A 288,358-nucleotide genomic window follows, 5' to 3' on the forward strand; every position below is an offset into this window, starting at 1 on the left:
TCACTTCTAAAGTGTAAGTAATCAAGCCTTATGATTTGATGACAGATGAGTTTTGTCAGTCACTGACATCTTTAATAAGCTTTATGCAGGAAAAAAATATCTATGTGATGGACATTTCATCATTAGGAAACAGTTTAAAGTGCCGGCAGAGGGAATTAAATGTGAAAGCATCATAGTACCTTAAACTCCACATCAAATTGACAAGAGACATGTGTTAGTTCAACCCTTTTAATTAAATCCTGCTAATACAATTTCACATCAGATCAGATTTATCACATCATTTACATTAAAATTTCAATTTGTTGCCTCAGAAATTTGACCTGCTGCTGTGAGAGGGCATTAAACGGATCAATACAACAATGGTAAGCCACAACAATTATAGAGAATAACAAAATGTAAACATTTCTCATGCAGCAACACTGGTTATTACATTGGCTTGGATATTCTGAAAATTGTAAAGCAATAAAAGAGAGCAAATTTTCAGACATGAACCTGGAAAGAGCAATCCTATTCTTCATTAAAGCTGGTGCTGGAATGTTTTATTTTTATGATTAAGCTGCATTTCGTTTGGCTTCTTTTGTTTCAAACAAACAAAAATGTGCACACTGTAGAAGAAACTCACCGAATCGTCTCACTTATCAGATTTTTGACTTTCAAGAAGAGATTTTCTCTTTTTTAGACACCAAAAGATCCAAAAGACAAAAATAACCAAATAAAAATCACATGAGCACAAAAAACCCTACCCAAAAAAAAAAAAAAAAAAAAACTGCCTCAAACTAAACAAGACACACTGATCATGCCTTGGGTGCCGACTGAAAATCACAGCAATGTTTAATGAAGCTGTAGAAACGCTGTTCTGTCAAAGCCTTGTCTTAATGTTTTAAAGAAGATGTGAGTGTGTGTGAGCGAATGATACACACGGTGAAAGAGATGAGTCCGTGTCAGGCCCCAGGTGTGTGACCATAACCTCTCCCCCCTTGATTAGTGGTGGTAGTGGACAAGTGATCCATCATGGCTGTCAAGGAAGAGGACGCAATTGGCTGGGTATGTTTGTCACAGACTGTGTGTGTGTGTGTGTGTGTGTGTGTGTGTGTGTGAGAGAGAGAGAGAGGCTTGTGCTCTTGTGTTTGTGTTTTGAGTCTCGAGTTTTGCAGTTGCAAATGCTTAGAGGCAATCATGTCATTCAGAGTGTCATCTCCGGCTGAGCTGCATGCAGGGAAGCAGAAGCAAAAGAGGCTCTAACTATGGGGCTGCAATATGATCTTTAAAAACACAAGATTTTTTTTTTTTTTTTAAAGGAAACTTTCCTCTTATATAGAAACATTTTTTCCAGGAATTTAAATCTTTTCTTTTCCAGATCAGGTGATCAGGTGAACCAAATATCACCACTGGATTCAATAAATAAGACTGACTTGATCCTCCCGTCCTTCTGTTAGCATCTGCTGTCTTCCATGTCCGTCTCTTAGTCTACGGTTGAGCGGCTGTCCATCAGAGCTGATCGTTTCTGATGAATCTGTTGCCCTCTGAGTGCTTGCCATAGTAGATGTAGCGACACTTGGCGAATACTCCTAAAAACAGAAAGAGGAGAGTTCAGTCAGTTTGCTTTAGTACCTGTATATACTTTTCACATTGAAATGCAACCACTGTTTCTAACTGGACTGCATTTCCGTATACATTTTAGTGTCAAAACTAAACAATCAGCAGTTTGTAGGTTGTAGTATAATAACTGCAGTGCATTTGCAGTGTCATTCGCAGATTAACAACAGCAGTTTTCAACCTGTTGGCAAGACCCTCAGAGCACATCTCTGATGTGGTTTGTTTATAAGAATGACAGGAAACCAAGAAATAGCAAACTTGTAAGTTCTTTTTTAATTACATTTAATTCAATTCAATTTGATTTATATTGCACCAAATCACAAAGCAGTCACCTCAAGGTGCGAGAAAACCTTAACTATAAAACGATCCCATCTGAACGAGCACTTGGCAACAGTGGGAAGGAAAAACTCCCTTTAAACAGGGAGAAACCTCTGGCAGAACCAGGGGTTCTGCTGAATCCAAACTAGGAGCTGGTTCCACAGAAAAGGGGCCTGAAAGCTGAAGGCTCTAGCTCCCATTCTACTTTGAAATATCATGAAACTATGCAGATGTATTAATATTATTGAAGGCATCTTCAGGCATCTTCAAAATCTAGGTAATAAATTCAGTTTGTCTGTTTGACTTTAAAGACACACAAAATAACCCTGGCTGAGTTTCTAAATGAGAAACACTGAAAGTACACGAAACTGTTTTGTTTACTGTAGTCGTGCAGTTTTAAATGGCAGGACTGAACTGGATGTGTGTCTCTGCTTCTTGCAGGCGGGTGAAAGAGGCAGTTTCAGAGAGAGAGACCTGGATATTTGCATTTGCTTCCAATAGATGCAGCATGCAAGTTTAATCAGGAAGGTGTATTTACTGCATTACAGGAACGTATTTAAATAACTCAATGCAGACACAAGATTATTTACTTTATCCTAAGGTTACTTTACTAATTATGGATTAAATTAACTGCAGGATTTAATGATTATTTTCATTTCAAATTAAACTTTCTGGCATAAAATGTGAAACATTTCCAAATATTCTTTACATGGGTCTTCCAAATAAGAGGACATCCTGCTTTTCATAATCTCTACTGCATTTATGTGCATATATTACTTTTCATTAAGGTATCATATTTATACTTAATCAGCAGTTCTTGTGGATGGAACTGCTTAAACTACAGTACTAGTCAAAACAAGCTGAACTTCTGTGCTATTATTTCATAGAAGATAGGCAGAATTACGTTATCAAAGAGGTTTATAATATATACCTATACATATATCTGTCATTTCTATATTATTAAAACAGTTCATTTAGATATTAGCTATTTTAAAAAAAACAGAGAGAAACGTAATCTACCGGAATAACAATCAGGAAAATCAGTAAAACCAAGTATTAAAATTAAAGCCACATCAAAAGGTGAAACCAAGATGGTCTGCAGTGCTATCCTTGCTTTATTGCGAGGCGGTGCTGTCCATGCAGAGAGCTGCCCCGAGCTCCGTATTTGGTTTGCAGACGTTGATGTCACATCGCTTCCACTGCCACTTGATGAATGTGGCGGGCTGTACCTAGGTGTCACCTCTCGCCAAATGAGGCAAGGACAAGTGGCATTAGCGCTGTCAATGATCGTCTGACAGGAGAACAGATAAAGCTTTCACCATTTTTTCTTCTAAATAGACATCAAGTGCATTACGGGAGGAGGGAGGGGCAGGCCAGATGCAAGGCAGAAAAGGAGAGACTCATTGGAGAGGCAGTGTCGCAGAGGGATGAGGGGTGCTCCAAGTGGTAAGTCCAATCACATAATCCAAAGAGACATTGTCAAGGGCGAGGAGAGAATGGCAACTAAGTGACAGAAAGCAGAGACGGGGACAGAGATACTGGTGCCATATTAGTGCCAAGCATATTCTGATGCCACCCTCAATTCTAACCAAACCTGACACATCGCTCTCTTTCCCCCACTCTCTCCGACTCTTCAAAGTAGGCTCTACCGAGTGACACACACATATGCACACATATAGAGCACGGAGAGACAAACACACACACACACACACACACAAAGTCCCTGGCAGCAGTAGTGGGTGTTCTGTCAGGCGGCGGAGCTGTACAGCAGCAGCAGAAGCCCACAGGCCCGAGGACAAGCTCAGTCAATCTAAATCTGGACTTTGTAGTGGAGCAGTGCTCATTTCCCCTCATAGCCCAGCTACTTGAGGTGATCCAAACACTGAAGTGTGAGAAGCTGTCACCTCCGATAAAATCCAGGACCAGCTCCGTGCCTGCCTGCTCCCCCGGTGTACGGGGGGTACATACACACGTGTGTTTGTACGTGTGTGTGCATGTGCTTCTCTGACAGTCAGGAGGCTGGGGCGGGGGGGATGAATTCCAGCTGCCGTGATTTGCCTGGGGATATAGGTGCCACGGCTGGAGAGTGGGCTTGACACCACTGGAATCGGGGTGTCTCACAGTGCTCTGATCACATGGGTACTGGGGCCTTTCACATATTCACAGCTTACCCAGCGAGATAGCTCGCGCTCTCCAGGAGTAGGGCGATGGGGAGAAATTACCCACTGCGGTACCAGAACCAAGGCTCCCAATAAGAGCTTACCTAGAGGGGATATATTTGTAGGTTGCAACCAAAGCCTTTCAGAGATAACCTTCACAGATGAAGGAACTAAAGCCAAAGGCCCCTCGAACCTTCACACTCCGCTGAGCTCGTCACTAGCCTGTGGGGACTGAGAAGGATTGGAGGGACCACATTCTGTGATTCTCCAGTACCAATCAGAAAGCGCTGGAAAATGTGTGACCTGTAACTCCACAACAGCGCTAATATATACACTTGTGTGCGATCATAGGAGAAGTGGGAGTTTAAATTAAGGAAAAAAGGGAAGAACAAAGAACAGGCAAGAGGTCCGTCTCCCAGTGGGTGAAAAAGTGCATGAACGTTGAAAGCTCTACATTTCAGCACTACATTAAGCGGTGTGTTTGGTGCATAAACACATTCCAGTTCACTGCATTCCCTTCACAGCAAGTGTTTGCTCTTATTACAAGAGAAACCAGGAGAAAGATGGGGTGGCTGGAGACAGGAAAGGGTATAACTAAGCCAAACTTGGTCTTACATAATGCCCTCTGAGGCCACAGTCACGCCGGTGGGGCTCTGCCTGATGAACTGATACTTAATAACAAGTATTACAGTGCCAAACGTGCTAGTGTACAATATATGTGTACCCTGAGACATGGATGAGCACACTCGAATCAACACCCACACTCTCAACCATGTACACATTATCACAAACTCATACCCCCTTACATCTCGAGCACACGGGGAGAACGGTGGGAGCAGCCATTAAAGTGACAGATTAACAAAGTGACGGGGAGGCTAACGTTTCCATCATGCCCTGGTGGAGCAACAGTCAGCCCTTTGTACTACATACTGTATGTCACACAGCCCCAAGTTAGACGCAAACCCTCTTGTCTTTATTAAAAGCCTGCACAATTGGTTTTTTGCATCTCCTGCTTGGTGATTGCTGCAGTGTGGGTTCATCGTCAGAAAAGTCTGGTCTTTTGCGAGCTGATTACCCAAAGCATGTGTCCTCCCCACAGGGGCTTGATGGCCCATTCTCCCACAGTGTGAGTAAGCTAACTGTGCAAGCGTCATGTTTACAGTGCTCTAACAGCAAATCAACACATACAGCATCAACAGTTGCTGTTGAACACAGAATTTCTTAGTAATAATAAAGTACAGTATAACCAAAGGGGTAAAGCAATCCCAGCAGACAGAACTGACAAAGTAATCAAGGGTGTTTTATTGTTTTGCTGCATAAGATTAACACAACAAAAAGTCATCAATAAACATTTTAATAGAAAGACAATAATGTATTCCTAATCAAGTTTCATTGTCCTTTGTAGTTCAGAGTATGTTTTTATGTTTCTTTCAGATAATTTTCTGGAAAAAACCTGCAGAGATGAATGTCATTCTTTTTTTATGTGGATATTTAGGAGAGCATTAGCTACTCCTTTGTTTGAGATTTATGCTGTAATTATTAAATTGTAATACCGAAGAGGCACCGCCTAAGAGTATTAACTTGGCAAGATAGTGGTAATACATGAAATATGATTGTACAGCAAATAATAAAATGCATCAATCTGAAGTGTGGTTTTAGATTATCCCTGAACAGTCATTGTCTTCTGTTGGTAATGCCTGAAAAGTGGGCTAATCTCCAGCAATTTTCCTACATTAACTCCTCACCTGTTAAAGATGCTGTGACCTAACAAGAGACATCAAGAGAAACTGCTAAATGTGGAACCAAATCTGATGTAAAATAATATTAGTAATAGTATTAACAGAGAGGTAGTAGACATAGCAGATGGAAGAAGAAAGATCGCGTAAGAGACATAGTTTGCGTAAGAAATAAGGACTTGGACAAATCTTTTAGCTCAAAGCATGTGTGGGTCTTGTAGCATTTCATCAGCGCACACTTATAAGAGGAAGACAGAGGGAGTCAGAGAGGGGAGGGAGATGGAGTGGGTTTAATGATTGTTCCCTGCATACAATCAGCTTGACTCTTTTCAAGGGCCATCAATATGTCACAGAAAGACACATCCAACGGATGTAGCTTTTAACATCAAGGTTATCTATTCTTGGCATGAATTCACTCCCTCCACTCCTCGTTTCATGCCCTGTCCCCTCTCCACATCTATTCTCCCCTCTTGTCTTAACTGCTTCCACTTTGTCTTTCTCCTCCTCTATGTACTCTTCTGCTTTCTGATTATTCACTGATTTTTTTTTTTGTAACCACACTCTCCTTTTTAGCGACTTAGCCAACAATTTCTGTGTTTCAATCCATCAGGGGGGAAAAAATATAACTTGAAGAATCCAATTAACAACACAATTACACTCTCCGTATTATCTCCAAGGGCTGAAATAACACTGGGCAGGTGGGGGATGGGGTCAGATGTTGTTCATCGCTGGCTTCTATAAGAATTGGTGCAAGTGACTTATGGGCTTGGGGCGGAGGCTGCTGTGAGCCAGGGCTATTATTGTGGACACAATCCATCTCCGGCTGTCCTTTTATCAGTTCAGCCCAACGTCATGAGATGGAGTCGCCACCTTCTCTCTATAGGGAAGCCGGTAGATAGATAACCCCTCTGCGTCCCATAAACTAACAGGCAGTAGACTGTGATTCAGCCCACTGAGAGGTCAGCTGGCACACACAGCACATTGCCATGGAGAGAAATTGAATTGTTTCAATTGGTACTGGTGTGCTGGCTATGTGTGGCAGTATGAACTAAGTATATTTTTCTTTTGAGTGCCACTTAAATATTGCCAGAGATAAACAGCAACAGCAGCAAGCAACTTGGAAGCCAGCACAGTACTGAAGGTGGAAATGCAGCACATACTTTCTCTTTCTTGATTTCATATAAATAAGATGAATGACTAAATAAGATGAAATGAATTATGTAACAGAAGCTGGATCCAGTTTGAAAAAAAAGAAAGATGCCATATAGAATAAAATGACATTTCCACACAGTGGTTGCTTCTACAGTATTAAGTAGTTGTAAGTAGAGCTACCCCTTAGACAGACTTCCGGTACGTCACAGGGTTAAATCAAAGACACAGAAAACCACTAATACGTCCACACCTATGACCAATTTGGAATCACACTTAAGCCAATCTATATATTTAAACACTCATCGTTTAGGTAAAACCTCTCCTTTTTTTTTTTATTTTTGATGTGCGTTTCTCAGAAAAGCTTTAAAATGGCATGTTCCAACAAAATCCATTCCTATTCAGTCTTAACTAATAGACTCTTATGTCCATTAGTTAGCCTTTTTAAACAGCTGAGGTGTCACCCACCTTTCCCCAGTCCCAAACAAATCTCCTGCTTGTAACTTTAAGAATTAAAGTGACATTTGTCCTCCATCAGTAAAAAATATTTAGTCCATTAAACATAAATAGCTGTCATCATGATGCATGCCCTGGGCTTATGCCTTCCCTGTTCCCCTCCTGGCCGTTTACTGCGGCCAAACAACTGCAGCGCCTGCATGTTCTCAACTTCAGCGTATTGATTAAACTTTTAAATAGCTGCCATATAACCCTGGGACATCAGGAAGATTAATTTGCGTCAATGTTCATCTGTAATTCATTAGCCATTTATACTCTCCACATTCACACAGGCTATCAGGGAAATGCGCCCCATTTTTCACCAAGGCAGAGGCTGGGGAGAAGGGAGAGGAAAAGGAGGGAAGAGAAACTGTGTAGGGGAGACAGGAAGGAGGGGATTAAAAAGCCTACAACATAACAGTGAATAGCAAGCCATGTAGGATGCTAAGACATGGCACATGGTGCCGTTTCATAATATTATATAAAATACGGTGATGTATTATACTTTTACTTTTATTGTTGCTGCACAAGCTTTCATTAGGGCCTTATTTCTTTTTCTTTGGGTGTGAGGTATTAAACAGAGACCCTGACCAACACAGAGACAGATGTAGAAACTTTCTACATGATTCAGCTGCTATAACAACACACACCGAAGGCCAGCAAAGAATAAAAAAAAAATGGCTGGCGCAAGTGTGACAGATGGAGAGTTGAAATATTTGCTACTGCCACATCCTGATGGGCTTTCAGAGGAAAGTTGCTGGGTCATGGCTCAAACAGCGCTGATCAATACCAGGTAGCTTTTTCTACACGATTCTCCTTGAGGTAGACAAATAGCACATTCAGACGCTGAAGGCTGGCTGTGTGATTGAAGGATTATGATTTACAATAGCATATATGCAAACAAAAGGTAGGATAACACCCTCTCCTAAAACGACAAGCAGTGCACATAACTCAGGATTGTCAAACTCATTTTATATAGTGTGCTTCAAAGAATAATGCTTCTGTGATCTTAGGTGTGTAGAATAAAAGTTCTGGCAGTTCATTGCTCAGACTGTTCTGTAATTATAAAATCTAAAGTTTTCATCAATTTAAAGAAAATTACATGAAAAAACAGGAACGTTTTAGTCATTTTATTGTTTTTATATTACTTAATTATGTTGTAGTATGTGTAATATGAATGGGGGGGGGGGATCTTTATCAATAGGAAAAGGTGTTAAAGTTGAAAATCTATGCACTTCCTCACATTTTTTCAAAGCTGTCCAGTTCCGGCCCTGGGGCCATATGTTTAAAACCCCTGGCATAACCTGTGCATTAGCAGGCATGAGTGAACCCTTACAGCTGACAAACACTTTAAATTAAAGACTCTAATTGAACACTTTAAATTTATAATCATATATACAGGTAAATGCCTGTCAGTTATCCATCTTTGCACCTTCAACTTATGAGGACGAGAAGGAAATTGAATTCGGGGGCACATAAATTTTGACTGAAGACGAGATTACCATTCTAAGGGGTCTAGTAAAAAAAAAAAGAAGAAGGAAAAAAGAGGAAATTAATTTCAGTGACGTTTATTCCATATAGAGCCAGAAGAGAAAAGTAGGTACAGTAGCTCTGGAGGCTGCAGATAACAGGAAGGTTGTTTAAGGTGGAGGACAGAAAGTCTCACATCCCCCTTTTGAGGGTCTATTGCAAAGCATACATTGTCATGTAACCAACAGAAACCCAACCGCAAGCACATTAATGACAGGCTGGTTATTAACTCCTAGAGTTCATCTGCTCTTAAAGGCACGTGAAAGCACTAATGACGCAAGTAATCATAAGCGCTCATTTTCTCCCTTAGCATGTGGATCACAAATCACCGCGCGTGCACACCACATAGCCTGACACTGATCGATTGTGTTCTTCATTACGCTCGGGACTTCTAATTAAAAGAAAAGCCCAGATAAGTGGTTCAAACCTTTGACCAAAAACACGAGAGAAAAAGCGAAAATCACAATTAGAGATTTGACTGTGTTTGTTAATGACGCCGTTAATAAGAGCGGCTGGTGAGTCGCTCAATGAAGGTTTAATCACTGGGACAGGATTCAATAACAAAAGAGCATAATATTAATCACCAGAGAGTGATAACTTCACTGTTCATCTCTTTGACATTGGAGGAAGGGATGAATTAATGATGCACTCCATCCGAACACATTAAATAATAATTATCAGGCAAAACAGCATGAAAGGGACTGCATAATGAACCCCATTGTCAGGTCAATTACAACCACATAAAACTGTTCAAAGGGAAGTAGCTTGTTACTAGATGGCCATACTTGAAAGGACAGCTGTGGCTTTATCAGTGCAAGGTGCTGGGCAAGCCATTCGTTCTCATATCAGGGCCTAAAATGTGCGGAGGGGGTTGACATACAGTTTATTCTTAGAGGGCACCGAAACTCTGTCTGGCTGCACATGCCTACTGTAAAAAGCTAGAAGCATCAGTGAGGCGTTCAGTGAAGACCACATCGAAAATTGTCTAGCAAGAGATAAATGACATGACAATGACAATGTTTTGCTGGCTCTAAAGCAATGTCAGTCGCTAAGTGCCATGTTAACTAAACTCAACTACACAGACAATGATGGACTTCACGCATCAGTGGACAAAATGGCACCTCACTGCCTGTCAGTGGTAATTTCCATCAAATCAAGAATGGCCAGCAAATTTAGCCATGAGTGTAACTGCTGCCGGAGTTTTACACATGCACTGATAATTTAGGTACACATTGTGCAGTATTTTCCTTCTTCACCGCGCTATAAAAATCGACAAATTTGGTTTCACTGAGCATTAGGCGCATCAGCTTGTCCTCTAGCTCCACTTTTGATCTAGACATCAATTACTGCATGGCTGCTAGTACTACTCTGAGACACTCTCTTAAACAAACAGCCTGGCAACCTCCAGCGTGACACATATCAATACTGATCTGACATCTTGTTCCACAATCGTCCCCTCAGTTCCTGCCTGGCTGCACCTGCCTGACTGGAGTGTCCAGGGTTGGCTGTACTCCTTCACACTTCCTTCCCCTGCAGACATCAAACACTTATTAGTCCCCATCCTAGGCCTGCTAACTGACTGGCCAGTCTGGGCCACACGGGGACCCCATTATTAGAGTCATTTCAGTGCCCATCCTGACGCCTGTTAGGCAGCTCTCTACCTGGGGCTCCCTGCTCCCTGCCTGCCCGACTGAGTGCCTGGCCAGCCAAACAGTGATTGAACATGACATGGTGACAGAAAACAGGGGAGAAGGGCAATGGAAATAAAAGAACAGAGATGGCAGAGTGAGGCAGACAGAGATGGGAAAGAGGAAGGTGGGTATGCTAGCCAGAGCCCTTGTGGCGTAGGGTGTGCCCATCAACACGGATGAGCGTTAGCCAAGAGCCGCATGTCACAATGATGGAAGAGCTGGATCACTCACATCAGAGCTTCATCTGACTGGAAGATATCAATCTCCAGGCCTAATCCAAAAGGACATGGTAAAATATCCTTTAACATTGCTCTTCCACCCTGCCTTTGTGTGTCCCCTGCTTCTGTAGCAGATGAAAATGTGTGTAACCTTCGTCGTTGGACCTCAATCGACCACACTCATTTTCACATCCCATTTCCTCTGTCTCTAGCACTGACAGTCAAATTATGAGGGGCAAAATGATGAGCAAAATGGTACCTTGACAAATGGCATTTAGCCACTAAATACAGAAAGAAAAAAAGAGAAAAGATTACTTACATATGTGAACTGCTGAGATGTTTTAAATCAGAGAGTTGAGGAAAACCAACATTTTTCTAGTGATGGCGTGGTTAAACTTGTGACATCATAGGTTTTTAGCTAAGCATGCATGTTACTCATGCAAAAAGGTAGATTTGTTGTCAAGATAAGAGTGAAACCCCAGTACTTAAGATTTGCTTTTCAGAATTGAATTATTCAGAAATAATTGCAAAAAGTGGCACACATGTAGAGTATCTAATATTGGTTAATGCACTTGCAATTGTGCATATGCAATCTGTGCCATTTACCTTGAAGGGGTATGCTATTCATGTCAAAGAACTGACAAGCATATATGATATGTCCTCCTATTTATTCATTTAGTTTGGTATCCCCATCAATTCAAAAAGTTGAGTTTGCTAATCTGACTTGGAACTTTTCACCATTGTAATGTACACAGTTTAGATCTTCTCACTAAAGAACTAAAGTTGAAAATTAGGTGGCTGGCTAAACAAAGTCATTGACAGCATTATTGATACTTATTATATCTACTGAAATAGAAAATGATGCACATATATACACACACATCCATCCATCGATCCATCCATCAAGCTCAAATCATCTCAAACTGGTTTCTTGAACATAACAATGAGTTCACTGTACTGAAATGGCCTCATTTCAATTCAATAGAGCACCTTTGGGATGTGGAGTAACATGAGATTCACATCATGGATGAAGGCCTACAAATCTACAGCAAATGTGTGATGCTATCATCTCAATATGGACCAAAAGCTCAGAGGAATGTTTCCAATACCTCGCTAAATCTGTATCATTAAAAATGAAGACAGTTGTTGAAGGCAAAAAGGATCCAATGCAGTACTTAGAAGGTCTGCCTAACAGAATTGTACATGCATATAGTATGTATTAGATCTGCACAATTAATCAAATTTTAATTTCAATTACAATTGAAGATCGAAGAATACTGAAAATGTCTGTTCCTAAAATATAGTTAGGTCCATATATATTTGGAGACTTTTTTTTTTACCTGTTTACTAAAAAATATTTTAATTTAGTTTTTATTTGAGAGCATCCACATTCGAATTGGATGAAGGGTTTAGGAGTTTCAGCTCCTTAACATGTGCCCCTCATTTTAAAGGCACCAAAGGCTATTTTATGGGCAGCTGTGGGCAATTCCTTTGTAATGTCATTATCAATTAAGCAGATATAAGGCCTGGAATTGATTTAAGGTGCGGTGTTGCATTTGGAATATTTTGCTGTGAACAGGCAACATGTGGTCAAAGCAGCTCTCTGTACAGGTGAAACAAACCATCCTTAAGCCCATCAGAGAAAATGGTACAATAGTACCATAGTTTGGTACATCCTAAGAAAGAAAGAAAGCACTGGTGAAATCGGCAACGCAAAAACACCTGGATGTCCATGGAAGACAAAAGTGGTGTATGATCGCAGAATCATCTCCATGGTGAAGAGAAACACCTTCACAACAGCCAACCAAATGAACAACACTCTTAAGGAGGTGGGCGTATCAATATCCAAGTCTACCATAAAGAGAAAAATGCATCCAAGTAAATACAGAGGGTTCGCTGCAAAGTGCAAGCCACTCAAAAGCCTCAAGAATAGAAAGGCTAGATTGGACTTTGCTAAAAAAAACATCTAAAAAAAATCCAGCACAGTTCTGGCATAAAACATTCTTTGGACAGATAAATCTAAGATCAACCTCTAGCAGAATGACGGCAAGAAAAAAGTATGGAACAGCTAATGATCCAAAGCATGCCACATCATCTGTAGAACACGATGGAGGTAGTGTGATGGCTTGGGCAGGCATGGCTGCCAGTGGCACTGGGACACTAGTGTTTATTGACGATGTGACACAGGACAGAAGCAGCTGAATGAACTCTGAGGGGTTCGGAGATATACTGTCTGATCAAATCCAGCTAAATGCAGTCAAATTGTTTGAGTTGTGTTTCATAATACAGATGGACAATGACCCAAAACATACAGCCAAAGCAACCCAGAAGTTTATTAAAGAAAATAAGTGGAATACTCTTGAATGGCTAAGTCATCCACTCGATCTTAACCACGTTGAGCATGCATTTCATTTGAAGGCTAAACTTCAGACAGAAAGGTCCACAAACAAACAGCAACTGAAAGCTGCTGCAGTAAAAGCCTGGCAGAGCATTAAAAAGGTGGAAACCCAGCATCTGGTGATGTCCATGAGTTCAAGACTTCAGGCTGCCATTGCCAGCAAAGGGTTTTTTAACCAAGTATTAGAAATGAACATTTTATTTTCAGTTATTTAATTTGTCCAATTACTTTTGAGCTCCTGATATGAAGGGATTGCAATCTTTTTGAACTACAGAACTAAAACTAGAAAAGAGTTTCTGTCCAAATATTTATAGACCTAACTGTAGAAGGCAAAGCAAAAGCAAATTTAGTGCCCCCTAAAGCAGTGCCTGACCGTGTCAGGAATGTAGCACAGTGTAAGATTTGTACATTATCAGGAAAGAAGCACAGCACGGATGTTAAATCGGTGTTTCGTTTACATGACGTGAAATAAAACCATTTTTGTCATTAAAATCAATGAATAATTGTGACAGGTTGTGATGGGAGTATTGATCAGAATTATCGCTTTAATCATTTTGGCCAAAATCATGCTGCTCTGATATGTATTTAAGAGTATTTTAGAGCCAGACATTGTGTGAGTTATAGGAGTGATTATGGGAGTACAAAATGTGAGTACAAAGAAAAGCAGCCAACAGATACTGTAAATTTAAGGTTAAAAGGATGAAAAATGTGCACTTGGTGACATCACATTCAGCTTATAGCAGTGTCAAATTACATGCCGTCATTTCCTGCCAGAATTACAACTGATGAACCCAGGGTAGCCAATGAGATTTGAGGCTGTGGTGATGATACGTTTGTGTTTTGTGCGATTCTTCATGCCCCTCTGGCCTCCCTATGCCTTATGCAGATGGATGGCTCCACTGCAACTCTATTTCTTTTAATTAATATGACATATCCCCTGCTCATATGCAGAGAGTGAGGCAGGGGGACAGAGAGATGAAGGTATGAGGGAATGATTAACTGTGGATCTGTCCGTCCTTTTGAGAAATGATCTCGCCTCTTCTGCTCTCCCCAGTCTTCCCTCCTCCTCTCTTCATTTCTGTCTTCCTTACGCTGCCTTGTCTTGCTCCTCTTTGGCTCACTTCATTTCTTTCTGCACCCTCCCCTCTCTTTCTGTTTCCTCTTATCTGTGTCTCTCTGTCTCCCCTCTCTCTCTCTGTCTCCCTCCTCACCTCTCCTTCCCCCCTGACACCCTCGGACTGTCCTCAGCCCCTGCACATCTCCTGACAGGTAAAATAATAACGCTCGTACATCACTGCCCCGAAAAAGTCCTATAACCTAAATCTTCACTTGCCACACACCCCGGGACTCAATTACTTTATTGACATGTAATCTTCATAAGGGGAGAAATATTGAGCATGTAAGGTCAGCTGGTTATGAAGACATATTATCATATTATCTGCATGAGGGTTGTAGGGGCTAGGACCTGACAAAGCTAATTATAATGGTACATGTTTCAGAGCTCAGAGCGTATTATCTGCTTGGCTGCTTGGTTGAGCCACAGCTGAGGTATAGAGGAGAAGGGGATGAGATTTCAAACCTAATAGGAGTGGGATGTCATCTCAGGGCATAGGAATTAATGAAGCCAAATATTATCGACTGCACATCACGGCACTAATGTCCTTGATTTGTTCACTGTATTTGTCAGGATTACCTCGCCATACACTAATGGGTAACAACACATCACAATAGAATCAGACTGTGGAAGCGATCCCTACAACAGTACAATAATAACAATAATAAAAAGCTATACTGCACCCCTTCAACTATTGTATACAAAGTGCAAATAAACTGCTGTTGCTCGAGCTGCTCCTGAGCCAAAATGTCACCGTGGGTTAGTGACGGCAGGAAGGACAGATGCTGATGGCTGTGCTATCGCTTCTCTCCCAAGGTTATCTTAATATCATCTTTTCGGCTCTCTTATTACAATCTACTGCCTGCTTATATAACAGAAAAACACTAATCTGGGTGATGGTTCAAAATGTTCTCTTTTCACTTGAAAATAGTGGCCACTATTATTTACAGGGAGATTATAATTTAAGGAGAACAAGGGGGGGAGGGGCTAGTTATTTCAGTAAAACATAGACCAAAGGGCAAAAAAACAAACAGTTGGCTAGCTCTGAGACACTGCATGTCAGGGTCACAGTGGAAACATGCAAACATAGAATCAGACCGCCAGATATGTTTGTTTCACTTTATCCAGCAGCATGCCCTCCACCCCATCTCAGTTATCCAGCTGTCCAGGTCCTTAGCTCAGAACCGCTCCCGCAGAAGATGCCTAAAATGGTACGGAGCGGCTGGCCAGTGTTGCCAAAGGTTATGCGTTAACACTTGCTAATGGTGTCAAATTGTGAGACATATTTTTGCTTTCTTTAGAAGCTCTCCAGGCACTAAACACTCACATGCACAAAAAAATAGCTCCTGTTTATTCGTGCTTTCAGCGTTTTCAATCAGTTTATTGACATTCTGCTGCATTATAGCAGTTCATAATTTCAGCAAATACACAAAACCAAATTTATTTTTTTTTATCATATTCGGTGTGGTTTGAAGGTTTAGGTTTGAATACATGTTTGTCCTTTACAATAGGGATGAAGCTGTGCAACAATCTGGGATAAATGTATGTGTCTGAAAAAAAAAAACAGTCAATCCAATCATCTTGCAATGCAGCGACGTAACATGCCAGAAAATATCGACAAATCAAATTATGATGGTGAAATAACTTGTCCGCTTATATTACAATGACAGGGAAACCTGCTCTGTCTGTTTAAAGGGACCTAATAAGAAAATGAATGTGACAGATTAAAAGGTTGTTTTGGACTTCCTAGCATTTCAGTGACCCTGCTCTTTTCATTCTGGTTGAGCTGAGATGTTGAAGCCTGTGCAAACCATAAAACCCACTACTTCCTGTAACCCAGGGCCCTTTTTATATTTTAAAAGAGATAAAATGCATGTCAGTTCTACAAAATAGCACTGACATTCATATCCAGTTGACCTTATGGACTTCAAGGCGGGGCACAAAATCTGTGCCTGTTTTCGGCTCAGCCTTGACACAGTTCATTCAGTTGGAGAGTGAATCTGAAGTAAACAGAAGCTTAGATCCATAGCACAGGAATCCCAGCATATGGGATAATGGCCTTCTCTTCTCTTTACAAGCAGTTTTCACACAGCCCAGTGCAATGAATAATCTAAATGGCACTTAATGTGAGCTATGCTGATACTCTGACAATAGTTTGTGTTCAGACATCACAGCTTAGTGTCTCCCAATTGTGTATTGATGCTTAGGCAGTTGAAAATAAATCACAGGATTCAGCAGAGTGAATCCAGAGAGTGAGAAAACAGTTTAGACAATTGCCCAATGGAGCTTACCATAATTGACAGATGAGTTCAGCTCTTTTCACGACAATAGCTCAGAGCATAGAGGGTACCTGGGAATGACATTGTGTGTGTGTATGACGCTTCAGGACAAACAATGCTCCAGAGGGAAAAAAAAGTGCATCCATGCAGACCTGGAGTTGTTGTATTATACAGGGTGGGCCATTTATATGGATACACCGTAATAACATGGGAATGGTTGGTGATATTAAAGTCCTGTTTGTGGCACATTAGTATATGTGAGGGGGCAAACTCCTCAAGATGGGTGGTGACCATGGTGGCCATTTAGAAGTCGGCCATCTTGGATACAACTTTTGTTTATTTAATAGGAAGAGGGCCATGTGACACATCAAACTTATTGGTAATGTCACAAGAAAAACAATGGTGTGCTTGGTTTCAACGTAACTTTTATTCTTTCATGAATTATTTACAAGTTTCTCTTTGTTCACAGCCATTGACATGTCGAAGAGGTTAACACGTGAGGAGCTGATCAAAATTGTGTTGATATCTGGTGAACGCAGTAACCGGGTCATTGCAGCAGATTTCAATGCAAGACACCCTACGAGACCACCCATCTCCCATGCTACAGTTAGCAAACTGCTTGCTAAATTTCGTGAAACTGGTTCAGTGTTGGATTTGCCAAAATGTGGACGCAAGAAAACTGTCACTAATGAAGAAACATCAGTGGCTGTCCTAGCTTCATTCAGCAAGAGCCCACAGCATAGCACTTGCCGCATGTCACTGGAGAGTGGCATTAGTCAAACATCCCTTCGGTGGATATTAGCTACTCACAAATGGCACCCTTACAAACTCCAGCTACTGCAGCATCTCAACGAGGATGACCCAGATCGGCGCACAGAATTTACAGAATGGGTAAAACAAAAATTGGAACAGGACCCTCAGTTCACGCAGAAGATTTTGTTCAGTGATGAGGCAAACTTTTATGTGAATGGTGAAGTTAACAAACAAAACCACCGCTATTGGTCTGACACTAACCCACATTGGATGGATCCCTCCAAGATTGTTGGAACAACAAAAGTGATGGTTTGGTGTGGTATAGGGATGAGTATTGATAAGATTTTCACGATTCCGATTCCATTTTTGATTCTGTTTAACGATTCGATTCTTTATTGATTCTCTTATCTATTCTTTTTAAAAAAGGAGAACACTAAGGTCGATTAGCTTAGAACTTTGTTTTATATCTTCTCTTTGAACAAGATAGAAATTTAGGAGTAACATGGCCTTACAAACCCAGCAGTGAGATCTTAAGAGATCCAGCCTATGGCTCTTCAATGGGGTGTCACAGGGTCCCCAGGAAAAAAAATTGTAAATGTAAAGTAATAAAATAAATATTCTTCTGTAGCAATAACAAAGTATAACATAAATTATTCTGTAGCAATTAAACACAGTAATGTCCCTGCCTACAATTAAACACATTCACTTACCAAAAATCGGGGCATTTGCTGTGGCAAATGGGTGCAAGCCTTTTACCTCAAACTTAGTCACTGCTCAGTGACATTCGTCTATCCTGGCCTGAAAGGAGACGCTACCGGTAGACTGCAGCGAGAACTGCCAACATCTGAGCCAGCCAGACTCTGTCTGTCTCTCATCATGGTCACCTAAATGCAACGCACAGTAATGGCAGGTTTTGTAATAAGGCAGATCTCACTAACATAATATGCACGGTTAGTTGATTATTTACCTGCCGCCTTACCGTTACCGCTGCTGCTGGGTTGAGATTCACGAGTCCGGAGCGGAATTAAAAACATGACATTCATTTAAGGTCATCGCGTGTTTTGTGAGCAAATGCTTTTGCATATTCGTAGTGTTTCCTCCCTTAAATGAAATATCTACTTTGCAAGTTGCCCTGTTGCAAGTATAACCAAACTTTTGAGCGTTTGAGCCGCTTAGGCGGCATGTTTCCTGCCAGGTAAATGACGCTCCGCAACGTGGTGACGTCCTTCGGGGCGACTGGAATCAATAAGGGAATTGTTTGCAAAAATGGCAAACAATTCCAAGGAATTGAAACAGTGGGAACCGGTTCTCAACAAGAACCAGTTTTCGATACCCATCCCTAGTGTGGTATATGGGGTACAACGATAGTGGGTCCATTCTTCATCAATGGAAACCTCAAGGCCACTGGATATTTGAAATTGCTACATGATGATGTGTTTCCCTTTTTATGCACTGAAGCTGGCACGTTCCCTGAGTTTTTCCAGCAAGATGGTGCACCACCACATTATGGGTGCCAGGTCCGAGCATTCCTAGATGTTCCCAGAACAGTTTCCTGGAAAGTGGATTGGTCGTTGTGGGCCAGTTGAATGGCCCCCAAGGTCTCCCGATCTGGTGTGCAGTGTGTCTGGACAGATCTTATGGAGTGATGAATTCAAATTTGAAATATGTCAAAATGTACAGAGGAGGTCAAGAGAGAGGTACAATAGTATGTCTCTAAAGCCAACTTTGAAACGTGGTAGAGGCTTTCTCATGCTTTGGGGCTACATTTCAGCCAGTGATGTTGTCAAAATTTATCATTGCAATACCATCTGGAGATACCAAGTGGATGACTGGGAAAAGCTTCATTTTTCACATAATGCACATCATAAGTACCAGCATGATAGAGAATGGAACAGAAGGCAGCCAACATCCAAAGAAGAGCTTTGAATGTCCTTCAAGGAGCCTGGAGAACTCATTCTGAAGAAATGAAAATAACTTTCTATCACCTGCCTGAGAGAGTTAACCCTTTAAAACCTCAACCATGAAATAACTGCCAGAAATATTTAATTTTTTGATAATGAAGTGTTTGTTTAACCTTAAAATATGTAAAAATATATCAAATTTTAATCTGCATGATGTTTTCATCTGTATCACATTTTCTACATAAGCCATATTTTTGCAATTTAGTCATTAGAAATGTGTCACATCATTTTTTGAGGGTAAAAAAAAGTCACGCTGATGATGTAGAAGTCTCAAAAACTCACAAAAACACGTGTATCAAATACGATCGATGGGCTTTAGAGGGTTAAGGCTGTGAAGAATAAAGGTAGTCATATTGACTTTCAAGCTCATTAGAGTTGTACAAAATCTGTTTTTGCCTTAGATAATGTATTTCCTTGTATGTTTATACATCTTTCAATAAAGTGATGGCTTTTGCACAGTACTATATGGAACACTCTGTGGGAATCTTGTTTTTATTGCTTGAAATTGTGCTGAGTTTTGTTGTATACTCAATATGATAAATTTTAAAAAAGGCCATATCAATGTTTTATTGCACTTCAGAACCTATTCTCAAGCCAAAGTTCAACTTATGCTGCTGTGTGGCCTCTTCTTTCACCAAATATTAGCATTTCCATGTTGTGTATAGCTATGTTAAGATTCCTGACAGAAAGCTTCACTGATGTAGCACAGCTGTTAAGCCATACAGCATGATAAACTAGCTGCTGAGTGAATTGAAATCTAATTTGTTTGAGCCATTAACCAGACTTGCATTAAAGCATGTTTTGATCTTGAATGATTACCGTGCGCGATCAGTTACCCTAGAATTAGCATCTACAGCCGACTTAAAATATAATTTATTAAAAAGCACCCTGATTAAGATATATGACGCCACATAAACTGAGAAGGTAAGTGTACTTAACAAATACTGTATTGTTTTATATTAGCTGATACAAACTATGAGACGTTTTGTGTCTCTGTTTAAACATCCCAGGTAACGTGCAATAATTACAAGGCTACAAGGCTTTGTTCTGGTCTGATCCTGTCCCTTTTAGAATGACAAGTTGTCGGCCATCTGCTTGAATGTTAGTAGCTATTCATCAGAATGAAGGGTAGCGAGCCCCCCTCAAGTAGACAGACTCAGCCTGCTCACTGAGCAATTTGTTTCACGGGGTACTGACACAGAAGAAAGCTTGTGGACCCAACATCCATCCTGCTGCAAAAATATCCAAAACCATCTGGCAGCTAACCCCCATCCTAAATTACCATGATGGACTCCCACCTTTGGAAACCATGAAGGCTCCAGAAACCCACTCCAACTTCTGACTGAAAGTACGACTTGAAAGCACTGACCACATCTCAGTTGTCCCCAACCACAGCTACAAATCATGGTGGAAAATGAATAGTGTAGTTGCATTAGAATCAGAGTTGATTGTTGCAGGCCTATCCACTTTGGATGATTTATGTTCTGCTACCTTCCTGAGAATGACCAGTGCAACTGGGAAGTAAACCAAGGTCCAGAGGACTTGCAGTATATTTTTCCACGAGGGTTGGGTCTGCTTGGCAGAAAGTCATGTCCTTGTCTATTCTTCTGACACATTAAGGGAAGCAGCCAAGAAACATACGTCTGTTTGTGCTTAAGAAAGTTTTAACGGGTAAGCCCAGTTGGGTTTCTATCATCATAAATAACAAAGGTTTGTCTGCAATAGTCACGGACTATAAAGATTTAGGAGACTCCATATTTTCCCGCTGGCTCAAAGCTTGTAATAATCATATTTCAATAGTGATGGGTGGAAGAGTTGAAAGTATGACTTAGCTTTTTTTACTCATTAAAAAGTAAAACAGATTAATTTGTATTAATTTGTGACATTAATTGTCTAACATTAGTGAACTCTTGGTGGCATCATAATGAAACGACTTCAATCGCTTCAGACAAACTAAATACTTTAACTTGACTGAAACAACCCTTATTAAGGCAGAATATCAGAGAGGAAAATGTGTACTTTTATACCAATAGTTAAAGGAACTAACAAACAAATATCTTGGAATAGTTCAGAAGCTGACAGTACTATCTTTCCACTTTAAGTTTCTCCTGTATACGCCCAACATCAGTTTAAGAACTCAAGACACTCGGGAGACTCTCCCAGCTACATCAAACGGCAAGGTAAAAACAATAGTGTCACTGACATTTCCCCAAACCCTGCACAAACAGAATTATTCACACACTGAGAGGAGTGCCATCAGATAACGGAGAGATAATGACACTTGGTGGAAGGCAGCTTTCTCAAAGCAGTTTAGAGCTGGCGTGTCAGAGTTTGGCAGTTAAGCCTGTCATGGAAGTTGAGGAGGTTATCCTGGCATTTTAATCTAGCCTGCTTCTAAGGGAGAAAATGTAGAGGTGATTTCCAGGGCTAGTAATAACAAGGACAGGCCTGCCTCCAAAAATGAGCTCTCATCACTTTGGATGCGGACAGCGCTGTGCTATGCGAAGCCGCGATGAGGGATTGCAGGCCCAGTTTGCCTCGTCCCCTCTCGCCTCATCCATCTCCATAGGCTGGCTTAAATGGATATTCATGTTGCTGAGCCAATCCACTCCTGGGAGGAATAATATCACATCATCTGACTCAGATAAAGGAAATAGAGCCTGTCCTATTCAGGGGGAGTATATAGTACTGTGATATGCTGTGATATACACCAGGAGCCTCACTGCCAAAAAGTAGACTGATGTGACCGCGATGGAATTTTCAGAATCTTGTACATTTGATACGCGTTTAGAAGCAAAAAGAGAAATATCAAGCATCTACGACACATTTTTCTACTTACTTTTTGTTTCCAGCTACAAGTAAAGAGCCATTTTTAACAGGAAAATGTATTAAAGGTATTTATTTAGCTAAAGGGGTACACGTAATATTGTGCCTTTTTAAATAGAATATTATTACTGATAAATACACATGTACTTTTTTCTTTTGTCTTTTAATATCGTAAGATAAATTTTAGCCTAATAAGTAGAGAACACTGTATTATATTGTGAGCTAATTATAAGCGTTACTATGTAATGTATTAATCGAAGGCTAGTTTTAGCTGTTTAGCTATATTTGAGATGAAATACAGCAAGTACTCAGGGGCGTAATTTCCAGGGGTGTTAGGGGGGTTATGACCCCCCCCCCCCAATAATCAGATCCAACCAATATAACCCCCCTAATGAAATTAAGAATTAACTTGCATAAATAGGCTGTTGATTTTCTTTACTCATTTCAGGTATTACCAGCAAAATAGTTGCATGTTTAATCATCTGGGAATTTACCCAGATTTATTTATTTATTTAGACAGAGATCTTGACCCCCCAATGTTCAGCACCACGGTACAATATCTTACATTTCGACATTATCTGTCGAAGTAGCTCCCGAGGCTAACACTGCGCATGGTCATTTAAACAAAGGGGAACATCTGTTCGACTGTGTCAGTTTTGCAGCTGGATTTTGATTTACATGACAACTTCCGAGATGGCAACAGGACACCCAGTCATTACACACTAAACTTAAGACACCTCATCAGCTCACCAACTGGCAGACGCTGGAGAGAAATAAAACCTTCATGAAGTGACGAGTGCTTGGGAAACACTTTTATGAAGTCAGTACCTGGGAAGAAGGCCATGTCTTTACTTTGTTAATTTACTTGTAGAGTTTGGTGCAGAGGCTCGGTATATAGCTGCCAGCTCACTGTGTGTATATATATCACTCTCTGTAACAGCATTTCATCATCTGTCCCTTCTCATTGATGTTGAATACACACTTCAAACTTTGTTTGGTTTATTACAAAAGTTTATAGAAAGCAGCTCTGCAAAGAACTCTCTGGGACAGTCTTGAGGAAAAGATTACACTTTTCCCTTTCCATGTGGCTCATTTTAGTTGTGTGGGGGCCAAAGCAAGTCTTTGTGTTTAAGAGTGATGTTTATCAGGGGACAGATTGTGCTGGTATAATCATTACGGGACTGAGTGAAATGTCTTGCAGAGCACGTATGTCTAATGGGAAACGTCAAAGCTTTGCTCTGTGTTTTCTCACTAAGTTCCAGAGAGGATGTTTCCATACTTTCGGAACATGTGGCCCAAACCAGAATGGAAGGACTGTCAGCTGAAAGAGCAGAGTCGTCATTCTATCTACAGATTGACATCGACCAGAACTAAGTTATCACTCAAGATAAGCACGGAAAAGCAGCTCGGTGCAGAAAAACCTACGGGGTTAAGAAACAGATGTCTGATGTAATGCCAGTTAATTTAGGAAGCAATTTCATAATCAGCGGAACATGTTTTCAAAACAGATTTGCATTCACAACAGCATCTAATCTAAGCACTTATAGAGGATACAATCAGCTCTGGTTATTACACAAACAACGATAAACAGACATTGGGGTATATCTATTTTTTTCATTTTAAAGCCGTCAAACTGATTTTTACTTTTACCAAGTGTGTTGTACAGAGGACATTAAGTCATCAGTCAAACAAACAACCTTTTCCTTCATAATGACAACAGCTAAGTTTCAACACTAGCAGTTTAGTCATCCATTAGTCATGTATCCCATCCAGATGTCTGGTGGAGGAGAGGAGGGGAGGAGGAGATAGCAGCAGGTGTAGATCTCTCTGAGCCCAGCTGAGCTCTAAAAGGCAGTGCTTAGCACCCACAGCTCTGTCATCTGGCCTCTCCCCTGTCTCCACCAGCCTCTCGACAGCCCATTCCTCATCATTTACCCCTTTTTGGCAAAGCCCAGAGCCCTTCTAATGGGCCACTCTGAATGCTTCCAGATGTTTGTTTATTTGTTGTGCAGCAACTGTAAAACAGTTTACTCTTAGCTTGGATCCATTCCCGTTGCTCCATTTCGGGGAGGAGTGCCGAGGGAGCTGTGGGGATTGGAGCAGGAGCTGCAGTGCAGATCACCTCGACATGTAACAAAAGCGAACTTCTAAACAAATGCGAGGTGCCCCATGGGTATCATCAGAAAGGAGGTTTTTTTTTTCTTCTTTGAAGGCTGCTTTCCTCTGGGGATTTTAATAACAGTTGTGCACCATTTAAGTTACATACATACAAAGTAGCTGGAAGCAGGCCCAGAAAAGCGAGATTAAAAGGGCCCAGGGCTCATACTGTAAGGCAGATACCAGGTGGGGCTTTTTTTCTTGATCTATTTACTCGGCTTGTACAGAGATATCCCCTTCATTTACAGCTGTCACTGCTGAAGGATGGCCCAATCAGATTTAATTTGATACATGTGAAAAAGCAGCTTCTAGTGTCTGGCATATTTATTGAATTATACAAAGGAAATGAAAGGCAGTTCATTAAAATTTGTTCTGTGCACATGGACACATCAATCAAGTCTCAAGCCTTGTTCTTTAAAAAAAAAAAAAAAAAATACATACCTCTTAACTACAGCTATAATTAGATCTATGAAATCAACATGTAAATCTGACTTCAAAATGTGCCACCTCAAGAAAAAGACAAGGTGGTAATAAATAAATAAATAACTAAATGATACATACATCCTCACGGTAAGACACAAGACTGCATTGTGTAATTGGCTGTGTAATAGTGTAGTATAGGCCAGTCTTCATGAAGGCAAACTATACTTTACACTGAGACTCCATCTTGGACCGTTAGATTCAGAGTCGAGCTGACAGTTGGACCAGCACTGAGAGTTAGAGCTAAGGTGACAGTAGTGGACGATCCTCGGGCCCCTCTGCCAGACTATGTACTCCACTCTGTGTCACGCCTTCGCCAAGACACGCTAGAGCCGCCCACCATCCTCCTTCACTTTGCCTTTTGTCTAGTTTCCTCTCATTCTGAAGTCTCATCTCCTTTAACTGTTTAAAGCTGCCCCTCTTCCTGATTTTCCCGTCCTTTCCCCCCTACTTTCCTCTCTGTCTGCTGTCAGATGTCTATGAAATTACGATTTAGATTTCACTACCACAGCAGTGAAATGTTTTTTCACTACTCTCCCCTGCTCTTCTCTCTGCTACCTTGTTTTACTCCGTGTCCTTCACCAACCAAGACAGGAGCACAGTTTCCACCCCTCGGTCCCTGGGCAGTGACCTGCCAGTGCTGCCTTCCATTGGGAGCTCCTAGCTGCTGTAATTACCTCTGCCAACCAGACTCTGGGGCTTTCAAACAGGTAACACGGTGGAGTAGTTAGGTGTAGGGGTTCAAGGGAGGTAAGGCGGAGTGTTTCTGAGACACCGTCGGAGCGATCTCAGATACGCTGCTGATATGGCCGCTATTTCTGGAGTCCAGATAAAACCAAACAGCCTCCCGCTTGCCTCTCTATTAAAAAGACCACGCCATTAACCCAAACAACTACTGTCACAATCACATACCGCATAATGTGTACTTTAAAACCCCAAAGCTGTTGAAGTGCATTTTTTATTCAAGTATTGATTGTGATTCTCAAGATTAAAGCATAAAGCAAACAGGATAATCACATGGCACAAGAAGCAGCAGTTGCGGTGGCAAAAGCACGATACAGAGTACGACCAGAGAGGCTTACTTTTGCAACAAATTTTGAACAAACATTTGTTTAATTTACCGTGTGTGTTGAAACAAGAGTTCTGCAGTGATTTGCACAAAATTATGCAGCGCATTGTTTCAGCCCTTTTGTTCATATACTGAATTTCCCTCAGCACGCATTTGTGTGGAATTACTGTCTCAACCATTCTGTTTGTTGTAGCGCTGCTTTGTCACCACTTTGTTCTCTTTGAATGAGGAGTTACTGTGACCGTTTCCCACACATAGAGAAAACTCAACTGTGTTTGAGAAGAGCAAATAAACGGGGGGAAAAGAAAAAAATAAGAGCGGGGGTAGGGGCTCGACGAGGCAGGGACACGAAGAGGAGGTGAAGGGCGAAGACGAGGGCTGTGTTATCTAAGGCTGCAGCGCCGCATCATAAAAATAACAAATGGAGACTGTCACTGTTACTCTGATCTCAGTCAGAGGGGAGAAATATTTCATGTGGCAGGTCCCCTCACCTTTAAATGAGTTGTTCTTAGCCAGGTCTGATTTTGACAAAGCACAAGGCTCTTTCTGTCCTTACTTCCGATGAGAGCTGCCACCATCCTGGCTTTCATGACATAGATCTGTCCTTGGCACCATTAATGTGGATGGAGGTCTACTCTACTGTATATTAGCCTAGAAGCAGTCGCAACTGATAAGTAATGCTACTATAGTGGTTGTCAGCTCGTCACAAATATTTTGCCATGTGACATCATTGATGAATCTCTCAAGCATGAAGTAATAGTTAACTACCCTGAACCCTGAAATAGGGTACTTACTGTGAAAAGCCAAACTTATCTGTTAATTCTGCTTTAAACAACTCCACAAAGCTAAGTCCAAGAGTCAGGCTTACTTAAATCTGGGTTTCCATAAAGTCTATATATAAACATGAATTTGGAAAATAGAAGACACTGCTTCGCATGTTTATTTTCTTTTGCAAGATATGGAAAAACTGGTGGCTGACTGTGAAATTTTATGTTTAAAATGATCTTTATTATTAAACTATCAGCACGTGTCCTCTTATTGCTGCATATGAAAGCCCACTGTTTGCATCTTGGATATAGAAACATCCCACAGTTTTTATAGTCAAATGAATCCAAAACAGAAGCCGTATTGTTAGGCCCTCCACTATGAACTAGGTTGACACATAACCTGGGCTCCTTACCCACTTTAAAACACAGGTTTAAAATCCTTGACACAAATTTGACACGGACTAAAATTTTGTCTAAAACCATCAGCTCTAAAGTTGTCTGCATGCTTTTGTTACATATAGACTGGACTATTGTTATGCACAGTATACTGGAGTTAGTAAATCATTTCTTGCTTGTTTAAAATTAGTCCAAAAATGCAGCAGAAAATTACTGACTGAAAGAAAAAAGAGAGAGATCGTATTACTGACACTGGCTTCCTTTGCACTACAGAATCCAGTATACAGTGCTGCTGTTTGCATTTAAAGCCTTAAATGGTCTTGCATCCCCATATGTTGTACATATGCTGGATCCATAAGAGACTGCTCATCTCTGGAAGTGTGGCTGAAGCATAGGTTGTGTTTATGTTATTTTATGTTAATAGCTGGAATGTGTGTATAGAGGGCATTTTAAGAATTTTACTTTTGTTTCTGGTGGTATTAAAATAAAATATATTCACTTCCTTTATTTAATTCAGTTTAATTATTAAGAAAACCACTAAATTGTCAAACAAACTGACTAAAATGCACATTTGGTTTTCCTCACTTTACCTTCAACCGGTCACGGCAGATGGGTGACGGCAGAAGGGAGTTTTTCCTTCCCACTGTCACCAAGTGCTTGCTCATAGGGTGTCATTGTTGGGTTATTTCTGTAATACTGTAGGGTCTTTACCTTACAATATAAAACACCTTGATGTGACTTTTGTTGTGAATTCATGCAAAAAAAAAAAAAAAAATGCAAGTGGAATGAATTGAATTAGTTAATTTTGGTTGCAGTAAATCATTTCAGCTGATTATGGGATAATGACCTGTGGGTATGATAAGTATAATAATATTGAAGTTAACTTTTTTTTTCTTAAAGTCTCAGCTGAGTATCTGGTACAAAAGCAATAGGTGGCCTTCGCCATTAATTTAGAGCAGTGTATCGTTTTAGTGAATGTGTTGTATTCTTTCTAGAGTGCAGTGTTTGATGTTAAGAAGTTGCTACATAATTACATCAACATACTACACTGGGTCAATATGAGGCCTAATCAATGTCTAGTATCAACAGATCAAGGATGCTTCATTCTGTGTATGTACTGCATGCTCCCACGCTTACACTCAGATCAGAGTTAGCTGAGATTACTCAGATTTATTCCCACTATCAACACATCACACAGATGAGAAGAGATCAATAAGAATAGATAACTTCAACTCAGTTTCAAGTTCAATAGATTCCCACTCTCTGCTGCTGTTAGCGTTATGACTCATTTACATAATCTATAGAACCAGGATCTCAATGTTTCTTCTTAATTTTGAAGAAAATAAATATTTTTCTTACCTTTGTGGGTCATGGGATCTCTGGATCCTCGCGGTAGAGGCGAATAGGGCAGTGGGTGGCTCTCTGATCCAGCCTCATTAAGTGACTAGCAGAAAAGGAATGTAGAAAAAGAATTAGCCATAAAGTTACAGCAAGCAAGCAGCAAACCACTGCCACATGGTTAAAAAATAATGCCATGTGGCAGTCTTTGTTCTAAAGTTCATTTTATTTTATTTACATTTTATGACAAAAAAAAATTCTTCTCATAGCGACAAGGACAAGGTTTAACAGCATGGATTAATCACCTTCAGTGGTGTTTTCCTAATTTAACGTATCCGTTTATATTATAATAAGATTAAGGGCTTGCTTTGAGTGTCAGTCATTTCTCTATAGCTGTTAGCTAACCTCTGGGTGAGATTGCTGCTAATTTAAATCCCCAAACTGGACCTTTAAACCCTGTTTATGGAGTCGACTCATTTATAATGGAATTATCTGACAAATCAAATAGATTGCTATGTGGTATATTATGCTAACAGATCTCTGTGTCTGTCTTACACCTGTACTGATACACCTGTACAGAAAGCGATTCAATCTTTGTAAAATCACAATTTGTTGATGTGACACGTTTAAATGCAACAAACACATTAGGCTACATAAATATAATGTTCAAACCAGAGACCAAAACAACTTTTCTAATGAAGTCTATGAGATGACCTGGTGACACCTGATTTATAGCATAACCTAATAGGGAGGTTTTAATATTCACCCAGATATGACCTCTGAACATGCGAAGTACAACAGTAACATGAGGGTAATATAAAATTGCACGAAATAACCTTTCTACACTAGAAAGTGTGAATGCAAATTACATGATACGTACTTCTCTTCGTTTAACTTCTTTATCTTATTTATTGTCCTACAACTGAAATGTGATTTTTTCATACATTCTTAGCTGCAAAACTGGACTGAACCTCTGACTGTGAGCACAGTCAGAGGTTCAGGCTAAACGCGTGTGATGAATGCGGGTTTGGGACAAAGAGAAAACAGTGGCCTCTATGTCATGAGACGGTATTCCCACACGGGTCAACAGTTTGTGTGTTGTTATTCTTTTGGTGCACTTTCAAGGTCCAAAACATTCTCTTTTTTTCCACCTTAGCCTTTTAGCTAGTGGAGCAGGCAGTTTATCATGACACAGCGATATCTGATGCCTTTGCAGAAATACTTTCCTTTCTTGCAGGAAGGAATTCACTAGGCCTTTAATCATAGCAAGAGACTCAACTGACAAATACATATTAGAGGTGGTTTGGAGCTGCATTTTTCCCACTTTTATTGTTGTTCCTCTACATGCCCATGCATAACCTTGAGAAATGGAATGGTCTGCACTGTTAAATGGAACCATATTCTTCATCGGCAAAGAGAGCAATGTGAACTGAAAACGATCACATAATGTGCTTTCAGATAGCATCTCTGAAAGGCATTAAGGTCTGGCCAGCATGTGTCTCATATTATACCAAGGAAAAAGAAAGAAGACAAAATGCGCCTATTTTAAAGGCCTTGCTACATGTATGCTGGAGAGTCAGCTTTTGAAAAAAAAAAATGCTGCTTAAAAGAAGAATATAGTTTTGACAGCAGACCTGCTGCTAAAACCTCCTAAGAAATGTTACAGATCACTCCCCTGCTTCTGCGATGTATATTTATGAAGTAAAAGAACTAAAAATATGAACACATTGTACTCAGTAACTACTGTCACCTGACATGTAAGGAAAATAGTCGGGTATTTATAGCATTGCACTAGCAAAACAAATATTGGACTGAGACTAAAGATCCTACAGCAAAATGATCACCACCCATCTCATTTTTGAGACATCTATCAAGGTTTATTTAGCGTTTTCCTATCTTTGAATTTTGCCATTTTGGTTTGCAACTCATATTACCAATCAGTACAAACACACTCGGTGTTCGTCTATGTCACTTCATAGGAAAAGAAACAAGCGACTCAGGCATTAAGATGGGAATTGTGAGCTGTCTGATCTACCTTTATGCATGTCTGGGCCACCATAGAGTTGCGCCCCCTGCTTGCCTCATTTCCTGGTCTGCATGAAAGATCACAAGCCTGGGCCCCTTTAGGCCTGCTTGGCCCACAAAAATCCCCTCCTAATCCTGATGCTCGGCCACAATTAATCTTCCGGGTTGCCACATTATTAACAGCACCACCCGCAGATGATATAGGGGGTGCTGGATGAGAACAAGGGAGCACTACTTAGGTGTGGTGAATACTAGATGGAGCTTAGCACTCTGGCTGTGGTCCTATGGGACATTAGTCACCTTGTTTTCAGTGCTGAAACCAACTCCACCCCAGTGATATGACACCACTACTTTACCTCCTCGCTGTAATGCCTGCTGATCACACAGCTGACCCATAGGTGGCTGTTGTAACTCCAACTTCCACTTGTCTCGATCTTCCCCTTTAAACCCTCAGATCTTCATCATTAGCCCTTGACATTTGCACTCAAGCATGCATGTGAAACAAATGGACGATTTTTCTGTACTTGCTACGAGAGGATTAATAGCTTTATGTTTTAACACTTTTAACAAGTGTTTTTTTCCACCAGTATTTCTAAACTGGCTACTCATAAAGCATGGTCCATTACAATGAAAATCCAAAAACAAAGAAACTCTGATTAAACTAATAATAGAAAACTTTTGGTGCCTTTATTAAACATATTTAGAAAGTAGGTTGGAGAAACTAAGTGAACCCCGATTCTAATGCTGCTCAGAGTTTGGTGCTCAATTACTGTAAGGAGGTGTTTGTTATAAGGTCACACAATGTCTGTACTGACAAAGTCTGCTCCTCCTAAAAAGACTGACGTGAATCATACCTCGAGAAAAACACATTTAAAGCATTTTATTGATGCACAAAGCTGGAAAGGGCTGCAAAAAGCATTTCCACAGATTGAGGTGCTCATCAAGAAACAATAAACAAGCTGGCTACGATTGGAGATTATTCAGGATTGTTGCTTACTCTCTATGCAAGTATGTGCCCCGCAGTGTTCAAACCAAGAGCACGATATGCAATCCTGGAACAGGTGAAAAAGGACCACCAGGAGGTATCTCTACAATTTGTTAAATTTCTAAGATAAGCACTGAGTAAGACAGGTGGCTATTGAAGGAAGCTATTAAGCAACCTACCATTTTGCAGACACATATATAAACAAAACAAAGCTCAACACTGTGTGTTTCACAAATGAAGCAAAAACACTTCAGGGTCAATGTAAAGTGGACTGTTGAGACACAAAATGCTATGTTTAGAGGAAAGGGGGTGTCGCACACTACCACCAAAGCATTCAAATGTGAAGTCTGGTGAAGTGAGCGTCGCTGTTCTGCAGCTACTGAGAGAACAATACAGAAAACACAGGGCAGCAGTCCAAGGAGCTTAGAAGAGGTCGGACTCAGGTGAAGGTTCTACAAGTTTCTAATTTCTAATTTTTCATGCCTGCGCTGTGAGTGGTCAAGATGTACGAATCAAAATTTAAAAAATCCAAATGTCATTTAAGTTTGAAATTATGACTGCGATGTAGACAATGATGTAGGCACCATTTTCTGATTAATTAATGCAGGAATCCTTTATATTACAAAGGATTTGCAAACTTTCTGTCAAATCAGAAACCTCCTATGTACTAAACATGCGACCTGTCCCATCGTGTCCTTTTCACATTTTCAAAACAAGGACTTCATTTACACTCCATCTCCCACTCTTTCCGGTATCATTTCTTTCTCTCCCTCTGGCTCTTTGGCTTGACTTCTCCAGCTGTACCTACACTGAACAGAGGGAGGTGCTGCTGTGTTGTCTATGTAAGATGCTCCTGGACGCCCTTCTTCTCTCTCCTCTCTCTGCTGTCCAGATTAGTCTGCTCATCAAGCTGAGCATTGTTTTAATTTGCTGGGCCCGGGGCATATGCTGAGTGTTCACATCATTATTGTCTCTGTGCAATGTGAGTTATCACCACAGCTTATGATAATGTGGCACAAATTTACAGGCTTGGGAGCACCACGGATTCCGTGATAATAAAGGGTGGACAGAGGGGAGTGCAAAGAGGGAGAGAGAAATGAAGAAAGTGTGTGTAGATGTATGTGCGCGAGCGGGAGAGTGGAATAGGTAGAGAGAGGAAGCTCCGTTGGATGTCATTATGAAAGATGATTCCCATACTAGATAATACATCACACCAGTGCTGTCTGTCTTCTCCTTTTCAGTGTTGTTATGTGAATAAATGCTGATAAACCCAGAGGCAATAGTGATTATTACTTCCAACATATCATCATGAGAGAGAGGGGAGGAGGAAGAGGAAGACAGGGGAGGGATGGAAAAAGAAGAAAAGCAAGTCACAAAGAGAGCCACATGGAGCACATAACCACCTGCACGGTGGGGATCTTCAAAATGTAAGACACTGAAAAAGTGAGTCAGGGAAGCCTGATGCAAATCTAGTTGTTTTTCACATGCAACTGCCACAAAGTTTACAAAGTTTCGCAAGCTTGGCTGCGGATTAGAGATCTTGATGGGCGTTACGTTACAGTACATTATGAAGATATTAGTTCATCTAGAAGACTTCTCTCAAATCTGACGCCGGCCATCGCGGTGAGCACATAAAGCAACCGTGTTGCACCATGTCTTACACACTGTTTTCCTTTCTGGCGATCTGTCTCTGAAGTCTCCCTTTGACCAGCTCATCCTGACACAGCTGGTTCCTGCCTCGCCTCACCTCACCTCCCTCCTTAAGACTGACCAGCAATACAATCTAATTACAGCCGCGCTACAGAGGGAGACCAGTGTAAACACCAGCCCTTTTTATCTCCTTATACATCTGGACAAGTAGACAAAGTGCTAAAAGGAAATAAATGTGGCCTGACAGCCACATCAAAGAGTTCAGCCAGAGGCTTACTGCTACTTAGGGCACAGGAATGTTGTTGCTAAGCATCAGCCCGCAACCTATCAGGGTGCAAAGAGGGCCCTGTCCTGCCTTACAGAGGGAAAAGGGGAAAAGAGAGAAATGAAGAGGAGAGAGGGGAAGGGAGGGCGAGGGGAGGGGAGGGGGCTGACATTGAGGGGAGGCTAGGGACTCAAGGAGATTTTTGTAGCTTAAAGCAATTGTTGGAAGAAACAAGCCTTCTGTTTTGTTTTCTCTTGACACCATTTCTGCTTTTTGTGCTTGCAAAAGACATGTATAAAAATGTCTTTTGATATGTTTTCTCTTTGGGTCTATATCAAAATATTTCTTTTGTGTCTGTGCATGGAACTTTTTTCACATCTTGTCTCTATAAACTGGTGCAGCTTTCTGATCATGTTGGAGATCAGAGGAGACACAACTTGTGAACTTATTTGAGTCAACATTTAATGCTGGCATGACACGTTTATTTCTTCACTAGATGGAATTTTTTATGATTCGTGTTTCGCACTTCTAAAGTTGTTTTTTTTTTTTTCGAGAGGGGAGGTTACAAACAATGCAACACTTTTAGAAATAAACAATGAAAAATGAATAAGCAGCAACGGCTCGGAGCATCTCTCAGCATGTAATGGCACTGATGAAATGGAAAATGCTCTAATTCGCTACCAGAGATCGAGCAGAGGCATTTGTACGCTCTCAAAGAAAAGTCTAATCTAATGGAATATCACACTGGTGCACAAGATATTATTTTGGATGCCAGAGCGGCACTTTGCATGAGGTCAAATAATTAAAATGGGTACTTTGGCATCAAAATATGGTGAAGAATGCAATAGAAGTGTATTAATTAAGATGTTTTCATGTCATGTTACACGAGACCTCAGCGATTCTGAGCGTGCGTAGTGAAAAGAAAAAATAAAATGAGTGTGCATGAAAAGAATGAATTCAGTTTTCTTGGGTGATGGCAGGGGGAAGAAAATTTGATGTAACGGTGCCTGCACTTGTGAGCAGAACAGCAGTGTTTTCCCCAGCAGGAAGACTACTGAGCGTGCGTTTAATGATTAGCCAGTTCTACTCCAATGAACTTGTTCTGAGTAAACGTATCATATGATCACTGATCACAAGAGGAACTGATGTTTCGCTCGGGGCACGAGACACACGGAGTGAACCGGCAACAGTAAAAACCTGCAGTTCTGTGTACGGCTAAGCGTCAGACAGGCAAAGGTTGAGTGCCGCTGAACGTTAATCACCCACAGCGATGACTCACAGATGGTAATAAGGCTGTGTTTGTTTTTAAGTTGAAATTTAAAGAGTCGTCGACCTTTTGGGTGAGCGTCTTGCTGGATAAGTACAGGTGATTTAAAGGAGAAAGTCTTCATTGCAGGTATGCAGCACAATTGGCTTAAAGCTATTTTTTATTTTGGTTTAGTTTGACCTTTCCACAGGCGCAGATGCTAATGCTACAAAGTTGAAAAGACAGACAGACACACACGCAAAAAAAAGCATCATGAAATCTTTCAAGTATTAGTCGAAACTGTAATTTGTTACCTTGGTCAAACTTTTAAGCAAAACCTAACCAGTTGTCTCTCACATTTCCACAGGCGCCATTTCTTTTATCACTAAAGAAGAGGAAAAAAAGTAAGGTGTGAGCTTTCTGATCTACCTGTGACAAAAATTATTTTTGTCATAGTTTTGCCTTATTTAACTGGTGTGAAAAGAAATATTTTCATCTTTCCTTGTTTTAAGGCAAACTACACAAACACACACACACGCACAAAACCACAGCAACTCAGGAGTGTGACATATCATGAGGCTTTCTGTTCCGATTAGGGGCTGTATCTAACGTCAAGGCTGTTTTCTAGAGTGTAGGATGTTTAATAATTGAAGACTCTGGGAGCGGGCCTGTCACACCGGCTTGTCTAGAATGTTTCCTATGCAATTAGATGCCGAGAGACATTTGAAGAGGACCCACAAAAAGAGCTACAAAAAGTGACATGTGAACTTAAAGGAAATTAGCTCTTCACACGAGTGAAATGTGAAGGTTACTTAGCAATGCTTAACTCAGACTGTGGCTGTGTGAAGTGTGTGTTTGACTCAGCCCTGCTACGAAGACTGCGATTTTCTTTACTTTGAGCCGGCTTCAGTCAGTAAGATCACAGAGGGAACGAAAACTAATTTTGACTCAAGGCACACGGAGAGAAAAAAGAGGAAAAAAAAACCCTGAGATGTGTCAAAATAATGAGATCTCTTGATGTTTTCTGGGAAGATACGGGATGATGCAGACAGATGCACAACTCACATCTTCACCCAAGGACACAGACACACAAACACCCGTTGAACATTTAACCGCAACTTCAAAACACACACATTTGCATGTGTGCAGGAACTCACATTAAAAACCTCAAACATACACACACACACAAAATATTTTTTTAATGCACGAAACACTAATGCACATCTATTTCAGTGTTCACTTACATTCAGGCCAAAACTCAAAACTGATTAGTTGATTAATACAGATTTTGAGTTGTGTGATGTAAATACAGTTCAAGCTCTGGCGTCTAAATTAAAGAAATCTGACCTGAACTCCAAGCAAAACATTCAGTAGCACGACTTCTTTTCTTAATTAAACAAAAAAAACCCGGTGCCTTATTGTCGTCGTGGTTTTGTGATTTGTTTTTCAGCACACAAACACAATTTTGCCTGTGATTGTGACAAATCAGACCACCACATAATTAGGCCGGCCTTTATTTTCATTTGAAAATATTAGACACATCCTGTAAAAACAGATGATTAAAACACTCTGTATCCATCTCTCGCTTGCCTCCAATCTCTGACAACCTTTCACAGGAAGTTCCCCCACATCCGCATCTCGGAATCGCTACGTCGCAACGATAACGCTGTCATCCTCCACACCTATCGTAAGTCACGAGCAAACGACCGAGATGCTCCGTCGCAAGACAGAACCCTCTGCGGGCCTGTAAGCTGTATCATTACAGCATGTCATCTTTATGGCAAAGGAGCCGAGCCGAGCTCTCTAATTACACTCTGCTTACTCCATTTACCCAGACTGGGACAGAGCAGCAGGCAAACAAAGCATTAAAAATGGAGTGCTTTCCCCTGTTCTGTGCCCGTGTCTTTCTTCTGGTGCCTGTTGTCCTCCCCTGGTTGTTGTTGTTGTTGCTGTAAAAGCTGCCGAGGAGAGATAGCAGAGGGCACATGCCACTGCACCGTCCTCTCCAACCCTCCTTGACTTTCCCACCCTCCCAATCTTTTTCAGCCCTTCCTTCAAAAGGACTTATGAAGGTGAGTGGCTATGTGACAGGCCAGGAATAAAAGAGACAAACCAGGGATAAAAATTAAATAAAAAGTAGCTGTCTGAAATAGTAATTGCACTCCTTTGCTGAGCATGCTTTCAGATATATAAACCTGATTTACTGTCGGTGTTGCTGCCACAAATCAGAAGGCCCTCTGAGAAACACTCGTGCTATGAAATTGTTTAATCTCATCAAGTTCTGCTTTCACAGCAGGCCATAAATCACATAGTCTTTGTTATCATAGACCTCCATGAGCGCCTCTGAGGCAGGCAATGGATCGTGGGTATATATAATCTTGACTGCGCAAACAGCAGGGTCTGAGCAGCCTGAAATACTTTCATATTAGCCGCGGTGCAGCTGGCGGAACACAAGCGCCCTGATGGATATCTCATTTCCTGCGCTCTGCATCTATTTCGAGCAAATTATTACTGCATAAATTTCTTGTCAACAGAAACGGCCAATTAATTAAGTTAAAATGCACTCGTGATCACATCTACACACCAAACAGGAGAGCGAGGGCAATTTTCCGCTAAGCAAATTTATTGCAGGGGTCACTGTAATGAATGACTCTAAACTTTGTGATAAAGTGGCAGACAGGCCAATATCTACACAGGAACCGTGGTAGGGACATATTTGCATAAGGCAAATTTACGTGAAAACGCTCGAGGACGACAGCTGGAGGTGGGTGAGGAATTTTTTTCTTTTTTTACAACGACAAAACAAAATGTCGGTCAATCTCTGGCTCTTCACTATTTCATCAAAGATGTGCACCGAGGATTGGATGGAGATCGTGGATGCACCTTTGCCATTTAACATATAAAATATACACATTTAACAGAGCTCGCAACCTGAATGAATTATTCATAATGTATGAGGGCTTGGGAGTTTGTGGAGGGTGCGAGTGGGGTGGGGGGGTGGGGGTTGGCGGTTGTTTATTCAGCTTGGGCCGTTTATCAGACAGTGAGGATCCCACGGCGGGGATGAGCTCGGAGATTTATCTGTGCTAGGGCTCCAAAGCAGATAAATCAAGGGGTGTAATCATGCTCTGAGTGGCCCAGCTGTGACCCCGTAGTGAACTAATGACACAGGGATATCTAAGCCCCTTTTCCTCTTCCTGGGTTAGGCCCTTAGGTTAGTCCCCTGTCAGACACAAAGCTAAAGAAAGACACTGCTTCACAGAAAAACTGAGGGGGAAACATAAGGCCCTTCATGTCCTTTTGGTCCTGTTTACACAACACCAGCGAGCAGGATTGTTCGCCCGCGCCTAAAAATACAGCGTTGGAGCGATGTAACAGCCGACAACTACTGTACAACAATGTTTGTTCAAACAATAGCAACGAGTATCGATTGTGCGTATACACCATCGCAGGTTCACGAGCCGCTATTCACAACAGCCCGTGTAAAAGATACTGCTGTTTGGCTGAGGATGTCTCCCGTTCCCTCCCAGAGCAAAGGCTTTTCTCCAGGACCGAGCCTGCTCTGATTTATCATGTCTTCTGCTAGCAGGCTGTCCGCTGATTAAGCCAGTGGAACTTTGTTTCACTCTCCTCTCTCTTTAATCTGTCTCTCAGCGAGATAAATTAAGCCAGTGCCCGTGCCAGCTCCTGCTCTCTTTACCTCCCTCCCTCCGTCTCTTCCTCCCTCTCAGCCTTTCTCTCTGTTTATCTTTCTGTCTGTCACACATTGAGAAGAGAGCAGACACATCTGCTCCTGCACTGCTGCAGGAGATAGGGCTGGGCTACATCCTTGGTCAGATTTAGCTAAGAGTGTCTGCGAGTGAGAATGAGAGAACAAGTGTGTTTTTCCTCTCTTTTCTCCCCTTGACAAGACTGTCAAACAATCTCCCTCTCCTTGGCTGGGCTTATGTTCTTTGTTGTCAGCTAATAAATCAGAGAGTATTTATGATCTGCAATCCCTATTCTTAGGCTTTTAATGGCGACACGTTTGTGGGTGAATTAAAGCAGGGTTTTATTCACTAGGCTGTGGGCCAAAGTGAGAGGCCTAGGTGCCTCTGCCTGTGAATGTTTCTCCTCTCTCCGCTCTTGCTCGGGTGTTAAATCATACTCATTGTCAGGCAGCGCTAAGTTAGTGTGCGTCATTGGGGAGAGCAGGAAGCACTGGGCATAATTCTGTCCATCAGTTTAATTTATTGTATTGGTAGCTTTGTAATCTCTGCCCCATAAACTACAGGAGCTGACAGACAAGAATTTGGTTTTTAAAGGCGACGCTCATCCACATTTTGGCTGGCGATGGGCCTTATTTTTGCCTCAGCTTTCTGATTTCATATCCACAACCACAGGAGAAAAAATTTAAAGGTTGTTGCAAAATGCTTTTTTCTCTGCTATTAACCACTGCAGACATAATGGTTGTTTGGTCAGTTACGTATATGTGAAAGATTACTAAAAGTACATGTTAGAAGAAGAAGATGAGAGCCATAAAAGATGGAAAAAAGAAGAAAGAAGAGGCGTCGAGGACACAACCTTGCTCAGAGGTTTTATTTCCAGGTGAAATAAAGTCCTAATACCAGCGTACTGCTGCAGCATCTGCTTTGCAGATAGTGCACTTGGCTCTCCTTCCAGTGCCAGCGAATATAAATCAGGTGAGGCACCTCAATGCTAGGCCTGACTCCTAGAGGCCAACAAATCTTTAACATGAGATTAGGCCTCAGTGGAGTCATCCATCTTTGGGTGATGAGGAAAATATCACACACTCTATGGGCAATATGGTTTCCAACAGAGTCCGGACCGATGTCTATTAGAATGTCTATTAGGATAAAAAGTCCAACAACTCACTGTTTGCGCACACTGTGAATTAATTCCTACAATGTGGATGACAAACACAAGTCTTTTCTAAATACAACTACAAGCCCGATAACATAAAATAACAAGAAGAAGAAAAGAATCAGTATCAGTATAAAATATATAATATATTTTCCTGGAAGAAATAATCTGAAGATAATAACTCGGAGGAATAATTACCCTCTTCTTTGTCAACACATGCTTTATGGGCATTTTCTTTTAATTGTAATAAATGTAAATGGTGCCATGTGTCAACTACAAAGAACGCAGAGCAAAGCAACGCTGCCAATTACCCTATAAAACATGCATATCTTCCAAAGCATGGGTCTCCTCTGTGGGTTTAACTCACCAAAGGCAACGGGTGTTTTACAAGATGCCTCGCTCAGTGGATACAATTGTGCCTTAGCATAAAAGGAATAGCAGGCTGCGAGGACCCAACAATGAACCATATCTCCCTGTAGCCCTTTCAGCGAGCTGCATTTACATATCAAGCCACTAGCCTGATGTGTAAACACATTCCATCAGATGCCGCCATCGTAGCCAATGAGAGCCATTTCATTCCAGCTATACCTCACACACTGTGCAGCATTAGACAAAGGGAGAGAGGCCTGAAAGAGACATCTCATGTCATCACCCGAGAGATAATGGAATTGTTATACATCCTTGATCACAGACACTCTCACGGCATCTTGCTCTCTTTTTCACTCATTCTTTGTCTCGGTGCTCTTGGTCTCTCTATCGCTCTCTCCCTCTCTCACAATGTGCGCACAGACACACAAGCTCACGAGTAAAAATTCAGCACACTTCAGTGCGATAGCTCCTCTTCTCTTTCAGGGTTTCATCTCAATAGCTTTTTATCTGAGCACTTCAATTTGCAAGCCTAGCTGGAAGGCAGCTCCTCCTGATATGTTAATGGCAGGGGTACTTAAGCACTAAAAGATTAACATAAAACCCTTTGGAACAAGCTAATAGTTTATGATAATTCGTGCATGGCCTTTGTCTGTACTATCATTACATTGCCTCTAGCGATAATTTTATCAAGGGGGCTGTAAAATATCATTTTAACAAGTTCACTTTCAGATAATTAATAGTAGAAACTGTATTATTCAATTGAGCCACACTGGCACCATTAACAATATGGCAAGTAAGGCTATAATTAAAGTATTTCAGTTTATTAAACCTATTCATAACGCTGTGCAAATGATGACACAGAGACACAAGAAAAGGCTTTTCTTTTTTTTTTTCTTGGTGAAGCACTGTCACCAGAGCAATTACAGGAACCCAGGGGTTGTCTCCTCAGTTAGCCGAGCTGATTGAAGCTTTCAATTAGCAGGTGGGTGTATGCATCGCTCCCACAAAGAGAGGCGGCACACATGCAGGAGACCTGCAAACCTGCTGACAACACTCATGGAATTTGTGTTCTGTCCCAGAACCAAAGTATTAGAACTGAGAGCTTAGACTGAACCTACACTGGGTTAGAGGAAATGAGTAAGGGGGATGAGGGAGAGAAGGCCATAGCAGATCCACCTAATTTATAAAAATCAAGCTGCTTAGAGCAGAGGTTGTGCATTGACAGCTGGTAAAGAAAAATAATAATAAAAAAAATTGAATTAATATTTAATAGTAGCCTCATACCGAGTATTCAAGAAAGCCAACAACCATTCAGAATACATGCATCCCTACTAAGAAGACAAGCATATAGTTCACATGGAAGCTTGTTTCTGCCAGGGCAGAGCCAAGTTGAAATTTTGAGTGTATCTTAAAAGTTGAGTAAAGTAAATTTTTGACCCAAAAGGAAGTAACTTGAAAGTCAAATTTTTGAGATACTAACTCGAATTTAGTTACAAAGTTACAGATGACATTTTTTTTTATTTCCAGTGGCAGAAACAAGCTTCCATAATTTTTATCTGCAATTTTGAGGCATGGCTGTCTTAGAGTTAGTGCGATAGTCAATGCATGTACACTGTACCTGAGAGTGAATGCATGCGTGCCTGATAGCCTAACTGGCCCCAAATACACACACACGCACACGCACACACACACACACACACACACACACACACACACTTTCTCCTTCAGACACACCACCCCTCTCATGAATAATACAAAAACTCCCTTTCACCAAACAGCTCAAATAGCTACTCATTCATCTGCATACCTGGAGCCTCGCAAAATGATTGGCCCGCCATTACCGCTGGAAAAAAAAAAAAGGAGAGAGAGACAGAGAGAGAGAGAGAAATGTTCCCCAAACAATTTGCTTCAAAATAAGACAGGAATAATTCTGTCCTTTTCAGCGACACAGACAGGCCCCTGTGCATAATGATGTTAGCGTAATGGGGTGACAGATAGACTGTGAGACCATGACATTAGCATGAGAAACGCACCAGTGAGCAACCGCTCAACTGTGGTCTCAGAGGGCCCTCAGAAATACACTCTGAACATCGTTTGTCTCACAGCTCTATGAGCCTGACAAATGAAGACATGCCACGTTTTATGTCGAGCAATATACCATTCCACTTTAGCAAACACACGACTAAATGACAAAGGGAAACCCGGCTCTGCATTATACAAACACACTATCTCCTGTCCTATTAGTGAGGTATAACCTCATTCAAGGTCGGATGGAAAACAGGGACACCTTAGCGTTTCTCCTTCTTAATGAGGTAAGAAGACTTACAACAAAGAACACGGTCAATCAAACGGAACCCCCCAAAACTAATTAAGCAATTCGCTTCCAAGGAGATATTTCACAGGTTACATGCTGAGAGTACACTGAAGCCAAGACTTAAAATCTGACCTACAGTAAAAGCTATTTCCAAGTTTATTAAAATAAAGGCTAGGCATAGTAACATCACTTTAAGACTAGAAATTGAAATTATTAAGACTGCACTTTTGTTTTTATTAAGTGTGAAAAGACACTGGACGGCCAGCTGGCAGTGCACAGTGACCAAATCAAATCTCAGAAACCCTTTCCCCTTCCCATGTCCTTTTAGAGAGTAACTAGCAGTCAATGTTTGTTAAGGCTAATTATATATTTAAAACTAGAGCGCTATCTCAAAGTTAGGGAAATATAATCATGTGTTTATAAAAAGGGATATACAGGATGTAAGCCAATGTCAAAATGTAGATGCTGCAGACATGAGCCGCAGCCTAAAAATGGTCGAGCTATGACAGCCCTGACGTTCACAGCACGACACTGTCGAAGGGTGAATGCTTCCTGTAAACGTTTATCTTCACTGTGAGTGTGTGTCTGTGTGTGGTACAGCTTGGCGACAGGAGCTTCTCTGAGGCTTTATCTGTGGCATGACAAGACAACCTGTAATATACGAGCATCTGGAGCTCCTCTTCAAACACAGCCTTATCTCACGCCAAACATTCCCCGAGGCCAGAGCAGAGCAAGAGTTGCTCGGACCAGACAAGACCTCACACCGTCTCTCTGCATCCCACCCAACCCGCGAGCCGAGTGTTGGGTGCGCAAGCTGAGAACAGCCCGTCAAAGCGTGCCTGCGTGTGAGCGCGGCTTCGACAACTAAGAGCAACAGTGTGACTTTGCAGTGACGGAGATCATCTGCTCCGAGTTCTTTCTCCTTCCTTGCTAATCGAGCTAGCGGTTAACGGTGCTGCACTCAACATAAATGGACGCCCTCCCTCCTCACTCGCTGGTTTAAACATATTTGTTGAGATGAGAACTAAACGCCCATCACTCATGTTTCTGTTTAGGAGAATTTATCTTAAGGTAAATACTCAGGGCCATTATAGAGGATTTGAATGAGCTGCATGTGCATGCCATCACTTGTTAGACTACTGCCTTTTTATACATCAGTCTTAATCACATAAAACACCTTTTAAAATAGCATCTTATAACCTTAAAATAATGCAGGCATTAAATCAGGAATGGCAGAGCTCAATTCTCCAAGCTTTCTCTTGACAAAATAACTGTGATGCAGGTGAAGACAAAGCGCAGGGAGGAAGCTGCCTAGTTGGAAAGCTTCACTCTTTTCTCTGTATCTCGCGCTCCGCATGGACTGCTGCCTTCAGCCAGCCTATGGGGGGGATGTAGACGTGCCCCTCTCTGGGGCCTGTACATACGGCCTGTGCCTCACTTCAAAGAGAGGGCATAAGGGCAGCGTTCTCCCCCAACTCAGATCCATTCAGCACACAGCTGATTCCTCCATGTGTGTCTCTCTTTGACTCTCTCTAGGCCCCTCTAGCTTTCATTTCAGACTGCTTTCTATCCTCGTTTTTTTTTTTCTTAATTTTTTTTTCCTTTTCTGGAAGATGCATAAAGGAAGTACAGCTCATAGTTTATGTGTGGGTTTGTGTGTGTCCCTTTGAAGTCTCATAATGAAGAGCAACACCGTGCAATCTCTAAACATGCTGTCACACAGGCCCCTCTACGCGATTCACAACTTAATGCAAAGCATGCAGATATTGCAGCTAAAATACATATGAATGCTTGCTGACTTCTGCGTGCATTGGAACACATGACGGATGTCGCAGATAACAAAAAGAAACACGCATCACGGAGGGTGCGAGAGAGGAAGTACATTTGAAAAGAAGCAAAGCAAAGAGAGGAGCTGAGCTCAGCAGCTGTAGCGAAGGGAGGTCTGGCCCTTACAAATCCTTTCTTTTTTGATCTCTTCATCCAGATGAAAGAACAGAATGAGGCAGGATTATGCAGGACAATTGCGCTTTCTCCCCAAACCCTGACTTGATCGGCTTTTACGCGAGCTCTAATCATTTTCAATTACGCACATTTTCTGACATCCTGTAATAGCTACACTGCAGGTCTTAAACTCTCCGGTTGCCCCAGTGCTCCCCTGCAGCCTCCTTTTTTTGTTTTGCTAAGCTTCTCATCCCCAGACAGCATGCCAGTAGTGTCTGCTGACAAACTGAATGGGCCTGAACTGCAACTTGTTGTTTAAGGTGCCAAATAACCCATTTACCAGATGCTTGACAAGGATGTTATTTGGCGTTTGATTGAATGCGCTTTTGTGTCAGTGAAGCATTGAATTAGTGTTGTTTGTTTGTGGAAGCCTCTGGGACCCCTCCTCAGTCTCTGTTTTATTTTTATGTTTTTTGTCCTTTGTGTTTTGGGGACGTGGGGGTCCTTTTGGTATGATAATCAATATTTAATCCAGCCGGTATAAAACATACATGTTGTATAATTTGTTTACCAACCTTTTTTTTCAGAAATCCACTGGTTTGCACAAATGATTAACTCGACATTCAGCCTTTAAGTGGTTAAGAAAACATCTTCAAAAAGAGCCTCTCAAGACATGAACTGTGTTTGTAATGTTGCACTGATTGCAACCATGGCAGCCTAGTTGCCCCTCTGTGCATTCACCTGGTGCCTAATTCCAGTCAAACTTTAGAGCTTGGTGTGCCTTGAGGGACTCAAGAGCTCAAGTACTTGACTGAGACAGACAGCACCATTAGCAGGCCCTGGACCAGCCCCAACCCTGACAACCACTCACAGCTGGCAATGGCAGGCAGAGGAATGAGTCTCCTTTTCTTTAGTTTAGTCAGAGAGCAGTGCAACAAATGCCCATCACTCATTCACTCACTCACTCAGTACCCAGCAGGATGGTCCACTGCTTGTGAGGACACATAGGAACAATGGAAAAACTAAGGGAAAATGCCATCCAGTCACAAGTGAAATGATACACTTTTGACCAATGTCCAATTTCAATTTAATGTTATTTATATAGCGCCAAATCACAACATTACGGTGCCTCAAGGCGCTGATGAAACTAGCAGATTCAAACTAACAGACTTCAATCAGATGAAAGGTAAATACATACAAAACCCCAAAGAAAAGTGATTAAACATAAGGTCAGAGCAGTTATTCCTGTAATACACCCAGAAGTCTTTCAATGATGTCGCCTGTATTTAATGAGTTTTCAGTAGTATTCTTACTGTATTTATATCCAGGCAGGCATGCTTGGACCAACTGTACATAATGTGTAATATGAGGTGTGATCAAAAAGAACTACGTGCATGTAGACATTTGTGATTTTACAATAGATCACGAAATTGCACAAAGAGAAAACATCAAATTCTGTGTCAAACTGATTGTTTATGCCGAGGATCACCACTGGCGATGAGACCTGGATATAACCTGGTTTACAGTAGACAAGCCATTGAGCCATAGAAGGTCAGTAGTGCAACTGTGAACATGCCCCACCCCCACACCCCCACCTTTGGTGCAATCAATCTGACCTGCAGAGTTTGCAACTCTGTGCCCAACCTGCACACGGATTAGAGTGTAAGCCATTAAAGGGTGGCCAGCATGCATTGCACAGGCACTGATCAGAACAGGTTCAAACCTGCTGGTTAACTGGGGCCTTTCTATATGAAGTTTGCACGCTCTCCCTGCAGGTGCTCCAGTTTCCTCCCAGAATCCAAAGACGTGCACATTAAGTTAACTGGTGATTAAGGAAAAAACTAAATCGACTGTGAGGTGTGGGATGTGAGCATGCAGGTTTGTTTCTCTGCGACACACTAAAGACCTGTCCAGGTTCTATCCTGCCTTTCATGTAGACTCAGATCTTATAAAGGGCACTTGATAGTTCCTGCATCTGCTAGTACTGTAGGGTATGCTTGGGTCCCAGTGACATAAATGTCATTATCAGCCAGTTTTTTGTAACCAAGTGGACTACGCATGTACATTCAGGCAGATGACGTTCACATCTTCCACACTCAAAAATGAGGTTTGATTTATTACTTGTTATCATCTAGGATAGTCTAGCATAGTCATCTCTGTCTGCCAGTGGCTGTCTGTCATTATCAGCTTTGATAATGCCTAATAGTGTCCTCAACAAAGATCCCTAACAGGAGGAGTTTATTTCCCCAGCTCTTTGCAGCTTATTGGCTGGGGCCTCTACTTCTAATCACCTTTCATTACAGCCTTCTGATCCCCAGCTTCCCTTTGTACACCGCGCTTCATCGTCTTTATTTTCTGCTCTAATTGCATGTGAAAGATGCCCCCTTTGATTCTGCCTGCATGCCAAAGTGCTATCAGAGAGAGAGTGTCGAAAAGTGTCATGCGTGTCTCTCCACTTGGAGGATGAGTGAGCCGCATATTCACCTGCTGAGGACAAACCTATTTCTCCCCAAGATATGACGTATCTATCACCAGCTCAGTGGATATCTGCGCAATCTGTCAACATAATAGCTGTGTGTGTGTGTGTGTGGGGGGGGGGGGGGGGGGGGGGGGACTGGAGTGGGAGGGGAGGAAAAAAACATGCAGATCGGTGCTTTGAATTGCATTGTTATAGTCAAACACTCAGATATGTTTTTGCGTGTTTAATTTTCTGAGCAGCGTGACCACGATATATCTCTGCTGACAGAAAAAAGGAAAAAAATAGCTTTTCCATGTGCCTTTTTTTCCTTTTTTCAAATGCCATCATTTGTTACTGTTCACTGGAGGTTGTGTACCCACCATGTTAGGGTTGTTCACTGTCAGTGTTTAACCTTTTCAATATGATATCCGTAGGACCTTTTGTGACCACTGTGCAGTTCTAGAAGGGCTTGTCTGCAGATTTTATACACCGTTTCTTCTTCAGGGGCTAACTCGTAAAATGCATGGCCCCCTCAGAGCAGTACTATACAGAAGGCACAATTAGATAATGGAGGCTCTCTCTGAAGAAGTATCAGTCTAACAAGGGCCTTATTTTGGTAACAAATTCATGGAAGGGCCCTTGAGCGGCTCGATATCTGCTTATTGTTAAGCTAGTGTTCTGGGATGGGGAGACTGGAACAGGAGAGAGACAGAGAGACCTCAGTCTGACAGAATCTAATCAAGAGTTGTCCTAACATATTACAACTGACTTAAGCTCTTCTAAGATCTTCCCTCCCAGTTAAGTCTCACTAATTCAGAATCAAAATAACCAGCGGGACCGAGACAAGGAGAGAAAGTGAGACAGGGAGGCGAGATTAGGAGATGGCACGGAGGGAAAAAAAACACATACACACACATCACTTTCTGACTGAAATAGAAGGGTACTTCCGGCTCCAATTTCAGCATATGCTAGGGTGAGCTGCAGAAAGATAAATGAGCTCTCCAGCACCAAGAGGAAACCGATTCTTTATCTGGCATGCCTCTATTTACTGACATTAAGAATGATAATATCAATCAGCAAGCTGTCAGCAACCCAAGTGGGCTGTGAGGAGAACAAAGTTTCCACTGTCTCGCTTTTGAAACGTTTACAAGGAGATGTTGATGTACCTGCCATTCAGGTGCAAATAATGTCATCACCACACACCCAGATCGGGGTGTACTACTCCACCTTAGTGATGAGTAAAAGTGCCCAGGGCCCTTTCCCAAAGCTAGTGTTCATAGCTCGGAAAAACAAAGCTGACGGGTTAATGAGCTAGCAATCACCACAACCAGGAGAGCACCATAGCACCAACATGTCTGTACTCCCCATCTCCCCGTGAAATATAGCTGTGGGTAACAGAATTTTTTTTCTACCTTTGGTGGTGATGAGCAGGAGAAAACACATGGCAGCAGCATCAGGGAAGCGTCTGTGTAATTACTTTTGGCCATCTTTCAAACCTTTCTCTCTCAGGAGAGAGATGTGTGACAACATATGACAAGAAAGCCAACAGGCTTTCCATACAGAATAATGGAATCCATCATCACTGAGGCAGACACACCTGTCTGGCTTTGAGAACAATGCCACACTGCCTATTTATTAGGTGCCAGAAAAGTTTATGTTTGTGCGGTGACAGTGACAGCAACTTGATCCTTTTCATTTTTGGAAGGGGGATCTCAAGCTTTGGGGAAAGGAAGGAGGAGGGGAAAGTCTGACTCACATATTTTTCTTCTCTCGGTGGTGCACAGCGAGTTCTCTTTTTTCCTGATAGCTGTCTGCTAAGGAGTCAGAAGACAAATAACAAAGACTGTCATTCTCCAGGAGGATTTCACTAATTCTTTTTTTTTCTCTTCACCACAGAAAGATATTATATTCTTTTGACACTTCAAGTCCAGGGCCAGCTCAATCTTCCCTGGATTTTGCAAGATATTGGATTGTTTAGCAAATCAGGGAATGATTTAATCATTTGTGCTCGTTTGACATTTGTAGCATGAACACAAATGATTAATAAGAAGAACTAGCCAGGTTTCAGTCAGGAAACCTTTTTACACAGAAATGGTAATTTTTTTCAAACCTTTATCAGAAATACAATTACCTGATCAAACAAGTGTGCGTTTATAGCTCATGGTTGTGGATGTTCATGCATAGTACGCCCGTTTACTACGGTCCACATACGTCCTGCCAACTGGGCAAAATTTAGTCAGTGCATTCAGTGTGTGAGGTGCATGATGTGCAAAACTCATCATCATTAATTAAAAAAATCAACTTAAAAATGTTAAAAAATTATTGCAAAATACAGCACTATACAAAAAAATAAACTAAAAGAAAATAAACATATATTTAAGCTCATGAAAACTGGGACTGAGCCACACAGTGTGCTGGTGTTGGTCCATGACCGCTCAGTGGGCCATCACTCTAGCTTGATTGTCAAGCAGCCGTGTTGACATGGTCCTTTACCGTCTTACTGCTGGCTGCCATCTTAACAGTTAATAATTAGGTTTCCTCCTGCCACAAAACACAGTGCCACTTTGACAAAAGCCAATGGCAACCGAGGTGGCGGTGTGGCTGCCACATTATAAATAGTCTGACCAAATGATTAATGAGAGGGGCCACAGAGCTAAAGCAGCAATCTCGCACACAGACAAAAGCTGCCTGCACAGCTGCCTGCGCGCACACACATTAAAAAAAAAAAAAATTAAACAAAACCCAACAAGACAAGCCCTGTCGCTGGATAGAAACAAGAACTGAGGCAGAGTGGCAGGGAAAGTGGAAACATGCCAAGTAAATAAATTAGTGAATTTCGACCGACAGCTTATGATGACTTTATTTAACCTCGAAGCGCTTTTGGGGAATCCTCATTAACATTTTGACACGCTCGGTTGAATGGCGAGGTCAGACAGGTTCCAAACGCATGGGAGGTTCAGAAGAGGCACGCAAATTCTTTTATGATGATTATGAAGTACAGACGTGGGAGAAAAGAGGAAAAAGAGCACGACAGAGAGCCCTTAAAATTTAAGGAGTTAGGAGGAGTTTTTGCCTAAGTCGGGCCAAAATCTAATTTCTTTTGGTAAGAAGTACTTTCCACCCCCAGTGTTTCATTGGCACCAACGCACAACCCTCAAGTCCACATGAAAGGCCTAACATCTGTGCTTATTATATTATGTTTAGAGTTTAACAGGCTGACATTTTAGGCAAATGCTTCTTATAATACAGGAAAACAAACTGTTGCCTAACAGAAATACTCAGTCTGTTGATCCTGCACGTCTTCGCACACTAACACCATCGATCTGTTTGAATTCCCACTTTGTCTGCGTGTTTCCCTTCCACCTTTCAGTTCGAAGTTTTGACAGCGACTCACATTTCCTCCCCGTTTCAATCATCTACCTTTGTGTCACTTCACAGTAATACGGGCTGAGCACTTCTGCTATAAATGTGACCTGTTGCCATTTTCAAATTGCAGTCATCAAAGCAGACGTATCAAATCAATCAAAGCATGGAGTGGATGGATGAATGGAAAATAGCAGTGACAATAGTGACAAATATCTGTATATATATATTTTTTCCTCTTGAGGGAAAGATCCACAAACAAACATGGACGCCGTATTGCACCACCGGTCAACAATTATCTTGAATATTTGGATGTACTGCTGCTTTTTTTCCATTTGATGGGCCTTATTCTTCCCCTCCACTTTGCTGTGCTCAGCTAGCAGGGCTCTCAGTCGTCACAACATCTCCCTTTAATGCCCCTGACAGGGGGTTATTTGCTCCCATATATGTTTTCTCTCCAATTACACCATGGCAGGCTGGAGGCTGCCAAACCACACCGCTGAGATGCTGATGGTCACCTCTTTGACTAGTCCTTCCTGCCTCCTGCACTATATTTTTCATCTTTTTAGATTCTATTAGAGAGGAGGACTCTCTCATTTGTCTGTCCTTGGTCGAAAGTGTTGTTTAACACCTGACAAGCATCAGCACTACAATGTGAACTGCTATTTGGTATAGGAAGGTAGCACTGGACCTCTATTTTCAATTTTATTTTTCCTTCAAGGTATACGTTTAGCACCGATGTGGGATCAGCATTTTACAAGAACAGCATGAAAATATTCTTATGGTAAAATTTCATTGCATTTACTGTGAGTGTAATCCTGGGAAAAAAATAATAAATAATGCGCACATAAGTGTTCAAACAGTTCAAGCACCTGCAGAAGCCTGAGCCGTCATGGGGATGTGAAGTACCACAAACACTGTTTTTAATAAAAGCATTTTTTAGTTAAATGCTTCAGCCTGATAATTTCACGCAAAGCACAATGTTAATATACACCAAAAAACACTAATTAGGCTAATTTGCTTGATTCTTTGGGGCTTTTTTAAAGCTATCAGGCTGCTCAAAGATAAAGTAAAATGACACCAGGGGACTGATATCTCAAATATACAAGATGCAAACCCCCTGAATCAATACAGCAAAACAGACAGCATTTGTGAGTATAGCTTTAAGCTAAGTGGGATGCCAAATGCAAAGGCTGCCATTGATACCACAATGAAAAATGCATGATTTCAGAGAGAGCAGCCTTTTATCTACAAGGCAAGATCAATAGTGGGAAGGGGTTATGGAATCAAAGTTGTTTTGCTGGTGTAGTAGTTAACTGACACTCTTAAAAAAACATCTGAATGCAATTTGAAAGAACAAAGCATGCTAAAATACAAATGGAGGAGAGTAAGGCAAAGTTCTTTGGGTTGATAAACTTTCTTTTCACATTCAGGAAGGCAATATCAAACGCTGAGTGTACAGGGCAACAAAAGTCAGATTCGTTTACTAGCAAGAAGCTCTACGCACGATCAGTGAGATATATATTTATTTAGTTCCTTTTTGGCTTGAACTTGAGCAAAACAAAAATAAGAACTACAATACCTGAAATGACAAAATCGAAAATCAATGAGACACTGCATTTGTTTTAAGCAGCGAGACAGTGTGCGCCTCTGTTCTTCTGGGAAAGAAGTTCTTTAATCATTCATTAAGTTACAGACTGTTGTGGGACAAACAAAGAAATTCAAGGTTTAAAAAATAATAGTAGAAAAAGTACTAATGTCTTTTACCTGGGTAAAAGTTGCATTGTAATATAATAAAAGAAAATACTCTATTAAGTATAATTAAAAATATCCTGATTAAAAAAAGAAAGAGTAGTGCTATTTATACGCCATCATTGAAATATTTCTAAATCATCGATGTCATGGCAACAATATATTTTTTAACAACTTGATTTGTACATGGTTTAGATTTTCTAAAATAAAAGAATTCACTGCTAAAAAGCTGCTATGGGTGTCATAAAAATACAGCAGAATAAAAAGTACAGTTTTTCTAATGAATTAAAGTGGAGTAAAATAAAAATCAACCACAGTCTGAGAATAAGCACCCTTGCTATTTGCCTAACTGTACGCACAGTATTTTAAACAAGAACAAACAGACTCAGAGCTGCACGGTACTAAATAACACCGCCTGAACACTGATTTCAACATGACACCGACACAGCTAATTATTCTGTAACTCAAGCCATGCCTCTGTCCTGACCTTCGCCCTGTGAGTGGACTGAGGAAGAGCCAGCAGCTTTCAGCAGAGGCTTGGACCTGTCTGGCCTGAGAATGTGACAGGAGATAGACAGAGGAGCGAGACGAGAAAAAAGAGAAAGGGTCACAGCAGACAAATAGAGACACGAGAGAGCGAGACAGAGAGAGACACAAAGAGGGAGGAAACATGAGAGAGAGCGGGAAAGAGGCAATGAAAGTGAGTGGAAATGACTGACAGACAGAGGATTCATCACAGGTAAAGAGTGAAGGCTCTGGCCACAGAGGGACTTGGTGAGAAAGCTAACAGATAGCAATCTGAGTTTTCACTCTGCGCCACGGCTAACAGCTAGCAGCTACCCTGTCACCGCTGCCTAAACAAGCCCAGTGTTTTCATCTCCATATACACAACGCGGCATTCTGTCTTTTCTTCTGATGGAGATAAGATGTATAAATTATGAGCAGCTGACAAAGTCTACTCCAGCGCCCCCGGCGTCTCATCAATCACTAGCCTGTGTGTCAGCAGGTAACTGACGTGGCCCCCGGAGGCACAGCCCCCTCTTTAGGTGTGTGAGTGTTTTGTGTGCAAAAAAAAAAAAAAATGTGTGTGTTTGCTACTGTGCAACTGCGCCTTTGTACAAGCCCGAGTATCGTGCCTGTGTGTGCGCAATGTGAGAGCCTGTGTGAACAGCTGATTCAGTCTTAACTCCATGCTATAAAGACAAAAAAAGAAAAAGAAACACAACTTGCGCACACCAGCAAGACAAACACAACTCCTGCGTATGTGTGTGAACTCAAGGATTTACTGTTATACCTTGGGGTTATCTGATGTGCTGATATGCTCTGAAGAGAAAGCTAAATTACACAGAAAAGCATGAAAAAATGTAATAAGCTACTAAAAAAAGAGTGAAACTGGGAGCCAGCCTGCTGGGTGGAGCACTGAAGGCCTTTGATGGCCAGTGGTAGGCCACCCAGTGTGATTATTTCTATTAACACTTACTGGTTGTGAGGGTCGGCTGTGACAAAAAATACACTTGAACTGCATTTTCAATGTACCGAATTCACAGATATTATAAATGGGAACACTTAAGTGTTTAACAGATCACTGCTAAAGTAAACAACATAATTACACAGTGTGTCAGGAAAACAGTATAATTACAAGCTACAAGTTGTCAGTGACTGATTTCACATCATTCCCATTTACAGGCCAATCATAGTCTTTTCACTGCTCATGTTTACCAGAATAAAGACCTAATTTTATTGCCGTAATTACAACTTGTTGTGTCCAAATGGAACCGATTACGTTGGCATTGCGGAGTGTTAATGAACAAAAAAAAAATGATAGAAAATAAGTATTTAATGATTTGGGATTTTTGTGCCACTAGATTGTTTTTTTTTTATGGAGTTTGTAAATTTTTTGCCTTGGAACAAATCTGAAAAAGCCCGATTGAGTTGATACTGAATTTCCATTCAAGGACAGCTTGTGTGTGAAAAAAAAACTACTTAGAAATACGTGTATTCAGTGAAACATTCATTCCTTTTCAAATATACTGGTATATAACCTCAAACCACATCACTTGCCAAATTACACAATGTTTGTGCAGACGGCCCAAAGCAGGTAGCATTCGCTCACTCACACAATATCGATCGGCTGTGTTCGAGTGAAGTTGAAGAAGGAGGGAGCGAAACTGAAAAATTTTGACTCCCTATGGGGACGGGAGAAACGGCTCATCTCAGCACCAAAGAGAAAGAGGGCTGTCATGTTTTGTGTGATGAGCTGAAAGACTAGACGGGGGCCTGGAGCAGCGGTGTATTCCTTCCCCTATAAACAAACCTCCGAAAACAAACAGTTCCACCCCACAGAGAAGGAGATGGGACAGTGAGACAAGAAGGGAGGGCAGACAGGTGTCACGGAAGAATGACATCTATGACAGAGGGCACTGAGAGACAAGCTGCAATAGATAAGAGGACGAGCTGAGAGATCATGAAAGGAGCATCAGACTTGTTGTCTCCCTCTTTCTGCCCTGCTGGTTTGGTATGGATTGTAGGCTAAGGACTTCATATTTTGATCAAACTGACATCTCATGAATTATGTACCGTACACCATTAGCATTAGTTAGAGTCATCACGGTATCAATGATGGTATTGTTTTGAGGGGGGTCAAGTCCTGAGACACATTATCTTTGAAAAACCCTTCTGCGAAGAAAGGAAGAAGATGTCTGGAATTCAGCTGACAAAAGCACTCAGTTGTCCTGAAATCTGATGAGTCTGACAGGATGTGAGCCCATCTGATCTGCTGCAGTCTCAATATTCCCTTACTGGCGGGGGAGGGGGGGGGGGGGAAATAGTAGGTAGAATGGGCAAGCTGCTCCTCTCTGGGCTTTTAGCACAGGTGTGATGAAAGTCATAGCTGCCGCAGCTCAGCCCACCTCTCGAATTACCCAAGAACATGTCTGGTGGCGGACTCTGCCAGTTGGCAAGCAAAACGCAAGGAAGTGATGCCCGCTGTGCCCTATCCATCTCCCTCCTGCATGGAAACAGCATATCAGGTGATCCCCAGGGGTAAGTATCATTATATCATATATTGAATGTCTTAGGCTGCGGGTTACAGTTGTAGGTCTTAACAAGATAACAAACAGATCGTACAGAATGGGACAAAATGAGTTGGTGCTACAAGGTCAATACATTCAGTTTGGCCGTGGACATCTCTGGCACTCGTGGGACCTGTTTATAAGCGTGAGGTGAAAGAAAGACAAACAAACAGTAATAAGGAGAAATAGAGCTCCGCTGCCTGTCAAAATGGCTCTGTTTGCCACCCACTACTACAGCGCAGTATTTCCTGTGTTCACTTAATCAGACTTGATGAAACGACAAACCTTTGTTCTACACTGCTTGGAGAAGTTGGTAAAATAAAATGCGTTACCAATCACAACTTGCATTAGATCTCACAGGATATCGTGCAGCTCATTGGCTCTGGTTCAGTTTCTTAAGTATGGTACAGTACAGCAGAAGTCAGACATCACAAATCTGTCAGCTCGTAACAGAGCACCAACTACAAATAGAAAGCGAATGAAGCTGTCAGAGGTTACATCTCCTTTGATAAACACAGAGAGATGAAAATAATTTGACACTGAAAATTAACAAAAAATGCCAGGCTGATAAAATTAGGGGCTTAATACTGTGTTTTTAGGACGTAAAGCGTGATAGATCTTGTACTTTAATCAGGTTTCAGAAAATAGAAGTTAGTACCTTTGCTAAGCTCTCACGACAAAAACACAACCAAAGGAAGATGACAAATTCTTTGTGGATGAGTGCCACTAAAACATCGTGGCATTAAGGTCCTTCACCCACTTCACTGTCCATCAGTGCCCTGTAACCCTATGCCAATCTATTCACAGCCTTTTCCGGCACTCCCATAATGACACGAAAATGCTGTTTGAGTGTCACTTGACCCCTTTGCCCTCGCAGTGACCTCTATAGTGCACCCTGGACAACCCCACTGTGTTTTACATATTTCCACAAGCATGTCTCCCTCTCCTCCGCTGTCTCAACTTAATTTCCTTTGTCCAATTCTCCCATCACCCTGCTCATCACCCCCGCTCATCTTTTCCATTTTTCTGCTTCTATTCAAAACTTGAGAAGGAAAAAGAAAAAAAAAAGCCTCTTCACCAATGGAAATCACAGGGATAAGTGGCTATTCAGAGAGTGATTGTCGGGGAAAAGGGCGGCTGCCGTGTTTGTGAAATGCAGAGAGGGAGACTGTGTGAATGTTGTAAAGACACATAAGAGTGGAGTGGTAAAGGGGCTCACTTTAAACTTCTATACAACCAGAAGTGCTAAACAACCTGTAAGCAGCACACAAGCACCACAAAGAATGAAAGTGTTAGGGGAACTTTTGACTAGTTGAGGATTTCACAAGCTCAGGTTTCTTTAAAACAAAGTTTTCTTTTAATCACTCCTCAAAATTTTATCCCATTTTAAACCGCCTTTCTTAGTTTAAACACGTGTGGGATCTCCCTGTCAGTCAAATGTGAAGCTCCCGATGAGCTAAGCCTTTAATGCGCCAGATTTGACTGGTTAATCCTGTGAAACCAACCTTTTTGTCTCTCAGGTGAAAAGGTTGCACACTTGGACCTCCTTCCTGCACCTGCAGTGTTCCTCCCGCCTTAGCTTCCAACCTAAACATGCTCCAGCCCTCATCAGTGGCCTCTCCTACCCCTTCTCAGCCACCTACCCGCCTGCATGCAGAAGCTACAAAGCTGGAGGTGTCAAGACTACCTGTCTCAACAGCACCCCCCCTTACCTGACCTGCGGATAGCCCTCAGGGACATTAATTATAGAGTAGTCTGACTTGTTGAGAGGAAAGAGACAGAGAGAGAGAGAGAACGAGTGAGTGAGGGAGAGTGACAAAGAGTGAAAGACAGAGAGAGAGAGAGAGAGCAGAAAAAGATAAATGCAGAGATGTTGTTACAGAAGCTGTCACCTCCTAATCATGTCATCCTGCTGTACAGAGGTGATGCTGAGGCTTTGCTTGATCAGGTTTCCTATTCATCACCAGTGCTGGATGGTTGGTGGTGGAGGTGTTGGAAGATGTGTATGTGTACAGGCAAAGCATGGAAGCCTGGTAATTCGTTTTTCTGGAGTTCAAACTTTTAAACTGTTTCACTTCATCAACTGGGCAAAAAACACCCTTAAGATTTTAACTGAAATGTGGTGGATGTACATTTCAATCCCTGTGTTTTATAATCTTTAAATACCAATGAGCTGTTATTTATAGACATTATTATTTTAAAAAACTAGCAAAGTTAGAAAACATTACTGCCTAAGGACCACTTTAAAAGAAACACGCGACGCAAAACCGCCGCATCTATTCCTGAGCGTTCAATACTCTGCTCGTGAGCTGAAAACGTGGATCTATGATAATATGGCATTTCAGTGTGTGCTTTTAAGTTTTTGTGTGGACAACAACGTCTGGTGCAGAAGCGTGGATACAGGCACTCAACTGCCACCATGTGATCAGAGCAATCTGTCCAAACAAATGGAAGCTTCTCCTGCACATTACTGTGTTAGATTAGACGACTTGTGGTCATTTGATTCCCTACTGTCTCGACAGCTCCCGTTTCTAATGGAGCGAGTGGGATTTCACAAAACGCAAAATTGGAGGAGGTCAACGCGTTTGAAGGTTACCCCTGTCGGGAATCAAAATAAATAACATTCAGGTGTGCTATTGTCTGTCAGCTGAGTGTCTTAATGATGCCAAGTTAACACATACTAAATAACAGTGTCTCCCTATGCACTGACAGCCTCAGAAATAATTGACCAGCGTGCTCCAAACTGAGACGCAGTAGGCAGAGAATTCAATCCTGCAGCTGACAGAACCCATTGAGCATGTCACTAGATTTTGCATTATACACAAAGCAATGTCAGGTCAGGGATGCGGCCTCCTGCTAGTTATCTGCGATTGTATCTCTGAGGGTAAATTACCTGGCTCTCCATAATATGGTCTAGTTAACTAATTTCATGACAGCGCGCCATCGCTTTAAAAAAAAAAAACAGTCACAGATTTACTGCCTGTCAAAAACACGATGGACCCTTTTCCCCTCCTCAAAAAGCTTGGCACCCTCTCAACTACTGTAAGAGATCATATTCAATATCCTCACTCTGTGCGCTGAGGACATCTCTAATATCAGACAAAGACATATGGCTGAAATGAACAAAAAGAAATCTAACCTTATTATGTTTGAAGGCTACCAGCCGTGTGTCATTTCATCCAGTTCCCATGCAAAAAAAAGAAAAGAAAAAAAACCACTGCTGGGGGGTTGTAAAGCACTGTAACATAGCGCTAACGCTCTTAGCAAGGAAACAGGGAAATCCATTATCCTTTGTCCTGCTGACCCGTGCACACTAACAAGCACACAGATACCGTATATGGTGTCCTGTCATTTTGTTGTTATACATGTGTAAATTATTCACTTTCTGCCAGAAAAGACGCTCTGACAACAAAAACTCACCTCGCCAACGGGGTCACAGGGAAAGTTAATCTCACACAGACAAAGCATAGTTTTACCTGTGAGAGCATGGCCTTCCGCTGATAACGACAAACGTGACAATAACTCGGTGATGGTGCGAAGACTTCCTTTAAGCTATACTGTGTAGAGTGAACAATACGGACACACAGAATACGGGGGGGTATTCTGTGTGGTATCCCCCCCAAACATCACACCACCCATGCACCCACCCACCCTGGAACTCAACAGTGTCTCTTTGAAAGTTCACAATGCACGCCAAGGTCTGCCCACCCGCTCTTTTCTCTCCGTTTCTTTTTTGTATGTGTTCCCATTGAGCTGGACGAGGTGGCCTATCATCGTCTCGACAATGACAGTAGGTGGAAACGCTAGCTTTCATTACACAAAGTATAAATAGTGTAATCTATCAGCCCTGCCAATCAGGATGATTGATTATGGGCTGTCAAGGAGGAGAGTGACACATTAGAAAAGTTTGGTTAACAATGCCTGTAGCTGGTGCGGGGCTGCTGCCACCCAGCCCAGTGATTAATGTGTTGTCAGTCTGTAATCCCACACCCACGTTTAATGAGGCAAGAATTTATCATCTCGGCAGAGTGGCAGATGTCAGGGGGAAAGGAATCCAAGTGCCTGGAAACAATATACTTTTTCTAGCCTGTGCTTGACATGTCTGACAAGCTCTAAAAACCACAAAGAAGGCCTGTGTAAGCACAAACTTCAGTGGAGGGACTTTCAGTTCTGGCTCTGTCCTCTGTTGCCGGCTCATGAAAGTCACTGTTGCTGAAAGATGACTCCATCTCCATTAACACCGCACTGAACAACAGAGACAACTGGCATAATGGATTAAAGCTCGAGTGATCCAGCGCACTGGGGGAGAGAGGGAAGAGTTCTAAGCACCATGTTTTTCATCTCAGCCCTCTGAGGTCTAGGTGCTGACGACCCTGACCCTGACACTAACCCTCACCCTACCTCATGCGATCGTAATAGAACTTTTTTTGCAGAAAACGATTCTCCCCAATTCTTGGCATACAGGAAAATAATTATTCTGTCTCGCTTTATATGGACTTTCCCTGCATCATCCAGCAGAGCTTCAAAGCTCTAAAGTAAATGTAACTTTATAAATAACAAATAATTAACATCTGCAAGCCATAAACCACAACATCACTTGACTTGTCTCATAAAAATAAAAATCAGAAAGTAAGTTTAACCAAAACTGCCTTCAGCAGGGGCACATGATAATCAAGTTCAAAGTAAACTATAAAGTGCTGAAACCGTGATTAATGTGTACAGTCAACCTCAACTAAAAGAGACAAGCAAACTAATAACAGATCTCTTTGAAAGAATTAAAGTTTATTGGAGTTTCGCAGAAGCATCCGGTGGGGCAGGAGAAGAGAAAGAAAGATGGATTTTTTTTCCCTCCGAGCTCCGAAAACACTAAGCCAACTGTCTCTTATTACACTTGCAGCATCTTTCTGTCACCAAAGAGACCAACAGGGAGGATTATCTCTGACTGAACTGATAGGCCCACGCACTGGGATGCTGTACGATGCAATAGCTAAAAACCATCATTTGATAAGAAGTGTAATTGAAGAGAAGCCTTAGTGGAATGATATTGTTGTTACAGTGCGTGTACAGGGTTTGTAGAGATTTGCAGCCCTATTACATGCAATGAAAAAAAAGACATTGTTTTAAGAGGCACATTTTCATATGAGAAAAACCTCAAACATGTCCAAAAATTATAAAGTAAGTGATCAGTGATACTGGAAGGAACAAGTGGGGGTTTCCCCGGCACATTTCTACATTTAAAAGGAAATTTGAAATCAGCAGAGTTACAATAAAAACTCTGTCATTCCCAAAGCCTTATGATGGATTTCATTGGAAAACTAATGTTCAGGACAAACAGGTTACGTAGCTTGCCAATCCCAGACACTTAATATTATTAAAGTAATAAAAAGCTTAACCAAGACTTTCTTTTTTTTAAAAACTTTGAAAGTAAGGTTATATGACCGATCACATGATTTGTCAAACTTTATGAAACTTAACATGAAAATAGAAAAAGGGAGACATCTCATTATTGCTGGCCAGCCTCGGCCTGCTTTCTGACAAGCCTCAGACTCCACCGCCGAACACAAGAGACATCGAGACAACAAATGCTTCACCGCAGAGGCGGTGCCTTCTCTGCGCCGGATGCCAGCAGAAGGAGAGGCAGTTAATGCAACGAGGCCCACTTTAGTGTCTCATAAAGGCCCTTAGGAAAACACACGTTTGTTTTTATCCACTGCGTTCAGCCAAAAAAAGTGAATAATACATCGATCATTTTTCGCCTGTGAGAGTGACGTGACACTCAGGTCATGCACCCCGTGTCTCTATGCTTTGAAAGAGGCAATAAATCAATATTGGCTCACTTACTTACAATTAATTGTGCTTTAAAGTTTTACAGTGTGTTTATGATATGCAGGGCCTGGATGATTTATGTGGACAGTGTGAGTCACTCCCTATAATTGCCGTTGTTTTCCCAGCTTATAACCCCTGCGTGACCTCTCAGTTGAAGCTGCCAGAACATTCAGGATAGAGCTCGCTCTACTGGTCCAAACTCTGGACGTATTTCAGCAGTCAGCTACAGAGAAAAGCTCACACGGAAGCATACGCCATTCAGTCAGTTTGATACACGCATCGAACATGTGGTACCCTGGAAGTATCTGACAAAAGCAAGCACTGTGCTTTTTGTATTGTATGAACTAAACACACTCAAACAATTGCAAACAGCTGTTTTCAGATTTAGGATACGTTATCGTTAAAAAGCAGCGTCTCAAGGAGTGTCTGACACAATTAACAGATAATAAGACATTATGTAAGCTGGAAAAGAAAACAGACATTAAAAGCAAGAAAATCACAGTCTGTAAGAGAATTCATCTGAGCGAACATAAGGCAGAGAGGCAGTTTGTGTAGTTATAGTTTGCCCTCTACTACTATGCAGTTCTTTCCTCATTCAACTTCATTTGATGCAGGAATTTGTCAACTCCAGGTTCTTTAGGTATAATATCTGGTGCACATGGAGAATCAAACGGAGAGTAAAGAGTAGGGCTGGGTATCGTCACTGATTTCTAGAATCGATTCAATTTCCGATTCACAAGGTCCCGAATCGATTCGATCCACGATTCGATTTAATTCGATTCGATTCGATTCACTTCGATTTGAAATCTGGGAATTTTGACAGTCAGAAATATTATAATTCAGATCAGTACATTTACATATTTTTGTATCTATAAAAAGGAAGCTGACACACGCAAGACTTTATCAAAGGTATCACAGCAGATGCCTTTGTGTCAAAGTAGCTGAGGATAAAACACAGAAACACATGAAGGTGATTTTCCTGGCCTGGGATTTTATAAAAATATTCTGCAGTACATCAAAAAACGAAAGAAAACCATTATCAACACATGAACATTACCTCTGAAGTTACAGCGGTTTTATTAGAGACATGGCTGAGCGTTTTGCATTTTGCATAATTTTAAAAATTTTAAATTTGTTCAGTATTGAACGGAAGAAATTAGGTTTTCTTTTCAGAAGTATATAAAACGGAAAAAAAAACGTCTGCCGACAGCGCTGTAAACAACGGTAGACTTGTGCGTAACAAGCAAGCAAATAATGCAGAAAACAGTACAGAGAGAGGGGGGGGGGGGGAGAGGGGGGGGGGGAGAGCGCGAGCACGCGCGCACGCGCGAGAGAGCTGTGCATCCTGGTGGAAGCAAAACAGTAAAAGTCAGAGTGAATACATGACGATGTTTATGTGAAGCGTAGTTTGGATCTTCTTTTGCTGCTGGTTCAGTCAATATTGTTTGGAGAGACATCAAACTAACAGCTTTAGAATCAGCGCATAAAGGGCGTGAACACAAAGCGCGGACCCGCCGACAGATCAGAATCAGCGAGCTGTTGGCTTTCAGCCCCGACCGTGAGAAAGGCGACATCTAACTGATTCTGATCCGCGGGTTGCGCTGTGTGTTTACGTCTTTGTGCAGAATCCTGCTCTCATTTACTGTCTTAGCTGTTTGGTGGTTGTTGAAATTTTGTGAGATTTCACCACCAGTGTTGGGACTAACGCGTTATTAAGTAACGCGTTACAGTAACTACGTTATTATTGTGGTAACGAGCACGGTAACTAGTTATTATGCCAAAATGAGGAACGCGTTAGTCGTTACTGGGATTTAGATAGGGTCGTTACTCGTTACTTCGTGTGGTGGCTATCGCGGAGCTTCCACAGATTCAGTAACATTAGCAAGTGGTGGAGGCAGCAGGTGGATGAGGGAAAGGGGACGCAGAAGGAAAAGAGACCCGAGGCGGCCGCCGGTCCAAGTGTGAACTGAACTTCAGGTAAGAAGTTATGACCTGCAGTCTATCTGGGTCAGATATAAACCAAGTTTAGGTGGAGTTTATTTTCGTTATTCTGACTTTTTCCGTACTGCGTGCTAGCTAGCATGACGGAGTTTCTATACAGCTGGGTGGGTGCTATGAAGTTAATGTTGAACTTTATTTTGTTCATAAGTTATTAGAGTTGCCAACCGTCCCGTCTGGTATTCCAGAGAAAATATTACGCGTTTCTTATTGAGTTGAAAAGGAACAGTTTGTCCCGTAATTCAGCTACAATGAAAAAGGCACAAAGCTGGAGTTATTCTGTCTTTGCTGCACAGCTGCCTCTTCTTCTTTCATTCTCCCCCCTCCCTCTCCCATTTCTACTTCAATCATGAAAACTGATCAATGATCAGCTGATCGGCTCTCTTGTTTGTTTATCGCCCACTTTGCGCCAGAAAGAGGAAACCAGCCGATGTCGCGTTAAACAACAGCAGCACGTTTAAGCTTGATCAACTGTTGTTAGAACTTATTTAATATTAATTTCTAGTATCAGCTGATGTTTGCTGGAGCCACAGCTGCAAAATAGCTGCTGGTCATGATATCGGTTTGGTTATCTGGTGAGAGGGAAACATGAAGATGAAACCAGGAGATGTCCTTACTGAATCATCAGAGCTGAACAGGTGATGGAGAAACAGGTTTACCTTTTAGGTGACATGAATGAGTTGAAGGGAAGTTATGAACTGATTCTGAGAAACAGATAACCCCAGGATCCTTTTTAGGTAGCTGACGGCTGGTAACTGTGCAGGGGCGGATCTAGCAAAGTTTTGCCAGGGGGGCCAGGTGGGGCATTAACAGGGAGAGGTGGGCACAAAGAAATACTTTTCTTTCTTATTCTCATTTAAAATGTCTAGCTTTTAAAAAATAATTATCTGAATCTTACAACAAACGATTGATAGATTGATGCATATATACCATCAAAACAGTGAACATCACTGTCACAACAGCGTTTGTTTTCATTCAAGGCTTTATGATTTTTCCTATAATGGCGGGCCGGTCTCTAGTCAAAATGCCCGGGCCAATTTTTTGTCCCCGTCCTTCCCTGTATGCAGCTCATCTGCAGTCTGGTGTTACTTACATCTTCCTATTCAGAAGGCAGAATTTCCGAGTTCTGAGTACAATCGAAAGCACCACGACTGCAGGTTTTGTGTTGGATGTAAAAGGCGCACATGACGCTGTGACGTAGGCTAGAATCATGGCAGCAGTCAATGACGGTCCAGGCGTGGGATTTCTCTCGTGGAAATATGCACATTATCTTTTCCTTTCTATTGGTAGGTGGCACAGTGCACTTGTGGCAAGTAAGCAAGCTAGAAGACTGGCAAAGTTATGGAAGCAACACATTAACAAGAGAATTCTGAGTAAAACCAAAGTTACTTTCCCTAGTAACTAGTTACTTTGAAAGTAACGAGTAACTTGAAGTAACTGAGTTACTTTTGATAGAAGTAACTAGTAATGTAACTAAGTTACTATTTTAAAGTAACTTGCCCAACACTGTTCACCACAGATTCTGGCATTTCGGGCAAAATAAATTTATATTAAAAAATCGATTCAGGATTTTAATGAATCGATTTTACGTTATCCAAGCCAGAATCGATTTTAATCGATAAATCGATTATAAAAACCCACCCCTAGTAAAGAGCAGTGTTGGTCAAGTTACTTATAAAAAGTAATCAGTAACTAATTACTGATTACTTCCCCAAAAAAGTAATCCCGTTACTTTACTGATTACTTATTTTCAAAAGTAATTAATTACTTAGTTACTTTTTAAAAACACGATTTACAACCTGAATAGGTAATAAAGCGATAGATCTGCATTCCTACTTTTTCTGCATAATCCATCATACAAAATGTAATCAAATGGAAAAGTCTCTTTTTAAAACTTGTTTTATTAGTTTTAATCTTTTAACTTTATGCATGAAGCAAAAATTTAATTATATGCAACATTCTCTGACTGGAAGAAATTTGTTTAACATTTAAACCTTTTTTCTGAACATTCCAGCACATAAAATAAATTATTTTTTTGTGTGTGTTTACACTCAGTCTTTCAAATAGATGCAAGTGAAGCACAGCAGAAAATAAATAAAATCAAAGACTAGCGGTCCTGTTGCTCTATTTTCACCTGCAAAGGAGGACTGGGGTAGGCGGAGGTGTGCCATGGTGCAGGTGTGCCGCAGCGGTCAGTAGAAGAATCTGTGAGTTTCTCTGTGAATTTCCCATTACGTCGTAGCGCACTCGGTGCTTGCTTGGACGTTTAGGTTTTTTTTTCGCTGTAAAAAGACGTTTTCTTCCCACGCACAACGGACACAATGTTTTTGTCACTTTTTATGGAATCAAACTCAAAGCAAGGTCAGTACTTCCACACTTTAAACGCTGCACGCTCATACTCTCTCCCGCACTCGATATATGATCCACTGTTGATCTGCACACAGCTGTTGTCACGAACGTCGCACTTGCTTACGTCACTGTCATGAGACATTCTCGCAAAAAAAATAACAGTTTTAGTAACGCAGTAACGCAGCGTTCCTACAGGAAAGTAACAGTAATCTAATTACCGTTTTTGTAGTAGTAATCCCTTACTTTACTTGTTACTTGAAAAAAGTAATCGGATTACAGTAACGCGCCCATCTCTGGTAAAGAGTGGTAATAAACATGCTTCCGTGGCAATCTGCTGGGTAATATTCCCTCCCCGTTGTGAACCATATTGTTTGAGTTTTCTCTAAGGACACATTTGTTCAGTAAAATGATTCAGCAAACCCACTGAAGGCACATTCACAAAGTGCTATATTGCATACTGTTTGTTATGTTTGAAAGCTTCGGGGGAACTCATAACTCTCAAGCAGTGAGATGAACATAGAAACATTCTTCACAGCATACATTTAAGGAAGCTAAACAACCAACCTATAGCAAAATACTGCCTCTTTTTGCAGAGTTGCAATGCGATAAAAAAATAAAACACGAAATCAGAATCGTGCATCACATAATGCACAATCATGGCTCTAAAATGATGTAGCCTAGCTCAGATTTGAACTGCTCCCTTTAGCGCAAACTTAAAATGAACCACTGTGGGCTGCAGAGTAAAACAGGTTAGTGTCTTGGGAAGAAAAAACTGAACTGAAAAGATCCACTTGAGGACTTTCCTGGCTCTGTCATTGTCAATTCCCTTGAAGAACCGTTACCCAGTGTGCAGAGACTCATGGGACCCGGGAGCTGGCTCAAGCCACCCTGCAATGCAGTCTGCTTTACATTATACCGAGAAGGATGTGGGGGGAAGAAAAAAAAACTGTCTTCATGCTAGAAAATCAAGTCAAATACTTCATCCGGGCAAAATCTAAGTGACATCCGAGGAGCATTTATACTGGCTGACGTAGCTACCAGTAAGGGGGCCCGTGGAGTTACTTCACTCACTGTGAAACGCTCTTAAACATCAGGCAAGAAGTAAATGTTATTCTACTAGTTAAATTCGCTACGCACTTTTTAAAGCTCTACTTGGGATCTGAAAACAGAAAGTGCTGTCACAGTGTTTTGATAGACATGGCCAGTTTAACCCAAGGGTTTCGACAGCATAATGTGGGCTGCGCGGAAGTGGCGTGGCCTAACTGAGCCAAAATGTACCACATGCATTTTCCAAAAGCAGCCCAGCACGGTCCAAATGGCTCTACGTGGTTTGACGCCATTTCATTCCATGACCTCTAAGTCCTCAAAGAGAATTATCACATTATTGCATTCCAACACGCCCAATTTCCCCAAATACAGCTCAAGGCTTTTCCACTCTGACTCTGCTCAGTGTTGAGGTTTTGGGAAAACACTAATCATCCCTTCTGCTTTCTTTTTTTTCTTTTTAATTGTTCACCTCAGGTATTTGTACAGTTTCTCTATCTAGTCTTAGTCATTTTGCTTCCATTTCATGCCCAACTGCTTATTATGCTTTAAAATCAGAAATGCATTTTAACGACCCAGTGACAATTAAACAAATGCCCAAATGTGAGTTTATTTCCTGTGTGTCAGACTTTGTGCGTCTTCACAACAAACGTTTGGTTCTTTAACGCCTTTCTAAAAACTACATCTTTTTTCCTTTGCTAATTCTGCACTTGCAAATCTCATTACAGGCTTTTGCATGTGTCTGCCTCTCTTTATAAAAAAAAAAAAAGCTCTTTAATGTCTGGTTGTGATTTAGAAAAACACTGGGAATGTATGAAAAGTTATGGTGTTCATATTGTGCTAAAGACCATAACTGCTTTATCAGAAACATGTGGCAATCCTCTGTGCCAGGCCAAAATGGCATGACTGAAAAGGAGTTTAAATTGTGGTCATATTCCACTCTGATATGACTCAAGTGAGGTCTCGAAAGTTCACCGCCGTCTCTTTCAAAGCCAGCCCATTAACTATTCCAATACATACTGTACGTGAAGCAGTGAGAACGAAAGAGGCTTTTCCTTAAATTTGTGCTGTCAAAAGCGGGCACGTATCACTGTAAATCTGCTGCAGTTGCTGCTGTTATTAAGGTTTCAGTTTACTCTTAACAATATGGAGAATAGTTGTCATATAGTGTCATATAAATAATAAATGAACACAGAGCCCCCCCACCCTCCAAACCCCCCGAATCAGTTTCATAAATAAATGTCTTAAATCACAATCGTGGTCCTTTACCCCCCCACCCCCCAGTACTTGCACTAATTGAGACTCGAATGGTAGTGTTAGTGACAGCGAGACATCTAATTACCATTCTTTGTAATGAAACTAATGGCAGACACTGTACCACGAGCCAGTGCTATGAGCAACACCCTGCTGTACCAGACATAAAAGAAAACACAAATATCTAATTACGCCATCATCTCTTCCCAATCTCCTGTTCTGTTGCAGACGTTTCACTAATTGGTGGCCCGCACTATCGGTCAGCTTACAATCACTCTGATGATGCGGACAATTAAAGCCGGGAGGTACTCATGCCTCATCAAGTCTGCGGTAGTTGACACATCACGTCTCATCTAACTCAAAACAAATGTTATGGAAATGCTGCCGTGATATCCTCCACTCAGGATATGTCCAGGCAAAAATGCTCTTCATTAGCAGTCCAACACTGCTAATAGGGTAGTGTACATAGTACAAAAAGAGTACGATCAGGCGCACAAAATACTGTGCGAAATGTTCGGTAGACGCGTTTTCATCAAAGCTGTAACCTTTTACTTTGCATAGGGAATAAATAATCATATACAGCAGGTTCAAAGACGCAAAGACACAAAAACACACACATCATGTCAGCCCGAATCAGTGATTATCTTTCCTTTCATCTAGGGCTGTGGCGACAAAAGCAAACATTTCTTTTTCACTGACAGGCTATGTAAATAAAATCTTAAAAGTGACTTTATCCTGCCAAAAAGCATTGTAGAGGTCCCCATTTTCTTTTTATATAAAGTGGATGAGCAGTGTTTTCATTCCACTCTTCTCTATCTACCAAACATGGCAGACGGAGGTTAAATTATTTTAGTGTTTTGCTATCTCACTTGCCACTTGCATGAAGAATCAAGAACAAAGAGTAGCATGATCTGACACTAAAAGAGTACACTATCTTAGCTCATTGTCTGAATCAATAAATATTTTGTTTTTCTCGTGCACTTTTAAACCCGACATTAACTCACATGCTTCTGATTTATCACCGAATGCCTTCTCTGGATCCATTTTTACCTCCCAAGCTGACTGTCGGAGCCCCAGAGCATTGAAATGACAAAGCTAAGCTGATCCCAACAGTAAATATTTCATGATCTTACAGTTACAGGAAATCAAATGTGGACAAAAGATGATCATTTATAGCGCATTACAAAATGAGCAAGACGAGGGGATTGAAGTAAAAGGGGCAAACCTTCTTATACTGTATTTATTCATTGGGGTCCCAAACAAGACAAGGATGAATGAATGCACTGACTTGAGATAATTAAGTGATTGCGAGCAGCATGTACATGAGCTGTCACTCCAATCTCCAGCCACGTCACACTTGGAAACACAAGTGTGGCCGGACAGCCGCCCGTCGTCTTTGATCTGGGCTCATGCATACAAAATCAGGTCAGGCCATAATCACACACACTCGCATGCAACACGCATGCACACTCTAGGCCTTGGGAGACACCGACTGTTTTCAAAGGGCCACAGTTCTAGGACCTCTGTAAAGGATGAGTGACAGTCAAGCACGCAAAGGAAGAAAAGAAGGATAAAGGAAGAGAATAGGAAAGGGAACAAAGTGACAAACCCATTCAGTTCTTTAGAGGTTCTGCTACTTAAAATAGTGTAAAAAAACTAAACTAAAAGACATAACTTACAGCTTCCGGCTTAGGCTTGACCACTTTCATGAATGCGCCCCTTTCCTGTGCCTCCATCCCTTCTCTTTTGGTTACTTTCCTGGTGTCCAGAAACTTCAGTTGTGGCAACTTGTACAGAACAAAGTACCTGTAATGAGACAGGAAAAACTGAGCATTAACATACTGTTGCCATAAAAGGCCTCCTTGTAGGTCTATTCTTGACAAAGAGACAGACTATCTGAGGAAGTGTGTAAACCGTGATACACTAATCAAACTGACACAAATTCTAATATGTAAATGCAGGCATCAACAAAAGTTGAAAAGAAGCCATGTTTACTCAGATTTAATAGTGATGCAGATTTAATGGTGATATTTTCTTGTATGTAATAACCTTCAAAGCTGATAAGAAAAAGTATGACATATAAATAGCATGAAAGAAGATACAACCCGTCTGCTGGAGCTGTCATTCTGCAAGCATCACAGATATCTCTCTAAGCTTTCAGACACACTGTCTTTCATTGGGAGGGAGAGAAACGTCAAAAGATAATGGTTGGAATACACAGATGACAACAGATCCTTTCACTGGCAGGCAGGAATAGAGGAACCGGTATGTCAGGGGTAAGCTGGTAGCTAAAAAGGACACGCATACAGCACCTAAGTGGAGGGTGAGAAAGGACGGGGGATATGTCCAAAGACAAGACCTGTGTGCAGAGAGCCGTGACAAATTGATGATGGTGATGGCGATGAAGGGAGATGGCAAAGCCTGTGTAAAGTTTTCAACACCTGAGGATAATAAGGAGGGGGATTACATTTAGACTGACACGGAATATAAAATATGTTTGTGCAAAATTAAGGAAAAAAAAAACATTTAAAACAGTCTGAAAAAACAAAGCAAAGCAAACAGACAAACGTTTAAATGATCATCAATAGAAAGACCGCATTTCTAAATGTATGATCACTTTTCATCTTTCCTGTGACACGATCAAATATACGCTTCTATATGAAAAATCTTCAAGCCTTGACACAAGGTTTGCAAAAACAAACAAACAAACAAAAACACCTATATTGACTTACTAATTGATCATCAAACTAATTGTCATCTGTAAGTCAAAATTTTAGGTTAGCATGTCAAAATCTTGACTTTCATAACTTGAAATTGAGAAATTTCTAATTTTTGAATAACTTATTCAAATAAATTCAAATAAATTTGAATTTCAACACACTCTAAGATGAGTCAAAAATGTAAAATGCTCAACTTGAAACTTTGATGACTCAAATTTTTAACTTAGCTCTGCCTGTTATTTTTAAGTGGCAGCATGAGCTTGAGCTTCCACATTTGCCAAATCAAACATATGGAATGAACCCTTGTGAATAATTTAACAGCCAAAAGTGTTCGTTTGCATTTTTCTATTCTTTTTTTAAATATACAAATTACCTGCTGTGCAGTCTTTGGATCCTCTAGCACACACACAACTTCACACAGCGTTGTTGCAAATAGCTAAAAAAGTTGATGCTCACAACACTGTCAACCTAAATTTTAACCTGAACCTGAACATTACTGTCAGCTATTAAACTATAAGCATTTACCCATAACTGCGCAGACGACTGATGTTATCATGAAATGCTATCATTGCTATATTGCTAATGTAGCATTAAAAAAGTAGCTAGCAGCTATCGCTAATGATAAAACAATAAAGTGAATCTGGGAGCCTGGCAGCAAACTTTGTCATGCTCTAGAAAGTATTGTTTTCTTAGGATGAACCAATCATTTATGTCTAGACAGAAAGAATATTTTACAATGCTATTTGACACCAAAACAGTGTCAAGTCACCAGAAGCAAGCACAAACTTGCTGTATGTTGTATTGACAAGTACAAACTGTAGTATAGTGACAACCCTAAATGACACTACGCACCTGCTGATAAACCACTGGAACAGGTAAAAAGGACTTAAAAAACATTGAATTAAAACTGTATTTGATTTTTTAATAGTGTGCCAGACTAGAACAATGAGTAAGTAACAATGGCAGTTCTTGTGGTATTGGAGACAATAGAAAGCGTGCCTTTAGAGGGGAGAGTGTTTTCAACAGCTGGTCTAACTCTTCTGTGCATGATATTTTTGACATCCAAAAAGTTTGCTTCTCTCTTCTACCATAAATTTAAACCGATTTGAAATATCTTGATGACAGATACCCAAGATTCAAATGGGATTCTTGGACTTGAATTTTTTTCTTTTTTCCTAAAATAAAGTAAGCACGTTGTCCAGGATTATTATAGCTGAGAATAAATCAAATAATGTTTCTAGAAATGAGGCCTAGCTACTAAAAAAGAGCTCCTTTGCTGGTGAGAGCTCCACCACTCAAATCCAAGAGGCCCCTTCCCAATCCAGTGTCTCCCTCCATGTAGAAAGACTTTGTTCAGGGCATTTTCATGATGAAATGTGAAGATGCCCTTGGGAGACATGTAGAGAGGTTATTCTCCATAGGTAACCTACCATCACAGGGTCAAAGCAGATGACAAGGCTCTGTCAGCCAGTGGGGATATTAATGATTCAACTCAACCACAGAGGGAGGATAAGAAAGCGAGAGAGACAGAGGGGGTAGAGTGGAGGGTTGGGCTTGGTTGTGGTGGAGGGTTGGGATATGTTGACTAGTGAAAGAGAAAAAGAGTAGCTACTGAATACTTTGACAATACCAAAATATGGCTTCTGACACCCTTTGAAGTATATCTGGTTCTAACAGCGAGACTAACATCTAGAACAGTGCAATTTGCTTTTTATTAAGGGGGCATGGGACGCAATAACACACATGTAATAAAAGTCAAATAATAAAACATTTGATATTTACAATGGCAGCATTAATTGGTGCATTAAATTCAAGGGGAAGTCTGTTAGAGAATTCCTTAAGTTCTAATGATTGTCTGAAATTCGTAAAACCCAAGTTATCCTTCATTTACTTGTTGCAAACTTTATTCTCCAGATTGAATAAAGTTTAGAACAAGTTAAACTCCAGCTAAACAAAAACAAACATTTTATACCCGTTTGTTTCACTGTGTTTATTGGCACATCAGGAAAGTTCATTTTAATTGTTAGCTGAAATTATTTGAAAGAATATTAACACAAGTGCTTCCAAACAATCATTACACTCAGTAATGTCTGGGGTGAAGGAAAAGAAAAGAAATCATTAGCATCTCTTTGATCAGCCACAGCGGAGAAATTGGAAAAATTGATGACGTCTTATAATGTAAGGGATTACAAGTACATTAGAAATATTTTAAAGAGAATTATACTGCCAGAACATTTTAAACCAAAGTTACTCTGAGGAGTCCTGTGCTGAATAACCATTTCCCACTATTTATGTATAATATTAGAGAACTGAACTCTTGTTATTGTAGTACTACGAATGGCCACTGAGCATTTGTACAGTTGCCTAATAAAAGAACGCTATCTAAACTCCCGTGCAGACTACACAATGCTGTGCGAATAGTGTATTTCTATGTCACTGCACTAATTGGGGCACCGATGCAGCACACCAGGGTATTTCACTTGAGAGACCAAAAGCTCCTGAGGCATTGGGCTGGGTATTTATTGCCCAAGGCCAGTGCTGTCACGACCTGCATACAGCCTAACCTTGTCAGACATGAAATCTGCATCACGCTCAAATTGATGTTTTACTATGTGACACATTATGAATATTACATTACAGGACCATAGACGTTGTCAGTCAAAACAGAACAGCTTTCCTTACCAGTAAGATAAGGATGCGAGAAGAAGGGGGAAAAGGGGGGAGCAGGGGAGGGAAAGTGAGAGCGATGGGTGGTGGTGGCGGCGGTGTTGGTGGGGGGGGGGAAGAGAAAGGGAGACAAAAAGAGAGAAGAAAGATTATTCAAGAAAGGCATGGGTGGTAAATGATTAATAGGCAACACAGAGTCAGAAACAAGCACTTAGGGCTAAAACAGACAAAAGAGAGTATGCTTTTCGCCTTTTATCGCATTTCATGTAAAGGACCCTGACAAATGGTGGTCATATTGCATGGCTTGAGGCCTGGCTTGATGTTTAATGCATCATCTGCTCTGGTAAGGCAGGGTAGTAAACACTCATTTGTGGTGGTGACTAGTCACACATGAAATCCATTTTGCAAACTGGAGTGTAGAGGGGCCAGTTGACAAAGCTTTTAGAGTGATGCGGTTGAATCCACAGTCTGCTTATGAACTGCAGGAGCTGTTTGTTTAAAAAAAAGGAACATCTCCAAAGACATTATTTATAAAAAGCTATCATTCTGAACAGTTGAGTATCTAAAAATCTAAACACATAATGATCTTCCTTATACAAGATCGATACATAACATCAACAGACCTGTATCGCTGGTAGTCGTCCTCATCCTTATCCGGGCTGACCAGCTGGTTAGGACAGGCCTCATTTCCCAGCAGGCTTAGGTACTCGAGTGATGGGGTCACATCAGCCAAGTGTTCCAGCAAGGCCTCGATATCAGTCAGGTGTCAAAGGGCGGATGTCAAGGACCTCGTGCTGTTAATTACATTAGCATTTACTACCCGCACAGCCCCTCCCAGGCCTGGCTCCACAAAAACACATCACTGTCAAATTTACTGAGGTGCTCAAAGAGGCTAGTCAGTGGCTTTGTGAGACTGGGCAGACAGAGGGGCAATTTAAGGTGCAGGCTTTGGCATATAGTAGTGACACAATTTGGCTCCTGCTCTCTCTCTTTCTCTTGATCGCTCTCATTTCCTAGGTGGCCGGGTGCAGAACAGTGACAAAATGATGGATGCCCTGTGGTTTCAACAGTCCGTGCTTCTCAGAGCTGTGCCGTGGAAAACTTTTGCGAAACGTGGAAAAAACAAACAGCCCCTAAGCAGGCACATTCATCACTAATACATTCACTTGGAAAATTGAGCCCCAAAGTGTCAAAATACAACTGCACTAATGCAGTGCTCGAGCTTTAAAATGGCACCGTGCCACGACAGGATGTACATAATTGGCCTATTAGCATGTGCCGACCACTTCACAACCAAACTCAGCGCACAGTCCCAGATGCACACTTCAAGGAGTCCCAGTTTTAATGTTGACTCTGGAAGTGTGTGTGTGTGTGTGTATGTGCGAGAGAAAGAGTAAGCATCGTTACCCAGTAGGATCTGCGTAACCAGAGAAAAACAGGACACATTGCTAAAGCTGTTCTGAAGCTTGGAGGGGAAGTTCACACTTCTCTGACTGATCATAAACAGCTTCGCAGTGTGTCTTAAATTTAGGTTGGCTGTGCAGAGCTCTGGTTTTTAACATGTTTACGTTGGGTGGCAAGTAGAACGCAAGATGGTTCGAATAAATGTGATCATTAAGTGACAAATAATACCAGGACAATTCTATAGCAGTGAGGAAAACGGTGCAATACAATATTAAAGCTGATGCAAATACATTAGTGCAAATTAAAGCTAAAGAAAAAAGAAACAAATCAACCAACTATATTTCACAAATATAATGTCTCGCTCATTGGATCTGGTTTTAATTTGCTACTTTTTTATTCTTTTTGAAAATAGAAAAAAAAGATATGTTGACAGTTAAAACGGATTCCACTAGAGGTCCCTGTGGTTCAAAAACTAGTCCAGTGTAAAGCTCTGCGACAGCAAACTTCTTGTACACTCTTTTGCAACACCCAGTGCTTCCTGCAAAGCCGTGGCATAACAAAGTGGCTTTTTGAGACAATACAGGAAGGCAGTGACACAACAATTAATATGAAATCAGCTGCTGATGCCGACACAGAGGCCTGTAAATAATGTCTGCGTTGGAAAATGCAAATCAGAGGCTGAGCAACGGCCTTGAAAGGATATGTGGTTCTTGTTAAGCGTCAGGGTGTGGAGGTTGGGTAACCTGGGCAACTGGAGGTCATTTCCAAGCAGATTGTTGTCGACGATCAGCTCTTCCAGCTCAGTGAACATTTTGAGGCCTGCCAGTGACCTGCAATGATAAGGAAGCAGGAAAACTGTTATGGCTTTAAATCTGGTAAGCTGTTATTGTGAAGAAATAAATATTTCAGCTCTCTTTCATGCACCAAGAGAGTATGGGTCTGGGCCTGTCAGGGAAGTGAATGACAAGAATTAGTGGTGCTGAGCTCCCCTGGCATGGTGAGGCATCCTTCAGCGGCTGGCAGGATGAGGGATGGGGGTCACTTGTGAGTAGCCAGGATTCAAAACAAAAGGCTTCAGAAATGCAGCGGGCAGGATGAATTTGTCAATGTCTTGTGCCTTGAGGCACCCAGTTTCGCCTGACCCTAACCCTCCATTCCCAAGACAAATCACTCTGTCACAGTTCACCTTCACTCCCCAGACACAAATTTAACTTGTCATCCATCATTTTCACAGAGGAACTGGAATACACTTGCAATCACAGATGGAATGGAAGGGAAACTTTTTTTTTTGCAACTGTGCCATGATAGGGGTTAGTGTCAGGATTTTAACATCAAAGGACTATTTTCTTTTCCTCCTAAAGGAATCATTTTGCCTTTCCGTTTCTTTTTATGACGCAGTGCAAAGGAAGGTGAAGGGTCATCTCAACTCCTTTTCCTCTCTGTCCCTCTTGCACACATTCACACAGGCATAAAAATGACGTAGGGCCGGTGTTAGGGCGCTGCAAAGTTCAAGCCATAGAAGCTGCACAAAGGTAATGCGTGTGCTGTCTAATCCCTCGCACTATTAGCCCTGCATGTTAAAGTGTCCTGAGTGGCTTTATTGATATCTAAATCTGACAAAACACAGACAGGGTAACTCTCAAGATCTCTTATTCACCGCTCATATTTTCATTAAATGTGGAATTTCTGAATATTAAGTACATTTGACAGCACTAATCATTCTTTCCAAGCTCTACACTAAACAGATAAAATGTTTTCTGGTAAAAGTAAAAGCAGATGGATTTGAAAATGCAGTTATATAAATATAAATCCAAGTGAGCAATGTCACATCTCTACATGACAAACTCAAGGTTCACCGATGTCTAAATAACTGCAGCATGAACTATTGCTCCTCTCTGTATCTGCCTAGTGTCATGAGCTGCCTAGCGCACACAACTCTTGTGACAACATGCATATGGAAAGCATGAAGCAGTGTGCAATATGGAAACAATGTATAATGTACAGAATAGATTATGGAAAAGGATAATGAAAAGGCAAGATTAAGACTTTGGGAAAAACGGAGGACAGGCTGTAGTATAAATCTAAGATCCTATCAAGATTTTAACTTTTACAACTAATTGGTAACTCAGTTCCCATATGTGCACTTTAATTACACACTTTTAATTAGCCTGTTCAGTTTCTCATTCACTTTTCCCCACCCACCATCCGAGGTCCACCGAGGCATAGTCCATGATCCAAGAAGTACTGTAGACGCTGGCAGCAGACATACTGCCAGCAGCTTTGATGTACAAAGCAAAAATGTTGCAACTACCTTCTTGAGTGGAAAACAATAAATCAGCAAATTCATTGTTGACTTGCGAGTGAGGCAGACTCGTTTTAAAGACATCAACATTTTGCACACACACACACACACACACACACACACACACACACACACACACTCGACACCCACAACAACTGACAGCACCTAGCCAGCGTGCTGGGAAAGCCGCTAGCTGACAACGTCTTATCAGGTCTGATTAATGCGCTGGCAAGATGGATGAACGGTGAGATGTGCCAGTTTTATGACATTTTCTGGTTGCTTGTATTTTTTTTCTCCCCACAATGATACTTTTCATTTATAAAGGCATAAAAAAAGCTACAGTATAGTTAGCTCAACAGACAATACAAGTAAACACTTCCAATGTAGTGACAATAAGTTAACTTTTCTGTTCCTTTTGAGTACATTCTGTGTCATCTGCTGTCCTGGGATTTGTCCATATGCCAGTACTGCTTATGCAAATCCACAAGTAGTAGTAATATATACACTGTAGGCTACTTGTGGCTAGGCTACTGGCTCTAAAGCCAAAAAATGGGAATGCAATTAATACATTTATTTGCACTTTTATTGTATTTGTCCTGACAGGATTTCAGTACAAAATGCAATTAAACGCTGCATATAATCTTTGTTTAAGTATAGGTATACCACACTGGATAACCATTATTTAATTCACTGTGAACAAAGCTTGCTAACAAACTACTGAAACCTGTGTGTGTGTGTGTGTGTGTGTGTGTGTGTGTGTGTGTGATGGGCTGCAGTCCTGTGGGTTATGTTATTAGCTGCTCGGTTAAAGAGAGCCGCATGGCTCAGGAGGGAGCCTTATTAATTGTTGTTTTCATGTCACCACTACTGCGTGCACTGGCTGATTTAATCAGTTAAATTCACAGCCAGGGGAGAGCCACAGAGTCCCATCCAGCATTAGCTACAGTGCAAGGGATTGAACTTCTAATACTCTCCAGCTTTCTTTGCTCCCTCTGCAAACTTCCATAACTGGTTTCATTACTTTTTATAAGCGTTCTTGTTTTAATGTGTGGCTCTGAAAACAAAGTTTAGGCACTGCAGTAAAAGTACTTTACCCCCTTAAGAAAAGGGGTAGGGTTTGCTGTTAAAAAGACTAATGAGACTAACCCAGAGATGTGGTAAATGGCAGGCACAGGCAAAATGCTAAAATTGTACAGTGAAATATACACACCAAACATTTTGCTTTAAATGTTTCATACACCTGCTAGTATGACAGATCCCATTATTTTAATAGTATAATTAATTATCAAAAAGGTAAGTGTAATATTTTTTTAACAATAAACATAATAATTAAATAGAATAAAGAATTTTATGGAAGTGAATTACTCCCAAAAATAATTTACCATTTCACCATCACAAATTTAGAAAAGCTACAATAAAAAAAACAAAAACAAAAAACAACAACAACAACCAAAAAACCTATTACCTAGAAAAAGAGAGTGAGCGAGCGAGCGAGAGGGAGGGAGAGAAAGGCGGTAGCTTTAACGAGGTGAGGCGATGAATCCTCTCCTTGTTAAGATAATTATGATCAGCCTCATTGTCAGAGCTAATACTTCACACAGGCTGTCTGTACGCTTTGACTACCACTTAGCCTGTGTAAGCCCACCATCATACATCATACAGCCCCATGTGCATAAGTGTGTGCTCTCGAGCTTACACAAGTAGCGCATGTATGTGCTGAAACCTCCATTATCCGCAAAGATCCAGCCTATTGAACACAGAGGGGAGACATAGCAATATTTAGCTGGAGCAGAGGAAGCTCGGCACAGGGAGCACAGACAAGGACACTGGAGAGGAGACACTGACCCAGAGAGCAGCTTTGCCAGATCAATACACTAATACTGATGCAGACATAGTGATTGATAAACCACTGCTGACAACAGAGGGAAGAAAACTCTCGACCATTATTGGCTGAAATGTCAGTCACTTCTGCCAATGGTGTGCACTAGTGTCATGTTGGATATCCTCAGGCAGCACATGAAAAATGAAGAACAGCAGCCCGGGCTCTTTTACATGTGTTCCACAGTCTCCCTCCTTGTGTCGGCTGAAGAGGATAGGTCAAACATGGAGTTTGTCTAAGCCATTACAGAGCTATAAAGTAAAACAACCTCAAAGCCTCCTTTATTACTGAAATGGCGATAGAGATCAGAGGTCGCATCCTTGCAGCTAGCAGTGTAGTACTTAAAAGTTCCAGAGTCTAATGTATATTAAAACACATGCGCACACAAATCCCTTGAAAAGCTTGAGAACCCTCACAGCTGTGGTCCACAGCTCAGGAGCCAATGTCCCCTCAAAGGTTGCATCAGTGCGAGAAAAAAAGCAATGCACACCTATTCTAAATGGAGGGCAAGAGCTGCAGAGTGACAGGCATACTGACATACTGTTCAGAGGGCAACAGATAAATGTTTGATGAATTGACCAATACTGTGGCCATGATGGCCCTCATATGTGCATAATGGACTATTCAGAGCACACTTCGGATTGCCTGCCAGGATAAGGTACTGTAATGAATGGTAAAAGGAACTGGACCTGAAAAAGCCAGCATGTGGACTGGCTTTAATAAACTTAATAAGAAAAGGTGAATGGAGGAGGGTTGGCTAGAGATGAAGGAAGAAGGCCGTAAAGCCATTCAGCCTTAAATAGTCAAAAAATATCCTGATGGTTCTTTCAACTCTGTATACTGCAATATATCTGTCAGTCTTTATGTGCAATTTAAAAATATCCATATTCCCAAACAATCCCATTTTCCCACATCTCCCACTTTGATTATGTTATCTAACACTTTGCATTACAAATCCACTTATTTCAAGAGAGACGTTGAAATTTCATTAGATAACTGCACCTCCTTGATAACTGACATTAAAGAAATTGATTTCAATGAAAAAACGAGAAGGAATAGATTTGCTTCATCTAGTTTTAGAGACATTTGAGATTTATATTCATACAAAAGTCTAAAGCTTATATGACACCAGATGAATCCACGGAGCTAATATTAGTATACGTGTAAAAAGCGTAAAAGGTGCGGTTTGAAAATACAGACAGTAGGGAAAGAAATATGTAACCTATTAATACAACAAGTCTCCATTAGTTCAGCATAGCTGTATTTCGTTACTCCAGCCCGCAATGGAAACACGAGTAAATAGCCTAAAATACCAAAAATAAGGCATCAAAACAGTGCTGGGATTAGCTCATGATAAATAAGATGACATTATCTGTAAAGCAAATTAATGCCCTGCAACCCCTCGAGCCCCCCTACCACCTCCACACTACACTGATCAGGTCTCTTCCAGCGCTCTCCCCTCCAGCTACAGTTTATGGTCTATACGTGGCTCTGCACACGCACCTCTGATGGGGATGGTGAATTAGGCTGTCATTATCTGTCTCTATCTCCCCCCCCCAAAGCTCTCGCCAACCCCTGTCTTGCTCACATGCAGACAGTCACTGCTCAGTGTGGCACTCCTCTCTCTCTGTATTGCAAGGCCTCAGGTGGCAGTCATTTAAAGATCACACATTCAGGACACACGTAGCCTTCCTTTGAATGCATGTCAATTCACACATGGAAAGGGGATTACAAGTCTCCTCCCAGGCAGCTGCAAATTACTATTAATGGCAATGCAAATCATTAGAGTACATTTGGCGCCGCCAGCAAATCTCTTCTTTATGTGGGCTCACTCTTAATCTGTTTTGAATATTGCACTATGCTTGCTCCCGTGTGCGAAAGCATCGGGAGCTACAAAGCTGTCAATTGATAGTGGCATGATAGAGTGAACTTTACCGAGGGTTACATCATTTGCTAAAACAAACAGATATTTTTAGAGAGCGGAAACCTGTGAAACATAATTATCAAAGTTCTTTTTTGATAGAGATGTTAAATATCAACCCTCGTTACTTTGCTTTACATGAGATTATTAAGTGAGAAGTGCAGATACAGTTGTTGTAAATGTCTACACCACGGTGCATTTGTCTGAAATTTTAAAGCTGCTAATACCACCGTGGCTCCAACAGTGTCTGAGTTATAGACTACCCCTGTGGATATTCCCGCTGAGCGTGTGAGGTTAATATTCTGTCTCAATGTCATTAGGGCTGGCAGAAGGTCTGAGAGCACTGTGAATCAGACAGGGAGTGATCCTGTCAGTTCGCACACACCTTCTCACGCACGCACACATGCAAAGACCCATGGCCTACAAAATCAAAACCGCTGTACTGTGGTCAGCATCGCCTGGCCTTACCGACTTCCCTTGCTGAATAATGACCCTGGACCAGCCCTTTTCCGAGGGATAAGAGCTTGACAGACATTCCTGTCTGGCCCAACCTCATAAGCCTCACTTGACCCCAGTTTGGCACGGGATGAAGTCTAAGCTCTAACAACGACCTAATAGAGAGGTAGAAGCGAGTCGCCCATTTGAAATTGAGAGCTGACACAAAGACAGGTGTTCCCTCGTGTGCAGCAACAAATCGTACACCGTGAATTGCGTCATAAGCGCAAAATACATCATCAGAGCCCACGCTGCACCCCCCTCCTCGCAGTACCTGGACTGTGCTCACAATACGGCCCATGCATCTTGTGAATGTTTGTATTAAAAGATTAGTTGTCTATCCACATGACAAATACCCTCCCTTCTCAGTGAACGGGAACTGGAAATCAATTCACTGATGGCATCGCAGTCAGTGAGGACATCAATGCGGCACAAACAAGCACATGCAATCGCTCATGCATGCCGCATTTGGCTCACATATTGGTGTGTACATAAAACATTTAAAAAAGCCTCCCACAATAATTATATTTCCCATAAGCATTGATTTTATTATTATTTTTATTAAATAAAATAATACACATCCATTTGTTTTGAATATAAGGAATATTAACTGGAAATGAACTTGTAATAAAATAAGCTGTAAAAAAATAACATTAAATAATGGATGGTGCGATTTGTGAGGAAGAATCCCTCAGTGCTGTGTCTGCCTGTACACTCTGTCATTACAGTGTTCAGGCTCAGTGCTTGTCAACATTTCCCTGAGAGGGGGAGCCATCCCGCATTACGTTAGAGTGAGTTCAACTGTCAACTGCCAGCCATTTGTATGCCTCAGCATCCACCTAATAGCAAATAATCACTACCCCGCGCTCTCTTCATGGCAAATGATCGATGTTGTCTTGATGTCTGATGGATGACCCTACCAGAGTGATGTCCAGGCATGCATTAAAAACCACCTCTATGAAAAGCCTGTCAGTCTGATAAAGGGGGCGCACGCAAAATCCCGTGCGTGTGCGCAAACTGCCGCTTAGGGAAAGGAAGGAACGCAGATAAAGGAGAAAATGAACAGAGTGAGAAGTCGTGATTCAACTGAACAATAAAGCAAAACGAGAAAAAAAAAGAGAGGAAAGGCTAAAGATAATTTCTTTATATTAGCGGTGAATTTTATAATGCGACGGGGCCTGTGGTGTGATTGGTAGACAGCATTACCAGAGGTAGACTACTCAAGTACCACCTGGGATGCTTTTTCTCCTCTCACCCTCTCTCGAACACACAAACAGCTCCCTATTACCCCTCAGTGTTCAGATTAAAATGCACAGCACCACAATCTTTGATCTCCCACTTGCTGACACAAATCCTTTCAAGCCTCAACATTTTCCTGCAAAGGTAATTAGTGCTAATTAAAAAGTTTCGAAAGCAGTCTACGGCTGCTGTTGATGCTGCCGCTGCTGGTGCTCAGGCTTGCCCTCCGTCAGAATACCCATCTACCCCCTCCCCGGGTCTTGCGGATGTGTGTGTCAGCCGTGTTCCTGCCTCTTCTCTGTAAAGAATCCCACAAATAGACAACGCTATTCAGCAAGATGATTTGAAGTAGCAGGATGAAATCTGGAAGCCCAGTAAGGGGTCTAAAGTGGTGGTTCCCCCACCCTCCTCGTACAAAACTATGCTCTGCTGGAGAACATGTAATGACACATTAACAAATAAAAATCTAACAAATGGAACAGGTGTAGTCTTTAATTGGAATATCCTAGCTTGTGGGGCTAAAACATGGAGTAATTAACTTGATAAGGGATTCAATTTGTTGCAGAGAAACATTATTCAGCATAGGCTGTGATTTGCATAATGATAACAAATACCAAAACCCCAAATTCTTACAGCTTCCTGAATAAACACGCTAGCGATTAAATAATTTTATGTTTACTGGGATTCTGATAATTTGAGAGAAAGATTCAACTTCAGTCTGACAGTGCTATCATTCACTCATTCGCCTGCCTGCCTTATTGCTTTCATCAAGCCATTATTATGATATAATTAGCTGCCTTTCTAGCATATTATTAAGTGGCTCGCTGAATGTCAGGTACAGCAGCGTCGCAGAAATGACACACACACACACACACACACACACACAAAAAGCAATGTCGTTGCACAGTGTTTCAAAAAGATAATTACATAATCTCAGCATGGAGAGCAAGCAGAAAAGTGATAATTAGACAAGTATTCCTGCCAATTAAAGTATCAAGCCTTGTGTGTGTGTTTTTTCTTCTGTGTGATACAGAGCTTTCTGCAGTTCCATGCGACATGTGACAGGATTATAGTGTTATTGTAAAATTCATCATTATAAGTACGTGTTCTCAGTGCAGCTTGCGGCTCGGTTTACTAGAAGCTGTGAGGTTTTTAAAGACTTGAGTTGAGTAACAATAAAAGCCACGAGTAGGTTTGGCTTCAAACCTATTAATAGGCTTCATGATTGACATGGATGTGTACTAACAAGAAAAAAAAATAGATTAATAAATAACAACAAAAGTTACCGATTTGACCTTTGGGATAGTTCTTTCTTTCGTCAATGTTGTGTGTGTGTGTGGTTTTTTTGTCTTGTCTTACACCACAAAAAGAGATAATAGAAGATGTCACCGCACAAGGCTGCCTGAAATGGAATGCCATCATTTTAATTTAAATGTTACATCCTCTGTGACATCGCTGTCGATGCATAATTGGCACCGAATCCCAGTTTGGATGTACATATTTATCATTCAGCGTGAGACATTCAAAGATACCGACAGATATGCTACTTTGATGGGATGACAGTCAGATGTGTGTGTGTGTGTGTGTGTGGGGGGGGGGGGGGATGTAACGGCAAATCAACTGTCACGCTGTCATTTAATGTTTTTGTCATAACTTTGCACATAAACACGCAAGATTAGAAATAACAAACGAGCTGTAGGCCGGAATCAGCCTTCTTGCTCCAGAATTGAGTAAAACGGGTCAATTTGATCCACGCACAAATAGATCAAACAACACACACATTTTTTTTTTTAAAAGAACCAAAAACATAGTAAATGATGGGCACTTTTCTCCAAAAAGGTTGCGACAAACTTCACGCTGTGTACGTTTAATTATCTGTCAAAAACCAGAACATTTTAAATCAGCGCACACACATTAAAAGACTTGCTTGCTGTATATACAGGAAACACTTATAATCTCGCAAAAGCGAGCAGGTATTTAAAAACTAACAGCACAGAACTTTTAGCCTCCCCCTTTTGGCTCTGGGTGTAACTACACAGACACTGTCTCCATACAAATTTTCCACCATATGCTCCATCTTACTCCTAACTGCCGTAGCCTGCTCCACAGATCCGCTCTTCACCTCTGGCAAACTAATCATTGTCAGCTGGCATAAACATTTTTACCAGTGTTGCCATAGGCACCAGATTTACTACTCGGGCATATTGCAAAACACAGAGATATTTATCTGAAGTTGATAAGCTTAATCGGTGTTGCGTGAACTTGTTTGGCAAAGGGCTTGTAGACTTTCATTTACATGTCAAAGTAACGCAAACCACCTCAAACACAAGATGTAGTGGTCCATGTGCACGCACTGGAAACAACTTCAGCAATGCAACTTTCCGAGGATGAAAAAAAAAAAGAAAAGAAATGAAAAATCTCTCGCTCTCTCCTTTCTCCACACTGTCTCCCCTCCTCACCTCGCCTCTCTCTGTGTCTTACCGCTGGCCCATTACCTTTACTGAGTGAGGCTCATTAAAGAAGGCAAGTTGAGTCAAATCTTTCTGTAATTCAGCAGAGGTGAATTGCTGTCAACATCATTAACCGTCATTTCTCCAATTCACTTCAGTACTTATGAAGTGTTCTTTATTGTGTAATGATCCAAATCTCTTCTCTAAATCACCCCTCTTCAAAGGCCCTGGAGGACATACCACCCATGCAGCCGGCTGACATGCTACAGGGCCAGATTAAACATGGCTCCATCAGTGTGTTCCGCTTTGTAGCTGAACACATCCAGCGTTTCATCCTGCACTGCAGCGAGAAAGGTGCGTTTCGCAAAAAGGTAACGGCAAAAGAAGCATAAAGGTGATTTAGCTCTTATATGCAAAGAGCTTCTACTGACACTGCTTCGCTTTACTTGGATTTTCTGCACTACATGACCTAAATTCTGCCAATAACCTTCTTACCTCTCTTTCTGTTTCTCAATACTGTTTACAGATAGTTCAATGATCTCATAGGGCTATTGGCCAGACTGGCTCCATGGCTAATTACAGTGAGAGCTGCCCTGCTTGTCATGCTAGATGTCCTCTGAGTCCTGTCTTAAAAGAAGCTTCCTTTGTGCCTCCGCCATTGTGTGTCCCCCAGTGCTCAGTGTCATGCTATGCAATGTCTTCCAGGCCTTGTGTTGGGGAAAGCCTCTTTTGTGCAGCCACCATTGTGTGTCCTAGTGCTGAACCCCCTGCTAGGTAGGAACACAGACAAAGTGCAGCAGGGGAATGCTTCTCAGAGACCTAAGACCTACAGTAAATCTTCAAACAATTTAAACAAACAAAAACGGCCGCTGTGATGTGGTGTGAGTAGACAAGGAAAAGCAGATGAATAAGCAACATCAATTACTGGGGCTTTGACCTGCAAGCCCCCACACCATGGCACACATTTCACACCAAATCGCCCCAGATTGAAGTTGACACTGCTGGAGTGGAAACACTGACCCCTCACAAAGCTAGTGCTTCAAACTTAAGAGCAGAGGAAGGCAGGGGGCATTGATAACCTATATATACCAAGGCCAACGTACGGGACAAGGAGGGGTATGAAGAAAAAATGCACACATGTACACATACACACACACACACGCATAATAGGTCCTAGTTTGTTTTAAAGTGAGACAAAATGGCTCAATTTGTGCACTCAGGCCATGGAATTGGCCCAGCTGAGATACAAGAGGAACATGCGAGGGGACAACCGCATCAGGCCACTGATAAGGAGCCTATGAGAGGAACAAAGCCGGATGTCCAACAGGCTTACTAGTGAACCTGAGCAGGACTGGACCCTCTTTAAAGCTTGTTTTAGCCTTCCAGCTTTACCCCCGAAAAGTGCCGCTTCTCCTGAAGCCTTTTTGCTCCAGCACATAAAGCTCGCCTCTACTTTGTAAGCCTGGACAAAAGGGAAAATAAACACATGGCTCACATTTGTTCAACACACAGTAAACTGTTGTCATGAAAAGTCCCACAAAGAGAGAGAGAGAGAAAAAAGAGAGATACCACTTTAAGTTTTACCTCTTACTTAAAAAAACCTATTTTCATTATTATTTCTGATTGATACAAGAAAAAAAGGTGTAACCAGAGGTGAGAAAGATCACACGGCTCCGTCACAGTTTGTCAATACGGCGTTAACTAATCTAATAACAAACGGCTCCGGAAAAACACGCAGAAAATGAGAAGCAGTCGTGCAGCCGAAGACCAGCACCGTTGACACATTTGGGGGCATCAGGCACTAGATAGAGACAGTCCTAACAATCTCCCAATTAGCCAGAGGGGAAGCAGAAAATATGTCTCGGGTTCATGGAGCAAAGCGTGAAACTTAATAATATGACATGGCATATGAAAACACAGCATGTCTTTTTATAGCCACATGTGAAAATGAAGCAAAAATTAAGGAGGAGGAAAAGGTGCGTGTCTTTTCACTAAAAAAGAAACGTTTCGTGGCGTTTCTGTTTTATAGTAGATCGTAGGAACAGCAACAGATGTAACAAATATTTTAAAAAAAGACAAGAAGAGAGACAGTGAAGCATTTATTATGAGGGTGAATGTTTAAACTAAATGAGCTTGAAACCAGTCAAGTGCTTGCAAAACTTTACCTTCGCACATAGCAGTATCTTTGAAAACATCTTCTTTTATTTGGTTCGTAAAACTATGAAAAGTACAGTATCTTCTCAGCCTGCAGTAAAGCACAACTAACAGCAACAGTAAGATAAAACAACATTACATTACATTACATTCCTACTCCAGATAATTTCCAGTTCAATAATATGAACATTATGGGAGTCATTAGCAAATTTAATGAAAACCTAAAACCAATTTTGCCTCTGTGCAACCATGACAAATTGACAGACAGATTAGGCAGTCTGTCAGACGGGCCGAAGCGTTGTTCGCTAAGAATATCAACTCCAGACATTATCGCAAACTATTTAACCCATCTAAAAGCTCAATCTGCTCCACTAATGTATAGGGCTTATGCATGAGGACCTATCTTAAACAATGGAGGCCCCTCACTACCACCCTACTCCAGACTCACACACATTCAAACTGGATTATAATGGAGGCTATGCCAGTCAGTCAGTCAGCAGTCTTTGCAAATGGAAATCCACAGAAAGGTGTAGATGGGAATCATTTTATCTAGTTGACACACATTACAACAGAGAATTTCAAAAGAGTAAGATGGAAGCTCTCAGGTCAATTATGGTGTCAAGGCTGTCATCTCGCAATGAAATATATACCTTTGAAGAACACTTTACTCGAGGGATGGGGTAAAAAGGATGGGAAGATGTACTGTTTAACCCAGAGACCATATAAGAATATCAGAGATGATGGAGTAAAACGTGGCATGATAATGGACCATTTTCGCTGAGCACACTTTGTCAAGGAGGACAGACTACACCCACTGTCTGAAGGGTGGCATCAAGGAATATTATTTTGGTGACTGCAGCTGATTAATGGCACGGGCTGAAACAAGGTGCTTGGTCATTAACAGTTATTACGATAATAGGCAGAGGTAATTTATGTGTTTCAACCAGAAACAATGTGGCTTTCTAAGATTTTAACTTTCCAACAAAGCCGTATCAAATTAATGGTCAATCTAAACCCATTGAAAATAATAATAATTTTGAAAAAACATAAAACAACACCACTTTAAATAACAAATGCTTTAAATGTGCACATGGAAAACTTTGCTTCTCCAGTCCCTTTTTATTCTAGCCTCCAAATGTAAATGTCCTCACCCTCTGTTCAAAATATAAAATACTAACCTTCAGACAGTGAATGACAGAGGGAATTATGGGTAATTGTAGTGTCAAAAAGGGAGACAGCTGTATGATGAGATTCTGTGTCATTTAGACAATCAGAAACTTAAGAGGCAGTGTGACACATTTCTCCCCCTCCATTCGACAGGGCTCCTGACATGGCTGGTGATAATTTCCAGAAGAGAGAAAAAGAGACAGAAAAAAGTGAGCGGAGAGAGCACAAATGAAAATGGAAGTCACTGAGAGAAAGGTGTGATTTTTCCTCTTCCATATGCAGCGTGGGCCAAGTGATAGCCTGTGTGCTGCATTCATTGCTAGAATCAAGACGAAATATCCCCTTACATGTCAACCTGCCAGCTAGATAAGAGGTGTCTGAAACTCTGTATGAGATTAATACTTCCCAGCTAGAAATGACACAGGATGTGAGCAGGGTGGCGGGGGAGATTTTTGATCCCTGTGTGGTGAAGCCACTTCAACAACAGTACGAGATCTACCACCTGAAAAATACACGCCTCCTGCTAAGGTCAGAAATGTACGTGGCCAAGTATTAATGGGAAAAAATATGCCTTAAAGTATATCTGAACCCACAAATGGAGCATAAGCATAGTTGTCAGTTTTTACACGTTTACTCGGGCCATAACGAAGAGGAGATAAATGAAAAGGATGCAGTGCCTGTCAACATAATGTATTCAATAAAAGCAACATTGTCTGCTTTGTCACATTTCAAAAGTGGTGATGTGTAATTACTGTTATTTGCAGAAATAGCCTTCATTACCATCAGTGAGGGCTCTTCCAATCTGGAAAGCTCAACATCCTTCTAATGAAAATATGCTAGAACACACAATATGGAACAAAATAAAACTATGCAAGGTTAATACATCTCCATTATATACAGGAATAAATGTGATGATCTGGTCTGCTTATAGTCAATAAAGTATGCAACAGTAATGCTGTTGATAATAAAAAGAAGAATTCTTCATTACAACACCCGTCTAAAACAATGTCAAAAAGATTAAACACTACCAATCTAAAGTCTGGGGACAATCTTAATCGTGTGTGCAACTAGAAGAAGTGAGTAAGATGATGAAATATTCATGTTTAAGATCATGCTAAACATTATATAAATACTAAAGTATATTGAGATTCAAATGCGACTTAGCTCTTAACAACATTATCTAACATATTAACTCAATTAGACTAATATACTTAAGAATTATTTTGACTTGCTTAAGATTTCTGACTTAAGCCTGATTTAGCTCATCAGTGTGTTACAGCGGTTACATAAGGCACCTTCGAGGTACAATAAAGGTTCAGCAATTATGGATTTGGCCTAATGGGGAATTAGGCCAAATATGGTGCATGAAGCAGAAGCTTTGAATTCAGGGTACTTATGCTTCATTATTGTAAGTGTGCTACAAGCCCTGCGGTCAGACACTGCCTAAAGGGCCCATTATCCCCGTCGTTTGCTGCATGTCAAAAGTGACCTCACATCTGCTAGAGGAAGCTCGTATGGGTTCAGCTGGGTTGAAAAAACAAGTGACTGTGTTGAATTTTACCACCATTTCAATGACATATCAGAAGCTCCTCTACAATCAGTGATGTGGAGGATTTGCTGAGTGACACCTGGCTTGTAGGAGAATACTGCAGTTGGTAAAAGCCCTCAGAGCTAGTATCAATGGTGAGGAGGTTGTGGTGACATCACTTTGTAAAAAGGATACCACTGATTGACATCACCAAGTCGCTTCCTTGTGAGGATACCCTTTTATTGTTGAGCATCACTCTGCACACTTGACTGTGCCAACTATTACAAGCTAACATAATAATAATAGCTAGCTAGATGAACAGTAAGTACCAAAAGAAATCTTCATTGTGACATCTGATGCTCATTTAAGTCAAAAATAGTAAAAAAAAAACAAAAAAAAAAAAAAACCCAAACAATCAGACTCCAATTAAACATTACAAAAACACCTCTACCTTTCATGCCTTTATTCAACACAGTAAATAATCCCTCACAGTGCAAACTGGAAACAGAAAGCAAACTCACTCAGAATAATCTCTCTTTGGTTTTGGTTTTTCCAGCAGGAACAAACTTAATCTGCTTATGAGTCTTGTACAATGGCAAGAACAAATGTGAACCATTACCCACTACAACACTGTTTCAATTCACCAATATTTTTGTCATATCTTAATTGACCAGTCTTTTTTAGTTGAATTAAAGCCAATGGACTCATTTGGCAGTGTTTTCCAGATGAAAGCATTTACTTGGTTATGCTGCCCAAATCTAATAACAGCCCCCACATATATTTGGTGAGTTTTTCTGTCAGGCGGAAAAAGCCGACAAAACAAAGCAAAGATGACAACCAGCACAAGGTGACTTCAAAGCAATCGCCACAGGAGAAACATGAACAGGTAGAAATGAAGGCTACACCCTGACTGCTCATCACTGCTTCTGTTACCTGTTGAAGATCAGAGTCTGGCTGCTAGGCTGAGGTCGGCAGACACTCAGTTTTAACATCACTCTAGGTTCTTGGCTACCTTAGTGTTAGCCTGCTGTCAGTGCAAATACTTGCAAAGAGTTGAAGTTGCATTAGTAGCATAATGCAGTTGTTTCTGTCCTGGATGCAATTTTGACTTTACCAGTGCATTTTTGAGTTTTTGTACAATAAAAAGAAAAAACAATCCATATCGATGCTGTAAATAGCGCCACTATATTCCTGATCCAGTGCAACTGAAATTAGCTGATTGTAGCACAAGTATAGGTGAAAACGATGAGGGGAATCAATAGGCAAGCAGACAAACAATTCCAAAGAATTAAACTAGGAATTGGTTCTCTACAAGAACTGGTTCTTGAGTCCCATCCCTATTGCTTACATGCTTACATGTTGGTGTTGGGGTGATCAAGTCTTGACCAGTGATGGTACAGACTCTAATGCCACTATCTTGGATGCTACTTTGACCTGAAGGAGCTTTTTGGCCAGAATCTGCAGCAGGTTCATGTCCAGCTATGTTGAGCTCACTGACAAAGCAAAACAAGCATGACCGCTGATAGCTGAAATGTAATTATTATTTAACTGTTTAGCAAAATAACTTCATGATGCTTCAACTGTGAAGTTTTGATGTTTCTATGTAGTGCCCATGGTGTGATTTTTTTTGCAGCATCCTAACTATAATGGGAAAGTAGCAGCTGTCTTGAATTTTCTTCTTTTAAACACAGTTTGTCATAATGGGGACTGATGAGCAGCCAGGTTTTTAAACACGCTCTTGTGGTCTTTTCCATCCTTATGCATCTTATAGTGCCCCTCCTCAGGTTTTTATATGCTTTTATTTATAACAAGAGGAACCTATGAAAGCTACAGCCCTGATCTCCGTAATTTGAACTCCAAGTAGGGCATTAGCACAGAGATTCACAAACTTTATCCAGCCAGAACTGAGGTCGGTTCAGATCAGGTTAAACTCCAAAGTTTAACCAGGTCTTCCATCTAAACTAATTCATCTTTACATTTTATAATAATTAAAGTTACATAACATTCATCATAACATTGTTAGCTTCCTTGAGGTTTAGCAAACATGTTGAACACATTTCCGGATTGTTATTAAATATACATATACATTTCTTCATAAGTCATACTGCTCTTCATCTTTAAAATCCTATTAAAAGCATATTAAAAAACCCCAAAGCAAAACAACAACAAGAAACCCTAAAAACAGACCGCAGTGCTGACTATCAATCTCAAACCTGAAATCATACATAAAGTGCTGGAGCGAAAAGACCCATAATGCTCTGAGTAGAGAGAAACACACACAGAGAGAGAGAGTCCTTCTTCCTTTGCTCCCCGTTTCATTCCCTCCTATTTTTCCTTCCCTCTATTCTGCAGTTGTGTGTCCTGACCTTGCAGCTTCTATGGCCCATCCATCTTGGGCTGCTTAGCCATTTCGCTGGCTTCATACTGCGCAGATTAACACAATTCATCACCACAATCATCCTCCATTCATCACCCTTTCCAATGAATGTTTTGACATCCAGTTAATTTTCTGCTGATGATTTATCAAATTATAATTACCATGCTCTGAAGGGCTCATTTATTATGTTGATACATGATAATGATGCCAAAGTGGATTGAATTTTAAGTAAGTTCTCCCTGCGATTATAACATATGCGTTATTGTGAATAATGCTGTGCGATTTGATTCTTTATGGCCTGGAAATTCCTGAGACAGACTTAATGTTACAAAAATCAATGCTTAAAAAAAGACAAAGTGAGACTGTTAATTCAATTTTTTTACAGAACAAATTGTTTGGCTGGGGTGCAGCAAGCATGAAAAAGTTCAATTAGATTCAGAGCTCCCATCTTAGATGCTCAGTAATTAAAGAGTGCACTAATTCAATCAGGGATACGACTCAGGCAGAGGGAGTTAGGCTGTTTCTTAATAGGTTATAGGTTATTTCTCACATACTGCCCACATAGGCACTTCATTAGCCTCCTACTTTACAATTCACTCAGCTTTTCAGCCTCATTATTATCCAGGTTTATTAAAATCCAATGGGTGCCTATCTGTTTCTATTACTGAAGAGCTGACCAGCCTAATGCACTGGGTCACTGTTAAGGGCAAACACACCAACTGCTGTATATGAGCAGTGAAAGAGGAATAGTAATGCCTAGTAGAAATATGTTTTTTCCCTCTTTATCTGCATTAGCAAATGGTGATGGGAGCATAACTAGGCCAGTGTGACCTTAGAAACGCTTGAACGCTCATCCAGTTGCACTCAACAATAACCTTTCTATATATGATAGATGATTAAGTCTCTTTAGAAACAGCACTGAATTCAGCAGGGCAAATTAGATTTCATATGGTCGGTTGTTTCCCTCCCTTTTTGTCACTTTCACTTTTTTTTGCAAGTTTTACACACACACTAGTATTTGATCCTTTGACCCATGTTTAGACACAAGCTAAATCACTGGTCAAAAGATGGAGGTGGTTTGCGCAGAGCTGCAGTGCATTCTGGGGCGCAGGCAACCAGCTCAGGGAGATGAGGGCTTAGGAGGTGTTAAAGGTTATTGAATGCTGGAGAATTCTCCTGGCGGCACAAGCATTGTTTACAGCTATCTATTTTTTCGACTCTTTGCCCTTGGGCTGTGGCCCATAAACAGCGCCGCTATCCCCGACACCCCAGCTAGTGGAGAGTGCAGAGCATAATTGTGAGTCCCCCTTGGATGTCCCAAAAGTGAAAGATGTGTCTGGTAAGTGAGAGAGGTCAAACACGAGCATGGATATTTATTACATGCACTGCAACCAGATGGAGGCGGCCCATCCATCAAGCAGAGCTGTCACGCTGGTCACAAACGTTTCCCATAAAGACACCCCCCCCCCACCCACCCACCACCACCTCCACCCTCCCCCCTCTCTGCCTCTCGCTCTTGCTCTGTGAAAACATGAGGTCCACCCGCATGGGAGGAAAGTGAGAGAAGACGAGTGTGAAAGTGCAAGGAGACTTGTTTTGCTAAATTTTGTACTTTAAGAAGAAGCCTTTCTGTATCTTTACTTGCTGCAACATTTTTCTCTCATTTCTCTCTTTGCTGCTACTTTTTTTCCTTTCTGAAGTGACCTATTTTTAAGCAATAGCTGCAATCAATACTGATGTGAACGATGGTTCAGGTTTTTTTTCTTTCTTTCTTTTTTCTACAAAGGGTAGGATAAGAAGGCATGTATTGAGGCAACAGGAAGATACCGAATGAGTAGCAGGGGGGAGCAGTGGAAGGCCGTTTCTGACACTTGCTCCCTTATTCATCAGATTCTCATAGGCCCGTCGGTGACAATGAAAAGATTTCACAATACAGCCACGGCAGAAACTCATTCTGGCCCTCATCCATCATGCTCAGCCCGCTAGCCGTTTCACTGACCTAATCTGTGATGCCTCGCTGCCTGCACCCTGTTCCTTGAAGGCAGGCTTCATTACTGTGAGAGAGAGCAGGAGATAGAGGCCAGGGGCCAAGGGCCTAGAGAAAAGGGCCGTGGTAGTCAAATACATACAGAGACTTAAGGTACATAAAACACTGAGACAGCCAACTGTCACAATCACCCACTTCCTACAGTAAACACAACTGCAGCACACACTTTATTTGATTTGAGAACCTTTGCAAAAAAGTAAAAAAACTTAGCTGAGCAGTAGGGTGCAACTGCCGTACAATTTATTCTGATTAGTTTTTAAAACACAATCTCACTGTCATGGAAATGTCCACCTAACGTCCTAGCAGCCTTCTTGCCATCCATCAATCAAATGATTAGGCAGCTTGTTACTGTCACAAACAATTTCCAAGTCAATGACTGACAGAACTTGAATCACATATGCCAAACTCATACTGGCAGTTAAGCAGAGTTTGTCTGAGATAGAATTATTGCAGTAGAAGAAAAGGCACCTCCTTTTCTTTTTCCATAGTAACACTTGTTCTAACTTTACCCATAACATCCATCCACAGTGTGTCGTGCTCCCTGATATGGGCTGTTGAGTGTTACTTAACCAAAAGGGGGTTGGACAGAGGGAGGCTGTCAACCGGACCCTTGACCAGCTATTACGGTGCTTTATTCCCTAAACTCATGCTCTTGGTCTGAGGCCAAATTGAACTAACAGCTACCCCTCTTATGCCACTACTTCTCTCTCCACATTGCTCTTAACTCCTCAAAACGTATCCCCCAAAATATTTTGCAAATCACTGTTGTCATTCCATGATTCCAAATCCAAGAGTTTGGAGTGTGCCTGCAAATCATTATAAAAAGAAGGTAGGAATTACAATTATTATTTATTACTGTCAAGTAAGCAGTCTGTCTGCAAGCAGTCACCATCTGACCGGAATAACTCAGATAGATTGGTAAAGGTCTGCAAATAACTATCATCTAATTTCTGAATCCAAAGACTGCCAACTTGTTGCAATCAATGGGAGCATCATTGAGCACAGCACCTCCGCGGCATATCTCTTTGACTCAATTCAGCTGGTTGCCAACTGGTTGCATTCTGTTTATAATCCTATATAAAAGCAAGGTTGCCAAGCACCTGTGTCTTTTTTTCAACAGATTTGCAGCTTTTGCCAGTTTACCACAGTTAATCACAGCATTATCACAAAGAATTTGCATGTAATTGACAGCTTGACCCCATTCAATCCCAAACTGACTACATCGCCATCTTGAAACACCAAAGTCTCTTTGAAGAAGCGACCACATTAATAAGTATTCTGATTCTGAAGCTGGCAACTGACTGGGAGTGACCTTGTCATCATCATCATAAAAACAACTATTTCAAAGGCAACAAGACCGCAAGTTCATTGCAAACGGTTACAATAAGAATGTAAGAATGTAGCTAATGGTCATGATCTTTTTACTGATGGACAAATGTGCTAAACAAATGATAAGAAATCTTTTTTTTGTTAAAGTCTGTGGGAAAGTGAATTGTTTTTATGGAAACCAAGTGAACAGTCCAGGTAGCTGTCCTACCACCTCTGCGACAAGACCAGACACGGAGTAATAATACTTGTTCTCTGGAACTCCAGTTTCTATAGTTTTATTTCCTCAGCCTAAATATTAAGACAGCTGTAATGCAATAACATAAATCTGGTTCTTGGTGTTGATAGGGTCTTGTACGACTATTATAATAATAATAATAATGATAATGGATTGCATTTATATAGCGCTTTTCAATACCACTATTGATTCACTCTCACATTCATACACTGGTGAAGGCAAGCTACAGTTGTAGCCACAGCTGCCCTGGGGCAGACTGACAGAAGCGAGGCTGCCATATCGCGCCATCGGCCCCTCTGGCCATCACCAGTAGGCGACAGGTGAAGTGTCTCGCCCAAGGACACAACGACCGGGGCTCGAACCGGCAACCTTCCGATTACAAGACGAACACCCAACTCTTGAGCCACGATCGCCCCACACCCCATACCCCATAGCGGTAGAAAGCCACAGACTCTGAATTTTAAAGCATGTACATAGTAAAGTCATTAACTCAATCCACCTCATATTTCCAAAAATACTGTAAACATGATACAAAACAAGTCACATCCTTTAGAACATACAGTATTACACAAGTCATGTTGTCCAGTATAATCCTAATAAAAAATAACCTCCAGCCCCTCCCAAACTGCTGCCAACATTCACTCGAAGATCATTTTACCATCAAATCATCATTGCATCATACGTCCTCCTGTGTTGCGGGCTGGAGATTAAAGAGGCAGCTAATTGACAGGCAAGGCTGCCCAGGAAACACCAACAAGACAGATCAAACTGACGGGAAATGTTTACAAGCCTTACATCAGCACAGATAATATCTCAGAAAGGGATTTTCTTGAAAGCTCCCATGAATCACAAACCTACCAAAATGTATACCACTGGATTTGTTTTCAAAGATACATAAACAAAGTTAGAGTGTGCTGTAAGTGTGCACAGTACTATTACCAGGATTCCATAACCCCCTCAATCATATTCAATATTAATTCTTCTCCAGCTCAACTATGTACAATATGGATACAGTCAGTTTCCTCTTAGTAGAAGTCCTACAAAAGCATTATTACTATAGCAGAGCCTATACAGAGTGTCAATCCAAATGCATAACAGGAAGTCAATAAACAGCACGAGAAAGAGGGTGATTCTTTTATGGGAAGCTGTTAAGGAAATCCTTTCAAATATAAAGCTCTTTCTCCCAACACATTAAATGCTTATGCTTACATCGTAACTGCACTGCCAGTCAATACTCCCATTAATCTCATCATCAGAGAGAAAATACAAATACAATGATTCATTCAAGCCAGGAGTGGCAGGGCATTGAGACCCTATGAGTGCTGGTTTTTATTGCAGATAGAAAAAATAGAAAAACAGAGATGATGATGAGCATTCACACTAAATTATATAAACGGATATTTTGATTCTACCATATTGTTTTCACAAAGCTCACATTAAATTCTTATTTTTTTTGGTGTGCTGTGAAATTATAGGCTGTTTGTGTATACTTCCCAGTGTACACAAACAGCTGTTTTCTTGTTCAAATAAATGTGAAACTGGTTTGAGGAAAAATATAACCAAAAAATATTAAATTCAAATAAATAAACTGCCTCAACTCCACTGCCATCATTACAGCCCTGCAGAGTCTGCATCCATGTGAGGAGAAGGAGACAATTAACCAGGGGTTTAACATGTCAATCACGACCTGTCAACCTATCACACTTGCACTCTCAGGTCCGCCTCCTACTTAACTCCCTCTGTGATATGCTACTGGCAGTTTGGATGGCTTGACTGACAGCAGTCCTGATCCCGGCACTGGGAGGCGTCTATGTGTACGTCTTGGACATGAGAGAGGGAGATTGGGGCAGACATGTGAGGGTGAAGTGAAAGGGCCTTGAGGATAGAGGTTGAGATAGAACTCTGCTGTTCGGTCCTAATTAGAAGTGCAAAGGAGCATAGAGTCTTTGCCAGTGTAATGATGAGAGGGGGGAGAGGGCCGGTGCAGAAACAGAAAAACACATAGACAGACTCACTTTATGGGGCTGGGGGGCACAGGGGTGCACAGGGGTCCCCTTGTGCACTAGGCACTAAGTTTTTGCATCAGCCAAGCACGGCCAATCACACACAGATAGGAAAAGGCAGATAAGAATATATGTAGGGTAAGCAAAAACACTATTAATAAACGCGTGCAAGTCTTTCATAATATTAAGCTTGTTTGGAATTTTCTTTCCATATCCACATTTTATTGTTTTACTATTGTCAGCTCTTATTCTGGCACTTAAGATCGAAAGTCCCAGTGTGTGCTGAATTAAGCGCATGTAGTCAGGAATATGGGCTGAACTCATTGGCTGTGTATCCCATTACTTTGCTCTCTGCTTCCAACACTTTGGATTCCATACCGTTCTGTTAACCATCAGCAATTATCTCCCTGTCAGAGCTAAAGGTAACAAATTTCCCCCCATCCAGCCAGCCGCTATCATCCTCTGGACACCAGCATCAACTGACAGCAGCTAAATCACACCAGCCAGCCAAGACTCCTGACAGACAAATGCACTACCTTGGAAAACCTGGGCCCATCACTCTAAAAAGGGAGGGGTAGAAGAAAGGAGGGGCAGATGGAAGAGGCAGTCTCTCCCCGCTGACCTTACCCACACCCCTCCTCCCCACCCTGCCCCAAGCTGCTGTAAGAGATGGACTACCCTGGATTCTGTAAGCACAGGGCCCCGTTCCCAAATAAGAGAATTATTAATGGAGCTTTCCTTGGTTCTGGTTTATCTTGTACCATCACACTAGGTCCTGGTCCCCTCCTCCTCCTCGCTCTTTTACAGATGGACTCGGAGAACTGGGACTATGAGTTATCCTCTCTGCACCCAGCAACCACAAAAACAACACTAAGGTTCTCAACAACTAACACCATATTTCTGCTCCCCGTGAAACTTTCAGGCACCTGTTTCCTAAAAGTAAGAGAAGCAAAAATGTATGGAATGTGTCCCTGAATAAGCACAACGGTTCCATTTAACAAACACATTAAATGATTAATTAACTGGCAGGCACGATTAAAAAATATTGAAACTATTTTAATAATAAGTTAATGGCTTTATTTATAAAATGAAAATCAGATATTAGCTCAGCTCTGTAACATAAGCTCAGCACTCATTCTGTCATAATCAGTACACAATACTACTAAAAATAGTAATTATCGGGTTAACAAAGACCATTATCAAAATTGAGGATGATGCTTTTATAGTAGTAGAATACATACACAGTATTCTATGTCAGCTTATTAGCTTAATAATAAACTGACAGGTGAAGTTATGGCGTGGGGCAAGCTGATTCCTACTCAAAATGGCACGAGTCAAACATGCTCATAGTAAAAGTCACTTAAAAAAAAAAGAAGTCATCGCTCACCAGCATGTCATCTTACCCAACCCCACTGCCATTCATTTACTTATTCATTAAAAAAAACAAGCATGTTGAAATGTATGATCCACCTTTGTCACTGTGCAAACAAGGTAAAACAACACAAGCACGTGTAAACCAAGTTTTCTTTGCATTACATTAAGTGGTTCACAGCTTTAACAGCTCTTCCCGTCACATCACATTAGCATACTCATGCAGGTAGATTTCTGTGTGTGACACCCTGTATCAGCAGGGGTGAGAGGGGAGGGGAGCTGTACCTGACAGTGACCTGTCAAGCTAGATAGGATGTGTTTAACGATAAGCTGTCTGCCCGAATCACACATGCGCACGCGTGCGCACACGCATACACACGCGCACACATACACACACAAACAGACTAGTCCACGCCCTTAAGAAGAGCTCAATGACATTTCAAAACCTCAAAGGTTAGATTTAAGAAGCGGCACAGATGTGATCTGATTTCTGTTTGCTAAAAACGACTGTCATTAGTTACATTAGATAATTTTAATGACTGATTCATGAATGTGATTTTTCACCTCAAGTTTAATGTATTGTTTAATGGGTCAAGAACTCGGACTAAACCAACGAGTTGAAAATTCTTAATGGTAGTAACACGTGAATCGTGTTCAATTTTTTGGAATTTTTGAGTCACTTTCTGTTTAGTGAACTCTGTTGTGTCAATTTCCAACACGCTGGATTTTCTGCCACATTAGATTTAACCTCCTGAGACCCTTGGCCCTCAAATCCGTGTTTCATTTTGGCGTTTCTGTACCTTATACTTCAGTCTGCCCAATAAAATATTCAATACTTTTACACTAAGCAATGCTGATTTTAATGTGGTCTGCCGTAAGAATATACTTTTTTTTTTAATGTAACATCTGTATAACAAAGTGGCAAGTTTTTATACTCAGATGGGTAAACTATGAAAGAAGTTCAACATAGCCAGGCTTTCTTTGTGTTAGCTGGCTTGACAAAACCTAAAACTTCTCTGTGCGCACTCACATGAAAAGAGGCGTTTCATGACTTATCCTTTTCAATGCCACCTCCTCCAAACAGACACATTATCAGATAATGATGATAATAAATAAACACTACAGAAATTTTTTAAATGTTGTCATTTAGCAACATTTTAAGTTAAATTAATTATTATAGTTCTGCAGTTAGGGCTTTGAATCTTTAAACATTAAAGATTACAGCCCTGTAGCCTACTAAGACAGGGGAATCACTTTAGCTGCCAGATCAAAGTGAAATGAATTTTATTGATTGAATAGATATTTACCCTGACGATGATTTTCCAATCTGTGCTCTAGTAGCTCCGTTTAGACAAGTATAAAAACATTTATACATTTTAAGCATCGCCAATAGAACACAAATTCCAGCAGCAACTGTAACTTTACAGCTGAGCTTCAAAATGGTGCAAATGGTCTTCAGACCTTGTTTTGAAATGAAATTTAAAAAATTTGAACCCCTTTTTTTGTTGTTTTGGTGATTCAAAAGCATCACCAAAAGGTGACATAGAGATAAGATCACAGTTTTACACTAAACACATACACATAAACCTAAACTTAGTATAACGACTCAGAACCTCTTCCTGAGATTGTCAAAAACGATATAAACATAAAACACATTAAAGCAGTAAATCCCATTCAAGATGCTTATTTAGATATTTAAACATTTAACAACTAGATCCCTAAAAGTTTTTATCGCCAATGTTTTTATCAAAATAAATAAATAAATACTAAAACCAGTAACCGTGTTTTCAAATGTGATGCATTTTGTACAAATCTCATTGGAAAAAAATGCAGAGGCTAAATATTCATGCAGTTGAAGTGGTAAATTCATGAATAAAGCACCAACTAAATCCATCATAGTTCACTGAGCAGTTACTGCAGGTACTTGTCAGCCCAAAAAACCCCTCAAAGTCAAAAGCCAACTAACAATCAAGTTGAGCACAAAAGCACAGCTGGTGAGGCGGTGACAATCTTGGTGGAAAACAAGCTCAGCAGTGTAACAACGGGGGCCAAATCTAAGGTAAAGACAGGGATGCAATTGTACTGTAGAACAAGCCTATCATGGTGCACTGGTTTGACTATAGTAATTGGAGGTTTACAGCGCGCACACACACACACACACACAAACAGCAAGCCCCTAGGCAGGATCAGTATTTGTTGGGATTGCACCTTGTTCCAACAATGTAAGATTTACAGCAGGCGTGGGGGATTTACACTTTGTCTTCGAAGCAACTCATCAGTGCAACCCAATTACTAACCACAGACAGACAGCATTAACATGGGCCCTGCCCCTTCTTTATGGCCTCTCAGCCCGTCTCATTCCAGCCTCTTCAGGTGCTGCCACCGTAACAGATACTACACTTAAAATGTGCTCACCGGAATGAATTCTTAGCCTTTCATTATTCCTGTCTTGATTTACTTCATATCATTTTACAGCTATAGACAAAGATAACATGTTATAAATTACCCCCATCCTGTGTGCGTGCTTCAGCACTGAGGTAGGGGAGCGGGGGACGGGTGGAGAGAAAACAGAGTGGGGGTCAGCTGTAGCGAGAGGGGGCTCGGCTCAGGTGTTGGAGCTTTTGTGCCGACAGAGACGCATCTCCATCACTGCAAACGGTCTCACCTTTATTAAATGTCTTCCATACTGAACTGCACAGCAGTCACTATGAATGACTGTGAGCGCCACACGGGTAAATTCCTCACTTTGAGGTAGAGCCTAATGTGAGCAATTTAAATTCAAATAATAAGAGGTAAAGTTATATTAGGACAACTGTTAACTTTCATGATCTCGAACACACTTTTGGAACACCCGAGTGACAGCTGCATGCATTATAGTAACAGCAACCGTCACAAAACTATTGTTTAAGTGACAAGGTGTCACTTTCAGCCCCCAGGCCACTGCCACACACTTGCAAGTCCCTAAGACTCCTCTGGCTACTTCTGTCGTAACTACACAAGTTCAGGGCAGACAGTACCACTGGCCACCATTTCCCACCTTAAGAACCCAGTCACAGCCACAGGGACACAGTTTCTACTAAAAACACTGTACAGCCTGCCAATCATAGCGGAGTGGAAACTGCTGCATCACACACTTTCACAATACATTATACTGACAAATGCAGAGTTCCTCTCGAAAACTTCATAAATAATCCAAAAACTCTAATTCAAACCTTTTACGGTTTTTAGCAGCAGACAGTTTTATATCTACTTTACCTTCAGACCTTCAATATTTGTCCTAGTACGTTGTAAAACTTCTACTTTGAAGGGAAATATTTTTTTTAAAAAAGAAACGATTATAAAATAATCTAGGAAATGCATTTCTTTATATTAACATGATGGAGGAAAATAAACAATTCGCGCATTGTTATGACCCAATCTGTTCTTTAGTTTGCTAGTATACATCTGTGAAAGGTGTCATTGAGAAAAAAAACAGTGCTGTAGGTTGTAGGAAACCCCCCTCGTCCTCCCCATAATTTCCTCCACCCTCCATCCTATTTCAGCGCTTGATAACTAAGAACATTAGTTTTATGCCACTTGCCAAGCTCAAATGAAAAGAGAGCTAACTTTAATGACACTGCAATTAATCGGCCCAATAGACAGACAGCTAAGAGACGAGATATTGACTTCATTAAGGATAATGTATTATGTCATTAAGTCAGTAGGGTCACCTTGTGTATCATACAAGCCAGTTAATATATTGGCATTTTCCATGAATAAGATAAATTCAGATGTGAGAGATAAAGCTGATTAGAAAATGTTTCATCCAGGGAGGCGGGAAGCCTGCTAGTCAGAGCTGATGCTGAGTCTAGAAGACCTCCAGAGTGAAAGAAAAGGGATAATGTGCTACCAATCATACTTTATCAAAACCCAGATTGATTGGCTGCGGCAATTTAATCATTATTGTTTAGCTCTAATCTACAAAGAGGAACACTCCAGGCATGAATGTCTTTATAGGAGCATGTCAGCAGCCTCATTCATTATCCAGTGTATCCATTACAACACTGAAAGATTGATATTAACTTTTAGCTACTGACCTTGTAATGCATGAAAATCACTACTACTGTCACTGTTTTCTCAAGGCGTAAAAATAGTGAAAATATGTCCCATTTAAATTATATCAGTAACATTAAAAGAATGAGACATTAACATCATTGTATTGAACAGTGGCATAAATGATGTCCTGTTTCTGAGGTGTATGTATTTTCCAGTGCCTGTCCCTCAGGAGTATTGAGATATACCACTGTTCCACATTTCTGTACTGTGACCTTGCTAGTTTCTTTTTTTTTCCTTCTTATTTTGGTTGGAGGTTGTGGTGGTGGGGATGTGTGTGATTATTGGCAGTTTCTCATCTGGTAGAGGCTCCGCTCATTTGTCATGATTATTGCTGAGTTCTGGCCTGTCATTGGCTCCAAGAGATCAATGGCTTTGGGCTCGCCCTCTGTTGTATGGGCAGGCCAAACAGCCTTTTCTTCACTAAATGAGGCTTTCGCTCTATCCATCCATCCCTTCTGTCCATACAATCTTCCTTCTCTCTATGTCTTTCTCTCTTGAGTCAGTTCATCAATTTGGTAGTCTATTTATCTTTTTTCCCAATCAGTGCTGACATAGTGCCTCTCTCCCTGGTATTGAAAATACCAAGCTGTGGAATCAGCTACCCTTTGTTGCCCTTTTCAATATGACACACAAGCTCTTAATGTGAAATGCTCATCAGGGGAACATTTTTTTTAATGTTAGCACAATGACTCTTCTCTGAATTTACCTAGTAAAAGGCAAACAAAGCATCAATATGGGAGGCTCCACCTTGTCAAGACATTTTTAAAGCCATTCATTTTTTTCCTGAGATAAGAAGACAGATAAAACTCCACTGCTGGGAGCTGCGTTGCTTAGCTTAGCTTAACATAAAAAGGCTAGGCTAGGCTGCTTCTAAAGCGACTTGAAAAATTATTTTACCGGCCAAAGCAAAAGTCAGATATTTTTTTGTTAAGCCACTTAATACAAACCCATTTAAGCTCAAAGAAAGCACATGATTCAAAGGATGAACCAGTGTTTGTAAAACTTCTTTAGCTGAATCTATTAAAGATAGCACAGCTTGACAGACATGAAGTAGTATTTTTGCACCAACAAGAAAAAAAAAATAGGAAACTGGACAAGTGGAGGACAAAAGAAGTGATGAGATTAAAAACCATCTACAGCATGAACAGTATGATCCATGTACTGTTCACTAAAGCCTCATCAGAAATGGTCTCAGTGATTCAAATCATCTTTAATATAGATATTAGGAAGCAGGAGTGCAACAGTGAGTGTTTGCAGCCATCCTTAAAATATGGTGGACACTCTGTAATGGATCTTTTCTAAATTGATTCATCAGATTTTGATCCACTGTGCAATGATAACAATGATCCCAGACACACTGCCAGTGCAGTAAAATACAGTCAAACACGAGCATGTCATAGATTGGCCTCCCCAGAGCCTAGACATCAAATTTATTAAAGCAGTGTGGGATGAACTTGACCGAGAATAAAACAAAAGGCAGATAACATTCAAAGAAGAGCTCTGAATGCACTTCAAAAAAGAGTACTACTCTTGAAGACTACTCAAAGAAATTACAAGAACGTTTTCAAAGAGAGTTCACACTGTGTCAATAAATGTGGTCATACCAAATATTGACTTTCAAGCTTATTAGAATTGTGCAAACACTTTTGTTTTAACAATTCAACAACCTATTTCTCACGTTACAAGCTAAATATAAAGAAAGAAAAGGGTGGCTCAAGACTTTTGCACAGCACTGTGCTACCAGCCAACAAATACCCCTATAGATCAAAACATACTCTGGATAAATTATTAATATCAAGTCACCTGGGACTGGAGCTCATACATTAAAGAAAACTGCACAAACATGATTTGCAGTAAAACCTTTCCAAGCCAACCCCGGCCTGGCCTAATCTGTTTCTCATCAGCCTTAACTTAGTGCTATAACCTGAGTCAAAGCCTCCATGAATGTCACATGCCCCTGGTAATAACTTCAAACTCTGGAAGATTTTTAAGCAGTACAAACCAGATGAGCCTCAAATGTCCTCATTAAAAACCATACACAGACTCTCAATCAACTGCTACTTCTGCATGCTACATTGGCCTGACAGAGTATAAAGTTCACAAGTGAACGTATCATTATATCATGATCTGTAATGATAAGTTCCCAGAATAACTTTTTTTTGATAATGTCAGGCAGTGGTTAGTGGCCCTTTAAATATCACAGTTTATATTTGTAGAAAATGAGAGTGTAATTTGATGTTCAAAGAAACTACAGAGAACTTTAATTATGTGCCCTTAATGAGGAATAAATTATGGCAAGACTAATCGCTTATGAATGTGAAGACACAGATCATTGCTCATGCTATACCACACAAGCTGCAGCAGTAGAAAAATGAGGAGCTGATACTACATGGCCTCTAGATTACATGTACTGCTTTTGCTGCTCAGCATTCATTTACTAACCACCGTGCTCGGTTATAAGACAAAGCAACCGATCAATATGAATGCGTTTTAAAAGCTGGCGTTCAGAGTATAAGGCCAAAGCATAATTTGGCACCAAGACAATTCAAGATATTACAAAAGATGTACGGCCCTTTAGGTTGCATAAATTCTCGCTGGAAGAAGGAAGATCTAAGTGGCTGAAGAAAACGTAACAGGGAGTTTAGGAGACAGCAGGAGACGCGGTATAGAGTCATACTGACTACAGTAATACGCAGGAGTAGCTCTGCAGACTGTTAACTCAAGCCCAGAGCTAGTCCAGTGCCACCTGGAGAGTGAATAGTAGAGCTGATGAGTTTTATCACCTCGCCAAAACCTTCCTTGGGAACTTCTAATTGACGGGTGGGCCTGTTCTTCTGTCCCACACAATTTCCCATCATGCCTCTCCGGCTGCCAGAGAACTCTCACTACTCGTACCCCAGTTCTCCACCTCCCTCCTCCTGCAAACTATCCCTCATTCTCTCTACCTTTGTTTTCACCCGTATCCGTTCCTCATCTCCTCTCCTTTCTCCCGTTTCTGCTGTGCCTTGGCTTGGGTGAGCAGGCCTGACAGGCGGATTCCTTTGGTTTTCGCCGTATTAAAGCCACTTTCTTGCTCTGACAGCCTGCTCTCTCCTGCCACCTCATAGCTCTGGCTTCACACTTCTCTGGGCAGCCACTGCCTCTTGACAGACCACTGTCACTTCCCATCATGCTCTCTGCTGATCGCACCTCCCTCCTCCACTGCTTTGACACCCCCCATACTCACCCAACCCCTCCTCGGCAAGCTTGCGCGAGCCCACTTCCATACCAGTGCAATTATTTTTTTGACAAGCCATCCATCAGCCTTAACTTTAAAAGCACTCTTTACTGATATCCATTGTTAAGCCCCCCTTTGCAGCTCCTGCCTTCTCTCTCCAGATAGAGCTTGCATGAGAGAGTATGATATCAGACATCACCAAACCTACCAAACCATGTAAATTTACTTTGTTCTCGGCTGTGTTTCCAATTTCACGTCCAATTTTTCGGTACATTATGCGTAGTTGTTGTGCCTAATACAATGTTGTCAAAACCCATTACAGTTTGCTCCCTTAGTTGCCTCTGAAAACAGGTTACAATTGGTATTCTATATGTGTAAGGCGGGCACGCCGTAGCATCTGCAGTTGAATCTTATTAAAATTATCTGTTCAATTCTCACGTTCGTGGGTCAGAGCAATTTGCAAGCATTAGTAAAGACACATATGAAAATGTCAGCATGTCAACTAATAACAGCGAAAGCATAAGAGTGCATCGCTGTGAGTCAATAACGCTGGTGACACAAATTTGATGGTAATCTAAGAAAATGAATAAGGGGGTATAGCTCTGCGCTGTTTGAAAGGGAATCTTGTACTGCGTTGAATCATTTGGCGCTCTTCCACTTGGCCTACATCTTAGCCTTGCAGTAGGAAAAAAAAGGGGAGGGCGGGGGGCATGACAACAAAGTGCTCGCCCATCACTGCTGTCTGGTGCGCTCAAACAGCACACATTACATGTGCATGATAAATTTGTTGCATTGCGTACGGTTCAAGTGAATGTTCTGTTTGTCTGACCATCGCTTCCATCTGAACATCACAGTGCTTTGACGAGATACCGCTAAAGCGCTGAATGAACAATTAAAAACATTCATGATTGCGCATTATATATATATATATATATATATATATATGAATTATACATTCTCACTGTAAAAGAAAGGCATTATAGCTAACAAGTATGGTGCTGCCTAAAGAAAGCAATACATGACTTTTTTCATTTAAAGACACACTGCTGTGGCTTCGATTATTTAGAAATGTATTAAGTTTTCAAAGAAGAGGCAGGCGAGGCAGGCCTCTGACGTTAGGGAGTGGTGACAATAAAGGTTATCCACCTCAAACTTTAAAAAAAGCGGGCCAAGGGGGGGGCTTGGCTAGCACTTCATAGAGAATATTGACGACATGCTAAGTTGCTATACTGCAGCAGCACAACGGAGCCTGGCTGCCGCACAACAGAATCACTCGGCTAAGTCAGTTTGTAAACTTTGAGCCAATTGCATTCAAAAGCCACCCTTCAAGAAAAAGGAAACACAATTAACAAACTGATACCAGCGTGTGTCTGGCTGACTTAATGAATATCAGATTACGCACAAACACTTATAAATCATCATTATCCTCCAATTTTAATTGATCCCACAATTAAACATGACAAATGCTACCTATGGCAAGTCTTGACTTTATTCTTTCCCCAATAAGGGACTATTTATCTCTCTCTTTTCCTAGTGCGTCATAGCTAATTTCACATCGCATGTGCTGCTAATTAACTGGGACAGACAGACAATTTTAGTCCAGAGTAATTTCTTTTATTTACAGCGGGGAGCCTTCTGCTTCGAATAATTTCGAAGGCTCTAAGGAACTCTGTTTTGCTCCTAATAGCATCAATTTAAAGCATCCCTTAAGTTTTGGACTGACAGTTTCCGTGCTGTCAATTTATTTGAATAGTTTTGTGTACCATATAAACAATGCGTTCTGCTGCAATAATAAATTCTTCTTTCAAATATATCAAGTGTAATAATATGAACAGATTTCTTTTAGTAATAAAGCTCATTAAGTTAATATTCAAAGGCTGAAAACAATTAATTACATGCTAAGAAAAGTGTAGGTGTGCATCTGACTCTGCATGCACTTGAGTGGGAAGTTTGTGCATATGCGCCTTGACATGTTTATTTGAGCTGTGCGAGCTGTGTTTACACCTTGTGCTGAGTCTAATGCAATGCAGACACCTGCCACTGTCTGTGGCCCTGACAGCTCTGGTCCCAGCAAAGTGAAGCAAGGCACCAACATATGGTTATCAATGATCCAGATGGCTCATGCTTGTCTCCAGACTGACAACTTTGCTCCTCCATTATCAAACATTAGTAATTAACCATAATCAAGAAGGTGTTAATTAGACATAATGAAACAATTTCTGTTTGGTCAGAGCCTACTATTTGCCAATTACTTGTAATTATATGCACTAAGCACTTCAGTGTAATCACTGTCGGAGGTGGAACAGGCAGCCAGTCACACAGCAGGGCTGTATCTGTTTGCTAGACTGAAGAGCCTTTTGTTTTGTCTAAAAATTTGGCAGATTTAAACCTGCAGCCTTGTGATTGGCCAGCGTGTCACAGCTGCCTGAGGGGGAAACAAAGCAGCATCATAGTTCTTGGTGACAGCGCCAGGGAAGTTTGTCATTCCCAGGAGAGGATGGCTGTTAATCAGAGAGACCCTTGACCCCAAACCCATGGGTCCCAGCACCACCGCTGGTTGTACACACCTGGAAGCAATGCATGCTTCTGGGGAAATTAAAGCTGTAAATTTGCTTAGTGGAGATCAGAGAGGAGACATAACTTAGAGAAGAGGAGGCGGGGGGGGGGGGGGGGGGGGGGGAGACAGCAAAACAAGATAAAAAGGATCAAGAATAAAGATGAACAAGACATTTGAGAAATTTGAGAAATCCGCAACGAGAAGGAGTAAAAAATGGCAAATTGCCCATCAGAGCAGATTGAGGGAGAAAGGCGCTTTTGGCAAACTGAGACAAGACACTGCAACTGATGTAACTGTGTGACTTTGGTTTGCTTGTAAGCATGTGGAAAATGATGAGAACAGTGGTGAGAGGTAAGCGAGTTCAAGTAAAACAAGCTGCAATTATGGTAAGATGAAGGGATGGATGTATGATGCATGACCCTGGCAACACAGGCAAAATAGTACAAGTCTGTGCAGAATGAAGCCTGCTGAGAACCAAACAATTTAATAACTGATATTTTATTTTGGAACAAAGACACACCCTCATCCAAATCTAGATTTAAAGGTTTTCTGTCTCTAAATCAATAAATATAAAAATATGACTTACAATTAAGCCTTGCACAACACTATTAATTTTTAATTTAGCTATAAGATCAAAATGTTATTACTGAAATGGTTAAAATCATAACCCATAAAGTCAAACTAAGATTTGTGTGGTACTTTCATTAAAGTCAATACAAGTGAGAGCAACAACATGGTTGATACTCAATCTGGTCAAAGATGGCTATGATAGCACTGGTCATAGAATTCAATATGAGATAAGATTATTTATGAAGACAGCTTTTGACATTCTTGTTAGTATTTGTGCAGCAGAGGGTTGAAGTTTCATGTTTTAATCCTCAAATATTTTCAACGAAATGAAGAAACAGACTCAAAAAGCTAAAAGGATCACAAGAAAAGACAAGCTAAATTACAGTTAATACAGTTTAAAAAATCGCAATAATATTATCCATTATTATCTATCTATCATTATTATTCACCACATAAATACCGTGGCACCTAGAACCAAACTAGATCTTAGATTCAATGCAAAGGGGGCTACATCGATTTTTAAATGTTTAGATGACATTCATAAGATTCAAATGTAGCCAACTGTTTAGGTTATATATAGCTAACATGGTTAATACATTTAGTCTGAAAAACTGTGATATGGAGGCCAGTCTTTTTTGGGGTTTCCTTATCAGCTACGTTTTACAAGATCATCTTGATCAACATTGAAATCTGACTCTAAAATCTGTTCAGTCAACTGCAGAAAACACAGAAAGACAACTGTGTCAGGGGACATATCGTATGTTTTCTAACTGATCTGTCATCTGTACTGGCTGGGTGTCAAATTCCACACAAGTCCACTATAAATTTGAGTGTCACCAAATCATCCTAATTAAAGAGAACCACAGCTGTTAAAGATCCCACTTCATGCTCAGAGATAGTCATTTTTCTAAAGAGGTATCAACAGCACTGTAAATAAGTCATTTACAGTGAGACGGTAATCACAGAGGCTACAACCCACGACCAGCCCTAGTCCATAATTACTGTGGTCCAGCGTAATTAACAGCACATTATCTGTTACGAGATGGAAAACTACTCACACTTACTCCACCCTGCAACACAAAAGTATCAGTGATGACTAAGGGCATAAGAAATTGTGTGTCTGAATATACTGATCTTCTAAACAGCAACACCACCTGTCTAATACTGCGAAGGCAACCGTCACGCTGCCAAAACCAAAAAATGTCTGGTGGTATTAAAGCAACGAGACGTTAGCAACAGATCCTTTAAGTATTGTGAGTTGCAGGGCCTCTGTTGATGAAAATTCATTTTCCAGCACATCCCACATATTGGACTGAGATCTGAGGAATTTGGAAGCCACAACCCAAACTCATGTTCCTCAAACCGTTCGACAACAACATGTTCAGTGTGGCAGGGCGCTTTATCCTGTTGGAAATGACCAGTGTCATCAGATAATGGAATTACTATGAAAGTGTACGAAGTCTGGAGCAATGTCTAGGTAGGTGGTACTTGACAAAGTAAAAACCACATGAATACCCACAGCCAAGGTTAAACAACGCTTCCACTGGCCTGGCTTCCTCCCATGGCTAATCCTACTTTGACAGGCATGTGAAAAACAAAGTTTTCATAGGACTCTGTGCAGCCATGAGAAAACCTAAGTACACCCCATTAATCAGAAGCTTGTAGAACCACCTTTAGCAGCAATAAACTAACCCTACTAGACTTCTTCAACATTGCTGTTGAAGAAATTCTACCCACTCTTCTTTAAACCTGCCCGCTACTTAAACACTTAATTCCTATGGAAGCCGTACGAGTTTAATTAGATATCAATTATATATGTGAGAACTTTATTTTTTACAGGATTGCATCTTCTATATTGACCTGGCTGTCTGTACAATGTAAAAGAAAACATGATTCTTTCAGCTTTTGATTCCAGTATGTCCCCACTGAATGTGCTTTCAGTTATGCACACAGGTTAGCGTGGGAACTCTTACTTGTCTATGGCTATGTTGACCTACACACAGCTAGCTGCAGTGCGCTGTGTATCCTGACACTTTCCTCTCATAGTCAGCATTAAGATTTTCAGCAATTTCTGCAGCAAAGGCCAGCCTTTACTCATCAAGTATTTCATCAGTTATCCTTCATTGGACAGCGTTCGGTCTGTACTAACCACTGCATACTGGAAACATCCCAAAAGAGCTTTTACTTTCACCTATCAAGTCATCTAACTATCAAAATTTGGCCCATGTCAACGTCAGGTGACATCATAATGTAACAATCAATATTAATCCTGTCAACTGTTAGTGGTTTTAATGTTGTCACTAATTTATATATATATATATATATATATATATATATATATATTCATTTCAGAGTTATATTGAGACACCAAACTGTATGTTCAAAAAGGCTTTTGCTACTTTGATTCAACAGCGGACGACAAGCACTGTGGGATACATTTGCTTTGTGGTCTCTGATCAGATGTTTGTCTCTGGCTTGAATTGATTCCCTTCATATTTGAAAGCTGAACAACCATCACAAACAGGGTGAGGACTGCAAATTTGGCCACTTTGAATTTTTCTGTAAGACCAATTTGTCTCTTTCTGTAATTTCACAGCTTCACATTTGGCAGGAAATTACATAATAAAAACACAAGAAAAAAATTCTAGATCTATACAAGATATCATCTAAAATTTATAATCTAAATTTTACACAGAGATAAATAGTATCTTCTAATATCCAAGAAAAGTCATCCACAATTTTTACTATAGAACAAAGCCTTTTCCCTGCTCTTCCTTTGTAATGACACAGAGTCATGAGGAGTAGCGAATGGAGGATTGCTGAGGTGCTGAGGCCTGAGTTGCTTGTCAGCAGCATGACTGATCACCGAGGCCAACTCTAAAAGGATTGCTGGTGGAAATAAAGACACCAGCATGTCAGCTGTAAGCTTCGGAAGGACCCATCAGACAAGTGGATGCGTATTGACAGGCCCGAGACAGAAAGAGAGAGACATGGAGAGATGAAGGGGAAGACAGAGAGGGAGGAAGTGTCCTGAAGTCATTCACCTTGGCACAGGCTGCAATGTCAGACGACCTGGTGGCCATCACTCTAAAGTCCTGTCCAGGGTATTATTTAAAGTCAAACAAATATCAGGAACTGAATGTCACCACAAGGACACCAGGGCCTCATCTCCACCAATCAGTGTCCAGGATTTCAAATCACCCTTTCTCCTTACCACGCCAACAAATCCATCTTCCTCATTCCTATACCCTGCTTCACACCCCCATTCGACCCCTGACTGCCACACTGAGGGGCGGCACTGTGCAACAGATTTACGATCCCCACATCTCGGGCCAAGCACGATTTATTGACATTAGTTGTCAGCTTTCTTTTTGAGAAATTGCACGTAGAATTAATTTTAAGTACGTCTTAATGTTAAATATCCTGGAAACACTAAATTTCATGGTAGGTGATGCTCAGAGCCGCATAGACATATATCAAGTTCTTTGGCTTCATGGAAAGACCTCTCTCCCTCTCTCTCTTTTTTTTTTTTTTTGGACTTTAATTTAATAAGAAGCAGCTCATAACCGCTTCATCTCGGCTGTTAATTGCACACCCTTTATGCTGAGGAATGATCTTGGGACACTATTTAATGCATCAAAAGTTTAAGTAATTTAATTTAATTGTTTTTATTACTTAATCATGTCCAAGGCCACATAACTTCACAGGGAACAACCCGAATAAGGTATCTTACGGTGTCATTCAAAAAAGGGAAAAATACATTAAATCGCGCTGTCCTTCACACTATAAGGTATTGCTGTAATCTTTGTATCCCATTTCTTATAATTCAAAAAATAAGCTGACTTTGCAAAACACAATGCATAGCTTATATATATTACTGCCAGCTCTTGGAAACCTGAGAAAAGACATTAATAAATATACAACATTAAAAGAAACAGAGATGTCATGAAAGTATTTGTATAAGTTTTCTTGGTACTTTTGACAACTGCCTGAAAAGCAGCTTGGCCCCAAACAAAAAAAAAAAAACCCACAGTAGAATAAATCACAGTCTTGGCAATAAACATGTAAATCTTGATCGATATGTGCTTTCCTTTTTCCCTTTTTCAATAACAGCTGCCGTAAAGGCCTGCTGAGCACAAGCGGCCATAAAAGTATGTAAAATAAATTAGGAGAGCATAATGAGAGGCTCCAGCAATTCCCCCATAAATATAACATAACGACCACAACTAAAATGTCAGGGAATCCAATAAATCAATTTCTCAGGGACAGGACGGCCTTTATGCGTAGAACACACAGTCATGGTTATAATTCTCTCTTTTTTTTGTCAATGGATCTTTTTTTCTGGGGGGGGGCAGCCCAACACAAGTTCCACTCACATGAGGAAGGTTTAATATGCGCTCTATGTGATTCATCACCGTGACACGGACACCTGAGGCCTGGGCCTGCTCCATTTCTACAGCCTAAATGGTTTCTTGGGGACACACTGCCACACTACCAAGTAAAGAGGTGAGAGAGACAGAGGGAGATGGGTAATAGATTGACAAAGGAGGCCTCGTTTAAAAGCAGAGACCTATTTGGTCCAAGCCATGTAATAGATTGCGAGTCCAGAGTAATCAGGTGTCACCAGTACATGAACTAATTCATTTGCCATGTAAAGAAAGTGGAAAAATCCAAGGGAAAATTAGATGATTGAGATTTCAGACCCATTACAGATAACCAACGGACTAAAAGAGCTATTCATAGAGCTGCTGGGGTTACAGAGCCATTACGCTTGGTGAGAGTTACTTCAAACTAAATAAGGCTATTATTTACACTGCTGACTCTTCAGTTTGCAAACTTCTACAGTCTACGGTGATCTTAAGTACACCTGACACCTGAGCCTGGTGACATCAAAGAAAAATATCCCTCGTTGTAAATAACCCATACAGTCCTGCTCCCATTGTTGCACTGGTTCATTAAATTACCGACATCTCCGCGCTGAGATTTACAGGCGCCATCGGAACTTGTTGTTTGACCTTATATGAGGTTTGTGTCGTAGAAACAAATATGGCCGAACAGCAAACTGCATAGGAATGCAATTATTCAAATAACATACCCAGGAAACTAAGCCCAGTTAAAGACAAACTAATAAGCAGTGCGTGATTGATGGAGGGAGCTTTTATGGAGGAGCACGCACACATGCACGCCCATGCTCCCGTTTCCTGGGAGCTACGCGCCACACTCCCTCCAAGAAATGGGATATTTTTGAAGAGCTGGCTGGTTGCCAAAGGTAAACTTGTTGTAAACAGGTGAAAAAAACAAGGACAAATGACCATATGAAAAAACCTGACCTTGAGATTTTTATTTGAATGATTGATTTTTATAAGCACAGGCCAAACTGTATATATGAGCTAAATATAATCATTTGGTTTCTTCATTTTAGAAAGTCCAGTGTGATTTTTATGTTTCTACTGCTGCATTTAAGGAACTTGTTTATGAAAAATAAAAAAAAAAAACAAGAGAGCTCTTCATTGCGGACTGAAACCTGTGGACTCTAATGCCATTGTGCAAACTTTGTACAGTGCAACCATCTCCCAGATTTTCAATTCTGTTCTTAAACTCTGTCCATCAGCCTCAGCCTCTAGAGGTGGCTTGTTTAAGAAACAATTAGGAGGGTATACAGAGCCATTTGCAGGCAGCAGGCCTTGCTGGGCAGGCCAGCCGACTGGAGTACCTTTCACAACTGATTTATAACACTGTCGCCTTGGCAAGGCAACATAATTAATAGGAGCATGGACTTCTAATTCCAATGACTTCCACACCAAGTGGTTTTCATTTGATTTATGATGGCCGGCAACTTTGCATTTTATCAGTTCATTCAGTCATTATTTATGCTGATGACCAATTTCAATGGGTCGCTATCATCTAACTTGCCACTAATCAAAGAGAATTAGAGTTCATTGCATTATTTAGAAGCCGCTAATTTATCTCTGAACGAGGAAAAGGGAAATAGTTGTGGGAGCATGCACTGCAATAAACCACAGTGATTCTAAAGACACATTCAGTAATCATTGCGCTGTGAATGGATGTGTTTGTGACCTAATGGGACAATACTCGAAAGCAGTTTATTGAGCATTCCCTGGAACAATACCAAAGCAAATGAATCAGAGGAATCCAGTTTTTGGAATCAAAACCAAGATTGATCCTTACGCAGGTCAAAAAGGATCATTGGAATTAAATGAAAGCATGACGAATGCAAAGAGTGAAACCAAGGCACTAACCTATTCATTAACTTCAGTAAATGGTTTTTTTGTGACGGAGCACAAAAAAACTTTTCACTTGAAGCCTGTTAACAGTGTAAAATCGAAGAGTCTTTGCCTTTCTCATCTTTTAAACTTGACTTGTCTACATCTCCAAGTATAAAATTTGGGTGTAGTAGTGAAACTGTAAATTCACAAAATCAAAACCCACCTCCTTAGCATGCAAGGTGGCACATTCTCAATTTATGAATGATGAATCTGAGTCAGGCTGAGTTTGGAGAATCAGAGGGCATCGTGTTGACCAGACTCAGCCCAAAGGCATAGATGGACATATCAAAGCAAGACATCTCTCAAAGTGTCAATATCTGTGCTCATCATACCAGCACACACATAATTTTAGTTAGGATGATGCACAGCATTCTTGATGACTGTCTGCTGAATGAGAAACCAGACGAGATCAGTTTATTTATCAGAATATATTCCTTTACTTCAAAGCCAGTTAATAGAATTCAGCAGGCTAGCAAGCATGAACATGCATCATGTAATTCATATTCAACAAACTGATGCAGTTTGCAACTACATGGCAACTACATGTCTTTAAATGGTATGGCATATTTATCCTGGTGCTCCTAAACACTCATCCACATCATAGCTATTCTCAGTGCTAATACCAAAACATATGAACATTTCTTTTAATTTTACATATTTTAGATATGATAGAATACACTGTTATGTAGCACCATTTGGGAATGGGAGAAAACACCACACAGCAATTCATAAAAGTGCAGGTTTCCACACTAAATGTATGTGTAAAGCAAGGATCCCACAAGTCCCTTTGAAGCAAATTCACAAACAAGTGCAATTTACTGTACAGAAAATGAAAAATGCACTCTTCAAGTCCAACGCAAATGATCAGACTCCATTTGTTAGCCCATTCCCTTCCACTGATTCCCTGAGTGATAAATTGCATTTAGCAAACCGCAGGAGGCTAAGCATTCTTGACATGTTTTCATTGATTTGCATGAGCTATATGCATGTAATCCTGTTTGTAGGTAAATCGTGGCACGGGCAAATTCAAGTACCTGTGGGTTTTACTTTGCAGAGAGAAAATTGGAGACTCTGTATGGGAGGTGGAATCGAGCTGGGAAGGGTGGGAAAGAGATGTGGTCGCCCGTTGGAATCTGGGAACCTCTATTAAGATTTATAGGTGTTGGGATTCTATGGACCTGAGGCATTATTCATGGTAAAGCTTCTCTGTCTGGGCCTGTTTATAAGATGAGACAAGGCTGACAAAGATGGAGGCCCTCTACAACAGAGCCAAGCTGCCTGAACATGAGGCTCAGTCACCTGACATACCCAAGGCGTCAGGAGCAACCATTCAGCATAAAGATTAGAGACTGACACAACATTGCAGAACACCGAGCACAATTGTCATTTTCTATCTCTGTACCATCGCTGTGCTTACAGTATTTTCAGGAAATGAGGATGATTTCTTCCTCTAAAATGTACTACTTTGAGGACTTCATAAGTATGCACTGATTAACACACTGTACACTCCTCTGAACCACAGAGCCATGTAGCTGAGAATTACTTCAAACCAGACACCAGACCTTGGATTCTTGTTTAAGAAGCCATGGCAATATTCTGTTTATTCAGCAATTTTCCGAGAGTCACACCATACTTTATTTGGTCTTATTAGATGAAAACACAAGGATCACCTTCAACTTTATTAATGATGGTACTCTGGATGAAAGATGCTGGTGAAAATCTGCAACATCTGTTTGCTGCATTCACTTCTCTGCGGGCTCCACCTATTCCTCATGCCTAATGATGCTGATCCACTCGGCAACTTTTACGGACAAATGTGTATTTGGCTACATTCATCATTCTGAATGAGTGTTCCTGATGAGCCATCCCCTGGCCTGTTTCACTCTTTCTAGCATACGTTAACAAATGACAACTCCTGCCACATGTTTTCCGTTTGGGAGATACAGAGAGAGGCAGGGGCGGAAAGGGGGGGGGGGGGGGGTTGAGGGATTCTAAAGGCTAAAAGATGGCCAGCTCTGAGGAAAGGAGTAAATGACACCTCCTCACCACCCGTGCGGCACAAGCTAACCACAGCAGCATAAAAACGCATCAGTTAAGTAATGCCCTCAAGAAACAGGTACAGGACTGATCCATGTCACTGGCACAGTCCAAACCCAATTTCTTCATGAGTGACATTAACAGCCGGCATGCTTTCACTGTAGGTCGACCATAACCCCAGCAACCAGTGAATGTATCACTGCAGAACCACATGAAAGAGCAAACACAAAAATATATGGATATGGCCAAGAATGTTAACTTGGATAAACAAGTCGATGGTCGTTCAAAGTCCTGGGGAGTTGCACCCCTAATAAATCAAACTCCTTTTGATGTGCAGCTGGTTACAAGTTTAGAAAGAGGGTTGGTAAGAACAGACATGAGTCAAACACAAAGACACACTGCCTGTTTTTATTTGTTTTTTTAAAGCTTGAAAATCCAAGTTTAGTTTAACGGTTGGGAAATGTAAGAGTAGCAAATAAGCTATAAATAATGTTATGACTGCAAACAGACTGTCAGATGTTTTTGAAGGTCAGTAAAGGGGACCCAATTAGCGCAAATAAAATGACTGTAAATCATAAAACAATTATCAAATCTTTATTTTTTTGTTTAAATTGTAAAAAAAAAATGCCAATGAGGAGACCCCGATATGCCACAAGGTCATGCAGCAGTGGAGATGGATGATCTTTAAAACCAAAGCATATTTGACATTAGCCAGTGTAAAAGTATCTGTCACACAACCAGCTGGGACACTTCAGCTGGACTCATGGAGATAAATCATGTCTAAGAAGCCAAAACAGACACAGCTTGATGCCAAGCCCAAGACTAAAACGCTTGACAAATGTACAGTAAATGCAGACAAACTGGCCCTGATGTTGCATTTTTATGTCAGTTTTGTTGAATTTTTTAATTATATGATGAAAATGGGAATTTTTCCTTCCCTGAAAGTTGTAGAGCAAGTTTCCCCTGCATCCTTTCCTCCATGCTGCGATAAAGATGGTGCACACTGGTTGGTGCAATTCCCCAATTATTTAAAGTCGTGATTTGGAAATGGATTACCTTTGCAAAATAAATAATAACCAGAACATGTGCAAAACACTTCTAGATTTGAATAAACCACCCCCAGCCTTACGTCTGAAAAGTAGTCTCCGAAAAGTAGCTCCATTTATGGAGCCATTTAAGTCATTCTCAGCCATAAATATTAAAACAGACTTTATGACAAAAAAAAACATTAATGGCGAAACAAACACAATCTCCATGTAACACGTGAAGGTGAAAATCTTTATTATGGCATGCTCTGTATTATGAGCTGTGAATGATCAATCAAAGAGAGAGCATATTACTCCAATTTTCTCTGCCCCTTGTAACAACAGAGTTCACAGATACCAAATCAGTTTCAAGGGAACCCGGGGGCTACAAGTGCAAGACTGCTATATGAGACATTCATAATTTATGTGCATTTGATGTAGTGATATGTAAAAAACTTCAGAGGAATTTTAATGGGCTTGAGGCTGAGAACGGAGAGAAAAATCTTTGAGGTGGTTGTTTGGCCATTTTTTTTGTAGTAAATCACTTCTACACCAAAGAAAAATAAAAAGTTTTTGAAATCTAAATTCAGCCATTGAGCCTGTAATCACCGAGAAAAGGCGAATTTCATCTTCTTATTTCAATGCCTTATTGATCTGCTGGCTCGGTTCTCATAAGCTCCTGCGCAGTGGCCGACAACATTGTCCAATTCGGTCAACCAAGAAAAGCTATTTCCATTGATCAATGTCCTTCTGTACGAAACAGATAAAGATTGATAATACACTTCAGCAAAAATCCTGCAGTCAATTAGGGTTTGATGAAAAAAAGTCCAGTGCTAGAACAACAGAAGGTGTTAATAAGCAAGAGCGAAATAAATCACCAAAACTGGAAAGTCTACCCCTTCTCTTTCAATGAAACCATAATTTATTAATCTTTCAGATAGATGGGTTGTGTTTATGTACGCTATTGATCAGCAGTAACTTTTTATTATTGTTTTTTCCATTATAGTCGCAGATTAAAACAGATGAGAGTTGTTTGACTCAATAACGCCCAGTGTTATGGTGCACTCTTGTTACTCTGGAGGACCAACTGCTTTCACTGAAGCTCATGTAGAAGAAATTGTTGCAGAGAAGGTTGAGGCTGAGCATTAATTTGTCAGCCCATTAGGAAAGCCCTCTCCTGACAGTGATCTATTATAACCAGTGGGAGTGGCCATGACCACTGAACAGCCTTAAGTCAGTGCCAGGTCTTATCAAGAGCATCAAGGCAACAGTGCGGTTAAGAGAAAAAGACAGGCGAGAAGACAAGACGGTTGGGCTGTGCGATATGACCAAAATCTCATATCCCGATATAAGAATTCTATCGTCCTGATAATGATATAAATCACAAAAATGTAACATTTTCTGCAAATTCTGTGAATCTCAGGCAGCTCGACTTGCGGGAAGTGTTTCCAGCTGCGCGTCGCGTACCTGGAGTCGAGTGTTTTAACTGATGCATGAAACTACATTTTTTAGACATAAGTTGCAACAGCCGCCGTTTTCTTTGTGAGTATTTATTACACGGCGTGCTGCGGGGAAAAGCCTGTTCTAACATTTGAGTCTAAGGTTTATTTTTTAGCACCTGGCGGCTCTTTTTTAATTCTCATCCGTAAATAATCTGCTCTTTTACGTGATTGAGTTTATTTTGAAAAATCTCAACAGAATCTTGAGCTTTATTGTGAAAGGTTTATGTGGAACATAAACAAGCGGACACGCAATGGTGTTACCGTCGTTGTTGCTAACCACAACACATAAAAACAGGCGCTTGTCCGTCCGTAGTGTGGTTATATTAAATATAAGAGAAAGAGAGAACTTTAAGAAATTAATATAGCCACTACAGTGACCATCAAAATGATGAAAAATATTGCCGTAAACAGTTTATTTTGCAACACCACGAAACAAACGATAGCGTAAAATGAAACGGTAGACGTTTTTATATCATCATCCGATATATATCGTTATATCGAACAGCCCTACAAGACGGCCGACAGAGACACTGGCTTTGTGGTAGGAAAAGAAAAAACGAAACACAAATACTGGTTTTGAAAGGTATCACTCAACTTACGACAAGGATGTTGTACGTTGAGTTAAAGATTGGTGGCAAAAAGAAAGCTCGACTTTTAGCACAACAGATTTCATTCGGCACATTTGCGTGGTAAGCAATGCGGCTGCTTTCTTCAGATGACTGGACTGCCCTTTTGATTGTACTGTACAGCATGCAGGGCCTGCAAAGTCCCACACCCAATATCCACAAAAATTGGTCTACAAAGACATGAGGGACTAGGCTTCTAAAACAGGCCTTGATTGTGCCACGTGGGACAAGAAAGCATCACTCAAGCTAACCATTCCTCCATCTTTAACTGATAAAATCCACTTTCCATTCATTACCCTTTATCATAAACACAAGTCTACAGGGAAGCCAAGCTTAGAAGTGGTTAAGCTTGTCCCTGGTTTCCCATTTCTAGGGAGCATTTATCTGATGATATATATTCCTTTTAGTAAGTGAAAGGAGTTATTCTGTTTCCAACAGGGAGGACATTGATAGGGCATTAGGGATTTGTTTATTTCAACTCAAAGCCATAGCATTTATCCAAGTATATATTTTGCTGTGGGCTCAGACCAAATTATGTCTCAAGGCAAGATAAATCATAAGGCACAAGTCAAAATGCCAAATGTTTTATGATCCTACACAGAGCCCTGATGGCAGGCTACACATTACTGAAAGCTGCACTGTGAATTTTGAGACAACAGCCTACGCGTTTCTGCTTGTTTGTGACTGGGAACTCTGACGAATGTGACAGCTGTCATATGCACATCAACTGTCTAGGTTTTAGACACTGCACAGAATGATGGGATTTGAAAAGAAGTTCATCTGTCTCCTTAATAAATCCATTGTCTTGTCTTTCTTAAACAAGAAATGTAGTGATGGACACATCCAACAAACAGGCTTAGTGAAATATTGTAGATGCAGAGAGCTCATTCAGTTTAAGTGAGAGTGAAAAGTGAGTTGATGTGCTTGAGTAAACAACTCAACATCACTCTAGCAAAAATTTGACAGACAGGACAGAGTGTGCAGACAATTTAGAGGATATAAATTACCAACAAACATTCTAAAACAAGTTTGGAAAGTTTTTTTTTTCATGACAAGCCAGTGTACAGCACAAACATCAAGGCGTTCTTTCCTCAAATAGGTATTTTGTTTGTTTAAAAATATATCCCTGCATGCTGCCACAAAGTGTTGTTGTTGTGGCCCGTTGGCTTTCACATGATCTGTCAAGAGACTGTGCCTGATCCCGTTAGAAAGGCCTTCTTACGTAAACTCCTGAACTTAGCCTCCCGCAGCTGTGACCCAGGAAACAATGCCTCCTTATACGCCCAAACAGAAGCTGCTGAACAAAATTCAAGAGCTTGTGTAGAGTGGAGTTGAAGGGTCATGTAAACTTGCAGAGGACTAGAAGGCTCCCGAGTGAAAGGGGGAAGAGTCCTCTTTTCAATCTCCACATTGTTTGTTGGGTGGGATCTCTGCCATCACAAACATCTACCCAAATTTCTTTACAGACAGGGCAAAGAGAGGGGACAAAGGGGGTCCACAACAACATGATACTCTGTGTGTGTGTGTGTGTGTGTGTGTGTGTGTGTGTGTGTGTGTGTGTGTGTGTGTGTGTGTGTGTGTGTGTGTTAATGCTGGAGATCTTGCATGTTTACTCCGGAGCATGCCTGGGGTTTTCTTTGTGCAAAGAAGGATAAAAACACAGACGAACACCTTCAAACCACAAATGCAAAACAGACACTTAACCTCAAAAAGCTTAAATCACACTTGTCATACTTGTCACAGAGCATCCTTCATGGAACAAAATGACTGGATAATTTCATTGTCTTGTCCAAACTGGGAATGTGTGGGACTAGTTGACTACTCTGCCATTGCTAGTTGATGGCAGAATAAGTAGTCGATTAACCTCCTAGGACCTGTCATCCACATATGTGGACATCACATTTTGGGTCATTTAGACCAAAATACTAAATTTTGCTCTACAAGGGCCTGGTATCCACTTACGAGGACATTATACTGCTACTGTTCTATCAAAATTTTAAACCAATATCCTCATATGTGGCTCTCATTTTTCTTAGAAACAAAAAAATGCATAATAAAAATGCATGCCATGAAAGAGTTCAGGTATTAGTTGATTAAACATATTATTCTTATGTTATTAATGTACAATGGCATGCAATGGTTCAGTTGTGATGCCACCAGTCATGACACTCACTTGAATGGAAGTTGTAAATGACCAGTGGGGAAAGAAAACCAATGCCAGCCATGCTAACTAGCACTGTTCTGCAATACTTTGATGTAAAACAATTAGCAGCTGAATGGCATTCAGAATGTCAGAATAAACTATAATATAATTAACTATATATATATATATATATATATATATATATAAATATAACTACCTAAGCAATATGTGATTATACTGTGCACCTGGATGTGGACACTAGGGTGAGAGAAACTAAGGCTAATGCTGCTAGCACTGCTAAGCTTATCCAAATTCATCCATGCTTACAATGTTATACATGGCACAAAGTGACACATATTTCCGCCATTTGAAACATGAATTGATTAAGGAGAAACATGATTAATAGTTTCATATAACTCCTAAAATACAGGGTTGGCCATTTATATGGATACACCGTAATAACATGGGGATGGTTGGTGATATTAAAGTCCTGTTTGTGGCACATTAGTATATGTGAGGGGGCAAACTCCTCAAGATGGGTGGTGACCATGGTGGCCATTTAGAAGTCGGTCATCTTGGATATAACTTTGTTTTTTTCAATGGTCCACCCTGTAGAATAGAAATATCTTAATGTATCTGCTGAAGTGGAAGCTTCTCCACCCCACAACTCATGACCATTGGGTGAGGGAAGTACTCTTTCATTTAAAGTAAAAAAAAAAAAACTTAGATTCTCTCTAAAAGGTTCTATTAGGAAATTTAACAAAACCTGGAAATCATCTCTTTTACTGGTTGACACCATAACTTTACTTTCTGAGACTTAAGTGAACTGAGTGAGGCTACATTATAATTTTTTATTTATTTATTTATTTATTTTTTTTGGGGGGGGGGGGGGAGTTTAGAGGGTATAATGGACATACAATTGTTCTGAAATCAAATTCAACTTTGCTGTTGCTAAGTTTGTATGTCATGGTTCAAATCAATAAAACAAAGTTGGAGAGAAATATTTTAATTTAAAGTACACTGAATTTTACACTAGATGACTTGCCTAATTTATAGTTTTCTTTATTGTTTAAATGACTAGCAAATTAGTCGGCAAGAACAACCCTTGTCCAAACATTTACACACTTGTATAAAAGGCTAAGAGGTAACATGTTGAGTGGAAAACAAAACGTGTTTTTGTTGTTTCAACTATTCATGCCAGCAAGCAGTTACAAATAAATAAAAAAACAAAAAACAAAAACCTTGAACTTTTATTAATGATTCACGCAATAAAATTACAAGGAGAGTTTTGGTTCAATTTGGCGGGAAAAAGTTAATAATAGTATAAAATTGTGAATTAATTGTGAATTCGGGTTATGTGAGAGTCCTCTTGGTAGAGGCAATATCAACATATCTTGATATTGATCACTGAACTAATATCAAAATATAATTGATGCTTTTATTAAATTTAACTATGTAACATTTTTTTTCTTTTTCATGGGAGATGAGTGTTATATCCTAATTGCTCATCCCTCAAAGGCAGAGAAAACACAGTCTATATTTTTGATTTATTATTTACAATTATGTATCATTTAAAATCCCAAATCTTCATGGTTACAAAAGCAAAGTTTAAGAAGAAAAATATATATTTTCTCTACATCTGAGGTATAAGCATGATAAATACATTTAGTTTAACATGTATAACTTTCACTGTATTACATCTTTAAGACATTTCAGTTGTTCACATCAACATCAAGCAACTAGAAAATGTAGGCACAGAGACTATTCTAGCTACTATGGTTGTTAAATCATTGTCCATACAATAGAAAAAGTGCCTAGCAGGATTTATACATTACAAATGCTCAGCTAGAATCTGAAATGCCACCCAGTGATTTTCATCTATCATCACTAAAAGGATGCACTTTCAGTTTTCTTTTTCTTTGTGCTTTAATATTCAGGAATGGTCAGTGAGCATACTGAAACATTGTCCTACAAAAAAGCATAAATGTAACCAATGGAATAACTGCACAAACATAATACTGACTGTGATATTTATGGATTTTAAATCACAGGACTTTACCATTAACATACATTTAGCTTGTAAATGTTCCAGCTCAAAAAATGTAAGAAGAAAAGAAGACTAAAACGGAAGAAAAATAAATATGCCATTCAAACAGACTTTAACAACCTCATGTTGATTTGCAAGAAAACATTACCATCTACTAATGCCACCAGTTCACATATTAGTTCAGAAATGTTAAAATCAGCTATAATATAATGCAGCACATTGTGCAGGACAAAGTAAATTCTGGACATGTCACATATGTTACTATATTACTACACATAGATACATTTTTTTTAAAAAAAACTCTTGAGATTTTAATCACTGTAGGTCATTTAGTTATAACAAATTGTCCTCAGAGTTTACTGGATGTTCATTAAAATCTTTAATCAAATCACTGAGGCTGCAAAATTAAATTTAGTTGCAAGGTTCCAGCTTCAAAATACTGGAATAAATAGAAATTTACACAATTTTTGAGTTCTTGGAATTTGAAAAGGAAATGATAACCCTACGGTGTCCATAAGAGTGTATGAAAGGACCCAGCTAATGAATCTACTTAACAACATAACAGCAGGTTAAACACTACCTGCATGAGTCAGTGTTGAAATTTTAAAAAGCACATTAGGACAAACCATGAAATAGGGCAATTTTCAGGTTGTTCACATCACTGAATGTATTGTAATGTGCTAACTATATTACTACATGGGACAAAATGCACAAGATTTGTTGAATGCAAACATATTTTAAAAGTGGCACAACCACTGTTCACTGTGACTTATGCGTGAAAACAAACAGAGTGAAGTAGAGACTTAAGAAATTATAATTTATGGCAGGTTTTAAAGCTACTGACTTTTCAAACAAATGTTTCGAACAAACTTTGTGCTGGAAAAGGTTGGCTAATACCTTGAAGCACATAGTAATTTATTTTTCAGTTTTTCAGAAGTTGAAGAACTCACTGAAACACACTTAAGCTGGATGCCTTATCCACAGTGCATGGTTGTGGTCAAATCTATACTTTCATTTTCAAATCTCACAAGTGCTTGAAATACCCATGACTAACTTAAAATTGTATGGCATTACATGACATTATAACCCATGAAAGAGGTCAAAAAGAAAATGAGGACTGGAGCAACTAAAAAAAAAAAAAACCTTCCGCCCACTTCTCTCTGCCATAAAGTTCCTGGTGTCCATAGAGAGCCAGACATCTCACTGCTCTGATCATTAACTAGCCAGCCAATCAAAGCCTTCTGGCCATGGAGCAATTATCTGCTCTCCATAGCATAGGTGGAGAAGGAACCAGCAACCCCTCAAGCACTCTCTCTCTCTTTATCTCTTGAAATAACTGCAAATGCTGCACGCTTGTATGTAAAACAGAGGGGAAAAAGGATTTGTTTTCCTCAGACTGAACTGAGATCACATTACATGCCATGCCAAGTACAAAGTCTGAAATTGCAGGGGTGGATTTTCACCTCTCACTATTTCAAGGCACACATTCTTGCCATTACATCAATTTATTTCAGTGTCATGTGTGTGGGCTAGATTTTGTCTAATTGAATGAAAGGCAACATGAGTCACATTGGACATGACTTTAATGATCTTTCCAGGCCACATACTGTACTGATGAAAAATAACACAATTTTGAGCTCGGTTCTCTTCTCGGATAGAGCGAAGGCTGAAATCATTGAAGAAACAATTTTGACAGCCCATAATTTGTCAGATTCTGCTGAGATGTGTTTAGAGGTACGCGTTGCTGAAGAGTGCTTGCATTTTGTCAAGGGTGTGGTAGAGCTCTGTACCTCGCCATTAAGGTCAATTAATAGAAATGTTGTTAAGATCACTTTCTATTATAATTTTTTAATGGTGAGATGCTATATAAAGCCTGGACTGCACAACACCTGTAAGGATTTTAAAATGTCTAATTAATCATTTATGTGAGGACAGTGTCTTACATTCAAACCACCTTTAAATACTTGCATGTCCTGCTGTGACTGCAGTTTACAAAAAGTTACACTGACACTGCCCCCTTTAAAAAGCTAAATTACCACCTTGAGGACTCAAATATTTGAGGACTCAATGTTACCATTACCATTTTGGTATTCATCATATTGAGAGGAGAATATCGGTATAATAAGCAGAACATTCGGCAATACTTAACAGTGAACTGATGGTTTGGAAGAAAACCCTACATAAGTATGCAGTCAAAACTAAAACTAGACTAGAAAATGAAGTATTTCAGTGTTTTGCTAAATAACAACTAGTGGTACATTAAATAGCCTACACTCTCAAAAAGCACGTGTCTCCTAAGGGATGTAGCTACTTTAACTTTTTTATGATCCCACTGGGAGGCAAAATGTGTTTGCCTGTTTCCTAGGAAATGCAGTGTCCAGGAGCCCCTGGCTAACCCAGGCCTGATGGGGGGGCTGTGTGAAATCCAAACTGACTGATCCGGGAAAGAGCCAAGATTACACCACTTCCCCCCTGAATTTCGTCTTTCCTAACAAAGACCTTCCTGTAACCACCGTCAAGAGAGCCGTTAGTTAGCAAGTAGAGCTGCAGAATGATGGTTGAGGGCCACTGTGGGAAAAGGCAGGGGGCTCCAGCATTATGTTACGATTCCTCCAACATAAAGACCAGAAGTCCCCACCATCAGTACCACCCACCACTTTGCTCCCAGTCTCTTAAGGAGGTGTCAAGTTCTGGCACCTACTCCAAGCCCTGGCAGGTTCAGATGTCACTCCACCAGAGAGCCTGTCAGTGCCTCAGTGGTCACCGGGGGTTACTTGCAGTACTAGTTTCTTTCACTGGAGGCAGTAACAGCAGTTGGAAAACAGGCTTCACAGAGCATAGCGACAAAAAAGAAAAGTTATGCAATCCAATAAGACTGGATTAAAAATAAAGACAGCCCCTTAGTTAAAAGGGATGTTCTTCAATATCATGCCACTGAAATATCTGCTCTGTTGCCTTTGTTAGAAATTACTCCTGTTTATTTTCTATGATGTCCAAAATCATGTAAAGTGTGGATGTAGAATACAAGGAGGGTGGTGGGCTATTTAGTTGAAGGAGTAAATAGTCTCTCAACAGAAAGGCCACAAGCACATCGTTTTTCTTCTGATGGTTTAAGCAGTCGAGGAGTAGTCCATAACAGGTTTAATTATGCCACACAAAAAGGAATGTTCCCTGCTAAATCACAGTGCAGTGGCACCCGGCTCGATAACTCCTTCAAGAACAATGCACTGTGCACCAAAGACATTGTCTTACAGAACACAAAGATGTATCATTTGGCCAGGAATGATAATTAGATGCTGAATTTACCGAAACTGTCAATATCAACATCGATACTGGGGCTCTTAGTGTCTATCATCCTGCAGATCAATGACAATTTTCAGCCATGAATTCAAGAAAATGATTGCTTTCAGATAAACCACAGAAGAGGAAATTTGAGACACTTCAAAGCAATCTTCTCTTTCCATATTTGTCTGTTTTGAAATTGTATAATATTACGTCTTCATTCAAACACAATTATGCTTCAACATTCATGAGAAATCATCAAAAAAGAAGTAAAATATTAGTAAATATGAGTGAGGATTTATAATATAGGTGAAACCAATTTCCAGGGACACAAATATCACACCACTATGTTGATGAGAGACACTGGATTATAAAAAGTAGGGTTGATGTTTTTCTATTACTTTTCTTTAAAAGGAAATCTACATTTTTAACATTGATATAGTTTCACCTCTTCAAGTAATAACTGCAAACCTCTGAAATTACGCATTTTTAAATTGGAACTGAACTACACTTGAGTGGGTTAGTAGTGGTTAGTAGTTCAAATGAGGTTCGAGAACCGTTCTGATCATTTTTTAATTTAAAATGCTGAAATTCACTGAATGTCTAAGAGCACTGATATGAACATTAACCTACCTTTTTTATGTCATGTGTTAATTTTGGGCTGTTGGAGGTTATAATGGCAAATTGTCCCAATTCTCTGATGTTTTACAGATAAAAGCCATTAGTCAGATTTAAAAAAAATCAGTAAAACGCCTCTTTTACAAAAGGGAAATATTGGCAAAGTAACAACATGCAAACAGAATCTAAAATATATCTCAACTGTGGGCTGTGCAGAGGCAGCTCCAAGGGTCCATATATAACTCAGTTCCTGACAAATTTAGGGCTGTGTTCAGCAGGTGTTGGACTCAGCAGGAATTGGAGGTCAATGACACGGATTTAGACATTGAAAAATGTATAATTGCCGGTCACATCACAAAGAACAAATTAACACTGCAGCAAAGTAACACTGTAATCTTCAGAGAGGTATAAAGACCAGTTAGTCAGGCCTGGAATCTCACAGAGAAAATGAGAGCCACTTATCCAATAACGAGTACTTAATGAGGGTCCCTTTAACTAGTTACAGTGTCTCTCTTTCCCTTGGAGAAACATTTGTCTTACAGTACAAATGTGTTTCATGCATCATTTCTATTGTGAGAGAGAGTGCTGTAATAACGGTATAAATCACAAAGGGCCTAGGTTGGGGTAATGAGACTTAAATCTCTTAAAACAACACCATGAACTCAGCTGAATGATAAAATGATGTGGTGGAGGAAAATACTACCTTCTTCGCGTAAAGCTACACCGCTCTCCACACAAGGCTGTTGGCAGCGCAGAAGCCCTACTTCATTTAGCTCTGACAGGCAATTTAATACCACAAAATTACTAACCTTAGCTTTGCAATTACTTTTCCAGCTCTGAACATTTTCAACCCCTCTGTAGATGTAATCTAAGGTTAAGGCCTCTGGATAGGACAAACCCTGAGTTCTGAACTCACACTTTTACTAGGGCTCTAATCAGACAAAAACACAGTCAACACAGGAAATGTAGAAAGGATAAAAGTTCACCCATTTACGAGGCAGTTTTGTTAGATCTTGGCTTCTCTACCATGTTCCTCTTTTAGCCTGCCAACACAATATGAGATGAAAAGGACAGATAATGAAATCTAATAGTTGAGGAATAACAAACCAAGCTGTAATCAAGTATAATTGTGATATTAGGTCATTATTCTGCTGTTAATGGGCTGATGAGCAAACATTTTACTTCTTTAGTCGAGAGCTTTATTATAAAGAAAGACAAACTGAAAACCTGCAGTAATAACACACAGTGTAATTGATTAACTTACTAACTGCTTAACAGCACCTATTCTTCAGCTATGTAATTCCCTTTTTAATCTCAGCATCCTAAGATTAACCTTAGAGAAGCCATATTTAATTCCCCGATGGCCTTTCAGAGTAAGGCCTGTTTTGTCAGCGGGAGGAAGCAGGAAATGATTTGTACTGATCAGTCTCTGCTCTCCTTGGCTCTTAACTGCAGCTTTGCTGAGCTTCTGACAGATGTGTCCCCCGCTGTCTGATTAAAAATGGTCATTTCTCCAGCACACAATGTCGTGCAGTAACCTTTCATTTGACAGACATGCCGCCGTTTGTTCATCTTGTCCATCCACGGCGAGGATATTGACATTCAGATTTTGCCTGTGCTTTCATCTCCGAACAGATGTCGCAGTTGGCAAGTAGTTTAGACAGGAACAGCAGGTAGGACAGAGCTCAAGGAGCAACAGGAGACAAGAGGCAAATGTGACAATGTGCAAAATAAGGGCATGTTTTACATCCGTCTGTCCTCTTATCCTTGCTGCAACTCCCAATGACCCTCATAGAACATCTGCCTGCTGTGCTGGGCAGGTATTTGTGCCATCCCCTCTCCTTGGCCTGTTTCTCATTCTCACAGCCTGGTCTGGTTTGAAAGGAACACGGGCCAAATAGTGGAAACCCTCGCTCATCTATGACAGGCTGAAACACAAACCTCAAACCCCTGCGGCGGGCCAAATCCCAGTGCTTGCACAAATGAGGATTTTCTAATGTCAGGCCTGTTTGCATGGGTGTAAACTTGTGGAAGTGCAGGTATTAGATAGGATATCAAAGTCAACAAGGCTGTTGCTTTAAGCTGATCCTTCTGTCCCCTGGAAAGATTCTGCTCTGTGAAAGCCCAGCGAAGCCTTCAGATGTTTCCCCGAGTGCAACCTGATCCATAACAGAGAGAGTCATGCAGCTCCCTGCACTATCAACACTTCATGCACAGCAGGGCCACTCTAATATCCTATACCCAGTCGGAAAGCACTTGAAAAATCACACAGCCAACCAGTAGAAGTCTATCCAACACATTTGCTGAATGTAGCAGTTTTATTTTTCTACCACCTGTTTAAAGAGTCCCCCAGATATTAAAAGTTTACTCCGAGTCATTATAATATATGGCAAATGATTTATTTAACTAATATATTTAACTGTGTACCAAAAAAATATTAAAAAATACATTCAAAAAAATGAATGAACAAAATACGAAATGTACAGTTTGCAAACTTGGGCGTTCAAAAAAATAAAGAAAAAAAAACTTGGTTGATGCCCATCTAGCAGCCAGGCGGCGTGACGACAATACCCCATCAGCCTTTTACGGCTGAGGGGTAAAAACTGTACTTTTGCTTGTTTTTCAGTAAATGCAATGAAAAGTGCTTGAAAAGTACAAGATTCAGACAGAATCTAAGCCTCTTTCCTTGATCTGATGCCATCTGGCTTTGTGGATATGATCACTGAAACTGCTGAGTAATTCTGTATATTTGCTTGTGCTGTGTCATGCATTAATAGCAGGTTTTAACCCAGCGAGGCATTTTTGATATCTTGGCTGACTGGCTTCCAATGCAAAATACTCACAATATGTACTTAACATGTAGGTCTAGACATAAAGTTATAGTCCTTCTCCCCATGTAGAACAGCTGATCATTGTGATGTTTGTTTACAGCTGGCATGCCACTCATTGTGCCCTGGATAATCTTAGGTGACTCGCTAATGGGGTAGACAAAAACTGATTTGGTTGCCTATCAAAGCAAATTTCTGTCAATCAATCTCAACGAGGGAGTTGTCACCTCATCCCGGCACTGTCCATCAACGTATTTGTCACTGTGGAGCTCTTGGATCGCAGTGCCCACAAAGGAAAGCTTTCATTTCTAAAACAACCAGCAGAGCATAGCAAGCCAAATCATGAGGAAAAGCTCCTTGGGTGATAAAGGTACTTATAACCCTACATATATTTATGGATACCATTAAAAACAAAACTGCTATAAAGAAAATAGCTGACTGCAGAGCAAAAAGCCCGAAGGACCCAATTTCCTCCTGAAGCACCTGATGGACACTCTGACAAGCAGATTGCTTTCCAGTACCAATTTTTGGAGCATGTGAAAAATGGTCCACACAGCCGGTATGTGGTCTGAGATGAGTCATAAATCTTGTTTTATCTCCTCCGTGGTGGTAGCAGAAAGGGATGAGTTGCTTTTTTTTCATCTCATTCACATGTCTATCTGTCTGTTATCTGTGCCCTTGAGCAAAGATTACTGATGCCCTGTCTTTGATATATGACACATCACACAGAGCAGCTTTTCATCCTGTGAATTAACCCAGAGAGGGAGGAAAAAAATGCAAACCTGACTGCCGTCAGCCAGGGGGGCTCTCTTGTAGTTCCTTTGTGCTCTTGTGCACCCCACCTTTCTCACTCACACGATCCTCCCTACCTTTCTCCGCTCAGAGCCGTGGGTTCCCTCCTCGCTACCTACTTTTTGATACCAAGTAGATGGCAAGCAGAGAGCATCACGGGTAGCCAAGTTCGGTGGCAAATTGTTTATCTGACCTCTGCACGTCTCTGCATTTTATAATCTAGTGTGTGTCACCCCTGTCTCATCCCCATAACAAATAGCCCCTGTCAGTTCCTGTTTCCTTTATCAGAAGCAAGAGGCGAGAAGAGGACCACTGTAAGTAACTGCACAGGAAAGAAATCTCCTACAGAAAAAAAAAAACTCAACAAAAAAAGGGATTTCAAGTGAGTGATGAGAACAGAGATTCCCATAATGATGCCTCAAGAGCAGAAAAAGGCAGATAAAAGGCAGAGATTAAAGAAACAAATGGCGGTATATTATGTGTTAACAGCTTATGTATGTCACGGAAGGAAAAAAGACTGCAATAGGCTTTCAGGAGAATATTACTGCTGTGTTACTGTCCCTGGTGAGGAATATTTTATTATTCAGTAACCAGGAAGGCAAGCAGCACTGAGTGCAGCCTAATGTATCATCTCCTAATACATCTGAATAATGGCAATTTAAATGAGTAAGACAAATAGCAGTGACCACTTTGTGCAATCTAAAACAGAATGTAAAATAACACATTAGGCCTGACTGCCACATTGGAAATTAAAAGACTCTACATTACGGAGTAATAACCATTTCTCTCCAGACTCCAGACTTCATTAACCCAAAGCTAATCTCCCACTCAAACTCCCTGATCTTAACACGCCACAGGGAAAAATGCGTTCTGTAAATACTGGGTGTTTTGTGTTTGGAATGGGTCCATATAGCAGAACATTGCCTGCGTTTTCTTCTTTTTTCATGCACATAATCCAGAAAAGGTCATAAATAAAATATTACGCTACAAGGGGAGTGCTGTAATCCATTATCATAATGGCAATGTTTGTGATCTATTTCATTAACATGCAGTCTTTAACCCAAACAAATGCGTTCCTCACCCCAGCATTGCATAGCCATTTACAAGATACAAATGCGCTCATGTGTCTTAACCTAGAGAGCCGCCGTTTTGATATATTGCAGACAAACAGTCAGAGCGGGGCAACGTTTGCTATCTCTCTGTGATCGTTAAATTAAAATAACACACTTTATTTTGGGGGCAAAAAGGGTGCCGCGTGACACGTCTATTAGGCAATGATGGCAAAATTTGAAAATCTTAAAAACTACTCGGCTCCTTCCACGGCAAATCAAAATAAAGGCAGACAATGTTGGAATAAAGCTGTGCCATTTGACAGTGGTGGCTGACAATATGCCCTATGTCAGATGCGCTGAGTGCAACACTGTTTATTTCTCACACCGATGTTCACTCAGCACCATTTAAAAGATGATGTGGACAGCAGCTTCCATATGTGTGAATGACTGTAACATAAAGCTGGAGGGCACACAGGCCCGCTTTCTGCCTCCTGTAAGTGTTAATATAACCTTTTCATCTGCTCACCCAATGGCTCTCCTGAATCAATTCCCCTGCAGTGTCCCTCAGCGTCTGTACAACTGGCACCTCCACAACTTGTTCCATTTGTTATATTGAGCTCCATCTGGCCTCGGTCATTTGGCTTTTTAATTTAGTTGTCTCCCGCTCTCTAATTTGTCTCACATTTACAAATGGCACTGGCTCCCTGTTCCAATCTGCCCCTCATCAGAGGCAGAAATACATTTTCACCAGCCGTTGGGCCAGCAGTAAATCTGTAATGCTGGGTTATTAATAGATAGTAACAGATGTTTACTGATTGTTGATTACCAGTCTTGTTGACCAGCAAAATCTGTTCATAAATGGAAGGGAATTTATAGCAGGGCGAAATATGCATCTCATCCAAGGAAAATGGATGAAAGACTCTTTAAACTAAGAGACGGTCTAAACCTGTCAAGAGCAAACAGACTAAAATGTACACGTTCAAATTAAGTTCTTTTTAATTCATGTTTAGATTTAACAGTTTGGGTAAAATACCTTATTTTAATATCCTTAAAAACTATATTTAACAGGCATCCTATTATGCTAAAGGGCTACTCTTTCAAGCTCAACCTCGCTCTCTTTACCTCTTATTGTAGTGCAGTTAGACAGTACCTTTTTGACCACACAAACATCAGTGGGAAGTGACATGACACATTTCACATGTCACTCTGCAGCAGCAGCAGCAGCTGCTGTCAGGCTGCTGATCCATCTTTTAGCTAGGTCGGCGAGATGAACGACTTCTTATGGAGCGGCTCTGTGAGAAAAGTTCCCATTAATCTATGATCACCCAGTTTCATATATTTCTAAAAGTTTCAAATATGATTTCAAATATAAGAATTCTAACGTCGCACTGTTTTTAACTGCAGTGGAAACGACTTAACATCTAATCAACCTCTGTGTTATTCTTCCATTAACAACCATAGCAATGTTTTCTAGTTTCTCTGCTTCCCCCGACCAACCCCCTTGATTAAAAGAGTAATAATTTATGTGTATAATTTTCTATTTACAGACATTGTGCTGAGAAACTGGGGAGCCACACACAAGTTTCAAACCGTGACAAGTTATAAACTTTAAAGCAGGCAGTAAATAGCTCTGTCACTCTATCCCTAGTGTTATATTACCTGGACACATTTATCTGACGGGCGGTAAATCTCAATCCCCCTTACCCACGAAAAACGGAAGGGGAGACACGAGAAAACAAACTGCACATGGAGGGACAAAAGCAGGTGAATAGTTAATGGAATAAACATGATGTTTTGAATGGGGCATCGGTATTAATGTTGGCTGTAAGTGAAAATGATTTTTTGAAAGACAAGCACGGGCCCTAAAAATTAATTCAATAACGCTTTCCTCAAGCTGAACAGCTCATAACTGCCTGGAAACAGTCTGCATTACTTAATATATAAACATATATATATTTATATATTTATATATATTTTACAGTTGCTTCACCTGCCTGATATCCTTCAGCCCTTTCCTTCAGAAGCTGTCAGAGCCGCCAAGTATAATATATGGCCTCTCCAATGAGAACAGCTGTAGCCACTCTCTCTGCTGCTGCTACCCTGCCCTGCATGAAATAATACATCAAGATTAATTGATTTCCCGTCACACTCTTAGAGAAAAGAAAATTAATTTTCATGTATCTTTTCCCACCAACCCCCAGCATATGAATTTTGTACATGGCATGTAATTTAAGTTTTTAATTATTCATGAGGACTAAAAACATGATAAAGTGTTTTACAGAAGGCCCCAAGGCCGCAGCCAAAAGCTTAATGTGCACTGAGACAACTATAGCAGTCCCAGATGCCTACATAAATAATAAATGTATTTGGATACAACTTTGTACATCTTAGGTCAACCCAACTCTCTCTCTCATGGATTAAGGAGAGTGAATGCCAACTTTTGAATCTGATGAGTCAGAGCAGATCACCAATGATCAACAAATATCAGTGATAGTTGTACTAAAGCTGTGACAGGTATTAGCCTTTTGGCTTCTCTGTATACATCTTGTATACAGAGAAGCTTGTATTGTATTGAAAGAGGAGTGAAAGAAGCCATCTATGTCCACTGTGAGCGACCATCTTTGAACAGAGGCAGTGGTTTACGACACCAACTGTCTGCCATCTATAATCCAGTTCCCTCCCCAGACGCCTTAATGCCCACTCACATTCTGGGCCATCTGACCTCAGGAATTCGCATGATAAGGTGGGGCCAGGTTTCACAATGAACTCACCCGAAACTCTGTCTGATTGGGACCCACACCCAGTTTCACACCTTGGCTCAGGCGATTAGAGGATCATCAGGGGGTCCTTTTGTCCCTCTGTGGGGGGATACTCCCACTAGGTTTAAATCTGGGACTCCCCACCATTTGACCTTAGAACTGAAGAAGCTTCTCGGATGAGAGGTGAAACGTCTTCAAGTAACTTAAAGAAGTCCAGACGCTTTTCTTTGCAAGCTCCTTTGACTACGATATCCTGGATGACTGAGAACCTTCACAGACATATACATCTTGTACTTCACCATATCAGCTGTGTCACCTGTAAGTCTCATTCTGGTTGTGGACCTGTTGAGGAGCTCCCAACACAAACGAACAGGAAGTGGTCCCAGTATCTTAAAGGACACAAATACAGCTGGCTGTACAACAGTTATATTGAATATGCATGCACTTTTATCTGTTGCATTTTGTTTTATACAAGTTATGAGTGTTATATTTTACCCAACTTATTTATTTTGACTGTTAAATGTAACTAATTGCAAATGGAATAAAATATTATTATTTAATATATTAACATTAACAATTTAAATATATATATATATATTCAAATAGGTCATATACTGCATTAAAATACATTAGCAATGTTAAAATAAATAAGAGTAAAGAATAAAGAGTAAATCAAACTGTTATCCTTGGTGTGAGAAGACAACCTGCTGACCATTTTTTCTCTGCCATCTGTTTAAACTCTGTCCAAGTGCATGTCAGTTGCTGATATATGTGTCAGTGGATGATTGAGAAGTATGTCTGCTGTGAGAAGAAAGAACACTGCCTGTCATGGTCCTGGGTCGGTGACCCAGCGCTTTCAGTTTATTATCATTTTCTAGTTTATTATGATGTTGTTGATTATTACTGTTTGAGTTCTATGTGTTATATTCGGTCTGCCTTTGAGTCTGCGTCTGTGTCTCTGTCTGTCTATCGTGTCACCCCGCCTGTTTGTGAAGCTGTCTGTTTAGTTCTGTGTCTTGTTTGGGTCCTCGTGTCTGAGTTTCCTGTTTTATTGTGAAGGTCTCTGTCTGATGTGAGTATGTTCAGTTTACATTTCCCCTGTCCCGTCAGCCCTGATTCCTCCCAGCTGTGTTGCCCTCCTGTGTGCCATTTCCTGATTACCTGGTGTGTGTATTTATAGTTGGTGTCTGCCTGTGTTTCTCGTCGCGTCGTCTGTGTTCATTTGTGTATCTGCTCCGCGTCTCTCTGCCCCTCGCTCCACGTCCTCCTTTTGTATTAGCTTTTCCAGTTTAGGTTTATGTTCAGTTCTGCCCACACCTTGGTTATTTGTGCACTGTAAATAAAACCCACTTGCACCTCCGCCACTGTCTGCTTTTGGATCCTCCTTCCTCACCTCCACACGACTGCCGCCCCAGCCGTGACAGTACGACGCGACCACAAGATGGATCCAGCAGCTTTGTCCGGGGAGAGCGACCTCACACGCGCCCTACGCCTGGTGGACTGGGTAACCCACACCTCCAATGCACGAGCGAAGGTTGTGGGGATAAATGCCATTGAGGCTATCCTGGCCGGAAATTCCTATCTCCACCAGGTCCGGGGATTTACTGACTTAATCGCTGATCTGCATAAAGCCCGGGAAGCGGTGCAAGCTTCGGAAGATTCTGCCCCGCAACAACGGACAACGACCGCCACAAAGCAGCCGTCTCAGATTCACCCACCGGAGGTTTCACGGCCCGACCCCCCAGGGGTTTTTCCCTGCCTGTCGGAGCCGTCAGCGGTGGGAAGGAAACATTCGCGCCACCGGCGCTTCACCCCACAGCCGGATTCAGGGACCCCTGTGCGACCAGCTGTGGTGAGTTTTAAGGACGCTGGTGCTTCTGGGACTGTGTTTTCTGGGGCTGTTCATGGGGAGAGTAGAGACAGTTCACGGCGCTTACCTACCTTCGTGGTAACTGACCTCTCACAAGTTGGCATTTTCAAAACATCCAAAACAGTAACTGACTGGGTTTCATCCACTCCACTACCAACTCCAGTCTCACCTCAAACAGTACATCAGCCTTTAGCCAGTTCATTAGCCCAGCCTGCATCTATTCCATTAGCCCGGTCACCCGCTCCCTCCATACTGGAGGCTGTGTCTGTGCCACCCATTTTGAATCCCGTTCCTAGCACCCATTTTAAGCGGAGAGACAAACCCAATAAAACCACTCTAGTTTCTCAGAAACTGGCTAATCTAGAGACTGTTATTCGCCCCAGGGCCTCCCCAGAGGCTGGGTTTCGGCCCCCAGCAGACTTTGGACCCCTGGAGGCTAAGAACCCAGCTGAGGACTGCACCCGGCTGTCGCTGCCTGAGCAGGGTCGGTGCTCCGCGCAGCTGCAGTCTGTTCTGTGCCCGCCAGAGGTCCCCGCACCTACTGGATCTGTTCTGTGCCCGCCAGAGGCCTGTGTGCCTGCTGGTTCTGTTCTGTCTCTGCCAGAGGTCTCCGCACCTGCTGGTTCTGTTCTGCGCCTGCCAGAGGTCCCCGCACCTGCTGGTTCTGTTCTGCGCCCGCCAGAGGTCCCCGCACCTGCTGGTTCTGTTCTGTCCCTGCCAGAGGCCTGTGTGCCTGCTGGTTCTGTTCTGCGCCCGCCAGAGGTCCCCGCACCTGCTGGTTCTGTTCTGTCTCTGCCAGAGGTCTCCGCACCTGCTGGTTCTGTTCTGTCCCTGCCAGGGGTCCCCACACCTGCTGGTTCTGTTCTGTCCCTGCCAGGGGTCCCCGCACCTGCTGGTTCTGTTCTGTCTCTGCCAGGGGTCCCCGCACCTGCTGGTTCTGTTCTGTCTCTGCCAGAGGTCCCCGCACCTGCTGGTTCTGTCCTGTGTGTGCCAGGGGCTCCAGTGCCCACTGGTTCTGAGACTGTTTTCGCTGGGGGGCCCGAGGAGCCCGTCCAGCCCCAAGACTCGTCAGCTGGAGGGCCCGAGGAGCCCGTCCAGTCCCAAGACTCGTCAGCTGGAGGGCCCGAGGAGCCCGTCCAGCCCCAAGACTCGTCAGCTGGAGGTTCAGGAGAACCTAGCCAGCTTCCTGCTTCGCCAGCTGGAGGGCCCGAGGAGCCCGTCCGGCCTCCTGCTTCGCCAGCTGGGGGGCCCGAGGAGCCCGTCCGGCCTCCTGCTTCGCCAGCTGGGGGGCCCGAGGAGCCCGTCCGGCCTCCTGCTTCGCCAGCTGGGGGGCCCGAGGAGCCCGTCCGGCCTCCTGCTTCGCCAGCTGGGGGCCCGAGGAGCCCGTCCGGCCTCCTGCTTCGCCAGCTGGGGGGCCCGAGGAGCCCGTCCGGCCTCCTGCTTCGCCAGCTGGGGGGCCCGAGGAGCCCGTCCGGCCTCCTGCTTCGCCAGCTGGGGGGCCCGAGGAGCCCGTCCGGCCTCCTGCTTTGCCAGCTGGGGGGCCCGAGGAGCCCGTCCAGCCACCAGCTGCTCCACCAGCGGCCGCATCCACGCCTGCAGCAGCAGCCGCATCCACCGTTTCGTCCACGCCGCCGCCTGCTGCAGCGCCTCCGTCTCCGGCTTCCACGCTGCCGCCAGCTGCAGCCTCGGAGTCTCCACCCACGCCAGCTGCAGCCTCGGAGTCTCCACCACCATCATCCACGCCGTCGCCTGGTCCGGCTTCACCACCATCAACTTCGCCGTCGCCTGGTCCGGCTTCACCACCATCAACTTCGCCGTCGCCTGGTCTGGCTTCACCACCATCAACTTCGCCGTCGCCTGGTCCGGCCTCTGCCTCATCTGCTTCGTCTGGTCCTGGTCCAGCTCCGCCTTCGTCTGGTCCAGCTCCGCCTTCGTCTTCGTCTGGTCCTGGTCCAGCTCCACCTTCGTCTGGTCCAGCTCCAGCTCCGCCTTCGTCTGGTCCTGCCTCAGCTCCGCCTTCGCCTTTGTCTGGTCCGGTCTCAGATCCGCCTTCGCCTTTGTCTGGTCCGGTCTCAGCTCCACCCACGCTGTCGCCTGGTCCAGCTTCAGGGTCTCCACCCACGCTGTCGCCTGGTCCAGCTTCAGGGTCTCCACCCACGCCGTCGCCTGGTCCAGCTTCAGGGTCTCCACCCACGCCGTCGCCTGGTCCAGCTTCAGGGTCTCCACCCACGCCGTCGCCTGGTCCAGCTTCAGGGTCTCCACCCACGCCGTCGCCTGGTCCAGCGTCAGGGTCTCCACCCACGCCGTCGCCTGGTCCAGCGTCAGGGTCTCCACCCACGCCGTCGCCTGGTCCAGCGTCAGGGTCTCCACCCACGCCGTCGCCTGGTCCAGCGTCAGGGTCTCCACCCACGCCGTCGCCTGGTCCAGCGTCAGGGTCTCCACCCACGCCGTCGCCTGGTCCAGCGTCAGGGTCTCCACCCACGCCGTCGCCTGGTCCAGCGTCAGGGTCTCCACCCACGCCGTCGCCTGGTCCAGCCTCTGCCTCAGCTTCCGTCTCGTCTGGTCCAGCCTCTGCCTCAGCTTCCGTCTCGTCTGGTGCTGCGAAGGCCACGCAGCCTTCAGGTCCCCAACTGCCGCCTCAACACCGTCGGTCATCTGCCAGGCCGCATGTTGGGCATCTTCGTCACCGTGGCCGGCCTCTGGACTTGCTTTCACGCCGCCGTCACCGTCCGCACGGTCGGCAGCTTTGTCACCGTGGCCGGCCCCCAGAACTGCTTCCTCGTCGCCGTCCGCACGGTCGGCCCCCAGAACTGCTTCCTCGCCGCCGTCGCCGTCTGCGTGGCCGGCCTCCGGACCTGCCCCACTGCCACTGCCATTCGCATGGTCGGCCTCCGGAACTGAACTGTTTTGGCCTCCTGCGCTGTCGGCCCCCTACACTTGGCCATCTGGGCCTTTTGGTCTCTGTCCCTCCGTCCTGGACCCCCTCCACCCGCCCTGGTCGGGTTGTTTTCTGTTTTGTTTTGGTCGGTTTTTGTGTTTCTGCTGGGCTGTCTGGAGCCAGCCCTTGAGGGGGGGGGGGTACTGTCATGGTCCTGGGTCGGTGACCCAGCGCTTTCAGTTTATTATCATTTTCTAGTTTATTATGATGTTGTTGATTATTACTGTTTGAGTTCTATGTGTTATATTCGGTCTGCCTTTGAGTCTGCGTCTGTGTCTCTGTCTGTCTATCGTGTCACCCCGCCTGTTTGTGAAGCTGTCTGTTTAGTTCTGTGTCTTGTTTGGTTCCTCGTGTCTGAGTTTCCTGTTTTATTGTGAAGGTCTCTGTCTGATGTGAGTATGTTTAGTTTACATTTCCCCTGTCCCGTCAGCCCTGATTCCTCCCAGCTGTGTTGCCCTCCTGTGTGCCATTTCCTGATTACCTGGTGTGTGTATTTATAGTTGGTGTCTGCCTGTGTTTCTCGTCGCGTCGTCTGTGTTCATTTGTGTATCTGCTCCGCGTCTCTCTGCCCCTCGCTCCATGTCCTCCTTTTGTATTAGCTTTTCCAGTTTAGGTTTATGTTCAGTTCTGCCCACACCTTGGTTGTTTGTGCACTGTAAATAAAACCCACTTGCACCTCCGCCACTGTCTGCTTTTGGATCCTCCTTCCTCACCTCCACACGACTGCCGCCCCAGCCGTGACACTGCCTGCATCCACCGGCTTTACATGCAGGCCAAAGGAGGATGCCATGCCACTGACGAGGAGGCAGCTTGCTGGGGTGAGTGGCAGGCGAGGCTGCAGGCTGATGTGAATGCTATACTCTGATCCCTCATAATATGGGAGACAGCAACAAGGATGAGCATGAGGAAATTACATTAACTGAAAATAATAGCTCCTTCGCATGCATCTCATGCAAGTGCGAGTCATTGCTGATACCAAGCATTTACCATATAGACACCATTATTATTTTTTATTTTTTTTAAAGTGCAGACTGGTGAATGAAATCATCAGCGCCGATGATTACTTACATATAGCAACAGGAATAAAATGTGTTTCAGACTTTAAGTGTTTCAACATTTCTTAATCCCTTATTGAGACACCACACAGCCTGTGGTGGATGTGGGATTCATTAACTTATCAAAAAAACCCAAAAAACAAATATGAGTTGTCAAAAAAAGAAAATTAGTAGTAAAATTTGTTCTTTCCAAAGGAAACTCGAAGGACGATTTGAATCCACTTGTTTGTGCTGGTATGAATTATTAAAAGAATATTACAATACAAACAGTTAAGTTTTAGTTAACTATAATAACCTTGGTAATTACGTATAATTAAGTGCCGACGATTTCATTCTCCAACTTCTGATTTTTTCAGGCGTCATTATGCTTTCCATTACATTTATTAATGCTACAGTCACACTGAGGAAAAACTGTAGTTTAAGACGAGAGCACGAGGAAAATTATTGCAACCATGTGCAATGAACTTGGAATCTCTTAGTCTTTAATTGGTTGCTTCAAATACAGGGACATGGTCTGCAGTCACCCACAGTCAGTCGCTATCTTCAAAGCAACTTTGATACATCAAGACAGCAAAAAAACAGCATTAAGACGGAGCCAATGTGACATCATTTTGTGATTGAATGGGGTCATCTGCATTATTGGGTGCAAGTTCACATGAACTTATAAGAGAGATTACAAGAGATAAGAAACAGAAATTCAGAAATTTCTGCACAAACAGTGACATAATTGTTACAAAACAACAAAGGCACTCAGCAGTCTTTCTTACATCTAGGAATAAAACTAGAATTCAACCAGTTGTCAACCACCATGCAAATCGCAGATGACTTTTGCTCATCGATGCAGATTGATTTCAACATGTTGGCAGTCTGTCGGCATTTATAAATCAGACAGCAAACAGACCTTTGCCAGTCTGTCTGAGAGTGATTGCAGTCAGCCTCAGTTGGACCACAAGTGTTTGGAGAAAGGTTGCCTGGTTGACCAGACGTTGAGGAGTGGTCACAGAAACGAATACAAAAAAAATTCAAAGCAATCAACGGGTAACCGCAGTGTTTTTCTAGTGACAAGAAGGTTGCCATCCTATTTTTAATCTACTATGACTGAGCCATAAATATGTTATACTGGAGCATGTCTGCCTTTTTTTATTGAAGTGTATACTAACTGGAAAAATGATCCTTTGCAACACCTACCTGTAGTTTCTTATCACTTTAACACACTTTTGTGATTCTATGCACTGAATAAAACACCCATTAAGATCGCGCACATTTTCTAAAAGCTCACAAGAACAAAGGAATGATTAACGTATTAGGTGAAACCACCCCCTGCAGCCCTTGGATTTGTCTTGGCTGATAGTAAGTGTAGTTTAATTATAAGGTGAGATGTTTGTGTACAGATGTGTGATATCACACGTATATTTGGGCGTGTGAGCATGTGTATGTGTGTGTTCATCTTCTGGATGCTCTTAATGTGGTACTAGTTAAATTAGGTTGTCTAGCAAAAGGTTATAATTATGGCTGCGGAGCCTAATTAGCGTTTACTATATTACAACAACAAAGGCCGCAAAAAAATCACAATTCAATGCTAAACTATCAGGCTGGCTTGCTGTACAATAAGAATTAATATAAGCACACTGCAATGAGCCAATCTTGCACTCCTGCTGAGCGTGTTAAATCATTTTTCACTCCTTCCAGATTGTTCCCATCAACAACTATTCCCAGGAACCCTAATAAGCCCATATCCTCATTAATACCATAAAGCCTAAATGATATGCAATCTCAAAACATGCTTTAGCAAATTAATAGGCCACTGACCCCATAGATACTGCTATGGAATTTTTCCACATGGGACATGAGGGTGTATATTGTTGGGTGTCAACAGTGGCACAATCAGGAGTGATGAAAAAACTTTGGGAATGCTCATTCTGCAAAATGATGTATATTTCACATAATTTCACATTCTGTCTCGAACCAGGAGGATGATCTGGATGTTTCTGCACCAAAGCTGCAAATTCTAAATCGCACACACATCTCCAACCCGACAGCACACAGCGCACGGATAATCTATACTATTACCGCAGTTTCAAGGTGGCGACCTAAGATTAGTGCCACCAATTCAGTATCTGATCAAATGTCAAATATGGTCACAATCTCACCCTGTGTTCCTGTTTTAAGGCTTTGAATAATGACCAGAAAAGTGGTTTTATTATGCCGCAGTGAGTTTGACCTTTGACCTTTTGGATACAAACTGTCATGACATCATTATTATTGCTTATTTAAAAAAAGCAACATTTTCTTATGACCAGGATGTGAATTCTGGAGTTTAAAACACAACCTTTATTCACCAAATTATATCCAATTCCTAGTTAAGCTCCACCCGAGAAACGTAGTGTGTCCTCAAGACTCTTAAACATAAAGCTGGAGTTTCCTTGTGAGCACGCCTTTAGAAAAACGAACAAAACGGAAATTAAGACTATTTTGCAAAGAAACGATGATTTTGCTGATGTAAATTTACCTCAATGTATCGACAAGTTTTAAATTATAGCTACCATAAACTATCTCACTTTAATTTCTCCTTTTTTCTACAAATAACTTACAGCGTGCCCTTTTGCACCTCCCTGTGCACCTCCTACACGCGGTAAATCTTCCTACAAAACCAGTGAAATACCACTGCCTAGGCAATATACACTGAATATGAAGAACGAACTGCTCTGAATTTCGATCACTGTCAGGAAACAACTGTCAACCTTCCTCCTTTTAACCTATGTAAGATGGCTAACTTGTCTAATTAAATCGCATCTAGGCAATAAATTCATACTAATAACCAGATGCACAGGGACCATCTGTTCTGAAATGGCAATACACACAGATGTGATCTGAAAATCAAGGGGGAACATGGATAATGTTTGATATGGATGGATTGCTACATATATGTGGATATGGAAGATAACGATTGATGGAAGAATGCAGATATTGACAGATGACATTTATAACAAATAAAAATTTCCATTTGGCCCTTCAGCACATGGCATTTATTGCAGCCGACTGATATATTATTTACTTTCTTTGACATCTGGAGTTAATGTTCCTTATCGTAGTAACAAAAACAATTTAGAAAGGCAACTTCCACAAGTCAAACTATTTCATTTCCCAGGCTCCTCTCTGCTATCTGTCTCCATTGAAATATTCTCTATTTATTCTGGAAAACTTAAACAACTGCTGTTATGTCCGCCTAGAGCTGGCATAAGCCAGAGTAGCAGATTCATCATTATAATACTTAGCACTGAGGGAGAAAAAATGCAGAGCTGCACTATATCGCAAGCATGATTTAGACCCCACGGAGGCCACAGGAATTCAGGCTGTCAGAGTCTGAAGTAAATTCAGTTCCTGCAAATAAATTGGGGTGTCCAATGCTTGCACATGGTATCCGGTTCTGTAAACCAAAGGGAGGATCCTAAACTACAGTTGTGTTCTGGTGTATTATTGAGTGTGTCTGGCACAAAAAAAGTGAACAAATGTGGCCATGTCTTCCCTCTGTGCTAGATTACAACAGAAATATGTCAAGATAAGCTACAAAAAACCCAACAACAACAAAAACACAACACCTGTCATCTTTCTCATTTGTAACAATCATTTGGAAAGTTTGTAACAAGCGTTCACATCACCACAATGACATCTACTCACTTAGCTCAATCTAAACTGAGAACTACTGAAAAGAACTACCTGGTTGCTGAGCAACAAAAAGCAAATGGCTGCTTCCCCGTGTTATGATGGCGAGGTTTCATGAAATATGTGGTGTTGTCAAGTCAGTTAACTACAGATATTGACATTGTAAGGATATGTGTATGAAAAAGCAGGGATAGTACTGAGCTTGCTAACATTGTTATAAACCCACAGTTTTATGATTCATCATCTGCAGCAAGTCCAAGGGCTAGAACATAAAACTGTTCAGGTCTAAGAGGTCCAGAGACTTACACAGAGGTTATACTGCAATCTACAAGCCTGACTGAATCACTGAGCACAAGGTCACAAGACTGATACCACAGTTAATAGCAATATTAAAAACAACCAAGGGTATTATTCCCGAGTCATACATTGTAATTTCAGTAGACTTAGCCTGCAGGAACTACATTTTCCTTTAGATAAAGCAATGTAATTACTATTACATTACATTTTAAAGTGACAAGGGGTTTACAAATAAAGAGCAACTAAAGAATTAACTTCAACTGACTTTTTGGAAAAGCTGTAAAGGAAAAGGAGTGCATTGGTAAAATTTTGCAATCAGAGAGGAAAGCAAATAAACTTGATTTCTTGTGGGACTTGCTGCTTAGTTACCAAACCTCTTTTTTTATGAATTTAAGGAATACTTGATAACCATATTTCTGTTTAAATAATACTGCAATAAACGAATCCAATTATCTCCTGTCTTGAAGTATCATCCTCAAAGGAGAAAGAGAAGTCTAACTTATATACACATGTAGCACATGCATGTTATTCAGTGATGATATGAAATACAAGCAATGACCAGCAAAGGCAAGATCAGTACAAACAAACAGCATTTTTTCATTTAAAGTTTTTGGTTTAAAACCATATAATGAATGTCAAGTTTTTACTGTAGCATCACATGGCACTGTGTTGTCATGTCATGCCATAACAATTGCTCTATTTTTGTTCCATTATGGTTGTAGTTTGTTTGCTTACTTTGGCAACACTGTGACACTATGAGTGCAGCGGGCGGCTGGTTTGTCACTCTGTTAATGCGAAAAGGTGTGTCCAGGCAGATGCTTTATTAAAATATTGAGATACACAGTCAGACGCAAACTATCCTGGTGTTCACCCTCAAGTGCGAGTTACCTATTACAACAGTATTACCGCAGTAATGTTTTAACCTTGACCATGTAAAACAGGAGTAAATGGTGTTTAGACATGACCAATTACATAGATCAACAAGAAGGAACGGGAAATAAAAACTTGCATCTGATGAAACCCAGTTACCATCTGCAGTTGAAGTAAATAAAGTCCCACTCACTATTTATTGAAATGCATTGCTCAACCTAAATATTGCAGGTGCCCAGTGCATGTTATTGTACATAACTTGAATTTACAAGCTGGTTTGCATGGACTGGCGTGGAGAAGAGCTGTAAACTAAACTTATATTTATACCTTAGAGGTTTGCAGTGAGACAAACATGCCGACATCAAAGGTTAAGAAATACACTGCATAAATACAGGCTGTTAAAAGATCGCAAATCAATAGTTACGTAAAGAATAACAGAACGGAATGATTAAACTAAGTGGACACTGAGCTCATAATATATGTAGAAGGAGGATTTAACATACTGGCTTAAGTAAAACATTTCAAGATGAGGGCATATGGAAATAATAATACTTCTTTTCCCACCATATATTTCCATCATCTCATTATGATGATTTACAGTGCAAACAAATAGCTTCTATACCCTCCCCTTCGCTTTGGTCCCTTAAAAAAAAAAAGAAAAGAAAATTTGAAAAATGTAAGACTGCAAGCTAGCCTGCTTCTCACTACGAGCCGACACAGGCATTTATAACCTTAAAAATGACTTCTGGGTACCAGGTATCCAATTATTCCTTACCCAGGAAGCAGTGCTAAATGGAGCACTGCAATGATTTACTCGGAACCTCTCCTTTTATTAAAACACTTTGTCTTATTGTTTTATTGATTTACAATCCGTCCTACTTTTTTGGCATCTGAAAACAATCAAGGCACAGGGCAGCAGAATGTTTGGACATTAATCGTTAAAAGACAGTGTTTTATTCCTGGCCTGGGGTTTGCTGCACCAGCTGCTGTGCATTCTGGTAAGAGGCAGTGATTTATGACCCGGCAGCAATAACGATGAGGCGTGCTCATTAACATATCGACAGGCTCCAAGATGGATCATCAGCATTGATTATTTCATGGCCTGTTGATGCCCATTTGTTAGAAAAGAGAGAGAAAGGGGGGAGTGGGGAAGTAAAGAGGGGGGAAAAAAAGGAGGAGGGAACGGATGGGCTGGTTTAGAAGGTGTAAGGATTTCTCGCTTGAATCCGTGCAGCACAAGGGAGAAAGACAAAACCCTGACTCCTTCAATCACCACAGCCATCACTCTACTGTCAGAGAGAGAAATCAATGATTGACAGCATTTAACCAGTCCTCAGCACTTGGCAGATCCATACAGAAGAAAGGTACTCGGTAGGGAGGGCCATACAGATCTGTCTATACATATGCTGTAAAACATTACTTCACAGTGAGAATTACAATATCAATCAGTCAATGCCATTCTCTATTCAAATGGGGAGGGCGCTTACAGTCAGTGTCATCTGTGTTCAGTATATTGACTGATGAATTAAAGTCCTACTGGGGCAAGTAAAAATAATGACTTTTCATCAAGCGATGTAAGCAACAGTTATATAAATAGATGTGGACAAGAACATATAATAAATTACAACAAGTCTCATCCCAGGTTGCATTAAATTTAATTTGTGTTTACCATGAAAAATCTAAGAACTTTAGATGAATAATTTTTGATGAATTGGATGGTGGCATATACAGCTGAAAATCAAATAACTTCACGCTTCACAATGGAGCAATGTGAGCAGGTTATATGCACCTCTCAAAAACCTGCATTAGCAGCTATTTTTAATTAATTATTCATGCGAGTTAGAAAGTATGGAACGCCAGGACTGCCATAATGAATTAATTAAATACACCATTAAATAATTAATTAAATGTGTCAATAATTAATTAAAATGGGAAATAATTAATTAAATAAATAGTTATGACACATGTAATTAATTAATTATTGACACATTTAATTAATTATTTATGTATTTCACATTTTAATTAATTATTGACACATTTAATTAATTATTGACACATTTAATTAATTATTTATTGACACATTTAATTAATTATTTATGTATTTCACATTTTAATTAATTATTGACACATTTAATTAATTATTTAATGATATATTTATTTATTTCATTTTGGCAGTCCTGGCGCCTGGCTCTCATCATGAAATAATTTTATCTGTCAACCTCACCCATCAAACGCAGGGGGCGGGGTTAACGCTGCCCATGCAGCTTGTCTAACATTTGATTGGTTGCCGTGCAAAGTAAGTCAAAACAGGTCGATCCTAGATAATCGATTGCTTGTGTAGAGTTGGGGCAGCCAGGTATCCCAGAATGCATTTCAAATCACAGGCAGCAATGGTGGTGGTGTAGTTTTAAAATACCCCGTTTTTCTGTCACCAACTACACTTTTAACAGTGTTTTAGCCGCGAATGTCGCGCTGTAATCTTCACATGTCGGGTCAGGTTGTCAACATAGAACATGTTTGCAAAGGTGCTCAGATGTTTTCAGAGATTTCAGTAGCTCTGCTAACAGTCAGCATGCAGAGTGCACCGAGGGGGTTACGTTAACCGGTTTGTTTACATATTCCACTCTCCGTGTTCCACGTGTTGCATTCGCAGATTCTCATTTTCACCGAACGATTGTCTCTTTCCACCTGGTCTTGTGTCTCTGTGCTTCTGTAACATAAAGAACGAGCTGACATTTTTCTCACGAAACCAGCGATCAGCTCAACAGGCCCTCAGTTTACCTGCATGCATCCTCCTCCTCACCTGTTTAACACCTGCTGCTAATTCAAGAAACACGCCCACGTTACCTGGTGATAGTCACAGTTTAACTGGGCAGCCGGTGCTCGATATTACGCAACCTCAGCACATTTTTCTGCACAAGATAAGTAAATATAGTTTTTCCCGAGCGCAGAGCTGCTGGAGCTTGTTTCCCAACAGAGCACTTTATAGGCGAACCCACTTTATCCGTGGCTGATGTCCTATCAGCGGCTGATGTCCAATCACCAGCACAGCGTTGAAACCTCACCTGAGTTTTAGCTCTCAGTGGTTAAACGCTGGACTTAATTCACTCAGGTTCTGTCTGTCGGGTCATGTTTACTTCGCTGTTTTATTTACAACTGAGCAAATCGGTTTGGCTGAGGTTAAAGTTACGTTTCAGAACTGCACAGTTTTACAGACGTTTAATGGTTCACTGGCACATGTGTTAGACTGAACCATTCGCTTTTCTTTATCTGGTGTGTTTTGGATTTAACAGTAAATTTTGAGATTAAACTGACTTTTAAAATGTTTTTATACAAAGAGGAAAGAGAAGGCGCATTTCCACCGAGAGGAGCAGTTTCCAACTACATGTTCATAATGCAGACTGCAACCTGGACAGAAATATTATATCATCTGTTTTTTAATAGTTATTCAACTGTATTCTAGGCACCAGCGATCTGTTAGAATTTTTAGAGTTTATTTAACTAAAAATAAATGAGGTTAACATATAATTTGTGTGATTTTTTTTTTTTCTCTCTCTCTCTCTTTTTATTCATTTATTTATTTTTTTGCTTTTTCGGTCATGTTATGTTTAACTGTCAAAGGTTTGTTACAAACTATGAAACACATGGTGCAGACTTCTGGATGTTAGAAGAAAACTAATACTGCTAATGAATTAGACTAAAGGCAGGAAGGTGTCCTTTAAAACTAAACATGTTAGTAGGACTTTATATCATAGTTTATGAAATAGCACGTGTATTTCAGTAATAGCTACTGATTTCAGTGTAGTAGTGAACAGTCACACAGCTCACGTGGTCATCTGTGATACTCCTTAACTATAATTTATCCAGGTTAACTTCAGTTAACTCTGAGCGGCTGGATCGACGGAGGTCAGACAACAATTTTACATGTATGATCTTAAAACAGGACACAGCCATTATCCGTCCTGGCCTCATATCAAATGTGAACGCAGACTGAGTCTATGTTTGACGTTTGCTTTATATCTAATCTTCCTCTCAAACATTTAAACAGTCTGCAGCTGAGGGAACACAAACTCAAATTGTCGGAACAGGTTTGCTCGTTTCTTGCGTTCATTTGGTAATTTATTAAATGTATAACTGTTATAACTGCTGAGTCTCTTACGCTGATGAAAATGCAGAAAACACAGATCATGAACACCTGTTCAACCAATCGCTTTCATTCCACTTTGATCTGCGACAAACTGACGGTTCATCTCTGTTACAGTGTTGTGTTAGACTGCTATATTTTTGTGTTCTTTATGCTGTAGATTTTCACGTCTCTGGAATAGTTGGCAGTATTAAGGATGCTTTTCTGTAAAATCATATTGATATGACCCGTGACATATTCGTAGATGACCGTTAGATTAGTCAGCTGGGAAACTCTGTGTTAACTCAGAGAACTGAAGATATCGTGGATATGCTGACCTCGCTCTGTGGTGTACAGGTCAGTTTACCCTCATGATTAATATTCACAATAAAAATATTAGCCGAACATCATGAAGTCTGTATGTGTGTCATAGTGTCGAACAACCTTTGTACAGTTAAAGCCAGCAGTTACTACATGAGGAAACACCAACGTTATCTCTTTTATGTGTTTATACACAGGTCACGCTGATTACTGAACAAAAACCCAAAGATCAGCTGTTAATTGAATTTATTTGCTCTCTCTCCTCCTTAAACATGTTTTTAATGTTAGTTATAATTCAGAATTGGCGACTGAAACACGTAGGACACATACGAACATCAGGAAATAAAACCCTGATAAATATAACCTCAGTAAAAGAAGTCCGTGTCAGCGGGGATTATTACAGCTGTGTACCGGGGCCTGCGCTTTGTCGGTGGTAATAACAGCTCGATTGCTTGCGAGGCGAGCGGGTCTATCCACGCTTTGCCGTGAGACTGGGCAGACATCTCCGAAATCATCGAAGCACTTTTGCAAAGAGGCTGTATCTTGAGAAACCGACCAGACACATGAAGATTAAACCACTACATTCTCGGCTAAAAAAATATTAAAACTGTATTTGGTGACACACAAACAGGGTTTTTCAAAGTTCAGTTCTGTTAGTTTCCACATGCTGGTTGTTGCGTGCTAAAAACAATGGCCACCAGGCCAAAGCAATGGTTTTGAGTCGATCAGCGTTAACCCCGCCCCCTGAGTTTGATGGGTGAGGTTGACAGATAAAATTATTTCATGATGAGAGCCAGGCGCCAGGACTGCCAAAATGAAATAAATAAATATATCATTAAATAATTAATTAAATGTGTCAATAATTAATTAAAATGTGAAATACATAAATAATTAATTAAATGTGTCAATAAATAATTAAATGTGTCAATAAATAATTAATTAAATGTGTCAATAATTAATTAAATGTGTCAATAATTAATTAAAATGTGAAATACATAAATAATTAAATGTGTCAATAATTAATTATTTAATTAATTATTTCCCATTTTAATTAATTATTGACACATTTAATTATTTAATGGTGTATTTAATTAATTCATTATGGCAGTCCTGGCGTTCCATAAGAAAGGAAATGAACTTAAAGATGTCAAAGCAAAATAATCCACTGTGTGAACTATTTTAGGCTCTTAAAGTGTAGCTTATATATATATGTTCTAGTAGACAAAAAAAAGTATATAAAATATATATAAAATACATCAACCCAACAACTTTATCCCAATGGAAAGGTCATGGGTTCAAACTTTGATCCTAATCTGCACCAAAGACAAGGGGTTCCTCCTTTTACCTTTGACCTCTCTACCAATTATCATGACCCTACTGAACAGACAAATACAGATAATCGCCTTGGTGGAGGTTATACATGCATGATGGCACAAATATGGATAAACTGGACACAAAAAATGACAATCACTGCAATGTTCATGAGATTAAATCCTTTAGGTTTGCTGTTTGTAATCTGTCACTCCGGCAATCCATTCCAAGCATCTGCCATAAGCCATTTTCAAGATCTGACTATTTGTATTCATGACTGAGTAGAACTGTAAGCGAAGAAGTCAGTTTGAAACTATGTGATTTATTTGTTAAGCGAACTTCTGCACATTTGGCAGTAAACAAAGAAGAAGCTTGAAACTACGAGTAAACAACTGAATGTTAGCAACCATATATACATCAAAAATAATTAGACTAAATCTTCACAACAACAAATCAAAACTTCACTGATAAGCAGTACAACAAGGCTCTCCTCTCTCTCCAGCACGGTGGACTGGACTGCTTCTTATATAGCGCTTTTCTACTCTGAGCACTCAAAGCACTTTACACAACTTGCCTCCATTCAAACCCATTCAGGACTTTTTTAGCAGTTTTTTTCTGCTATCTAGCATTCACACGCATTCATACTCAAGGTCATGCCCAAGGATGCAGACGGGGATCAAATCACCAAATGTCTGCTCTACCGCCACCTTAAACTGTCATTACTACGATAGGGATAGAGTTACCATGGTGAAAGTTGCTAAGTCATGCGACTATCATTCATTATTGAGAGAAAACCACCCAACAGTTGGCCATGAATGACATTCTTCTGGACAACTAACATGGAGGGTCTCAGTGCAGCTCCAACCAGACTATAGAGATGAGTTACAAGCGCATAATACATACATAAAGACAGGAACAGAAACAAGAACCCGCAGCATCTCAAATCTCACACGCTTGTGCACACGTATAGCCTAGATAACTCACAGTAAAAGACACCAAGCCACAGACGCACAAACACACACACAACACATACATCTTGATGGCATGTGTCGGACACATATTGACCATGAAGCCTTCATCTCTGGGGTCTGAGGTAGTGTGAAAGAAATGTCAACATTACTGAGTCAACATTGTCAGACCTCTCAATAACATGATCCTGGATTTTTCAGTGACTGAAGCAACATGCAAACCAAAGCACTGTGGCCCATTCCCTTTGCTTCGCAGCCTACATAAATTAAAAGCAAGGAAGAAAAAGAGAGTCAGTCAATTAAGTGACTAAGGGCCTGGCCTTCAGGTGTCCTTGGAGGACAGAGGAAGGAGCAGTGAAGTGGTATTACTCTGTGTTCGTGTGTGCATGCATGTGTGTGTGTGTGTGTGCGTAGGGTAGAGTCTCCTTTCCTTTGACAGTGGGTCTTGCCCTGCCTCTTGTACTGTAAAGACGAGGGCTTTAAATTGCTTCCGTCACTGGGTCCTGAGTAATGAGTGTGATTCTAATCGCAGTTCCTGCGGCCATCGGCATTAGTCTTAATCTGAGCGGGGTGCTCCAACACCAGTGACAAGTAATGCAGAGCAGGTAGGGGCGTAATGAGAGGACACGCGCGCGTGTGCATGAGCACACATACACAGGATACCCCACCCAAGATGCGGAGGAAGGTTTCAGTAATATGTACACAGTTACAAGAGCCTCTCTCCCATCTTTCTCCTGTAGGGCTGGTTAGGTATGCAGAAGCTGTGAAAAATGTCTGAAACCTGCACACAACCAGGACATGCTACAGCAGGATGCTCTGGGTAAGTCTTACATACAGAGATTTAAAGAAAGGGTTTAAGTTTTAGCTTGATGCTATTAAATACTGAAAAACACATCAGTTCAAGTATTAATAACTATATTCCAATACTGCAAATAACACATGCAGTGTGTTGGGCCAAAAAAGTGAGACATATAACCAAACTATCTCGTTTTACATACTTAAAGATCACAGCAAAATCACACAATGTGTCATTTTTGTGAGTATGTGATGTGTTTTTCTGCTTCAGATATACACATTAGTGTTTGAATTGTTCTTTGTGGGACTAAATTCCTTAGTACCTGCTTGCTGTCACAGTTGTTCATATACACTGGGACAAAAGAGGTAGCAACGCAGAGAGTCCACTGGCACTGGGTTAGACGAGGGCTAAATTGCTGTGGGGCTGTGAGTGGCTGCATAGCTGAGCAGGTCGTTCCTCTCTGTCTCTCTGTGTTTGCCTGTGTTAAACTCCCTCCTCTGCCCTCATCCATCCTCTCATCCAGTCTCTGGCTCTGTCCATCTATCAATCGCAGCACTTTGTCAGAGCCCACTCCATCCTTACTGCAGAAATAACAAAGGAGAGCGCATGTGAGAGACTATGCAATAAAGCAAGAGCGAGATTCAGAGGGAACAGGGGAGGAAAGGGAGGCGAGCGGCCCTGCCTACGAGCCTTGTCGCTGGAGAGCTTTTCGCCTCCCATCTGCATCAGCGCTGATCTGCTGACAGAGGCCCTGATGCGTGTCGCCTTCTATTGCACAGGCAAGCAGAAACACTAATGTCGTGCTCCACCCTACCTCAGACTACTCACCTCAGCCCAGACAGCAAAGACAGGCAGCTGGCAAAGAGGAGTTAGAAGGAGGCAGGAGCTGAACGGGTGACAGAGGTGAGAACATGCAGCAAGACAGAAGAACTCGGGAAGGACGGCAGAGAGAATAAACAACAGCAGGAAAACAGAAAAGCAGAAAACAGAAAACATAGTAGTGGTTAAAAGACTTTGAAATAGAAGAAAGTTGTCAATATATACATTTCTATCTACGTTATCCAGTGAAGTCATTTTTTTGTTAAAGAACATAATGCACAAATGGTATTATCTCATAATTTATCCAGCAAAGTCCTCTTACACCACGGTTTACTCTCTATAGCATGTGCAGCAGAGTGACCAGATGACGGTGCAAACAAGTGGTGCCTTTGCATTAAGTAGCTAATTACTTTGGGGAATACATCAAGTAAACAATCACCAAATCCTTCATAAAACTAACATACTTTATAAAAATCTGTTTCACCCTAGCCCCCAATAGTGCTGGGCCATATCATACCGTTCACGGTAATACCGGTATAATGTTGGGCGATGATAAGAAAATGAAATATCGCGATAGAATATGGGTAAAACGTGCATGCGCAGTGCCTTCGTTTTCATATGCACATGGCGGAAAAAGCATGGCGGCGACGGAGAATGAGAAGGGCAAAAGCGGATCGTTGAATGAAATGGATGAACCAGAATTGGTTTGTAAAAATGCTGCAACTTCAGTGGTGTGGAACTGGTTTAGCTTTCGTCCGTCAGATACACAACAAAGCACTATTTTTGGTAGAGCATGCTAGCGGGCCGCCGTTATTACCGTGTTTTTTTGGAAAATACGGCACACTTAAAATCAATCCTTTGATTTTTCTGAAAATCGACAGTGCCCCTTATAATCCCGTGTGCCTTATGTATGAATTCTGGTTGTGTTTACTGACCTCGAAACGATTTTATGTGGTACACGGCGCTCGAAAATCTGTCAAGTGTTTTAGTATGACTTTGCTAAGCTACGAACTGGATTGTCGGAGCATTACGGCTATCATAGGCAGGAGCCTCGCGGAGTGATACGTACTGTGCTTCAGCATAATATTACCGTATTGTGTGTGTATAACCTCTTTTTAAGTTTTGTGGATATTATACATGGTTATGCTGACGATATGTCGACCAGTTTCCACTGGAAATGCCTTTTGGTTAAACTGTCAGCAAGGAATTTGCATTTGCACTATTTTTATATAACTTTAATGCACATAAAAAACAGCTGCCTGTTTAAGTGAAAATACATGGATGGGTTTGGGTTTTTTTGCACTAATAAAGTTGTGGAGTTGTAAAGTATTTTGTCTAGTGTCAATTATATCGTCAGCTATATCGTTATCGCAAATTTTCAAATGTATATCGTATACATATATATTAAATATGTAAATTCAAATATTTTTGGTCATATCGCCCTGCTCTAGCCCCCAACCTAAAATCAGTCCTTGAAGTAAATAACTAATAAGTCTGAGGTTTGAGGGAGTTGCACACTCAGTTCTCCTAGTCCAGTAGGAGTAGTAGGGGCTCAGTTTCTTTCCCTCCCTCCCTCTCTCTACTTCTCTTCACTATGCATCGATAGAAATCACAGAGAGAAAATGTCTCCTTAATTAAGGCTTGATCAGCTGCGTGTCAGTGGCGGTTTGGAGGCCAGGCAGAGTTGCGCGGCTTCACTGACCTAACCACTCAGTCTAGCTTAGATGCAAATGAGAAGAGGTTGCTTACTGCTTAAAAACAGCATTACTACTGGCAAAAGTAGATACACTCAAAAGAACACAGCACAAGCAACTCGTATCATTAAGTGGAAGAAATAGGTATACTTTTGATTGTGTTTTTTTTTTTTTTTTTACCCATGATCCAAGTCCTCTAATGTTACAATCAAATCAAGGTGCATCTCTAATATCCTGTGTTACAGCTTTCTTTAATCCCCCCCCCAATATTGCGTATAAAACATAGAGAGTATATGGATTATGAAGTATTGGTATGAAACTTTAATTTGAGCATTTTTATCGTCGCCGTCTTCCTGTTTTGAAACTGGATGTGATCAGACAGTGAAACCATACATAACATAAATAATCCTCTTTTCTGACTCTTTGACTGACCATAATTTTACACATTAGACTTCATATTTCATTCAACATGACCCACAACTACCAAGTGGACCAAAAAAGTCCTCAGAAAATAGTTAACTGCAGTTAAGCGGAAAAAATAGGGTGTGAAAGGCAATTATCCCATAGATTTCTCTACAGTTAGATGTCTTTCTGCAACCGCAAGGGTCGCCGCCACATGGATTTTATATTGTTTATGGTATTAGGTATGGAGAGGGTTTTGTACAACAGTTACAGAAACAGAAACAATAATCTTTAGAATCAAACTGGTAACCTTACATCGTTTGCACTCCAGAAACAACTTCTTTTTATCCTGAAAAGCTACTCTTAAAATGTAGATTTGAATCCATGTATAACTGAATCCATGAGATATTTTTTAAAGGACATAATTTTTATTATTTTCTTCAAACTGAGGCCATGATGTAAGATTCATACTGTGCTTTTTACTCAAACATAGCTCACATAGCTTCTAATTCATTCAAAAATCTAGGCCTAATTTTGGTGAATGTGTTGATATAGCTAATGAAAGTAGCATCTTCACAGACCGAGCACTCGTGAGAAATCATCAACCTTGAGCCCGTGCATCTTCAAAGGCACCACCGGCTATGCTGATGACTCTGAAAGGCTGATCAAAGGGGAATTACAGCACATGTTTATGGCAAAATTATTAGTGACACAGAGATCAGGGAATATGTTGAATGCAGACATGACACTGGATGCATCTGCAATAATGAATATTATGAAATAAACACAGATCTCAGATGGTAGTGCATATTGCCGGAGCCTGGAGAAGTTAGCCTGGTGCTCTTCTACATTAAAAAACACACCACGATACGCTGTGCCACTGCTGTTTTTACCCTTTGTGCACTTGCCGTTTGTGCCGCACACACTAAAACAAAGCAAGCAAGTTAGTCCCCCACTTCTGATGCAGTTTCCAATCAGCCGACACTAATTAGACAGCAATAAACTGTTATTAATCGGCTGGACAGCATACAACGAGCTAGATATAAATGGTGGCTGTCAGGGCCTTATTCAGGAACCAAATGAGTATTCTCAGTTCACTGCCTGTTTGAGGCATCACCACCTATGTCCTCTAACAAATGTTCACTATTCACCGTACACACAGTCAGCCCCCGCCCGCACACACACTGTGGCTGTAATATGCTGTCTCTGAACGTAATGTCATTGTGAATGGAGTGTCCAGAGTCTTTCAGAGGACACAGAAAGCAAAACCATCATACCCACAGCTTAACAGGCATTGAATACAGGTCCTAATATTAATCAGCAGACAAAAATAAATGACTTATAATTATCCTCCTTCTTCCTCTGTCTCTGGGCTAAGCATCTTCTCCAAAACCTCTCCCAGTCCTGCTTGCAGATAAAGGCCCTAATAAATGAGAGTCCTATTTACAAAGTCAGCTCCACTTTAGCCAATCTGCGCCTGGAGTGCACAGTTAGGACTGGAAAATGAAAATGTGTATCGACAGAAAGGAGTGGGACAAGCTCCTTGAAGGCAGCCAAGACAATCTATTAAGGCCTTGTTTTTCAACATCTTGATTTCCACCAGTTTATCAGGTCTGTGAATAGCCTCGCAAGATAGGCATTTATGATGGAATGTGATTGGATTACACTGAGCGCTAACCATGCGTGATTGGTTTAGCTGAAAAATATTAAATTCCTGTCTAAATGGACTGGGGGTCGATATTGCATCTTCTGCACTGCAAGACAGAGTAAATGGGGGGGGGGGGGGGGGAGTGAAGTTAGAGGATTTGATATTTCATCACTCATTTCATGCTTTAGTGCAGCATGGAGACTGACACTAATGCATTGGAAGGACGTGGTGCTGACAGCACACCAACATATTCATGTCCGATCACCCCTGGCTCAGGACTCTTCCGGACTGAAAATAATCCACTCTGAAAAGTTGAAATGGAAGTGGGTGTGTTCAGCTGTTCTTCTCATAAGCGGTTTTGAGAAGAAAAAATGAAGTCATGCCCAAAAGGATCGGAAATGACAATGAAACCAAAGGAGGATGGGAAAAAACCGCATGGGTGTGGGATTTCTTAACTGTTAAAGACTGCACATTCAGTAAATCCCTGAATGTGGAAAACAATAACAACCGCTAATGTGGAAAGGAGGGAGGATAAAGAGAGGGAGGGGGAAGAGAGAGAAATCCGTGAATAAATTCAAACTTTGTGTCCTGTGAAGAGCAAATATTTTAAAAAAAAAAGGCTTTGGAGTAATGAAAGATTGTTTATGTATCCTGGCATGAAATGGGGCGGTGTTGTGAGGGCGACAGGCGAGAGGAGACGGATGGGCAGGAGTGACAGGCCGGTATTCATCCTGCACGCCCCAGCGGCCGGACTGCTACTGGCGCTCGACAGAGCAATAAATCACCAGCTCTCCACTCTGTACCTACAGCTTATTACATCCAAGATGACAAATAAATAATAATCCCTGTCATGCCAGGCCTTTGCTCAAGGATTGAGCCAGAAACCTTTTGCTCATCACTCCTGATCTTAAGTGAAAACACTAGAACAAGGGAATTGAAGGCCATGCTTTACTGAGCTTATGAAAGTTGGAGTGAACGAGAGAGGGGAAATAAAGAAAGGGCGACAAAATGAAGGAAGAGAGATACCACTACACAGCCTTTGTGGGTACGAAGGGAAATGATCCAGTAAAAAAGGAGGAGAGAAAGTGAAAGTAGGAAGGCGGGTAGAAGAGAATTGCCCTTGTGCTCTGCAGGATGAGTGTCGCTCACTCAGTTAAATGGGGCTCTGGAGAACAGAGCAAATCAAAAGCCTTCATCACTGAACAAGACCAGCCAAGTAGCCGTAAACAACATTTGCCATTAAAGGTTGAAGCAACTTACCATACTATTACAATCCTATTGCGACTTATAATTAAGATGAGAATTTAATTTAAGAAGCACACGTTTACAATGAAAAAAGCAATAAGGAACTGAAAATATGATTACAGGCAAACAAGCAAGAGGTCTTTATAGAGAGCCCTTTATGAATGACTCTGAAAAGGCTAAGTAAAATAGCCTGTTATAATCACTTACTGAGCCACCAAGCAGCAGAAATCTAGCAGTCTTCCAGGACCTTGTAATGATACACTGGTTAATTGTACATAAGGCTGAAAAATCTCTGCACCAGTGAGATACAGTCCACACTAAATGACACCAGAAAACAGTCCAAACATAACAGCATGATTGCTCAGTCTACTACCCTTTTAAAGAATACGCCGTACCTTTAAACTAGACATAATTTACTTAGTGCTGCCTGGCCATAAAAATTAAAAGCCTTCAACGACAACAAACGAAAAAGCAGCAGGGTCTTGTAAATCAGATACGTCACTTTCACCAGCTAACCCAGCCTGGGTATTTCATGGGCCTGTACACCCCTCCTTATGTGCATTTGTGTGTGTGTGTGTGTGTGTGTGTGTGTGTGTGTGTGTGTGTGTGTGTGTGTGTGTGTGTGTGTGTGTGTGTGTGTGTGTGTGTGTGTGTGCTCACTACAAACGAAATACGGGCCTCTGATTAAAGACTGCACTGTCATAAAGGTTACTGAATTGCAAATGGTCCTCTCCATCTTCCCTGTAATGGAGACTGGTTAAAAAGGAGAGAGAGCAAGTGTGTTTTTGAGGCAGGCCGAGAGAGGGGAAAGAGAGGCGCTGCCATGATAGGAATATAAACAGGGTGTCTCAGCTAGCCTCCCAGTCTCACACTAAGTCCCAGTCCCTTCACAACCGCCACAAGAGACATTAATCACTGGATCACCAAGGCATGCTTAATTGCAAGTTGTATATCATGGTGCATACAGTGGCTAAAGGGGGAAGGAAACTCATTATTTCGGTTTGCTGGATGCAGTGCCGGGTGTGCCTCATCTGGACTGCACCACATCTCCCTCTCTGTCACAGTACACCTGGGACCAAGCTCAATGTGACAAGGAAAAATGGAGTATGCAGTCACCTCCTAATTAATATAGCTCTACCACTATTGTTAGGCCTACTACTAAAGACATTCATGAGTGATCATAAAGTTACTTTAAAAAAAAGCACAATGGAAAAGCTGCATTGGCTAGGACTGAATCAATGATACTGACATATGAGGAATCACTCCATTAGCCAGCTATGTGCCACATTTTTGTTTATCACATATATACTGACACCAAAATCTGTGGCTTATAAGTGCCAGCGTTTACACAGTGAGAATTGGAAGGCCACACTGACGTCAAGGTCACAAAGAGCTTGCAAGAGAAGTTTTTTCAGCTAAAAGAAAAATGGAACCAACTCCCAATCACCCACTTTTATTTAGATTTCTGCAAGTGCTTCTGCAGGCAATATGCTAATGAGAGGGACTTGATAAATGACTTGTAATATTTCCCAGACATTTTGCTTTCCCTCAGAAGTTTGCCAATCTGATGTAGTTTGAAGATAATAAGGCGCACTCCGTCATTATATCAATTTTTGTTACCCAGATATTTCAGCCCATGTTAATAATGACGAGCAAAAGCAAACGTACCAAGGGCAGAGCCTGGCACCATTGATCAAACACTGTCATTTTAAGCACTGCTAGTCCAAGAGGCACACACAGGAAGGGACACGCGCGCACACACAGGCACAAAAATACCCCCTCTCATAACAAACCCACAAAATATATGCACAAATCCACCAAAACAGTGCACATGCTGAAGACACACACACACAGAGGCAATGAAACAAAATGTAATGGGGTGTGATTGTGGAAAATTATATTCACCAAGTACACTGGGTTGAACAAAGACAGTTCAATATTTTCCAGAAATACATCAGTGGGTTATGTTTCCTTACCGAGCAGAGTAAACTGAATCTCATTTTAATGACTTTTAGTGAGACTACGAGTTTACAGATCTAGTTAACAGCTCATAAATAAGTTATTTCTTGGCTTGCACTTGTTAGCAGTATATTGTTTTCAGGCATGTGCTGCAGGGCCTAATAAATGCAATCTCAATTTAATAGCATTTAATTACAAATTGACCTTATTCCCAGTTTGTTGCAAAAGTTATTGTCCAGGATCTGTTGGATTCACATTGTACTGCACTGCAAATAGCCTTTTTTAAATATGCATGGCAAGCCAAGAGAGTTCAAGTCAAAAGCATAACGCCTAGTTTAATGCCTAAAGCCTACCAAACAGGAAAAGTAGACTCAAAAACTAAAAAAAACTAAAGTAAAATGAAGCTTTGCAGTGTTTCAATATTGTAAAGTTTTTAATTAAAAGCTTTTAGGGGTTTTTTTTGCAAAATTTAAATTACTGTAAAGATGCAAGTGGAGTTGAAATATTTCATGTTTATTTATTGCATCATGAGTATCTTTAGAAATGGTAAAAAAAATAAAAATAAAAATTTCTCTAAATGTTTGCTACAATCAGTTCTGCAACTACATTTTCAGATGACTGTTATCTCTCATTCTTCCACCAAATTGATCTAAACAGGAATTCTTCCCATAAAAGATCACTGAGGTCCATCTAACTAAGCAGTCCCCAACCCCGGGGCCAGAAACCGGTCCATGAGTCGTTTGGTACCGGGCCGCAAGAGTTGAGGCTCGGGTATGAAATTTATGGTTTTCAGGGTTTTTAGCCTTAACTCGGTTTCCCTGGGTCTTTTCCCGTGTTGTAGTTGTGTGTTTTATTTTGAAAAAAATATTTACGTGTTACCATAGCGACAGGAAAGCATTAAGAGGCAGAGAGGAGGATGTTGCTCTCAATGTTGTTGGCGCACTTCAGGAAGACGCTGCTAATAAAGTTAGACAATTACACAGTGTATTTGCGTTTATTATTATATTTAAAAAATACCACAGTTTTTGTCTTGGTCATATCATTTTATTTTGTTGTATTCATCCGCAACACCTTAAAGGCCAGTCCGTGAAAATATTGTCTGACATTAAACCGGTCCGTAGCGCAAAAAAGGTTGGGGACCACTGATCTATACCGTAGATTAAAAAGTAAGTTGGACCAGCATCTGAACCAGCATCTGAACGGCACTCTTCCTTCACGTTGACCACCTCCATGTCTACAAGACACTGCTCAAACCAGGTAACCACTCTGACTCTTCATCAGAAATGTCAACAACAAACTACTTGTTTCCTGTCCTTTGATTATAAGCAGCAAAAAACATGCATCAACCCTGAAAACTATTCCAGCAACAGTTACTTCTGCACAGCCTTCTTAGTTATAAATCATCCCATCAAGCTAAGTACAGAAGCGCTTCATTTAACTGAACCTGTGTGAATGACTCATTCTAACCTGTTTGATTTTATTGCAGGATACTGATACTGTTCCACTGTGTGTTTTTCTACTCAGGCATGCTTTTACTGCACTGGTAGTGTGTATGGGATCATTGACATGCTGAAAAGTGAAGCTGCCACCTAGATGATTTTATTAATTTTGTTTTTTGTAAGGTGACCTTGGGTTTCTGAAAGGCGCCCTCAAATAAAATGCATTATTATTATTATTATGATAATGCATGGTGGATCAAAATTTGATGATATCATTCTGTGTTCATAATTCTATCAATTTTACAAAGACCCATACAGCCCCCACTACAGAGCCTCCGCTGTGTTTTACAAATGGCTGTAGACGCTCACTGTTGTCCCTTTCTACTGACCTCCATACATATTGATTTTTTACCTATTTCTTACAGACAGACTTTTTTTTTTACTGTCCACCTCTTTCTTTTGCCCTCCAATTGTCCATTTTCTTCAAGTTTTTTAGGAACACACTCCACACCATGCCAAGATATTTTGCTAATTGCTCTTTGGGAATCAGCTTGTAGGATCAAAAGCACTTTTATAAAAACGTAATAAATTGTGGTCATTTCGTGACAGGCTGATAGTAGCACAATTCCTTAACATAACAAATGAAAATTAAATCTTTGCTGAATTGTCTGTTATGTGTAGACACGACACTGGTTCATCCCCTGGGTTGGTTGCCTATTTGATGCTTCAGTGAATAAAAAAAAAATCCCCTGAAATTGGACTAAAAATGAGTGAAAAAGCAGCCGATGTCCAACGAAAAACTTTTAAAGATCTTCACAAAAACCTTGAGAAGTACTGCTCAAGACCCCTTTTTAAACATTACAAGAAAAAGTGGCTCCTTGTAAGCAAAATATAAGGAAATGAGAGGTGGCTCAAGACTTTTACAAAGTACTTTATAAAGAAACACTGAAGACTAGAAGTTACTAAAAGGTTGTTGCCAAAAAAGAAGAAAGCTTCAATAAACCAAAAAGTGAAAAAAACTTGCTTGTGCTAGATTGTTTAAGACATTGTGTGTATTTTTATACGACATACATTTTTCATGCCACAGTTATCACTACTATTTCTTTTTTTTAAATTCATGAGACCTTCCTGACATCCTCATTCTTAGTGAAACAAAGCTTTCCTCTAAGGGCTGCAATAATAGGGGTCAAATTGATCTGAAGTACACAAAAGACTACATTTTTGGACATTAAATCACCTTCAGCTCAGAATACAAGAAATATAAATATGTTACCTACCTCTCTGCAAAATGAGATGCTGTGTGAGGTGCTGCAGATCTCTGGTCACTGTGTACCTCCTCAGAGATAATATTAATGGGGGATCTTAACCTGATCTGGCTTTCTGACAGCTCTAACAAATTATAAGATCAGTGCCTGAAACGTAATCTTTTTCAGTTTACAGATAACCCCACCAGACCAAATTTCAAAAATCCTCTTAAAGCCACATTAATTGATATCATACTTACGAACAGTCCACACAAACACCCTGCCTATGGATTATTTCTCATAATGTCATTTCCACATTTAAACACACATTAAAACCCACAAAAATCAAACAAGAATTTGTAAGAATATAAATCTTCCGGATACTTTACTGCTATTAAACAAAAAAGGTGATGTCTGCAATCTAAACAGCTAACACTCCGTTTTAAAACGTCCTTGCTCAGCAGAAGTTAAATAATTTGGTTAATTTACAACTACTCGCCTTTTTCTCTTCCTAAACATAGGGCAGCCACAGGAGTCTGCTTTTTGTCCTGCTCATAATATAACAGCTGCAGTCTGACACAGTCTCCTCCTTAAATCAGATAGTTTTTTTTCCCCAGCTTCTTCGTTTGATACTTTCCAATTAGCACTCCTTAACCACAGACTAGTTTAAAATGCAGAAAAATGCAAGTGCAAGGTATTCTGCTCCTCTACCTGTGACTCTGTCCTGCTATTTAAGCTTCAAAAAGCTTGTATATAACTTATACTGAGTCTAACAAGTACTTGGAATTTGGTTTTAGGGCAGACTTTTAACATATGGCTCAATAATATATACAGTATTAAGAAAAAACCCAAACTAGAATGCTTATACAGACATAAAGACTGTCTTCTTTCTCATATTGCTCCCCAATTTAAATGTAATAAATGTGATTATTATTTTTTTCTCAAGTGTCTCTGGGGGAAAAAAAAGAGAGAGATTTGAATCTCATCGTGACTGCCTGAACAAGTAAAAGTATATCAGGTTTTGTGGTGACTTTAAAAGAGTAAGGCCAGAATGCATGGGTAGCAGTCACTAATGGGTCAAAGTGCACACAAAGTTCACTGGGCTGGCAAAAAGCTTGCAAGGGAGGAGTGAAAGCAGCACAAAGGAGAAACCACAAAGAAAGCAAAAACAGATATGGAGGGCTTTCTTCACCTTAGTTTTCAGCTTTCATCCAATAATGATTGCTGGAATGGGTAAAGGTAGGGATTAGATTTAAACAGACATCATCTTTGATATGAAGAGAGACAGATATCCTGCTGCTGAGATCACGCAGCCCGCAGCTGACTACGAGTGGACAGAACAAACTCGAAGTGCAGGCGAGCTCTGCGGCAGTGAGTTGCATGTTTTCTCCAGAGATCCAATATATTCATAACAGCCTTTCAACACTTGTCAAATAATACTGACCAAAGGCAACCTCTAATACACAGTCAGAAATTACACAGCAGATTTTGAGTAAAAATAGCTTGAAGCAAATAGCATTGAGAAGCAGTAAGAATGCATTACAGCGTAGGCAGGCTGCACTCCCACGTTGTTATTTCAACAAATCAATACATTCTGCTTTCTGAGAAAACATAATTAAGATGAACCTTAATCATGTGAACAGATGTGACCACACCTGACAAGGAATAGAACAGAGACCCTTCTCGTGTTACTATTAGAGTTTCTTTATCCAAAAAGTATAAAACTTGGGGAACACTTCTTTCCATGAAGAACAAATATATATATAAATAAAAATGTTAGTATGCCCTGAAGACAAGTGCTTTTGCTTTAACTTACTACTATGGAGTAAATGTTGACTGCATAACAAAGTTGCTATAGAATGACGACATCAATGGCATTTAGATTTGTTTGTTCTTTATATTTCATGCAGTATATTTGTTTCCTCTGTATAGATCAGTAGCACTAAATGGCAGAAGGTGGAATGACTCTGTCAACTAAAACCGTGCTGGTGCAAACTTTAAGATCATTTGCTTTGTTTTGTTTGCTTTGTTGCTCCAACTTGAATGCGCAGATCATCCTTCTTTTGTGAAAAAAGAGCAAACCACATGACTACAATGTGCATGTTAAAAAACTTAAGCATCTTAATAATGTGTCACACGGTGTTGATGTTTCATACTAGTCCTGAATTCCTCACCATCTGTCCAAGCTTGTTAGGAAATTAGAAGCGAACGTAAACAGCATTCTTTGAGCGCTCTTACCTGTCACAGGCCTCAAGAGATTGTTTACGACTAAGCAATACCAGCTTAGCTGAACTAATATTTGTGTGGTCACAACAAATCACCTTTTGTTTTGCAATGTACTAGTCACACATAAGTAACAGACTAACACGCTAATGCCGCCCTTCCTGCAAACCTCAATATGTCTCTGTCTGCAAAGTAAAGTGAACACAGACACCAGGGTGGATTAAATGTTGCTGTATTTGCATCTACATTTTAAATCCACGAACTTTAATCATCAGGTCTCTTCAATAAGATTTCTGCAGCATTGTGATTCCATTTTTTTAGGGGAACACCCAGCAGGTTGAAAATAAAAATCAGAGTGATGAAAGCCCCCTTCAACAACTCTTCTGTGCTGCTGTAGAGCTCATGCTGGATTACAAGACACTCACAAACTTTGGCAGGTAGTAAATCAGTCAACAGTAAATGCCATCTTTTATCAGATCATAAAATCTGCTTGTAGGCATTTAATTTTCCCCTCTCTTGTTTTAAAAGGGAAACAGGCAGCCTAAAGAAACCATGTTTTGTTTTTATAGAGGTTGCAGGAAAAGCAGAGTGTGTGTAAACAGAGCTAAGCCAAGCACTCCTTGTGCATTTGTTTTTGCCTGCGAGCGACAAGAATGTGGGAAACTGCCACTCTTGTGAAAGCAGGTATGAGTGTTGTACATATTTTATGTGACAGATGAATAAGAAAATATTGAAATGATTGTTTGTTTTCAGACAGTTACTATGCTAATGCTTCAAGGCAATATCCATACTGCCATCAAGACGTCTCACTGGAATATTTTATGCTGAAAATTTGTCTCAGAAATTTGTCTCATGGTGTTAGAAACCCTAACAACTTTCCAAAATGTTTTAAATAAATGTCTGTGTGAGTCACCCATGTATCTTGCAGATAGCTGGATTGTGTTATCCAAAAGTCTGTGGTGTCCAGCTACCTCTGATTTCAGGCAGTGCCATGCCCTTCCCCGGCCTTAAAGGGCACTCTTTACTTACAGCACCTCTTTTAAAGGTCACTGTGACTGGGACAAGTAAGCTAAAGATTGGTTCTGGCCCCAGCCACTGCATCACCCTTTATCCTTTACTAAACCCTTGTGCCTTCTTACAATTGCATCCCTTATAAACACCATTCACTGTGCTCCCTTTTACACTAGGTGAGGTCAGAAGTTCAGGCCACAGGTTTTAACAGTTAAGGCCGAGCTGTGAACTTGTGACCCCCTGGGGTGAGTAGCAAGGGGGAAAAAACTAGAGGGAAGAAAAGAAGGGGAGGCTGGTGGTGGTGGTGGTGGTGGTGGGGGGGGGGGTCATCTCTCTTCAATGCAGAAAGGCTGAATTTACAGCTGCATGCTGACTGCATTGCAAGCGCAGCAGAAAACACCTGATAGCATCTCCTTGGGGGAGGAACCGCCCGACCCCTTTGTTGTCTCACTAACAGTCACCCCAGCACCATAAATCATGTTAATTACTTGACTGATGGAATAAATCTTAAAAAAGTCAGTCTGTAGGTCTTGGAACAAGAGGTTCCCGCACTGCAGTTCTGCTTGCTCTGCGTTATCTGTCATCCCATAGTCACTGGGTAATCTGTCCATTTGTTGTTCCCTGAGAAGGACTTTTTGAAGAAGTGGACAGGCTAAGAGAAGGTTGGGCGTTGGTGACACGCATATCTCTCAGTAATCCATCTTCCTTTTGGTGGTCTCCGAGGGTGCATTTCATAAAATAAGGTTAATGTTAAACTTAGATCAGCAGTTAAAAGTGTTTAAAGCCAACTCATGCCACATCCTTCATTTAAAGTGCAGACCCAGAGAGTGACTGGAAATGATATGATAAAAACATGCCTTTGAAGACACAATTACAGTGTATGCTTTGATAGAAGAAAAATAAAAAGCCAGTTCCATCTTCAAGAATTCAGGCTACAGAAAACATATTGTTTGAAAAAGCTTTTTTCCCCCCTAAAAAGCTATTTTTGAAAGCCATCTCCTGAAATCATCCATAAATTACATATTTCCCATTTCTACATGCTACCAGATTGTGTGGAACTTTAGCAGTCTAACTCAGAGCCGCAGAGCAGCATGCCAAAGACATGAAAGGTCATTCACACACAATAACAATCCCTCTAAGAGTGCACTCATAGGCTTGTGGGTAATTACAGTTCTTTCACTGGAGTGTTTTGTGTTTCGCTTTGCTTGTTCTGTCTCAAAAGCTAACAACCACTCATTATTCACGGTTTGAGTTGGGCTTTTTTCTTTTTTTTTTTTTCCTTCAGCAGGTCAAATTACACCCAAGAGTGACAGCTCTCAGAGAAAGAGAGGACCAACAGCCTCACTGCGTTCTGGTAAGTGTAGTCTTAAATCAAGGGGGCAGGGACGCTGACTACAGCCCTGCAGTCTGTTGACTTTGTGGCAAGGGCAGCAAAGGGCTGGAGACATGGATATACTGTACTCTTAGAGCCCACTACAACAAAGTGCCTTCCATAGTAGCCGTAAAGTCTGTGATATACCTTTCTAAGGTACTTGTCCAACACTCTGTATCTTGAGAACTGAACAATCTATTCACAGCAGGAGCTTCTGGCTCAAGAAGGCTGCACTAATTCAAAGACAGAGAGTTTATTATTTATTCATGTGTGTGTGTGCATATGTGGGACTGTATTAGGGGCAGGCGGTACTCTGAATTCGTCACTATTCGTTATTATACACATCACTGGTGGCATGACAGGGATTGGAACTGCAAACCTACACATGTTTTTATGCTTTTGTCTTCTTTTCTAAACATATTGAGTTAATAATATAGCAAAAAAATGCTGTTGCTAATGCTACAGGTTGTGAATTAGCCTACCATCACCACCTTTATACATACAAGCATATTTTAGTGAGAGCGATCTACTTCCTACAACACTTTATTAACATCACCTCTACTTATTACGTAAAAGCGACCAACAGCCCAAATGCCTGGAGCTCTTCTTTCCACCGATTTGCAGTTAGTGCAGAACTAGTGTTAATTAATGGCAAACTGCAAGTCGCTTTATGACCTACTGTTATCGGCACAGCCTTAACCTTTAACGGCGAGCTTAAAAGGTGAAGCCTGAGTCAGAGAACTGAATTGCAGTTAACCATTAGCACGCATTCATATTAGCAAGACAAAATGTCAAGGAGACAAGGAGACAAGGAGATGGGGATCTGACCTGTTTGCTTATGGGCTGCAGAAAGTCCTACGTTGGCTCAAACACAGTGCTGACCCAGGCTAGCATGTTCTGAACAAAGTCTACACACGAGTTTTGATAAGTTACAGTGTTCCAACCCTGTAGTATAAAATCAGTGCTGGAAGAAGTAGTAGATATTAGCATGGAGAGAAATGTAGAATTCTTGTAAAATTCCCGATTTAGCTCGAACATTTGTGATTCCCCCCCCCATAAGTAAAAAACGTAATAATAGAAAAACAGTCAACAAAGGAAAAGCAGCATCCAGAACATGTCCAGCCACATATACACATCCACAAATCTACCTGCATGGCTAGTTGGGGAATTTTTCTCCTTTGAAAGGATTTACGATGCCAAACGGAGGGTAATGAAACCCAGAGAGATATTTACTGTCAGTGTCAGAGCTTATTATCCCGGGGAGGAAAATGGGGTCAACTGGAAATACTTGCTGAAAACGGGGTGTTGTCTGAAAAGGAAAAACAGTCTTGCCTCTGTGCTGTCGGAGTTCTAAGATCTCCAACAATAAGGTCACTGTTGAAGGATCAAACATCAGTAAGGCGGGAATAAATGGGCAATTCACTGTGAACTTCTGATGTTCTTATTGTTCTTACTGCAGCATTTTGCCCATGGTGCACTCTCTAATTTCTTTGATATGGTCCATAACTCATCACTGCACAGCTGATGTGGCATCTCCCTCTATTTAAAGTGTACACAAGACCACCATGTGAACATCAAGATGATTTATATCCACCAGACAAAACCAGGGGCTTTGTCTGCTGCACATGCCACTGCCTGGTATCAAATTCAGTGACAGAACATTTATTGCAGTGCGTTCAATTTGTGGCAATGCTCTAATCTGACCAGAGACCTAACCCTATTTCCTAACCCTATTTGCATTATACAAGCTCGCTACTTGTCACATAACCAAACAGGGAAATCGCATTTTAATAGCAATTCACTCAAATAAAACTGCATGCTTGCTTGGTTTCGGCAATTTCGGCAAGTTGTAAAGTTTTAGAGCACAGCGTATTTTACGTGTCTTTATGTAAACACCTATTCGCAAGTGTCGATCTTTCAGACAAGAAAGTTTAGTATAAAAATATCAGGCGGAAAAATATATTGCCAAACCACACCACCCTATTCAAGCGGCAATAAAACATTTTCCACGCTCCCCTTTAGTTACTCTTGCCATTTTCATATATAAGGAATATTGTAATAATGCAAGCCAATACCACGGTATTGATCATGGCATTTACCTTGACTGCTTAAGAAAGGACTGTCAATACAGTCAAGTAAAAATGAATGAGCTGTCCAAACAAGCTTCTCTGCAGATAATTAGGATCATAAAGTCAGAGAACTGGACTGGATGTGGTCACGGTGATATGGCTAACGCTCCTGTGAAGCTCACTTTGAACAGGAATACAGAGGTATAATATTAACAACAGATGAGTGTTGACGCATTCCCATTCACACATGACTCCACTGAACCAGAGCCCATAAGCACATTCAATTATTCTTCTCCTAAGCCATTACAGGGAGAGTGGCTAGTATTATCACCACCTAATGGCAGATAATACACAATATTCAGGAGTTCAGTGTACTAAGCATTTGCACAAGCCTTGGTAAAGTCCCTTACTTAATCATCCATTTGGTACTCTGGGGAGTAGGTTGGAAAAACCAGAGGCAACATTTCTTTTGGCACGGAGGCCAAGCTACAGCAGAACTGCACATGTTCATCAGGGGACCATGAGAGGAGACAGCAACACAGCTGTAGTTTGTTGTAGCCTTTGAAAATGAGTACAAATGTTTTTGTTGCGTTGGATTATTTATTCTGCATACGAGACGCCCTTTAACGTAAAGGAGAACAAAACTGAAGTAGGAGAAGGAGGAATAGGGAAGTGAAAGATGCACAGTGGTAACATGTTGGGCAAGGCTGCTTATGAATATCGAACGGCTCTTGCAGAACTTGTATCCCTAATTCTGCACCATCATTTCCTCTGGGAACAAACTTAAATAGATCACACTGGTTGAGATCCATTATCCATCACAGCATCCCCATTCATCTCAAATGCATAATTTCTATGGGTGATGTGTTGCAGTTCCCAATGCATCAACATTATTTATGGTTTGACATTATAAAAGTAAGTGCATAATTTATGGGCCTAAATTAATGCACTACCTTCCGTGTGCTGTCTGTTTCTCAGAGATTCAAAGCCAGATTGCTGCATGCCAAAACTATGGAGCAATCCCATTTACAGCAGAGAGCCCACAGCAGCCTTGATTTATGACGGTAAATTAAAAAGAATGAAAAATTTATGACAGCAATTTGTGGGCAGTCATAAAACTATTATAGAACTTTGAAGTGGTGTTTTGTCCTTTTGCGTGTAAGTGATGCAAGATGACCCAGTCTTACAGAAATACCTCAAGTCGTCTTATGTGAGCAAGATCACTGCTAGATCGAGATCGCCGGTTACACTGTCAGAGAGTCAAAAATTGGAACGTTAATTGACAGAAAATGTTATTAAACTTGAGCGAATTCTATTAAAACACCACTGTTTTCGAAATCACTGCAGTCAGTACATGCCTGCTAAGTGTGTGTTCAACCTCGCTTTTGCATGAAATCGAAGCCGCAGCTGGCATTAGAGTGGATGCCAAGCCATGATTGAATGAAAGCCCATCCTTGACTGACAAATGATATATTAAGCTTTCAGTCAGCAGGGGGGGGAAGCCAGGCATGTCAGTTACCTGCTACAGCAGAAACTCCACTTGTCAATCTTCCATTGGCAGGGCTAAACAAGATCTGAAACGTTAAAAGCCCTGCACACCGTAGTTTTTCACTTCCTTGTGTGTCCTGGGCACTTAGACATCTCAGCTATGTGATGGCTATGAATCAGCATCTGCCATGGATGTCAGGGCACTGCATTCATAAGTGAAATACAATTTGGTAGGCCTCTGGGCGTGCTCCTACAGTTTCATGCAGGATATCAGAGAACATCAAAAAATGACAGACAATTGACTCCTGAACATTAACGGAAAAGTGACCTTCATGAGGAAAAGTACATCACTGAGTATATCATCATGACACATTTCACACAGGCAAATTAGACACACCCACTTAAATGGCCATGTAGGGCTATTGTTTCTGTGTGTGTAAATATGTTTGTGTCTACTCCAAGTGTGGTCCATTAATAAAGATCTGAGCGCGTATGTGACAGAGGTCTGTGGGCAGTGTTGGGCAGCTCTGAGTGGCCCTCTCCTTGACTCTGACAGTGTTGATTATGGATGATTAATGGTGTAAAAGTACAGAGAAAAAAGGTCATCTCCTGGGTTCTACAGGGAGCAGATATGCTGTGGGTAATTAAGACACTCGTGTAAGCATGATTAATACACACATGACACTGAGCGTGGTAAACAGGGAACACCGATCTTTGAGTTATGGACTCATTTCTATTTCTCCAAGTACAGAAAATATGGTGACTGTGTAAAGTGATTTAATTGAAATAAATACTTCAAAGCTTACCTGTTTCGAAGGTAGAGGATCCAGCCAAGCATCCAGACATGAAAAATAAAAAAGTAAAATGTATTAAAATAAGGATAACTTTAATATTTTACCATAATAACATGAAAAAATATTATTCAATCTTTCTGTCAAGCACTGTGTCCATCTGTATTTTACTAGTGCAGCCTATAGGCCATGCAAGGATTATATGACAACAGAGTAGCATTTAAAAAACGAGGACTGGCCGGCCTAAGCTGACCCGCTGCCACGGAGAAATCAATCAACATCAATATGTTCTCACCACAGTCTCCTCTAAGACAGAACACATCAGCACATCCTGTAAGCAGCCTTTACTCATATTACACTTGCTTGTATAGATGGTACAGCACGTACACATGGGCAGGACACCAGGTTGCAAATAGTTTTTAGGAGTCCTAATTATTATCCAATTACGCTTACCGCTGACATGGTGACAACAAATAACAAAACACTAATAAACTTTAGTATCTCTGTATTTTTTATATTTATGCAAATAAGTGAAGTCAGTTGGGTACATTCAAATAAATACAATGCTTTTAATGACTAAAACGACACAGATGATTTAAACTGGCACAAGAAATACAAAAAACTAAGGCTGTGTAGGTCCATCTCTGTCATGTGACAAGCTTAGGGTTCACAGGTTAGAGCAGTCTGGGTGACAGCTGTCGCTTTACTCCAGTTTAGTGACTTATTCTGTCAGTTAGATGGCATACGCATGCCCCAAACTTACCACACAATGACTTACTCTTGGTTTTGAGGTTTACATAGCATGCAATAACTTGATTGTGCATGTGTTCTTAGATTTAGTTTGCCAAAAGCAAAAAGAGAAGCTTTCTTTAGCACCAAATAAGATGTCACTTTTTGTCCGTAATTGAAAGCTACACTGTTCAGTGACGTTACAACAAAAACACAGTACACAGGTAACAGTTACACTTTGCATAACTAACATACAGTTAGGTTCGTGATGAGTGAAACTGACGCTCATCAACAAGTCATACTAGTAGTGCTATAAAAATAGTAGCTGACAAAGGTCTTCAGCTTTAGTTCTTGTCTAATAATCAGTGATAGTGTAATGGTACAGTTATAATCGTCATGACTAAACTCATTATGGATCACGTGGGCGTTGAGGAGCTGCAGTTAATGTTGGAGCAGAAAGGTGACACTGAAGAGAAGCAGAGTTACGTCGAGAACAAAATTTCTGCATTCCCAGTGCAGGGCTCGCAAAATTTCAAAATCCCTGGTAGCCCTTCGGGCAGGGACTCCTCAGTTTTTGGTAGCCCAAAATAAATTTAAGTAGCCCGGATAAAAAAGAGAGCAATTTTTTGATTGATGTTTTGTTTCCCGTTTTGTTTCCGTTACAATATTATACATTAAAGTATAATATTGTAATGGAAACAAAACATTAATCAAAAAATTGTTGAAAAACAAATTACAACATTGTCTAAAAATTACAATCATCAACTCAAATACTTGGTTCTAATTGAACAGAAATTTCTATGAACTTGTAAGAACTGTGTAGGACATGAATCAGTCTGTGTCAGATCCTGAATTTGAAATTTCCACTGAAGTCACGGGTAAGAGGCAAGTGGAACCAAGATCTAGGCCATTTGCTTTTTGAAGTTTGCAAAGACTGCTAAATTGTGCCAGTGGTAGTTCACTCTTTGCAACATAGTACGCTGTTTTAAACTGATTTTCAGGTTTATTTTTAGTATGTTATTTGCAATTGGTGTTTGTTCTGGGAAAGATATTGCAGACTGAGCAATAATGCATTTCTTGCATTTCTCATGGGTTCTAATGGGGGGCCTTTCTTAAAATGACTGGTCCCAGTAACAAAGGCGCTTGTCGACTCAGAAATCGAGGGAAAACCAACAACACACCCGGCAGAACATTATGTTATTTACATGGGTGCACATAAGTGGTCCGCATGTGCGCATTCGCTGTCAAAATAAAAGACGCGCACCAGATAAGAAGTTGTAGCGCGCGTTTGCGTCCATATAAAAGACACTGTTTTTGTCCGCTAGAGTGGGATTTTCACGGCACATTCTGCACCACATCTCTGTGCGTTCATCATTTGTTTGAAGCCAGCTCACCTCCTGCAACCACTTTTCCGAGAATACGCGTTTCTTTTGTGGTTCGGACTCCTTCTGACATTTCTTTGGAGGTGGAGGAACACCAAAGTAATTGCTTAAAGGAGCTTCTTCGACATCTTTAAGAGTTCTAAACAAATATCAGTCCTCCTCCAGAAAATCTTATGTACGCAAACACGCGTTGCAACTTCTTATCTTGTGCGCTCTTTTTATTTTGACAGCGAATGCGCACCTGCAGACGACTTCTGTGCAGCCCTGGTTATTTAGCTCGTCCTATTGCAGCCACAGAAATTCTTTTGTCCATAAAACCATAAAGCTGCACTTTCTTTTTGCCTTATAGTCTGATTTGTCATAACTTTTCCGTTTTGTGGTAAGCTTTTCTTTGGTTGTCACTTCTTCACCCTGACCTGTCTTATTTGGCTCAGCAGAACTAAAATATATATCCTGCTGCTTTTACACACGCACTCACATAACGCTCAGCAATTCTCTGCGCGATCAACCTCTCACATGTTTAAGCTTGCTGCGGGAGATTTCACTTGTCATGTTTGCATAGTAAGCTAACGACTGATTAGACGATGTCAGAGGAATTGGTGCGCAAATTATCGTCACTCACCAATCAGTGCTGTCGCTCTCTATACACAGTTCGTGCGATTGCAAAGTGAAAGCAAAAAACAAGCGCAAATTCAAACGCGATTTCAATATGTCACATATTGACAGTGGCTCACCGATGCCAATTACATAATTACACAGCTACATTTCAGAAAGAATGCAAAAGTATTGACATATATTTTCCTTCCTATGATAGCCCGACGGGCAGGGCAGAGATATATTTTGGTAGCCCGACTGGAAAAATGGCTAGCCCCGGGACGTCGGGCTAGCGATTTTGCGAGCCCTGCAGTGAGACAGTTTGCAGGCTAGGACAGGCAATACCATGCTCCATACTGCCTGTTTTTTTCACCTTTTCCCCCCATTTCCTGTTCCTGATCTGTATTTTGCAGACTCACCGCCAAAAGACTTTGCTGCAGGTCACACATTTTTGTAATTTTAGGTGTACATCGACGTCAATAATGCCCACTTGAACAAGTAATAACCATATGATGTTCTGTGCAATAACACAGCTGTCTTCTCCTGATACTTGTCGAGACAGAAGGGCCCGTGTCAGATCCTTAGCTAAATTGTAAGTGAGTTCCAACATCAGGCTTACAGTATGCCGCACGGCTTCACATGTCAACCAACAGAAGACTACCGGGGCTGACAGTCACCATGCAGCTCCACACGCAAACCCTGCCTGTACCAGAGGCCTTGCGATGTGATAGCACCACAGAAAACAAAGAGATGGGCTCCATATGGCCAGCCTTCAAAAAGAAAAAGAATGGAACCGTGAAGAGAGTCTGTATGACAGCACCAGGAAGCATGTGCCATGAAACGGGATCTCAGCCAGCACAACGCTGACTTGCAGCTAAAGCTGGTTGTAATGTGAAAAAAATCTGGGTTTAAATTCCAGAGCGATAACTTTTGAGTGCATTTAGTGCATGTCGGTTTCCTTTTTTTAAAAACGTATCATACTTGATAGGTTAAAGGTTTGCAGGGTTCCAGTATCATTAGAGCTTTTGACTTCATGCAGAAGCGGCTTTGACCACTCATTCATCAAAAGCAGCCTTATTGTGTGCATATTTGGACAATCTGGAAAACTCTTATTCCTGAGTAAGATAGAAAGCAGGGTTTCTCACTTCCTAACACAAAGTGCACACAGACTTGGCAGCAGATTTCCTGTTGGAGCCCTGTGTCTCCTTTGTCCCATCCAAGTTTGTTAAACCGCTGTCATTTCAATTGTTCTGCTATAGAAAAATTATAATCCACCTGTCAACAATGACAAGCTGTTGGAAAACTCAGCTAATGGATAGTGTGGGGCCCTGAAATTCCAACCAGGGCACTTACTGCCAACGAAAACCATTACAGAATGACAATTCTTTTCAGTTTATTTGAAAATTGAACTGAATCACTGCTGCCTCCCTGACCATGTAACCACGATCAATTTCCACAGGCAGACACAGATGTGAATAAAAGGGGAAAATGAAATATTGACTTGTTTAGTGTGGGTTTTTATCTCCTCCTATTTTAGACAACGGCATAAAAACTTCATTCAGCATACTTAACTATTTCACCATAGTGCAGATAGCAGTGCAAGTCTGAGATAGCCAGCCTATATTTAGGGTTACACTGACATGGAATTAATAATTTGATGGGCCCATTCCTAGCTGTTTCCATAGGTCAGCCTGAAAAGGGAAACAGTAGCACCAACAATTACAGATGAATGTTGTCTTTAGCCAGCTTGCTTTGCTGGTGTCATCAAGATAATTGAGTTTAACATACAGGAAAAGTCGTGTAACATTACTTTTTAAATAATGGGTTCTGCTTGAAAAGAAACATTTTTTGTGGAAACATTTAATAACTGAATTTATGTCGGGATACCAAAAAAAAAAAAAAAACGAAAAAAAAGAGAAAAAAGTTTTGATTGCTCTTGTGACCTGTGCACAGTTAGCATGCTGCGAGTTTACCAGCATGGTCCAGGATCGGTTTTGTTCACACTCGGGGCCTATAACACCAACAGCCCTACAGACAATCGCTAAGGAGGATCACTTTGATCTCTGTGCCTCACTAAATCAACACCAGACAAGGTTCACGCAAAGGTCGGCAAAGTCATCCGATCGTCACATTCCAAAAGCAAGCATTGCATGACAGCCCTGTACTGGTAGAGGTTAAATGTCACCAAAAGTTCATGCACGATACCGGAAGTTGGACAAATGTAATATCACCCTAACACGAAAAAAAAAAAAAGAGCTGCAGGGAAAAGAAAGCAAATACAAGCAGGCAGAAATGTGGTTTCTGCAGCTAGTGGGTTTAAAAGTAGCACTTTTAAAAAAAATAATGAATAAATTCTTAAAGAAAATTAAAATAATAAACAGCCTGTCCGTTTTCTGTTTAATGTTTCTGCTCCATATTTACAACTGAAATAAAAACGACTCCGTGTGTATATCACTTCACACCATTTAAACATACCTTGTACACATTTCTCAGCTTTGATACTGAGCAGAGACAAGGATAGCAACAGTAACGCGCTCCCTGTTCAGATCACACAAACACAGAAGTACCCTGCACTGCTACACAGTCATTTACACAGGGTCACTACTCTTTACAGGAGACCAAACCTATCATAACACAGCTGTGCGCACAGACCTCCTTTGTATTCTGAGAAAAGAAAAGGAGGGGGGGTGGTAAAAAAAAGATGATCCAATTAAAGTTGTATATCACTCTGCTATCCTCTGTCAGTGCATATTCCTCTGGCTCTATTAGAAGCCAGCTCCTCCCAGGCAGGCCAGTGTAGCTCTGTAATTACACCTCTTCCTCTGACAACCTGCATGATTGTTTTCCTAACACTGTATTACTTCGTTAGTACTTTCCAGTGTGCGTTATTTTTAAACTGTCAGTCTGGCTCGACTCATCCTACCCCCCCCCCTCCTTCCCCCCCGCCCCATCCATACCCACCTCCAATCTACACTCGTCTGTTTATCATAACAATCATTAATAACTGTCACTTGCCAACATCCATAGAACAAACTCATTGCCTCATTACTATGTTGGAGCGTTTGTTCCAGCGCAACGCTTGTGTATCGCTCACAACAGGGCCAAGCCAATTACTTTGCTGAAATGGAATCACATTAATCAAAACTTAACAAGGTGGCAAATTTAAAGATATCACATTGCAAAAGACAGCATAACTAATATGTCACTGTCGCGGTTGCTGTTGAGGTATGCAGCAGGCAGGGACTAAATATATTGCCTTCCGGGGTCCGTATGAATTTAGACATTTCGTATGATAAGTATTATAAGCCGAATGAACTGCTTCTGAGGACCTCCTTGTCACGGCAGTAAACAAATAGGGGTCAGGAAAGACAAAGGATTGGAAGAGAGTGAAAGAGAGACAGAAGAAAAATGCAAGAAAAAAAAATAAAAAGGGAGCGATAAATAAACCTTAACAGAAATGGGAGGACAGGAGTGGGAAATGACAGAGGCAAAAGAAAGTAGAAGAGGACAAAAGTGGGGAGTAACATGGAAGGAGGAGGTGCTTAAAGACTAAGAAAAGGCTTCGAAAAGGAAGGATAAAAGGAGAGAAGATATAGGAGGGACGGACAGGGGAGCAGTGATGTAGAAACGAGGAGAGTGAGAGGGAGGAGGAAGCGCTGAGCGTGTCTCTGAGAGCACCAGCAGGCGGCAGTTCATCATGTCTCCCTTCACAGAGACGTTTTCTTTTACACTTTAAATGATGATACTCATCAATCACAGTCTGACAGCTGCATCAAACCAGCTGCAAACATGCAAAGGCCAGCAGTGTGAAACCTGCTGACGCCACCCATCGCTGCATACAGGAGGAATCAGTCAGCCGCTCGGCCTCCGCCCAGGATTTATCTGCTCTCACAACACACCAGCTTGCTTTTCTCTCCGGCAAACCTAGAGTAAATACAATCTATTTCAACAGAAGTACCTCGCGTGGGTTTGAGAAATCACATATGGATGGCCAAACTTTCACTGAGTATTTAATTTGGACAGCTTCCTTTGCAATATTGTTAATAACAATGACAATATTCTGCTCTATTTTAAACACAAATATTTAGCAGCACCAAGCAAACGCAAAGCCAGCAGGTTTGTGCAAATAAGACTGAATTTAAGACCACCAACACACTACGTAAGTCACAAATGTGTAACTTACAGGCGTGCCTTTTGCTTTACTGTCATGTAATGTTTCGGAGATTGGGTGTACTATGCCGTCTTCACAAAACCTGGCAACTTATTACCTGTGCGATTGAAAAGTTCATATGAGTGCTCACCATATTGGGATGCTAACACTTGTAAATGATGGGATAGTGTAATTGCGTAATTGGTAGAAATCTGCACTTGGATTGAGGCACATAACGATAGATATTACTGAAATTGAAGCCATGTTGGAAAAATTTAACCATAATTTTCCAATGAATGATTAAAAACCATTTCTGCAATTCATCTGCATTTTGAATCGATCATTCGCAAAGACAAAACGGCAGTTCTTGGTGCCAGAGGTTATCCATACACAGATCATCCACACTACTGGTCTTAGATGACTCCCTTCAGCCATCCTTCACTTTCTCCTCCTCCGCCTTCTCCTCCCTTTTATTTAGCGTTCTTAGTGACTGCTCATTTCTAGCACTCAGTCAGAGGGAGGGGGGAGCGGGGTGATCTGAACAGAGCCAAGCAGATGGATGCGAATTCAAAGTTTCCTGATCTTTAGCAGAAGTTATAGAGGGTTATCTTTGGCTGTATATCTGGGCCCTGGCAGCTCTCCCCTGGTGATGAAGGATTAAGCAGCACAGCTGTCTCTTCCCAGAATGATGCAGTGCAGTGCTCCCCGACACGACAGCATCACTTAATCTTAATGTCCGCTCCTCCAGCGCAGACGCACAGGACAAAGCCAATCAGCATCACATGCCACGGGGATGGACCCTGCTGCCTGGCCCGGGAGTCTCTCACCCTCGCAGGCCGATTAATCAACTTCAGACAGCCCAGTTCAATCCCAACTACAGCTCCCCTTTCTCTGATCTGCTCACTCCCGCTCTCTCACACACACGCAGGAATATACACACTCTAACCGATGTGATGTATAGAGTAGGGGAGGGCTACCATGAAGGAACGCTTATCAGATTTCAGTCCACATTATGCATGTCTTTGTGTTACACTGAGAGAAAAAAAGTAGAGAGCAAAGAGGGTGGGAGTGGAGAGTAGAACACCGGGGTGGGTTATTGAATGCTTACACCTCATTTCTGTCACAGGCCACCTATTTGTTGTGAGATCTATGAGCTCCAATGCAGGCTTAAGGAATAATGACTAATGCTCATTTGGACAAATGGCTGTTTGGGAGGTCCTGAGCAAGGATTTAAATCCAGTATGATACCTAAACCTTTTCCTTTGCACTGCAGTCTCAACTTCTCATTTCACCCGATAGCTTATCAAGCTGATCCCGATCTGAGAGCTCCATTAATTTGCACTGAACACGGACAAAACGCAGAAAATGGATTCCATTGCCCTAAACAAGGGAAATCTGCTGAGAATCTGCTCTGATATATCAAATGCTGTTCATCAAGTTGCCTAGCAGCACGAAGACAGACAGGGAAATAATATGCATGGCAGAATGATGTTAGGGAAACGCACCCCAGTGTATGTTTAAGACGTCCTGCAGAACCCTGGTTATGTGCAGATATAGAATATTAGCTCCATAAGTTACTCTCAATTGCAGTCAGTCTCATTACCCACGGGCATTTCCCTGTTTCATGGAATGATGAAGAGCGTTTCGGCTTCAAGTCGAATAGTGGGGTGTTTACAACATTAATGCACGCAGGACTCTCAGGCGTCCTATCCAAAAGGCCGCTATGATTTAGAAGAGCTAATTTAGAGCAATAAGCATTGAACACCATGAAAGCATCATTACGCTACTAGCATACAGTATGACCTTGAATAAGTAGTAAAACAACATAATGGGATTCTTTATCTGAAGAATACTCTAATCTTTCTTTCGCACAGTCCTCCTGTATCTAATATATGTGTGCTTATATAGTGCCTTAATAAAAGACATAAAAAGGGAGATGTTTGCATTATTGTATCTGTTTCACCATGGTGCTGCAATTCATAACAGAAAAACGCTCTTAGGTTTGATAATAAAGACCTGTTTTTTTATTGCGGTGGAGTTCACGGTTATAAACAAAAGGAATTCATCTTATTAGTGATGTTATGAAGCAGCTCCCAGTCAGATATACCACACAATCTGGGCTTGATTTCTTTATCTGTCATTTCCAATCTCCTCACGGTGCAGCCTCTTAATCTAATAAGTTATTCTGGAAATATGATATTCACCAAGCAGCAGTGGTCATTTACACATAGTTAAATTGTTTCTACCAGGGTGATTACTGCTGGCAACAGCACAGCATACCGCTCTGGCAGTTTATGATGGCGTCTAAGAGTGATTTACCAGCGTTATCTTCCCGGCTAAGGGAATCATTTTGGCCAAAGTTAGCAGAGCCCATGGAAGATTTCAATCGGAGCTTTTCCATGAAGACTTCACCCGTTGAAACGAAGCAGAAACCAGAGAGAGGGCTGGAAAAACAAATCTTTTAAAGATTGGATACTCGTCTGCCAATGTGGGAATAGACAGCCTATTATTCTACTCAGCTGCATGAAGACAGATATTGATTTGTGGCACATACAAACAACATGATCAAGGACATTGCAGGCTTTTCTCTCAGAATAGGACGATGGGTTTGTATTGCATGTACCAAATGTTATTGCCAATATGCTTTGCTCCATTAAAACACAGAGCTAAACAGCTTCATATTTGCTTGGAAAATTCCCTTCCGAATTTCCTTATCGATACTTTGCCGCTTGCTGTAACATTTGTGCAGAAAGTAAAACTTCTGTCATCCTCGATGTGGAGTCAAACTAAGCTATCTAAAACTCAAAAGTAACCCGTATTTTCCAAAGATGTGCTCTGTGTCAAGCACATTTTATGAACAGGTGAAAATAACTGGTAAGTGCTACTGGATGATATAGCTAAAGCATAAATTTGGCAGAACACTGATACGTATATTGAGACAAGCCTCTTATTACCCTACAATTCCAAAGATCCCAGATCAAATCCACATTATAGTGCCGACTATATAGCCCAAATATTACTGTGCCATTTCAGTTTTATAGATGTCTACCTGTAGTGTGAAACCACCAATAGCCTTCTAATGATATGATGATGGAGCCAGGGCATAGTTCCATTAATTCATCATTCTATATTCTCCTCCACACCTTCCAGACCCTGCTAATACAGACATCATCTTCTGCCCCACGCACATAATAAAGGGCTGTCAGATCCACAGCGTTATTAATTAGCACTTCTCTGAGGTGAAATTCAATCAATTGCAGGCCCTCTGATAGCTTTTTAGCAGGTTATGCAAATCAAATGTGACCAAGCCCCGTTGCTTCCACGGTGGTCGCTAAGAAGAAAAACCTAGCCGCACTGCACAGTCACTCCTCAGACTCCTCTCACTTCAGACTCCTCCTCCTGGTCCTGTGACAGTGCTAACACATTCATTACTTTAACATTTGAGCTCTCCCAGCTCTGATCACATCAGGGAGGGTGAGAAAGAGAAGGTACGGTGGGATGGAGGGGGGTCCTTAATGTTCATTTAATTAGAATTAGACATATGGCGTATGGAGCAGAGATGGTGACAGGACTTGCAATGACTCACCTAAAGGGAGCAGAGAGGCAGCACTCAGACATCATGAGATCATAGGAGTACAATAATAGATGGACGAACCTATTTGATCTGAGTGGGTTAACAACATGTTTGCAATATGCTTGGAGTTAGAACTGGTTTCTGTATATAATAACAGTAATACTAATACTAAACCAATGGCAGACCAGTTATAGATTTATTTGCAGCTGTTTTTAGGCTTGTGTCCTAAGGAGGCATATCCAAGCAAGAAACTCATACAACCATTTAAACTGATACGTCTAAAAGATACAAAAATAAGGTCAAGGTTCTTCTCCGACTATAAAAATGGATTTTTGCTTTGGCTACTGTGCAGTTACACATCATTGGAAATGCACACTTCCATGCAAACATGCGAGGATGAGGGTAGCTAATGGCTCCAAAATCTCTCCTCGGAACCTATGCATTTTTCATGTCACCATAAAAGGACCGTCTGTGGCAAAGCTAACGGCGTCAGGCGCTAATTGATCTGCGCCTTTAATGTGTGTGAAACAGGGGAGTGCCGAGCAATGCCGCAAAACTGTCACCTCAGCCTTTTTCCTCTAATGCAGCCATAAATCCTGTAACTCTCGCCCTCTCAGTCAGATGTTTTCATTACTACCATATCAGTTTTATTGAAATTACTGACATCTGCATGTTTCAATAATTGCAGGTCCTCCGAAGCCGTTGTAGCATTTTTTCTTTTTAAAGGGGAGGAGGCCCACCGCTCTGCGTTCTCGATCAATTTTCTGCTCTCGAGGGACGAAAAAGGGAATGTGGTATTGGAAAAGGCACAGAGGCCCTGATAGATTGTGTGGTTACCCTGTGACGGAGACAAACAGTTTAATCCGGTGTAAATCGGCAGGCACAGTGTGAGATTGTTTTATACAGAGATGTAAATTGTATTGTCAAAATCAGTCATCTTCCAGGTATGGGGCTTAGTAGGAGCCACTTTAGAAGTGGAAAGACAAACGCTTATCTCACTCCACAAACCCTGGGGGGAGGCACAGAGCCACCTGGAGCTAGCGCTCTCTTTGTGAGGACATAACACCGTCAAATGAGAGGAAGCACAAATACCTGCTGAATAAGGTGTTTGGGATTTATCAAAGCTGAAAACTATGACACAAATTTGTACGTGTTGCTGGCTGCAGTGTTGGTTCTTATCATTTCACTGCAATGGGATCCTGGTGCAACAGCATCACAGCCTAATATAATAGACACTATGAGATTGGGAGGTTACAGTGCCAGTGTAATGCATGTGTTCCTCCTGTTTGAATTATCTATGGTCTATCTATGCATAATGCATACTAGGATGGGTCCCATTATTATGGCGTAGCCGGGCAAATGAAATATCCCTGGAGTTTTCTTGGCGACACAGTCCACTAAATCAATGCAGCACTTTGATAAAGCTGTATGTCTAGATAATAAGTCAGCAATAACTACTTGCAATCATTTCATTAGGTACAGTATGGATGATACAGTTAGGGAAATGAGAAAAAGAGGGTTGAGTCTCTAATGTGGAAAGTGCTGGCTCCGTGCCTGCGCATGAGAGAGAGACAGGGAGTAAAAGAGAGAGAGCGAGAGAGACGTGGACCGTAACTGCACCGGGTCTTTATTGTTTCACCTTGATTTTTAAGCCTGTGTGCGTATGCTCCTGTATGACACACAAGCATTGTGTGGTTGGTGTGTGCATGTTTGTTTGCTGTGACTGGGATTAGACTGATGAGGCTTTAGTATATCTGTCAGGCACAGTTTGGGGATTGGAGGAGTAGGCAAGCGGGAGCCAGTGGCCATACATCTCTATTACACTAGATGGTCACCACTGTGGCCAGCTGTTTATTCTCATTAGTTCACACGTTGGCTATCCAAAGCAAGCCTTTACAGCCTTTCCCATAGCCGAGTCTACTGCGATCCAGTTCAAACCAGTCCAAAGCAGACGTTTTCAGAAGTACGTTGGTGTTATTTTATTTTTTTATCGTTTAGTCGATGCATATTTTAACCTCCACTGCAAAGGCACAGAGAGCAGACAGGAAAGTGTTATTGGCAAAAATCAATATTGATGATCAATTCCACCGCACAGCCACTCAATCATTCCTCCCGTATTCCCCTGTCCAACCTGGTGAAAAATTGCAGGTTTTGGGTATAATATCTGTCTTCTACATTGCAATAGTTATTTGTTGTGTGCTGAAAATGCAACCATGTGACAGTGAGGCAGAAGCATTAGCAGGCTCTCTTGGTGTGGGATACGAGGGAAAAGGCTGCTTTTTCATAGGGGTGCACAGACAAGGCTGCAGTGAGAAAAGCTAATGGCTATGATTAATGACAAAGGGCCAGAGGAGAGCCGGGACACAGACGCTACATATATCATCCTCTCCCATCAGTCTGTGCACCTCCCAAGACCCTCTCGGCAGAGCGGGGGGAGAGAGAAGGAGGAAGAGGAGAAGTGAAAGAGGAGGAGGCGAGGCAGAAGTGAGACTGAGAGAGACAAAAAACAAAAAAAAACGAAAAGAGGAGGACGAATGAGAGAGTTATCTACTTCCAGTCTTTTACACACAGGAATTGCTTCTCTCTTCTTGGGGGAAAGTGGGAAAAAAAAAAAAACAAGTGACAAAGAGGTGATAAGGTGAACAAGAAAATGGCGTGTAAAATAAGTAGGAGATATTCTGCGAGAGAGGAAGAGAGCGGTCTGTGATCGTTCCTGATTTCAAGCAACTTGACTCTTCACGTGCCAAAGCCACATTTCCAAGGTCTTATCTGCCATATGGTCTGCCCTGTTTGGATGATTTATTAGGTGAGGAAAAGTGCACAGATAAATTTTACTGTGTTTCCCTGCAAAGGCAAGCTACGGTGTCAATAACAAAACTCAGACGTCTTTAATGAAAACTTTTAGTACCGAAAGGGGTAACCATCTATTTATGAGTCGCTATAATATTACACCAGCAAAAGAAGAAGAAAATTTTTTTATCTGTGCTTCTCACGCACTGTACAAAAAAAAAAAGGCCTGAGTTGGAACTGGTGGGGGTGGGGGGGGGGGGGTGGAGGGGGTGGCAGATCATATCCATATGTCAGCAGCTCCCAAGCACCCTGCATTTAACATGGCGCGGGTGTATTTCTGCTTAATTGAAGCATTCAGCTGTTTACAGCTCACACAAAAACAGCAAGGGTTTATTTATGGCCAATTATAGAGTAGTGTTTTGAGTGAAGGAGGCCCATTATGGATTCCAGCCCTTTTGATTCTAATTAGTCACTGTGTTCAGGTTTTTTGGTTTACATGCCTGATTTACTGGGAGGAGGTTCGGCAGTGGGGGTGAGAATTAATTTCCTATTAAACAACATATGCCCATTTCTAAATCAGACAAAAGCTTGCTGAGTAACAAGACATGAAAACAATAACTGTGGAACAAGCTGCTGGTACACCGTCGCTGCCGTGTTTGCCTCTTTACTCGCGTTTCATGAGCAGAAATTAAGAAATTTAAAGACAGGGTGTGTGAACAAAAAAATGTAGCCCGTCTTAGCTTCATTTAGTGCACAGTATAATTTGATGCCAGTATATTACAGTCATAGTATTTTCCTCAAGTTAGAGAAATGGCTGGGTTATAAAAATAAATATCAAAGGCTAACCATGATAAGGGCATTAAAAAAATGTACTTCTTCAAAGGAAGACATATGTATATACCCAAATAAAAATGCGTTGAAAGCAAATAATAAAGCTGCATTATTTAAAGGCAAGCATTTGATTGCAACTGCAAAAACTCAATGGCTTTCTTTCCACTGTGCTAGCCTTATGAACTCATGACATGTGTAAGCTATTCATTACAAGAAAACGGTTTGCCAAACGTGTGCCAACAGCTTCCCAACAATGAACTGTTAATTTGCAACTAAATGGGAGTCCAGTGCACATTTAGGTTTTCATTTGCAAACCAAAGCTGGTCCTTTGAAGTACAAATGTCCTACATTTAACAAGGTAGAGTCACAAAGGTCACAGATGACAAAGGGACTGGCTCAGAGCGAATGTCAACATGTTACCTAAATTCCAACGCAGCCACGGGTTTTCACAGTAAAACAATCGCCCCTAGCAAGGGAAAGAAGTGTAATGGCAGAGAACAAACATAAAACTGTATTTTTAATCTAATTACTGAAAAAGAACGCAGTAAAAATAACCGATGCGTATGATTTAATGTTGTTCTCCCATTTTATAATCAATGGATAACCGGCGCTTGCGCTACTTTATTCCTCTCTTAAAGCTTTTTGACTTATTTATGGTGACTGTGTAGCAATTAATATTGCACAGGCTGCATTGTCATTTTTCAAGCCATTTCCCAGGAAATGTTGTACACCCCGTAATGGCCCCTCTAACGCTGTAGCTGTCATGTCCTGGACAGCTGCATTTTTACAAGACAAACTCAGACACGTCACACTCATCTCTCTGTGGACTAACTCGCTGCTCATTTCCACACAATAAACACAAGCACATACACAGACCCACACAGAGGCCATGCCAGCAGCTGTTAATAGCTGCATGGAAAACTTTGATTAATATTTCACCCCTTGTTGCAGGGCTGCTGAGCGAGTGTCACCTTCCTAACATTGTCCCATGAAACCTTTTCTTTCACGGGCCCCCACGTTGGAGAATGACAAATCTGTTAGAAGGATCCCCCAAAACCTCATCAGGCTAATTACGGTGTAGCCATGCGGCTCTGATGTATGTCCGCGTCTGTGCCTGTGTTCACACTAGTTTAGGTTGGAGGTTTGGATTGAAGCCAGGTTAGCAGTGCCAGGGCATGGCATGCTATGAAAAGAAATTGAGACCTCAGGTTTCAAATTAACCAGGTCTCAAGCACTTCCCTCGTGTACATCCTCAGATTCACCGTGCTTAAAGACATCGAGATTTGGTTAAACCTTTGAGTCGGATTCGGCAGGCCATCCTCGGCCCCATCTCGGAGGAGGGGGTTTTTGGCAAACGGAGGGTGTGAAAACAAACTTGGCTGAGAGATCTGGATGTAAACACTGCAGTTCCATTGAGGTACCACCCCTCCTCCAACCGTTTACAATGTTGTTGTCAATAAACTGGAAGGACAAGGTGATAAAAACCTTGAACACCAACATCATGTACTGTTTCATGCAATGCAAATGTGACCCTGTCATTAAGTTGGCACACAGCTTGGTTCAATGTTTAGCAGAACATGTTTACGCAAAAAGCCAATGTATGACATCTTGGATGTGAAAGAAGTCAACCAAGTAAGGAAAAAAAAAGCTAAACTCTCATAGATTAAGATACACAAAACCCAATAAAGTAATTGTGCTTATACATATCCATTTGAAAACGGTGGTTTAAATATTTACTTTTATAATTCTATTATGATGGATAACAGTTAAACACTTCAAGTTAAGAACGGGAGACAATGTGCTAATAAAGTGTTGTAGATAATCGCCTGTTTGCCTCCATGTGCTCCCACAGACTGAATGTGACAACAGAACTGATAATACCACAAAGACATGTGCATGAGAGAAATATGAGCATATTTGTGTCATTCCACACCTTGACGTGTACACTGCCACTTGGCACAGCTTCTCTGTCAGCTGTTGTCTTTTGTTTCCACACACTTCACACTGGTTGCAGCACCTGTCTTTGCCATTCCTCTGTGAAGACTGTGTAGAAGGATAGAGGATGGAGAAGGTGTGTGTCACCTGGGGCCCTCTGACTGAGAGAGGCTGTCATGCCCATCACTGCCCCAGCAGGCCCGCCAATCACATGCAGGCAGACCCACGCTGAGACAAGGCCACGGCAAACAAGCAAACAAGACAACAATCGACAACAATCTTTAAAAACGCTTGTCATTCTCCTCGGAGAGATTTCCATTTCTGCTACTTAAGCGGCACATGAAAACACGACAGCCATTGCAACAACAAGCTCTAAACACAACTCTGGTGTTCTCCCTCCTCGGAGAGATTACAATTTCCAGCCATTTAGCAGAGAATGAGAGGCGTGTGCAGATTGAAGGGATTGGTGCAGCGCACGTTGGTGTGTCGCAGCCTGACTGGGTTGAGCACGGTGTGCCATGTCATTTTTGGGTGCGCTGTTGCTCAACATCAAGAGAAATCGATGGCGTCTCCACAGGGGCAGGGAGGCCTGTGGAATAGAGGAGCTTCTCAGGTCTGTTTGAACTCATTTTCTTTTCTGGGCGGTTGCCCCCTCGCTCAGCCCCCTAAGGCATCTCCCTCACAGCAGGCCCTGACAGCTTGACACATTGACAGCTGCCGCTGAATGACAACTGATTTGTACAAATTTCAAGCCTTATAAATCTACCTGTCACAACAAGAGCATAAAAGAGCTCGGACCCAGCAGGTAATTCGGAAGTGGTGGGGGAAGAAGAAAAAAGGCCTGCTTCCTCCTCCTCCTCTTCCTCACTACTGCCAGTCTGAGAGGGCAAAAGAAAAAGACACAAGATAGAAAGTAAAGAAAACACAATATGGCTCTTTTTTTTGCTTTCCTGACAGTACGCCATCATCTCTCCTCAGGTCCACTTTGAATGGGAAGCAGTGAAACCATTTTCTTGCCATCAGGTGATCAATTGTCTCATTTAGAGATTATAAAGAGAGGAGTGAAAATGAAAAAGTGCAATTTGGTTTTACACCAACATTAAAGGAGGCCACCTGCTACTCACAGGATTATCGCATCAGTCTGCTTTTCAAAGCTGGCTCTGGCTAAATGAGCAGGCTCTTTTTTTTGACGGTATTTAAACACTATCCAATAGTGCTGCTGCGCCCCGACCACTCCACCCCCGCTTTTCTTCTCTTGGTAATGGCAGACCTGGCGGGCAAGGCCTATAGCTGCAATAACTCCTCCTCAGGAGTATATCTTATAGCTGGATATAAACTATGAGAGACGGGGGCAGGAGAAAATCAATAGAAGTGACAAACAGAGAAAATGGTTTATAATTCTAAATGAGTTATCTGTCTCATTTTTAAAGGGATTGTGGTTTGTCTGCGGTAGGAAAACCCCTCCACCACCAATTATTAAACATTTTAAATGAGTCTGAAAATCCCCCTGCTTGACTCTTTACCCAATTTTTTTAAATAGAAAAATGCTGCTCATGTATACTCATTATAGCTACAAAGGCCTTGATGTCCCCAAGCCTTCTGTAAATACTTCATAAGATGATGCACAAAAGGTCCAACAGTAAAGAATCTCTTCCCACTGTAACTTTGTTTGCCGAGGCTTTTACAATGAGAGGCAGATCCGCTGATAAGAAAGTGGAGGTCATCCAGCCACTTCGTTACAACTCATCCATGCTGGGCTCAGCATGCTCCCACAGTTAAACAGGAATCACATAACTGACCAATGACACTTATACTTGTTTACCACTGGTTCTTTGCTGGATGTGCACCAGATTCCTCCAGGCTATGATTGAGACCAGACTGAATCTGCAAGCAGGGCTCTTATATGTGAAACTGCACTGTTTGCATGCAATCTGACAGTTGGTAATATGTGTTTTGCGGACGGGCATGAGTCATTAAACTAAGATTGACTGCCACAATTATCAGAAAGTCGGCGTACAACAGCACCGAGTAGATGCACATTTTGCTTGGCAGCGTGGATAATGAACAGCTCTCAAAGTGGGTGCATGAACTCGGGTCTGTGGAGAAGTGAATGACTGCCAGCTCAACCTCTCCTATTTGCAAGTAGGCAAAACACTCTAATCCTCCATTTGTGTGTATTCATCCCTATCCTAAATGTGCCCTTCCGCACTCTAACCCTCAAAGACCCTTCACTACATGCAACCAGCGACCCCGCTGTTTGATTAAGACCTAGCCCCACTGCTTTATCCCTGGACAGGACCCCGGCTGGGCCAAAAAGCACGAGTTAAGCAAAAGGATTATGAGTGCCACTCCCATCGAGGCAGTCAAACTGTCACGCAAGATCAAAGCACTTCCCAGCTACCCTCAGTCATTTAAAGCAGGTGTCCTCTCATATTCTAATGCCGGGACAACTGCACGTCCTCAGCTTTTGGAAAAAGGTACTGGAGGGCTTGTTTTCTTGTGATATTTTGACTAAGTATACAGTCGTTTCTTTTGAGAAATGCTGAACTGTTTCCTGATACCTTAAACCAGACAGTAACGTGTTTGATACACTGTGGGAAAATGGTAAGAATTAAAAAAAGTTTCTGGCAGATGTTATTTACCCAAAACAAAACGGCACAAGTCGGATATTTTGTACTGTAAGAGCACAGTTGATGACAAGAGTCCTATTATGTCTTGATAATTTGGGAACACAGGCATGACAAGCATCTGTGGCGTAAATAAGTGAACACAGACTCTGGTGTGACACTGCTCCAGCGAGACACAGCCTAAACTCAACATGTCCCTCAGGACCTCCCATATAACACTCAAAATCACATGCTTCAGCACTCCACCCCCCCTAACAACAACCCCTCCTCCCCGCATATGCACGCAGAAAAAAATAAAAATTAAACCAAGAAAGGAAGTTGAGGAAAAAAACAAGCAAATTATGAGCAATTATAAGGAAAGAATATGTGATGTATATAAAACTAAAAAGGGGTGAGGAGAGGAGGGTAGGCCTGTCCAAAAGTCACACAATCATTAAAGGCACTGAATGGTTCTTATTATGGCATCTGAAGCCCAGCTGGCCTTGGATCCTGCAGGTCGGCTGTAGTTCAGCTGAGGGTCTTGTGATCTGGGGTGGGGGGGAGGGACTTGGCGCGAGCGGGAGGAGCTGTGACTGAGGGCAAAGGGATGACGGATGGGCCTAAGGGTGAATGCCAAAACCATAAATCCAACCTCAGCCTGACCCCAAGCTCCAATAAACTTTATTTACATTTTCACATTGCGTCCACCTTTAAAACGTCTATGTTTAGACATTTCAAAGCAGCCTGACGCGCCCATCTATCTTTCCACCGAGCTTTCAAAGAGGACAGCGAGCTGGGACTAGTTTGTCCCATCCTGACCTGACAAACTGTCTGCTCATATCCACCCCTGACAAGGATCACTCATAGGATCTTTTATTAATTGCGGGTTTGTGAAAGAGGCTTCTATTTATATTATCCGGCAGTCGCCTTTGCAGCTCGCCTTTGCAGCTCGCCTGCTGAGCTGCGAGCATGCTTTGAGGCATTTAGGGACTTTTAACTTTCTTCTCGTCTTTGATATTTTCCCACATGTTATTCCCAGACTCATTTACTAATGTTTATTTGCATTGATTTAAGCCTTTATTTAAAGATTAAATTAGATTAACTGGCAGATATTGGCAGTCAAGTACTAACCCACAGTATCACATTTCCTACTGCAGGGTGTCATGGGGATCGTGTCTATTTACACTTCCATCCCTTTAATGATTTTCATTCAGAAATCAGTTTAGTGTTTACTCTCATCAGTCCTGTCTGGAATTATTTCTGGCAACTATGAACACAAAACTACTTAGAGTAATTAGCAGTAGCAACAATTCACTGTTTTACTGCCAAAACATAAACACACGTATACAAAAAAAACCCTTTCAATGCCAGGAGAGCTCGCATGCTTTTAACTCTTTTCTTCTGTTTGTGAAAGGGGAAATAAATAAATAACTAAAAGGCAACATCCTGCCGTTTCACTTTCCTGCAGCTCCCATACACTGCTCTTTTTGATGTGGGCGCCTGTTGAGAAACCTTGTTTGGACAGCCATGGGGTGGAGCTGCCAGGCTTATAAGTCTGCCACAGAACACAGGCGCTCACAGGGCAGCCCGCAGGGGTCCTCTCATCGGCAGAGGGAGGGGATTCTACCACCTTAGCGGGTGAGAAAGGCACAGTATTATTACACCCATCAAGGAAACTCCAGCTGACAATAAATCCCTGAGCGCTTACAGTGCAGACAGTGAGCATGGAAGAGTGCCACTGAGCGAGAGGGGAGGAGGGCGAGGAGACAAGGAGAGGAGAGGAGGGAGAGGGGGAAGAGGACTATCCCTCAAAAGGCCATAAAGCCTTCAGGCTGTCATTCAATTTCAAGAACCATGACAACGGAGAGTGTTTGGCGACTCCATTTTTTTTTAACTAAAAGATTTCGGCACCACAGCTGATCTGTAACAGTCATTACAGCCCTTCTAAAGGCAGTAAACGTTTGACTTGACGAGCAAATTTTAAAACGAAAGAACTCTGCCGTATCCATTTGCTCTTCACGAGCCTCACTCGACGCCTTCCGCCTCGCAACTCTATGTTAACACGTGCACAATCCCAGCTTCTACCAACAATTTCATTCTGCTTACAAAAAGACATTACGATGGAAAACAATATACGGAGCGGCTGACTGCAGGCAAAACCATTACTCGAAGAGCATCCTGTCAGAAAAATCTGCCAAGAGCTAAAAGCAAAATACACATCTAAAATAATCACTGATGATTCTGGGCTAGTTCTGTGGTGGAGACGGCGCTCTATGGCCTTGTGTGAGAAAACAGGGAACATGCCTAAGTTATTACTGCAGGAAGGCAATCTGTCAAAGCCAGGCTGTTCTGGCATAGCCAATACCACTGGTGAGATCAGAGAGTCAGATTCTGCTTGCAATTACTGCTAAAGGACCTTGGATGCAGGCAGCCTGCTATCAATTATTTCCCTGGCCCTAGACACTTGGAGCTGTCAAAGCCCTACTGTCTTCTGTTTTGTAACAGAGGGCCCTCTGAGACTCTGAGGAAGCCTAGCCTCTCTCCGACAGCAAGGGAAGATAGTTTGTGTCATTAAGTAGCGCTATTATGGATTCACACACACTTCAGAGTGCGTTTTTCTCCTACTTTTCGTGCTCTTTCCAATCTGTAGTATCTCTGCCTGTATCTGTTTCTCTCTCATACCCATTCATCCCATGACGAGGGGATTAAAACTAAAAAGAGAAGACAGACCATGAAGAGAAGCGTTCTAGCTGACAGCTTTGACCTGAGTATTTATGGCGAGGCTCTCAGCTCTGATATTCACCCTGGTTACTTTTATGTGTACTGCATACCAGCTCTCAAAGGGTACGTAGATCCCAAGGCTGCACACTTTCATGCTAACTGGTACTCTGGTCAAAGTGTTGAAAATTTCCAACACAGAAAAGTTTAGTTATTTTTTTTAGTATTTATTTTTTGGTTACATATATTAATGTTTATTCCCATCTGTCTCAGTCTTTAAATTCCCCTAAATTAGAATGATGAGGCAATTTAACAACAGCCTAATGTGCTATAAATGAAATTTAAATATGCTTTATTGTGCCACTTATCCCACTGCATGCTTCCTTGTGAATAAAGGATAGACAGGGATAGATTAATCATTTTTTTTTCCACAGGATGACATTATTTTGGCCTACTCAGCCCTGAGCTGTCCCCCAGGGCGAGCCCCCTGGATCATCCAGGATCGGAGCTTTGACACCAAGTGACAGATCACCACCCCTACCTCCCGCCAAGTTCCGGGACCTTATCAGTGAAAATTGCATTCTTATGGTAAGCAAATGTGCTCCAAAGCAATACTGCAGTTGCCAGTTTCAGGAAGCTGTCACGGGAAAGGAGGAAAGGTCGTGTACTGTGTGGGTTTCAGCAAGCTAAATGTAGTATGTACACTGTGTGGGTGTGTAAGTGGACAGACATGCACCTAGCATAAGAACCTGGGGTTCAAGGGATGATAGCAAGGATTACTGTCATCTTAGCTTCTCAAGGTCAGCTGCTATCATCAGCAGAGGTATTATCTCCTCACACAGACAGCTAATGTGCTGCAGCTTTATCCTTGAACTGAAAAGCGGTCAAGAGGACGGTCAAATATTTTTCATTTGCTTTGCTTTTCTATGACTGTGTACGTTTATGTGGGGGTTTTTTTTGGACAATTTGGAAAATAAAATTGGTTTGAATGACCATGGCACCACAATACAAATGAAAAAACCAAGCCAAGATGCCCAATAGGTTGATCAGCTGGTCAGTAATAAGCCCCCACTTCACCAAGGTCTCCATCCTTTGCCGACTCTCAAGAACAACTTTATGTATTAACTAAGAAGTAAAATGAGCTGAATCACATCTTTCTCCTGTACATTCAGACAAATCTTCAGCCAATTCCATCATCCTCTTAGACTAAGACTCCCCAAAAAAAAAAAAAGTGCCAGTTCCAACAATCGATGTTGACAAAACTATGAGCGGGGAGCGTCAATCAAACTCGGGTTGCTATTAAAATTATCCAGAAGAATTCCAGCAAACCGGGAACAGGTGAGAGGATTCAATTTCAGCTCACTGATTGATACAAGATATTTGTTTTGGTAGTGAAATTAAACTTTTGCTTAAATCCAGCAACGTCCTTTATCTCCCCATTCTTCTGTAGGTTTAGTCATGCATGGAGAAGGTGCTCAGAACTTTCCAAATACACTCACAGAGATTGGGGAGGAACTCACTCTGTCAGAACCTTTTGTGAAGGGTTTACAGCTTAAACCCCCTTGCCCTATTACACCGGCGACCCTTTTCCCCCCCTCCTTCCGATTCAAGAGTTTCTCCAAACATCAAACTTGGGATTACCTTTTGATTTCCTTTTAGGTGAAAAGAGTTCTTAAGTCCACAGCTGTGAGGTCTGACAGACAAAAGCAAGGAGGAGGGACTGCGAAGTCACCATATTTATCATGGCTGGGTTACCTCTCCTGTCAGAACCTTTTTTCTTCCACATGCTAATTAGCAATATCTTTCACACTTCCAAACCTGCATCATGTCCTGCCCCCGCCCCCCCTCATCCCCCAATTCCACCCTACTTTCCTTTTCTCTTCCCTCTTCCTCCCCCTCCACTCCTTTCCCCCTGCTTACCCTCAAACAGAACCCCTCTGCCTGGCTCGAGGCTGTCCCTCTCCTGGGGGAAACGAGATCTGTCAAATCAAGTCGAAAGCCTATTAGCATGCTAATCCACAATAAAAGCACGAGATTTGTCACTTCCCCTTAGGTCCAATCAGACATATAAGGAGTGTTTATAAAAAATACAGCCAAATTTAGCCGATTTGCTTTCATGCTAGACCTTGTATGTAAACTAGGGGGTGATCAGAAATACAATAAACCCACTGAAGGGCTGGACTACGTAATACACTGCATGTGTTAGTTAAATGTTTAGGGGGTTCTGAAGTGAATCGGTCTTGCATTTTCGCTTTCAAGTTTTTGTTACAACTACATTCACATTTACAGCTCGACAAAAACCTTGATTAAACAGTTGGCATCAAGATTTGTGGGAAAAAGGAGTCGGACAACATAAATTTAAATACAGTCTGATATGCATGATGTGCAGAACATGCCGTTATCTGGGTAGACATGCTGTAAATCTAAAGACCTCTGCATGACATTAAAATCCAGCTCGTATGAATGCATATATGTCAGCTGCATTATGATTAAAACTGTCGGTTTAAGTGAAAAGATAAATCGTAGACACATTATCTGTCTCACAGTGAGTAATAATTTGATTATTGCATCATTACTCTTTTTGTATGTTCCATCAAAAGCCAGGTCATATTCCTCTCTACTGATAAACACTCCACTCATCCCAATTTGTCATCTATTTTCTGAAACACTGACAGAGATGTGACAAGAAATACAACGCAATGTGTCTGGTTGTGGCATTAACTTAAAAAAAAAAGAACTTCTCCTGTTTCTCAGAGTGCGCCAAGCATGGCCTGCACATTCGGAGATCAGAGAACATGGCCGCTGTGGTTCGCCTGCTACCATCAATCAGACCCCAAATGGCTTCCCTGACACCACCACTACTCATTTTCCAGTGTGCCTTATGAGGCAACCATCCTGAAAAGAGCAGTAGGGAAAAAATGGTAAAGAGGCAGGGTGCGTTTTGAGAGAAATCACTGCCAAAATTTTCCATAACAATAGGTCTCCAAACCCATCATCTGGAGAGGTGGGCCTCGGATGGAGTCCAGGTGCACACCAGCAGCGAGTGAGTAAGTTCACTTGTCAATACTGTATGTTTGAAATTTTTTGACACACGCTCACCCCTACCTTACCCCTCCCTCGTTAATGTCATCCTCCCTCTTCACACTCCTCTCCATATCTTTACTCATCTCTCATTTCTTCCCCCTCCTCCCTTCCGTGTGCAGGGGCCAGAGTCAAATTTACAACAACTGTCAAAGTCAGGGATGACAGATAAATTAATCTTCTCTTCATGAGTTTACATCCCAGGCATCTGGTCTGCTGATCTGGCCCCTAACAAGCACAGGGTCTCAGCGAGCTGTCTTTTAAAGCTGATGTTTTCATGGCCAGAGATGAATTACCCTGTCACGAGAATCTATTTATACAGCAGTTAGAGGGTGGGGCTCTGGATGCAGGACAGCATGATTTCATGGGTTAAGGTCCCCTTGAAGCATCTGTTAAATCTGGTTTTGTCAGACGCACATCAGCACCAGGTCCATTCTTGTAGTAGTTTGTGTTATACACTTTTTTCATATAGGCAGACTTTTTTTTTGTCTGATATCTACAGTTTCTAGCTGGCTAACCCACTGAATATTCCTCACTACTTAAACTCAGAAGTAAACACCTCTGTGATTGTGGCTCCATTAGTGAAATTACATTACAGTAAAGCATGAGAGCATAGGGAGCAAATGTAAATTCACATTCATCATCCTAAAGTCAAAGAGGAGCTGGAATACAGGAGATGGAGTTGCCCCTGTGGATCCTGGACCAATTTTCCAATTCAAACAAATCCAGTGGATATAAAATCTTGGGACTCCCACTGGCACTAAATGAGCCCAAGCTGACAGACAAGCATATTTTGACGAAACATGCATGGCCTATTTTAGTACTACATTTGAAAATACTCAGAATGTGGGGCAGTACAAGGAAAGGTGCCTTTCTTTAACTATAGAAACATCCAGATTTATCAATAGTCTTTACTGAAAACCTAATAGATTGTATTAGGCTTTCTCCTCAGTCTTAACTTTTGCTTTTGCATTGCATGGATGGATAATGGGACCAAAAAAATTAAAAGAAAAGGTGTAAGATGCTTCATGTATAAGACAGAGAAAGTATCACTGGAGGAGAAATCAGCGACAGAACTACTGCAGAAAAAATAACAAAGATGGCTTCTAAGTTAGAAGGAAAGACCTGATTTTTTTCTTGCTTTGTTGCCTTTAGTTTATCAATGTAACCTACAGGAGCATTTAGTCTCAGTAGAAGTCATATGTTTCTGAAGGAAAGCGACAATAAACATCAAAGTCAATCTACTGAGAAGGATTTTAAACAAAGTTGAAGGGCTTAGTCATATCTTTACAAAGTACTTTAAAAAATAATTACATGCCTTTACCTGCAAATAAGTCTTAAAAAACAACTTTAAATCAGTAATTCATGCCCTGCTTTGTACATCCTATTTACAGAACCGTACCTTGTTTAGTTTGCAGATTCATCTTTAACTTTCTGCAGCAGGAGCTGAACTGAGTAAGTACAGAATCTCTGCTGCTCCCTTTAGGGGTCGCCACAGCCGATCATCTGCCGCCATCTCACCCTATTACTAAATCCTCTTCTGTCACACCCATCCTCATGTCCTCCTTTGTGAACCTCCAATCATTAGAAAGAAAAAAATAGTCATTAGGAAATGGCTAAGAGAACCAAGCTGTGGGAAATGGTAATGCATTCTTAGTGTCAACTAACAACTGCCCAACCACAAGCTCAACATTTTCTGTTGAGGTGGCTCTTGAAAATGAGACCTCATGTTAATTAAGGTGAAATAAAAATAAAAATTATAAACAGTGTGGAGCCGTGGCATGCGTGACCCTCATTAATCAAAGCAGAATATCTGCTTGTGTGTGTGCTTGTGTTAGTGCATATTCCATTTGAAAGCCTGTGATCACAGAACTAGAGTTACAAATACATAACTCGCTCCAGAAAGTGCTGATGAGTTTCCTCTTTCAGCCTCTCTCCCTCACTTTGTCTTTCTCCCTCTCTCTTACTTTCCATCTCTCTGTTTCGCATTCATCTTAAAATGGATTGCTCTGTCACCTGGACTAACACTTTACTGAGAGCAGCCATCAATACTTTTTGTCAAAAACTGCAGGCTGTGCCAGACGTGTCATCAATCACCATTTACATAAAACAAAGAGCTTTCCATGACTGCCAGTCAGAGGCAGTGCTGCTCTGACTTTGCCGAAGATAGAACGAGCTGTTTCACAGGTCCAAAGAGACAGTGACTGCACTGCAAGCGCATGTGTGTCAATCTCCAACCGATTACTATTGGTTTGCAAATAGCAACCAATAAACCAATGAACCAGAGCTGTGATCTCCTCCATAGGAATCCAGTCTAAAAAATAAAAAAGGGGGAAAAAAGAGCAACTCTGAATATTAAAAAAAAAATAGGAAATAAAAAAAAGAAGTAACATATTTAGGCCGTTACAAAATGTAACAATCAAAGGCAAAGGCTTAAGTATACACGCTGTTCCAACACCTCATTGCTTCACTACCATCTGTGAAGTCTCAATGTCCACCTGTGTTTGGACAAGTTCATAAGTCAAGAGATATGAACGGCATCCTCTCCCCTCAACCATCCCCAGTAGACAAAAATAAGCCGGCTTTGATATGAAACACACGCCCGCCTAGTTCATACATTTACAGTTTCTGACACAGAGAGGAAAGCAAGATTTCATATCATTTATTTAACTGAAGAAATATGGTAATCATCCTTATAATTGTCCCCCACTCCGATACACATTTTCTAGACAAATACAGTAAGCAGGCCAAAAACCCAGAGATAATCTATTCAGCCAATGTGGTTTGTTATTTTGGAAACAATGTATTGCATAAGCACTAAAAACCGATTCACTAGAAACTAACAAGATTTCTTCCCCTCACCTAAGGTGTAGCAAACGCGCACGCATGCATACCATGTGAATGTGCATGCATAGGTTCACACGCGCACGCCTAAAGAATTCAATTTGGAAACCATCATTGGAGCGCAGAGGAGACCTGGAAAGTCATATTGCTATAATGCTCAGATTATCAATCATCCTGACATTTTATTGGCTTTATCACTGTACATACCATTAAAATGATGTCTGGCCCAGATTGTCAGGGGGCAAACATTAAACAGGCCAGGATTAAAATGCAGATCCCAAACACCTTTCCCTCAGCAGCTGAAATTGCCCAGGACTAGGAAGCTGACTTTGGATGTGCTGTCAGAGGAGACATCACATCAACACAGAGCTGGGCTGACGAGTAGATAGATAGTGTCACACTCAGGAAATGCAGAGGCTTCCCTCTATTTATCACACGCCGTAGTCAGTCAATGCGCTAAAAGAGTGATAACAAATGAGGGGAAGAAACATCTATTAATCTCCCCTTGCACTCCTAATCAGGCATCGTTGGCAAACCCCCTTTGCACGAGAATGGCATGCAGCTAGCCTACCGCTCATGAAGCTTAACACTTGTGCTATTAAAAGTAATTTTGGTGGCTCTGAAGCAGCGAGGAAAGGAAATATCCATATTTCAAAAGATCTTGACAGTTAAAAGGTTGTTAATGGGCATTTAAATGCTAGTGCTGCTGCCAAGCTGGCAATGAGAGCCATAAAGCAAAAGAAATGTCTCCTCTCTCTCAAAACCTTTAATCAAAGCCATGTAGAGCAAACACACAACTCTGCTCTGTGTACAGAAAAAGGAATGTTTTTCCAAAATGTCTTATTTTACTTTCCCCCAGAACTTCGTGTAGACATCAAATGGGAATTGCCATTAGTTTTTTGTCTTTATCAACACGTGGGTGGTTTACCATAAGAGCTCTGTGGTTACAGCAAAACTGATATTTAAAAAAAGAATCTATATCTTTCTGAGAAGCAATTCAGAGAAATGCTTTGCGTTTGTCACAGTTTGGGAAGTTATTTTTTAATTTCTGCCAGAGGAAGTTTGGCCTGGAAAAAAATCAGCAAAGTTTTAAGATATGTTAAATGCAACGCACTCGGCAGCCTGGATAAAAATGTGGCATTCAAAAAATTTCGACAAACAAGGGATTTTTGCCTCGCCTCCAAATCTGTCTTAGCTGTCTCGCTTTTGGAAGAGTTTTTTGACATGAAGCTCGAATGTCCCTTGCAAACACGTCTGACACCGCAAATAAAAAAGTTGAAATAATAAAGTGAATGAAAACAAAGGAGAGACTATGCACTGCTGGTATTTGGATAACTAACTCTCCACAAGCCTACACTACAATCACAGCACAATGGGAGAAGCAGTGAGTGACAGTCACCACTTTTACATGGTAACAAGTAACCAGTTTACTGTCAGCTCTCAGTCCCCCATCTTTTTTAATGTAAAAGAAGCAATTTTAGCTGTAAAACATTACATCCTTCTGTGCAAACAGGATTAATGGAAGCGTTAGAAACCACATTTTAGATTAATAGGCACTAAAGGTCCAAATAAGTAGCCTACAGGATATCTTGTGGTAAAAGAGAGTTACGGCAACTGATATATTTTCAGTTTGTTTGTTGTGATCATCATATGATACGAAAGTGGCCCAGCTGCTTCTATCACAAGAGATTTTTTTTACTGCCATTTAATAGGCCTACATGGTGTGGTAGTAGCAGAGGAACAGCTGCAAATGTCTCTTACCCATCATCATAGGTCTTATGTTTGTCTGGGAGAAATCTATTCAACGTGAACACGGCCAGGTTGAGTTGATATTCCAACATGTGACAATATTTAAGGTTTTTATATTTTACTGATAAGTATCAGAAAAATGTAAAAGCAGCATGTAAAGTGGATGTACTGTACTGAGTCGCTGTTCAGTTCTTTATATTTTGCTAAATGGGAAAGAGATGCAGTGATTTTTTTTTAAAAAACATCTGCAAACATAAATGGTACACAGTACATCAGGTGAAAACAGAGATTGTATAGTTCTAACAAGCCTGTAAGTTAATATTTGGTCTGATTATCTTTATTGTCCTACACAGCCTGAACTCTATTAGGCAGCTTTCTTGTGATTTCGTTAAATAGTCTTCAGAAATAGTTCTCCAACCGTCTTAAAAGACATTTAACGCTCTTTTTTGGGTGTTAGCTGCCTTTTATTCTATCTGTCATATCTACCTGTCATACATACATTACCGTCCACACACTGATGACAATTTGAGCCAAATTTTTCAAATTTGATGTAATCCCTCCATAAGACTTGTTACGACTGATTTTCATCCCAGTTCTTGGGTAATTTGGCACGCCTCAGCCTCCACCAATCTCCACTACACACCATGCTGAGATATGTCAAGTTTTCAAGTTTGAGAATCACCTTGCGGGTGCAGAAATACTATTTTATTTCTGTAAAACTATTATCTGACATGTTTTGGAAATTCATCTAAAAAAGGGGAATGTGGGATGTGTTTGTTTTACAGGCTGCTAATAACAAGGTGCCTAAAGATACAATTAAAAATGGGTTCTTTTGTATATGTAGCCACAACACTGGTTCATCCCTTGGGTTTTTATGCCTGAAATGCTTGGGTGATTCATAGGTCAGTGTCAAATAGTTTAACAAACAAGCAAACAAAAAAAAAGCATTCCTCTGAAAATGCAGCCAGTATCCAAAGAAAAACTTCAGAAAGACCTTTAGAAAGCCTGGGGAACTAATGCTCTTGACCACATTAATGAAAATACAGACAGTCTGGCTCCTTGGAAGCCAAAATAAAAAAAAAAAAAGGGGAATAAAATCAAGACATTTGTGTATGGACGACATAAATAAAAGTAGTAGTGATGCATTAAAGATCCTTATATTTAGTTTATAAGATTGAATGCTTTACTCCGTTTTAAATAGTAAGAAAATCCCAAATGGTCAAAACCCAAACGTCTCGTGATAACACACAAGGAGTTCTGTGTTCGTCACTCCTTTCAAGTGGCATCCTCACCATAGCCACAGTCCGCTCACAAGGGCTCCACTTCATGAATTCAATCCCAGAGCAAACTATGTTTAGGTCAGATGTCGTAGATGCTTAAAACATTTGCTGAGTGACGTCACTACCGCGAAGAAAGCGCACAGCATATCTGATCACTTTATCTATGTCAAGATTAATTGCACCCATATAGTTTAGGATCACGAGGTAGCCTCCTAATCGACTGCTACACTGTAACGGAAATAAAAAGCCAGCCTGTGTGTGAACTCTACAGATGAACAGACGCAGGTCCTCCTGTACAGGGACTTTGAAGCCTGTCACAAAAGGCACGAGACGGCAGTGTTCATCTCATTAATCTCCCACTAGAGGAAATGAATAGACTGACTGGGCTCGACATTTTTTTGTTCTGTCATAAAGAGAAACACAAAATAGCTTGGAATGAAGCGCCACACATTATGAAAGCTATTATCTTCAGCTTGCCAGTCTCCGTGTGTGTGTGAGTTGTGGGAGAGAGAGAGAAGCTGGTAAGCCAAACTAATAGGCAGAAAGAGAGGTGGAAAAAAAAGTAGGGGACTGGGTCAGATCATCTCTCTTCTCTCTCTCCTCCAATTACTGACAGGCAGTTGAGAATATGAAATGAGACTGAGGAATGAGAAATATTCATATCGTCTCTGAATGTATTAAACCCTGACAGAGAAAAAGAAATGAATGGTGGTTTCAATTTTTTACTATGGATCAAATCTGACAAGATATTAAACTGATCTCAAATCACAGACTGTCTGTATCATTGCCAAGACAAAATAGGATGTTCTCATTTTGGGTCATAAGAAAAGATTTATTACTAGAAAGACACAATTGACATTTTCAAAATGACTACTTCAATCCTTCCCTTCATCCAAATTATCAGGCAAACAGTCAAGGCTGATGTTTACAGCGAGACTCCACTGGCACCAATCCTCAGCCACCAAACCAGTGAAAATAGCAAACACGACATAACTCAAACTACTTGACATGCTCTGCAGTCACTCAGCGCAAACCAAATCGCTTCAAAAACCTTGTTGACTGCAGGATACCCAACCACCGCGCACATCCTGTCATCAGTTTTCCAGAAGGCCATTGTAACACAGACATATACTATTGTGTGTTTTGTGTTATAGACCCATCAGCCAAAACATAAAACCAATGACATCTTATGAGAATTACAAAGCAAAGTCTTCTTCTGGGTTACTTTGGGTCCTAACATTTACATCTCCTATCCAGCTAAACACTGTTGCAGACTAGCTAGCGCACCCTACCATTGTAATGGTGCCTCCTAAAAGCAGAGCCACAAATTCTACTGAACTCCCCACATCCCAATCTGATCCACTACGCAGGGAATGTGCTGCAACAAGCCTAATTACCAAAGGAAAACCAAAGGACCCAAAGGATACGTTGCCAAAGTCCCGTGTTGTGCCAGAAACACCCCCAGAGGAACTGCGCCCACGCCCTGACAAGGTAAGAGTTACCATAAAAGCCCTACAAAATACTAAGGGAGTTGGTGTCGTGTTATTACTTTGTGTACTTACATAAATCTTTTAATAGTTTTATAGCTTTTAGCAATATTATTATTACCTTAATCAAAAACATCTAGCTCAGGCTGCAAATATGGATTTTATTTTTTTTAAATGTATACTAACTTTTTGACAGCACGACTTCTCTCCATGCATCTCCATATCTGCTTTCAGTTAAAATAATTCACCAAAAAACCACACACTTGCATCACTAGCACCCCAAGAGAAAGTTGGTCATACAAGCCTTTTTTATCGCTTCCGGATATTCTTTTAAATTCTGGCTACCTCGAGCATCCTCCACTGGCTTTACCACTTCAAAAACACACCTCATGAAAAAATCAGGAGGCCTGTCTGACATGTGTCCCCGTGCCCTGATGGCATGCCTACACCAAAGACCAGCATTGATTTTCTGTAACGTGGGGTCGGATTAGCCCTCTACAGGGATTAGCTGCCTGTGCAGGGCCTCAGGGTTCGCTATAAAACTAATAATTAATTTAAACAGCCAGGCCTATGGAAGGATACACTCACTACACATTCCCAGAATGAGGGGGTTAGCAGGAGTGGCAGAGTGTGTGGCATTCTCTGGAAGGAACAGCTGTGTGTGTGTCTCTCTCTCTATATATATACACACACATATATATGCTGTATGCTGAACTTGGTTCAAACTTCAACCTGACCACCTATTATCCATGTATAAAACTGAAACAGATAATGTGCAGTGTTAGATGTATTTATTTTATTTATTTGACCTGATTTTTACCCACCATGCAATATTCCACTCTACTCTGCTGCTACTAGACATTTAAAAATATCAAACTGTATCTTTTGTATCATGTATGCTTATATTAAAGTGATATTTCTATATACCTTGTATAGTGTACATTTTTCGCTGTTGTTCAATGGCATTATTGTTATCTTATCTTCAGCAGGTGTTTCTATATGAAAAAAAAAAACAAAACACCTAGATGTGCAGGATATGCATATGATATGTTCCCAAGCAAGCTAATACAAAAAAATACACTATAACAAAGAGGTCCTTTGTATTGTCATGTTTTTGCCTTTTATTTGTCACTTTTTGTTTCTTTTTGGTACTGACTAACCTCAATTTAAGAGACCTTTTAATTGTAAACCAAAGTGTCCTTTTGCAGCAGGAATCACATGCATTAAAAATGAACTAATCTATCATCTTAAACAAGGAAATAGCTTCAACTTTTATTACTTATTATTACTCTTGAATTAGAAGTGAAAGTTAAAGGAACTATAAAAAAGAAATACCATATTTTTTCATCCTAAATCACTGACACCGTGATCTGAATGTTGCTTTCATTTGAATAATTCACATTGCTGCATGCTCTTTAGTCTGACACTGTGGCATAATTTCTTGTGTTTCCTTGCACAAAAAGAGACAATTTATGATCAACCGACCAATCTTCTCTTGAAAGAAACAATGAAAACAACCATCTTCCTTTTAAATATAAAAACGTAACATTTATAAAGCACCGAGCAGCATGGCAGTTTCGTGCAAAATGCAGAATTTGCAGCCAGAAGCTGCAGTCTTAACACTAATATTGTCATAAAATACTGACAAAACAATGTTCCATGCACATGTTTAAGATATCCAAAACACCGACCCTACAGCTGCATGAATAAAACTGCCCAAGGAAGGATTTGTGTTTTACTCGAAGGCGAAACAAAAACAATGAAAACCATCACAGTAGAGCATTTCACTGCAGCCTCCCTGTTATCATCCCCCTCCTTCAGCCGAGCTGCCAATAAGGGTTTCCATAGTCAGAAAAGGTAAAGGGATTTCTCCTACTCTTCCACAGACTTGATCTGACTGACACACAAACGGCCCCTCAGATCACAAGTCTATAGACCCTGTTGGGCCTCTCTGCCTGGTCTGCTTGTACATGTGCACTTTGTCCCTGTGAGGATTCCTTACCCTCCTCCCATTTCCCTTCGTCTCTCCTTTATACCTTCTTCCTCCTCCTCTGCCTCCTTCTTCTCCTACTCATCCTCTGCTGTTTGGTGTTTTGAAACATCTGAGTACAGACATGTTCTGAGCTTTAGAGGACCCAGGGGTCCGGGATCCAGACAGAGGGAGAAAATAAAGAAACTCTACAGTGCCCCCAGTACAAAAGCTATCTCCCCATTACCAGTGGGGATAAACTCTTAAACATCACCAAACGTCTGGACAGACAGAGGAGATCAGAAGACTGTTTGGTCTGTTGTTCACATAATCATACTGTCAGCTAATAGTGCAGTCAGCAGCTTGCAGTGGAACCAGTGTGATGGGAGTCATTGCATTTATCCTTATGGATAAACAATGTTTTAAGAGGGAAAACAGAGAATAAGGATACTGTACTACGCAGCCTGCTGGCCCCAAAATGTAAGGGTTTCTCCTTGTAGTTTTCCAGCACAGACATGTCAGCAGCATGGACATGAAACATGCCGTCACTGTTTCTTATCTCAATATATCCCTGGGTGGAAAAGTGAGGCAACAGCTTACTGATGTCTTGCAGCCTGCCTGACCATTAAAACATATTTCCATGCTGATGGATGTCAGATGTAACCTTAAAAGAACCATAGCTTTCCCTTGATTTCTGAACCCAGTCCCAGCTACAGTTTTCTAAACTTATTCTTCATGCTTCACAAATGGAACGAGCACAAAGAGGAAGGGGAGAACAAGAGTGCAGCCGAGCGAGAGCGCAGGGACCGTTATCTCGGAAAAATCTTCCCGTCTGACCAAGTTCTTGGGATGGCAGCTTGGAAGGACAGTCGGTGGTTTTTAAAAGTGAAAGCTGTGAAAGATGCGAGTAAGTTTATCTAAAATGGATACAGGAAATGAGATACAGCTGTGCTGAGAATGTGACACAGCTGTCCACGGCCAGGGACGGTTTAAGTGTTTTGCGGGAGTGCAGGAAAAGGTCTCGCCCGCAAAGCCGGTTCTGCAACTGCAGAACAAGCAAATAAGGCATAGTTTATCACACCAGGAGTGGTGAACTGCGATTAAACTGGACTCAAATTATAGGGGTTATAAGATTAATCCCTCGTCTTCGCCAATATGCAAGATCAGACTGTTAGTAATCGCGAGGCCTTTGAGAGCTGCCATCTCCGCCAACAGCCTCCAACTGCATTTTATGGTCACAGGATTTATTCATCTACTGACAACATTTATCACGCAGCCCTCTTAAAAAATCATCCCCTAAAATTCAAATCACGGCAAAAACTGCCATCATCCTCTAAAATCTTGGCATGGATACAGCCATGTATCTGTCTTCACTTTTCACCCCTGGGCCTTCTAGGAAAGACTGTGGGAGATTGAAAGCCATGAAGCGACCAAAACTGCCTAGGCCATACCAAAGGAAGCTCCTTTGTTCATCATCCAAAACAGACTCCAAACCGTTTTTCCCCCCCTTACTTTTTCTCTTTTTCACATCTGGGATTCAGCCAAGGGAAGTAGAAGTATGGCTCTCCCTGCTCTGCTTTAATATGTTCCATGCCTTCCAGTTGCTTACATCATCAATCTGGGAGATAGCTAAATGTGATGGGATGAACATAAACAGTGCCTGAGTTATGTCTTTAAAGAGACACAGGTCATGTCTCAAGTAGTGTGATTTTCCATTTTTTAGAAGAAAGCAAAGCACACATGGAGAGATCCTAACTGTTGGAGGCTATCCTAAATGACTTGTACATGTGTTATGTACTATAAAACATATGTCACGAAGGGAGAAGACTCGAGAAAGGAATCAGCTTTACATTATCAAAATTCCCCCGTATCATCAACTTCAAGCAGCGAGCTTGTTATTGACAGCCAAATGCCAGTCCTAATCATCTTCCTTTTAATGCTCGCTTAAAAATGCACACCCTCATGTCAAAACCTGAGTACGCATTAACTCTCCCCAAACGGTCTACTTACTAAACATGTCACTAATGAATTATACATCTGACTTTTTCCCTCTCTCATATTTACATGGTGTTTCGGCAGAATTTGTGTAGCAGTTGTAAAGTATTTAATAAGTGTTTAAATATGTAGGAGTCAAGATCTTAGCCAGTGCATGCACTTTACAGCGGATGTTTACACAATATCAAAAGACTCTGCTATGCCTATCAAAATGACTAAGACATATGGGTAGTTTGTTTTTCACTTGCCAAAGTAGAAAAGGGAGCATGTCCACTTGGGCCCCATCAGTTTAAATCATAAAGATCCATCACTTTGCACTCTGCTAAAACACTAAGGAAACATATTGTGGATTTTAAGACCCTTTTTATTCAGCCAGACTGTGTACTAAAACTAATTGGATTTCTGTCAATGGAAAAAATATATCCCATGGATAGCTTTGAACTCAATAGCTTTGACCATCCAACTTGCCACATGCCAAGCACCAGGGAGGAAAATTAAATCAGTGGTCAACATAAAATATTAAAATAGCATGGTATCGAATTTTTGAAAAATGATGTCAGGGTGGCTCATTATAGCCAGCAAGGCAGTGAATTAAGCTATATTTAGTGGGTGATAATTGAAATCATAGCTGTAGTCATTACCACTGACAGGTTTCTAAATAATACCCAATAAATCCCATCTTTTTAGTAAGTTCCCCGTGACAGCTGGCAGTGCTGAAAAATATAAAGTAAAGAAACAGAATATCTTTTCCTTTCTTTCCTCTCACCCTCCCTGCCCCCAACCCCAAGACTTCTCTCCCTCTCTCTCCTTCCCTCTTAGAGCCAATAAAATGTCAGCTTTTATACTCCTCCTCCAAAGTGTTGGCTAGATGTCAGCAGGCCCTTCTAAAGCCCTGCCACTGCAAGCTGAAGGCCTGTAAATCTCTGTGTCAGTGTCACGCCATCCGTCTTGGGATATACAATAAAAAATGTGACGCAGTCATAAAAGGAATGGCATCACTGCCCAGTGTATATAATGTGAACAAAAGGAACATAAAGATGTTCCCTTCAATTCAGAATCCTTAAGCACAAGATGGTTTTAGATAGAAGGAATGCACTGAAAGGCTGACGGCAGCTCCTGACACTGATGGTTCTGTCTGTCTTTTGTTGTGTTTTAACAATGAGATAAAGATTTACTGTATACTATATATCCTGTACCCAGGATAAAGGAACTGTCCAGCTGCAAGCTGATTGACTAGCTACTCAGCTGTGTTACACCAGAGCCACTGCAGCCCAGATCTTTTCTAGGCACTACCCGGCTGAGCTGTAAGTGATAACAAATGTCTGGATCAGTCAGATCAGACATTAAATGGTCTTTATCCTGCCAGCTCCCTAGTACAAAGTTTGTGTAATGTCAGTTGGAGCACATGTGATCATTGTCTGCAGAATTCACACTAAATAGCCGGGTGATATGCATCCTGTTGTCTGCACGCTCCACCTGGGAACCACCCCACACCTAAATCAATCAGAGCACTTTCGGTAGAAGGAACGCTACAACTTTGTTGCATACTACAGCAGAAGAAGGGCCAATACGACCAGGAGCTAAGCCAGATTCTCCCGAACGCCTCAAGTGTGCACTGAGGGTGCAACGTGAGCAGAGCTGCATTTCCCTGTCGACACAGGAGGTGCAGCACTGAACTGCAGTTGAAAACCAACTTTGTTTTGCAGTACTCAAAGCAAGATAAAAAAAAATTAGACACAAACTTGTCCTAAGAGGATGTGTTTTCTTTTTCTTTTTTGTTTTGTTTTTGGAGGAAGGGGGATTTCTAATGAACTAGGAGGTTTGCCAGTGGTTTATCTCCATGGTAATGCTCACAACTTCCTCAAAAAATGGATGGCACCAAAACAAACCACAACAACTTTTCAAAAGCCAGCAGGAAGGATGACCTTTTATAAGGACTCCACAAAATATGAGAGAAGTACGTCACTCAAAGAATCCTGACATTTCAAGACATTTAAAAAAACAAATATGAAAAAGTGAGTTGTCCCACGATTGTCTCCAAAGAGCCAATCAGCAGTGCACAGTTGAGATTTGTGACAGTTATGAGTATGTTGCAAGAAGTATATCTACTCTCTTTCAAAGTAAAGATGAAAGTCAGTGTAACTTAGCATTTTCTTGACTTAAGTGTATCCAAAGTTTGAATTAGTATGGCATTTGTTCAGCGGTGTGTTGGTTTGAGCCAGGGACGATGATCATGTCACCACTGTGGATTGAGCCATTAGTGAAACCATAACGTTGTGTAATTTTCCTCATGCAAAGCATAACTTGCAGAGATAAAAGTTCTTTAAACCATAATCATTTCAAATCTATCCAAAGGCATTATAATTAAGACCGTCCAAAATATAACCTCATGTAAAAGACTTAAGCGATCACGTACCAAACATATGACTTTGATTAAACTAATTGCCCATGACTTGTGTGCATTTCTCTACCCTGGCTTTCTGTTGGCATCATTTTAACTGTCCGTTAACAGAGAGAAAAGTGTTTGCAGCAATCACAACCTCAAATTGGTGAGATGGAGGAAAAAGACAAGCTATGTCATCCGGCGACTTTCCCAGGAGTAGTACATCATTTTAAAAAAATTCTAGTTTAAATTAGTACCAAAGAAGGATACGAAATATCAATGTCCTTCATATGAATAAGTTATTTCCTTCCAGACCGTGTCCCTATCATCTATCCGGTTTAAATCTCTTTGCGCTGGGAGAGCTCTGCGTACTTTGTAATTTATGAGACATAGATCAGGTTATCCTAGAATATCGGCCTAAACAGGCCTGATGGATCAGATATGGAATATATTTCCTCAGCAGAACAGAGTACGCCACCACTATTACCAGGCACACACACACGCTGCTCCCAGTTAAGTGATTTGAGGACTTCATACTGCCAATGTTTCATATTCTCTCCTCCTAACTGACACTTTATCTGCATACCAGCATCTCTGCAGATTGAACACTTAGGCAAGACAATGACAGGCTCTCTTCCTGTTGTCACTTCTCATTCTGGGCCCAGTCTAAAGCCTCTTACTGGGCTTCTGCCAATAACAGACCCCCTCATCCCTCCTCCCCAAACCATCAAACAACCAGAGTCTACCTATCGTGGATAGAAAAGGAACACTTGATGTCTGTGACACTCATTTGTCAATTAGAAGGCCCCTTCCAGTGTTGACATACAGCAACTTGAAAGACAGAGCGGTCCCTGTGATGAATTAAAAGAGACAGATGAGTGAGGCTTGAGCAGCGGAGTAATACTATAATGTTTCTTAGATATGAATATAAAACGACACAGTTGACAGGCCATACAAGGTTTTATTTCATTTCTCAGTGTACTAGGCCTCCCTACTTTGTCTTCTTTGTTCTCTTTTCATCAGACTACTTACATCTCATTTTGACAGCCGTGCGACATTTAGAGCACTTTCGTTTTAAAATGCAAGTTAGCATACTTGATTTGTCATTAAAATGCAAAACGCCTGCCATCACCAACATGGCCTGGGTGAGCACATACCCCCACAGACAGAGGCACACACATTGCATACATACACACACACATACAGTAGATGTGTGTGCCTAAGTCCAATATGGTCTTCCTATTCTTGAGAGCAGGATGAATTTAAACTTTGGTGGATTTTATGTAGCAGATCGACTCCTGACATTAGACTTTTAAGTATACCAGAGAGTAATGTCAGTGTTTCAGATCATAGAGTGGGTCACAAGGGATATGAGCCCATGTAGGTTAACGACTAAATTAAAGATCTTTGTGGTAAGAAAATTTAGAGGTGGAGTGCTTGACTTTTACCTGTAAATTAACATCCTTGACATTCAATGCCTCGCCTAATAAGTTCAAACGACGCTGACTAACGCTTTCAGCAACAGGTTACATTCCTACATTGTTGCACAGATAGCAGTCATTAAGTTAGTGGCTAGGGGCTATGGCTAATAATAATATAACATTAATGTGGGAGCTAACATTATCACTCCTGCTGGTCAGAATAACACAGCCATTTAATGTCTAAGTCCAAGATTAAGTCAAAGAAGAGTCTACCATGCTCTTACAGAAATAGTGAGAGCATACGTTACCAACTCTATTTTATCAGCAATGGAAATATGGTGCCAAGTCACCAAAAGCACATCTAAAAATGTTGTTTATGGGGTTTTTTTCCCCTAACTAAGAGAATCCTAGAATATAACATTATATATTTGTAATTTTGTCCCTTTTTATTGAGTATTTTCCTGAGTATCAGTGTCACATTTAAAATTCTGATATTGTGAAAACTGAGACCGACTGCAAGGAAAAATAGACATTGGTATCTTCTCATGCATGGAAAAATGTCAAAGTTACAGTTTCATGTGACATTTACCAAATATCTCTAGTAGCTCCAATATTTAAACGTATTTCAAAGAATCACTGTGATTGCACAACTTTAATAACTCTTGTTTGGCAATTTTGCTTCAATTTTAATTTTCATAATACAAGAAATTATTACACTTTACAAGCTGGAGTGCATTACAGGATCTTCTCTCACCTAAACAACTGAAAAGTTTCTGCGCGCCCACCTTTATCTGGCATATTTTACTTTACCAAACAAAAGCAGATTTATATAACAAATCTTTTACGGTATTTGGATACATTTACCAAATAAAAGGACATCAATCTTTTTTTCTTTTCCACTTGTCTCCATAATTTTCTTTGGAACAACTTTGATCTTTTGCTCATACCGAGGCTCACGCAAAGGATGCTTGCCTGTGGCTGGCTCGGAACTCTGGATAGCTTTATCTACTTTGTTTTTGTTAGCTTCTTTAAAATGTTCAGCTAGGCAAAGTTGAGTGAAGCGTCTAATTAGGTTAGTTTTTACAATCTTTTTTGTACCTCCCCCACAGTTTACTTTGGCGAACTTTGTGTCTTCACTCACAGTGAGGTGTTTCCAAGCTTATGATATTTAACATGTCTGTGCCACCGTGCATGAATGAAACGGTCCGGCTCATAATAGGATATACTGGAGGCTGAGTACCTGATCCAGGCTTAGAAGACTGAAAATGGACCGATTCAGTCAGTCAGTATATCTCTATACTTCGGTTTAAAAATATATATATATAACTAAATTGATAAAATAGGCTTACTGGAAAAAGTAGAGTTTTAAGATTTCACAACTGGCTGTTGATACCCAACTGGGATTTGTTTATCAGGATAGTTTGTCTGATTTCGGAAGACCAGTATCCCTGTTGTAATAGTGTTAGGATTCTTCCTGAGACTCAGAGACACATGTCCTCTTCAATCCTCGTGTGTCCAGGGTGATAACACTGCATGTAACAGTCACAGCAGGGAAATCGTGTCAACATAGCACATGCTCCTTCACAGCACTGTATACACAACTGACCTGGAACAAAGTGGACAACACAATACCAACCAAGCCCTTCCTGGGACAGAAATCTCACTGTGAGCCACAGTTCTCAACACATTGATGAGACAGGCTGACACTACAGCACACAGAGGGAGAGGTATAGGTGTGACAGCCCACTACCATAATTTCATCCTGCCATTACCTGCCCAGCCACTCACAGTTATGCTCACAGAGACAGATGAGCAAACACTGCACGCAAGCAAACATCCACAAGCACACACACAAAATAACAAACATATGCGCTACACGCACACAAAACCACACAGGACTCAGTTAAAGCCAATGCCAGCACCTTGCTTCTCGTTGTGACTCATTGTCAGGTTGCTGGATGAGTGTTGTCAATTGAGCTGACAGAAATAAGCACATTAGCTACAACAAACTCTGACAATGTCTCCCTCTAGATTTGAGTCAGGCAGCATGAAGAAGTGCACGATGCTGAAGGTAGTCCACTGAGTTTAACCAACATGTGCATTTGTTTACACCTGGTTTGCTTGAGCTGACATTGAAACAAGGTCACGGTGTCAATATTCACAAATGTCTCTGACGTATAAGAGCAGCAGAATTTTGAATGTTATCATTATGAGATAAATAACAGTGTTTACCTATCTGGTGTGCAGATTTCCTATATTATAAAGGTGAAAGTGTGCTTAGAAACTTTTACCAATAATATTGGTTATAACCTTATCAAATTATTCAATACATTGTACAGCAGCACAAAATATGATGCATCAGTGGTTTATTGTTTCTTGTATATCAAAACTGGGGAATGGGAAATGAACAGTGGGTGCTACAACTTTGTCACATGTTGACGTGTTTATCCAGTTTCTAATGTGGTCATGTGTGTTTATGGTGATACCAGAAGGAACTAATACTAGCATGTTGGCAATGCATACTTTCATCTTTTAATGTTCTGTTATATTAATGTCATGTTGGAATCAGCTTTAACACACTGTACAAACACTCATTTTCACAACAAGCGCATGAATGAACCAGAACGCAGAAATTGAGGGAAATAAAGCAGCTTTGAAAATAAAATCTAGCCAAATCTAAAGCTAAATCATTAGAATTAAGCATGGTATAACATCACTTTTTCCACTACCAAACCATCAATCAATATTGCACAGACATGAGCCCTAAATGGTTCAAGTATTGCTTAGCTTACTTCTGCACCACTTCTCTGTGCATACCACCCTTTGAAGTTTAGTAATGATATCTGACATCTGAGATTAGCTGAACTGAAAACCAATAATAAATTAGTCATTTCTGAGTCATAAATATTTCATTCTAAACATGAAGCTCTTAACGTGACAGCTTCAAGGGCAACTCACATAATGCCCGTCTTAATATCCCCAAAACCCACAGACACAAGAGTTGTTCCAGTCTCATGCCATAATGCTCCCTGTGAGAGATTACGTGCTTTCATTTCCTCTGAGGTAACGCCTAAAAACAATTGGTGTCAAACAGTGTATTCAGTACAATGCTTAGTCATGTGACAAGGTGTAATACTATATAGGACTTTTGCTAATTGTACTGGTTTAGGAACCTCACGTATGGTCATCTAATCAAAAAAATATTTATTGTAAGCAAAAAGGACACTTGGTATCATCTTGCCTACTGTTAGCTATTTGAAAACGAAAATGTTTCAAATTATCTGACTATATTTGAATGAAGAGCATGATAGGATACTGCTGGTCAAGGTAATGAGAATGCAGCTACAAATATTTGTTTTACCAGTTGCAGATGTTTAGACAAAACAAACAAAAGAAAAATGTGTGACAGGTTTCTGTATATCAGGCTTAGCCAAGGACCTAAAGATCTCTGTTTGCCCACCGTAGCAGATTTACAAGGACTGCGACTTACTCAACACCCTGTGTAAAGGTGAGCTCTGCACTGTGTGTGTAAATTCTGTGATAACAGATCATGGGCTTCCAAGAAACTCATGTTGGCCCATTCAGATATTCCTGAACCTTAAAAAAGATTTTTCAATTGAGGGGTTTTGCACTATATAAATCCATTTAAACTCCAAATACCCACTACAGACACCTGCCTCGAGACAACAATTTCTAACCAGAAAAGGGCCCAACTGAGATGGCTTCATGGCCTGACAGTCATGAAAGGGCTTCAGAAACAAAAGCACCTTATAACCATCATCTCTTTTCTTTTACTTGCCACATCAACTATGCTAGTCCTGCTGTTGAAATGGCAGCCCCCTCTGAAGCGGCTGCCACGAGGTGCTCCTTCATGTCCTGACAGAGGAATCTTTTCTTCTATTTGCCCCTGAATTAGCATGTCACATTTATCGATGATGCCTTTTATCCCGCCTCAGCGTGGCACCAGCCCAGTTCTAGCACTCATTCAGCTTTTTGATCTTCTGATGACACCGTGACCACCTGTAAACCCAGGGTACACATTCAGTTGCACCTGATGTGAAGACGCATGTCTCCCAGTAGCAGGCAGAGGAAGATGTGCAGCTGATTACATGTTGTGCGCTTCGCTAATCTTACCTGAGCTGATTAAAACTCAGATCCAGCCTTCGTGCAAATTGGCCATAGGTCTCTCCAAGGAACTCTGGAATTTCCTTACAGTCGTGCCCAATGTATGAAATCTTTAAAAATTAAAAAAGAGAGACATATAAAGACTGCATCTCTGACAGGGGGAACAGACACATTTTTCATGATATCCCAACAACAACTTTTTAATTAAATCTGAATAACATACACAGCCTTATACTGCAACACTTGGCGAAACAGCTGGATAGGATGCCTCACTGTAAAGCCGGATGGTTTCTAAACTACACCTGTCTTTCTGTTAATGCGAAGGGATACCTAGTCTTTTCATCTGTATGCTTTTCACTTCTGCCCCTGTGAACTTACATTTCAACAAACCGCCTTGCACTGGGTACACTTTATTACATTACTTATTCCAGAGTTTATTTTTGTCAGTGAAGCTGTAAAAGAAGCGAAAGTCACATCTGTAATGCTAGCTTTAGCGTGTCACATGACTCCAGTGAAGTCGAGGAAACAAACACAGCAGCATAACTTCAGCGCTAGTAAATTATTTAGAGTGGGGCTTAAATAAAAAAAAGTGCCATATTACACAAGCAGGGGACAAAGTCTGAGTGAAACACTCTCCTAAGCAAACTTACCTGAGTCCCATTCAATGCGACCAGCGACTCGTTGTTTGCCATATCTTTCTCGCCCACTGCTTTTAGATCAACTATCCGAGTCACTGCACTTAAAAAAAATTCCGCTTACGAAAGAAAGACGTTACGTTTTGGTTTACGTTGAGCGCTGGTGTTTGTGGGTGAAAACCGAGTGCTTTGGAGAACTGGTGGCGATTTCAAATTGACTTTACTGTTTCCGCGTGCCGTTTCAATCAGCTGACCCGCTGTTGTGCGGAAGCACGCGGTCGCTGTTGCTGATCAAACCTGAGTGCTGCTGACTGTTTTCCTAATGACAACATTAGATTCAGACTGGATGTGTGCACGCCTCTCGGCTAAAATACTGAAACATTGTGGAAAAAGAAGTCCAGGTAGGTAGAACACCTGGTCTCAGTAAACCATAGGGGGGAGAGGGGGGCGTGGAGAGCCATACTGGTAATAAAACATACATATACACAAAAATAGAGATTAGATCAAACCTGAAGTAAAATCATTTTAATTGCCCATGTTAGTCTGAGAAGCTGCCTCTATTTTAACCAGAGCGTTATGGCGGTTCTTTACTGGGGGGTTACATCAAGTATGTAAGTATTTTGGATGTAAAGCTATAACATAGCAATCAACAATCAAGAACCTCATTTTGAGTCGGTTTTCCAAATGGCACTATCTATGGTAAGTCTTGACAACATCTTCCCCTTTGACCACACAATTGGGCTCAGTGCTGCCCCCATCACCCTTGACAAGTTTCTTATTTAAAGGGTAAGTTACTCAACTTTTTCTTTTTCTTTTTGCATAAATGATGCTATGTTTATCTCTGAGTTCAGTGTTTCTCATACGTTGGTTTTTTTAAAAAATATATTAATATATTAATATATATTAATAGATTCAAAATCAATTGTTATGTGACTGAAGTTCAGACGTTCAGGTTTAATTCAGAGTGTTTATTTAAAAAATAGGGTTTATAACCATTTTTTTTTTTTTTTTTACATATACCCCATTTACAGAGGCTCAAAAATAGTTAGACAAACTTATATAATTTCAAGCATGAGGCTTGTTTTTTAATACTTGGATGAACAGCAATGACTGGATAACGTCTAGAACCCACTGGGATCTCTAAATCCTGTTTCCTCCCTTATGATGTTCTATCTGCCTACCGTTGCTGCTTGTTTGTGAGTCGTTCTGCATTCAGTTTTATTTTCAATAAATGAAAAAGCACACACTACTGGGTTGAGATCAGGTGACTAACTTCACCATTGAAGAATATCCAATTTCTTTGAATGCTTTGAGACATTATCCATTTGCACTGTGAAGCACTGTCTGGTCAGTTTTGGAGCATTTGATTCAGTCTGAGCAGAGAGTGTAGTACCCTGTACACTTCATACAATTCATCCTGCTGCATCTATGAGCAGTCACTGGTGACCTGGTTTCACTAGCAGCCATATGTACCCATCCCATAACATTAGCTACATCCATGTTTGATAGATGATGTAGTATGCTTCTGAGCTTAAGACCTTTTTCTTCTACTACATACCTTTCCCTTTCCATCATTCCAATGCTAGCCAAGTTCATCTTGGTTTCATCTCGGAACTGTTTTCTGACAAAGTATAATCTGTCCTGCTTGTTATTGAGCATAATCAGTAGTTTGTGCCTTGTTCTGAATGTTCTGTATTTTCCATTCATGTTGGTATCTCAGTTTTGTGGACTTTGATAGTGATACAACTGACTGTCGAGAATGTACCAGACTGTCAATTTTGCAGAGATTTAGATCTCTCAGATAGATTTATTTTGTTTTTCCAGTCTAATGATTACCAAAAGCTTGTTCCATATTTTAAAGCTCTGTTCAGACTTCATAATTACCCCTTTTGTTTCTTCCACTTGACAGTATGATGTGGAGTATAACACATTTGTCCTGCTAGTTATAAAACTAAACATGGTGTCAAAGGTCTGTCAAATTGCAACATTCTGTGATCATTTTGTCCAGACCACAGTACAAAAAACTGCAATAGCTTTCCTTTTAATATTAGAATGCACTGGTCTGTGTACAGAATGTTGCTGTGGAGCACCAAACCTAATATTACAGAAATATGTTCCAAGACCAAGATCTTTGAATTTTTCAGTTGTTTGAAATTTGATATATAAACACATGTATGGATACTGACTGTCTCATTACATAATGACAGATATTTGCACAAACAATCTGGGATTTACCTTTGACTTGAATGCTCCTGTGCACAAAAGATAGTTTTGTGTCACTGCAATGAGGCTACAATTTGTGTGGGCTTACCAAACGTGGACAACAGAAACATTGCCTAAACGGATGAGTCTCAGTTTGAACAGCACAAAAGCACAGATCTATCCTGCCTTATGTCAACAGCTCAGTGTTGTAATGGTGTGAAGGATATTTTCTTGGTAGACTTTTGGCCCCTTGGTTACAATAGAGGATGATACACAGCCTGCCCAAGTATTGTTGCTGACCTTCTCAATCTCTTTACGACTGCAGTGTATCCATCTTCTGATGGCTGCTTCCAGGAGGATAACACACCCTGTCACAAAGCTAAGATCATCTCAAACTGGTTTCTTGACAGTTTACTGTACATACGTGGCCTCCACAATCACCAGATCACAATCAAGTAGAGCAGCTTTGGGATGTGGTGGAAGGGCAGATTTGCATCACGAATATGCAGCTGACAAATATGCAGGAACTGTGTGATGCTTTCTATTTGGACCAAAATCCTTGAGCAGTGTTTCCATCGCCTATCCAACAAAGAATTTAAGCAGTTTTGAAGAGAAAACGGGGTCTAACCATATACTAACGAGATGTACCTAATAAATTATCTGATGTAGGTATCTTGTATATCTGTATAAAAGCTGCTAATAACTTTGTGCTATGTAATTAAGGTTTGTTTCTGACAAAATATTTACAACCACATATCTTTTATACTAGTTTTGAACCGTGCTAGTTTTGTCAAGCCACTGTTTCAGATGCAGTGTAGTCATGCATGCTCTTGTGGTCAAATATTCTTTTCTGGATCATTTAAACGTGATTATTATGGATGGGATATTATTTATATTCTAAATATATACTTACTTGTTATTAACAAAAACTATAAACTTTTCCTACAGGCTATCAGTCTTTAATTTTGTATGTGCAGTCAACGACTGACGTTCCCACCACAGTGCTGTGTTTGTCCTGCTCTAGTTGAAGCTTTGGCAACAAGTAAGCTGACTGCTTTAATGAGGTATGTCGCAGTCCTGCTTACTTGTGGGTCACAGTGGTTCACTGTTTAGAGACATTAGAAAGTTTGCGAGCGCCATAGGCCTGCTGCTGTTCATTGCACATTGCTCAGCCAGCTTGCCTGCTGCATGTTTTGTGACGTCACCTAAGACCTCCCACACGCGGAAAAGCTCACTCTCTCCCCACCACTCTCCCGGAGAGAGAGTGAGCGAGGGAGAGTCTGCATGGCTTCGGTCCTCGCTGTGTTCCTTGCTTCACTTCGACAGTGTATTGAGTGGTTGTGTTTGAGTAATGCCGAACAGGGTTTCTTTTAGACACAAGGACTACGTCTTAATGTCGTTACACTGTCGTTGTTGTTTTTTTGTTTTTTTAAATCGTTTTTACCTCTCTGACGTTTTACATCGGAGCTTAGTAGGCAATGATTCCAGGTAATGTCGTGTCACGGACTTTCCTGTAATCCTGTCCTTCCATGGAGTTTTAGAGGGGAAACAAATCTACTTCATGCATGTACTTTAATAGTTTTAATAGTCTGCTATCCTGGCCAGTCCACATCTTCTTTTATATTACTGCTACGCGGAGATTCTGTGCCTCTCTGTCGCTGTCTTTGTACACTTTAATTATTGCTAGAATATATTTATAAATAATAAACGGCAAACGGTCTAAAATGAAATTAATAACTTTATGGTTACGTCGTGAATAGCTCCCAAGCAGTTTGTATATAGGCCCAAAATAAAGTAGCGTTTACACCATAGCCTTAAAAAAAACTGAAGGTACGCATTTAGGAAAGTTGTTTAATTATATATTTGATATTTAGTGTGGCTGCATAAATCAGCCCTAATAATGAAATGTGTTCTTCCTCGCTTCATCACAACAAGTCGGCCCAGCTCTGTAATCCTACAAGTCCAACATAAAGTATTTCCTCGCGAGATGTAAATGGTTGTATTTGCATGCGGAGTAATTCATAAACATGTCAGTGTTATGAAATATATGGGGGATATTAAAACTTTCTATTTAAATATCATGAATTATGGTCGCAAAAATGTGTTCCCATTTAAGAGGAATGCCGAGTATTTTGGTGTCTGGTGCAGAAGCCCATTCGTCATAGGGACAATAAAGAGGGTTTTCGCCTGACAGTGAAAATTTATGGTTGCCCTTCTTTGCCCTAATAACTCACATATTGTGTCACGGACTGACATCCCTTGCAGAAAATACCAAGCCTGTTATCAATCACACATCTTTGCATATTGTGAAACGTCCCCCCTCTTCTTTTCTGCAAGAAAGAAAAAAAAGAAGACTGAGAACATTCGTAGAAATAGAGATCCGCTTACTTGGACTTTTTCCTTCCTCCCTCTCTTACAAACACACATATTACGCCGAGAACAACATGTCTTATTTAGAAGTCGACATGTATTTATATTGCATGGGATATGTAGACAAGATAGAGAAGATAGTTATTAATTTCTTTATTAGTGCACCTTTTACAAAGTTGAAATCAGCTGTGGGCCTATAAGGTAAAAAACTTTTTTCCTACCTGTCTTTTTTTTTAGTCTTTTGTAAGTTTGCTCTGTAAATGTTTTATTATATTCACTCCAAAATTTAACTAATTAAAAAAATATGGGACTCGAAATTTTTATTTTTATTTTGCATTTTTATTTTTCTCAAAAAAAAAAAAAAATACAATTCAGTAAAAATAAATAAAATATTGTGCAGCCTTGACTGTCCACTCCAGGTTTTCTTGCTCTCTGTGTTGACCTGTCAAGCAGATTACCACAGAAAGAGATTAATGGCAGAGGCGGGTTGCAATAATAATCGTTTTGTTTGATGTGACAACTTTGATAGGCGTTGATTTACTTACAAACTGATAGGCTTTTAATTGAGCGCCTCCATCCCGATTTAGATGAAAGGAAAACCACATTGAAAAGCTGCCCGATTGCCCCGCAGCCTCAATACTGATTAGCCATCTCAGCGGTGAATAGTTCAAGGCATTTTAAACTTCTTTTCTCAACGGCCTGACAGACCATTTCTCTTCTTTTCTTTCTCCCGGTCCGCGTTTCTGCCCCTTAAAGAAAATAAATCATTTCTATTGTATGTAAATAAAATCGAGCTGACATCAATATAAACTGTCTGGATTTCTTTCTCTCTTTTTTCCAGTCGTCTTTGTTGTTCTTGTTGCAGATGACAGTGTGCCCGAGGCAGATGACAGGTTTTAACAACACAATGGCAGATGCGTTTAGCCCCCCCTCCCTAAAAAAATGGACATGGTTCTGTTTTGAGAGACCGCAGTGTGTGACCGGGTTGTTACACATTTGAATTATTATTAAATATTGTAAATAGTTAAACTGCGTCCATGCTATCCAAGAGAGAATAGAGGCTATAAATATAGATAGATAATGGGAATATGAATTCTACATCCCTGCACTGTTTATTTAACTTTCCGTTTTGTGTGTGTAATTTTTTTTAAACCCAGGATTTTCTGTCCATTTGTTTACTTCGTGCATTTTCGATAGAGCACGTGTTTTTTTTTTTCTTTCTTTTTTCCCCTACGGCTCTTTCTTTGCTCCGTGATCCACCGATTATAGCAAAAAGCCGTTTAACACTATTGAAAACCAACAGCTTCTCCGTGGAAATCAAGAGCTGAACTGCAACTTATTAAAGTTTCATCGTGTATACCACCACCGATAAGTTTTACGAAGAACTCCAAAAGTTGCCGATTTTATTTAATAACTGGCTGATATGGAGTGAAATCAACGGCTTTGACTCTGATACCCTCCCACGTCAACGCGGGCTTGTTGGCTACCGTCGATGCATCTTAAAAATTAAACCTTGACACGAGAATCAATTTATTTCCTCTGAAATCTTGGGTGTCTCTTGCAGAATGTCTCCCTGTCTCTCCCTTTCTCTCCCCCCACACTTGTTCTTTTCCCGCAGTCGCACTGGCATGTAATCAGCCACAATAGCTGACATAAATCAAGCAGTGGATTGACAGCCTCTGACAAATAACTGATTGATTGCGGTGGAGCAGAATTGACACTTGACGGAGGGGTGGAGATAGAAATAGAAGGGCGGTGTATATTATACTGAAAACATGTGACATTCACATCCCTCCATCACTACATTGGTCTATTCCTGTCAACGCTTGTCTGTTTAGGGAATTCGAGCTGAAGTGGTTGGTTTTATGGTTGCCGGTGGAAAGCAGTCCCAGTGGCGGACGGTCGTAAAATGCGCGAACTTTGTGAGTCTCTCAGGTTGCGAACAGTCGGAGGAAAACGAACAAAAACACTTGTTAATGTAACGACAGAATCAGATGTGATAATGATTTTATGATGGGCACTTTAAAAGCTTTTAATGAAGAAGAAAAATGTTAGAAATATATGAAATGGAATCATAGAAACCAATGAAGAATCATCCCTTCTGAAATCGACATTAAAATCAATGTGTAGTGAACATTAAGTAAATAATTTAAATATCCACTGAAAACAGGACGGATAAACTGAGTCCCATTTATCCCCTCACCCCTGAACTAAACTTGAATGTATCAAATATAATATCAGATGAATGAATGATCCAGAGTAGAGCGACTATGTTTCATGATTGTTAAACATAATAAGCGTATGGATCTTTCTTTTATGGTGTTATTTACTCACTCTTCTGCACGCTGTTGTGTCCTTATCGCCACTATTTGTTTCTCTAACTTGTAAGCGTTCACATTAACCAATATATTTAACGCTATCTCCTCCCCCGAGCTGTCAAAATAGAGGCGCTTACAAAGAGGAGAACGTCACATCCCCTTGACCCTCCAATCACCTCAGGGTCCCATTTGATTGGAAGGCGGCAAAGGCTTTAATCTCGGACTAATTCAGCTGCTTTTGAAGTGAAAATTTCTACCAGTTCGTACTTCGGGAGTACAGAGCGAGGACCTGCACACAGACGCACACACAGGCGCAGCGCTCATGGTGCAAGACGCAGACACGGATCTGCGATAACCTCGCACCGTCTCCTTCCAGCTGCCGCGCCTTTTGCTCCGTTACTACCAGGATTACCGATTATTGAAGCGTTTTCCGATTCTTTTTCTCCCCCCACCCCACGGCAGAGAGGCTCGGTGCTTTTTTTTCTCTCCACCCAAATCTTTCTTAATGAATCTGTGGAAAGCAGCGTCACTACATTTCTTGACAATTGGGACATGATCACATCGCCCTCGGCGTCTGCCTTAAAAAATAGTGATATTTGTGTAGCGTGGGAAAGCAGCAGTTCTCGGAATAGCGGCTCAGCGAACGTCAACAAGCCTTTTCTCCACTCCGCACCTCCGTCTGATCCACTACGGCAAGCGAACCGTCTTCCCATCAAGGTCTTGAAAATGCTTACCGCACGGTCGGGACACATTTTGCACCCGGAGTATCTGCAGCCTTTGCCTTCGACCCCTGTCAGTCCTATAGAGGTAAGAACAGCGTGGATTGAATTTGTTTTTAGGGAATGCTGTTTCGTGTGAAAACTGGGAGTCTGTTCCTGTTATTCTCTGAAATCGCCTGTGTGGCTCCAGCGTTTAAAGCGGTTATTTATATATAGATATGTATGTAACACTTATATGTGTTTGGTTTATTTTTTGGATTATTTTTAGTGTAGTTTTGTTCAAGAAAGACCTCTAAATAAATAATTACACCTATATATTCGCTTTAAAACACCAAGGAATATCCCGATTAAACGTTCGCCCCCGGGACTGTACTCAAAACAAAGCTGCAGATATGCGTATTAATAGTATTTATCAATCTTTTTATTTTCTTCTTTGCAGCTAGATGCCAAGAAAAGTCCGCTGGCTCTGCTGGCGCAGACCTGCTCTCAGATCGGCAAACCGGACCCGCCACCCTCCTCCAAATTATCCTCCGTAACCTCAAATGGATCTAGTGAGAAGGAATCTAAATCGGGCCCTTTGAAACTGAGTGACATTGGTGTGGATGACAAATCTAGCTTCAAACCTTATTCTAAACCTTCAGATAAGAAGGACTCGTCTTCGGGCGTTTCAGGCGGAGAGAAGTCTGGTTTCCGAGTGCCGAGCGCCACCTGCCAGCCGTTTACACCGCGGACAGGCAGCCCCAGCTCCAGCACTTCAGCCTCCCCTATGCCATCGGACGGGAAATGTGGGGAAAGGGATGAAAAGAAAGAGTCTGATTGTAATAAAAATGGCTCTACGGACGGCTCTGGCACCACTAGCCACAGCAGGATAAGCGTGAGTTGTGGTGGAATTAACGTGGAGGTGAACCAACACCAGGAGACGACGCCTGGCAGTAAAACCACCTCCTCCTCGGAGTCCTCATCTGTTACTTCTGTATCCTCCGCATCCGTTCTCGGGTCAGGACTTGTGGCGCCGGTTTCTCCTTACAAACCGGGACAGACAGTTTTTCCTTTGCCTCCTGCTGGTATGACATACCCAGGTAGCTTGGCTGGGGCCTATGCTGGCTATCCTCAGCACTTCCTGCCCCACGGAGGGAGCTTGGTAAACGCACAGCTGGCCAGTTCACTGGGCTGCAGTAAGGCTGGATCCAGCCCCTTGGCTGGGGCTTCTCCACCGTCCATCATGTCAGCCAGCCTGTGCAGAGACCCTTACTGCCTCAGTTACCACTGTGCCAGTCATTTAGCAGGCGCGGCCACCGCTTCCTGCACGCACGACTCTGCAGCTGCAGCTGCCGCGAACGCCCTCAAGTCCAGCTACCCACTAATGTACCCGTCACACCCCATACACGGCGTTCATTCCTCAGCGCCATCATTTAGCGGACACCCCCTGTACCCATACGGTTTCATGCTTCCCAACGACCCTCTCCCCCACGTTTGTAATTGGGTGTCGGCAAATGGACCGTGCGACAAGCGTTTCTCCACCTCGGAAGAGCTCCTGAATCACCTGAGGACACACACTGCTTTTACTGGGGCTGAAAAGTTGATATCCGGTTATCCCGGGTCGTCTTCGCTGGCCAGTGCTGCAGCAGCAGCCATGGCCTGCCATATGCACATGCCACCGTCAGGAGCCCCCGGGAGTCCCGGGACTTTGGCTTTAAGGAGCCCGCATCATGCGTTAGGACTCAGCAGCCGCTATCATCCGTACTCCAAAAGCCCCCTGCCAACCCCCGGTGCCCCTGTTCCTGTCCCCGCAGCCACCGGCCCTTACTACTCCCCCTATGCACTGTACGGCCAGAGACTCACCACAGCATCAGCGCTTGGATATCAGTGAGAAGAAGGGGGAAAAAAGACTCTGAAAAGTTTATAGTACTAAGAATGCAAATATAAAGACTTTTATATTAAGTGCGCTAAACTTAAGGGCGGGATCCGTGGACTTCAACTGTATTTATTTATATGTCGGCTTAAAAGCAGGCGGTAATATCTGCAAATGGAAAAAAAAAATATTTGAGCAACTCAAAAAGTGCATTATGTTGAAGCTGAACTAGTTAAAGTGAAACACACACATACACACATATGTTAGAATACTAATTACAGTAGGGGTCTTCATTTCGATGTTAATTTGGAATTGCTATGATTGTATTTGTTCTTATTTAATGTCTCATTGAGAAGCAGAAAAAAAATAATTTACATGCATGTTTGTTTCTTAAATTTCAGAAATTGTCCACATTTTAAATTGCCGTTATTTTTCAGGTGTTCACCATGGACAGAGAATTGGTATTTTTTTGTATGTATTCTGGAAAAAAAATAAGAAACAATTCTGTTCCATATCTCCGTGTGCCTCATTTTCTGACGAGAGTCAAATTTATTTTACACTGACATTTAAAAAAACAAAACAAAACATTGGCCTCTTAAAAATTTTTAAATTGGGGTTAAGAAAGCCTGATTGGATCATTTAAGCCGACACTGGCCTATATTTTCCGGCTGTCATCGAAACAATTTAAATCGTGCAAAACAACAAATGTTTTCAGTTTTCTCACATGACTCATATAATCTTTTTTCTTTCTTCATTATAAACGAAACTTGGGAGCTTTGAACATCAAATTTTAGATGACTTGAAACTTGAATTAAAGTGTGAGTGTGTGTGTGTGTGTGAGTGTGTATGAGGGAGAGTAGAACCGGCTTTATACAGGAAATCATTCGAGATAAGTTGGGTTGCTTGTGAGTGAATTTTGTCAATACGTTGTTTGACGGGGTGTGACATGTTTTGTGGAGTTCGCTTGCGTAATGTGTGTGAAATACGCCCAAAATGCTCGATAAGGACAGCTGATTTTTCTACGGTTTATAAAAAATCAAGAGCATGTGTGTTTTGAAATTCAAAATTAAAATAAATCTATATTAAAACAAAAATCAGTTTTACAACCTTAAAAAGAAAGACGGCAATTGAAGTGAATCAATCGCTGGGTTTCAAATTTAATGCACTATAAATTTTTGCAATCGTTGCCTCTTTAAAAAAAACAATAAAAAGAAATGAAGTTCTAAGCACAGAGGGAGACTCTAAGAAGGTGACATTTAAACGTGGAGCCTATTAACTGGTGTATTTTTGACTGGATGACCATTGCTAGGAGGATATTATTTATTTTGCGTTTGATAATCTGACCCACCTTGTGCATCTATTGTATACGCCACTATATTTGTAATTAAAAATACTCTGACTTGTGCAAAGTTGTGGGGTTTTCATACAGATGCAAACACTCACAACCCGTGTCTTGGATCTGAGAAGGCCAGGCGCATAAACAAAATATTTAAAAATGTAGCATTTCAAAAATATCATATATATATATATATATATATATATATATATATATATAGTTCAGGGTTTTTTTTTCTTTTTGGGCATTAGAGCTTATTCGGGTTATGACGCTCATATATAGATTTACTTGCATTTGGACTTTCATGTGCTATAATTCCTATTTTTGGATAAAAACTTTACGGATCAAAGTCGGTGTGCCGGAGCTATAACTGATTTCACACAGACACGACTGATTAGTTATAGTAAAATGGTTTTTAGCCCAAATGACAAAGAATGGCCTTTACGTACTGTGTGCTTGCTACCGTTTACTCCCAAGCATGAGCGTTATCTTTCAGCTCCCTTGGACATGCCGTTGACCCAGCTCTGTTACAATTACCACTGTTATTATCAAGAATGCCTCCTCAGCTATGCTGTCCCTTGTCTATCGCGCAGCGGTTCGTCAGACTTCAAAAAAAAAATCTCTTGGTGTATATAAGGCCCACACGCGTCCTAAACTGATGTAATGACGGTGAAAGGGAGCAATTTCCATTTTTACCCACATCATGGTGGCTGTGCTCGGAGGTCCCCGGTGGAAAGCAATTTATCATGTGCCCCTCCCCCTGGCCCTGTCACTAGAGGAACAGGCAGGCACATGTGTGCATGAATTACCAACCCTCCCACCTCCCCAGGACCCCCCCTTCTCTCTCTAGCTCTCACTGTGGAGATTTGACACAGAGGAAAGAGAACATGGGGGATTAGAGCATGCAGAGTATTAAAGTACATATTCACTTTGTCCATCAAGGCCTAAAAGTGCTTAGGTGTGCGCTGAGCTCTGCAGAACAAAAGGAATCCATGAAATTACAGTACAATAGTAAATTCAGATATGCACTTTACATCAGAAATACTTAAATAAAAACATTTCACTAATATTTTACTCATTTGACAGTGATCCAATTAAGCACGTTAATAGTCCCGTGTGGGCCTTGATTCAAAACAAGGGTCAGATTAAACTCTTAATTTAGCCCCTAATACATTAGGTTGGTCAAGAGTGGCTCTAAACTAATGCACAGTAAGGCAGCTGGAATAAAAACGTTTGGGTTTTCCTATTGTGGACATTTAAAATAACTAGCAAGTGATTCCTCACTGAGGAAGACACCGGGTTGCATCTTTTCTTCAACTAAAAGTCACGCAACCTTGCTGAAGTCGACCTTAGAGCTCTGCTTCTGTGGGGTCAGGTCAACTACATCGATGTTCGCTGTCCAAACTGCAATCTAACAGGAAAACACCCACTCAAAATATTTCCAACATGTAAACAGCATGAAAAACAGATAACATGCTATTTTCTAGTTTTAGACCTAAAGCAGCCATTTTAGATTCTTGGGACATGCTTTGCATCCTCAGAGAGAGAGGGAGCGACACTGCAGGAAAACCTGGCAGGACATCTGGCAACAGGGGGAGCCCAGGACGTGACTCACACACCTAACCCCATATTCAACCCCACTGAATTACCACCACTAAAGCTGTCATTAGTGGGTGTGTGGAACAATATAAAGACATGCCGTAGTCTGCAGTGGCAAGTCTATAGTTTGGGTAACAGCTGTGTCAATAAGGAGAAGCTGCTATAATGTTCAACCCCATGCCAGACATAAGTCAAAAAGCAATTATTATCTTTTATGTATGTGTGGTCATTTCATCAAGCTGTGATTATAATGTAAAAGCTCTCTGTGATAGGAAGAAAAGGGGCCTATCAATAATGGTTAAGCAGCCATTGCAGATAACTTGCAGTTATGCTTTGCAAGTATAGATTGCTACTTTTCAAATACATTTTGATTATACACCTGCTTCTCAGGTACAGCAAAGGGCTGGTATTTGTTACCAGCTTTCATGTGAATATAGTACTTGACATTACACATACCTACAGCTCATCTACACCTTAGCACTCTAATTGTAGTTAAAGGTGTCATAAGCTGGAACAGTTGACTGTGGTTATCTCGGGGTGTGATTTATGGATATATGGGCTGTTCAGGTGTCCACGGCTTTGCGATTGTTGTAATGAAGCCATAAACTAAGCAGCATGACACAAAGCAGAGACTCGGTGGTTATAAACAGATCTACTGTTTCAGGTAAATCTATACTAAATCTGCCTATTATCCAGAAGAGTAAAAAAAGGAAAAGAAAAATCTGCATCGTCGTTGGTCACGTGTCATATCCATCAAAGCTAAAGCACCCCTTTCTGACAGATTGATCCTAGAATGCAGTCCCCAACTGAGAGCTGTAATAGAGGTAATTTGGTTCTCAAAAATCTGTGCCAAGGCAGACAGGAATCCCTCCCAGCACTTCTAGATGTGGTTACCCTCCTCATTGATTTACAAATGTAAAGTGCTCATCCAGGTGATGTGAGAGAAGTGGCAGTGTTGATCTATCTGTGCCACTCAGATCTCTAACCAGTGAGACACTTTCTTGTGCTTAGACAGCCTAATTGAGGTCATTTCTGTCCGCTCTGGGATCTACAGTGCGCCGGGGTGTTTTAGTGTTCAGATAATTTGCCCATTTTCTGATTCTGACAAAGAATATTTTATGGAAATGCACCCTTATTCCAGGCACCTTAATGGAATATGTTGGAGTAGTATGTGGGCTGATGAGGCTGTTGTGTGCCACTGATAAATGTGAAAAACAGAGAAAATGTCAGGGATGGGCTCAGCTCCAAAGGACTCTTTGCCTTCATTTGAAATTAGCAGTGCCTAAGTACTATGTCTTTAGGGAGTCACAATGCACAACCACAAGGTTGTTCGCATAGTTTGAAACTGCACAGTATAAGCCTCCATATTTTTTTGTGGGAACCCAGTCAATTATAAGTGCTATGCTTCTTAGCTGGACTTTAAGACATTTTCTTTTAAAGTTTTAATTTTTTAGTATTTTTTATTTACTTTTATGCTTTGAGGTTTCAGTCTACCACATAATTGTTGCCTTCTTCTTTCCTCCCTTTTTCTATGAGTAAACCCTGATTATCTTAAATGTTAAATGTCACTTCCATGGGCGTGGGCTGCCAATGACCATGAGTCACATGCTTACTAACGGTATAAATCTAGGTCTGGGTTATTATGGGATAAAGATATAGTTATTAATCAATTCCCTCCTGTTTGATGCCTCCTGATAAGGAGTGTACATAACTCATAATAAGCAGCAGATATGATGTAGGGGTTGATGTTTTTATGGAAATCTGTTTTCATAAAAAGTCATGCTGTTTAAGTTAGGCCTACATGGATACTTCTGCTGTGTCATCAAAAGCAACATAAAAAGGCTCGCAGCACAAACCCGTAAAACTGGGTGCCACCCATCCTGTAAATGCTTTAAGTGTAATCCACAGATCTGCTGACTTAGCAGTGTAACAAAGTGGTTATACACACATCCATCACTGATACAAATAATCCCAAATAATTCCAGTAGACATAGGCAGCAAATACTTTCACTGTCATCTCAGTTTGAATATATTTCAAACTAATGACAACCTTAAATAAATGAATAGCAACGCCCTTTACAAATATTATCTTAGTTTTTTTTTAACGGAGAGAAATTGTATGAAAAATATAAGTACAAACAATTAACATCAAACTAAATTTATATAATTGCATTAAACATATATTCTTATCACAAATTACAATAAACAAACACTGACTTTTAGAGTTACTCTAAAAGCTGCCATTGTGACAAAAAAACATTTATAAATATGAATAAAACTGAGAAGTGACTTTGCTTTACTACATTTGCTAATTTTGCATGAATAATTTTGGTAGCAGCCCTCCCTTAAATAAATACGACTAAAATACAAGCTAGTTTCAGAAAAAATGAAGTTCTGTTTGCTGATATATGTGATGATGCAAGTTAAAGGAACCAACCACTGAAAATATTTTTTTGTAAAATCAACTGCACAATTAAAAATAAAAAAACAACAACCCACCAACACAGCACAAGGCTAGATAACTTTTTCACACTGCTGGCTTCAAGAAAGAGTGTGACTTATTTGGCTTTATGACTTGTTCTTTAGTGGAAAATCTTACTCCATAGGTGTCGCTATTGCTTGATCCACCTACACATAAAAGCTACGGGCTGGGTGAAACAAGCTCAAGCACATTCTCAGAGGGATTATCAAAGAAACTAACAAAGTGAAGTGGGCGTAGATTGAGTCAGTTAAAAGAAAGTGTACTCAACCAAATGTTACATTAGAAAACTTCATCACATTGCTGGCAGTGGTCTCCACGGGGTTTGGCAGATGGTGGGGATTGGCTGTCAGTGGTGTGGAGTGGCTGACTTTCCCTCCCCTTTATGTTTTCAACGGTACACGAGTCTGTTAAGTTCCAACAAAGCACTGACTTTTGTTCAGGCATTAAAAGAAAATATAAAGAAACTGAACTGAAAGTGATATCTTCAGTGACTGCAGGACAAAACTTACCTTTGTTTTGGTAGACATTTTGAGTTGAAATACCAGGAAAAAAAACGCTTCAGATACATCAAGTCTCCCAGTAGACCCTGACAATGAGGTAGCATACACATAGTCAGGAGTCTTGAAGTACTTCATGTAAATGGAATGCAGTTATTTAAACATTATCCTTGATCTATTAACAGTATTTGATGACAAACAAAGTCAGCTTAAGTTATAGTCACAGTTTCCTTAAATTACTCTTCCAGACACGTTGAGGTAAATTGCTTATTAATTATAGAGCTCAGTGCTATTGGACGACTAGCTTACTTAAATGAGGAGCCCACAGAGATACGGTTAGGTTTTGCTTCCATTGCAGCGTGAAGCTGAATTTCCTGCCTCAGCAGACTTTTTCCAAACAGAAACAGTCACAGAGAACCATATGGTGTCATTAATAGTTTTTTGGTGAGACTCCATTGGACCATTATCCAATTTAAAGAACACCGAGGACCCAGGACTTACTGTACACAAAACAAGGAAGTGTACACTCCACTAAGATATCCTCCAGAGTTTCATGGTTGGAGCCAAGTGTGAAAAAACAGTAATATATAACACTTCTGTGATTTATGAGAGCTAAATTTATCATGTTGATATAAACAATTCAACTATTACCAGCTTCCACATTACTCCAGCAATTCATTCATGTCAGCAGACCCGACAATCCCCTGCATTGCTCTACACCACCAAGCCCAAACTAGACTGCTTCTCCCCGTGCTTCTGCTCATATGACTTTCAATTGAGACTTCTCCAAGGAAATAAGAGGAAAGGGGGACATTTCTCAACTCATCCACATGCAGTAAGTGATGATGCTGCGATGTATCACACATTGATCTGAGGCATTTGGGAGAGCGGAGGGTATTAAGAAGGGAGCGCAGTAGACTAATGGGCCTGACTGGGAGACAAATTGGGCCAGACATACAGCAACACAGCCCCAGGAAATATGGGGGCTTGCATCACTTTTATTGCTTTAATGCATTTTAGTGTTAACTGTGAAATTGAACTTCAAATTACCTACCATCCATTTGTTTTCTCTGTGTGTTTTGTTCTTGTTGTCTTCTTCTCTGCAGAAGGTGTAGCAAAAATATTGCAAACGCTGAACTGGCAAGTTTCTCAGTTTTGCTTTCGAAACAGGTTGCTTATTTAAAATAGTTGGCTTTATTAGTGGGTAAAAAGTTAGTGTGTAATGCAATCAAGACAAAAATCTTTTGTATTTCCTTCCAGATAATAGCATTAGGGGAAAAGAGGGCAACAAAGGAAATGGTAGTGTAAACAATATAACTCATGCAAATTTTTAGGTGATTACATTTGGAAAAAATAAACAAGAGAAAGAAAATAGAAATACAAAATAGCTCTAAATCATTTGTGAATTCCTTGTTAGTAATTTCATCATGTATTTAGAGGATCAATACTCTTTAAAAATGTGTTAGTCTACAACTTTGTAATGCCCTGTATACGTTTAGTCATGTAGCTGTGGGCAATTAGCACCAACATGATAGATGACAATTCTGTGATAAAACTGTGCATGCAAAATGCCTCCATCCTCATGTTTACCCCCCCCCCCCACCACCACCACCCTCTGCTCCACTGCACAGATTTTTGTTCTTTTTGTTTCAGACTTGATGGCTTCTTCCTTAACCGAGTATGGCCGTGCATGAGGCATGCAAGGGCGGGCTATGAGCCCAGCGCTACAAACAGTGAGCCAACAACAAACAAAGAGCAAGAGTTTAGTAAGAACCATGCCAGAGCACAGGGATGAGGTGAATCAGTTCTTGTTCTTGATCGTGACAGCTCAGTCTTATTCCCAGGCTGAAATGAAAATGAAAAAACTCTAACTGAAGCAGATTAAAAATTAAAACATTTACAGGAAAAGATGTTATGACAGGTATTTTACTGCAAAGTTGTCACATATGAATGCTACTAAAGGCTAGGTAAGCATTAAAACAATAATACATGGGTTTATATGAAATTCCCAGGCTGAAATAAAATTAAAATAAGACAGCATTTTTTAAAAATCATAAAAGTAGCTAAAAAAACCCTATATGGGTTTAACTGAAACTAATCAGCATGTGAAAGGAAAGTCTGAAAAAGTTTCAGTCTCTTTGTAGACAAACTTATTGACTTGCTTGTTGACTTATTCTGTTGGTTTGGCCGCAAAGACTTGCAAATACTGGACTTAAAATAACAAACTTAAACACATATTATATTGTATAAAGCATCTAAATGCACGATGATTGGATTCAGCGCAAGTATTTTATGTGACTGGAAGTTATACTCTTATAACGGTGATATGACAGTCATATGCCTAATGGCTCCCCCTATAGACAGTAAATGAATGAGGAAGCTCGAGGTCACGCAATGCTAGTGTTTCTGTCATGAAAATCTGTAATAGTTCAATTTCTTTAAGGTAGAACCTGCCAAATGCGAGCTATCAACCTCTAAGGCTCTCAAAGTTATGAGAGAAGAAGCACACATACGTTAGACATGCAAACAAGCCGCACACCCAAGGAGTCAATCATAAAATAAACAGACGAAATCTACTGAAAATTCGTAGATAGAAAAACTGTCACCGAGATGATTCTCACCACAAAGAAAGTGAGAAAGACAAGTGAAGGGATCTTTTGAAACCTTAGGTAAATAAGAGGAATCAGGCGTTGAACATCCAGGTAATAACTGATGTTATGACTTGGCATTTGCTCTGACATGCATTTGAGACAGGAACATTAAAAGATACCCACCATTTGACAGGTATCACAGTTCCCTCAGGCAAGAAGGATTCTCATTTTGATGAGTGTGTCAGTCACAGTGAAGCCTGTCGACAAGCCAGAGCTCAAGCACTGACGTTCAGGAATAACACTTGTCTCAAAAATTACAAATGGAATATTTGAACAGCTGTGTGAAGGAAAACTGATTATGGCTAAACTACAAAATGGTTTGTACGAGAACTAGCGTTCCTGAACATACAAACGACTTTCAGCACATGACCGTTGACGCCACAAAATGCTTCCCTTGTTCTATTCATCATCATCATCATCATCACACACACACACACACACACACACACACACACACACACACACACACACACACACACACACACACACACACACACACACTTATATACATATATATAAATATATAGTTTTCTATTCATGGAGATGTTTTCTGCTTGCCTTATTCTTTCAAATAACAATGCGGAAAAGCATTGATCTTAAACGTAGCATAAGTCGGCGCTTCCAGTGTACATAAACTCAATACTCAGCAGAGAGCAATTGTACAAATTCCCAAAATGGATCATTCATAATCAACTTCAGTGAATTAGTTGTGACTGAAGTTGACAGGGCTGCGGAGAGATGGTGGACGACATGGGGTTTTAAATGCCATGCTCAGCGCCAAGTGTGAATAGTCGCTCTGTATGCATTTTTCACTCCAGCATGTGCCATGTTCAGTATATGACACTCACACTGATTTACTACACTCTCCCAGCTAAATAATTTACAGGGATATGGCTCCGTGTGCTTTTAATGGTTGTTGTATAGACCTGGTTGCCTTTAAAATGTTCCACAGGCAATCCGCCATATGCTTGGATGGATGGGAGACCTCTCAGCACTGATTAATAAGCTGCTCGGTACTTCACTCCAAACAGGGTGTCAGGAAACACTGCGTAACCAGAAGCAGCCGAGGCGCAGCCGAATGTGCTGTGTGCTTTGTATGCATTCGTGAATAGAGCTCAGTCCGGGGCTCCACAGGTAATACGCGTGATGTGGTGAATTGCATGTAAAAAAAAAAAAAACGAAAATAAAATAAAAAATAGAGCTCTTCTACATTTTGATGTGTGTTTTAGCCTCACCGTTCACAATGGGGGGTGTATTATGAAAAATGAATGGGTCGGGTTTTTTTTTTTCATTTTGTGTTTGCTGGTCTAAATGCCAGTTCAAAGAAACGTGCTGTTGGTTCTTGGTAGAAGGCCAGCCTATTGGTCTGCAAACAAAGCCAGAGAGCATTATTCATTACTATGTCATTTTAAGTTCATTTCATGGATGCAGCAAATCAAACGCTATTGTTCTTTTAGATATTATTTGCTGTTAATGTTTAATGTCTCGCTGGCTGTTCATTGAATTTGAGCATGTTCTTTAGCATGAAGAGAGCTGATACGCGAGCAATTTGTCATCCCGGTGTTTACTTTGGAGCACCTGTTGATTATGCTTTCTGATCGGAGCCACCCATTCTTTAGATGAGTGTACACTTGTTTCAACTCACAGTTGGCACTGGCATTAATTTACTGTTGGACTAGTGGTTTGTTTAAGTTTTAAGTTTCTTTTGGTGGGAGTTAGCTGGGATCTGGTGAGGTTACTTAAAAAGAATTAATCAGAATGACAAAAATAAAAACGATAGTTCAAGTCAATACAATTCAGCACTAACCCTAGACTTTATAGGAGTCAAATTTTAGTCAGTGGCCTAATGTGAGTCTCCCAGGAATACTGTGACATAAAAATGTTCGAGAACTAGCGCTTTAGACAGTGCAAAACTGCAGGGAGGCAGCCAGCATTTTTCAGTTCAGAGCTCAGCACAGCCCAGCATGCTTTCGACAGGTTGAGTGCCTACATGCTTTCACTCTGGAACGAACAAACAATATCCCCTTGTTCCTGGCAAAAAATAAGGAGAATCAATGTGACAGCTGTGAACAAATATGAAGATGATGACAAAGTCAGCCATGTGAAATACATTTTTTTCTCCTCAAATCGCGTGAATTTCAAAGCTGTAATTACTAATTTGATCCACGAGCTGTTTGGTACAGTGTCTCATGCTAAAGCGCTGTATTGTCTGTCAGCGCGTCGGTTAAAAGTTTGAAATGATTACATGTAAAGAGACAGAGTATAGCACGTATCCTTCTGACGTTACTGAAGTTATTCTCCCAGCTATGAAGAGACCAGAAAACTGATTTAAATTAATAACAATTAGCGCTGCAACCTTTAGTCATCTGTTTAATCATATATGCGTCTCTTCTGATTGAGCACCATGGAAAAAATTATCTACAACGTTTTTGTCAACCTACAGTAACTGTGTATATAAAGTTTAAAAAAGAAAAAGTATTTAAGAAGATGTATTGAATCCCACAATCCCACAGTCTGCCGTCACGTGGCATCTGAAAAGCAAAATCTTGGCAATAATCTTCATTTGCGTTTGGTTATTGTCCCAAAAATGAAATATACACACACACAATAATGTGTGCTTACACTTGACACTTTCTTGTCTCTCCCTCTCCCTCTCCCACACACACAAACACACAAGCTATTGTGGCCGTCGGGTTTTAATAAGCAACCGACAGCAATGTATGTTTCTTGATTAACTCCTAGTTCCTCTCAACAGATCTTTGACTCTGTTTGGCACAAATCCACATTAAAATCCAAACGAGTGCTGCACCCTTTCCACACATCACAGAGCCAACACATAGTTGTCCTCTGTGTTTTCTGTGTGGCATGTAATGGTTCATCCATCTCATCTGTTCAGCTAAATGTGCTTGTTGAAAACTATCTGAGACTCTGCCACAGATTTCATTTCCATACACACTGTATACTGTGAGCTTTTAGCTTTTCTGGTCGCTGAGTATCTTTGGAATGAAATCTGGCTTTTGGCCACAAAAAGTCTGTCGTTTGAGTATCACATGGTTAGTGGTGCTTCCTACGGCTATATTTATGTACTCTAACTGTATCCCCTTTCATTGAAACCTAACCAGTGGGTGATTTGTCTCCATAAGAGAGTGCCATTTACAAGCAGCCATGCTGGGGTGGGACCCCAACCAGAGGACTTGTTAATAGCACACATCCACTTCTCACCATATGCTGTCCAGAATAAACCAACATATACTGAGAGAGATGTCGAAACCAATTTTCTATGAATGGTGGACCACAGTGTTAAACTTTCAAGGAGTTTGAATGTAACTTACCCAGCTGACACCATCATAAACTGGGTAGGAGTTAAGAAGTGCAGTGGAATACTGGGGATATTTTTGATACTTTTTTACTGTATTGTAAACATTTAATATTTTTTATGTAATCTATACATTTACATATAGGTTTGCTGAATAAGAAGCTACCGAGATCTCTAACCATTGTAGAATTAGTATTCAGTTAACCAATCACATTTCTGTTAGTTATAATCAGACTTTTTGTTGTTGTACCATTGTGGTTGCTGTCCTACATTAGCAACAATCTTATGAAGCATATATTAGTTAAAATAAACATACAAAATGGCACATCATAGCTTTAGAAATGGTTATTAATGATCTATCTACTGTGTGTTTTACTCTGGCTTGCCAAAAACAATAAATGTGCGGTCCATGTACAGTCCAGGAAGTCATTAGCCCAACATTAGTGGATTTTAAACACTCTGGCTTGAGAGAATTTAATTGAATGTTTTCTTATAGCTGAAAGCGACTTTCTCTTTATCAATTATTCTTTGATAGTTCTTGATGATTTTCTCTGATCTGTTAATCATTAAAGTTTTAAATGTAATTTTCTTGCTGGACACCATGATTATAAAGCACTTTGGAATTGCTGTCATGTATTAGTAATTATGCTTGACTTTAATATTTGTATTCCACTGTAGTGTACAGTACTTTTATATACGATACAGTTCAAAAATTTTAAGCCACAGGTCATTATTTAAATTTTGGTGATGCTCCAGAACACCTATCTGGAGACCATCTGACTGGCAACCGCTTCATTTTTCAGCATGACAATGATCCCAAACAAACTGCCAGCACAGTAAAAGCATGTCTGGATAGAAAAACACACAGTGGTACAGTATTGGTCATGGTTTGACCTCCCCACTGATGGACCCCAACATTATTAAAACCAGTGTGGGATCATCTTTATGGAGAATGAAATAAAAGATAGTCAGCATCCACAAAACAGCTTCCTGAAGACTACTTGGAGAAATGACACAAAGGCTTCCAAAAATAAACTCGCCTTATATACTCTATTTCAAGTCAAGTCAAGTGGTTTTATTGTCATTCCAACCATGTGCAGTGGTTGAAACAAGACAACGTTCCTCCAAGACCATGGTGCTACATATGACATATAACAGACAGTCAGCACGGGACTGCAAAAACTGCAAAAAAATAAAATAAAAATGTATGTTTGCATGTTTCAATAAATCACTGCACAATTTCCATTTTCACAGTAAAATATAAAGAAAAGAGAGGTGACTCAAGACTTTTGCACCATACTGTAAGCTGAAGTAGCACAAGTTCAAGATTTCAATTTATTTTTTTAAACTGTCTTTTTGACACATACAGGAGAACTCAAAAGATGAGTTTTGTTTCAAAGATGACTAATTTTTTTTTGTAGGATACAAACTGTAAATTGGAAGCTTTTTAAATTTAACAAGGCCACAAAGGGCAACTTCACATAGACCCTATACATACCACTTCTCACTCCATGGATAAATTTGGAAAGTCTCACCCTCTTGATGTAATTGCCCTCCATTCATAAAAAAAGATTGATTGAAAATCAGATCTCTGGTTATGGGCCCCGATGACAGCGAAAGAAAAATGCAGAATTTACTGTCTGCTTTTACAGCCGGGTTTCAGGAATAATTGTTGCGGGACATGACGGTGAGTTAGCAGTTATAAACCTGTCCTACATATAAATTACCTAATCAGGAGATCCCAGTGGTTATATAAATTGAGCCACTCATTCCTCTTCAATGGCCTGTGTGTGCATATAAAACCACAACGACCATCATATACTTCACAGGAAAAGGGGGCAGCCGTTGCTGTTTACAGAGTTAGGGGGAAATGGATGACTTTTTGCATGCTCAATCAACTGTGAAATGTCCATTTAATCATCCCTAGAAACCCCCCTGGTTTATTTGTGCTGCAGCACAGATTTACATTTCCAAACATCCCCCATATTAATCATTACTTCATCACGCCCTCTAACTGACAAGAAGCATAAACCACCTCAGTGTACTGCCCTGTCGACTAATGTGTGTACGTTTCTGTCTAGGAGCATGTGTGTACGCGTATTTGTGTATATGCGACACCCTGAATGTGTACGCGCATGTGTCGGAGGGTGGTTTGGACTGAAGGAAAAACCTGCCCTTTGATTCACTCACCACTCACTGTGTCCAGCAGAAATATTGAGTTTTAGTGGCATGATTGCAATTTTTTTTTCTTTTTTTGGGTCCAGTGAGGTTTTCTAAAATACAACTTTTCAGGCTGGGGAAGCCAAATGGGAGTCACTCATATGAACATCTTTTTTTACTTCATGCAAGGAAATCAGAGTGACTGATGTTATTTTCAGGAAGCAACATAGAAGAAAACACATGACTTAAAAATGGTATTTTTTAAGATTTTGTTTCTCTTTTTAAATGTGAAGTAGTTTTAAAAATAGCAGGGATCCAGGTTGGCTTTTGCATACAGCATTGTGAGCCATACAATGGCTGAGGTCAAATTTTACTTTGTTGCAAGAGACTGCATACTAGCCCATCGTCAGCAGTAGACAGCTCAAGTGATTTACACGTACTGTACTGCAGCAGGAGTTGGCAGAGCCTCTCTACCTACTGCCTTAATGAAATTCAGGATGTTTCACCATCAACAATGAATCCTTCATAAAAGAGAGAAGTATGAGTTTATCACCCAGGATGAGAAGCATGTTACATTTGCCACTTTAAACAAGATGAATGGGTCACTCAGCCATTTACATTCTCATACATTTTTATGACTCCGCCATGAAGTGGATTTGATCTATTGGTAATAAGATAAATGATGGGCATAAAGCTTTGGCAGTTCTGACTTTAAACAATCTTTCATTTGATGCCAGTCTTTTACTTTTACATGACGCACTGTCTGTCTTCACAACCTTGTGCTCAAATAGCTAAGAAGTAGAAGATGGCAAGATTTCTTATTTCCTGACAAGCACGACGCACGCTCACACACAAACGCAGACACACAAAAACACTTTTAACCCCACATATTTTGTATGTTGCACGTATGTGCTCTTCTTGAGAAAGAGCAGGTTGACCTTTGAGGCGCACAAAGGGATGTTTTGTTCGATGGAGATGTTCAGCCAACCAAAGGAGTTTGCCATGCAGCATGAAAAGCAGTTGAAAGCTTCACTTTGCTGTTTCCAGCTCTTTTCAAAGTTTTTTTTCCCCCTTCTGGAATGACGCTTGTATGTGTATATTTGAACATGGAATTTTAGTGGCACGGAAACAGAGAAGGGTCACAGGAAATATCCCCTGTCAAAGAATGATGGAGAATGGTGAATGGAGCTGTCCAAAGGATCACAGTGATGGAATAAGACATCCTCCCTGCTCCCTCTCTCTCTGTCTTTCTCCTGCTTTCTCAGATGACCTGTTATTTTACACATGGTGGTGGCTGGTTTAGATGAAGCCATTAGAAACATTTGAACAGAATGATCTGTCTCTGACTGTTACGTAGCTGAAACTTTAAGCTGTAAGGCTTGCAGATTTTTTTTTTAAAAAACTACTTTCACAACACCATGGATGTTCCTTGTGGAGACGTCAGTGTTCTAATTTTAAAAAAAAAGAAAAAGAAAAAAAAAGCCTTGGCCCATTTAGTCACTGGTGAGCGAGGGCGTCGTGGTGCAGACAGAATGAAATATCACCTGGTCGGGCTAAATGACAATTTTATTTCTCACCTCACTTCGTAGTGAAATATTACCACAGCACTTCCTCTGTGGCAACTTTTGACTGAACAGGATGTCAGTCCAGCTAACTATGTCTGTGAAGGTTCTCAGTCATCCAGGTCATCGTAGTCAAAGGAGCTTGCAAAGAAAAGCGTCTGGACTTCTTTAAGTTACTTGAAGACGTTTCACCTCTCATCCGAGAGGCTTCTTCAGTTCTAAGGTCAAATGGTGGAGAGTCCCAGATATAACCCTAGTGGGAGTGTCCCCCCACAGAGGGACAAAAGGACCCCCTGATGATCCTCTAATCGCCTGAGCCAAGGTGTGGAACTGGGTGTGGGTCCCAATCAGCCAGAGTTTCGGGTGGGTTCATTGTGAAACCTGGCCCCACCTTATCATGCGAATTCCTGAGGTCAGATGGCCCAGGGTGTGAGTGGGCATTAAGGCGTCTGGGAAGGGATCTCAAAACTGGATTATAGATGGCAGAGAGTTGGTGTCGTAAACCACCGCCTCTGTTCAAAGATGGTCGCTCACAGTGGACATAGATGGCTTCTTTCACTCCTCTTTCAAACCATCTGTCCTCTCTGTCCAAAATGTGAACATTGGCATCCTCGAAAGAGTGTCCTTTATCCTTAAGATGCAGATGGACAGCTGAATCTTGTCCTGTGGAGGTCGCTCTTCTGTGTTGTGCCATGCGCTTGTGAAGTGGCTGTTTGGTCTCTCCAATGTAGAGGTCTGGGCATTCCTCGCTGCACTGTACGGCATACACCACATTGTTAAGTTTGTGTTTTGGCGTTTTGTCTTTCGGGTGAACCAGTTTTTGTCTGAGTGTGTTGCTGGGTCTGAAGTACACCGGGATGTCATGCTTGGAGAAAACCCTCCTGAGTTTCTCTGATACACCGGCTACATAGGGGATGACAATGTTGTTGCGCCTGTCCTTCTTATCCTCCCTCGCTGGTGTCTGATCTTCTTTTCTGTGCCTCTTTGCTGACTTTAAAAACGCCCATTTGGGATAGCCGCACGTTTTGAGTGCTTCCTTTACATGTGTGTGTTCCTTCTTTTTCCCTTCAGGCTTAGAGGGAACATGTTCTGCCCGGTGGTGTAGGGTCCTAATTACTCCAAGTTTGTGTTCCAGAGGGTGATGGGAGTCAAACAGGAGGTACTGGTCCGTGTGTGTGGGCTTCCGGTAAACTTCGATGTTGAGGTTGCCATTCTCTTCAATGTGCACAGCGCAGTCCAGGAAAGGCAAACAGTCATCCTTCGTGTCTTCCCTGGTGAACTTGATGTTTTTATCCACAGCGTTGATGTGCGCAGTGAAGGATTCCACTTCTTGTGTCTTGATTTTGACCCAGGTGTCGTCTACATATCTGTACCAGTGGCTGGGTACTCTTCCTTTGAAAGAGCCAAGAGCCTTGCTTTCCACTTCCTCCATGTAAAGGTTGGCTACAATAGGTGACACGGGGGAGCCCATGGCACAGCCATGTTTTTGTCTGTAATAGCCTTCGTTGTATTTGAAATATGTAGTGGTGAGGCAGAGGTCTAACAGTGTGCAAATCTGATCGGGTGTGAAGTTGGTCCTGTCCTCCAAGGAGTTGTCTTCTTGTAGTCGTTTTCTGACAGTCTCCACTGCCTCCGTGGTGGGTATGCAAGTGAAGAGAGAGACTACATCAAAGGACACTATGGTTTCATCTGGATCCAGGGTAAGTTTCTGGACCTTGTCAGTGAAATCGGTGGAGTTCTTGATGTGGTGTGGGGTGTTCCCCACGAGAGGAGCAAGGATGGTAGCAAGGTGTTTTGCAATGTTATAAGTGGCTGAGTTTATGCTACTGACTATGGGTCTGAGTGGGACAGCTTCCTTGTGGATTTTTGGAAGTCCGTAAATGCAGGGTATGGCATCCCCTGGGTAAAGGCGGTGATAAGTAAGGCGGTCAATGATTTTGTCCTTTTCCAAGTCTTGAAGGCAAGCTATAACTTTCTTTTTGTAGCTGCTTGTGGGGTCTCGCTTTAAGGCTTCGTAGGTATTGTTGTCACTGAGGAGAGTAGTGATCTTTGTATGGTAATCTGTAGTGTTTAGGACCACGGTGCATCTTCCCTTATCCGCTGGTAAAACAGTGATGTTGTGGTCTTTGCTCAGGGAAGCGACGGCCTTCTTTTCCTGTATTGTGAGGTTGGACGGAGGGACTTTGGCACTGGAGAGGGTGGCTGAGACTTTCATCCTGATTAGCTCTGCTTCTGTCTGTGATAATTTATTAATCCGAATGGCAGATTCTGTGGCTGTGATGAGGTCCACTATGGGCAACTGTTGTGGAGAAATGGCAAAATTGAGACCTTTGGCTAATACTCTCTTTTCAGGTTCAGTGAGATTCCTGTCTGAAAAGTTCTTAACCCATTTCTCCTGACTGTCTTCAGGTGTGTTTTCTTCTATGGGTTGTGTAGGTTCAGATTCAGAATGAGGAGTGTGTGTTTTTGAAAGCAAGGTGTGAAATTTCCTGCGTTGTCTTTCTTTTCCTTTCGAGTGTTGGGCCCGCTGAGCCTTGTCCACAAACTTGTAAACCTCTTCTAAGATTGGAGAGGGTAGAAGGGTTTCCAGTTCCTGCAGAGTCTGGCTGATCTTGATCTGGAGGGCATCTATAGTGAAGGGTGTTCCTCCCAAAATGTACGGCAATATGATTGTACATATTGCCGTACATTTTGGGAGGAACACCCTTCAACTGGTGCGGGAGTATGAAAGGGAATCAAGGAAACTAGCGGATTATAGGAACCATCTCCGTTTCAACCTAAGATGCAGACAAACCAGAGTTGTTCCCAAGAGCCTGCGCCTTGGATCCACTGTCAGGGGATACAGAGCAGACTTGATTCTACAGAGAGCGCAAAATCACCTTTTAAGTGAAAGGATAAGACAGGTCCATTTCACTATAGATGCCCTCCAGATCAAGATCAGCCAGACTCTGCAGGAACTGGAAACCCTTCTACCCTCTCCAATCTTAGAAGAGGTTTACAAGTTTGTGGACAAGGCTCAGCGGGCCCAACACTCGAAAGGAAAAGAAAGACAACGCAGGAAATTTCACACCTTGCTTTCAAAAACACACACTCCTCATTCTGAATCTGAACCTACACAACCCATAGAAGAAAACACACCTGAAGACAGTCAGGAGAAATGGGTTAAGAACTTTTCAGACAGGAATCTCACTGAACCTGAAAAGAGAGTATTAGCCAAAGGTCTCAATTTTGCCATTTCTCCACAACAGTTGCCCATAGTGGACCTCATCACAGCCACAGAATCTGCCATTCGGATTAATAAATTATCACAGACAGAAGCAGAGCTAATCAGGATGAAAGTCTCAGCCACCCTCTCCAGTGCCAAAGTCCCTCCGTCCAACCTCACAATACAGGAAAAGAAGGCCGTCGCTTCCCTGAGCAAAGACCACAACATCACTGTTTTACCAGCGGATAAGGGAAGATGCACCGTGGTCCTAAACACTACAGATTACCATACAAAGATCACTACTCTCCTCAGTGACAACAATACCTACGAAGCCTTAAAGCGAGACCCCACAAGCAGCTACAAAAAGAAAGTTATAGCTTGCCTTCAAGACTTGGAAAAGGACAAAATCATTGACCGCCTTACTTATCACCGCCTTTACCCAGGGGATGCCATACCCTGCATTTACGGACTTCCAAAAATCCACAAGGAAGCTGTCCCACTCAGACCCATAGTCAGTAGCATAAACTCAGCCACTTATAACATTGCAAAACACCTTGCTACCATCCTTGCTCCTCTCGTGGGGAACACCCCACACCACATCAAGAACTCCACCGATTTCACTGACAAGGTCCAGAAACTTACCCTGGATCCAGATGAAACCATAGTGTCCTTTGATGTAGTCTCTCTCTTCACTTGCATACCCACCACGGAGGCAGTGGAGACTGTCAGAAAACGACTACAAGAAGACAACTCCTTGGAGGACAGGACCAACTTCACACCCGATCAGATTTGCACACTGTTAGACCTCTGCCTCACCACTACATATTTCAAATACAACGAAGGCTATTACAGACAAAAACATGGCTGTGCCATGGGCTCCCCCGTGTCACCTATTGTAGCCAACCTTTACATGGAGGAAGTGGAAAGCAAGGCTCTTGGCTCTTTCAAAGGAAGAGTACCCAGCCACTGGTACAGATATGTAGACGACACCTGGGTCAAAATCAAGACACAAGAAGTGGAATCCTTCACTGCGCACATCAACGCTGTGGATAAAAACATCAAGTTCACCAGGGAAGACACGAAGGATGACTGTTTGCCTTTCCTGGACTGCGCTGTGCACATTGAAGAGAATGGCAACCTCAACATCGAAGTTTACCGGAAGCCCACACACACGGACCAGTACCTCCTGTTTGACTCCCATCACCCTCTGGAACACAAACTTGGAGTAATTAGGACCCTACACCACCGGGCAGAACATGTTCCCTCTAAGCCTGAAGGGAAAAAGAAGGAACACACACATGTAAAGGAAGCACTCAAAACGTGCGGCTATCCCAAATGGGCGTTTTTAAAGTCAGCAAAGAGGCACAGAAAAGAAGATCAGACACCAGCGAGGGAGGATAAGAAGGACAGGCGCAACAACATTGTCATCCCCTATGTAGCCGGTGTATCAGAGAAACTCAGGAGGGTTTTCTCCAAGCATGACATCCCGGTGTACTTCAGACCCAGCAACACACTCAGACAAAAACTGGTTCACCCGAAAGACAAAACGCCAAAACACAAACTTAACAATGTGGTGTATGCCGTACAGTGCAGCGAGGAATGCCCAGACCTCTACATTGGAGAGACCAAACAGCCACTTCACAAGCGCATGGCACAACACAGAAGAGCGACCTCCACAGGACAAGATTCAGCTGTCCATCTGCATCTTAAGGATAAAGGACACTCTTTCGAGGATGCCAATGTTCACATTTTGGACAGAGAGGACAGATGGTTTGAAAGAGGAGTGAAAGAAGCCATCTATGTCCACTGTGAGCGACCATCTTTGAACAGAGGCGGTGGTTTACGACACCAACTCTCTGCCATCTATAATCCAGTTTTGAGATCCCTTCCCAGACGCCTTAATGCCCACTCACACCCTGGGCCATCTGACCTCAGGAATTCGCATGATAAGGTGGGGCCAGGTTTCACAATGAACCCACCCGAAACTCTGGCTGATTGGGACCCACACCCAGTTCCACACCTTGGCTCAGGCGATTAGAGGATCATCAGGGGGTCCTTTTGTCCCTCTGTGGGGGGACACTCCCACTAGGGTTATATCTGGGACTCTCCACCATTTGACCTTAGAACTGAAGAAGCCTCTCGGATGAGAGGTGAAACGTCTTCAAGTAACTTAAAGAAGTCCAGACGCTTTTCTTTGCAAGCTCCTTTGAATAGTCCAGCTAACTAGTTTGCCAGTAAAACACTGACATCATCCCCTAGCCCCGACTTATTAACTGACAACGCCAAGGAGCGCAGACATCTCAATCTGGTGTGTGCACATTTAAGTTTGGTTTAAATAATTCTGAAGTCATCTCTTGTAAGGAAGACATGGGAAAGGCTGCTAGGAACGGAAGTGGAAAGTACAACACACGGCCTTTGTTTAGGTATCTACGACGAAGCCTGTAATTTAAGCCCTAATGGGCTACGCCATTGCTGCTGGAGGCATCGCCACTCGGAGGGAGCGACGGGGAGAGAAGGAAAGAGCTCCATCATGGAAAAGGGAGCTCCTGTCCGCTGCAGTGGTCCAGGACAAAGCTGAGAGCTCCCAGACGCCCCGCATGATTAATGACTTACGGCCACGCTGTGTGGAAGCCTGGTAATTAGCTACAGGCTGATTAAAGACAAGTAAACTTCTGCTGATAACCCGATTCTGTTTCTCCCCAGCGCCGACACTGGCATGTGGAAGCTCTTACTGCCAGGGTTGCAAGAAACAGACCAACACTGAGTATGATGAATGTAGTCTCCAACAGGCGTATACAGGCTCTAATTTAAAACTATTTAGCGTGTGACATATTGGCATTGTGCTCTCTCTGTCTCCCTCCGTTCATGTTCATGGTTCGTGATGGTGTCCAAGTTTCAGGGGGCTGTTGTTTTGAGTCTGCGCCTGACATATTCATGAATAAAGTTTTGTGCAGGCTGCTCCCCCCCTCCCACTTTGTTCCCCCTGGTCTTTTCCCTCTTCATAGATTTTCCTCCAAACATTTGCATTTCCTATATTAGCGAACGAGGAGAGTGGCAGCTTGCCACCAGAGTTCATCAGCTACCAGATTTTACAGTCCCGGCTGTCCAGAAACAGACAGGACAGCTTAAGCTGTGCCAGAAAATGGACAGCATTATATGAGATTTACCTTATGAGACACAAAGCAAGCAGAGTTAGCTTAGGCATGAAAAAAGATGAAAAGGCCTCCAAGTACTCCTCCAGGAGCCAAAACAACCCGCAAAACTTGTCTCTGTATTTTCACGAGTTGGAAATATTCCCCTAAGGTAAACAGATGGAGGACAAGAATAATGAACAGTAACATTAAATAAAGCTGATGTCAGTTGTTTTGCAGTTTAGCTTAAAAAGTAACGCACATACCGGAATTAGTATTAGCGTTACTTAATAAATACCTTACTGTGCACTGTCATGATTGCACACTGATGGGAATGGAATGCCACGAAAATAAGTTATGCAATAAATGCATCCATTTCTCTTCTAATAGTGTAAGAGTAGAGACATTAGCCAAGTTTGCAGTGGATAGTTTGCTGAGACTATAATTGTGCGACCCAGTTTGTCTGTGGCAAGTAAACGATGTGTGTGTGTGCAAACATGTGCATGTGTGTGTGTGTCTGGTTGGAAAAGGACAGTGCCACAGGGCAACGATATGTGTGCTGAGATGAAATGCCCGGCCACCCACTCTTCTCCTTTTATCACCCCTCTCATAATTAGGTTGGTTAACATACTGCCGTGTATGCAGTCATATTGACTGGAAGCTTAATCACATTACTATCGAGTTCCCGTCCCCGCTTGCCCCAGGTGACGCTTGTAAGTCCAGAGTTATGGCCCTAACCTATGGGAGGAAATTAGCTGTGGACACAAGTTTGTTCTTGTTCTCCACCCTCTGTGTGAAAATATTTAGCAGGTGGGCGGGTGGGCGACAACACTGTGAGAAATGGATGGGGGAAGCACAATGTTCTACATAGACTACCAGTCTGAGCCATGAAAAATGCAGGAAGAGCAGAAAGAGGTAGAGAGTCTGTTAGTTTGGCTGGCAGTCCATTAGGCCTGATAGACATTTCACTTACCAAAGTCAAATATAACAGTCTAGCATTCATTAATATGAGGAAGGGTCCGGGGAATCAAACCCACCATCTGGTTAAGACGACAGTATAATCTACAACTCATGATTAGGTCTAAGGAGTGGAATTTCACTTTAATCTTTTTCAGGGCTGAAATTTCCATCTGCACTGTGCGGCACATCATTTTTCTTCAAGACAAATGTGCTGTTTTTCATGTTCCAAAATTAGATCAGAAGAAAACGATTAATCATGTCATGGCCTGGGAAAGGAAACAAAGATCTGATTTTCCTCTCTTCGCTCTTTCTCCCCACCCCTGCACCTCCCCTTTTCCTTACCTCTTCCTGTTCCTCCCCTCATCTCTTCCCCTCTCTAAGACCTCCCTCCTCCCCGTTTCATCCTTCCTCTATCTCTTCTCTTCTCTGCCTTCTCTTTGCTGTTTTTCGGTTTTTTTCACCCGTGTTCTGGATAGTGTTTCCGAGCCACGTCTTCCTCCCTGTCTTTGTTCGAGACAGAGTTATTTTTCTCTTCATTGCTTGGCTTCGAAAGAAAGGATATGCAGTCTTAATGATTAATTTGAAATGACGAAGCACCTTCTATTAGCATATCCTTCCCTCTTTCTGCCGCCCTTTCCTGAAATGGTGAACAACAGATGGCAGGCTGTTTGTGTGTGTGACACCACAACCGAATCCAAACTGGGAAGAGTGCAAGTCACCAGGACTGCAAATTAGTGAGGCCACACAACTGTCAGGTGCTGGCCTCCGCTGACAGTTGTAGCCCATTACGGGAACATTGATGTTTTCACAGTGTGACAAAAAGGATCCCTTTTTTCTCCCCCCCCCCTCCTTTCAGAGGACCTGTCTGTCAGCCAGCTCTCAAGTCATAACAAATCACTGGCACTCAGCTGAGGCTGAGCATTGGGAGCGTCAGGGGAAGATAAATGACCTGCAGGCCTTTGAAGTGCTTTGGCAGTTCAGATGGCTCGGCGGCGCTGACAGAGAAATATACACAACAGCGTAACCAATAATGAGAACATTAAACATTCCTGCCTCCTGACAGGCTGACAGGAAAGCCCAGCCTGGCATCAATCATCTTCCGAGGCATAACCTTGACAATAAGTCTCCTCTCTGCCTCCAGCTCTCACCTCGCACTCTCCAGACTCCAATACCCAGACTGCACTAGCTGCCAGGCTCAAAGCGGATAGGATGGTGGGGTAAAGATAATAGCGTGGGGGCAGAAAGAAACAAGGGCCACACAATCAGTAGACCAAGACAGATTCTCTATCGGTATATGTAGGTGACAGCAAATGTGGGCCTAGTCTACAAACATGTCAGGGTATCACACAAGTTTTACCATGTCACCTTAGCCAGGGTGGCAGTGCATGCTATGCTGTCTCCTCACCATGTACCCGCAGCTTCTGTCTGATATTGTAGTGATTTGCACAATTAACAATTTGACACATGTGATATCGCATAGAACATATGCAATAAGTTTTTTGTATTAACCAACCAGTTTTTCCGGTCATTTTGCATCCTGCAGTGAGGACACTTCAATTTGTCCAATGCTTTTAAACTAAACTGAAGAAAATTAATCACATAACCAAGTATAATTATTCCCATGTGAAATCAGGATCCACAAGATTTAACATTTTGTCTTCATTAACAGCGAGTCAAGATTAGGTGTAAATGCTCAGTTTGTTATCCAAATAAATATACTTAGTGTGACAAGGAAACTGCAATGCCCTTCAGAGCTGAGTGGTACTATCCAAACATACGTGTCTTTCAACAACAGGTACTGAAACAGCAGGAGCAGGCGCAGCCTCCTTGCCAAACTTTTACTTAGCGGAGTATTTCACTTGTGTTTCCTTCATTAGCCATCCACATGTAAATCAACACAGACTGCTGACCCTCAAAATGTTTATGTTCTCCGGTTTCCAGCATTCGCGCAGCGCACTGGTCAACCGTTTTGTTGCCGCACCAGTACGTATGATTTATGTGGAAAGAAGACATTTCCCCTTTGACTAGCACGTTTGTGAAAAAGGTATGTCAAGGATGTAAGGTGCTTGGTACAGGCAACCTTTCAAGAGAGTATTTTTTTACCCACTTATTGGAAGAGCAATAAATATCTTGGCGACAGGGCCTTCTCATGGTTACAAAGCTTACCTGCAACTGAGCTGGATAATTAGCTGGCCCTGAAGATGATGTATGACTTTCATTACCCTTTGGGACAGGGCAAACTAAATGAGGACACAGCTAATTGCCGTGCAAAGCAGTATGGCATGAGGAAAAATGCGGGGCCTACTCTCTCTCTCTCACTCATTCTCTCTCACTCTACCAGCCCTGTTGGGGAAAAAAATGGAGGCCCCGTTGCAGTTGCAGGGCTGCGATCTCCCTCTCCTCCCTACCTCTCTGGCCGCAGGAGTTCACCGACTGTCCATAAATCAGGAGCTGCTTACAGCCGAAACTACCCTGAGTCATCAGCATGCAATAAGCTGAGTGACAGATTCCATCCTGACTACATAACCCTCTCAGTTCAGTCTTGTTTCTCCCCTCTGCTTCCTTTTCTCTTGCACCTTTGCTCTGTCTCTCCATCTCTCTGTCTGTCTGCCACATCTTGAACTTCTTTGAAATCCAAAAGCACGGTGGGGATAAAAACAAAAGCCGGTATAATCACGAGATCTCCCTCTCTGCCAAGCGTCGGAGGGAGAGGCTAAGAGCCGAGCTGGATACGAAAAGTGTTTCCAGAAGGAGTTCCAGTGGTCGAAGCTAATGTCTAAAATGGTGGGGTTAAGTATGTTGGCATCCATTACAACAGCTAAGCCTTGCTCTCCTGCTGACATGCCAATTCAATTCAAGCATGCCGCTCATTCATTATAAGAGAGTGGGAGGGTCAGGTGGTAATGGTCATCTTTGTGAGTGGGTTGGGTGGGGAACACATACTGTGACTAGAATTTTAGCCTCCTTTGGGAACTTCCTGTCACGTTCTACACATGTAGCTCTATCTACTATCAAAAATCCTTTTTTTTAATACAGGAAAAATGACATTCCAGGGCATCATCTACCTGTGACAGTCCACTTTTATGTTAATGTTCCTCATGGCTTCATTCACACATACCTACAAAATAATGGAGCCAGAATGCCAAGCTAATTTTACCTCCTGGTAATGTCATGTCAAATCTCAGGTTGTACAAATTACTGGTTAAGCTTCCTGTCATAGTTTCCAACTTCACTGAAGCCAAGACTTTACTCTAAACTGTCAGTTTACAAATGATTAAATCTGTAATAGAGTTGAAAATGCAGAGTGAACTGGGAAAAAATTAGCATGCAAGAAAAGTCTGGTGATTTTGGAGAGGGCTCATCATATCTTTTGTGATGTTTATCAAGAAGGACTGGTACTGTGCAAAGACCTGCTGTGTCCTGTGTCCTGTGTGTAGAAAAAAAGTGTTCATAATTTTAAACATTTTTTATTTTACTAGCATGAGTTTGTTCTAAAACTGACAAAGTTGTAAAATGCACAAATTCACAGTGGCAAGCCTGTGCATTATTGTACTGCATGAATCCAGATATGTGCTGTGTTGAAAGTAATACCTACATTTTACTAGGTCTAACTTAGCGAGATAGCTAGCTAGGGAGTGAATAGAGATGCATGGGCGATCACCAAACCCACACTTTGTGGCCAATAAGTTTCCACTACAGGCTTGAGTTTTATGCACGTTAACATTTGCTGTAATAGCGCCGCCCAGATTTTGATGATAAGTTGGGTTTGATTACATTTTTTGAGAGAACTGGCCATTGCTGTCATGAAATCAGTTATGTTCCACAGGCTAAGATATTTTCATTTGCTAATGTTATATAAATATTTAACCTCTTAAGCCCCAAGCCTACCTGATCTCCTGCTTTTTGCCCCCGTATCAGGGGGCGTTGGGGCTTAAGAGGTTAAGCTAACTTAATGCAAGTAACATTGTACCAAGTAATAGTATTGGCTACAAGGCTACCGTCTCTATCCTTACATTTCAGTCTATATCCTGTTTGCAAAGTATTTTAAGCTCAGGTTTAGACTGCTTCTGCTTTTAAAATGATTCAATCTTTTTGCCATCTACCTTTGGAGTTGTTGACTTATCACATTACAGTGCTGACATATTATGGACTTTTCAGCTTTTAAGGTGAACCTGTTCCATGTTTATCTATATACACTATATCTAGGAGATATGGATCAACACTGACATTAACTTTAAGTTGAGCGTCTTGCCACCTGTCAAATGAAGAGTACTGTGAGAAATGTGAGAGATGTTTAGATTCTTATCCAACTCTTATTGCCACTGGGGAGGCATTGGATTGCTCAAGAAATCCTCCTGTAACCAGCCATGATGTCTACTCTCAGTGACAAGAAGAGGAAAGAGTCCTGCAGTGGATCTTATGGGTCCTACAGAACTCTGATGTCATCATAGAGGACTCATTCTGGAAGGATACTTGTTTTGTGTTTAGTGCCTAAAGCTTTTGCACTCTACTCTAATCCCTAATCCCCCCCCCCCCCCACCCCCAACAGCAGTGAGGTAAAACAATTACAGATGACGATTGTTGTTCGGTTCATCACTGAGTGCAACACCTTTTACATTACATGCATTTTTAAACATCAAAATAAGAATGGGAGTAGTTTCATTGCTAGTTCATCTGTCGTCACATGTTCTTACTGGGTGCAACAGCAGGTGTGTTTCAATAATACAAACCTCAGAGGCCTATGTGAAATGACACATACTGACAGCTGGAAGCAGCAAACACACCTTGAGCAGCTGCTTTCTCAGACATGGAGCAGAAGAAGAACCTTGTGCATGTGTTTACAGTAGAGTTGACAGCTTTCACCATCTATCTATCTATCTATCTATCTATCTATCTATCTATCTATCTATCTATCTATCTATCTATCTATCTATCTATCTATCTATCTATCTATCTATCTATCTATCTATCTATCTATCATCTATCTATCTATCTATCTTATAATTTCTTTCCTGTGTGTTGTGGCAGCTCCACACTAAACCTCTCATGCGATTAGTTCTAAATGCAGCATTATTATAAATGGCTTGCAGAGTCACCATAGTCTGTCTTTGTCTCTAAATCTACATCTGTTCAATCAGATTTATTCTTTGATTTAACACCTCTCTAGTGCTTTACCCTCAATTAAACAAATTTTTATCTTTTTACATTCTAATGGGGGTCAATCTGCACATAACACTCACTGCCCTTTGCTTCATCGATGCCAAGGACCTATAAAAACACAGAGAAGCAGCTCTACCATCAAATGATTTTGTCAGCGATGAACTTAATTTACTTCAGTTCAGTCAGCAATGTGGAGCCTATTAATTCCCTCTCAGTTGCGTGAACGAGGTCTTCTTGAATCTATTTTGCTACTTGCTAATGAAGCAATTGTTTCCTCTACCATGTGTCATCTCGCGGAGCGTCGTTAACCTCAGACAAATCCAGACAGGCTTTTGAGCTGTCGGGAAGGATTTTGTTTGATTCGGTAAGTTGTGTGGATCTGAGACTTCAAAGGTATGGCTCGGTTCAGATCCACATGAAACGGGCACAGTCCAGTGATGCCAATGTCTGTCTTCTCAGAGATTATCACACGAGTCAAACCGCTGGGCTGCATCTTACTTTTATCCAAATTAATTTGGTTGTAATAAAATTTCATTTCAAGTGAAGTCCATTGTCAGATTAATTGTTCCAAGGAGCAAATCTATTTTAGTCTGCACGACATTTAGGGCCTCATCATCAAAAAGAAAAAAAAAATACTCAGATGGTTTTGTTATGGGGTAAGAAAACAAAGCTTTTTTTAAACTATGCAAACAAGTTTATGGTTTCTTAGTTTCTTTTATTTTTGTATTATTTTTCTATTGATTCCATTTTTCATGCGTGCCCACAGAAATCAAATCCCAGTGTGCACTTCTTTGTCAGAACTCATTTGATCTATTTTTTTATTTATACTGACAGTGGGTGAACTCCACTGTTGGGTGAATTCCTGGTTGTCTTGGATGGAACTGCTTGCTCAACACAGCGGGAAGGGAGCAGGCCTCGGTGATGCCTCTTGTTTATCTAAAGGTGAGAATTGTTTTTGTTCTCACAATTCTCACAACATATCTCCCTCCTCGGCCTGCAGCTCAGAGGGGCACATATGAAGAGGAGGTGAATGATTCAGGCTGAGACATCTCTGTATGTCTCTTGTTTTCTTATGTGTGTGTGTGTGTGTTTTTAATCTATGAAGAAATGAAAAGTTCTTTAGGGTCTGATACCGCCAACAGTACATCTGGTGCTAAGAAAGGTGTATACACATTGCTTTTAGTTCACAACTCACCCAGAATTATTGATGTAAGCAATAGCTTAGAGTATCCACCTTGTTATCTTAGCAGCTCGACACAAACTTCACCATAACTTGCAGAGCTGAGTTTACAGTGTGGTTGTCTGTTTCTTATCCTTTCATTTTTAGATGCAGAGTAGTTTGTGGATAAGGCTCCCAGCTTACACAGACACATCAAGCAAGTTGCACGTACTTGCACGTACTAGATGTGTTAACATGTCACAGCAGGAAACATAAGGATGGAGACAAATAATGCAATGAATGACGACTGAATTTTATGCACAGTAGCCGTGTCACACTTAAAGATCTGCGGCGCCTTGCTGAAAGGAAATAGCCGTTCAGATCAGCACACGTAGAAATGTAGGAATATTTGCTAAGAGTAGAAGTTCTAAGTTTGCAAATGCACCAGTCGTGGGTGTCTCGCGACATGTCGGTGATGCATTTTTGCTCTGTCACCTTCAAATCATAGAGCTGCGTTTATATGGAGGTTTTCTAGTCTTAGTGACCAGTCAAAGCACTCAAGACTACAAGCCAAGCGGTGTTTAATCTGCACCAGATTTCTTTTGAACACAGGCTGGATTCTGTGTCTGACTTCCTGACATAATCATCTGTTCTGTGCAGTTTGCAGGAAAAAATAGACCTAGAAGAGAGCCACTTCTGGAATGGTTTTTGAAATTTGCTGCAACTATTATACTGAGTGGGCATGTCTACTCCAGTGGGTGCATTAGAGGCAGAATGTGAGGAAACCACTTCCTGAATATCTGTGGGGTTAAACTTCAAAATGCTGCCATGTAGGTTTGGTTTTCAATATCCTCTACAATATGTTTTGTAGGTCTCTGTATTTTAGAGCTATATCACCTGCTAGTTAAAAATAAAGCTAATGTCTCTTAATCGTTTTGTGGCTTTTAAAAGTTGTGCGCACCTGTGAGATGGTTTTGAATTATTCTGTTTTATAACAGCTTTGGTCAGGCTGAAATTTAGAGGTGTCACCAAACTTCCTGAACTAATAAGTTGCATTATTGTGCCTAGCAATGGTTGCAGCTGAATACTTGTCACAAAGGTTAACAAAAGAGGTGAAGGATAATTGAAGGCACATGGATAACCATGGTGCTGAGAAACGATGATGCAGTTGGTAAAACATGGACAAAGCCACCAAAAACACTGATTCACTAACAATGCTAGAATTAAACGTGAAAGTAGAACTGACCGTCACTCAGACTGCTTCCCATTTATATTTTCTCTTCTTATTTAAAACCTGGTCTTCTTTAAAGGTCTTTATCATCTATGACTTAAGTAAAACGAATTAATGGTAACATTAAAGGTTCTCTCTACAGTTAGAATAACTATTAACCTCCATTTACAGAACACTTTTCTAATCCCTGTAGAAAGTGCTACACAAGGCGACATCATCATAAAAAGTAGATTTTATATCATTAGAATAATATTCATAGCTTCCAAGCCTTCAGTTCAATGTTCAAAACATGTTACTGTTATTGTACAAATATAGTATAGTTCATGTTTCCTTTGGCAAATACTCCACTGTGTCCTATAAATAAGAACACAGGAGAGGAAGCACTGATAGACCTTTGCTTAGCAGAATTTAGGGAATTCAATCAACTATTATCATGACTGCCAAGCAACTTCACTCATTTAGGAAAAAATGGCAAAGAATAACCCACTGCGAGTAAGTATCAAAGGACTATTTGTGTTAAAGGCATTTAAATCCAAAAACAAAAACTCAAAATTTGCAAAATGACAAAATTTTTATACATTTATAATAATTCATCTTACTTGACTTCTTTGACGTAAACAGTATGACACAGCAAGCTTTTATTAGGTGCACAGCCTTCTGAAAATTGTATAAGCAGGCTGTATGAGTCAGTTAACAAAATATTTTTCAAGCTTGAAATGTAAAATATACAAACCAAAAGACCTACAGAAATGAAAAAAAAAAACACTAAAGAAAAATAGTGCAAGTGCCACATTTGGAGCATTTATTATTTTCCTTGTCTGCAGATGGCAAACATTGGCACACATTTATCTACAATTTACCTTTCTATAAACTGTAAGTATGAAACTGCTGGCTCTGCCGGTGATTGATGATACTGGCTGAGCCTGGTATCAGCTGCTTTGTATCAATGGCAGTGTTTGTTCTTCACGGGGAACAAATCAGAACTGAGACGGCAGTCAATATGATGGAAATCCTGTTCCAACAGCCATGTTTGTGAAATTAAAGGTTAACCTATAAGTAGGCCGGAATTTACAACAAAACGTATGCAGGTGCAACAGATTGAGCTGACCCTCTTGTACATATTTGGAGACTTTTAATCTTGAGATATTTCTTCCAAATCTGAACCATATGTTGGGTTAATAATAGTGCCAACCTTTATGTTCCCAGAAGTCCAGAGCCAGTAGGTTTAATGATGCTTGCTAGAGGAGCAAAACAGCTTCCTAACAAATCCTCCTGGAACATATGCATAATACTTTACTGCTGTTCCTGATCAACTGTTAATATTATGTTCCTACCTGACCACACTGAACTTTAAACAGTGTCTGAACTTGGAGGCGTTTTGACATTTTCACATCAACATTTCCATTACTAAGTGTTTCTTGACTGATACTGTATTGTACAACTTTTTACTTTATTGTTGTTGGCAATCAGGAAATAACAGGAACAAATGAATTACAGTGAGGCGCTATTTGAATCGAGCCAAGGCTGTTATGTAATAAGGTACAAATGAAACAGTATCCGCATATCACCCAACTTTGTTTATATTTTTCATAAACTCTGGGCCTGCTGCTGAAATAAAAGTGGTGGGGTTGTGAATGAAAACTGACAAGCACCAATAAATCACAGTAAATCATGAATCGATAACAAATGCATTCTAAATTATGAGTAATGGCCAGGCAGTCATAAACTAACGCAAGCACAACTCAGCAGGCCATTCATTTCGTGGCAGCACAAAATAAACAGACACATTTCTTTCACAGCACTAATAAATTTCCCAGAAAAACTCAAAGAACAGTCCATCTGCTTCGAATAATTTTTAATTTCCTTTTCTGTCCTGTCCCCATTAGGTATTCCACGGAGATAGTCTCAAAATTCTTTCATTTACCTCCTCCCATATGCACCCAATTACCTTTTTTCCCTGTATCGGGTCTCTCTTGAGTATGGTGCACAATACCCCCACCTGTACCATAAGCAAACTTTATGCTTGTTTTATTATCTGCGAGAGGCTGTGAGTCATTCAGCTTGAGCTCTGGTGGATTTGGCCTGGGCTTTCGGTTTGATGTCTTCTGGCTCTGGCCGGGAACACCTGCACATCTCCTCCTCTCTCTCTTTTCCTCTCTCTCTCTCTTTCCAGTCTGATCTATTAGCTGACTAAATGGCCCAGCAGATGTTCACACGCCAGCAAGGGAATTCGTTCCTATGCTCATGACCGCTTCAGTAGCGATGCCAAGAGGATTTACACATGGAGCGGTGGATGACGACAAATTCGAGTTCATTTATCACTAAATCATATTTAGGTAAACAATTCCTGTGGGTGTCATCAGTGCTAACTGCATTTTAAATGACCTCTCATTTTCCACAGACCCCGTCACATTTGGGACAAAAAAAAACAAAAAAACCCAAGAACTAACCTCTTCCACCCCGTTTGAATGACCTAAGCATTCATTCACCTACAGCAAGACCATAACTGTGACATTAAACGGGAAGTTTAAAAAGACATAAAGTCTACAGCATAAGTCATAACAAAGATTACAAGAAGTAAAAAGAGAAAGAAAATGTATTTATGGGCTACATCTCTCAGCTGACGTATTTATTAACCAAAGTAACTCGATAACTTGATAGCTTGCTAACTATCTCCCGCTCTACTTAAAATAGACTCATCACAGTTTAGAGTCATAAAGTCATGCAAACTTGCAGATTTATGCTGCATACACTTTCAATTTCCATATCTTTGGTGTATCAGGATGACCGTCAGCCGTATAAATTACAGCTAAGGCCATGCTAGTTGCATGGCGATACCGTGTTTGCACAATGCCAGTCCTTTCCTTCACACTTTGCCCTTTCTCTCAACTGACCCTCAGGTCATCCTCAAAATAGGTCTTAACGTCTCTTTTAACACTCAAGTTGTGACCAGCTGGACAGCAGGACATGGCAGCTAATGAATGACTTTGACACAAAGAGTATTTATTAAACCTCTGGACATTGTATATGCCAGTTACAAAATAGAGGACAGCATGGAGGACACAGGGTCTTTCAGAAAGCCAATTACTCTCCAACTCACATTGATAGGCATGGAGTGTGATTGATAAGTTGATTTGGCAATTGCTGAGCCTTTGGATTTGGACTATTTCCTGGGGTAGATCATATGGCTTGATTTACGGAACAGTTCGAGACAAGCTTGACAAGTGGAGGTAGGGATTGAATGACATTTTTGGTAAGAGCGCAATGATTTAAATTTTCCCATGCCAGCTATTAATACCCAGCTGGCCTCAGCACAGCACCACTTATGTAGCTCTTAAAGACCAAGCAGGATGTGTTGTCACTGGTGTTTTTATAAATCTTGCCCACAGGAATGCGGCTCTAAAGAGAAGACTGGAAACAGAGCTGTGAGTGAAGTGAATACAGCATGTGTGCAAAGTGCATGTGTGTTTGCTGTCAATATAATCTACAGCACCTTATTTTATGACGGCCATTTCTTGTGGCACCCTCAACTCTCGTTACACAGGATCACAAGTTTCACTGCAAGTTTCTCAGAGAAACTGGGCACAGGGGATAACATTCAAGAAGAACACGGGGAGTTATCATTCTTATGAATTATAAAGAAGTATGTTGAACTGAGGATGAAGGAAGACCTAGTTCTCAGGCCTGAGAAATAGGTGGTCCACTAGTATGTATTCATACTGTTCTCCAACGTGTATCATTACAGAATAAGTAATGCTTAAAATACAGGATTGCAGTTGTGGCTGGCTGATGGACCAACAAGCACAGAAGCAAGAGCAGCTCACAGACTAGTTGTATTTTTGACACTGCCCCCATCTGACAACAGATGTTCTCTGCAAGTAGGCTGTCCGTCTGTAGATGCCAACAGACCACCAACAAGCTGCCTCAGCAGCATTTCCCCTTCAGTGACACATCACCCCTAACTGTTTAAAATATATGGCTTAAAGATCCTAAAGATTTGCAAGAGCAGCTAATACATGCATGTAAGCTGAGAGAAAGGGGAGAGTGATGATAGCTGTCATTGTAATGTTAAAAGATTACAGCAAAGAAGCCTTTGCTCTTTAGAGAATTTACTGGCACAGCAAGGGGTGAAGAAGAGACACTTAAGGGTAGATGCCTGATCCCAGCCTTGACAGTTTGATGGCCGTGTGAAACTCAAGAAAGGCCAAGCTAGTTTGTTTTCAAGCTGTTTATAAACTACCAAGCACTCAGTACAGTCGAGCTGCTAATTCACAGCTGACTTTAATTACTAATTTCGCAAGTGCTCACAAAAACGCAATGATGAGTTTTTAATGTTGCGGTTAAGCTATGCGCACAACTACGCCTAAAAGTGAAGCAGTGGATGCAAGTTTGCAAAGTGATCGCTTGGTTTAAGAAAAAGAAAACAGCTCAATATTTTTTTGGGGAAAGATGCTAATTTGCTTTCTTGCTGAGAAGATTAGATGGTTAGATGAGAATATCTCTCATATCCGTTCAATCAATCTTCTAATTTCACTCTCAACATGGAAACAAATGAGCGTACATCCCAAAGTGTCAAAAAAAAAAAATCATTTAAGAGTGTCGTCACATTTTTCATGCTTTCAGCAGCTCCGTTAATCTGCTTCATCGAATCAAATCCAGTGTGGCAGACGGGTCAGCATGAAGAAGTTCAGTCATTTAAAGAAGACACGACGCTGGTAAGAGATGAGCAGATAAAAGTCCTGGCAGCTGGCACTACTCACTGACTTAATGGCAGAAAGCCAGATGAGCCATTTGATTTCTAATAAAATTACACCGCTTACAAGCATACCAGAGAAGATTAACGATATTAATAATAATAATACATTTTAAGTCAGTCAACATACACTTTACTACACTGTGCTCATTGTCATTTACTCTTTGTAACTACAGAAACACCAGTCATTCAGCTAAATTAAATTAAATGCATGCAACAAACCTGCAGTAGACTGCAGGTCGCTGTGCTATGCAGTTTGAACTCTGGGAGTTCACTGTTGTCCTATTCTTTGTTTACCTTTGCTCAAACTTTTTTTTTTTTAAAGTAAAATGTTTTCTTGACGACTGATGATAATAAATTAAATCATAGAAAAAAATCATAGACTATAGCCTGGAATAACAGCACTCAGAGATTCAAAGCCATTCAAACACCATATCTGCTTCCATGAGCTATAGAGTTAATCCAACTAATGGAATGTTTCACTGATACGTAACCAGAGACAAAGTAAAAACATTAGGTCTTCCATTTCGATTTTATGTGTCAGTTTATTGGGATTTAATTACCGCTCTTGAGCAAGTTCAACAAACTCTACTGTTATCTAAAATATCAGTCAAAATAGCGCGTGGAAAGCACCAGTTGACACAGGGCTTGAGAGACACCAGGGGCATGGCCATCCCTTTGGGCTCCGGTTTCAGTAATGCATGATTGAGGCTGCCAACCTGACAGGCCCACCTGCCCAGCGGCTAAAGCCAGCTGGCTCGGACAATGATTAACGGCAAGCGTAAACTTACTCAGCAGGGTCTCAGACACATTTGTGCATTCACTCACACGTAAGAGTGTTACATGACACTAAAAGCTATTACAGAGCAGGGGCCCAGACCAAGGCAGGAATGACATCCATAAATGTTTAGTGGGACTGCCCTGCACAGTTATCACTTTTCAAAAAGAGAGACTAGCTCTTGTCAATAGAAGCATGATTCCAGAGATCAATGGAGCAGATTTATGCACTGTGGTATATGGGAGATTACCCCCAAACCTGGAACCCATATCTGTCTTAGGCTTTCACCCCCTGCTTCCTCCATAAAAAGAAAATGACATCATAAAGCGTAAACTGGGCTTGATATCAGACTCCCTGGCTGTAATCCCTAGGAGCTTTTTGATACCTTTGATTTTCATTTTTCAAGGGCGGCATACTATTAATCTTTCAGTGGGGTGTAAAAACTAGATGTCGAAAAGCTCTTCAGAAAACCTGCAAGCTCTCCATCTTTTTTTCAGAACAGCAAGGTCTTTGGCTGGGGCATTATCAATGTTACAAAATGCATACATCTCAGAGCTCAGTCTCCTTGGAAAGGCTTATTTGCCAAGACAGTATGTAAACTAATAATTTCAGGGGCAGCTATGCAGCCTTAGGCACCTGTTAAAGTCAAACTGAATATCATTTTATAGTAAGCACTAATCGTCTTTGTTTTAAATACTAAGGTTAATAGTGGTTTGGATAACATAAAGGCAGTTCAACATTTTATATCTAGAACTTAAACCGCTCACAGAAGATGGACATAGTTGGATGTGTGACGTGACTTTTCCACTTGTGGTGTAACAGTACCTCACATATTTGAGGTCACAAAAAAGGAAAAATAGACATTAAAAGTTTCCGTCAAAAAGTTTACTTTATATTAATTTTTTAAATTCCTTATTAGGAACCACTAAAGTTCATGTACATTAGCATTGCTATGTAAGTGCATACTGTAAAATAAACAATCCATGTCCAGTCCTTGTTTTTTCACAGTTTTTTGCATTAAAAAAATAACATTTCCAATATTATTCAACTTTTTACATAACATTTTAAACATGCAATAACTTTTTCCCAAGGCACATGGGGACAGCGTAAACACAAATGTGACATTTCTATAAAGCAGTCATGTTTCCAAGCAAACGTAACTCCAATTTTAAACACAGTTTTTGCTCTCTACCAGCCCTGCAATACAATTGCTCCTTTTAAGCGGTCATATGCTTCAGATTTTTCACTAGTTAGTCACCAACTGTGTCTGTCTGCCACGCTCCACAGCTAAGAATGTGCTCTATAGCTACAATGATCAGTTGCCCAGTAAATTTTGCAATATGCCTTGTTTCAGATCATTTTTAGAAGAAAAAGATCAACATACTTTGACATGACTAGACAAAAAAAACAAAAACCCAAACCTCACATCTGAATATGCTAACGTGAGCCACAGGAAACAATCATACGACCTTTTTGCTATTCTGTGACATAGCATCCACTAAATAATAATTAGTTATTCCATCCATCCATTTTCTTCTACTTATAATATTCAGGGTTGTGGGGGTGCAGAGGTGGAAGGCAGTTTATCACAAACATTCATACCTATAGCCTATAACCCTTAACCATTCATGTCCTTGGACTGTAGGAGGAAGCTGGAGTACCCAGACCCTCACACCCAGGACCAATACAGTTCTAACCAAAGCACCACTGTCCTCAACCAGGTATTAAAGAAAGCAATCATCAGATATACTTATTATGAATAAAGAAAATTGCTAGTGCAAGAAATGAATGGCTGGGAAATACAAAATATTCTGATTTCAGATATATATTTTAAAGACACCTAATTAATATTATATACATATAAGTATAACAAAGTGAGCCTGTGACCCAGTTGGTAAATGAGCCACAGTAGCAGAGGTAAGCTCCAATTAAGATAATAACTGCACATACAAAGGTGTTTTAGATGTCATTTCACATCTTCCTTTCCCTTGCATTATATGTTGTGAGTGTGAATATGATATTTTGCAAAAAGGAATAAATGAATAAATGTACATGAGTGATGCAGTAGCTCTTCAGGATCACAATTTTTCATAATTCACAGGTTATACTAATGCCTAAGGTACAAGAACAAAGTGACAAGTTTTCTTGTCTTTGGTTGACGGTACTGCACAAAGTTATGAGAAGTGAAATCCACCGAGACCTTATATCCAGGTATATCCAGTACAAATCCAGCTTGTATACTACCAAATTAAAATGTTCAGTAGTATTATGACTACAAGATCAGTTCAGGAGTATCTGAATGCATCAGCACTTCACAGGATCAATCATATCACTAAAGTTAGCATATCTTTGCGGAAATCAACAAAGAGAACCATATCGTGATCATGTCCATCTAACATGGGAAAAGTGGTATGCTATACGTGCGGCATGTTCAATTTCACGCTATCACATCATTTCAAATTTCATGATTTTTTTTTTTTAGTATATCAGGAGCAAGTATTTGGCTAAACTGTAAAGAGTATGACTGTGAAAAATTTAAAGTACCCACAGAATGACCTTGACCTCGAGCACCAATCTAGATAAAGATCCTGATACTGCAGGAGGGGAAGACATTCTTGTCAATTGTGGATGGACTGATGGATGACCGACACCTTGCCATTGCATGAGCTCATCATTCCTTCAGCTGGATGAGCTAAAAATAGACACACACAAAAAGATCTTTACAATAAATCATTTAATCAGAACCTCTTAAAAGACACAGGAATAGTGTCTTGATGTAAGCTCAATCATCCAGTTAAGGAAATCCCAGAAAGTTGAATCTGTTGATTTGGACATAGTGTTTTCAGTGTGGTAAACATTTCTTTTCTTGAATAAGTGACAAAACATTTTGCGTCCAGATGTTGACTGTCTGGGATAGTGTTGATAGTTTTTCAAAAAACACATGTTTAAATGTGATATTTCACCTTAATCTTCACTACTCTAAAGACCTACCACAGTCCTGCTAATACATACTGTATGAATTAATACCATGTCTGTATACAAAGCAGTAGCTGTTATCCTGTTATCCCCCAGCTAATGATGTACTGGAACCACTATGCCTGATGTAAAGCCATATGTCAAAACAACATGACATGAGGTTCTCCAAATGCACATTATATCTGTCTTTTCATTTCAAAGTGCAAACCAGCATTTGAAAAAGAAAAGAAGCAACTTCCTTTTTTTAAGCCAGGCATTTGTTAGGTATGTAGATATCGATAAGGAAACCCAGCGTGCAGCAGATAGTTAGTATTCTGGAAAGGGCTCTTGGAAAAATAGGCTGTTTTTTATCCCTCCTGTGAAACACCGCAGGCCACACCATTGCTCCTACTCCAATTAATTTCTACACCCCATTCATATTACTCTTCTATGTAAGTGCAACGTTTTCTAATTGTATTCATCACCAAAACCCTCACTTAAGTTCCCCCAGTATATTTATTATCACGCTAACTGGGTCTAAATTATTAAACCTTAATGATGTGGGCTCTGAAAATATGTTGTCCTTTATTTTCCCCACAGAGAATCAATGTTATACATTAGCAGTATAAATTAAGTAATACTTTACCTAGGCATGTTGCTGCCTTCAATATTCCTACTCAGTGAAATGTATTCTCACAGTCCGATGGCTTGCGGGTCCCTCTGGGGAGGGGATGATATAGTTCATTCTAATGAAAGAGCTAGGTGCTGCTAATGGTTTAAATGATACATTTGTGCGAGAACAGCAGAGAAAATACATATGAAAGATCTGGCGAAAACAAGATAATTCACGTACCCGTGGGGATATGATGTCATCGGGCACAAAGTGTGTGCCGAGGCTCCTGAGATGCCGTGCACGCAAGGAAGAGCTGCATGTTCCTGCGTGATATATGTGGGTCAGTAATAGAAATGGGAAATATACGGTAAAGTCCATCACACTTAAAGGTTAATTACAATAGCTACAGTAGTCCTACCTCTTTATGGCAAAATTGCTTGTTATTAATCAACCTTAAAGTGCCGTGCAACATTATAAGAAGAGGAGAGGCATAATAGTCTGACATAATGTAATCGTCGTCTTTTTAGGATACTTAAATAAGCCCTTTATTTGAAATTATAGCAGAGAAGGTGCCAATTAACAAACAAAATCTAATTTTATAATACGCGGATACACAGCAGAGCGTTTTGCAGTTCAAAATGTGCTTGTGGAGTCATTAACATAAATTGAAATAACGGATGTCTTTAATTTAAAAACCTTCTTTACTATTATCTTTTCAACAAATCTAAATGGATTTCCTCGCTCCCTCTGTTTTTCAAGGTGGGAAGTAGCCTCTAGATAAACGGAGATTAGAGAGCATTGTCTCATTGCAAGAGCGTCATCCATAACACCTTCCCTCGGAGTGACTTCAATTACATTAACAAGCTAAATGCTAGTGTGAGGGGGCATTTAGAGGTAAAAACACAGACCGCCGTTACAAAGGTAGAGCCGGTGACTGATGACGCTCGGGCCGCGGAAATACGGAAGAAGAAGCACATCTGATCGAGGTAGCCTTGATATTTGCCAGACAGAGAAAAGGACTAAGCTCCTCCTGCCTTCTGTCTCCTGCTTCTAGGATAAATCCCCACTGATCGCTAATTGTGTGATTCTTCTTGTCTACATCAACTTCAGTCCGACAGGTTATTTCAGCTTGTTATCGGGAAAACATTTATCCACTTGGAATTATTACTGTGCTAGGGCCTCTGGTGAAACACAAACAGTAGTGAATCTTTTAGAGTTATGGTAAGGCCTCTCCTCATTAGATGGCCAATCGACTGGCGGAGCGGAGGGGCCAATCCCAGCCCTTTATTGAGTGTTAAGGAGACACAGACTGACATTTACATCTCTTGCTTCTTCATGACCGACTAGAGAGAAAATGGCTGCCATAGATCCTGGCGCTGAGCGGCGGCATGTAAGGTCAGACAGTGAGACACGTCTTCATCTCAGAGCAATGCTTCACGGACGAGATAGCGCATTTGCTTCACGGAAGAAAATAAGATGAAGGCAGGAAATACAGTGGGCGCTTGGTAAGCAATACGTCACGTCGATGAGTGCACGAAACACACAATGTTCACTCAGGGCAACAGATCTCCTCAAAAACAAACCTAAAAGATGTAAACAAGACAAGTCACCCAATCCCATCTTCTCTGTATTGACTTATTGAGCAAAAACAGAGGAAAACACTGTTGTAGATAAAGTACCGTCATACCTTCAACAAACCACAGCGGCCCTCCACTTCTGAGGTGCTCTTTTCATTCAGTGGCAATTACACTCTACACCTGGCAACACAGAAGACATCCCAATGCCTAACAATGTCGCAGAGGAACTCTCTTCCAAACTACCATCCCAAATTGGCTCTGTAGCTTCGACCCAATTAGGACTGAAATATGGTAACTGCATCAGCCATTACAGAGCCGTGGAGACCGTACAGAGAGAACTCTTGAAGGTTAGGAGGGGGTATGCTTCACGAGTGATATGTTGTGCAGACTTGTGCTTACACAGCAGAAAGAAGCACCATGACAGGGGGACAGCAGAAAGAAGAAAGGAAGTAAAGGAGGGATGATAAATAAACACTGCTGGATAGATATCCTGTGGACATACAGTATATTAAAGTAGAGGGGAACACAGAGAAGATTAGTGTTTCAGTCGAGCACTAGACTTATTCACATCAACCTTTCTTCTGCATCTTACTTTTAAAGGGAGATTTTTGTTATATGCTAATACAGTCTGTTCAGAGCCTAATGTAATGAGCCATAGTCTTAGTGTAAGCTTGCTGAATTTGCATTATAGCATGCAGTATTTTGCCAATTTATTATGAAAGATTTTTCAATTTGCAAGCCTATTCTAGCTACCAAATGTAAAAATAAACGAATAAAACACAAATTGCAAAAGCCAAGGCATTAAATATGCTTTTACTATGCAAAAATAGTATTATGCTTCTCATCAATTTCTCAGGACATTTTAGCCAAGCTGCATAAAATAACACACTGCCTTCCCCCATCCCCTTTCTCCTTCTGGATGGCTTACTGTGGCCTACATGTGCTCCTGACACCGGGGTAACTAATGTTCTTTGTGCTAGCAAAGGATTCTGATTTGATATAAGCATTCAGACCTGTCTGCCTTGAGATATGGCATCTGTCACCCTTCGCTACGATTGATTCCCCCCTGCCCTTAAATGCAGTGCTTGCAATGCACGCCAAGGACACCCTCCTGCCTGGTCAAGTAATGACAATCGTCTTTAAGGAATAATGGCCCGAACGCCGCTTTTGAAAAGTTACCAGGCCGCATCCAATAATGAATTCCCAGTCGATGACAAGTTGATAGATTCCTATTCTTCAGATGGGACACTGTAGCTGCAGTTTAATTGACAAGAAATGAATTCAGGAGGTTGGAAAGGAAAGGCAGGGATGATATGGCGGTAGGGAGGAAGCAAGAGGGGGACTAAATTCTGTGTGATCAGCAAGGTTTCAAACAATCATTGGCGAAGTGAAGTCTCGCCATATCTATAAGTCATCGTGTTTTATAGGCTATTAGGATCTCCAGAGAAGGGCCGTGTGGAGACCGTGGCTTTTTGTCGAAATTAAAATGTCAGAGAGGAAGAAATAGAACAAAACAGGGAATCTGCAATTAATTACCTGGCCATAAAAATTCAATAATCGTGAAGCAATGCTGTTTTCCGCACAGCAGTACTCCTGATCACAGCAAACTGGAATAGAATACATTCATCTCCTCAAATTAGATTTCTAATCTAAAGGGGGATATAGTAGAGAGGGAAAGCACCTCTGTTGTGAGTGGAGTACTAACACAGCCTGTAGCTTACTGTCCTGGGTAGATAAACCTATGCAAAAATCTAAATCTGTCCATGAAGAATGAAAAGGAGCAACACCGCATATTAAAAGGTAATCATTATAAAATTTAAAAAAAAATTGTTGACAGAATTGAAACTTGCTGTCAGTGTGGATACTTAAAATATTCACCCAAACGCACAGTGCCGATACAGTAGGACTCCATCTTTTTCACCACTATTGAATAATATATAAGAGATATTATTATATATATTATACTCCAACGTAATTGCTGCTAATGATTTTCGGAATGATACTTACCATCAGTATATGGAAGGAAATGGAAATTCAATAGTAAAGTGTTGTTAATGTGAGAAGATACAGCGTAATGTAAGTTTCATTGACTTATTTGCAAACGGGGTATAACACTATTCCTGAATTGGTGCATGTAGATGGAAATATTGAGAGAACTTGTTACGAGTCTTTACTGAAAGTCTGAAATCATTATTAAAAAAAAATTACAATTATTTATTAAATGTGAAGAAAAAAACAGTACTCTGATAGCTGATATAGCTCATATGGAAAAGGAACAGACTAAAGACTACATAAAGAAATGACAAGAGTGGGTTCAAGCTATACTGAACCATAAAGGTGGTAATACCAATTATTGACCTTTATGCTCATTAGACTTCTACAAACTCTGTTTTTTCCTTATTTACTGTATTTCCATGTATGTATGCCCATATCTCAATAGCAAAATATAAAGAAATGATTTCTGTACAATAATATACTAGATTTATAGTGACTAGGGGTTGGAAATCAGCCCTAGAGCTCCAGTAATGTCTGCCTATTTTACTAGCTAGACCCACATCCTCATTTTAGGTTTAGCAGTGTTTTTTAGTAGATAAAGGCAAATGGTTTAATAAAGAATTGAGCTGTGGTTTGTGGAGGGCCACGATGGGGACTGGCGGCAGCTCCCGGGCCTGGCAGATCCCCATGTACTAATGAGAAATGAGGAAGTGAAAGGTTTGAAAAAAGGGGACGGAGGGTGGGGCACGAAAAATGAGAACAAACAGCCTGTAGAACTAAGGGGGGTCATATATAGATAAGACCCAGAAGGGACGTGTTTGGAGGCTTGGCACCGCCTCCTAAAATTCAGATAATTTATCTCCAAATCTTGTCTAGTTGAGTTGGCTTTCATTCACAAAAGCAGTGAATGCTCGAGTGGCAGCACAGGTCAGCACACAAACAAAAATCGACTTAATTTTCACAAAACAAATTATTATGTGACTTATTGTTAAGTCATTTTTCCTGCACTGCTACTGTACACCCAATCTTAGGGTTGTACCCTTTGCCCACTTTAACCCCTGCAAACTATTTGTTGACTATATTGCGAATGTCTGTTTTAACATTAACCCTATCACGCATAGTAGTCACTACAGTGGACAGCTATTTAATGGCTGTTTTCCTTTATTTGTGTCATTGTTGATATACTTTGTTGGTATACTTGCACATAAACCACTACATTGGACACTGATGTGTCACTCCATACCCTGCCACCCACTGGTTGTTTAATGTTACTATAGATGTATGCCGTGTGCCATTGTAATTATTGTTATTTAACCCTGTCATACATGAATTATGACAAACTCAATCAGGATTTTTTTCTTAAGCACTTTATTCAGCTTTTCATGCCTAAAGATGAATAAAAATACTTAAGAAAAAGTCCTGATTGAGGTTGTCATAATTCATGTATGACAGGGTTAAACAACACTAGACGCTTCAGATGTTTTAGTGTCTTGTCTCCTTTCGAAGTTAGTTATGCATCAAGGTGAGAGGAGGGTAAGGGCACATGGGCACAGTCTACAGGAATCCTTGCAGACATAAAACTCAGACTCCCAAAGCTGAGGGTGGTCTGAAGGGGAGAAGGAGGGGTTTTAATTTAAGCAATGCAGTGGTGCTATATTTCACCCTCTGCTGTTGTCTCACATTATCTTGGTAAACATCCCAGGTACTAATATGATATATTTTCAAGCAGGCGGTGTTTCATCCTGCTCTCTGTGTGATTGATGAATGACTGAGGTATGAAACAGGGACGGAGATTTATGTTGCTCCGATGCATAGAATATGTATGATTATCAGCTCTGTGGTAAGAGCAGCTTGGTTTGAGTGATAGGCACATGGAGAGAAATCAACTAAATGACTCCATTCCCCCAGAGAAGTTACAGGAGGGTTTTTTTTTTTTTTTTTTTGCTCTTTCTATCTCATTTTGGCCGTCTCTCAGATTTTTGCAGGTATGCTCTTTCACATGAGAGGAAATGATTAGGCCAAAAGTCTTGCCAAGAAAAAAATCAAAGCATGTATGTTATGCACCATTTGCCTCTTATAGCACTTTAACTGCAATGTTTGACGTTTAAATAAGAGATGAGTTCAGATTACTTTCTTCATTAGCAGACGGTGCTGAATCACACTCACTTTGTATTTGCCTACACTTGCCTACCAGCCTCTGCAAAGGTGTGACAATAAGTCAAAGTGAAATGTGGTAGTTTATCTTTGGTTATACAGTAATTCTGTCTAACCTCTGATTTAGTTTTAATACACATTGGCATCTCTGAGTGCCTCAAACAGTCAGCTCCTAATTGATCGATAGGATGTCATCGTAAATCCCCAAATCCTATGCACGTTATTGATCCTTCCGGAGTGCTTGCTGCTTCTCTGCATATGTGATTGCCTCAGTCCGCACACATGCCAAGTTTCAGGCATATTTTATCCACCGGAAGCATTATCATATGCAGACCACATTGTTTTTTGGCATTTGAGAATTACTGCTTGTCAGCATGACTTGAATGACATCCTAAAGAGGACTTCATTTCCTACTCACCTCAATTTATTTTTACACAAGAGTCATAAATAATGCTAATGCACCAAGGTGCATTGGTCAGAGTAATTGTTTAATTGCTTGCTAGTGGACTTGCTGCACAATTTTGTTAATGAACACTTTCATATTTAGCTTGAAGTTGAATGGATTCTCAGAAAATGCCTGAGAACTTCTACTTTGCACGTTTGCCCTACTCATGCTTGTATGCAGCGTTTCAAAGGTATTTACCTCGGCTGATGTGTTTTTAAAACAAATCTATTTTTATACGTGTATTGACTTGAATTCATATTTAAAAACCGAATCAAGGAGATAGATCCGGTACTAATACATGGGGTATATTGAAACTTTAAACAAGATATTAATTATTTGAAAGCCAGCAAGGTTACTAGTTTCTTTAAAGTAAAGTTTGCAAGAAATATTTACAGATTTGGTCTTCAGTCTTACTTGCCTGCAACCTAAGTCCTTGTCAGATCTGGAGAGGCCCAATTTATATTTGCAGCACTTGATCTGGTATCACCCACACAAAGTCATGTCCGTCTAAAAGGACACACCATTGCCTTGTGCGACTATGTCAATCCCAAATGTAATATAATCTAATTCATTCAATTTATTTTTACGTAGAAAAATGGTAAGTCTCAAGATTGTACAGAATTGTCAAACCAATAAATATTTATATTGTTTGCAGTGCTTACGGTAATGGACTGATCTGCTACGATCATGAAAAATTAGGTAGCAAATGCCCGTTTATTTTTACTCATTGTTGATCATCTTAGAATTTTCACAGTAAACGTATTGACTCCCTTGTAGGTGAAGCACAGATATTGTTAATAATTGCTGTTCCCATTAAGGCATCCAATAATAGCAGAGCATTTATAACAGAGTTGATTTCACCTAAATTAAACACACCTAGCTAAAATGTCTGCAGTGCTAAGATCAAGTTTATCCAACTGGTTGGTGAATATGGCATGATATCAAAGTCTCCCAGATGAAGATGTATAGCGCACAAAACGACTCTGTTGCTGGATTTGTCAAGAATAAATTTATTGTTCTCATTGTGCGTACTTAATTTCTATTTGTCACAGCTTATTGTCAATATGGAGGATGAGATGTTAGAGGCCCAGTTGTGGAGAAATGACTCACCCTGAGTTCGTTTAATGGTGGCACGTGTCCAAACACAGTCCACAAGGTGAAACAAAGAGAGGATTTGTCGTCTTATAATTGCAGTTTAATAAAGATCTCGCACGGTATCAGCAAAACCTCACAGGCTGGTCCTTCTGGTGCTTGTAAATGCAATTGTGCTAGTCAGATGGTGCTATCGCAAATCATGCTGAAAGTTAGGTAACAGGTAGCAGAGCTCATGGATACTTCCTGAAAAGCTGTGACATGTTTTGGACACAGGCCAAGGATTGGCTGCATATACTGCTGTGTGGATGAAAATCGAGTGCTGCAGGTTACCTGAGCAAAACAGGCAATTTTAAAATGGAATTTGTTTGAAAAATCTGATTTTGTGCAAGGCTATCAAGGAATCTGGGACATTTTAAGTGACTCGTTTTAGAGCATCTACACGCGACAGTATTTAAGACTAACCATGAAGAATAGTAAAGGTAGTTAATATTTACTGAACTTCATCTAATGTTTATGGTGAAAAAAAAATGAGGTGCTGACAATTTGATGGAAAACATTTCCAAAACGGAGGCTCTTGAGGATTAAACAATGCCCTCTCTCGACACTGACACCACCCCCCTCTGCTGCTCTTGTTTCACCCCTCACTTTTAGTGCTGATGTATGGCTAATGTGTGACAGGGAGAGCTCCAGTAAAACCCTGCATACATGCCAAAATACATTTTACAAGCGCTGCTCTAATCAGCTTGCAGCCAGAGGCTCATAAATTGCCTCAGTGTGTCTGGAGCTGGTGAACAAACGCAGCTTATGGTCACTGCTGGGTTGGATATACAACAGGCCACGCTCCTTGGGTAGAACCAACTCTGAGTGCTGCTGGTGTTGTTTGTGAGCCATTTCAATAAAGGGAGGGACAACCCAGTGCCGTTATATGAAAAAAAAAAAAAATGACAGGGAGCAGTAATTTATGTGCTTGTTTAATCAGCTGAGTGCATGTAGGCAAATGTTTGCATAATGCTGCATGTTTTAAGTCAAGGCATGCATATCCCCATGCCTGGATGATCTCGCTCATGTGGAAAGTCTATAACATGTTAGAAGGTGTCATCATACTCACATTTGAGGACCACTGGAGGAATCATCAAAGTTTCATACATTTCAAATTATCAAAATGATTAGGAACATTCCTGCAGGTAGGATGTGTCACCACTTCACCGGGGGGAGGTTGTTTTGTTCTTTTTAATCTCAGCTGTAACCTTCAGCGTCCTCCACTGACAGGAAATGCAGTTTATCAACTGGGGATGACACCAGCAGAGGTGATATATGCAGGACTGTACTTCCCCAGATAACTCTAATAACATGAAGCCCCGTTGCTGCTCTGTTCCCCCCGTTTTCAACCAGCAGGGACATCCCTGAAGTAGGAGAGGTTGATCAAATAAAATGATACTTTGAAGTGTGCGGTTGAATCCTGCCATGACTTCGCCAAGTCCTTAAATGACATTCCAGAATTAAATAAAAGCACCTTGTCATTTCAGTAGAAAACAGGAGGCAGCCTCTATCTGTGGTTGGTGTCGTCTTTTAAAGAACAATTTTTAAATATTTTCTGTGCCACAGCTTTATAATTTATAGGTGTGCCGCTTATACACATGAACTAATGTAATCCGAGTGTGTTGCTAATAAAGGAACAACCATAGTCAAGCCCAGCATGTGTCTAAGGCTACAACTGTTTGTGCAGAAAGGTTACAGATGTATCTGTTTCCTTTACTATATTGAAGCAGATCCTCTTGCATTTACACTCAGCTCTGAATTAGAATTCTCATAGTCTTCTTTATTTACATCCTCTATTTTTCCTCATGTGCTCAGATACATTTAATCCAATTTGGATCCATTGGATGGCAGCACTGAGAATGGCCTATATTTAGAGGTGCTTCTATAAAAGAGTCTTATGGAAAGAATCATATTGTTTTCAAAAATAAAGTGTGAAGGGGAAGAAATTTAGACTTTAAGTAACCACTGGCTAGGAGAAAGGAGAAAGGAGAAATCAGCAGTTCTCTGTCGTATGTTATACAATATAATGGTGCCCTGTAGATGTACACTGAAGCAAGGCAGATTTTGTGTTGAACAGTGTGCAGGACACAGTCTTTTAATGACACATTTATAACAGTCTTCACCTTCAACATTTTTACATAGCTGTCAAATAAAACCCGAGCAGAGGAAGGCTCATAACTGCTGTGAGAGTATAGACTGTGTCTATGAAATTCAAGATTTGTTGCTTTTTATTCTGAGAGAGGATAAAGTTGAGCTTAGCCATCTACACACACGCACAAGTGCACAGACGCTGCCTTCTGCTTGGGCAACCAATAAGTAGACTGTGGCTTTGGCAGTGCTCTATCTTATTTACAGGACGTTTGTTGCACTTGACATTTATCATGGCTCCGGGGCCGTGAACTTCATGCAAACGCCATCGACGCATTCAATGCCAAGAGCCTGAGGCCTCCTGTCTCAGCGTCATCACAAGTCTTTTCACGCTAAGATAAATCACTTCCACTGTACCCCAAGGAAGGAGAGGCATGGAGGTGGGGGATGAGAAGATGGCGAGAGTTAGATAGGGGGAGCAGGGACAAGGGGAGGAAGAGGGAAAGCTGAGGTTCAGGGAGAGGGGTGTTAACATCTAAGTAATACCCAGAGGTTAACGCCAGCCCCATTTCTCCCTCGTTAATTCATACAAATATCACTAACCATTATGAAGGCAGCATATGGTTTTGGGTAAATACTCTTTAGATCTTGGAGGGATGTAAACATTGTAACCACATGACTGCCCTCGGCCTCAGGACATGGAAGCACTCAGTCTTTATCATTTGATATATCTAGTATATTGACCTGTAGTTTGAGCTTTTCTAAGAGATAAATGTTTATAGCTATTGCAGCAAGCAAATTAATAAATATAAAGCCAGAGATCTTAAAACAGCATGTTCAGTTAAATTCTGAAGCTGATTGATGATATGGAGGGTGTGACATGATTAGCACTAATTATTCATGAGTGGTTAGAATTAAAGATTGTTACTTTACTTAATAGTCGGTCAAGCACTGCCCACAGGTACTTGAACTTTTCTTGAATATATCTATTTTACACTACTACACACTTATACTAAATGTCATAGGAAAATACTATATTTTTGTCCGCTCTGGTCATTTACAAGAACATTAGTTTTTCAATATCTAATTTTATCAACAAATGATGTGCTGTGGAAATCACAGATGAGTCAATAATTTAATTGCTCGTAGATGGGACGTATAACACTGATCATCTCAATCAGCCAATCATCTCAAATGCTGGAAAATATTCAAATAGTTACTAATAAATAAGTTGCTGATGTGAGGAAAGTGTCAATACAGAGTGGATCTTACACTGTAATACAATAAGTACTCTTATTGACCTATAATGACTTGGGAGCATCAGAAGTGAGCTTTGCAGTAATGAAAGTATTAGGACAATGAGACAATATTTGTAATTTTATCCAGATGTGATCAAAATGAAGACTTTCAGCTTTAATTCAATAACTATTTAGGAATCGCAACTATTTGCATACCTAGTTCCTGATTTGCAGATGCCCAAAAGCAATTTAATGATTAACTGTAAAACAGCTTCATGTAGTCTGTTCCCTCTTTTTTCCAAATAATAGTTTATTATAGGTGTTGAACTTTGATAACTGACCATTTCAATTCTTAATATGAGGTCCAGAGAGATGCTGATGCAAGATTATCAGGTCATCATTAGGCTAAAAAACCTCAATAAACCCATCAGAAAGATAGACAAAGCTTTAGGAGTGGCCAAAACAACAATCAATGTCCAAGTCAACAATCTGAGATGCTTTCATGAATGTAAATACTTTTACAACCAAGTGCAAACCAATGGTTACATTCAAAAGCAGGAAGGCAAGATCTAACTTTCCCAGAAAACATGTACAAGAGCCTGCACAGTTTGGAGAAAAACCTAATCTATGGAAAGATCAGATTAAGTTGAAATACAAATACAGCACACTACAGCCTTGAGTATTCTTGAGAATTGTTGCTCACAATTTTGCGGACCCTTTATGACCACAGCATATCCAGCTTGTGATGGCACCTTCCAATAAGATAGCACATCATATCACAAAGGTCTAATAATCTCAGACTGGTTTTTGAACACGACAATCAGTTCCCTTTACTCACATGCCCTCCACAGTCACCAGATCAAAATAGAACGCCTTTAAGAAGTGGAACTGGAAATTCACATCATGGATGTGCAACTGACAAATCTGCAACAACTGTGTGACACTAGAAGTTTCCTTGAAGATGTTTCACCTCTCATCCGCTTCTTCAGTTCTAAGAGCAATTGGTGGAGAGTCCCAGATTTTAAAGGATTAGGAATCTCTCTTTTAAGAACTCTTCGTCCTCTCTCTTTTGAGATCCCTTCCCAAACGCCATAATGGCCACTTACATCCTGGGCCATTTGACCTCAGTAAATCACATGATAGAGTGGGGCTAGGATTCACAGTGGGTTCACCCGAAACCTTGGCTGATTGTGACCCTCATCCGTTTTCACACCTTGACTCGTGTGATTAGGTAGAGGATCAATAGAGGGTCTGTGACCCTCATGGGGACACTCCCATAGTGCTTAAAATCTGGGACTCTCCACAGGTTGCTCCTAGAACTGAAGAAGCTTCTCAGATGAGAGGTGAAACATCTTCAAGGAGACTTAAAGAAGTCCAGATGCCTTTTTTTTATTTCCAAGCTCCTTAGACTACGATGATCTGGATGACTGAGAACCTTCACAGGCATGTGTGACACTATCATGTCAACATGGTCCAAAATGCTTTTGAATGTTTCCAGCACCTTCCTAAATCTATGCCATGAACAATTAAGACAGTGCTAAAGGTAAAAGAGGTCCAACCTGGGGTTAGCAAGGTGTACCTAATAAAATGCTCAGTGAGTGTATATTCCCAGAGGTGTTTATAATTATATTCAGTGTTGGGAAGGTTACTTTTAAAATGTATTCCATTACAGAATACAGAATACATGCCCCAAAATGTATTCTGTAACGTATTCCGTTACGTTACTCAATGAGAGTAACGTATTCTGAATACTTTGGATTACTTAATATATTATCATGCTGTTTACAACTACATGAATGTACTATTGCTGTGATTTATTACTGTTACTGAAGGTCCGCGGCTCCGAACAGTAGTAAAGGGACCTCTGACTAATACGGTGGGTTCTGTGTCGGGCTCGTAGCTGAAAACTAGCTTTACTTTGTTGTCTGGGTCAACTTTGCTTGCGAGAGACAGAGAGAGGCGTTGAAAGGCTGCTCCAACGGAACTTATTGTTTTTGGAGGAAAACACGAACACAGCATACAGTCTAGTCTTAGTAGCTTACTTACAGCTGGGCTCGTCAGGCACTCTTCTTGGCTGCAGTGGTTATTATTATATTTACATGCTTCCAGCTACCGTTTCTGCTCGATGACAGCTGTACTTTTCCTTTTTCTCCCTCCCTCGCTCACAGACACATAACGGGTATGGCAGTCCATTCTCCCTGCAGCACGGACTACACTGCCTATGATGCTACATTCTTTAGAGCTATGCCTGTAGCATTCCGCCTATTAGCTTAGCACAACAACAACAAAAAGGCCTCTCTCACCCAGGAAACACGCAGAGAGAGAGCGTCGCCCTGTAACCATGGCAACCGTAACGCTGCCACCTGGAACAACAGAACATAGCTGTCAAACAAAACCCAAACAGTCCTGACTCGCCACAATATGAAACAGGGAAGTATCGCCGTGTAATCCATTTATTTCAACAAAGTAACTGTATTCTAAATAGCACCTTTTTAAACGGTAACTGTAACGGAATACAGTTACTCATATTTTGTATTTTAAATACGTAATGGTGGTACATGTATTCCGTTACTTCCCAACACTGATTATATTAAAACAGGCAGTGATATTAATGTTGTTATGTTAATTTATACCCTGTCTCAAATAGCGATAATAACAGCAATAATTTCAGTTCACAAGAAACAACAGGAAAAGAATGTACACAAGCCTGAGAGATATGATGTGTGGAAAATAAATAAATAAAACAGACACTATAGACAACAAAACCCACTAAAACATTGACACTCGGACCACAGCACAGCCTATTACAGATAGAACAGTACAAGCTCTAATAGTGGTACACATTAAAAATGGCTTCAGTATACAATGATGAATGTGCCCACAGAGCCTACAAAATCCACCCAGCAGGTCTCAGTGCAATATATCTCCACGCAGTCAGCCCAAAATTATAAATCAAACGTCTCGCAGATCTGTATGATTCATGGCCATTTATTGACAATAATTTACAGAAGTGGTTTTCGGATGCTTTTAACTTTGCTGTGGCAGTAATTTACCAACGAAGGAAAAAAGAAAACAACACTGCTGTATGTCTTCTACTTGACTGGCAGTGCAGTAGCTAAGTGATATGGAGGGGTAAAAAATTAGATAGCTGATGAAAGCCCATTGATTCAAATGCTTGATGTTCTTGGAAAGGCAGAAGGATGACATTGAAGAATTTGCTTAGGGCTGCCTTCTGAGCATCTTGCAAAGTGCTACAGAGGTCTGACTCAGATCCAATGCAAAAATGTGATAATCATTTCAGGAAAAAACACACACCCAAGGCAAAGAACTAACAGACAGTACAGAGTACAAAAAAAAGCAAAAACAAAACCAGATATATTCATAACGAGTACGTTCTACTTACATACCCTTCAAACATTTTCTACAGAGAAAACAACAGTGACAGTTTAAATCATTTAGGAGCCTATAAGGGCAACATCACTATTGTTTGACATTATGTTTGAATTTTATATCATAACCTATATCACTACAAGAATTCATTATGCCATGTTCCCCCAAAGGTGCTGCTGCTGATCACCACCGAGGCTATTTCTGGAGCTGTGTGACACTGATGATGTTGACAGCAATCACCTTCCCATATCACAGCTGCTGCAAAGGTCAGACCAAATGAGAGAGATGTGTAAGCAAGGCCAGTCCTCCTTCAACAGTCTGATCTGGCCTCGGGCACTCTGGCTGATGAGGCCTAAATATCAGCACAGGGTCATTATTTCAACTAGTGAAGCACTTAACTTCTTTACTCCCCATCTCTGAGGACACTGCTGTAGCCATGATGATGGTAGATGAGGGAGAGAGAAAGGCAGGGCACAGTGTCAGGTTTTATCCCCAAAGTATGCAGAACAAATTTTTTTTCTTCCTCTCATGTCTCTCGGTGGATGTAATTCCTGCACTACCAGGGTGAATTAATTAATTACAATGCTGGCTGGGTATCAAAGGTAAATGATTTAATTACATTCCCGGCGTCTTTGTTAAGAAGCCAACTGTCAGGCAGTGGTAAGTGGGGCTGTGGCCCTCTGTGGCGCCTAAGGGGTGTGTGTGTGTATGTGTGTGTGCATTTTGTGTTTCAGTATCTTTTTTACGTTTAAAGGGAAGGAATAGAGAAGGAGAATGTGCATCAGTTTATACCTTCCGACAGTACTTGCACATTTAAAAAGAATCTGAATCACCACTGAAAACACTCAAATTACTGTAAATGGAAGCTTTTATAGTCATACTGTTATTTGGCAGAATAGTATGAGTATCTTAAGGCAAAAATAAGTGTCATGTTCTGTACCACTTTGAGTAGCATCTGACTATACTAAATCTCATCTTCTAAAGTCATATTTCTCTAAGGCCAGGATACACCTTTTTAACCATATTTGAGTCTTCACCAGCTCTTTATCTGCTATTAATTGTAGCTGTTAATTTTACATGCCTACGGTTTGATTCTAAGCCAGCTGTCAGTTTATCAGAGTATGAAACAAAACCCTCATAATTCAGAACATTAACACTGAACAGAACCAGCCAAATCCCAGCATTGAGTTTAATACAGTTCTTAAATTATTACAGTCACCTATTTTAGTGTTAAACTTGCTATTTGGTCTGTTTTCATGTAGAAATGCCCAGAGAGTGTGGATGAAAACAAGCTAGCAGCTATATCGAATACAATGGGCCTCTTCTCTAAGGAGATTAAAGTTTTTTGTAGATGGTCTCTGACAAATAAAAAAAAATAGAAACATAAATAAATAGAATAATAAATAAATTATTTAAGCTGTTTTCATAGGGCTGGAAGATCAGGAAACCTAAGAATGGATCATTTTGTAATGGTTATATATATCAGTATAGGTATTATGATGTGGTGGATAACATTACTATCATTTATGTATTAATCAAAAAACATTATTAAAGAACAAACACAATTAAAAATTTTTTTTCTTGTATCTTGTTTTGTTTTTAAACCTTGAGTTTTGCATTTTCACGACACCCACTTGAATGGGACCATTTCTGGAAAAAATAGAGGCTAATGCTTGACTTGTTAGCTTGTTTGTTAGCAAGATGCATGGGTAATTCACTGTCGCAGTGCTAACTTTTGCTAATTTAAGACTTAATACATAAGATACTGGGGAAACTGGCCAGCTGATACCTTACTGTGTCTTTTATTACAACAAAAAGCTAAACAAGATGAATTAGCAGCCCCCTGCCAGTTATAGCAGCCCAAGCTATAAGTGGCTATTCAAGAATCTGTAGTTTTTGGTACTTTCCATTTATGAGGTTGTTCTTTGTTTAAAAGTCATCCTGTATATTCAGAGGTGTTCACTGGCACTCAGAGATCTTAAAATTAGGCATTTGTTGCAAAGACAGTGAAAAAGATGGACCTAGCAGTTCTAAAACTGAAGCCAGTGTGGAAGTGCCTGAAGCCTGTATTGAGTCTGTGGTTGCAACAAGACCTCTGGTCCTATACTGTAGTCTATGGGAAAACAATTCACTGAATTGAGTCCTGTGTTAGGTCTATGCTCTCAGATGAAGCAGATAATTCAGGCTTGGTGTAGCACATGAATCTCAAAATAACATGAATGTTATCTGTAGATACAGCATGTGATCACGCAGCTCATAAACAAAAGCTCCAAATGTACTAAATTCTCTTCAGCATCACCCAAGCCATTAATGATGTACACTGATAGCCTATGATCTCAAACGCTTATTTGATGAGCAACCTTAAAAAAAAGAGAAGAACTTTTCAGGAGATAAAGTCCAGACATTTGGTGACAAAGCATCAGAAAGCACACACTGGCAGTAGGATCATGTTGTATTTTCAGACCAGTGGTTTATAGGGTGGATAAAGCTTTCATAATCTGGAGGTGGCCAGCGGCACACATCAGCTGATCTTGATTTTTATCTTTAACAGAAATGCTTTTGTGACATCACATATCACTGCACTGAAAAAGCGACCAAGTTAATGTTAATGAACAATCTGGGTTACAAATAATCCTCGTATCCACATGGCTGAATAATTGCTGAAGAAGCAGACCTGCATTTAAGATAAATCGAGCTGTTACTGAGGTTTTGTAACAGCACAAAGAAGCTGTTTATAGCACAGAGGCCTCAGATAAAACATTTTCTGGCCAAACAAGGTAAATGAAGCATAATTGGAAGCCCATTACCGAATTGAAAAACGGGTGTCTTTTGTTTTAACTGTGTTAGAATCGAACTGAGGGCGCCTCTCCTACTCTGTAAACCTACATTAAACTGCAGGACTCAATAATTATAATGTTCAGGATCCTTCTGAGGGGCGAAGAAAATCAATAGAGTAAGGACAAAGAACCTATAGCCATCACTTAATTCTCTTATCACTGTGATTTAGGGGAAGAGGAGGATGTTAAATAACTGTAAATCTTTAGCTATGACTTTGAGGGTGCTTTATGGCAGGTCTTACAGCGTCTCCCAGACAGAATGTCCATACTTTCCGCAGACCACACAATTTATAGCTTTATTACCCTTTGTCTTAAAGAGCAGGGAGACATAGCAGGGAGGAAGGAGATAACAGCCCTGCGCAGGGGCAGATGGGAAAAAAGTCGGATGCCATCATCGACAGAGACATATCTCTGTGACAGGTTTACGGCTCAGGAGCAGAGCTTCTATTTGGGGGTGTCCCCCTCCAGCTGACTATCCCTCCCTGAACACCCACCTGTGTATCCCGAACACACACAACACATTTATTCCCAAACTGCAGCACATGAAAAGGCTGCCCCCTGTGGAAGGAGTGAAATTCAATTTCTGACTTATCCCTGGATGATCGGATTTACTCTGCTCTTCAGTTCCTTCCAAAACATCGCTGCCAAAATACCTTTCTAGAGGTCATAGGGAGGACTATAGGGAGAGAGGGCAGACAGAAGGAGGGAGGTGGAGCACTTTTTCACCACTGAGTCATGAGTTCCTCTGGTCCAGGCAGATGCTTCCTCATATTTTCTTGCAGAGCTGACAAGTGGCTTATTGTTTCCCTTGATAAGGGTACAGTGTTCTGGTAATGGGAATTAGAGGGAGGCGTAAGTCACCGAAACGCAGGGTGAGACGGAATCAATAGCCTTTTGCATTTGTCATGGATGCAAAAGGCAAAGTTGTTATCAGTGCTATTTAAAGGAGCAAGGCCTCTTATTTGTCTTTGAGCTAAACTCATGGGTACTGTGAAAGCTAGAAATAAAAGTTACACTTTGCTTGAACCCTATGAAAGCTGTTTTATAGTGTTCAGGAACAAATGCCCCAGACACTTTCTGAATTGTGTCAACTCATGATGGCTTGAGGATCCAAAAGATAATAACAGAAACCATGTCCGAACTGTGTGAATAGAAATAAAAGCAGCCCATGACGGAAGGCGATTTACAGAAATGTATTTATTGTACTAGTCCTTACCTTTACTCATTTTGGGTTTTTTTGTGTCATGTTGTTTCACTTAAATTAGGGTTGTGGCCATTGGTAACAGATGATTTGTTTCTTGTGCAGATGAAGAATACATTTTAAAGACATGTCTGTACACCTGACTCTGTACCTAAAATATGTTCTTTTGTCTGTCAGGTATTTCTACTGATAATTTACGAATATACAGATAATTCAGAAATTAAAGGGAAAACATGAACCCTGGACCCTCACAGTAAGAGGATCTGTTGGCTGTGTTTTGCTGTTTAGGACATTATGAAGAAACGTAGCTAGAGTCAAAGTAGGATAGCAACCTCCTTGCTACTAAGAAAAATTGATGGTTGCCCGGTGATTGCATTTTGTTTTCTGATTGCATGTAGTTGCAATGGACGCCCAGAGTGTACAACACCCTCAGACAATTGCACAGATCACTTGGTGGGAAACAATTACAGCCAGACTTGGATTGACTGCAGTCACTGTCAGACAGATTGGCGAAGATTTGCAAATAATTGGCATCTAATTTATAAATGCAGGCATATTTCTCAAACGCTGCCATCAATCAGTCTGTGCTAATGAGCCAACTCTTCTGCCACACATCTCTTTGCAATAGGTGACTCGACTCAACTGGTTGCAAGCAGGTGGGGTTCTGGTTATATTCCTATACAGAAACAAGGTTGCTGACATCCCGTTTCATTTTGCAGCTAAATAGCCGTCCTGCAGCAACTACACCACTATTTGTGGAGTAATTTCTGAATTCATGTTTCTACTGTGTTCTGGCTGGACATAAGCAGTATATATGAGAACTTTTCTTAAATGTGAAAGTCTATGTATGTAGACTGCAACAGATTTGCAATTTTGGCAAATTTATCACAGTTAATTGCTGGAATATTACAAAGAAAATTATGCGTAATTGCCAACTTGATCCTATTCAATGGCAAAATGACAGCAGACTGATAGTAGCAGAGTCTGTCTTGATGCTGTAGTAGTTTTGTAGATGGCAGCAGAGTGTTAATGGTCACAGACTGGGTCACTGTCTTCAAAGTAACCATCTCAAAGGCATGGAGACCACAAATTAAATTCACATGGCGGCATTAACTTTGATTGTGCTGCCAATCACTGTTTTCCATAGCGTGACTGTAAGGTTATGATTAAACATTTCTATCACATTTCTATAGGAATGACTTCTTCTATCACAACATTGGCCTCATCTATATAAAAATTGATGTCACCCATAGACCATAAATACCAACATGTGTTCACCATCATCAGAGGGATTCTCCTTTGGAAGAATGGTGTTACATCTCACCTGAAGAGTCCAAAGATTTGGAGGATCTATACCCGGGTGTGCTGAAGCTGCTTTGGCAGCATGTGCTAAATGACTTTTTATTTAAACTATTATTTCTTTGGAGTTCTGTGGCCAAACCACAACCAACAAAAGCAACTACAAATAACTACTGAACATTTGCACTGAAGTGCACTCTTAAAGTACACGAAGTGGGTTACAAGAAAAGCAGACCTATTTGTGAACACACTTTGACCCAGTTACTGACCATGTCCCCGAACAATGCTGAGATCAAAGGGAGACTTTGTATTCTGCTTTTTTGATAAGTTATTGTCAACAGCTGCTGACACAAGAAATGACTACTTGCCAGAACGTCACACTAAACAGTATACAGGAAGTCAACACAACAATAGTCTTCTCAAGTGATAAAGACAAATGTTTGATGGTTCAGACTTCAAAACCAGCAACAAATCCATAACAGTTTCCTTTTCTGGAAAAGCAGGTGCTTAAAAGCAAAACTGCTATGACTTCTCCAGTTGCCTCTCTTTAACACATGTAGCAATTTTTGTTCCTCTCAAGAAAGTTTGAATAGTATATCTGAGAAACTTTGGCAAGCATATTTGCAGAGCTGCAGAAACTAAGACCAAGGGAAGAGGATCACGGGGAAAAAAAATTTCATACCCTCAGAGAATGATTTGTGGTTGTACAGAGTGAATCTCGAATCCTGAACCTTCCAACATGGTCAGCGAGTAAAGCAGCTGAGATGACGTCCTCTTGCTGACAGCTCCCCTTAGGGCCCTGGAATACATTAACCACTGGGGTCCACAGGGGTGTTGGGAATAATTACTCATTCCTGCCATGTGACACCCTCAATAAATTAAACTCCCCCTTTAAGTTTTAAAGGCAAACGCGTATTGTGGCTATCACTTAAAGGCTGGCCTCTCCGTGCTTGTGCATAATTTCTTGTAAGAATGTGTTACCACAAATTGGTAACAGGACCGAGCATCTGACTATAGATGAGTGAGCAATGTGCCAATGAAGTCCGAGGGAAAGGGGACACTGTGGAGGAAAATGCATTAAAGGCTTTGTGTATGTGTCTTCATCATCATTAATAAATTCTACTCCATCAAGCTATAATCTAATTATAAATCATGCCTTCATCTGCCATGAATCATCTCTGCACTGTGTTAGCTAAATTGGGGGAAGAATTCAGACACATCATTAAGATTTAAATGATGATTTCTTCTTTTTTCTTAAAAAAAAGAGGATCAGAAAAGTTATTGGCCTGACACAAAGGGATTGTTAAACCTCTGTAACTAATGGCTTTAAAGAAAATGTAATTATGATTTAATAATTGACAGATTAAGCCAAGGGAGCTTACATTTTTTGGCAATGGCCGTGATCCATAAAAATCAGTTTTTCTAACAGCTGCATGTCTAAGAGAGGTAATTACATTCTCTGTAAACATGTATAAAACCTAAGCAAACACGCCCAGCAGAAGGCTGTGGATTAGGGGTGAGATGGAGATGTCATCCCATGCTTACAATGGCACATCTGGAAGATAACTCTGACAAATACAGCTGGTGATAGGTTCTTTCAAAAAAAAAAAAAAAGTCTCTAAATAAAGTTCCACTGCGCAGGAGTTACTACAGCGGTGACAACCCAAAGACAAGTTGTGCAAAAGAACATCAACACCTCCCCTCAACAAACACATGACGACCTCAAAAGCTAATTATGTGTCACACTGAGCTCATACAGAAATAATTTTTCTTGCTTTGCTGTACTTATTTTGCAGACAAAGCAAGCATCTTGAAGATAATTCTCGCAAATAACTTGAAAAAAGTTGGTCCCTCCACTTTTCTTTGCCACTTTGTTGTTTGTGCAGTGCTGACATATAACAACACAGCAACATTTGTGAGCATCTGTGCCAGATTTCCAGAGCAGAAAGACCCTTTGTCCAATGAGCGATTTGACAGTTCCCGTCTTGTTAGACTCCTCAGAGCCAATGTTCTGTCACTGCACAAAGAGACCACCGACTTCAAGTCAGGTGAAACTTTATATGTCCCTTCTGTCTTTTCTCTTTTCACTATGCACTAATGATCTCGATGAGCAACACATATGCTGGTGACACATACAGCGGGCGAGAAAAGAAGGCGCAGTGTTGATAC

At 41.0% G+C, this 288,358-nt stretch overlaps 2 protein-coding genes and 1 long non-coding RNA gene across 3 annotated transcripts; 1 reads left to right on the plus strand and 2 right to left on the minus strand.

Moving 5' to 3' along the window:
- Positions 1-214: 214 nt before the first annotated feature.
- lrmda (leucine rich melanocyte differentiation associated) lies at positions 215-218,131 on the minus strand. Its single transcript, XM_085183757.1, has 7 exons — positions 217,838-218,131; positions 217,197-217,297; positions 74,698-74,824; positions 73,214-73,353; positions 68,883-69,009; positions 28,452-28,536; positions 215-1,568 (listed from the first exon to the last, which is right to left on the minus strand). Exons 1-7 carry the CDS (start codon positions 217,877-217,879, stop codon positions 1,489-1,491), a joined length of 702 nt encoding a protein of 233 aa, XP_085039883.1. The 5' UTR covers positions 217,880-218,131; the 3' UTR covers positions 215-1,488.
- On the minus strand, positions 135,281-148,464 carry LOC146505472 (uncharacterized). Its single transcript, XR_014877784.1, has 3 exons — positions 141,484-148,464; positions 136,204-136,751; positions 135,281-135,701 (listed from the first exon to the last, which is right to left on the minus strand). It is a non-coding gene; the product is annotated as an uncharacterized LOC146505472 (long non-coding RNA).
- Positions 218,132-221,113: 2,982 nt separating the features above from the next.
- znf503 (zinc finger protein 503) lies at positions 221,114-228,206 on the plus strand. The gene is made up of 2 exons (XM_085183756.1): positions 221,114-225,519; positions 225,871-228,206. The coding sequence occupies exons 1-2, from the start codon at positions 225,265-225,267 to the stop codon at positions 227,299-227,301; spliced, it is 1,686 nt and encodes a 561-aa protein (XP_085039882.1). The 5' UTR covers positions 221,114-225,264; the 3' UTR covers positions 227,302-228,206.
- The last annotated feature ends 60,152 nt before the right edge of the window (positions 228,207-288,358 follow it).

This window comes from Neolamprologus multifasciatus, chromosome 13 (assembly GCF_963576455.1).
Source record: "Neolamprologus multifasciatus chromosome 13, fNeoMul1.2, whole genome shotgun sequence".
NCBI classification, from domain to species: Eukaryota; Metazoa; Chordata; class Actinopteri; order Cichliformes; family Cichlidae; genus Neolamprologus; species Neolamprologus multifasciatus.

Bases quoted from the DNA above. Each gene is read 5' to 3' on its own strand.
- lrmda (XM_085183757.1), bottom strand. From the start codon at position 217,879: ATGGCAAACAACGAGTCGCTGGTCGCATTGAATGGGACTCAG. The intron at 28,537-68,882 runs GTAAGTTATGTC...CTTTTCTGCTAG, and splicing joins TCAAGCCTAAGCCGGAAGCT to TCACTTAATGAGGCTGGATC. The intron at 1,569-28,451 runs GTAAGAAAAATA...TTCTGTTTTTAG, and splicing joins AGATCCCATGACCCACAAAG to GAGTATTCGCCAAGTGTCGC.
- znf503 (XM_085183756.1), top strand. From the start codon at position 225,265: ATGATCACATCGCCCTCGGCGTCTGCCTTAAAAAATAGTGATATTTGT. The intron at 225,520-225,870 runs GTAAGAACAGCG...TCTTCTTTGCAG, and splicing joins CCCCTGTCAGTCCTATAGAG to CTAGATGCCAAGAAAAGTCC.